General features: G+C 47.3%; 1 protein-coding gene, 1 long non-coding RNA gene and 1 pseudogene across 14 annotated transcripts; 1 reads left to right on the top strand and 2 right to left on the bottom strand.

Annotated features, from left to right (window-relative positions):
- Positions 1-7,383: 7,383 nt before the first annotated feature.
- On the bottom strand, positions 7,384-15,879 carry LOC141155349 (uncharacterized; annotated as a pseudogene).
- Positions 15,880-76,565: 60,686 nt separating this feature from the next.
- Positions 76,566-163,857, bottom strand: TRIM9 (tripartite motif containing 9). Of its 13 annotated transcripts, none has more exons than XM_073638493.1 (13): positions 162,967-163,857; positions 102,106-102,237; positions 97,685-97,807; positions 94,082-94,192; positions 92,212-92,365; positions 90,579-90,736; positions 90,354-90,492; positions 89,471-89,536; positions 86,974-87,084; positions 82,149-82,172; positions 81,069-81,372; positions 80,835-80,997; positions 76,566-79,117 (listed from the first exon to the last, which is right to left on the bottom strand). In XM_073638493.1, exons 1-13 carry the CDS (start codon positions 163,795-163,797, stop codon positions 79,052-79,054), a joined length of 2,382 nt encoding a protein of 793 aa, XP_073494594.1. In that variant the 5' UTR covers positions 163,798-163,857; the 3' UTR covers positions 76,566-79,051. The 13 variants fall into 13 exon arrangements, with proteins under 13 accessions (XP_073494594.1, XP_073494595.1, XP_073494597.1 ...); XM_073638494.1 differs by having other exon boundaries at positions 90,579-90,724; XM_073638496.1 differs by having other exon boundaries at positions 102,142-102,237.
- A 213-nt stretch (positions 163,858-164,070) lies between these two features.
- Positions 164,071-259,764, top strand: LOC141152850 (uncharacterized). The gene is made up of 3 exons (XR_012247168.1): positions 164,071-164,154; positions 181,083-181,290; positions 259,376-259,764. It is a non-coding gene; the product is annotated as an uncharacterized lncRNA (long non-coding RNA).
- Positions 259,765-288,358: the final 28,594 nt, after the last annotated feature.

The raw sequence follows: 288,358 nt of genomic DNA, 5'->3' as shown, positions 1-288,358 counted from the left end.
TCCCCATTTCCGGTATGCGTGGCTCCCCTCATCCCCATTTCCGGTATGCGTGGCTCCCCTCATCCCCATTTCCGGTATGCGTGGCTCCCCTCATCCCCATTTCCGGTATGCGTGGCTCCCCTCATCCCCATTTCCGGTATGCGTGGCTCCCCTCATCCCCATTTCCGGTATGCGTGGCTCCCCTCATCCCCATTTCCGGTATGCGTGGCTCCCCTCATCCCCATTTCCGGTATGCGTGGCTCCCCTCATCCCCATTTCCGGTATGCGTGGCTCCCCTCATCCCCATTTCCGGTATGCGTGGCTCTCCTCATCCCCATTTTCGGCATGCGTGGCTCCCCTCATCCCCATTTCCGGTATGCGTGGCTCCCCTCATCCCCATTTCCAGTATGCGTGGCTCCCCTCATCCCCATTTCCGGTATGCGTGGCTCCCCTCATCCCCATTTCCGGTATGCGTGGCTCTCCTCATCCCCATTTTCGGCATGCGTGGCTCCCCTCATCCCCATTTCCGGTATGCGTGGCTCCCCTCATCCCCATTTCCGGTATGCGTGGCTCTCCTCATCCCCATTTTCGGCATGCGTGGCTCCCCTCATCCCCATTTCCGGTATGCGTGGCTCCCCTCATCCCCATTTCCGGTATGCGTGGCTCCTTTCATCCCCATTTCCGGTATGTGTGGCTCCCCTCATCCCCATTTCCGGTATGCGTGACTCCCCTCATCCCCATTTCCGGTATGCGTGGCTCCCCTCATCCCCATTTCCGGTATGCGTGGCTCCCCTCATCCCCATTTCCGGTATGCGTGGCTCCCCTCATCCCCATTTCCGGTATGCGTGGCTCCCCTCATCCCCATTTCCGGTATGCGTGGCTCCCCTCATCCCCATTTCCGGTATGCGTGGCTCCCCTCATCCCCATTTCCGGTATGCGTGGCTCTCCTCATCCCCATTTTCGGCATGCGTGGCTCCCCTCATCCCCATTTCCGGTATGCGTGGCTCCCCTCATCCCCATTTCCGGTATGCGTGGCTCCCCTCATCCCCATTTCCGGTATGCGTGGCTCCCCTCATCCCCATGTCCGGTATGCGTGGCTCTCCTCATCCCCATTTTCGGCATGCGTGGCTCCCCTCATCCCCATTTCCGGTATGCGTGGCTCCCCTCATCCCCATTTCCGGTATGCGTGGCTCTCCTCATCCCCATTTTCGGCATGCGTGGCTCCCCTCATCCCCATTTCCGGTATGCGTGGCTCCCCTCATCCCCATTTCCGGTATGCGTGGCTCCTTTCATCCCCATTTCCGGTATGTGTGGCTCCCCTCATCCCCATTTCCGGTATGCGTGACTCCCCTCATCCCCATTTCCGGTATGCGTGGCTCCCCTCATCCCCATTTCCGGTATGCGTGGCTCCCCTCATCCCCATTTCCGGTATGCGTGGCTCCCCTCATCCCCAATTCCGATTTGCGTGGCTCCCCTCATCCCCAATCCTGGTATACGTGGCACCCCTCATCCCTATCCTGGTGTGTATGGTATCCCTCATCCTGGTATGCATGGCACCCTATCCCTCACTCCCAATCCCGGTATGCGTGGCACCCCTCACCCCCAATCCCGATATGCGTGGCACCCCTCACCCCCAATCCTGGTATGCGTGGCACCCCTCACCCCCCAATCCTGGTATATGTGGCCTTTTCAATCCCCAAATCCTGGTATGTGTGGCCTCCTCAATCCCCAAATCCTGGTATGTGTGGCCTCCTCAACCCCCCAATCCTGGTATGTGTGGCCTCCTCAATCCCCCATTCCTGGAATGTGTGGCCTTCTCAACCCCCCAATTCTGGTATGTGTGGGCTCCTCAATCCCCCATTCCTGGTATGTGTGGCCTCCTCAATCCCCCATTCCTGGTATGTGTGGCCTCCTCAATCCCCAAATCCTGGTATGTGTGGCCTTCTCAATCCCCAAATCCTGGTATGTGTGGCCTCCTCAATCCCCCATTCCTGGTATGTGTGGCCTCCTCAATCGAAGTATCCTGGTATGTGTGGCCTCCTCAATCCCCTAATCCCTGGTATGTGTGGCCTCCTTAATCCACTAATCCCTGGTATGTGTGGCCTCCTCAACCCCCAAATCCTGGTATGTGTGGCCTCCTCAATCCCCAAATCCTGGTATGTGTGGCCTCCTCAATCCCCCATTCCTGGTATGTGTGGCCTCCTCAATCCCCCATTCCTGGTATGTGTGCCCCCCTCATCCACCAATGACTGCACACATAAAACAATAAACACTTATACTCACTTTCCCTCCTCACCTCTGCTCCAGCGCTGAGTCCTGTCTGCAGCAGCTCATGTCGGCATCTGAGCTGCGTGTGCTCTCAGAAGCCGAGGTGAGCAGTTGCCAGCACATTCACTCCTCTCCATGCTGGGACTATGGGCGTGGAGAAGCGTGAATATGCTTTCTCTTTAGCGGCGGCCACTGACAGCAGGAGCCGGGGCTCAGCGCTCCTCCGTGCCCGCTACTAAAGAGAATGAATATTCCGTCTTCTCCACGCCCATGGGAGTGGCCTCAGAGGGAATATTCATGTCCCTTTAGCAGCGGGCACACATGATAGCTGCTTCAGCGGCCACTGTATGTGTCCTCTCCTCCACTGCCGCAACCCGCTCCTCTGCCGCCGCAACCTCCTACTCACCTATCCTCCTCGTTCCCACGCTGCTTGGGGCCCTCACGAGCCCCCTCCGGCCACGGGCCCCATAGCAGTGGCGTGGTCTGCCGCCATTGGCGGTACGCCACTGTCTTACCTGTAACGGCTGGATGCGGTCTTCTGTCTGGAGCCAGACTGCGCGTCACGAATGCGCAGTCTATCGAGGCTTCAGACAGAGACCCGCATGCCGCCTTATATTATAGATTACTAAGTGGTTAATAGTATATTAATGGGGGGGGGGTTACATATCTGTATTCGAGGACGCAGAGCGGGGGAGACACATGTATGCATACAATATGTGACCTTGCCATTTTCTAGGCTGGAGATCATCGTGACAAGACGAGTCGTGGCTGGGAGATGTGGACATGAAGGTCTGACCAGATGGAGAAGAAGCAGCAGAAACCGGCTGTGATCATATGACACGTCAGCGGTAAGTGCCTGGATGTAAATATTATTCTGTATCTGCACTGTGTGACTTGGAGTGATAATGTTATCTGTAAAATCCCTTAGGCTGCATTCTCACATTTGTGTGAAATGTCCGTGTGCTGCCAGATTTTTTTATGGGATGGTCCACAGACTCGTAGAGTTTTACAGATCCATTCACACATCCATGAAAATCACGGATCTGAGAATAAGATCTAAGAGGGTCAGAGAATGTCCTGTTCTGATCCGATTTTGAGGATTATAATAGGACATGCTGAATGCGTCGGTAAAACAGGGCAGCACACTGACACTGCACACAGATGCAGGAATGTAGCCTTATTATATATAGCATACTCCCTTAGTATAAAGTGTACTCACTTATTATGTATAGCGCCATCCTTAGTTATATAGTTTCCTCTTTTATTATGTATAACACCCTCCCTTATTACCTACCATCCTCTCTAGCTCTAGGGGCTCACAGTTGGGGGATCATACTGTGTTGGGGTCAGCATACTTTGCCCTGGGAGTTGAGGTGGGGTATAGTAGGGTCATTATACTGCGTATGTGGAGGAATTCACCATGGGGGTATCATACTGTGTTTGGGGGGCCCTTTTCTTGGCATCACACTTTATGGGGCAATGAAAGAGAGATCTAGGACTTCAGCAGGAGGAAAATTACTATGTAAAGGATGGAAAGTTGTGAGATCTGATCTTTGGTGACCCCGACTATTATTTACATTTTCTTTTGGGGGGAGGGCCCAATTAGAGCTTCTGCTATGGGGCCCCATGATTCCTATGTACGCCCCTGCCTGGGGTCATCATATGACCTCAGGGTAACATGGCAATGATAGGCACCCGCCATTACGAACGCGGGGGAAGCGATCCTGACAAAAGAGGTCTTTTAACCCCCTTTTAACCACTTAGATTGGCAGTTGTATTAAAGGGGTTAATCGGCCCCGATCATTTCCAAAACCGATTGGGCAGATGTTGCAGAGCATCAGCTGTCAACCGCAGGAATTGCGCCCATGGCGGGTCGCTATTCACTTATTCCTGGCCGCCATTCTAAAACGGCGATCCGGAATAAGTTCCCTTACCAATTGCAGTTTTAATGCGTATTGGCGGTCATTAAGGGGTTAATCATTTTCTAACTCCTACTTGTGTCCATTTAATTTAAAAATTTTTTTATTATAATAAAAAAATAATAATAAAACAAAAGCGCATTTTCACAAAAGAAAGGAAAAGAATAATCTCAGACCACTGAAAAAATACAACTAAAGTAAACTTATTTTCAAATAAATATTTAAATAGAGTTGAAAATTCATATTGGCCGGAGACTTTCTATAATCCTATCTCCCCATCAGTAATGTAAAGCAACATTATGCAGTGGGTACTCAACTCTATCCACCTATACGTGCATACTAAGATCCAAAAACCACTTGCAAATCATATATAAAAACAAAACTCTTTATTAAATATATTTAAAATACATAACAATATGCGGCATCAAAAGACAACCACATGGAGGTGAGGAAAGAGAAAATTCAAGAAACAGTAGGTGAAATGGTCCAGGGTAAGGTCCAGCTGTCATATACATATATGTTGTAGAGATAATGTAACAGTTGCCCACCGTAAAAAACAGAAGGGTCAGCAATAACCCCCTTCCTCCAAATTATGTGGTCATAGTGGAGTGAGCGAATAATGTCCACTTATCAATCACAGCTCAAAAATATATGTATCCCCTCAAAGTGCCTGTACAAATCACCTATATGGAAAGCAGTATACCATATTGCAAAGATTATCCTCCCCAAATCACCAAAGGGGAGCGGGTATAATGATGACACTATACTGCTTCACCAGAGCCAACCATGAGCAACCGCCTGCATAAGGCAGACTATCGTAATGTAAGCAGCTTACCTATGTGAGCTTGTGCACATCTGGACCACCACCAAAGAACACCCTGACGCACATTTCACACTCTCTTGGCTTTCTCAAGGGGAGTGTTTGAAGAGTAAAGTCCCATCCTATTTGTACCCGTTACAAAGGTATGTGCGCCAATAAACGCAGCGCATGTTTGTGCCGTCCCTGTGTCCCAGGTGCATATGGTTCCGGCACTCCTTTCTGGTATGGATCAGGGGAAATCCCCATTAGACGTTATCGGTGCATACCGGAAGTGACGGAGGCCTTCACCAATGCAGGGATTGACAGGTTTTGCGCGCATGTGCATGCTGGCGCCATCTTAACGGAGTCCCATGTACGCTGCCATCTTGCCAGGTCCATATCCAAATATTCACATATATGCAGGTGAACCCATATGCACAGAACATGTCACATAACCTAACACACACAAGGTAAGTCCATCCGTACCCACCAATCATACAATATATTGTGAAAACCATATATGTACATATAGAGAATATCTTCATATCGTGCAAGGCAATTTATCAGGGTGTTCCAAGAACAAATAACCACTACCAAGGTCCAAGGGTATTGAAAATGCAATTATCTCCTAACACCATTACTATCCCCGTACAGCAAACCAAAGGCAATATAGACGGTATACCAAAAGATCAAGTCTGATGGTGAACTATCCTCCCATAGTCATAAATTTACCATCATTGAATATTAGTACTAATCAAACCACAAGTCTTTGTCCCAGTGTGCTGAATCAGTAAGCGATAGACAATTAGAGCACTGTACACCTAGACCCAATTAAAGTCAGAAAAGTCCCAAAATATTGTAACATCTTCGTATATTTCAGGTTGACGGATGACACTCTCAGTCACGGAAATATAACATCATCACTCCGACCATGGCGTCCGGCTGACACGCATCTCTCTTCCAAGGTAAGTAGGTCCGGTATTCAGTAGAACAATTGGAGCTGTATATACAAATTCTTTACTATAATCAAGAAAGGAAGAAAAAGGAAAAATTAAAAAAGGGCACAGAACTTAAAACGCAGAGATCACAGGAAAGGCGAGAAACTAAGCTTCTCATTCAGCCCACATGGGGACATTGTTCCCAAATCAACAAGCCATTTCGGCTCCGGCTGAGCCAGTGCTTTCTTACTGTCCCCACCTCTGATCCCACAGTGGACTCTATCCATTCCTCTGATTTTGAGTCCCCGTGGGTCAGGGTTGTGGCAAAGTTTAAAATGCTTCGGTATTGTTTTTAAGGAGAAGTAAATAACACAGCCGGCCAAGGAACTCCAGAGAAACACAACCTCACCCCTTCATGGCCAGACCATGCCCCCGAATATTTTTTACTATGATCTCTATTCTCATGCATTGCTGAACTCGTGTATTGCAGTGCCTGAGACCTGACTCTGAGTCAGTGAGATCTAACAGGCCACCGTACCCTGGGGTCATCATATGACCTCAGGGTAACATGGCAATGGTAGGCACCCGCCATTACGAACTCGGGGGGGGGGAGCAATCCTGACAAAGGTGGTCTTTTAACCCCCTTTTAACCACTTAGATTGATAGTTGTATTAAAGGGGTTAATCAGCCCCGATCATTTCCAAAAACCGATTGGACAGATGTTGCAGAGCATCAGCTGTCAACCGCAGGAATTGCGCCCATGGCGGGGCGCTATTCACTTATTCCTGGCCGCCATTTTAAAACGGCGATCCGGAATAAGTTCCTTAACAATTGCAGTTTTAATGCGTATTGGCGGTCATTAAGGGGTTAATAATTTTCTAACACCTACTTGTGTCCATTTAGTTTTAAAAAAATATTTATTCTAATAAAAAATTTGATAGATCTGGTGATTTTCAACGCGGTGATGCCAAATATGTGTATGTGTGTTTTTTTTTATTGTTTTATTTTGAATGGGGTGAAAAGGGGATGATTTAAACTTTTATATATTTTTTAGTTTTTTAATATTTTTAAAAACATTATTATTATTTTTTTTTTACTTTTTGCATGCTTCTATAGTCTTGCCTGATCGGCTCTGCTGCATACAGGTGACAAGCAGATCGCCTGTATGCAGCAGAAATGCTCACTGGCTATGAGCACCGACCACTGAGCAACACATCATCATGTAGCAATTTCAGATATCCAGTGGCACTGAGGTTTCCATTGATGAAGAATGGCCCCACTATCTTTATACCCCATATACCACACCATACCATCAAGATATGAGATGTGCCACAAACAGGAAGTTGATATCACCAACCATTTAATTTAGGTGTATCCATATAAATGGCCCACCCTGTACAAGGGCTGAGGAGGTGAAAGTGACAATGGGGGCCTAATTACAGTGGCCTCGTCAGAGGAGCGCTCTGATAGAGGTCTCATCTTACATGCCCAGGCTGTAACGTACTGTCAAAGAGCCACGAAAGTAAGCTATGGATAAAAAAAGAAAATGTTAAAAGTTAAAGTCCCCTAAAAAATTGTTTGATCCCCCAATTGTGTATGGTATTGTGCGAAGGTCAGCATTACAAACAGCAGGAGAATGAGGAATTGTGGGGGTAAAGGTAAATGACCAGTCTTGACTTGCCGCGCCTTAACCACGTTGCTCACCAACCTTTTATACGTACCAACAAATTTTTGGCATTTGAAGCTTTGGTCGAGCCATTCTGGGGTCACAATATACTTGGCCACAGAGATGGCAGTCAGAAACTTTACAGTTCTTGTGACTTTACTGGCAATCAGGTGGGTGCCCTTCTGTGCGGAGTCTACCACCTCTCCACCAAGAATATATAGTTTCTGAAAGAAGGAAAATATGGGCAGGAAATACATTAATTCATCCTTCAAGCCTGGGTTTCTAATCAGAAAACACTTAGCAGCTGATATCATCCTCTGTGGTGCCAACGCAGGACGACAGTCAGGAACCCGAAAAATGGAAGAAAGAGGCAGCTTATAGAAGATATGTGTAGGATGAGAATCCCTACAATACATCCACTACATTCATTCATTGTGTATGGAGTTTCTGTAATCACAAAGTCTACAAGATAATGGTAATATCCAATATGTCCTGCAAGGGTGCACCTCCAACCCTCCATAGTCAGCGCAACAAAATGTCTACTGGACTAAAAACCAATTAGCAACTCGGCAAGTAATGATCTTAAGACAAAGACATAACTGAATAAATATAATAATAATATTAATATAAGCCTGCCAAACCCCTGCTGTATCTTTCCCTGTTGTTCAGTAATGGATTTTCTCAATCGTCACAAGCTATGAAATGAAGATCTTTGTAATGGTAGAAGGAGGAACGGATTCTTAGCCGAATACTATACCTGGGCGGCTTCGGCTGAACTGCGGGCTCATTCTGTTTAGGTTTCAGTGGAATTCTTCTACTCTGTAAAAAATGGATAAATGTATAACGAGAGAGCTGACTGAAGAACGATCGTTATGTCCAATGTTGCAGTAAGGCAATGGAATAAGACCCACCATTAGCACTTCTGAAGACACTTTCAAAGGAACCTTCCACGCATCTACAGACAGAAAACATTGTGAACATTTCATCATTGGACTCAAGGTGCAGAAAGATGTGAGGACGGATTCTTGTCAATTAGCAACCAAAGACTAGTACCTATTTCTACAGACAGCTGTGACGCAAGACACATGCTTAAAGGGGTTGTCCGGCCACAGGATAGGCCATTAATATGAGATCGGTGGGCGTCCGACAGCCCCATTGATCAGCTATTATTTGTTACAGTGACGGCTGGATGTAAATGCTTTGAATGAAGCTGGAGATGTGCAGTGGTCACTGCCAGGTACTGCTAATATACAGAATAGGCTCTGTACTGTAGTACCTCGCAGCGGACGCTACATATTACATGGAGATGTGCTTTGTAGCTCAGTCAAAGGTGCCTATGTAGCGCCCCGAAGGCTCAGCCGCTACAGGGGTATTGCACCTCAGACCAGAGGTGTGATATTCCACTCCCAGGTAAGGATGGAGAATGGACCAGGGCTCAGTTAGCTGCATGCAGCACACACACCCCATTTCCCAGGGACAGCTCAACGGTGCTCCCACTAGACAGAAGTGCAGGCACGACCGACCATGTCCCTGCTGGAGTGGGGAGGGAGGGGTGGAACACCCAGTGCTGTAGGGGCAGATAGGGGGCGGTTCCTGAGCGTAGATAGGAGCTCATTGGTTGCTGGTCACCTGGGCTCATGGCTAGAGGGAGGTATAAAAGGTGGGCACCATCTTAGAACAGTGTTCAGTCTGTGAGGAGAGGAGAGCTGACAGGGAGCAGCAGCTCAGGCTGAGTGCTGCTCCAGAGGCAGGCCTAGGGAAGAGGCCGGGGCCTGAGAGGAGAAGGAGAAGTGGGCCTAGAGAAGAGGCCGAGGAGGAGGTGAAGGGGAGCTGAGATTCTAGCTCATCTCAGCTCCAAGAGAAAGGAACAGAAGCAGAAAGGAACTGCAAAGAAGGAGAGACAGAGAAACAGAAGGGCTCAGGAACAAGAAGGTGGAAGGGACCCTAAGAACCCACGAGAATCCAGGGTGCAGGGTCAGGCAGATTAAGGGTGCTGGATCCCAAGTTGGTGGAGGAGAAACTACCCTCAGCCAAAGACCGGTCGTCGTGATCATATATTGGTGCGACACCTCATCAAACCTGCTAGGAAGGCACCATATAGGACAGCGGAGGACGGGGCCCACGTTTAACCGCACAGGTCCGCGGCAGCTGGACAAAAGTGGGTCACTGGTGAGGCAGGCCAGAGAAAGGATAAAAGGGGGTCCTGTGCCATGCTCCTGAACTGCCTGGGAGTTGACCGAGCCCCACACCTGGTGGACGCAGCACGGCTCGGGCAGTCATTGCCAGCTGAAGTGACTTGGATATTAACCGTGAGTAAAGACGCTGGACTGCAGTACGTTGTCTGTGTGCTTTTTCGCTCCTCCGGCACTACCGGTACTGGGACTCTCACTACCATCACTCCCAACATCCACTACACTGCCCTGGGGCTGCACTCTTCCCGTGGGGAGTCACATCACCTCAGCTGCACCCATCATCAGTCCCAGCGGACTGCCTTGCAGGAGCGGGTCCTAATAACCGCAATCCACGGGTGGCGTAGTCGGACATTATCTAAAGCACGTAGCAGACTACTATTGGCCTGACCACCCTGAGCCGCGGGACCGGGCCGCCACTACTACTACCCCCATCGTTCCCCTATCGCCCGGATCCGCGTGCCCCACGGCCCAGGGGGCGAGTCACCTACATCCGGCAGCCGCCTAAGCAAATACCAGCTTATAGATATGGGTGCAGAGTGTCGCACCCCAGCTGCTCTCATATTGATGACCTGTGGATAGATCATCAATACTGTAATACTTTCCATGAACACGTATTGTGTAATAGTCATTACAAGCAAAAGTTAATGAGGTATCACTAGCTTATACATTCAGGATGTATATCCTCAGACTATGCCATGAATGTAGTATTGTCTGTATCCTAGACAAAGGACCCCCGCATATCAGGTAGAAAACAAATTAACAGGTGGTCTCATACATCCGTGAACCGCTCTATTCAGTTGTATAAGAGTCAGTGAAATAGCCAAGTACGCCAAGCTTGTATGTTTCCATAACTCTCACAGAAGTGATAGGACAGAGCCACGCACGTGTGCCACCTCTCCATTCATTCTCCATCCATTTGTGTCAGACACGTCACCAGGCGGACCCACGATCTGGAGATACATGTTGGTCCCAGATGTGTGTTTTAAATCAGACAACAGAAATATAAGAAGACATCTTACCGAGCAGATTTGACACAAGATATGATGCAGGAGCAAGTGGGTCCTTTAGGTTAAACATTGTGTATCAGCCATTTTGAATTTGTCTTAAACCCTCAAAATTTCCAAAAAGAATGTCACAGAGCCACAGGGCGTTGACACAGGTATCCTCCATTCTTTGCCTTTCTCATATTTCATACCAGTGGGCCTAAATTACAAAACAATGTAAATCCCAGGATGCAACTCCAGGGTGACACATAACGTCTACTATATGGAATGTAACTGGTGATGTAAAAAACAGTCCGTAGGCGACGAGGATCATCTCACTTACTCTTTACAGATGAGAACCGCGATGCTGCGGCAGAGATACCCTGTGTACCTGGCACCTGCCACAGCGGCCATAAGCTTGAAGTCATCTCTATCACTATTGACAAATCCGGTGACAGAAATGATCTGGAAAGAAATATAAAATAATGTTATGATGGGACAATTATTCTTACTTTTTTTAACCCATTCCCAATGTACTTTTATGAAGACCTGCCTTTAATGGTGCTGTACATAGCTAAAGTTATCGGACAATCACAGGTTCAAGTCCTCTAAAGGGACTAATAAATAAAGTACCACACAATGAACATCATAAAAACAAAACCCAAAAAAACAATAATGGAAAAATGTTGTTTTTTTTTTCCTAATTTCACCACACTTGAATTTTCTTCCACGTTTTCCAGAATGCTGAATGATAAAATGAAGGGCGGCATTCAAAACTAAAATGCGTCTTGCAAAAAAACAAGCTGTCGTATGGCTTTATGTGGATGGAAGAATAAATAAAAGTTATGGCTCTTAGAAATGGAGGAAAAAAACACAAGTACATTGCATAACGTCTAGAGTAGCATTTACTTACAGAGTATGGCTTCCTTACATGTTAAGAACAAGGCTTTCCTCCTGGTGGAAATGCCACTGGAAAGTGGAGAGTTTGATGAGGCGGCACCATTTTCTTCTTCAAGACCGTGCTCAGCCAGTGAGCGGTGATGCATCGCCTCCTCTCCTTTATTGCCTATAAATGACAGAATCAGATTGCTTATACAGTCCCCCCAACCGCATAAAACATTTAACTCATCAGGTTACTCAAGTTTCCATTTAAAATGAACCCCAAGTAGGAGATAATTTGCAAATCGGTGGGGTCCAAGTGCTAATGATCCTGAGAGAGGAGCTTTGAACTGCAAGCATTCTCTATGGGACGGCTGGAGATAGCAGACTACACCGCAAACTCCACCACAAACTAGTAGAAATGCTAATGAAACCATGGAAGACATTGAGGAATGATATCACAAATCACACTAAACCCACCCGTTTCCAAGTTGCTCCGGATAATCAGCGATTGCAAACACACAGCCCATCTCACAGTAATCTTCAGGAACTGAAAGTTCAAAGATAGACCCATAAATGAAAGGGAAAAATGCATCATCAGAAAAATGACTACCAAGTTTTTATTACAGTTTGATTGTGATGTGACTATCACAAAAGAAATAAATCTGGAAATATTGCAGTTATCAGACTAGCGATTGTAGCACACATACAGCTGACATTCCCGGCTTCTGTAGCTCGCTTATCAGATTTACTGTGTAGACTGGGACAGATTAGGCAGAGTTATCTCACAGATGGAATATTTAATAACAGCTCTATGAGGAGCCCTGTTGCTTTGCCGCTCTGGGGCTCTTGGTTCAAATCCCACAGAGGACAACATCTAGCAAGGAGTTTATATACTGTATATTCTCCCTGTGTTTGTGTGGGTTTGCTCCGAGTACTCCAATTTCCTTCCACAATCCAAAGACATAGTAATAGAGAATTTAGATTACTAAGCCCAGTGGAGACAATGATTATGATATCTGGAAAGCGCTGTGGAATATGAAGGCGCCATAGAAGTAAAATAAAGAATTATTCTGCTGCATGCCTAATTAGAGAATGATGGCCATAGGGGACATACAAACAGAGATTAGTGGCGTTGCTGTAGTGCAGGAAAACCTGACATATAGTAAAATCACCTGTAGTAAAAAAAAGAAAAAGTCTAATTAGCTTACTATCCAGTGATGGGTCGTGTCCGTGAAGTTGATGAGATTGGGGTGGCTGTTGATTAGGTGTCTGGGGTTGCACTTGCTGTATCTGTCCCAGTTGCTGTTGCATCTGATTTTGCATTTGCCGCTGCTGTAAACCTTGGAGACGCTGCTGTTGAAGTTGCTATTGTAACTTCTGAAGAATGTGTTTCTGCTGCTAAGCTTGTTGGGCTTGGAGTGGGGGCTGAGGAAGGGTCTCTGGAAAGTGTAGAGTTCAATGAGGTGGCACCATTTTTTTCTTCTTCAAGACCGTGTTCAGCCAGTGAGCGGTGATGCATCGCCTCCTCTCCTTTACTGCCTATAAATGACAGAATCAGATTGCTTATATAGTCCCCCCAACAGCATAAAACATTTAAGTCATCAGGTTACTCAAGTTTCCATTTAAAATGAACCCCAAGTAGGTGATAATTTGCAAATCCGTGGGGTCCAAGTGCTAATGATCCTGAGAGAGGAGCTTTGAACTGCAAGCATTCTCTATGGGACGGCTGGAGATAGCAGACTACACCGCAAGGCTAACCAGCAAATCAGTGGCGGCAATATCAAAGGAACTCTGACCAATCTGCTAGATAACATCTATCCTTTGGTGGTTTTAATGATGGAAATCATCCTTTAAGACTGTGAAATTTAAAGAAATCTTCTCTGTGTATCTCAGGAGCTCAGCCGTGTCCTCACCTCACTTTTCTGTGTCTGCCTGTAATAGGAGCTTCACTCATTTGCAATAAGGTATAAACATTTCTCCCTGCCTTGCTTAGCTCAGGCAGCCCCGTCAGCTGTTTCCTAGCCAAAAACAGAATATTTCTTGGGCCGCTTCATTGGGGGACACATGAACCATGGCTGTATGCTGCTGGCACCAAGAAACTGACACTAAGAATTACAAAGGTCGGCCCCTCCCCTGCAGACTACACTCACCTGAAACTGCACAAGAGGATGGTGCTGCTGCGGGGTCTGATGGTGCTGCTGCGGGGTCTGATGGGACTGCTGCGGGGTCTGATGGGACTGCTGCGGGGTCTGATGGGGCTGCTGCGTGGTCTGATGGGGCTGCTGCGGGGTCTGATGGGACTGCTGCGGGGTCTGATGGGACTGCTGCGGGGTCTGATGGGACTGCTGCGTGGTCTGATGGTGCTGCTGCGGGGTCTGATGGGACTGCTGCGTGGTCTGATGGGACTGCTGCGGGGTCTGATGGGACTGCTGCGGGGTCTGATGGGACTGCTGCGTGGTCTGATGGGACTGCTGCGTGGTCTGATGGGGCTGCTGCGGGGTCTGATGGGACTGCTGCGTGGTCTGATGGGACTGCTGCGGGGTCTGATGGGGCTGCTGCGTGGTCTGATGGGGCTGCTGCGGGGTCTGATGGGACTGCTGCGGGGTCTGATGGGACTGCTGCGGGGTCTGATGGTGCTGCTGCGGGGTCTGATGGTGCTGCTGCGGGGTCTGATGGGACTGCTGCGGGGTCTGATGGTGCTGCTGCGGGGTCTGATGGGACTGCTGCGGGGTCTGATGGTGCTGCTGCGGGGTCTGATGGTGCTGCTGCGGGGTCTGATGGGACTGCTGCGGGGTCTGATGGTGCTGCTGCGGGGTCTGATGGTGCTGCTGCGGGGTCTGATGGGACTGCTGCGGGGTCTGATGGGACGGCTGCTGTAATAGTTGTGGATCTTCTGGCATTAGGGATTTCATCTGATTGAACAACATGGCATATGGATGTCCTTGCTGGGGATGGCTGTCTTGTTCTAAGGTTTTGGTGGAACCAGACAGCGTTTGTAAAAGCTAAGGAAGAATGAGAACAAGTTAGAGACAAGAAGAGATCTATACAGATATAAAGTACTGTGCAAAAGATTGGCCTGGACCAGTTGCTTAAATGGTTTGTCCTGTCTGTGTGACTAAAGACTTATGAATCCCCTCAGCGATTGCCAGTTTCTGAGCCGGGAATGGCAGTAATGATGCATGACATCGCTCCATACATTAGACAGCCGTGCCCAATAGACAGGTTCTGCCCAGAAGCATGAATAATGTGACATCATATGACTTTTATATAGGTATACCAGAACTGGACCTATCCCCCCACACCTCAGTTTTTCCCCCCACCCTTTAAATTCCGGATGACTTGTTCATTATTAAGCTACATATTCCATATTGACCCCATACAGGTTACTCAAATGTTCGCTGGTAACTTGAGTTGTGATCATTTCACTGTCTTTGTCTATTTACTGGTTATCACTTGTATGAAATCTTTTGCTGTAACTAATTTATACAAAATAATAGTAAAAATGATTAAAGAAAATAATATTTTTTGTAGAAGAAATACAAAACAATGATAAAAAGTAATGAAAAAATAATAAATAGAAATTTGGAAAATATTGTTCCATGGTACCAAAGTCATTATTAGTTGTACCAGCAGGTGTTTTACATCACCCCCTGATGCCACAGTGGAGCCGGTCAATGCCTCACACCTTAAAACCAGTAGGGTGACAGCCATGACAGGACTTGTAGTGCCTTGAAATGGTCTTGAGCACAGAGATGTCATGAATCTCATGTGCTGCCTGGATATCTGACATGCTCCCTGGTCCGTATATACAGAGTTCCCGGGAAGTTAAACTTACATAAGTAAATAACGTGTAGAGCTACATAATTTTTTTTTGCATCTGCAGAATCAAATGTAAAAGACCCAATGATGTTTTTACATGCAATATAATCTCTGCAGGGGAACGACCCCATCTTTGGTCTCCTGCATACAGTATTGAATAGTCTGATTGGTCTGGCCACATAGTGGCCCCTAACCAGCAAATCCTTTAAGTTTTTAATCCTTCTATTTGTCAATAAGGGAACTTCAGGAAGTGTCAGAGCCAATGGTGGGTCAGTTTTTAGGATAGACCAATGTTTTTGCAAAATGTCACAATGACCTCCCATTGAGAATTATAAGTGGAAATAAATCTCAATGTGGGATCACTCTGTGTTTTTTTTTCAAAGTGGAGGTCAATAAATTCAAGCAGGGTGCAGATTTACCACAGCGATAGCCATATTTGATAGATATTTGGCTCAAGGTTATAGCAAAATAGTTCTTTCAGATCATCTGCTTGTCTCAAAACTTTTCTCAGAGGAACAGATCCTCCTTATCTTCAGGAACTGATCAGTGGGAATGGCCTGTATAATCGATCTAATATGGGCTGAAGATGTGTGCAATAATGAATTATCTGATGTCTCCTTTCTGAAGACATCCGTTTGTATTAGGCCAACCCCTGATGCTTTGAGTTGGATAGCCAAAAAATCAATTTGTTGATTTTGAAACCTGTACGTGAGCCTGATATTGGAGTCATTGCGGTTCAGCACAGTCATGAAATCTTTATGTTCCATTTTGGTGCCCTGCCAAATTATAAGCAGGTCAACAATGTACCTGTACCAACAATGCACATGGGAAGCAGCCTGGGGGTCACTGTGAAAAATCTCCCTCGCCCATAGGCCTGAGAAAGAGATTTGCATACGATGGCGCAGAGGCCGTGCCCATGGCAGTGCCTTGCTTCTGTAAAAAGAATCTATCTTTGAATGTAAAATAATTATGCGTCCTCCTACCTCCCCTCCTATACACACACCTACCTGCCCTCATCAGCGTATAATTCTGTGCTTTTTCATAGAAATCAAACTCATTTGTGACCACCCGATTGTTTATATGATAATCAATCAACACTTAAGATGATACTGATTAGTGTTTGTAAATGTTAAAATCTTTAAATAAATAAATTATACTTACGTTTTCTTTAATCAGCCATGGTGCTGCTGAAGCAGCAGACAAACGCTCTGAGGAGCCTAATGTTTAGAATGGAGAAAAAAGGACGGGAAGATCAGTGAATTTGGAAAACGGGAACTGAAAAGCGAAACGCTTTTCTCTCACTATGGGACATAGTTAGAAAAATAGATTGACAAATCACAGCTGACATGAACCATAACTACCATTACCCCGATTGCCATTACATCAGGGTAATCGGGAAAAGCTGGGCAAAATGCTAGAATTGTCGCATGTAATGTGATGCACCACTTCTGGGGCAGCTGCGGGCTGGTATTTTTAGTTTGGAAGGGCCCAATAACGATGGACCTTCCCAGCCTGATAATATCAGCTCACAGTGGTCGGCTTTACCTTTGCTGGTTATCAAAAATAGGGGAGACCCCACGTAATTTTTTTAAATCATTTATTTATTAGGTTAAACAAGGCTAAACACCCTTTGTGCCAGATGAAAGGCACTAAAGGGTGAAAGTTTATTATATATAGGAGGCTTGTGATATGAAATATGTACTGTATAGGATATCTATCTATTCTGAGGGTTCTGGCTGTGAATTTATTGTACTTGGCTGATTACATTTCGTGGTTCCTTTGAGATGTGTGCGTAAATATCGGATGGCATATGCATGGTCCGTGTGCCGGCCAAGTTTTTTTCTCGCACCCATTGACTTGCATTGTGAGTCTCGGCCGATATATAAGACCATACGCAGATCAGCACTGACTCATTGCATAACATTGGTCGGAGTGAAATGTGATGGTTTCTCGCATTGTGCTCCTCTGTATTACATGTCAGTGTGAACGAGCCCTAAGTGTAACAGCGTGTCACATACAACAATGGGGGAAGCTTTTACTTACGTTGGTGGATGGCTGACATTTGCTTTTTTGTCGCTTCTGCTGCTGGAGAAATAGAAGAAATTATCACAAATAAATACCATGTAAAATAATAATCAGGAACAAATCCTAGTCCCATAGGGACACAGACAATACACATAATGTATGACCGGTCTCATATACTTCCCCACATGATATAGATAGATGGCATTGCTAATTATTAGCTCATTGCATAAATATCACATTCACTTGTAAGGCGACTGATCTTCTTCCTCTGTAACTACCAGGATGAATCAATGTATAATTTTACATCTAGAAGACAGCAATTAGGACATAAGGGCTCGTCCAATTGTGAGAAGGGTTAAAATACCTACATGTTTTTGACAAGGGTCCTGTTCTCTCTTCTAAAACATTTGGGCATCCACCATTTACGTTTGGGGCTTAAAAAATCCAAACAAACAAGTTGAGAGTCAGACAGTTCACATTATCATTCTGATCAGTCTATAGGATCTATACAGAGATATTGTCCTGTGTAATGTCCTGCGCTTATGTCACAATATGGCGTCATCCTTCACAAGTCCAAGGCTCCAGTGGAGTAAATGCCGCCATGATTGCTCTGATTACTTACGGGATTGGCGCTGTGTCGGCCCACGCTGTCTTTACTTCATATCTATAATAAAAATGACGTTTTCATTAGAAACAGAGACACTTAGAAAATATCCTCTGTATAGTGTGTCTCCTAAATATATGCAATGACTGAAGTAGTAGCGATCAGGGGCAGTTATAGAGAGTTAGTAGATAAAAAACAGATGAGCAACAATGGACGCCATGAACTTCACTTCTATCTATGTAAGAACCTTTACATCCGCAGGTGAAAACTTCAGAACAAACGACTGGAGGGCTTCTGACCTCACTGGTCTTATGTATTCCTCACAGAATATTTGCACTAAAGGGGTAAACGGGCAGATAGGAGTCACTGATTTCTGTGACCACATTCCATTTATTGCTCCTTTTGTGACTTTATGTTCAATATCTCATCTATCCACAACGGACATTCATTGACTCCATTACAGAGGAAGAACTACAGCTATGTATATTGTAAGATGGCCGTGGGACAGGTCCACAAAGGGAGATATGTATCATCGAGGTTGGTAGCCTCAGTGATTTAAGCCTGGAAAGGCAGGTTCCAGCACATATAGTGCTGAGAGAGTTAATAGGGTGTGTCTAGGGCCGGTTTTACGAGCAGTTAGTTAGATGGGAATCCACATATCCCCATCCTGGGGCGTGGTACAGAAGTCCAGCTGTATCATTGGGGTGGTGTGTGCAAGGTGACGAGACCTTGCTTGTGTGGCTCAGTGTCAGCTGGAGGCTGAGTGAAGCTCTGACGTATAATCGTGTGATCCCGTGTGATATGTAGGCTGTTTATTTTCTGTTTTGGTGCTGTTATACCTTTTGGACCCAGAAGAGGCAGTTTTCGTTTGTTAACCCAGACGGTTTATGGACATTTAATAAACCGCACGTTTGTTATGAACCAAGTATAATAGAAACACGTCACCACTTCTGTATTTTTCATCCACTCCTGGTTTTGGCTTACAAATACTGATGGAAAATACTGACCAAATACTGAACGTGTGAATGTGGCCTTAGAGTGGGTTAACTTCTGACAGCCATTGACACCTCCCCTCCTACGTAAGATGCAATTGTGGTGTGGCGATCGTTATTATGGCAGCCAGGAACCTTCTGGAGGCCTCCATGTCTGCCATGTGAAATCTACTATAAGCCTCAGCCTGAGCCCTCTTCAGTCTGTACCAGGCTGTAAGGCTATGTGCCCACAACGCAGAAATGCTCCGGATATTTCCCTGAGTGTTTCTGCATCTCTCTGGCAGAAAAAAAACCATGCAGATTGTACATGCGGATTGTACATGCGGATTGTACATGCGGATTGCGCATGCGGATTGCGCATGCGGATTGCACATGCGGATTGTACATGCGGATTGTACATGAGGATTGTACATGCGGATTGCGCATGCGGATTGCGCATGCGGATTGCACATGCGGATTGCACATGAGGATTGTACATGCGGATTGTGCATGCGGATTGCGCATGCGGATTGCGCATGCGGATTGCACATGCGGATTGCACATGCGGATTGTACATGCGGATTGTACACGCGGATTGTACATACGGATTGTACATGCGGATTGTACACGCGGATTGTACATGCGGATTGTACATGCGGATTGTACATGCGGTGTCACGGGTGTGTTGCCACGAAGATCGTCACGAGTACACAGCCTGACTTCTCGCAGCTTTTCATTCAGACTTACAGAGCGGATCGTGGTGTTTGGAGTTGCTGAGATAAGTGTATTTGGAAGTGTGTTTTCCCTTTCCTCGCTTTATCATTTATCTCCTTTCCCGTTGGTGTTCCCTCTGTTGTAGTTGTTTAGAAGTTGTATGCAAGGTGGTTTTGGTTTTTCCCTTGTACTGTCTCGTTCGTCTAAATACTGTGTGTGGGCATATTATTTCTGGTTCCCTATTGTTGTGATCGGGGTCCTTCTCAGGACTAGATTACTTAGGTGCAGGGATCCTCAGAAGGTAGGGGTTACGCTGGCGGCCTGGACCTCTGTACCTTTAACAGTACCTCCAGGATGAGGGATTAGTCAGGGCCCCAGCTTAGGGTCAGCTTAGGCCCCCTACCTCCAGTATTCTGTGACAGTGTGACATTTTCACCGACCATCTTAGTTTTTCTCCAGCTACCATGGATCCAGTAGCCGGTCTAGCTCGGCAATTGCAGAGTTTGTCCATGGGGCTGGCGGACGTTAGGTCCAAGGTTTTGCATCCTCTGGAGCAAGCCGGACCAGAACCTAAAGTAGCTCTCCCTGACAGGTTCACTGGGGGGCGGGACAAGTTTTTTGTTTTCCGGGAGGCATGCAAATTGTACTTTCGGCTGCGGCCTCGGTCATCGGGCAGTGAAGAACAAAGGGTGGGAATTGTCATCTCGCTCCTACAAGGGGACCCACAATCTTGGGCGTTCTCTCTTCCCCCAAGCTCCCCGGTTCTCCAGTCAGTGGATAGGTTTTTCGCTGCTCTGGGACTCGTATATGATGACCCAGATCGGATCTCCCTTGCTGAGTCTAAGTTACGTAGGATTCAGCAGGGAGATCGTCCGGCGGAGGAATTCTGTTCGGAGTTCCGTAGGTGGGCCACGGACACCCAGTGGAATGACCCGGCTCTTAGGAGCCAGTTTTGTCATGGTTTATCCGACAAATTACAGGATGTGTTGGCACAGTATGACTCTCCCGCGTCACTGGAAGCCGCTATGGCCCTTGCTATTCGCGTTGACAGACGGCTTCGGGAGAGGTGCGGGATAACTCTACCCCCTGTAATGTCTCCACCTCCTACAAGGTCCCCTCATATGGTGGTTCCCCTGGTCAGTCCGGAGGAGCCTATGCAATTAGGAGGGACATCATTTCGGGGAAGGGGACCGGTGGTGCGCCATAAGACAGGAAGGTGTTTTCTCTGCGGGAAAAAGGGACATTTTATTGGGGGGTGTCCATCCCGTCCCTTGCAGAGTAAAGAGTCGTCGAAAAAACTGTTGATCCCAGGTTGTGTGGTGGACGGCAATCTGGGAGTAGGTATTTCGTCCCTAGGTTCGTCTCAGTTTCTCGTACCGGCGGAGGTGGTGGTGGGTACGAGAACTGAGAGGATATCTGTTCTTCTGGATAGTGGGGCCGGGGCTAATCTGGTTGATGCTCGGTTTGCCCGGGTTCAAGGTATGCGATTGAGTGAGTTGGCTAAACCCATCCCCATATTCTCGATCGATGCCAGACCTCTCGGTCAGGGAAGTTTTTTGCAAGCTGTGCATGGCGTAAAACTTCAAGTGGGGGCAATACATAAAGAACTGTTGTCTTGCTACGTGTTGGAGGGTCTTCCCACTCCTATAGTGTTGGGCCTTCCTTGGTTAGCTAAGCATAACCCGGTTATTAATTGGCAAACCAGAGAGATAAGCCAATGGAGTAAATTCTGTAATAAAAACTGCATGAACACGGTCATCGGTGCGGTTACTCCTTGGGTCTTACCTCCATTTCTGGCGGACTTTGAGGATGTATTCTCGGAGAATGGGTGTCAGGAACTACCTCCTCATCGCGTGTATGACTGTTCTGTAAAACTGCTCCCTGAGGCCAAGTTACCTAAAGCTAGGTTGTATAACCTTTCTGGTCCTGAGAGGCAGGCCATGAAGGATTATATTTCTGAAAGTCTGGCTAAGGGGCATATTAGACCTTCATCTTCTCCGGTGGCCGCGGGGTTCTTCTTTGTTAAGAAGAAAGATGGAGGCCTACGCCCTTGCCTGGATTTCCGTGAACTTAATCGGATTACGGTCCGAGATCCGTATCCGCTCCCACTTATTCCCGATCTCTTTAATCAGATCGTGGGCGCCAAATGGTTCTCTAAGTTGGATCTCAGGGGGGCGTACAATCTGATTAGGATGAAGGAGGGGGATGAGTGGAAGACGGCTTTTAACACTCCGGAGGGGCATTATGAGAACCTTGTCATGCCATTCGGTCTGACTAATGCCCCGGCGGTGTTTCAACACTTTGTTAATGATATTTTTCGCCACCTGGTGGGACAGTTTGTTGTCATATATCTGGATGATATCTTAATTTACTCGCCGGATCTGGTGTCTCATCAGGAGCACGTTAGACAGGTGTTACAGATCTTGCGGGATAATAAACTGTATGCCAAGTGGGAAAAGTGTGTGTTCGCCGTACAGGAACTCCAGTTTTTAGGCTTCCTGGTTTCAGCGTCCGGTTTTCGTATGGACCCTGGGAAAGTGCGGGCAGTTCTTGAGTGGGATCGGCCGGAGAATCTTAAGGCACTACAACGTTTCCTGGGGTTTGCTAACTATTACCGGAAGTTCATTCGTAATTTCTCGTCCATGGTTAAGCCTCTCACAGACATGACTAAAAAGGGGACGGATTTTTCTAGGTGGTCTGACAAGGCTTGTCAAGCATTCTCCTCCTTGAAAAAATGTTTTGCCTCGGCACCCATACTCATTCAACCTGATGCGTCTCAGCCATTCTTTGTAGAGGTAGACGCTTCCGAGGTAGGGGTGGGAGCAGTATTGTCACAGGGTTCGTCCCCTGGTAAGTGGCATCCGTGCGCCTTTTTCTCTAAAAAATTGTCGTCCGCTGAGAGGAATTACGATGTCGGCAATAGGGAACTCTTGGCCATTAAGTTAGCTTTTGAGGAGTGGCGCCATTTTTTGGAGGGGGCAGTTCATCCGGTCACCGTCATCACCGATCACAAGAACCTGCTATATCTGGAGTCCGCTAAACGTCTGAATCCCAGACAAGCTAGGTGGTCATTGTTTTTTACCAGGTTTAATTTCGTCGTTACATATCGTCCTGGGTCTAAAAATGTAAAGGCGGATGCCTTATCTCGTAGTTTCCCTGGGGCCGGGAATACGGACGACCCGATTCCTATTCTTCAGGAGGGGGTGGTGGTTTCGGCAGTATGCTCTGAGCTGGAGGAGGAGATATTGGAGGCTCAGGGGGACGCCCCTGTTGGACCTCCGGGGAGACTGTTCGTTCCAGATCAGTTGCGACAAAAGGTGATCGAGGCACACCATAACTCAGTTTTTGCAGGACACCCGGGGAGTAAAGCAACTGTGGATCTCCTCTCGCGTCGGTTTTGGTGGCCTAACTTACATAAAGAGGTGGTAACTTTTGTCGCGTCCTGTGGGGTTTGTGCGCGCTCTAAGACCTCACATACCCGTCCGTCTGGGGCCCTTTTACCTTTGAAGATCCCGGAGCGTCCTTGGACTCATCTGTCTATGGACTTTATTACGGACCTCCCTCCGTCTTCGGGTAAAACGGTCATACTCGTTGTAGTGGACAGGTTCAGCAAGATGGCACATTTTATCGCTCTTCCGGCTCTCCCTAATGCTAAAACTCTTGCGCAGGTGTTCATTGGGGAGATTGTGAGGCTTCACGGGGTACCCTCCGAGGTGGTGTCTGATCGGGGGTCTCAGTTTGTGTCCAAGTTCTGGAAGGCGTTTTGTGCACGGCGGGGGATGCATTTGTCATTCTCGTCGGCTTTTCATCCTCAGACCAATGGTCAGACGGAACGTATGAACCAGAGCTTGGAGACATATCTTCGGTGTTTTGTGTCAGAGAACCAGGAGGACTGGGCTTCTTTCCTACCTCTGGCAGAGTTTGCTCTCAATAATAGGCGGAGCGAGTCCACTGGTAAGTCCCCGTTTTTTGGGGCATATGGTTTTCACCCCCAGTTTTGTACTTTCAGTAGGGGGGGCTCTTCGGGGGTTCCGGAGGAGGAACGATTTTCCTCATCTCTCGCTTCAGTATGGAGAGGGGTGCTGAAGAATCTGAATACTATGGGGAACCGATACAAACGTATGGCTGATAGGAGGAGAGTGTCTGGTCCGGACCTAAGTGTGAACGATCAGGTATGGTTGTCTACCAGGAATATTAAACTTAAGGTTCCCTCCTGGAAACTGGGTCCCAGGTTCATCGGGCCGTACAGAATCAGTTCTGTTATTAATCCGGTGGCATTCCGTCTTGACCTCCCCCCTACGTTTAAAATTCACAACGTGTTTCACAGATCATTGCTTAAGAGGTATGTGGCGCCGGTGGTACCGTCACCTTTACCTCCCCCTCCTGTGGTTGTCAATGGTAACTTGGAGTTCCAGGTATCGAGGGTCATTGATTCACGCTTTAATCGCCGGTCCCTTCAGTACTTGGTTCATTGGAAGGGGTATGGTCCTGAGGAGAGGATGTGGGTTCCTGCGTCGGATATTAACGCAGACCGATTAGTTCGGGCCTTCCACACGACTCACCCGGATAAACCTGGCCCTGAGGGTCCAGAGGCCCCTCGTAGAAGGGGGGGTACTGTCACGGGTGTGTTGCCACGAAGATCGTCACGAGTACACAGCCTGACTTCTCGCAGCTTTTCATTCAGACTTACAGAGCGGATCGTGGTGTTTGGAGTTGCTGAGATAAGTGTATTTGGAAGTGTGTTTTCCCTTTCCTCGCTTTATCATTTATCTCCTTTCCCGTTGGTGTTCCCTCTGTTGTAGTTGTTTAGAAGTTGTATGCAAGGTGGTTTTGGTTTTTCCCTTGTACTGTCTCGTTCGTCTAAATACTGTGTGTGGGCATATTATTTCTGGTTCCCTATTGTTGTGATCGGGGTCCTTCTCAGGACTAGATTACTTAGGTGCAGGGATCCTCAGAAGGTAGGGGTTACGCTGGCGGCCTGGACCTCTGTACCTTTAACAGTACCTCCAGGATGAGGGATTAGTCAGGGCCCCAGCTTAGGGTCAGCTTAGGCCCCCTACCTCCAGTATTCTGTGACAGTGTGACATGCGGATTGTACATGCGGATTGTACATGCTTATTGTACATGCGGATTGTACATGCGGATTGTACATGCGGATTGTACATACGGATTGTACATGCGGATTGTACATGCGGATTGTACATGCGGATTGTACATGCGGTTTCCTGCCAGGGACATGCGGATGTGAAGCGCTCTTCACTTGCATTTCCGCATGTGGCTTGACAAGCGCTTTCCAAGCGATTTTAGCATCACTTGGAAAGTGCTTGACAACTTGGTCACACTATATAAATCCATGCAACCGGCATATATAGTGTGACCGTAAAAGAATGGTAAAAAAAAATAAAAATAAATCTATACTTACCTTCTGATGGCCCCCGCAGTCTTGCTTCGCTCCGTCCTGGCTTGCCGGCAGCTCGCGGTGCACTACACTGAAGGACCTGCCGTCACATGACTATGACGTCAGCGCAGGTCCTTTAGTCCATCGCGATCTGCCGGCATGGGAGGATGAGCGCAGCGGGGGCCGTCAGAAGGTAAGTATAATATTTATTTTTCATTTTATTCTTTTTTTTACAGGTTCTATGGTACCCAGGTCTGGAGGAGAGTCTCCTGTCCTCCACACTCGGGTACCATCCGCACATTGAAACGCATGGAATCTGCATCTACAGATGCAGTGATGCTTAATCCATGCGTTCCAATGCAAGTCAATGGCGGCGAAAACGCAGCGTTTCCGCAAAATAATTGGTAGTGCTGCGTTTTTTCCCGCAATGATAATCCGCAGCGGAAATTTCCGCAGCATGTGCACAGCACATGCGGATTATCATTGGGGAACATGGCAGGTCTTCTACCAAGCGTTTTTAAGAGTTTCTGCAGTGTGTTTGCCGCTGCGGAAACGCTTAAAAAACGCATCGTGGGCACACAGCCTTACAGTCAGTTATCAGTCACAATTACACATATACAATCATATATTACCCATAATAAGTGTGTCTCATTATCTCTTTACTTACGGACTGATGTTTTCGTCACTTAAATCTAGTTTGAATTCTTGGATCATGGTGGTCTCTTCTCCAGTCTCTTCATCACTAAATAACAGAACCCATTATAAGAAGGGGTTAGAGCGTGTACACACATTGCAATCACGGTGCATTTTTTTGCATTGGTTTTTGCTGCGATTTTGGAAAAATATGGCAAGAAACACAGCTCAGTCACATGGTGAGAACCCACCACAGAGAAGAATCCTCTAGATTCTTTAAGAAAACCAACATCTTTCTGATGTTATCATCTGTTCTCTGCAGCACATGCACACAGGACAATGGGCTGCTGAGAACAATGATATTTAAAGCCAGTCTTTCACCCCCCAAATGCCATTTAACGAGCATACACATTAATAAAAGACTGAACATGCGGACAGCGAGGCGTCTTTACATCACAGTGTATGAGCTCATTCTCTTTAGCATTTATTTAGAGCTTTTTCTGGTGGGTTACAGAGTAGATCTGCCTGAAAAAGTCACTGTGTGCACATACCCTTACTCTGACTGATCAGTAGGGGGCGTGATCACTTACTGTGCCTAGATCAGCATGAAAACCAAATACGGTTCTGCTAAAGGGGAAAATATGCATTTAGGGGACATTAAATTTAGTGGCCATTTTCCTTTTATTCTCACTTTTATGGCTTTTTCACTTTTCACTACCTCTTATCTGTCCAACTGACAGATATTGACCCCCGAATAGTACCCTTCCATAACAGAAGTGCGAGAGGAGAGGAGGAGGACAATTAATGCGTAATGGGTCCCAATGTGTTACAACACAGAAAGGCATTAAATAAGCAAAGGATTAACCCTGACAGGAATTCTCTGTCACTTTTCGGAATAGAAAAAGTGTGAGAAATCTTTTTTAAGTTAACTTCTTCCATAAATATAATATATATATATACTGTATGTCTCATAGTGAAAAATACCTGAGGACTTCACACATTGAAAGTCGTGCACCATGATTACCCCAATTACTTACGGCAGTGACTCTACACTGGGCCATGCTATTTTTATATGGTATCCAAAGTGCCTGAAATAAAAAAATACAGCTGGTTAGAAGAATTGATGCTTAGGAAGCCTACGGATAAAGTTATCTGACTGTATACACCTGCTATAGATGTATCCTTGAGTAGCTTTTTCCAGGAGACTCAGGGATGTTCTGGGAGTGTTGGCGACTAAGTTTTAATCTCACTATCTCTCTACTTACATTCTGATGTTCTTATTGCTGCCTTTCGATGTTTTGTCTATCATATCATCCTCTTTTTCCTCCTCTTCCTCCTCTTCTTTGTCCTCCTCTTCTTTGTCTTCCTCTTCATCCTCCTCTGTCTCCTCCTCTATCTCCTCCTCCTCTTCCTCCTCCTCCTCTTCTTCCTCCTCCTCCTTCTCCTCCTCCTCCTCCTCTATCTCCTCCTCCTCTTCCTCCTCCTCCTCTTCTTCCTCCTCCTCCTTCTCCTCCTCCTCCTCCTCTATCTCCTCCTCCTCTTCCTCCTCCTCCTCACTATTGGATATATAACAGAGACGCAATTTAGCAATTCTCATAAATTACCATTGTTATAATCACTAATTTTATAAAATACATTTTTCTACAAACGTCTGAATTTCTATCCATGGTCACTGTTATCCTCCAGTTGCCAACCATTAGCAGAAGACTTTGTGCTTAGGAAGCCTACGGATAAAGTTATCTGACTGTATACATCTGCTATAGATATATCCTCGAGTAACTTTTTCCAGGAGATTCAGAGATGTTCTGGGAGTGTTGGCGACTACATTATAATCTCACTATTTCTCTACTTACCAACTGATGTTCTCATTGCTGCTGCCTTCTGATGTTATGTCCATCACGTCCTCCTCCTCTTCCTCCTCCTCACTATTGGATATATAACATAGACTCCATTTAGCAACTCTCATAAACTACCATTGTTATAATCCCTCATTTTATACGAGAATTTTTTCTAAAACCTTCTGAATTTCTATATGATCACTGTTATCCTCCAGTTGCCAATCATTAGCAGAATGAAGGCTGCTATTTATGGTGGACTGTGTATGGAGGACAGAAATGGTTTTATAAAACTCCCAGGCATCATCCATGAAAATCTCTCTAAGAAAAATGTCTGTGTTACTCACAGCAACCAATCAGATCATTGCTCTCATTTTAACGGAAACTGAGATGCTGAAATCTGGCTTCTGATTGGCTGTGATGGGCCACACTGATACTTTGTCTTAGAAGAGTTTTTATACATGAGCGCCCCTGTGTCTGCTGATGGTGGCTCAGTGACAATGAGGGTATGTGAAACCCTCATGAATTTCCAACTCTTTTCTACATCATTCCCCCTTATAGATGCATTGATTATTGCAATAGAATATATGGGGGAACCTCTTACAAATATGACCCTGTTTATTACACCAACTTACTAAATTGTCTCCAGAGTAGGGACGCGGGAAGCTTTCTGAAATAAATCGCTCCTATAAAAGAACACACAGCTCTGGTTAGAGTCATTAACACATTGGCTCAACATTTCTGGCTTTTTTCCTCTCTTGAACTACTTTTGCGAAGTTTGGTCCCATATTTTGATATACTCAAAAATACACCAGACGGAAAGGGGAGACTAGAGTGAAATTGTGCCAAATTTTATGACTTTTAGAAAGTCACAATTGTTGAATCAGACGAAAACATCTGGAATTGCTAAACTACAGCCACAAAGAGGAAAACAAAAAAGGCGAGCACATGTAAAATAGACTTAAAAAAGGCGCAAATAGAATAACGAATTGGGTGAAAACAACAAAAGTAGAGAGAAAGGTGGTGATGAATCGGGGGCCATTATCTATATAACCTGTCCCTCAGATTACAACATGGACATAAACTCCAGGATCTCTATAGCTCTGCGTTCACATAGACTGTATTACACAGTGTGACTATACATTAATCTAGGGCTCCAAGACAACATTTGGTCGGTCAAGAGTCCGGATCAATTTTCCGCATTATTGTAATTTGCTCATGACCTCAATGTTATTCTATGAAGAAAAGGGATGAGGAACAGTATGAAGAATTCAACAGGGTCTAAATTCTTTATTATTGAAAGCAATTTTATCCTTCCTATGGAAATATTGTAAATGCCCACAAGCGAGAGCAGTAATGCCATGATACCACCACTATGGAGTCCACCCCTTATTGGTATCATCACTATGGAGTCCTCCCCTTACTGGTATCATCACTATGGAGTCCACCCCTTATTGGTATCATCACTATGGAGTCCTCCCCTTACTGGTATCATCACTATGGAGCCCTCCCCTTATTGGTATCATCACTATGGAGTCCTCTTCTTACTAGTATCATCACTATGGAGTCCTCCCCTTACTGGTATCATCACTATGGAGTCCAACCCTTACTGGTATCATCACTATGGAGTCCTCCCCTTACTGGTATCATCACTATGGAGTCCTCCCCTTACTGGTATCATCACTATGGAGTCCAACCCTTACTGGTATCATCACTATGGAGTCCTCCCCTTATTGGTATCATCACTATGGAGTCCTCCCCTTACTGGTATCATCGCTATGGAGTCCTCCCCTTACTGGTATCATCACTATTGTTAGAACCTTGCTCTTAGGTTTTTTCCTTTGCTGGTCACATGACCTTGTTGGCCTATTTAATCCTGCTCCGCCCTTCTGGCTTTGCTGGACTTCATTGTATAACTACTTTCTAGCTAGCCTGTGCTCTGTATCTAACTCTGTTAGTTTGCTTGGTCTACGGACCTCTATGTTCTATATATTTTGTTTGTTCGTCTGTCTGCTACTATTTCTGTTAGGAGGTGTCCCATACTCCTCCCAGTCCTTAGTACTTGTAGGGATTCCTTCCCCACATCTATAGGTCTCCGTACAGACTAGCTTAGGACTTTAGCAGGTCTGATCGCAGGATCAGGTTCCCTGTTACATCGTAGGGATTCAGCTGAGTTCTATCGTAGGGACAGATCTCCTCTCTTTCCTTAGCTCTGGTAGCAGAACATAACAGTAAGTCCAGCCTGCAAATTCTCTAAGGAAAGATTTTTCTGTTCCATCATGGTGTCGGTTCAGGATTTGGCTCATCGCCTGCAGGGACTCTCTCTGGAGGTGGCCGAGCTCCGTCAGCACGTGAGTAACTATCCTGGAGCACATTTCTTGGAGCCTAAGGTATGTTTGCCGGATTTATTTTTTGGTGAACACCGAGAATTTTTTTCATTTAAAAATGCTTGCTTATTGTATTTTCGTTTGAGACCCAAGTCCTCTGGGGATGAATCCCAGCGCATAGGGTTCATAATGTCACTTTTGCGCAAAGAGCCTCAGGAGTGGGCCTTTTCTTTGCAACCTAGTGATACATGCTTCAGATCAGTGGATAGTTTTTTTTCTGCTTTGGGACTATTATATGATGATCCTGACCGTGTCGCATCAGCTGAGACTGAGTTGAGACGTTTGAAACAGGGATCAGGTAATGTGGAAAAATATTGTACTCATTTCCGTCGATGGTCTACTCAAACAGGGTGGAACGATTCTGCTCTGAAAAGTCTATTTCTTGCTGGGCTCAATGAAAGGGTTAAAGACCTGCTAATTGCTTATCCTACACCTGAAGATTTGCAACAGGCTATGCAATTAGCTATACGGGTGGATAGGAGACTGCGTGCAAGGGTTAATGAGAGAAAATCCTCTGCTATGTCAGTTTCTGGTTATGAGAATGTGTGTACTAACAGTGGTGAACCGATGGAGATTGGATCGGTGGCACCTCGCTCTCAAGAAAAAGACCGTCGATTTTCTGAAGACTTGTGTTTCTATTGCGGAAAATCTGGTCATTTGATTAAAGGCTGTGAGCTTCGTATGAAGAAAGAAAAAAAAATGGTCAATCATGCCCGTATTGCCTGTTTAAATTCCAAGGGTGTATTTTTAGCTGCTTCCACGATTGCTCAGGAAAAATTAATGGAATTTCGGGTGTTTGTTGATTGTGGGTCTACTCTGAATGTAATTGATGGGGGATTCGTGGAAAGACTCAATTTAAAACCTGAACCTTTATCATCCCCCATTGCTGTGGTTTCTGTGGATGGTTCCCCTTTGAAGAATATTACTCTCAAGGTCTGTGAATTTCCTCTCACTATTAATGGTGTTCACCATGAGAAATTGGATTTGGTAGTTTTGAATAACTTGCCTTCTCCAGTAATATTGGGATTGCCCTGGTTAAAATTTCACAATCCTGTACTGGATTGGTCTACCAGTGAAATTAAATCCTGGAGCCATAAATGTTATGACAAGTGTTGTAACGGGCGTATTGCAGCTTTGGATAGGGGAGAATTGCCTGTTCCTATTCAGGATTTTTGGAGAGTTTTTCTGAGAAGGAATTGCAGGTTTTGCCTCCCCATAGAGACTATGATTGTTCTATTGAATTTGTCCCTGGAGCGACTCTTCCTAAAAGTCGTTTATTTAACCTTACTATTCCTGAGAGAAAGGCTTTGGAGGAATACATACAGACAAGTTTGGCCGCCGGTCACATTAGGCCCTCTAAGTCTCCTGTGGCGGTTGGATTTTTTTTTGTAAAAAAAAAGGACGGCGGTTTACGTCCTTGTCTGGATTTTCGTGAGATTAACAAAATTACTGTACGCAATCCTTACCCACTGCCATTGATTCCTGATCTGTTTAACCAGTTAATGGGGGCCAAGTGGTTCTCTAAAATTGACCTTAAGGGGGCATACAATCTGTTGCGCATGAAGGAGGGTGATGAATGGAAGACTGCTTTTAACACTCCTGTGGGTCATTTTGAGAATCTGGTTATGCCTTTTGGTCTTACTAATGCTCCTGCATTTTTTCAGAATCTTATTAATGACATCCTTAGACCTTTGATCGGCAAAAATGTGGTTGTGTATTTGGATGACATTTTGATTTATTCGCCGGATCTGGAGTCTCATTGGCGGAGCGTACGTGAGGTATTACAGTTATTAATGGACAATTCGCTTTTTGCTAAGCTGGAGAAATGTGAGTTCGCTGTACAGAGAATTAGTTTTTTGGGCTACATTATCTCCAGCGAAGGTTTTGAGATGGACCCGGTTAAAGTTCAAGCTGTACAGGAATGGCCTAGGCCTATTGGTTTGAAATCGATACAGAGGTTTTTGGGTTTCGCCAATTATTACAGAAAATTCATAAAAAATTTTTCTAGTATTGTCAAACCTCTGACCGATCTCACCAGGAAAGGTGCTGATGCGGTTCAGTGGTCTTCTGAGGCTATTGAAGCTTTTGTGTATCTCAAGGAGAGGTTCACCTCTGCTCCCATCCTTATGCAGCCTGATGTGACTAAGCCGTTTTTGGTTGAGGTTGATGCTTCCTCTGTGGGGATTGGCGCAGTATTGTCTCAGGATAACGGGGATGGATTACATCCCTGTGCCTTTTTTTCAAAAAAATTTTCGGAGACTGAACTGAATTACGATATTGGTAATCGGGAATTATTGGCTATTAAACTCGCATTTGAACACTGGCGCCACTTCTTGGAAGGTGCGGAATTTCCCGTTCAGGTTCTTACGGATCATAAAAATCTGATATATCTTGATGCTGCCAAGCGCCTGAATGCTCGTCAGGCTAGGTGGGCACTGTTTTTCTCGCGGTCTAATTTCTCCGTTACTTACATCCCTGGTACTAAGAATGTTAAGGCGGATGCCTTGTCTCGCAGTTTTTCTCCCATAGTCGGTGCTGAGAAAGAGGAGAACATTTTACAAGAAGGTGTTGTGATAGCTGCTTTGGACTCCGTTTTGGAAGATGAGATTCTTAAAGCACAGGAGAATGCCCCATCTAACACTCCTCATGGGAGGTTGTTTGTGCCTGGGACCTTTAGGAGAGATTTGTTTGTTGAGTGTCACGAATCTCAGTTGGCAGGTCATCCCGGAATCTCTGAGACCAAGAGACTGGTGGGTCGCAGTTTTTGGTGGCCTGGATGGCAGAAGGAAGTCATTAAGTGGGTGCGTCAATGTACTATATGTGCTAGATCTAAGTCCTCACATACTCCTGCTGCGGGGTTGCTTTGTCCTTTGGAGGTTCCCAGTGCTCCTTGGACACATTTGGCTATGGACTTTATAACTGACCTTCCCCCCTCTGAGGGTTTTACTGTCATCTGGGTGGTCGTGGACCGTTTTAGCAAGATGTGTCACTTGGTTCCCTTCGTCAAACTGCCCTGCGCTAAAACTCTCGCTAAGGCCTTTGTCAAGGAAATTGTCAGACTTCATGGCGTTCCTACTGACATTGTTTCTGATAGGGGTCCTCAGTTCGTGGCTCGTTTTTGGCGTGCCTTTTGTGACAGGTTGGGAGTTCATTTGTCGTTCTCGTCCGGATATCATCCTGAATCTAATGGCCAGACAGAAAGGAAAAACCAGGATGTTGAGCAGTTCTTGCGTTGTTTTGTGGCAGACAATCAAGAGGGGTGGTCTGAGTTTCTGCCACTTGCTGAATTTGCTCTGAACAATCATACATCTTCTTCTGCTGGTTGTTCGCCTTTTTTTTTGTTGTTCTGGGAGACATCCGTCGTTTGGGTCGTTCTCCAAGTTGGGATCTGCTGTGCCTGAGGAGGAGAATTTTTCCGGTGATTTGGAGAGAGTTTGGACGGATGTGCGTGGTAATCTTCAGGAGGCCAACAGAAAATCTAAAGACTACTTTGATAGGAAATGACAGGAGGTTTTGTTCGCTGTTGGTGACATGGTCTGGTTGTCCTCTAGGAATCTGCGGTTGAGGATTCCTTCTAAGAAATTGGGTCCCAAGTTTGTAGGGCCCTTTAAGGTGCTTCAGGTTGTCAACCAATCTGCTGTTAGGCTGGAGGTTCCTACCTCCTGGAGAATTAATCCGGTATTTCATGTCTCTCTGTTAAAAAAAGCTGTTGTGTCGGATGGTGACGCCTCTGCCTCTGTTCCTCCGGTGGTGGAGGACGGGGAATATGAAATTTCTCGCATCCTTAACTCTAGACGGTATAGAGGTAGTTTGCAGTATCTTGTGGCCTGGAAAGGTTTCGGACCCGAGGATAACTCTTGGGTGAGATCAGATGATGTTTCCGCGTCCAGACTTATCAGAGCGTTTCACAGGAGATTTCCTGATAAGCCTGGTCCTAGGGGATCCGGAGGATCCTCTTAGAAGGGGGAGTACTGTTAGAACCTTGCTCTTAGGTTTTTTCCTTTGCTGGTCACATGACCTTGTTGGCCTATTTAATCCTGCTCCGCCCTTCTGGCTTTGCTGGACTTCATTGTATAACTACTTTCTAGCTAGCCTGTGCTCTGTATCTAACTCTGTTAGTTTGCTTGGTCTACGGACCTCTATGTTCTATATATTTTGTTTGTTCGTCTGTCTGCTACTATTTCTGTTAGGAGGTGTCCCATTTTCCTCCCAGTCCTTAGTACTTGTAGGGATTCCTTCCCCACATCTATAGGTCTCCGTACAGACTAGCTTAGGACTTTAGCAGGTCTGATCGCAGGATCAGGTTCCCTGTTACATCGTAGGGATTCAGCTGAGTTCTATCGTAGGGACAGATCTCCTCTCTTTCCTTAGCTCTGGTAGCAGAACATAACAACTATGGGGTCCTCCCCTTACTGGTATCATCGCTATGGAGTCCTCCCCTTACTGGTATCATCACTATGGGGTCCTCCCCTTACTGGTATCATCACTATGGAGTCCTCCCCTTATTGGTATCATCACTATGGAGTCCTCCCCTTACTGGTATCATCACTATGGGGTCCTCCCCTTACTGGTATCATCACTATGGAGTCCTCTCCTTACTGGTATCATCACTATGGAATCCTCCCCTTACTGGTATCATCACTATGGGGTCCTCCCCTTACTGGTATCATCACTATGGAGTCCTCCCCTTACTGGTATCATCACTATGGAGTCCTCTCCTTACTGGTATCATCACTATGGAGTCCTCCCCTTATTGGTATCATCACTATGGAGTCCTCCCCTTACTGGTATCATCACTATGGGGTCCTCCCCTTACTGGTATCATCACTATGGAGTCCTCTCCTTACTGGTATCATCACTATGGGGTCCTCCCCTTACTGGTATCATCACTATGGAGTCCTCCCCTTATTGGTATCATCACTATGGAGTCCTCCCCTTACTGGTATCATCACTATGGAGTCCTCCCCTTATTGGTATCATCACTATGGAGTCCTCCCCTTACTGGTATCATCACTATGGAGTCCTCCCCTTACTGGTACACATACTACTCCTATATGAATGTGGAAGGAAGATGTAATAAGATAATTACTCAAATCCTGGCTTCCATTTCGCCACCCGCCACAGCCATCTATTAAAGAAAAAGACAAGAGAAAGAATGAATAATATTACAGATACACATTCACCATAATGGTAGGAAGATAAATTATACTATTGAGCCTTAATATAACCAATGCAGACTGATAATGAACATCTCTGCGGTGGATTATTACAGGTAGAGTCTAGGAGAATCAATAATCCCAATTATATGATATACATACAGCTCAAATAGATGTTCATCAAACTCCTCATCCTCCTCCTCTGCTATATTCATCCTATTGAAGAGGAAGGAAGACTATTAGAAATGATTGTATCCGCTCCATAGCCGATAACACAAGATTATCGATGGTCACTAAAATGAACAACTTTTGTATGCCAGAAACTGTCGCAGTGTAAGGCCCCCTTCACATGTATGTGTCACCGGTATGTATCACATCCATTTTCACACGTATTGGAGACACGTATCCACACATATCCATTATAACCTATAGGACTGCTCACATGTCCGTGTTTTACCAGCAGCACAGATGACACGGGCCAATACTAGTCTATGGGTCCGTGTAAGACACGTACAGCCGACAGATGGAATCCATGCGTCATCCGTGTGAGGTCCGTGAACTGTCCGTGTTTAACATTGCAAATATAGGAGAAGCTTTGGAACTAATTTTTCTTAAGCCTTAGTGGAGAAAAACGGATGTCACATGGATGGCACACGGGTGATACATTGATGACACTGATGGCATGCAGGTGACACACTGATGGCTCACTGATGACACATGGGTGACACACTGATGGCTCACTGATGACACATGGGTGACACACTGATGGCTCACTGATGACACATGGGTGACACACTGATGGCTCACTGATGACACATGGGTGACACACTTATGGCTCACTGATGACACATGGGTGACACGCTACTCATTGATGGCTCACTGATGACACATGGGTGACACACTGATGGCTCACTGATGACACATGGGTGACACACTGATGGCTCACTGATGACACATGGGTGACACACTTATGGCTCACTGATGACACATGGGTGACACACTGATGGCTCACTGATGACACATGGGTGACACACTGATGGCTCACTGATGACACATGGGTGACACGCTGCTCATTGATGGCTCACTGATGACACATGGGTGACACACTTATGGCTCACTGATGACACATGGGTGACACACTGATGGCTCACTGATGACACATGGGTGACACACTTATGGCTCACTGATGACACATGGGTGACACACTTATGGCTCACTGATGACACATGGGTGACACACTGATGGCTCACTGATGACACATGGGTGACACGCTGCTCATTGATGGCTCACTGATGACACATGGGTGACACGGGTGATACATTGATGACACTGATGACACATGGGTGACACACTTATGGCTCACTGATGACACATGGGTGACACACTTATGGCTCACTGATGACACATGGGTGACACACTTATGGCTCACTGATGACACATGGGTGACACACTTATGGCTCACTGATGACACATGGGTGACACACTGATGGCTCACTGATGACACATGGGTGACACACTTATGGCTCACTGATGACACATGGGTGACACGCTGCTCATTGATGGCTCACTGATGACACATGGGTGACACACTGATGGCTCACTGATGACACATGGGTGACACACTGATGGCTCACTGATGACACATGGGTGACACACTTATGGCTCACTGATGACACATGGGTGACACACTTATGGCTCACTGATGACACATGGGTGACACACTGATGGCTCACTGATGACACTTGGGTGACACACTTATGGCTCACTGATGACACATGGGTGACACGCTGCTCATTGATGGCTCACTGATGACACATGGGTGACACACTGATGGCTCACTGATGACACATGGGTGACACACTAATGGCTCACTGATGACACACTGATGACACACTTATGGCTCACTGATGACACATGGGTGACACACTGATGGTTCACTGATGACACATGGGTGACACACTGATGGCTCACTGATGACACATGGGTGACACACTTATGGCTCACTGATGACACATGGGTGACACACTGATGGCTCACTGATGACACATGGGTGACACGCTGATGGCTCACTGATGACACATGGGTGACACACTGATGGCTCACTGATGACACATGGGTGACACACTGATGGCTCACTGATGACACATGGGTGACACGCTGATGGCTCACTGATGACACATGGGTGACACGCTGCTCATCGATGGCTCACTGATGACACCCATAACGTTTTTTCCAGTATTGGTATTATACGGACATGTGAAGGGGGCTTAGGGTGAATTTCTCCCCCTATGAATGAATTTCCAAAAATGTGGACACTATAAATCTGCCACATCTGAACTTGGCCTTTGGCTAATGCTTGGCGGTAATACAGAGTCACCGGCCATTCTCCTTCCTCACAAGCTTCAATGTTTCCCTGTGGGAAGCAGAATGGCAGGAGACTATGGGTGACATGGAAGGTGACTCTCCGCCATCAAGTGGCCCTACTCTACCAGAGAAATTGCAGATTTAGGATAAGTAAGCATTTACCTCATTCTCCTCTCTATAAACGCGCTCTGTAACTATAAAACCCTAAAATGATAGAGAAATAAAGAATTATAGCAGACATTGTATCTCATTCCTGTGTTGATATTTGTGAAGAATTGAAGGGGGGAGGGTCGGTCACTGACACCTCAGCTCATTAACTGAGAATAGAAATCTATAAGGACATGGAAGTGACATCCTGACATTACAGGGTTAATCCCTATAGATACAGGAGAAACTACCAGGACATAATAAAGGACATAAAAAGAGACTAATACAAAGTTCCCTTACACTTCACTGCTGACTGCACCCTCAAGTGAGTGTCCCCTCAGCAGTTACCATGATGTCACTGTGTGATGTCATCATCCCATTCCATGGATCACTAATCACCAGTAACAACAGTAACTGTCGGAAGTGACAAAACCTGCACCCAATCCAGTGTCCATGAAATGGTGCTTTAAGGGATTGTGCAGTAATAGAAAAACATAACTGCTTTCTTCCAAAAACAGCACCACACCTGTCCACGGCTTGTGTTTGGCAACTTGTCTTCACAGAAGTGAATAGAACTGAAGTGTAATACCAGACACAACCAACAGACAGGTGTGGCGCTGTTTTTCAAAAAAAACAAGACAGAATTTTTCAAACCTTGTACAACCCTCTTAGATTCTTTATCCTAAGTCAAAACCTTATATAAGAGATATCAATGTAATTATCTAAATATCAAGCAAATAGCCTGTTCACAGAGGAAGAGGACAGGAGCTCTAGTACCATCTATTGGAGGTAGCAATCCTAAAAGTCACTATTGACCCTTTAATGAGCCTTGACACATGACTTGGGATAAAAGCCAAACCAGAAGCTCCATTTACAGACAAGCGTTTTGGGCTTTTTGCTTCTTATCAGTACAAAGCTACCACCAATAGGAGGCACTAGAGCTCCTGTTCTCTTCCTCTGAACAGGCATCTTGCATATTAAATTCCCCAGAGGAGCATTACTTGGCCTATAAGTCTCCCCACGCCAACTGGCGCCCTCCACAAGGAAAAACCTTACCCCTAAGACCTCCTAAATATTATGTAACTGGGAAAAAACAGTAAAAAATAAAGATTTATGGCAGTTATTTCTATATTCCTAATTATATCTAATCTATACATTGAACTGTATTGGTCGCATGTATGGACGGTGGATACAATGAGAGAAGGCCGGTTGGATTAATGACACATTTTGCTCATTATCGAAACAAAGGTTGAGATATTATTAGAGAATGAGGGAAATGGGGAGCGAGAGACACAGAAACAAGGGATATTATAGGATATAAATCAGGAGCTGATATACATGATGCTACTCACACTCCACTAACTGAAACCCTCAGAGGAGTTCCGTCCGGCAGCTGCTTATATATCAGCGTCACAACATTCCGTGACCTCACAACCGACAATCACCTACAACAATGCACTAGACATGAATGCTCTTCTAACCCCTTATGGACACAACTGGTTTTGGCCTTAAAGGGGTACTCCAAGAAATGTAATAAAATAAAAAATAAAATAAATAGTACATATTTAAATATTAAACATTTTTCTATATACCTTTATTTAGCAAAAAGGTATTCTTTATCTCCTGCACTCTGTCAGGATTTTTGCAAAAAAAGAGTAGTCCAGAATTCCAGTTGAGAGTTGTAAGAAGCTTGTTGATGGTTATACATAGTAACATAGTAACATACTGTAGTTTTAAGGTTGAAGGAAGACTAAGTCCATCTAGTTCAACCCATAGTCTAACATGTTGATCCAGAGGAAGGCAAAAAAAACATGTGGCAAACACTAAGCTCCACATTGGGGAAAAAAATTCCTTCCTGACTCCATACGACTATCAGACTAGTTCCCTGGATCAACGCCCTATCAAGGAATCTAGTACAGTACAGACCAAAAGTTTGGACACACCTTCTCATTTAAAGATTTTTCTGTATTTTCATGACTATGAAAATTGTACATTCACACTGAAGGCATCAAAACTATGAATTAACACATGTGGAATTATATACTTAACAAAAAAGTGTGAAACAACTGAAAATATGTCTTATATTCTAGGTTCTTCAAAGTAGCCACCTTTTGCTTTGATGACTGCTTTGCACACTCTTGGCATTCTCTTGATGAGCTTCAAGAGGTAGTCACCGGAAATGGTTTTCACTTCACTGGTGTGCCCTGTCAGGTTTAATAAGTGGAATTTCTTGCCTTATAAATGGGGTTGGGACCATCAGTTGTGTTGTGCAGAAGTGTGGTGGATACACAGCTGATAGTCCTACTGAATAGACTGTTAGAATTTGTATTATGGCAAGAAAAAAGCAGCTAAGTTAAGAAAAACGAGTGGCCATCATTACTTTAAGAAATGAAGGTCAGTCAGTCCAAAAAATTGGGCAAACTTTGAAAGTGTCCCCAAGTGCAGTTGCAAAAACCATCAAGCGCTACAAAGAAACTGGCTCACATGAGGATCGCCCCAGGAAAGGAAGACCAAGAGTCACCTCTGCTTCTGAGGATAAGTTTATCCGAGTCACCAGACTCAGAAATCGCAGGTTAACAGCAGCTCAGATTAGAGACCAGGTCAATGCCACACAGAGTTCTAGCAGCAGACACATCTCTACAACAACTGTTAAGAGGAGACTTTGTGCAGCAGGCCTTCATGGTAAAATAGCTGCTAGGAAACCACTGCTAAGGACAGGCAACAAGCAGAAGAGACTTCTTTGGGCTAAAGAACACAAGGAATGGACATTAGACCAGTGGAAATCTGTGCTTTGGTCTGATGAGTCCAAATTTGAGATCTTTGGTTCCATCCACCGTGTCTTTGTGCGACGCAGAGAAGGTGAACGGATGGACTCTACATGCCTGGTTCCCACCGTGAAGCATGGAGGAGGAGGTGTGATGGTGTGGGGGTGCTTTGCTGGTGACACTGTTGGGGATTTATTCAAAATTGAAGGCATACTGAACCAGCATGGCTACCAGAGCATCTTGAAGCAGCATGGTATTCCATCCGGTTTGTGTTTAGTTGGACCATCATTTATTTTGCAACAGGACAATGACCCCAAACACACCACCAGGCTGTGTAAGGGCTATTTGACCAAGAAGGAGACTGATGGGGTGCTACTCTAGATGACCTGGCCTCCACAGTCACCAGACCTGAACCCAATCGAGATGGTTTGGGGTGAGCTGGACCGCAGAGTGAAGGCAAAAGGGCCAACAAATGCTAAGCATCTCTGGGAACTCCTTCAATATTGTTGGAAGACCATTTCTGGTGACTACCTCTTGAAGCTCATCAAGAGAATGCCAAGAGTGTGCAAAGCAGTCATCAAAGCAAAAGGTGGCTACTTTGAAGAACCTAGAATATAAGACATATTTTCAGTTGTTTCACACTTTTTTGTTAAGTATATAATTCCACATGTGTTAATTCATAGTTTTGATGTCTTCAGCGTGAATGTACAATTTTCATAGTCATGAAAATACAGAAAAATCTATAAATGAGAAGGTGTGTCCAAACTTTTGGTCTGTACTGTATATATAACCTGTAATATTATACTTTTCAAGAAAGGCATCCAGGCCCTTCTTATATGTTAGTAGTGAATCACTCATTACAACATCATGCGGCAGAGAGTTCCATAGTCTCACTGCTCTTACAGTAAAGAATCCACGTCTGTGATTATGATTAAACCTTCTTTCCTCCAGACGTAGAAGAGGCCCCCTTGTCCCCGTCTCTGGCCTCAAAGTAAAAAGATCAGTAGACAGGTCTTTGTACTGTCCCCTCATATACTTGTACATAGTAATAAGATCACCCCTAAGCCTTCTTTTTTCCACAGTAAATAACCCCGTGTAATAACCTGTCTTGGTATTGCAGACCCCCCAGTCCTCTAATAACCTTGGTCGCTTTTCTCTGCACCCTCTCTAGTTCAGCTATGTTTTTCTTATACACCGGAGACCAGAACTGTACACAGTATTCTAAGTGTGGTCGCACTAGTGACTTGTATCGAGGTAAAATGATGTTCTCCTCATGAGCATCTATGCCTCTTTTAATGCATCCCATTATTTTATTTGCCTTTGCAGCAGCTGCCTGACACTGGCCACTAATCGTGAGCTTGTCGTCCACCAATACACCCAGGTCTTTTTCAGTGACAGTTTTGCCCAGTGTTTTACAATTAAGCATATAATTATACATTTTATTTCCTCTGCCCCAGTGCATTACCTTACATTTATCCCCATTAAAGCTCATTTGCCATTTATCAGCCCAAGCTTCTAGTTTACATAGATCCTCCTGTAATATAAAATTGTCCTCCTCTTTATTGATTACCCTGCAGAGTTTAGTGTCATCTGCAAATATTGAAATATTACTCTGTATGCCCCCTACAAGGTCATTAATAAATATGTTAAAAAGAAGCTGGCCCAATACTGACCCCTGTGGTACCCCACTGTTAACTGAGACCCAGTCTGAGTGTCTTCCATTAATAATCACCCTTTGTTTCCTATCACTGAGCCAATTCTTAACCCACATACATATATTTTCCCCTATCCCCATTGTTCTCATTTTATGTATCAACCTTTTGTGTGGAACCGTATCAAAAGCTTTTGAAAAGTCCATATACACAACATCCACTGCATTTCCTTGGTCCAGTCCAGAACTTGCCTCCTCATAAAAGCTGATCAGATTAGTTTGACAGGAACGGTCCCTCGTAAACCCATGTTGATATTGGGTCATGAGGTTCTTCTTCTTCAGATACTCTAGTATAGCATCTCTTAGGAAACCCTCCAGGATTTTACCCACAGTAGAGGTTAAGCTTACTGGCCTATAATTTCCAAGTTCCGATTTTGTCCCCTTTTTGAATATTGGCACCACATTTGCTATACGCCAGTCCTGTGGTACAGACCCTGTTATTATGCAATCTTTAAAGATTAAAAATAATGGTCTATCTATGACGTTACTTAATTCCTGCAGTAATCGTGGGTGTATATCATCCGGGCCCAGGGATTTGTCAAGCGATTGATGCAGTTATTTATTCCATAGGGTGTGCAACCAAATATTAAGTTGAGGGTGCCAACAATTTTGTCCAGCCCATTTTTGGGGTTTTGTGTAAAATTATGACTAATTTGTCTTACTCCAAGGGCTTGCTCATAATCGAGTATAAAATAATCGATACGATGTTGCTCAAAAAAAGTTCCGTATGGAATCCGTATGGCTAATCTTATGTTATGCAAGTGTAATGCTAGTGTGCGATTTTTTTTCTCCCCAGCATCCGTATGACATCCGTATACAATGCGTTTTTAACATCATCTTTTACATACTGTAATTATTTATGTAATTTAAAGCTAGTTTACAAACTAATAAAGAAATCTTATTAACAGATATAGATAAATGGATGTTAGAAAGACATACCGGCAGACAGTGGCGGGGGGCCCCCGGACCGCTCCTCCAGCTGCGGCGCACGGCCGCTACTTCTTCTTTGGCCTGGCCAGCACTGCAGCAGTTAACTTCCCTGTGCTGGCCCGGCCGCGTCACCGCTAGCAGACACAGCCCTGTGCGCGGCCGTGTCTCCTAGCTGTGACGTCACGCAAGTGCGTGCCCGGCCTGAACTGCTGCACCGGAGAGGAGCAGGAGGACTGGAGCCGAGCCGGGGGATGGTGAGTGTGTGTGAGAGTGTGTGAGATTGAGTGTGTGTGTGTGCAAGCAGATATCATTGTGTGATGTCTGTTCATATGTATTTTTGTGTTTCAAATGTGTTTATGCGTGTATGTATGTATATGTCTGTATATGTTTGTGTGTGTGCGTGACTGCTTGCGGCCTCCTACTGAGTATAGATGGCGCCATGCGGCCTCCTGCTGTCTCTGGGGGTGGCGCCGTGTGGCCTCCCGCTGTGTATAGATGGCGCCGTGCGGCCCCCCGCTGTGTATAGTTGGCACCGTGCGGCCTCCCGCTGTGTATAGATGGCGCCGTGCGGCCTCCTGCTGTGTATAGATGGCGCCGTGAGGCCTCCTGCTGTGTATAGATGGCGCCGTGAGGCCTCCTGCTGTGTATAGATGGCACTGTGCGGCCTCCTGCTGTGTATAGATGGCTACGTGCGGCCTCCCGCTGTGTATAGATGGCTATGTGCTGCCTCCCGCTGTGTATAGATGGCTATGTGCGGCCCCCTGCTATGTATAGTTGACGCCATGTGGCCTCCTGCTGTGTATAGATGGCTAAGTGCGGCCTCCCACTGTGTAGAGATGACTATGTGCAGCCTCCTGCTGTATATAGATGGCTACATGCGGTCTCCTGCTGTATATAGATGGCTACGTGCGACCCCCTGCTGTGTATATATGGCGCGGTGCGGCCTCCTGCTGTGTATAGATGGCTACGTGCGTCCTCCTGCTGTGTATAGATGGCTATGTGCGGCCTCCTGCTGTATATAGATGGCTATGTGCGGCCTCCCGCTGTGTATAGATGGCTACGTGCGGCCTCCCGCTGTATATAGATGGCTACGTGCGGCCTCCCGCTGTGTATAGATGGCTACGTGTGGCCTCCCGCTGTGTATAGATGGCTACGTGCGGCCTCTCGCTGTGTATAGATGGCTACGTGCGGCCTCCCGCTGTGTATAGATGGCTACGTGCGGCGTCTTGCTGTGTATATATGGCTACATGCGGCCTCCCACCGTTTGGCCTCTCGCTGTGTATAGATGGCGCCGTGCGGCCTCCCACTGTATCTGGGTGGCACCGTGTGGCCTCCCGCTGTGTATAGATGGCACCGTGTGGCCTCCTGCTGTGTATAGATGGCGCCGTGCGGCCTCCTGCTGTGCATAGGTGGCGCCATGTGGCTTCCTGCTGTGTATAGATGGCGCCGTGCGGCCTCCTGCTGTGTATAGATGGCACAGTGCGGCCCCCTGCTGTGTATAGATGGCACTGTGCGGTCTCCCGCTGTGTATAGATGGCACCGTGCGGCCTCCTGCTGTGTATAGATGGCTACGTGCGGCCCCCTGCTGTGTATATATGGCACGTGCGGCCCCCTGCTGTGTATAGATGGCACCGTGCGGCCTCCTGCTGTGTATAGATGGCACTGTGCGGCTCCCTGCTGTGTATAGATGGCACCGTGCGCCCCCCTGCTGTGTATAGATGGCACCATGCGGCCCCCTGCTGTGTATCGATGGCACAGTGCGGCCCCCTGCTGTGTAAAGATGGCTACTTGCGGCCTCTTGCTAAGTATAGATGGCTACGTGCGGCCTCCTGCTGTGTATAGATGGCACCATGCGGCCTCCCGTTGTGTATAGATGGCTACGTGCGGCCCCCTGCTGTGTATATATGGCACGTGCGGCCCCATGCTGTTTATAGATGGCACCGTGCGGCCTCCTGCTGTGCATAGATGGCACCGTGCGGCCCCCTGCTGTGTATAGATGGTACCGTGTGCCCCCCTGCTGTGTATAGATGGCACCATGCGGCCCCCTGCTGTGCATAGATGGCTACGTGCGACCTCCTGCTATGTATAGATGGCTACGTGCGGCCTCCTGCTGTGTATAGATGGCGCCGTGCGGCCTCCCGTTGTGTATAGAAGGCTACGTGCGGCCCCTGCTGTGTATAGATGGCTACATGCGGCCTCCTGCTGTGTATAGATGGCTACGTGCGGCCTCCCGCTGTGTATAGATGGCTACGTGCGGCCTCCCGCTGTGTATAGATGGCTACGTGCGGCCTCCCGCTGTGTATAGATGGCTACGTGCGGCCTCCCGCTGTGTATAGATGGCTACGTGTGCTCAATATTGAGTCATACAATTAATGTAAGGCTATGTGCCCACGATGCTCCGGATTTTTTTTGAGCGCTTCTGCATCTCTCTGGCAGAAAAAACGCATGCGGATTGTATATGCGTTTTTCATGCCAGAGACATGCGGAAATGAAGCGTTCTTCACATGCATTTCTGCATGCGGGTTGACACTTTCCAAGCAATTTTAGCATCACTTGGAAAGTGCTTGACAACTAGGTCACACTATATAAATCCATGCAACCAGCATGGATTTATATAGTGTGACCGTAAAAGAATGGTAAAAAATAAATAAATAAATATATACTTACCTTCTGATGGCCTGCCGATGTCACATGACTAAATGAAGTCACGGCAGGTCCTTTTCAGACCATCGCGAGCTGATGGCAAGCCAGAACGCATCGGATAAAGACACCGGGGGCCATCAGAAGGTAAATATAATATTTATTTTTTATTTTATTCTTTTTTTTACAGGTTCTATGGTACCCGGGTCCAGAGGAGAGTCTCCTGTCCTCCACACCTAGGTACCATCCGCACATTGAAATGCATGGAATCTGCATGTACAGATGCAGTGATGCGTAATCCATGCGTTCCAATGCAAGTCAATGGTGGCGAAAACGCTGCTCTTCCGCAAAATAATTGGTAATGCTGCGGATTTTTCCGCAATGAAAATCCGCAGCGGAAATTTCCGCAGCATGTGCGGATTATCATTGGGAAACATGGGAGACCTTCTACCAAGCGTTTTTTAAGCGTTTCTGTAGCGGAATTGCCGCTGTGGAAACGCTTAAAAAACGCATAGTGGGCACACAGCCTAAAAAAAATTATTATAATTAATATTGTGCCAAATGAATTTGAACTATCACATGATCTATCACAGGGGATCATGTGACTTGTGATACATCAGGTGTGTGTGTGTGTGTGGGGGGGGGAGGGCCCGTGCCTTCTAAAGTGCCCTGGGCCCTTGCTACTCTTAATCCACCCCTGCTTGTAACAGCTGGATGCGGTCTTCTGTCTGGAGCCAGACTGCGCGTTGCACATGCGCAGTCTATCGAGGCTTCAGACAGAGACCCGCATCCCGCCTTATATTATAGATATTCTTTTACATAGGAGCAATATTATAGTAGTTATATTCTTGTACATAGGGGCAGTATTATAGTAGTTATATTCTTGTACATAGGGGCAGTATTATAGTAGTTATATTCTTGTACATAGGGGCAGTATTATAGTAGTTATATTCTTGTACATAGGGAGCAGTATTATAGTAGTTATATTCTTGTACATAGGGGCAGTATTATAGTAGTTATATTCTTGTACATAGGGGCAGTATTATAGTAGTTATATTCTTGTACATAGGGGCAGTATTATAGTAGTTATATTCTTGTACATAGGAGAAGTATTATAGTAGTTATATTCTTGTACATAGGGGGCAGTATTATAGTAGTTATATTCTTGTACATAGATGGCAGTATTATAGTAGTTATATTCTTGCACATAGGGGGCAGTATTATAGCAGTTATGTTCTAGTACATAGGGAGCAGTATTATAGTAGTTATATTCTTGTACATAGGGGGCAGTATTATAGCAGTTATATTCTTGTACATAGGGGGCAGTATTATAGTAGTTATATTCTTGTACATAGGAGCAGTATTATAGTAGTTATATTCTTGTACATAGGAGCAGCATTATAGTAGTTATATTCTTGTACATAGGGGGCAGTATTAAAGTGGCTATATTCTAGTACATATGAGCAGTATTATAGTAGTTATATTCTTGTACATAGGAGCAGTATTATTGTAGTTATACTCTTGTACATCGAGGCAGTATTATAGTAGTTATATTCTTATACATAGTTGCAGTATTATAGTAGTTATATTCTTGTGCGTAGAGGGAGTATTATAGTAGTTATATTCTTATACATAGAGGCAGTATTATAGTAGTTATATTCTTGTACATAGGAGCAGCATTATAGTAGTTATATTCTTGTACATAGGAGCAGTATTATACTAGTTATATTCTTGTATATAGGGGCCAGTATTATAATAGATCGTGGAGGGTCACAAGGCTGGCAAGGGGTACAAAACCCTTTCCAAGGAGTTGGGCCTACCTGTCTCCACTGTTGGCAGCATCATCCGTAAGTGGAAGGCTTAAGGAACTACTGTTAGCCTTCCACGGCCAGGACAGCCTTTGAAAGTGTCCTCCCGTGCCGAGGCCAGGCTTGTCCGAAGAGTCAAGGCTAACCCAAGGACAACAAGGAAGGAGCTCCGGGAAGATCTCATGGCAGTGGGGACATTGGTTTCAGTCAATACCATAAGTAACGTACTCCACCGCAATGGTCTCCGTTCCAGACGAGCCCGTAAGGTACCTTTACTTTCAAAGCGTCATGTCAAGGCTCGTCTACAGTTTGCTCATGATCACTTGGAGGACTCTGAGACAGACTGGTTCAAGGTTCTATGGTCTGATGAGACCAAGATCGAGATCTTTGGTGCCAACCACACACGTGACGTTTGGAGACTGGATGGCACTGCATATGACCCCAAGAATACCATCCCTACAGTCAAGCATGATGGTGGCAGCATCATGCTGTGGGGCTGTTTCTCTGCCAAGGGGCCTGGCCATCTGATCCGCATCCATGGGAAGATGGATAGCACGGCCTACCTGGAGATTTTGGCCAAGAACCTCCGCTCCTCCATCAAGGATCTTAAGATGGGTCGTAATTTCATCTTCCAACAAGACAACGACCCAAAGCACACAGCCAAGAAAACCAAGGCCTGGTTCAAGAGAGAAAAAGTCAAGGTGTTGGAGTGGCCTAGTCAGTCTCCTGACCTTAACCCAATTGAAAACTTGTGGAAGGAGCTCAAGAATAAACTCCACATGAGACACCCAAAGAACCTAGATAACGTGGAGAAGATCTGCATGGAGGAGTGGGCCAAGATAACTCCACAGACCTGTGCCGGCCTGATCAGGTCTTATAAAAGACGATTATTAGCTGTAATTGCAAAGAAGGGTTATTCCACAAAATATTAAACATAGGGGTTGTATAATAATTGACCCACACTTTTATGTTTAAAATTTAATAAAATTCAACTGAGCAACATAACTTTTTGATTTGTAAGATTTATGCTTCTGTTCATAAAACCTACTCTCGTTTGCAGTTTGAAGGCTCTAACTTATTTGCATCTTATCAAACCAGCTAAATCTGCAGGGGGTTGAATACTACTTGTAGGCACTGTATATTCTTGTACATAGGGGCAGTATTATAGTAGTTATATTCTTGTACATAGGGGGCAGTATTATAGTAGTTACTTTCTTGTACATATATGCAGTATTATAGTAGTTATATTCTTGTACATAGGAGCAGTGTTATAGTAGTTATATTCTTGTATATAGGGGCAGTATTATAGTAGTTATATTCTTGTACATAGGAGCAGTATTATAGTAGTTATACTCTTGTACATAGAGGCAGTATTATAGTAGGTATATTCTTGTACAAAGGAGCAGTATTATAGTAGTTATATTCTTGTACATAGGGGGCAGTATTATAGTAATTATATTCTGGTACATAGGGGGCAGTATTATCGTAGTTATATTCTTGTACATAGGGGCAGTATTATAGTAGTTATATTCTTGTACATAGGGGGCAGTATTATAGTAGTTACTTTCGTGTACATATATGCAGTATTATAGTAGTTATATTCTTGTACATAGGAGCAGTATTATAGTAGTTATATTCTTGTACATAGGGGGCAGTAATATAGTAGTTACTTTCTTGTGCATATATTTAGTATTATAGTAGTTATATTCTTGTACATAGGAGCAGTATTATTGTAGTTATACTCTTGTACATAGAGGCAGTATTATAGTAGGTATATTCTTATACATAGTTGCAGTATTATAGTAGTTATATTCTTGTACATAGGGGGCAGTATTATATTAGTTATATTCTTGTACATGGGGGAGCAATATTATAGTAGTTATATTCTTGTACATAGAGGGGAGTATTATAGTAGTTATATTCTTGTACATAGGGGGCAATATTATAGTTATATTCTTGTACATAGTGGGCAGTATTATAGTAGTTATATTCTTGTACATAGGGGGCAATATTATAGTTATATTCTTGTACATAGTGGGCAGTATTATAGTAGTTATATTCTTGTACATAGGGGGCAATATTATAGTTATATTCTTGTACATAGTGGGCAGTATTATAGTAGTTATATTCTTGTACATAGGAGCAGTGTTATAGTAGTTATATTCTTGTATATAGGAGCAGTATTATAGTAGTTATACTCTTGTACATAGAGGCAGTATTATAGTAGGTATATTCTTGTACATAGAGGCAGTATTATAGTAGGTATATTCTTGTACATAGGGGCAGTATTATAGCAGTTATATTCTTGTACATAGGAGCAGTATTATAGTAGTTATATTCTTGTACATAGGGGGCAGTATTATAGTAGTTATATTCTTGTACATGGGGGAGCAGTATTATAGTTGTTATATTCTTGTACATAGGGGGCAGTATTATAGTTATATTCTTGTACATAGTGGGCAGTATTATAGTAGTTATATTCTTGTACATAGGGGGCAGTATGATAGCAGTTACTTTCTTATACATACAGTACAGACCAAAAGTTTGGACACGCCTTCTCATTTCAAGATTTTTCTGTATTTTCATGACTATGAAAATTGTACATTCACACTGAAGGCATCAAAACTATGAATTAACACATGTGGAATTATATACTTAACAAAAAAGTGTGAAACAACTGGAAATATGTCTTATATTCTAGGTTCTACAAAGTAGCCACCTTTTGCTTTGATGACTGCTTTGCACACTCTTGACATTCTCTTGATGAGCTTCAAGAGGTAGTCACCGGAAATGGTCTTCCAACAATCTTGAAGGAGTTCCCAGAGATGCTTAGCACTTGTTGGCCCTTTTGCCTTCACTCTGCGGTCCAGCTCACCCTAAACCGTCTCGATTGGGTTCAGGTCTGGTGACTGTTGAGGCCAGGTCATCTGGCGTAGCACCCCATCACTCTCCTTCTTGGTCAAAGAGCCCTTACACAGCCTGGAGGTGTGTTTGGGGTCATTGTCCTGTTGAAAAATAAATCATGGTCCAACTAAACGCAAACCGGATGGAATAGCATGCCGCTGCAAGATGCTGTGGTAGCCATGCTGGTTCAGTACGCCTTCAATTTTGAATAAATCCCCAACAGTGTCACCAGCAAAGCACCCCCACACCATCACACCTCCTCCTCCATGCTTCACAGTGGGAACCAGGCATGTAGAGTCCATCCGTTCACCTTTTCTGCATCGCACAAAGACATGGTGGTTGGAACCAAAGATCTCAAATTTGGACTCATCAGACCAAAGCACAGATTTCCACTGGTCTAATGTCCATTCCTTGTGTTCTTTAGCCCAAACAAGTCTCATTTGCTTGTTGCCTGTCCTTAGCAGTGGTTTCCTAGCAGATATTTTATATAGTCGTTATATTCTTGTAGATAGGGGGCAGTATTATAGTTATATTCTTGTACATAGGGGGCAGTATTATAGTAGTTATATTCTTGTACATAGGGGGCAGTATTATAGTAGATATATTCTTGTTCATAGGGGCAGTATTATAGTGGTTCTATTCTTGTCCATAGGAGAGGATAGACGTGTGCTTGAGAGCTCTCAGCAGGGCGGAGGCATGGCTTCTGACCCAGGTGGAGGGGAGGGGAGCTGGGCTGATGATCCAGGGAAAGCCCCTGGTCTGGAGTCTGGCCTGCAGCATGCACCTGATGGTAATGGAAAGCTGGAGATGGTGGCTGGTGAGTCTTCTAAACCTGCTTGTTATGTTGGTGGATTAAATGCTAAAGTTACAAGGCAAAGTATATTTAAGCTGGAATTGCAAATCAGCAAACTAAAAGAAGAAATTAAGAAAGAGACTGATCCTAAGGTAAAACTGATGAAGTGTGAGTGTCTGGATGATTGCAGCCGAGAGCTGATGATCAGGAAAGAAAAACTGGAGAAAGGTTTAAACTCTGTGCCCAGAAAGGAGACTTGAGAAAAAGAAGGAATCCAGATCCCAGACTGTGAGCAGAAAACGCTTCACAGGGAATAAGGACATTTAATATAAAACTGTGTACAGCATTGTGGAGCAAGGAAGCCCAGTGAGAAATGCAGCGCTGATATCAGGGGCACAATGTGAGGGGTCCGAGACACCAGAAAGTGCTGCAGAGGAAAGTGTGCCAGCAAACGAGGGGTTAACTGCAGTGACCTCTCTATGCAGCAATGAAGTGAGCTCACCTGCTGAGAGTGAGAAAGAAAGTGCACCCTGTACTGATGCTGTTAGTGAGACCCCCCTCAGCGCTGTGAGTGAGACCCCGCTCACTGGTGCTAGTGAATGTCTGTCTGCAACAGATAATACAAATATTATAATGGACTCTGAACCCTCCATGTCAGTGAATGGAGATAATACTGTGAAGCAATCAGTGGTGATGGACTCTATGTCATGTATGTCAGCGGATGGAGACCACACTGCAGTGGTAATGGACTCTGAGCCCTCCATGTCAGTGAATAGAGACAATACTGTGCAACCATCAGTAGTAGATCTGGGTGTTGTTGTGACGCGCCCCTGGGCCTGTGTCGCGCTGCGATGCGCACGCAGGAGCTTACCCGGAGCCGGATCTCTTGAGGGTTGTAGTCTCGTGGCGGCGACCCGGTCCGTGCCCAGGGAGTCAAACTGAGCGGCGATGTACTAGCAGTAGACGGTTGATGACTACGCCACCCGTTGAGTGCAGCCAGGAAGCTGCTGCTGCAGGGCAGACCGCTGAGGCCGGTGGTAGGATTGTGCAGCGTGATAGTATAACCCCCAACGGGAGGGGTATGGCCTCAGGGCAGCCGACGTGGATGATGGGGTAGCAGGAACCACTCAGAGACGGTACGGTGTAGTTCAGGGTCTTTACTGGTAACAACGACAGACCCTCCCGGAGTACTTGCTAGCAAACGGGGCCTGGTCAGTCTTTGAGCAGATGGGATCTCCCCTGGCCAGGCGTAGTTGTAGGCCTCCCAAACTGACTGTACTCTTCTGGCTACCTTGCTAGAAGCTGATGTAAGTAGCCCACGTCCCTGAGTGTACCGTGTGGTGCTCACCCGTATGACCGGTGACTCGGGGCCTTCTAATGGCTTCCGCTCCACGATGGCGGTGCTGGTACCACGCGTGTGACCGTGCCTTCGGGCTTCTGGGCCAGAGGACCTGAAATCCCCTGCCTGACGGATTCTGCTGCTGGGTAGGAGTTAGTCCCCACAGCCTCGGACTCCGGGTCCGGTAAAGAATCTTCTTAGTCAGGGCGAGCTCTGTAGCTGCCAGCCCCTGACTCCTTGTAACTCTGCTGTTTCCTATGCTGCTTCTTGTCTCCACTCTCCTTGTCTGACTCACCCTGCCTCAGCCCCGGGTTTATACAGGGGAATTTCTTCCCCTCCCAAGACTGGGCAGGAGGTGTGGCATGCACAGGATCCCTGACCAAAGGACCTCCCACCTGCTCTCAGACATAACATTACATTACTGTGGAAAACCAGACCCCTGGGGTGCCACATTCCCCCCTAGTGAAATTTAGTACTCCGGGACTAAACACATTTAGAAAAACATAACAAAGTATAACAATAACACACAATAAGAAAAACACATAAGATGGTTGCGGCGTGTCCGCAACCGGGTGCAGTCTTTGAAGAAAAGCAAAGGTGTCCATTTCACCAACACAGGGAGACGTAACCAGGTAGGGGTCTGTCCTACCCCGAGTCCTTAACAGTCTCTAGTCCATCCTGGGTTACGCTCCAACTATATACAAGGATTCCCGGTAAATCCACCAAGGTTTCCTAAAACAACTGGAAACACAAAATTATTCACAAGCAACAATACACAGAAAAAAATAAAAAATAAAACAATTTATACACTTTAAATTCTCCAGCGTGCGGGTAACTGGCCTCTAGTGGCCCGAGTGGACCTACGGAGCTGACTGTCTGGCCCTGAACTACAGGGTGTAGGAGCTGTCAAGGGTAAACTGGGCAGCTGTCTACCGGCTCTTTGTCTCACTAGGGGTACGGCAGGCTCGCTATAAGCAGAGGGTTGATTTTCCTGTTCTGCTTGTGTGGAGTCTTCTGCCTCCTGGACCGGCTGTTCTTCCAGCTCTACCCGTTGCTCCGTAGGTTCTTGGGATGATGGTTGGAGGAAGGTGAGTACGGGTACCACAACTGCACCATTGACTTGAGTCCAAGACTGAGGGAAGTCCCCGAGCACGGTACTAACCATATCTTCCCTTTCTTCCACGGGTCGATGGTCTTCTTGTTCCTCTTCAGGGTTCCTCAGTTGTTCGGGACACTTCTTCAGATGGTCCCGGGATACAATGGCTGTGGTTTCCCCTCCGTCTTTACTGATGGTACAGACCTTCGGGTTCTCGTGGCTTGAGGGCAGTACGGTGTACGGGTCCTCCTCCCACTGGTCATCCAACTTGTGGAGCCGTCTCTTCCTCTTCAAGACCTGCTCTCCGGGTACCAGGGGAACAGCGGGAGCATACTGGTTGTAAGTCTTCTCTTGTCTTTCCCTAGCCTGACAGAGACTTCGCTCCACGCTCTCTTGTACTCTCCGGTACTGCTGCTGCCTCTCTGTGTCCCAGTCTGTTTCTGGTGAAGTGTCCTCAGGTGTCAGGACTCCCATTTCCAGGTCAACAGGTAACTTACCAGGTCTCGCCCTCATTAGGTAAGCCGGGGTACAGTTGGTGGAACCTACCGGGATGTGGTTGTATAGGTCCACCAGATCGGGCAACTTCTCAGGCCACAGACTGCGTTCTTCCAGGGGCAATGTTTTTAGCAGATCCATTACCACCTGGTTCATTTTTTCACAAAGTCCATTAGTTTGCGGATGGTAGGGTGTCGTCCTTATCTTCCGGCAGCCATACAGATTGCAGAATTCCTGGAAGACCTCCGCTTCAAAGGCAGGTCCCTGGTCCGTCAGCACTTGGTCCGGGTACCCGTGTGGACGGCAGAAATGCTGCTGGAAGGCTCTAGCTGCTGTTTGAGCCGTTAAGTCCTTGACGGGGATGACAACCAAGAACCGGGAGTAATGATCCACGATGGTTAACGCGTAGACGTAGCCACTTCTGCTTGGGGTCAGTTTTACATGATCCAAGGCTACCAGTTCCAACGGTTGCCGGGTGACGATGGACTGCAGGGGAGTCTTCTGGCTGGCCCGGTCCTTCCTTCTCAGATTGCACGGGCCACAGTCTCTGCACCACTTCTCGATGGTTCCCCTCATGCCTACCCAGTGGAACCGCTCGCGCAGCAGGAACTCCAGCTTTTTCCACCCGAAGTGTCCAGCTCCGTCGTGGTATGCCTCCATCACCATGGCTGCGTCTCTTCGTGGCACCACTACTTGCCAGAGTAGTTCATGCGTCCGGGAGTTGACCATTCTGCGGCACAACTTCCCCTTGTAAAGGAATAGTCGACTCTTCTCCGCCCATAGTTGTTTGGCTTCCTCCGGAGCGTCTGGTTCAAGTCGAGCCTCCGGCCGAGTCAGCATGTCCTTCACCAGTCGGACGGCAGGGTCGCTGTCTTGCGTTTCCGCCCAGTTGTAGTGGGGTAAGGGGTTCAACGTAGCAGCCTGTTTACCCCTTACCCGGTGGGAATACTGGATAGTCCCATGACGGTGGAACGCAGGGAGTTCAACTTCTTCCAGTCCCTCCGGATCTTCTCCTTCGTCCGGCAGGTTGGGCATCCTGGACAGGGCATCCGCGTTAGTATTGGAGCGTCCTGCCCGGTATTTGATTGTGAACTCGTAGTTGGACAGACGGGCCATCCACCTCTGCTCCAGGGCACCGAGTCTTGCCGTGTCCAGGTGTATCAACGGGTTGTTATCCGTGTATACGGTGAACCGGGAAGAAGCGAGGTAATGCCTAAAGCGCTCGGTGACTGCCCATACCACGGCCAGGAACTCTAGCTTAAATGAGCTGTAATTCTCGGAATTCCTTTCGGTGGGTCGCAGTTTTCGGCTGGCATAGGAGATCACTCGTTCTCTCCCCTGCTGAATCTGGGATAGTACGGCTCCTAGCCCGATGTTACTGGCGTCGGTGTAGAGGATGAAGGGCTGGCTATAGTCTGGGTACGCCAAGATTTCATCCCCCGTGAGGGCCATCTTCAGCTGGCGGAAGGACTCTTCTTCTAGCTCTTCCCATTTGAAGGGCGGCTTCTGGTTCTTGGCCTTCCGGGACTGGCCTATCAGGAGGTCCTGCATAGGCGCTGCCTTTTTGGTGAAACCGGGAATAAACCTTCGGTAGTAGCCTACCAACCCTAGGAACTGCCGCACTTCTTTTACGCTGGAGGGGCTTGGCCATCCCTTAATTGCGGTGATCTTATCGGGGTCGGGAGCCACTCCGTCAGCGCTCACCACGTGTCCCAGGTATTGCACCTTTGGTTTCAGGAGGTGACACTTGGAGGGTTTCACCTTTAGGCCGTAACTCGCCAGAGCTTCGAACACCTCCGCCAGGTGTTTCAGGTGGTCCTCATAAGTTTTGGAGTATACGATGACATCGTCCAGGTACAACAGGACCGTCTCGAAGTTTCTGTGGCCCAGACAGCACTCCATTAATCGTTGGAAGGTTCCTGGGGCGTTGCAGAGTCCGAACGGCATGCAGGTGAACTCGCTAAGTCCCATCGGGGTGGTGAATGCGGTTTTCTCCCGGTCCGCCTCTGCTACAGGAACCTGCCAGTACCCGCTAGTGAGATCCAAGGTAGAGAAGAAGTTAGCAGATCTTAAAGCAGCCAATGACTCCTCTATCCTTGGTAAGGGGTACGCATCCTTGTGTGTGATACGGTTGATTTTCCGGTAATCTACACACATCCTCATGGTGTTGTCTTTCTTTTTGACTAAAACTAGTGGGGCTGCCCAGGGGCTACAGCTATCCCGGATTACCCCAGCCTCCTTCATGTCTCTAAGCATCCCCTTAGCGTGTTGGTAATGTGCAGGGGGTACGGGTCGATACCTCTCTTTTATGGGAGGATGATCTCCCGTGGGGATGCGGTGTTCTACCCCCTTGACTCGCCCGAAGTCTAACGGGTGTTTACTAAACACTCTCTCATACTCTTGAACCACCCGATAGACTCCTTGTTTCTGATGTGAGGGAGTGGAATCAGTACCCAAATGTAGTTGCTGACACCAGTCCTCCATGTCTTTCTTAGAGCCGTTACCTTCCTCCGGGTGAGATGGAGGCAAGGGTTCCACAGATTGTATAGAATTTTGATTAGTGGTATATAATTTGGCTAGTGTGGCATACCGGGGCAGGTACACTTCCCTCTCCCCGATATTTATTATGCGAATGGGCACCCTCCCATGGCGTACATTGACCACCCCCCGTGCTGTCAAAATGGTGGGCCTACTGTCTGAGTAAACTGGTTCTACCATTGCCTGGTAATCTCTTCCTCTCAGACCAATAGCTGCCCGGCACCAAATCATCATTTCACTTTTTGGGGGCATGGCAATAGGAAAAGGGTCACACATTCTTACGCTACCAATCTCACCGCCGGAGAGTTCCACTTGTTGCCGTTGCATCAGTGCCCGGATCTCTTTCTGGAGCACCCGCTGCTCGCCGGAGCTGGCGTTCTTGGCAACCTGCTGTAAAAGGAAAATCACCTCTGCAAGACAATTTTCCTAGTTTAGTTCCTAGAGTTATTTTTGGGTGACTCTCATGTTTATCAATATCTACAATGATCAGTCCCTGTGCGGCCAGTTCGACTCTACCGATTTTGAGGGCCACCTCCTTAAATCCGATCTGTGGCACGGGCTGGCCATTGCTGGCGATGATACTCAAGTCGTCGTCAGGGTAGTGGGTAATATCCGAGTCATTCCAGTACTGCTTGAAGAGCACGTACGGGATGGTGGTGACCTGTGACCCGGTATCCAGTAGGGCACTCATGGGAATGCCATCCAGTACCACAGGCAAGACTGGACGTCCTCCCACATATCTGTCGCGCCAGTTCGATGGGCCTGGTGATCTTTTTCCTGGGGGTTGGCCCTCTACCCCAGGTTGTGCCCGTTTAAAGAACAGTACCTTTCCATATGTCCGGGTTGATTGCAGCGGCGGCAGATGGGTCGTCCGTCCTCGCTGTATCGGTCACTGGGTCTTCCTCTGGCCGGTGGGGTCCTCCTTGGTCGACGCCACGGGATGTCCTCCGGTCCGGATGCCAGCTGGATCTTCCCTGGGGTGGAAACCTGTAAAGACTGCACAGTTCGGGTTAGCGCAGCAACGCTCTTAGCTAGCTCTTGGACCTGATGGTGTAGGTCTGGAGCCGGGTCATTGTCCAAAGCCTGCGCATCAGCTCCCACAGGCCCTGCTGACAAGGGCGCCGCCTCCTGGTAGTAAGTGGTAGTGGGGCGTCTGTGGGTCACAACGCCACCTGGTGCCGGTTCTCGGAGCACCCGGATGGCTCTGTCCTTGAACTGTGCAAAGTCCAGATGGGGATCCTGTAAGGCCATTGCCCGCAACTGGGTTCGGTGGGCATTGCAATATAAACCCTCTATAAATTGTTCAGTCAACAGCCTGTCCTCGTTTCCCACCCCATCAGGGTCGGTCTGCTTTATGGCCCTCAGGGCCTCTTGTAGGTTTAGTGCATAGTCCCTTATACTCTCATGCGCTCGCTGCTTGCACCCGTAGAATCTAAGCTTAATCTCGGCTGAGGTGCGGGTATCAAAGGTGTCCTTCAGCCGGGTTAGTATCCCTGCGACAGTCTTCCTCCCAGGTGGCCAGGATTTTACTTCCCTTTTGGCTGCCCCGGTTAGTTGGGCCACCAGGATGCTCACTTTTTGCTCTTCTGTGAGGGGGTACACCTGGAAGAGGCTATCCAGCTTTTCTCTAAAGTCATGCAGGGTATGTGACTCCCCTGAATACTGGGGTAGCCAAGCTGCTCCCGGGATATAGGGCATGGTGAAGGGCATAACTGCAGCAGCGGTAGCGCTGGCGGGGGTTGGGGCAGTGAAGCTCTCCTCCGTATCCGACATCTTCCTCCCCCCTAGTGGACCGTGGCCTACCTTGCGATGATCCTCTTCCGTAGGCCGCGGCTCCGCAGTGGATCGTCAGGGTTGAGGACCTTCCGTCGCGCTCCTGTGACGTCGGCGTCTGCTGGGCTCCTTCCAGGACCTTACGCAACGTCCGGACGTGAGGCGGGGCTTCAGTTCTCGCGCGCTTTCGGAGTCCACGCCCCTCTTCTTCCCGCGCGGCGTCCTCAAGATGGCGTCCAATGGCGGGAAAACTCCACGGATGGCGGGAAGAAGGTCGAAGATGGCGGGAAAACTTCGCGGATGGCGGGAAGAAGGTAGAAGATGGCGCCGGATGGCGGGAAACCTCCACGGATAGCGGGAATCTTCACCACTGGTAAGTTTGAACAGTCTTTGCTTTTCAGGCACGCAGTACCCGGTGGTTGCGGGCACGAAATCCTGCCGACTACGCCAAAGTTGACCAAAGTTGACGCGCCCCTGGGCCTGTGTCGCGCTGCGATGCGCACGCAGGAGCTTACCCGGAGCCGGATCTCTTGAGGGTTGTAGTCTCGTGGCGGCGACCCGGTCCGTGCCCAGGGAGTCAAACTGAGCGGCGATGTACTAGCAGTAGACGGTTGATGACTACGCCACCCGTTGAGTGCAGCCAGGAAGCTGCTGCTGCAGGGCAGACCGCTGAGGCCGGTGGTAGGATTGTGCAGCGTGATAGTATAACCCCCAACGGGAGGGGTATGGCCTCAGGGCAGCCGACGTGGATGATGGGGTAGCAGGAACCACTCAGAGACGGTACGGTGTAGTTCAGGGTCTTTACTGGTAACAACGACAGACCCTCCCGGAGTACTTGCTAGCAAACGGGGCCTGGTCAGTCTTTGAGCAGATGGGATCTCCCCTGGCCAGGCGTAGTTGTAGGCCTCCCAAACTGACTGTACTCTTCTGGCTACCTTGCTAGAAGCTGATGTAAGTAGCCCACGTCCCTGAGTGTACCGTGTGGTGCTCACCCATATGGCCGGTGACTCGGGGCCTTCTAATGGCTTCCGCTCCACGATGGCGGTGCTGGTCCCACGCGTGTGACCGTGCCTTCGGGCTTCTGGGCCAGAGGACCTGAAATCCCCTGCCTGACGGATTCTGCTGCTGGGTAGGAGTTAGTCCCCACAGCCTCGGACTCCGGGTCCGGTAAAGAATCTTCTTAGTCAGGGCGAGCTCTGTAGCTGCCAGCCCCTGACTCCTTGTAACTCTGCTGTTTCCTATGCTGCTTCTTGTCTCCACTCTCCTTGTCTGACTCACCCTGCCTCAGCCCCGGGTTTATACAGGGGAATTTCTTCCCCTCCCAAGACTGGGCAGGAGGTGTGGCATGCACAGGATCCCTGACCAAAGGACCTCCCACCTGCTCTCAGACATAACATTACATTACTGTGGAAAACCAGACCCCTGGGGTGCCACAGTTGCAGCACAGTCAGGTGTCAGTAATCATGGAGCTAGGGAGATCTCCAGCACTGATCCACCTGCGGCTGGTGAAAGCTCCGGCACTGACCCATCTGCGGCTGGTGAAAGCTCCGGCACTGACCCATCTGCGGATGGTGAAAGCTCCGGCACTGACCCATCTGCTGACCATCAGTTCAGGAGACTGTTCTCTAATGTCACCAGACCAGTGAACCCCCCGCCTCAGAGGAGAAACGCAGTCAGGATAAAATACACAGGACCAGAGGAGAACATCCCATCCAGAATTTACATTGGGAAAGTTCTCCTAAAAGACTTCATGAAGTTCAATGCGTCTGAGGTCTACGCTCTGATCCATATCCCATCCAGCAGGATCTATGACATCAGCTTTAAGCTCCAGTGCGATCTGGATTTGTTCTGGAACATCTATAATGACACCAGAGAAGATGAGATCTGGGATCACCTCCATTGTATCCAGCTGTCTAAGCCGCAGGAGATAAGGCCACTGTCCTGTTCCAGTCTGAGGTGGTGGCGGTGGCGGATCTGCAGCACTGGCTGAACCGGCAGTGCATAGTGAGAAGTCATCCTGACAAGATCTATGATGAGGAGCAGATATGGAATGGAGGATATACACTGAAAATCCAGCTGATACAAGAGAGCGGTGTGACCAGACATCTGCCGCACTCCTTCTACCTGGGCTTAGAGAGGGGGATCTGCTACTACCCTGGTCAGCCACGTCTGTGCCATAGATGTGGGGGCCGGCATCTCGCCATAAACTGCTCTCGTATCACATGCTCATTATGTGGACAGTCAGGTCATACAAAGGACAAATGCACAGGACCCGTCATCTGTAATCTGTGCTCAGAACCAGGGCATACGTTCCGGGATTGCCGGCATGCAGAACACAATAAATATAATGGCCAGACCTCCTCAGAAGTTATTCAGGAAGATGTCACCAGAGGTTCTGATGTTGTCCCAGAAGCTGGTATGGATGAGGACAGAAGTCACAGTATCAGTGAACCTGCTCCAGAGTCTGAGGTACTAATGGATGCTGCACTACTAGGACCACCAGCGACTGAAGAACCACCTAAAGGCCCACCAGCCACTAAAGAAAGACCTAAACCGCCATCAGCCAGTTGTTAAAGAGAGGCCTAAGGTGTCCAGAAAGCCTGCCACCAAACCAACCAAACATCAGCCCAGTACATCTGTGGAAGCAGTTAGTCCGCCTGCACTGTCCAGTGTGGATGAGGAAGGCTTTGTGACCGTAAAAAGAAAAAATGCATCTGTGGATCCCACCAGAAAAGTCACAACAGTACAGAAAACCTCTGAGCCTCCAGTGCTGGCGATAAGTCCTGGACGTTACAATGTGCTGGGAGAAGACCAAGATGAAGAGTCACAAATGGAGCAAAGTCCTTCATGCGTCCTCGAAAACATCTCTGATGAGGGGGATCCTGACCCTCCCGTGTCCACAAAGAGATGGGGCACTACAGGTGACAGCAGTGGAAGGAGGAAGAAGACCAAAAAGTCTAAGTGATCAGGATGCGGCTGAGAATAAACTCCATTAATGTGAACAGTGTGAGGACTGTGAGCCGGCGGCAGGCGATTTACCAGCGTTTGTCTGACGAGAGATCTGACGTCTTCTTCTTGCAGGAGACGTATTTGAAGAGCAATGCTCATGTGTATGCAGCCAAGAGAGACTGGAGACTTGGGCCGTCATACTGGTCCTTCGGTCTGGAGAGAAATGACGGTGTGGGGGTCCTCTTTAATACCATGAATGTCCAGGTGGACAGAGTCCTGGACATCTGTCCGGGTCGCTGTCTGATGCTGGACTTTACATTGGACTCCATCCATTATAGAGCGATAAACATTTATGCTCTGCAGACCAGGAAAGAGCGGAGGGAACTATTTGACCACATGAAACCATATTGCTTTACATCTAAAGTATTTATATTGTGTGGGGACTTTAATAATGTGTCCTGTAATGTGGACAGATCCAGTAGTCATAAGCAACTAAGATATGATGAGACGTTCCTTAATAATATAGTCCAGCAGGCCCACCTAGTAGACCCCTATGGGTCTCATCATACCAGTAAGACGTACACTTACCATAAGGGTGGTAATGCCAGTAGGATAGACCGGGTGTATATAAAGAGGGAGGTGAGATGCTCTCAGTACAGGATCAGCCCCCTGGAGTATTCGGACCATTGTATGGTGAGTGTGACGCTGGATCTGGCCCAAGCTGTGGTCTGTGGAAAGGGGTACTGGAAGGTGAACAGCTCTGTGGTCCAAGATCCTCGGTTCAGAGAGGCCTTCACCACATTCTATAATGAACGTAGGACCACCCAGTGTATGTGTGATGACACAGCTGAGTGGTGGGAGATCATGAAGAGTGACATCAAGCAGTTTATTATACGAGCAGCCAGGAGACGTAGTAATATGGATTATATGAGATACACAGCCCTGAGACTGCACCTCAGCCGGCTATACAGCAGGATGAATGGTGGTGAGGAGGTGGACGGACGGAGCGTCAGCCATATAAAGCAGCGGATGAGGGAGCTGCAGTACGATCGCCTCAAGTCTCTCAAGGCGGAGGGACAGTTTGATAGTTGGGGCGTCCATAACCCAGATCCATTTATTGCCTGTAAGAACAGGGTTAGTAAGAAGCTGATCACTGGCTTGTTAGATGAGAATGGGGTGGAGCAGTCAGAGCCGGAGAAAGTCCACAGGATCATTGGGGATTATTATAGAGATCTGTATAAAGGGGCTCATATTAATAAGGATGACATTAAAGCTTATCTGAAGGGGGTGTCCCTACCAACGTTAGACCTGGTGCAGGCAGATAGTATGGCCGATCCCATAACTGAGGATGAGGTGAAGAGGAGCATTGACTCCTTAAAGGCCAACAAGAGCCCAGGACTGGACGGCCTGGCCAGCGAGTTTTACAAAGAGTTCAGGGACTTGTTGGCTCCGGACCTGGTGCAGGTCTATAATGATTGCCTCTCTGCAGGGAAGCTCCTACAGTCCCAGTATAGATCTGTTCTGGTTCTCTTAGCAAAGAAGGGAAATCTAAAAGATGTAAAGAACTGGCGTCCACTGTCTTTGCTAAACACTGACTATAAAATCCTGGCCAAGATCTTGTATTATCGGCTGAGTGAGGTGGCGGGTGAGCTGATCATCGCCAACCAGACGTGTGGTGTGAAGGGTCGGACGATAGAGGACTCATTGCTGCTGGTGAGAGAAGCTGTGACGTACATTAAGCAGCACAATGTGGGGGCGTATATTGTGGGCTTAGACCAGAGTAAAGCCTTTGATAGAGTCCATCATGACTACCTGTACCAGGTGTTGTTACACTATGGCCTCCCGGTGCGGTTTGTGTAGTGGCTGCAGGTTGTGTATAAGGAGGCTGTAAGCCTGCCGCTGATTAATGGTCACTTGGCTGAGCCCTTCAGGATCATGTCAGGGGTGAGGCAGGGCTGTCCTCTCAGCCCATTGTTGTATGTCTTTAGTCTGGATCCTTTCCTCAGAAAAGTGCACGATCATAGAGGTTTCACAGGGCTGAGGTGTTGCCTGCAGAGTACAGTGGAGGATGTAAAGTTCTGCGCCTATGCGGATGACGTGTCGGTGGTGGTGTCTTCTAGAGAAGACTGTACGGCTCTACAGCAGGAGATGACAGCCTTCTCCAATGTGTCTAACTCCTCTGTGAACATGGAGAAGAGCGAGGCGTTGTGGTTGGGGGGTGACAGTGATGTCTTCTCTGTGCCCTTCAGAACAGTTCAGGGTCAGATAAAGATTTTGGGAGTAGTGTTTGGAGCTGTAGATGATGGGAAGGTGAACTGGGAGGAGAAGCTGGTGGTGTGTGAGCAGAAGGTGCAGAGCTGGAGACACTGGAAGCTGACGTATCTGGAGAAGGTCCGCCTGCTGAAGACCTTCCTGCTCCCGCTCTTCCTCTATATCAGTGTGGTGTTCCCTGTGCCCGATGCGTTACTCCCCAGACTTACCAATGTCTTCTTTCACTTCTTGTGGGGTAACAGAGTGAATGTGGTCAGGAGAAACATTGTCTATCTCCCCCATAAGGAGGGTGGTCTCTCCATGCCCTGTCCTGAGCTCTTCTTTAATCTCATGTTTCTTATGAAGAATTTCTCTTTTTGTAAGAATTCAGAGAAGACGCCATGGTCTTGTTTGTTTAAGAGCCAGATCCAGCAGTTTGTGTCCGTGTGGTCGGTAGGGGACCCCATCAAGAGAATCTCAGGATGACTAAAGAATAATGTTTCTTGGTATGTTGTCCATGTAATAAGTAAGGTTATTAGATGGAGGATCCTGTATGAGGACGTCAGGCAGCTCAGTAGGAAGGAGTTGTATAAGAACGTGCTGTCATCTCACTTTAGTGTCCATGTTCAATTGAGGGGCGCCCCAAGTCTAGATGTAAAACAGGCTGCAAAAAACGTACTAGATCCCAGAATTCCCCCTCATATGAGAGATGTGGCGTGGCTGGGGCTCCATGGTAAGATGTACATCAGAGATAACCTAAAGTGCAGGAATGTATCAGACAGATCCTGTCCTAGAGAAGAGTGTCCCCGTATACAGGAGACTATGGAGCATCTGCTTCTAGAGTGTCCCTTCAGTATGCAGGTATGGGAGTGTGTGTCCTTGTCCCTAAAGTTACTGCACCTGGTGGGACAGTCGTATGGTCAGCTGCTGTACGGAGACTTCCAGCCTGAGCTCAGGGCGTATAACCGAAGCTCACTATATGTAATAAATGTGGTGACCATCTATCATCTGTGGTGTGCACGGTGCTGCCTGCTAATCAATAAGGAGGTCCTGTCCTGTGATACTGTCAGGTATAAGATCCTGGAAAGTCTCAAGTCAGTGTATAAGAAGGACATAAAGATTAACTCAGGTAATGTGAACTGGAGGAACATTCATGTGGCGGGATTTATCAATGTTATCTAATATTATTGTGTAAGTGATGTAACAACACAGTATTTATTTTCTTTAATATTTATTATTTTGTGATTTTAATGTAATTATTCTGTAATATTTGGTTGTCAGTTTTAAATAAAAAGATCATTATAGTAGTTATATTCTTGTATATAGGGGCAGTATTATAGTAGTTATATTCTTGTACATAGGGGGCAGTATTATAATAGTTATATTCTTGTACATAGAGGCAGTATTATAGTAGTTATATTCTTGTATATAGAGGGCAGTATTATAGTAGTTATATTCTTGTATATAGGGGCAGTATTATAGTAGTTATATTCTTGTACATAGGGGGCAGTATTATAGTAGTTATATTCTTGTACATAGGGGGCAGTATTATAGTTATATTCTTGTACATAGGGGGCAATATTGCAGTATATTCTTTTGAATGCCCATTAATTTTGGTAGATTTACCAGACATCTGACTTATCCTGTGTAACATCATTCAAAGTCTACAATTGTTGTGGACATGATGGAGCTGTCCGGCGCTGGAGTTTTCACGGTGAAAGTCAGACTGAATGTAAGTGAACATGACAGGCACATTAATCTTCAGAATTGTCTGATCAGACAACATTAATACGACACAGCGGCTCTCCTGCATTCTGGCACACAAGCCTCAATGCCTCCCGGGCTGAACCCTCCTGTGTACTTTGCTGGGCATGTTAATCGGGCAGGGCCATTAGATTAAACAATCCCATTGTCGTTTGGATTTCTTGCGGCAAATATTGCTTCTTGATTTCCAAGGGTTTGTCCAATCTTATGTCAATAAGGCTTGAATGATTATTTTTTTGTGCTTCAAGATCCCTGCTTCATCTGAGTGAATGGAAGCATGCAATGTCTGCAATGTCTGCAGTAGTGGAGTATTTGGCTGAGTGCTGTCATTACCGACATCTTCATTCATATGCACACTCAGTTTGGCAGAGCGTGCATGTATTTCCAAATCGCAGAGAGCGATAAGCCGCTGCCAACACCTCTAGATTAGGTTGGATATGTAACATTTCCTCTAATGACCCGCAGCTTACAACCTTCTCCTTGCAGAAAATACTACATAATAATTTAACGCTGGGAGACGCCATGTATTATGCACATTTCATAAAAATGTCACCAGAAGAATGGATGGTGGTGGTTCCGCTTGGCCGCAGCAGCGCAATATATACACGTTACGGCGCGTTGTCTCTGTATATCAGAGCACAGTGAGACGCTACAGGAGACGTGTTTTATGTTGGGACTTTACAATTTGCCATAAATCTTGGTGCTGTGAGGTCGTTCCTCGCTTTCCAGCAGCTGTGATTATGGAGTAGTAAGATAATAAAGGGATTTTCTGACTCCTTTATAATAGGGGCCAACAGTGGCCAATAATAAAATGGTTTCCATCTGTTCTCGTCTGTGGTTTTCTCTTCTTCGCTGGTCAGTGGGATGAAACCATAGTAGATGGTGACATTATTATTACATCTTGTACATGTCTATGGGGTGTGCCGGGGCGATCACCTCAGGGCCTGCTCTGTGATTTATCTATGGCCGGTATCTACACTTACGCATGACCCTTTTATTATGTATTTTATCAGCATTTATTTCTTAGGTTTTCTGGTTGTTTTTTATTACTTTTTTTGCACCTATGTTTTTTATTACTTATTTTGTTGCTTTCCTACAAGCAACGCAACCCAAATACATCATTTTTAATGTACAAAAGTATCACCAATAATACACACTAAGTCTGACTAAGACAACAAAAAAAATTGAGGATTGCTGGAGCAAAACAACACAAACTGCCATAACTAGAAAAAGAAATGAGCCACAAACACCAAAAATGTGAAAATGCAGTGTCAGGCATCTATAATTTTATATTGAAGCTCATCTGGCAACTTTTTATTAAAAGAAGAGGCAAAAAAGGCCTTCATTCAAAACACAGGCCTTCTTAGTGGCATTGTTGTCCATAGCAACCAATCACAGCACAGCTTATATTTTTCCAGAGCAGAATATGAAATGAAAGCTGCTCTGTGATTTGTTGAAAGAGGCAACAAGGACACGTTTTCTTTTAGACACTTCTGTTTATCTGAAATCTGCCTAATGTATAAACCTGAATGCTCAGAGACACGGTCGAGGTGAGGAGGCTGAGCCCGACCACCACTGAGTAAGACACAGAAGTACAAGGTGCTCAGAGACATGGCCGAGGTGAGGAGGCCGAGCCCGACCACCACTGAGTAAGACACAGAAGTACAAGGTGCTCAGAGACACGGTCGTGGTGAGGAGGCCGAGCCCAACCACCACTGAGTAAGACACAGATGTACAAGGTGCTCAGAGACATGGCCGAGGTGAGGAGGCCGAGCCCGACCACCACTGAGCAAGACACTGAAGTAGAAGGTGCTCAGAGACACGGCCGAGGTGAGGAGGCCGAGCCCGACCACCACTGAGCAAGACACATAAGTGCAAGGTGTTTAGTGGTCAGAGACACGGTCGAGGGGAGGAGGCCAAGCCCGACCACCACTGAGCAAGACACAGAAGTATAAGGTGCTCAGAGACATGGCCAAGGTGAGGAGGCAGAGCTCGACCACCACTGAGCAAGACACAGAAGTACAAGGTGCTCAGTGCTCAGAGACACGTCCGACGTAAGGAGGCTGAGCCCGACCACCACTGAGCAAGACACAGAAATACAAGGTGCTCAGAGACATGGCCGAGGTGAGGAGGCCGAGCCCGACCACCACTGAGCAAGACACTGAAGTACAAGGTGCTCAGAGATATGGCCAAGGTGAGGAGGCCAAGCCCGACCACCACTGAGCAAGACACAGAAGTACAAGGTGTTTAGTGGTCAGAGACACGGCCGAGGTGAGGAGGCAAGCCCGACCACCACTGAGCAAGACACAGAAGTATAAGGTGCCCAGAGACACGGCCAAGGTGAGGAGGCAGAGCTCGACCACCACTGAGCAAGACACAGAAGTACAAGGTGCCAGAGACACGGCTGAGGTGAGGTGGCCGAACCAGACCACCACTGAGCAAGACACAGAAGTACAAGGTGCTGAGAGACACGGCCGAGGTGAGGAGGCCGAGCCCGACCAACACTGAGCTCTTGCTCAGAAGTACAAGGTGCTCAGAGTCACGGCCGAGGTGAGGAGGCCGAGCCCGACCAACACTGAGCTCTTGCTCAGAAGTACAAGGTGCTCAGAGTCACGGCTGAGGTGAGGAGGCTGAGCCCGACCACCATTGAGCAAGACACAGAAGTACAAGGTGCTCAGAGACATGGCTGAGCTGAGGAGGCCGAGCCCGACCACCACTGAGCAAGACACAGAAGTACAAGGTGCTCAGAGACACGGCCGAGGTGAGGAGGCCGAGCCCGACCACCACTGAGCAAGACACAGAAGTACAAGGTGCTCAGAGACACGGCCGAGGAGAGGAGGCCGAGCCCGACCACCACTGAGCAAGACACAGAAGTACAAGGTGCTCAGAGACACGGCCGAGATGAGGAGGCCGAGCCCGACCACCACTGAGCAAGACACAGAAGTACAAGGTGTTCAGAGACACGGCCAAGGTGAGGAGGCCGAGCCCGACCACCACTGAGCAAGACACAGAAGTACAAGGTGCTCAGTGCTCAGAGACACGTCCGACGTGAGGAGGCTGAACCCGACCACCAATGAGCAAGACACAGAAATACAAGGTGCTCAGAGACATGACTGAGGTGAGGAGGCCGAGCCCGACCACCACTGAGCAAGACACAGAAGTACAAGGTGCTCAGAGACACTGCCGAGCTGAGGAGGCCGAGCACGACCACCACTGAGCAAGACACAGAAGTACAAGGTGCTCAGAGACAAGGCCAAGGTGAGAATTCCAAGCCCGACCACCACTGAGCAAGACACAGACGTACAAGGTGTTTAGTGGTCAGAGACACGGCCGAGGTGAGGAGGCCGAGCCCGACCACCACTGAGCAAGACACAGAAGTACAAGGTGTTTAGTGGTCAGAGACATGGCCGAGGTGAGGAGGCCGAGCCCGACCACCACTGAGCAAGACACAGAAGTACAAGGTGTTTAGTGGTCAGAGACACGGCCGAGGTGAGGAGGCCGAGCCCGACCAACACTGAGCTCTTGCTCAGAAGTACAAGGTGCTCAGAGACAAGGCCGAGGTGAGGAGGCCATGCCCGACCACCACTGAGCAAGACACAGAAGTACAAGGTGCTCAGAGACACGGCCGAGATGAGGAGGCCGAGCCCGACCACCACTGAGCAAGACACAGAAGTACAAGGTGTTCAGAGACACGGCCAAGGTGAGGAGGCCGAGCCCGACCACCACTGAGCAAGACACAGAAGTACAAGGTGCTCAGTGCTCAGAGACACGTCCGACGTGAGGAGGCTGAACCCGACCACCAATGAGCAAGACACAGAAATACAAGGTGCTCAGAGACATGACTGAGGTGAGGAGGCCGAGCCCGACCACCACTGAGCAAGACACAGAAGTACAAGGTGCTCAGAGACACTGCCGAGCTGAGGAGGCCGAGCACGACCACCACTGAGCAAGACACAGAAGTACAAGGTGCTCAGAGACAAGGCCAAGGTGAGAATTCCAAGCCCGACCACCACTGAGCAAGACACAGACGTACAAGGTGTTTAGTGGTCAGAGACACGGCCGAGGTGAGGAGGCCGAGCCCGACCACCACTGAGCAAGACACAGAAGTACAAGGTGTTTAGTGGTCAGAGACACGGCCGAGGTGAGGAGGCCGAGCCCGACCACCACTGAGCAAGACACAGAAGTACAAGGTGTTTAGTGGTCAGAGACACGGCCGAGGTGAGGAGGCCGAGCCCGACCAACACTGAGCTCTTGCTCAGAAGTACAAGGTGCTCAGAGACAAGGCCGAGGTGAGGAGGCCATGCCCGACCACCACTGAGCAAGACACAGAAGTACAAGGTGCTCAGAGACACGGCCGAGATGAGGAGGCCGAGCCCGACCACCACTGAGCAAGACACAGAAGTACAAGGTGTTCAGAGACACGGCCAAGGTGAGGAGGCCGAGCCCGACCACCACTGAGCAAGACACAGAAGTACAAGGTGCTCAGTGCTCAGAGACACGTCCGACGTGAGGAGGCTGAACCCGACCACCAATGAGCAAGACACAGAAATACAAGGTGCTCAGAGACATGACTGAGGTGAGGAGGCCGAGCCCGACCACCACTGAGCAAGACACAGAAGTACAAGGTGCTCAGAGACACTGCCGAGCTGAGGAGGCCGAGCACGACCACCACTGAGCAAGACACAGAAGTACAAGGTGCTCAGAGACAAGGCCAAGGTGAGAATTCCAAGCCCGACCACCACTGAGCAAGACACAGACGTACAAGGTGTTTAGTGGTCAGAGACACGGCCGAGGTGAGGAGGCCGAGCCCGACCACCACTGAGCAAGACACAGAAGTACAAGGTGTTTAGTGGTCAGAGACACGGCCGAGGTGAGGAGGCCGAGCCCGACCACCACTGAGCAAGACACAGAAGTACAAGGTGTTTAGTGGTCAGAGACACGGCCGAGGTGAGGAGGCCGAGCCCGACCAACACTGAGCTCTTGCTCAGAAGTACAAGGTGCTCAGAGACAAGGCCGAGGTGAGGAGGCCATGCCCGACCACCACTGAGCAAGACACAGAAGTACAAGGTGCTCAGAGACATGGCCGAGGTGAGGAGGCCGAGGTGAGGAGGCCGAGCCCGACCACCACTGAGCAAGACACAGAAGTACAAGGTGTTCAGAGACACGGCCAAGGTGAGGAGGCCGAGTCCAACCACCACTGAGCAAGACACAGAAGTACAAGGTGCTCAGAGACACGTCCGACGTGAGGAGGCTGAGCCCGACCACCACTGAGCAAGACACAGAAGTACAAGGTGCTCAGAGACATGACTGAGGTGAGGAGGCCGAGCCCGACCACCACTGAGCAAGACACAGAAGTACAAGGTGCTCAGAGACACTGCCGAGCTGAGGAGGCCGAGCACGACCACCACTGAGCAAGACACAGAAGGGAAAACATCAAGACTGGGCCAAGAAATATCAGAAGACAGATTGTTCAAAGGTTTCATGAACTGATGAGATGAGAACGACTCTGGACTCTGGGGCTAGCAGATGGATGGGCCCATGGATGGGTCAGTAATATACCCAGACCTCTTCTTTTCTTCCACTCAGGCACCATTATGGGCTGGTATTAAAGAAGGGCTAGTTGGACTTTTTTGGGTTTACAATGGATTCAGTATCAACTCCCAAATCTCCTGATGCTGCTGTAATCACAGCACTTTATTAGCTAGAAAATACCCACAAGTAGAGTTGAGCAAACCCAAACTTAAAAGTTTGGGGTTCGTACCAGACAGTTACCGGATGTCCATTGCAATGTTTGAAGTTCCGGGCAAGTCCAGGGTTGGAAGAAAGAGAGAGAAAGAGAAAGAAAGAAAGTTCTGGTCGGGTATCAGAACCCGAACTTCCACTGGTCCGCCCATCTCTACTCATCTTGCCTAACAAAATGGGAATACAAGGAGATTAGAAAGTGATATTGTAACGGTAATGATAAAAGTAGTCCAAGCCGCAAAAAAAAACAATGCTATCGACTGCAAAATAAAAAAAGTTTAAGCTCTTGGAAGGCGACGAGGAAAAAAAAAATAAAGCAAAGAGTGGTCAACTGAGACTCGTCACCCACGGGCCTGCATAAATCTGGAGCCGGCCCTGATCCGAAGTATTTTATCAGTCATCATTGTAAATACCTGGAAACTCAGAGAGTAGTCCGCAATAACCAGAATGCCCAGCAGGTGGCAGTCATGCATTCTAACTCAGATACCTATAGATAACACACTATAAGGGGCACTACAGTGCAGTGACTGCCAGAGATGGTGTGAATCCATTCACATTGACCATGCCAGTAACCTGTGACCACTGGACAGGAGCCCTGAGAACTGCCTCCTACCTTCCTTGCATCCGCGGCTCTTCTTTTAATTACCTGGCCTGCAGCAATGTCATCATTGTGGCATGACACACATGTCGCATCTTGCCAGGCCGGCTAATCAAAAGAAGAGCCACGAATGCCATCACGTAAGAGGTGGTTCTCAGGGCCCCAGTCCAGCAACCGCAGAATACAGATGTGGCCACTGAATCGGCTCCTGTGAATCAATTTACACCATCTCCAGTCAGTCATGTATGGAGCTGCCCTTTAACCAAGCACAAATGAATTTTGTCCTCATCCCTTTAAATAGTCAGTCATTTAAGAAACTTTGGAATATTTCTTATCATAGAAATCTGCTTCTTTCTCCACTTCTGAGCCACTTCACTTCCTCCTCCACTGTCCTGAACTTATCATTTACTCCAAAAAACTGCAAAATGACAAAAGTGACTGCCAGTTCATTGAGAGATCAGAGTACAGCTGCCTCCTCAAGTCTATAGAGAGAGGACGAGTGAGACGCCAGGACACACAGATGGCACCCGGGCTTTCTAATATTTATCTCTTCCCAGAGCTGGATTCACAGCTATACTACTCAGTACTGCTGTATGTTTGCCTCTATGCTGATGCTTTCCAGTGTTTTATTTCACACCAGGGCTGGATTCACAGCTATAATGCTCACTATGCTACATAATGTCCTGTATGCTGCGGCTTTCTAGTAAATGTTTTACCTTACCTCAGGTCCAGATTCATAGCTATACTGCTCAGTACTACTGTATAATGTCTTCTTTGCTGTTGCCTTTTATTAAGTGTTAATCTGTCATCATAGCTGGATTTTCTGCTACACTGCTCAGTACTGCTCTATAATGTACTCCATGCTGCTTCTGCTTACTGTTAAAGGGGTTATCCGGGACTATTTTTTTAACTAAGAACAGGTAGGTCGTTGCTAACTACCTGCCTATAGTGCTCAGTGCCCTGACCACTCCTGCCGGTGAGACAGCGGCTTCTGCTGATGTCATATTGACAGAGAAGCGGCTTCTCATCCGCTCTGTTGATGGGGCGTGATGGCCGATCTCATGGTGATTGACAGCTGGCTCCTCGCTACCTAACTGTGGGAAGCCAGCTGTCAATCAACATGACATTGGATGTCACATCTGTTGACAGAGCAACCAGGAAGAGGCATAGGTGCTCTGTTGATGTGGAGCAGCTGAACTGCTGGCTGGAGTGGCTGGTGCCTCTGTTAGCAACTACCTGCCTGTTAATTTTTAGGCCCATAGTTTATTTCACCCTAGTTCTGAATTCACAACTACACTGCTCAGTACTACTGGATAATGTCTTATTTGCTGCTGCTTTCTAGCAAGTGTTACAAAGTTGGATTCACACTACACTGTTCAGTACTGCTGTATAATGTACTTCAAGCTGTTTTATATCGTCATAGTTCTGGATTCACAGCTACACTGCTCAGTGCTGCCGGATAATGTACTCCATGCTGTTTTATATTACCCTAGTTCTGGATTCATGGCTACACTGTTCAGTACTACTGGATAGTGTCTTAATTGCTGCTTTCTAGCAAGTGTTAATCTGTCATCAAAGCTGGATTGTAGAAAATTCAATTCATCGCACACTCAAATGTTGTGAATGCAAAAACATTTATTAATACACAGACAATTTGTTCAAACCCAGGTGCAAGGCGACAGCGGTAAGACGTTTTGGCCTTAATTGCGGACTTAATCATTTAGTTGCTTATTGTATGGGTGGTTTGAAATTGTTTAGAGTCTGAGAATAGGGCTAAAGTCCAGGAAAGAGGAGAGCTCAACCAGGTCCAATAGTGGTGTGGGGCCACGTGGATCATGCGGTCATACAGAGTCCATGCATAGTCAGGGTGTAGGTCCCAGAAGGGGTTGTCATTCATTGGTGGTATAGAGGGGTATAGCGGCGCTCATGCGCCTTGCTGTGGCTCTGGTCCTCCACTTCTGACAGAGTGCACGCAAATTATTATTTTGATCAAAGCTGGATTCACACTACACTGCTCAGTGCTGCTGGATAAAGTACTCCATGCTGTTTTATATTACCCTAGTTCTGGATTCACAGCTACACTGCTCAGTGCTGCTGGATAATGTGCTCCATGCTGTTTTATATTACCCTAGTTCTGGATTCACAGCTACACTGCTTAGTGCTGCTGGATAATGTGCTCCATGCTGTTTTATATTACCCTAGTTCTGGATTCACAGCTACACTGCTCAGTGCTGCTGGATAATGTGCTCCATGCTGTTTTATATTACCCTAGTTCTGGATTCACAGCTACACTGCTCAGTGCTGCTGGATAATGTGCTCCATGCTGTTTTATATTACCCTATTTCTGGATTCACAGCTATACTGCTCAGTGCTGCTGGATAATGTACTCCATGCTGTTTTATATTAGCCTAGTTCTGGATTCACAGCTACACTGCTCAGTGCTGCTGGATAATGTGCTCCATTTTGTTTTATATTACCCTAGTTCTGGATTCACAGCTACACTGCTCAGTGCTGCTGGATAATGTACTCCATGCTGTTTTATATTAGCCTAGTTCTGGATTCACAGCTACACTGCTCAGTGCTGCTGGATAATGTGCTCCATGCTGTTTTATATTACCCTAGTTCTGGATTCACAGCTACACTGCTCAGTGCTGCTGGATAATGTGCTCCATTTTGTTTTATATTACCCTAGTTCTGGATTCACAGCTACACTGCTCAGTGCTGCTGGATAATATACTCCATGCTGTTTTATATTAGCCTAGTTCTGGATTCACAGCTACACTGCTCAGTGCTGCTGGATAATGTGCTCCATGCTGTTTTATATTACCCTAGTTCTGGATTCACAGCTACACTGCTGCTGGATAATGTGCTCCATGCGGTTTTATACTACCCTAGTTCAGGATTCACAGCTACACTGCTCAGTGCTGCTGGATAATGCGCTCCATGCTGTTTTATATTACCCTAGTTCTGGTTTCACAGCTACACTGCTGCTGGATAATGTGCTCCATGCTGTTTTATATTACCCTAGTTCTGGTTTCACAGCTACACTGCTGCTGGATAATGTGCTCCATGCTGTTTTATATTACCCTAGTTCTGGATTCACAGCTACACTGCTCAGTGCTGCTGGATAATGTGCTCCATTTTGTTTTATATTAGCCTAGTTCTGGATTCACAGCTACACTGCTCAGTGCTGCTGGATAATGTGCTCCATGCTGTTTTATATTACCCTAGTTCTGGATTCACAGCTACACTGCTCAGTGCTGCTGGATAATGTGCTCCATGTTGCTTTATATTACCCTAGTTCTGGATTCGCAGCTACACTGCTCAGTGCTGCTGGATAATGTACTCCATGCTGTTTTATATTAGCCTAGTTCTGGATTCACAGCTACACTGCTCAGTGCTGCTGGATAATGTGCTCCATGCTGTTTTATATTACCCTAGTTCTGGATTCACAGCTACACTGCTCAGTGCTGCTGGATAATGTACTCCATGCTGTTTTATATTAGCCTAGTTCTGGATTCACAGCTACACTGCTCAGTGCTGCTGGATAATGCGCTCCATGCTGTTTTATATTACCCTAGTTCTGGTTTCACAGCTACACTGCTGCTGGATAATGTGCTCCATGCTGTTTTATATTACCCTAGTTCTGGATTCACAGCTACACTGCTCAGTGCTGCTGGATAATGTGCTCCATTTTGTTTTATATTAGCCTAGTTCTGGATTCACAGCTACACTGCTCAGTGCTGCTGGATAATGTGCTCCATGCTGTTTTATATTACCCTAGTTCTGGATTCACAGCTACACTGCTCAGTGCTGCTGGATAATGTGCTCCATGCTGTTTTATATTACCCTAGTTCTGGATTCACAGCTACACTGCTCAGTGCTGCTGGATAATGTACTCCATGCTGTTTTATATTACCCTAGCTCTGGATTCACAGCTACACTGCTCAGTGCTGCTGGATAATGTGCTCCATGCTGTTTTATATTACCCTAGTTCTGGATTCACAGCTACACTGCTCAGTGCTGCTGGATAATGTACTCCATGCTGTTTTATATTACCCTAGCTCTGGATTCACAGCTACACTGCTCAGTGCTGCTGGATAATGTGTTCCATGCTGTTTTATATTACCCTAGTTCTGGATTCACAGCTACACTGCTCAGTGCTGCATGCTGTTTTATATTACCCTAGTTCTGGATTCACAGCTACACTGCTCAGTGCTGCTGGATAATGTACTCCATGCTGTTTTATATTACCCTAGCTCTGGATTCACAGCTACACTGCTCAGTGCTGCTGGATAATGTGTTCCATGCTGTTTTATATTACCCTAGTTCTGGATTCACAGCTACACTGCTCAGTGCTGCATGCTGTTTTATATTACCCTAGTTCTGGATTCACAGCTACACTGCTCAGTGCTGCTGGATAATGTACTCCATGCTGTTTTATATTACCCTAGCTCTGGATTCACAGCTACACTGCTCAGTGCTGCTGGATAATATCTTCCAAGCTGCTGCTACTTCTGAACATGTGCTACACAGAAACAGGAGAGCAGGAATCCCTTATGTCGGTGTGTGCTGTGTACGGGAGACGTCATAGTAGCTAGTCTCCACTCACTAGATCAGAGACAACCTGTGGAGGGGAAAGGTGGTGAAAAAAGTAGCATACAAGTCATATAATGGCCAGAAATAGGTGTCATTGCTCATGTACACACGGGACAGCTTATTCTGAACAGTCAGATGAAACGACAGATATGCTTTAACATGAGCAGCAAATAAAACGCTTGCAGACGGGCAGCAGTTTCCCTCATAAAATTAATTTATTGGTAACGGCAAACATAAGTTCTTGTCTTGAGTACAGCGTCTGCAGAGGGCGAGAGCTACATATACAAATGGACTATGCGATACAAGTCACTAGGAATCCCATAAGCCTCGTCAGGACGACTACTCACTGCGGGCGACGAAGAAGCTCGGAGTGGCCCAGCCATTGCTTCTCATCAGAAAAATAATCTTAAAGCATCAGCGTTGTCCCGCAACAGAGATTTTCTGTAGCCAAGATTAGCTAATGGGTACATGGTAGGAGGGCAGATTGGCACCTGCCCAAAATAAATTAGCAGGGTACACTCTCTACATCGATATCCAACGCGCAGACACACACGGCTAAAACCACATATGTACATTCGTTACAAGGGAATGGGTCACCGGCAGACGCTTCGTGTCCGCTATTGCTGGTTATAATAGCTGGGTGATCGTTATAACCATGGTGTGGCCATTGGGATGCATCAGGCAGCTGTAAAGTACGAGCTCGGGGTAGGCGGCTATATTGGCACTCTCTTTGGAAAGGCAGCGGTTTCAGGCTGGGTCGAAAATTGGCTTCTCGGTGTACGTATCGGACTCCAAGGAGCATGCGGTAAAAATATTCGCACTGTTAGAAAAGCGCAACGGAACGGGGGGAACTTTTAATGCCAGATTACCGCCACCTGCAGTTCAACGGGCAGCACTGCAGCTAATAGTTGACTGCACTGCCCCATTGAGTTCATGCAATATATTTTCTTAGACTTATGCATTGCTCCACACCTCTGTAACCCCTCCTGGAAATGAGTGAATAAACTGATAACTGGGTGTTACCATTCTCCTTGTTAATGAGGCGAGTCCTTGCACCGTCCAATCAGCGCTAATAATGAAAAAGAGAAAGGTAAAACCCTAATTCTCTATAGATTTCCAGGAGGAATAACAGAGGAATTTTCACAATACAGATTTTTAATGAGGAACGCGATCATTTATTAGAAAAAAATAGATATGTCAAGAGAGCAGATAGCTCCACTGTAGTGTAAATGAAAAGTCCTTTGCCTTGGTTGTAGGGGTACTAATTGCTTAAATAAGCACTAATATATCATACAAACTATTTCATTACTGCCATAAGGGGCAGCATAATACTGAAATGGAGACCCCAATTTGGCACTAAGGGTCTATAGACCATAACAAAGCATGAATAATAAATTATTACTAGGGTGGTGTGAATGAATGGAAAGGGTAGATCTAAGTAAAATGTAAAAGGGCATGATCTGTTTTTGGTGGAGTTGCCCTTTAAATCCCAAACATTTAAAAAGTTGACAATATGAGCCTCTGACTTCATCCAAGCACGTGGCATCTGGTGGAGGTCTCCAAGCCCACTGGGCCTTCCAGCAATGATCCCTGCCCACCGGAGGGGACATGTGCCATCACGTTATATATGGCAGGTATAGGTATCCAGTGGATCCGTCTCAGTAGTGCCCCCTTCCACTTGCCTCCATAGCCAGAAGCCTCTTTTGTCTAATGGGAGCGACCTCTATATACAAGGGCGGAGGTCGGCCACTTTTATATCATTAGAAAATCCTATAGAAATTTGCAATTTCTAAAATTTTCTTTTACAAGCACCATAAAGACGACGGCCTTAAAATTAAGGATGTCGCCCTACATTCCGCAAGATATTAGGAAATACAATAGTGCGTCATCCAGATTACGGACAAGACCTCGGCGGAGGTGCACGGAGCTGTCCGATTCAGTATCGGGATCGAAGTGAGCAAAGTTTACAGCTTTAGGGTCCTCGGAAGGGGTAGCAGCAGCGGGTAAAGCAACGGGTATAACGACAATGTATATACATGGTAATGAGAATCTGAAGAATCAAATAAATAGCAATGACCCAGGTCCCTGGGAATAAAAACACTTGGTCTGATGATTCATCACCGCTGGACGCCAGGATGGTACGGGAGATGGTTGTGGATACCCTGGGTGATGTGAACACCAGAGGTGGACATCTTGGGGGACCACATGAACAGGCGAGAAGCTGGGCATCATGAAGATGGATGGTGCCGACACTGGAAAGCTGTACATTATAAGGTCTACTATGAAGAGCTGGTAGATGGGCATCATAGACAGATGCGGTGACCAGAGCTGGAGAGTTGTAAGCTGGACATCTTGGAGAGTTAAGGTGCCGACACTCTTGATACAGCCGGGCACCATGTAGATTTGTGACGTGAGGTCAACAAATGAAACGGAGAGTAAATGTACAAAAATATGGGATATAATGAAAAGGCAAGGTCTGGAGAACAACCTGGACAGAGCTGGAGAATTAAGCGCCAGTCATCGGGAGAAGGTCACCGTCATTGTGTAAGCCCCCCATATAATCCGCCACTTTTAGGTATTTACAGATTGTTTTCTTTTGTAAGAATTATTTGCTGCTTTGAAGTCCAATGTGATCATCATCGGGGGTCTTTAGAAGCCATTTCAGTCCTTTTGGCACTTTAAGATGCTATGGAGGCTCTGGACGAGTAGAAACCAGGAATCGGCAAACCAGTATGAAGTGTTACCTGTATGGTGAGAAAATCACAAGTCAAGCGATATTTGTCATTTTTCCACTGGATTTACTAGGGAATCATGTTATGATCACAGCTCTTCGTAAGGCAGGATCGGTATGTGTAGACCTTGATATGGCACGTTACAGTGATATATTGGCTACGGCACCTTGTTAGTATATTGACATATTTGGCTACGATTTCTTGTTTAGAACCAGAGCAGAAACAAGATGGCCACCACGTCCAATGCTGGAATGGGGGCTTGTTCACTTCAGACTGCACCTTATTGTGAGAGAGGTCTTCTGTAAAGTGTTCTACTGCAGAGACCCCAGGGATTGGTCATAATAGGTTGGAGAACTTGGGACTAAGTGTTCACCACAGGGAAGATGAAGATTTACAACAATTCCCATTGAGAGTGCAGTATATGCATGTAGGGTTGAGCCAAACGACTTGCAGGACCCTCGTCCACTGGCCACATTGTTTGTCCAAGGCTGCCAGACCGGATCCCTGCAATCCTCCTCCTATCTGCCGGCACCTCTTCTGATTTTTTGGCCACTGTGATGTCTGGTTTGCCTTTCACTGCAACTAATCAGAAGAGACCCTGAGGATGATATTGTTAGGGCTAATTTTCACGTACGAGTGCTTTCCATGTTTTTCACGGATAGCACTCGTACCTGTGATAGTTTGTGGAGCCATACACACGTCTGTGATTTTTGCAGACTGAGAGTTCTGCAGAAGATCGTGGAGAAATGTCTGATTTTGATTATTGGGACGGATCAAAACCGGCAATGCAAGTCAATGGGTCCCTTAAAAAAAACTGGACCACACTTAGGTGACATCGAAAGGTGGAGAAACTTTTTTTTTTTTTAATTTCGCAACGTACGAGAAAAAACAAATGACACTTGGACCACAGTCTGATTAGAATAATCAGTCCGTTTTTCTCGTACGTGGAAAAATTAGACTTGTGAATGAGTCCTTAGTCGGAGGTGCACAGCGCTCTGGTCCAACGGGCACAGAATACCAGCATGCAGGAACGGGGTCCTACAAATCTTTTTGCTCAGCTCTACAAGTAATACATGGACATCTTAGTCCTCCAGAATAAAAGATCTGTTTAGTAGCTGCTCCCTGCTGCATAGGTAGTATCGATTCCCAAATATCAGGATGGGGTCACCTAAAAAACCCACCTAAGTTCACTTAACTCCAAACCCAACCAACGTTTTGCAGGTAAAGAAAATTAAAGCAAAAAGTAACACTTGTCCTCATGACCTGACAGAACATCACATAGGTAGATACATTCAGATATTAAAGGGGTTTTCCACTTTTAGGAAAGTGGACCCCAAACATTTAAAACAAAAACTAAAAACAACAAGCAGACCTGGTACTCACGCTCCCCGGGTCCAACGCTGCTTGGGTCTCGGTGTTTTGGCTGCAGAGGTGACATCATGTCGACAAGGCGCATCACTGCTGCAGCCAATCGCTGAGCTCAGCAGGTCATGCCATCTACCTCTGCACAGCCGCTAAGGTCAGTGATTGGCTACAGCGCCGATGCGCGCTGTCGACTTGACATCACTGCTGCAGCCAAAACATCAAGATCCAAGCACCGGCGAAGAGTCGGCGCTTGAAATAGGGAGCGTGAGTAACTGCTCGGTTCGTTATTTTAGGTTCACTTTCCTAAAATGGAAAACCCCTTTAAGTATTGGTGCCTGCACATTTCCAGATAAAGTATTAGTACCTGCACATTCCTATTGAGGCTCACGGCTGGGAACAACAGGCCCTCCATGCTCTCAAATGCCACAGGCCCCTGCTGCTCTTCATTGATGGAGAAGGTCAAAGTTCTCCTGGTGAAGTCTAAGAGGACGCCAACCGTGGCACCTTTGGTGATGCCTCCTTCAGTCCTATGACAACAGAACTATCACATTAGTATCATGGCTGCAGACATCCCAATCATACAGCTTGTTGAACGTACCTGTTTGTGTGGGAATTGTTGTGCATGAACCAGCTGCGGTTGTTGTCCACGTACATGGCCCAAGCTTTGTCGTCTTTCCCGAGCATGACGTCCTTCATGACTTCAACCCGGGCCACCCCGAAGGCAGGGTCTGGGTGATTGTCGTATCGGTCAATGGTCAGTTCCCAATAGTGAACGCCTTTAGAGAAACCGGTTTTTCCCAGGACTACTCGGTCGTCATAGCTGTTACATGTGACGGTCAGGTTGTCGTTGGAGAAGATGATGTCCGAATGTGCTGAACCAGGGTCGAAAGCGAACCAGGCCACTGTCATCACGGAAACACAACATGGACATTCAGTAAGTGACCACTGTTGGACCCTGAAATACTCAATGCTCCAGGTACAATACAATGAGTCAATAAGTCATCAATTATGCAACATGAACAAACGGTAATCCTCAAGCCGAGACCCTTCCACCACTCCGAAACCGACAATGATGAGGTCTCTTTCCCTGTCCTAGATGAAGAAATGACTACACATGCATTGAAAGGCTTCTGAGGCTGCCATTCATTTCAATGAAGACTGGCCAGATTGCCAGGACAGCTTGGTCATCAAGAAGACAACCTCTATTAATCCATTTTTATCACAATGTCCAATTTTGTCCCTTGACATTTTTTACAGAAATTATCATCAAGTTCTGGCGCCAGATTAACAAAAGTCACAGTGACGTGCACAATGGATACCAATGGCACCAAATGGAAACCAAAGACGAGGTGTCCGGTGAGTTCCATCATAGTGTTTGTCAAATTATTCTTGCAGTCTAATGTGAAGGAACTGGCGAATACTGCCATGTGAACAAAGCCTTGAGAGTAGACACCATCTAAGTCAGACACCATCCCTTCAATTTTCATTATAGTGGTCCTCATGTCAATACTAAACATTCTAGGTTGATTTTGCCAAAAACATCTTTGATTTTAATAACTTGGGGCCTTCTGTGGTTTTAGTAACAGAAGAGGACCACTAGATGAGTTAGTATACAAGAAACGTCAACATGCAAGCCATGCACGTCCTAGGATCTCCATGCACAAGCGTCGCTCCATACCTGCCACCAGTTTTTTTATGTCAACTGTGGGATGTCCGATGAAGAGCATGCGGGGCAGAAAAAGGATGTTAGTATGTTAGAGCTCATGAAGAACTAACAACACCAGATGTCCGCTCCACCCTTGTAGGATCGTCCCTTCTAGACAATTTTTGGGCTAGATTCTTCCTTATTGGAAATTTGATTATGTTCATCAAGGTTAGCTGTACACTTGTAGGCCATTATGCTGGGGCAACATGACAGCAAGTCCTATCAGGTGCCACCGGGCAACAGAATGGACAACCCTCTCCACGTATGGCACCACTGATTATAGGAACAGTGTTTCACACTCTGTATAGGGGCACCTTTTAACCAACACTGTTTATGGGGTACCTTTGGCTTGCACTGGCTATGAGGACACTTTATGACTTGCATTATATATAGAGGCACTCTGTTGGGCACCGTATACAGGCTCTTTCTCCCTGGCACTTTTTATAGGGGCACGGTTTTTAATAGCACTGTTTATGGGGTTATCTTGGTTGGCACTGGCTATGAGGGCACTTTGTGACAATATATGGGCATTCTGTTACTGTGCATATGGGAGTGTCTCTTTGTCTGGCACTGGGTATAGAAGCACTTTATGGCTGACACTGGTTAGCTGGGCACTTTATCACTAGCACAATACATGTTGGCACACTGCCATTGTGCATTAGGATTATTTTTGGAAAACCCAGTTTATAGGGTTACTCTGGCTGCTACTGTTTATGGGGGAACTCTAGCATTGTGCATATGACACTGACACTGTTGATGAGGTTTCCTGTCCAGCACTGGTTATAGGGGCAATTCATGACTAGGACTATACATATTGGCACACTGACCCTGTGCATTAGGGCTCTTTTTGTCTGCCACTAATTATGGGGGCACTGTGACACTGTTTTTGGAGGTGGACTATATGGGGGCACTTTTTGATTGACACTGGGTGCACTCTACCTGGATCTGTGAATTGGAGCACTTTTTGGCTGGCACTCTACGGGGGCACTCCATGTGGCAGTGTGCATTTGAGCATTCTGTGACTGCCGTGGTCAATAGGGGAACGGTCTTTCGTCATACGGATGAGGCTGGTATTTGAGGGTATGTGTAAATCTGCACACAATACGAAGGGTTCTTTATAAAAAAAAATGACTGCTTTCTTTCAAAGAGCGCCACGTCTGTCCACGAGTTGTGTCTGGTATTGCACTTCAACTCCACTAAGAGTGAATGAGGCTGAGCTGCAATACCCTACACGCCCTGTGCACAAGTGTGGCGCTATTTTACAAACCCTAACCTACAATAGTTTCCCTTTAAGAGAAATCACATTATTCTGAACCAGCGCCACAAACAAGACTTTTCTCATCTGGCAGGTTGGGATTAATATAAGCCCTGCTCTTTCCATCTGCAGCCCCGTGTTACCCTGATTATAGAAATTCCCCAGATAGAATTTACGGACACAAGACTAATGGGACGGCATCACAGGGCCGGGGATCCGCAATCAATGTCATCAGAGATGCTCCACAAAAGGAGGAGAAGGGAAAATCATAGATCAGAGATGTTCCTGCTGCTGTAAAGACTACGTGCGGCTCATAGCTGATTACACTCATCTAATCTGATGGCGTCAGCGGCATCTATATGGAAAAATCTCCCAAAAGTCCTTGAATTATCCCTATATGACTCTTCTTGGAGACGTTGCACAGATTTTGCAGGCTCTTAAATAGATTATGCAGCAAACTGTGCCTGCGGCTGTCAGGGAGTGCTGGGAGTTGTAGTTTTGCAGCATCTGTTGCCCCCACCTTTGAGCAAGTGTCGGGCCCAATACCCTTTATCCATATCATAGATCCTACAAATGTTGTAGCCCTGTAATGGAGGCACATTTGTTTCGTTTTTTTTGTTCGGCCGCTTCTGTTTTCCCTGCCGCGGAGGTTGAGGTATCTCCTGCGTTACCGTGGAAACCGCTCTAGGCCTCGATTCCCACACACACAGCCATTAGCCCCCGCAGCTATCCGCAGGAGGATGAAGACATATTCCTGTGACACGGTTGCACACGACGACCATAAATGAAAACCCTCTTTTTTTTTTTCTCTCTCTCTCTCTCACTCCGCAAGAGAACTTGTCCGAAAACAATGCTGATAATTACTCCCATCTTTACCGGGCATCTTGAATAGTCCTGTACAAAACCGAAAATAGAGGTTTTCATACCAACAGAAGTGGCAGAGCTGCGTTTGCCAATGAGTAGTTTGATTTAAAGGGGTATTCCCATCTTCAAGATCCTATTCCAATATGTAGTAGGTGTAAAAGTAATATTAGCAAATACCTTCAATTAGAAATGTGGTATAGTTCTTCTGATTCACTATGTCTCTTTCCTCATTTGCAGGGCATTGCAGGACCTTAGGTATCCAAGGTTACGCCTACTGATATAGTGACAGCTTGTTGCTAGTGATCATAATCATGGATACCTAAGGTCCTGCAATGCCTGCACACGAGGAAAGAGACATAGCGAATCAGAAAAACTATATTACATTTCTAATTGGAGGTATTTGCTGATATTATTATTATTACACCTACTACACATTGGGATAGGATCTTGGAGATGGGAATACCCCTTTTAAGCACAGCGATGACAAACAATGCTCGGCTTCTCTTACAAACACAGCTCTGCTTTATTGTCACGTAAAACAAAATATACAATTTTTACCGCACTGAAAAGTCAATGGAGTAGAAAAAAAAAGCCGAACAGAAAAATCTGTCCTTGCTGGGCTCAGTTGTTAGGAAAATGCGCTACTATGGGCAGCAAGGCCAGGTTTTCTCTCGATAGGCCCCATTTAAATACTTTTGCATGTTCAGCCCCCTTTATGGCCAAAAATGCAGATTTTAATGCAAATTTTTGTGAAATCTGCCTTTTTTTTCTTTTAGCATTGTTGATAAAATCGGACTATAGCAAAGTATGCCGACATTTTTTTCCCACCATTATACCCCAGTTGGAATGTTTTTTTTCCCACGTTCTTTTTAACATTACATAGTAATGGAAATCGCAGAGGAAAAAAATGAAAATCCAAAGGAAAAAAACAAACAAAAAAATGGTCAGATTTTTAAGGGGTTAAACTAGACCACTGGGTGTGAGAGATTGCGGTTATCACGGGGGACCTGGCCTAATGGGGATGGTGGCAATCCCTGTACAGAGCTGGGGTGGGCAGTTATAGGAATCTGGAGCTTTCAGCATGAGAAGAGTTAACCGGCCCCCCCCATCCATCCTGCGTTGTAAATCCAGACAATGCAGCCCCGGCCACCCCCAGCCGTGCACCGTTGACGCACAGATCCATTGGAGTGCGCTTGCGGTAAGGATCTTTAAATCTTAGGTATCAGCCGGGGATGAAGACGGAAATCATTCTGAATCCCTGCAGAAACTCCGCCGCCGGCTCTGCAGCGCGAGAAATATGCAATGTTCTAAGAGAAGAATAGCGAATGCATTACACTAAAGAGCTAATCTCTCTCTCCACGCTCCAGGCCCGGCAGGTAGACAAAATGGTGGGGAGAGGAATGCTGCCGCTGCAAGCTGCCTCCCAGCAAGAAGCTATAAACAGGCTGCTGCGGGTCTAATGACGCCCCTCATCCTGGAAGTTTGGGTGTACGTGGTAATGTGCGATCCCCTTATTATACATTTTAGCTCTTTCTATTTTTCGTTTTTGCATTTCTGTTTTTCCTCTTTTACTTCAAAAAGCCGTAACTTTTTTATTTAATCTGTCAACAGCGCCATGTGACGGATTGTGTTTTTGCAGGGCGAGTTATAGTTTTAAATGACACCACTTACTTTACCATATAAAGTATTGGAAAACAAATTCCAAGTGCCGTGAAAAAAAAAAAACGCAACTCCACCATTGGTTTTTTGACTTTTTTTTTCGCAGTAAAAATTATTTTACAGGTCAGTACGCTTACCGCAATCCTCTAGTTTTATTGGTATAATTCTGGAGTACCTACGGCATTTTTTATGCTTTTTATTGCATTTTTGGAAATAGGAATGGCGACCGAAAACTTGCAATAATGAAATTTAATATTTTTTTATTCATTATGGCATTTACTGTAGGGTTAATACATTTTATATTATGATAGTTACGGACGTGGCAAAGCCGAATATGTTTTAATTTTTTATTATTTTATACATTTCTATATTTCTAAATAGGGGAAAATAAAGGATGCTTTGAATTTTTCTTTTTTTTAAATTTTTTTTTTCTTTTTAGTCCTCCAGATCCTCTACAAAGCACAAAGCTCTACTTCTATGGGGCTTCACAGGAGTACCAAGATGGTGGCAATGGGGGCCTTCATGTCAACTCAGCAATACCTCTATCATGCAGATGAAGGGGGAGCTGGATGGGCACCCGAATGGGTACGCCAGCGGGTCTGTGAGGCTTAAGTGCCACTATCAGTGATTGTTAGCGGCATTTAAGGCTGTTATTGGCGGATGTTCGTAAAGCATGCACCTGACATGCGCCATACATGTATGGCGGATGTCTCAAAGGAAATCATTTATGTCAAGTGTTAACTGACTGGTTGTGACCGAATGCGCTGACGTGTCTAAGGTTCAAAACTAACAACATGGCCGCCTTTGCAAGAAACTAAAGGCGCAATAATGAGACAATGCATTAGGCCTCACTTATGAGAGCGGCCTCATAGGCCTCGTTACCAATAGCAACCAATAACAGCTCAGCTTTCATTCAAATAATAAAAGACGCCAATTGGTTGCTAGAGACTTTCTGACACATTTTTGATCAACGGTGACAACTTTTACGCCAATTGGTGAGGGAAGGGAAAGCCATTTTACCTGGAGACACACAAGTTTCCTGTTCTGAGTTTTGGAGGAACTCGAGAGGAGAGGGCATGGTGTTGATTTGCAAACGAGCTGCAAGAGAGGCTGACATTCGAGGATAGGGACCTGGCATAAGCAAAGACATGCATAGAAATGTCAGCGTGCATTAGTGTACATACATATCATTCACAGCTGAGGAAGGAGACCAGGAGGCAGCCATTTTGTTCAGCTATTTATTAGTGATCCTGCCATTCCACGTGCAGAAAGCCACAAAAAGGCAATGATATAATCACAGCCATTTTTAATAAAATACTCAAAATTCAGAAAATATGGACAGATCTAAACATTTTCACATAGGATGTTCTTATCACTTTAGTTTTCTCACTAACTCCCTCCAGAATCACACAAAATGGCCGCCTCCGCAGGTAAGGGAAAATGCATGGTCATCCCTCATGCCTGGGGCAGATGAACGCCACCCTTGACCGTCAATAATGACCTAAATCTTTACCTCCACAAACAAATCAATAGAAAACATACATAAAACCGAAAGAGTGCAAACACTTGTGCACCCCTAGAGAGCGTCAAATCAAAAATCGGAAAGAAATGAAGGGGACGAACTGTAGGATTTGTACGGTGACCACCGCAAACTACGAACGATGAGGACAGCACAAAGATATACACCGAACACATAGGACGTGATGACGCCACTGATAACGCGTGATCAGCACGATAACGAAAAAATGCAAATCTGGAAAATGCCAACAATGCACATAAAAGGCAAATAAAACAGAACAGCAAACATTATATTTAGTAAATCTCCCAAGTTTTCAATCCCAATTTGCAGGGTAATTAAACAACGACCCTTTCTACTTCGCAAGGACCCAAAAAATGGCTCTATTGACCCCTGGCTGGACCAGTACATCATGATGTATGGAGTGGGCTCAGTAACTTCATATAGAGCAGGCGTCAGCTGGGTTATACAGCCAGCACCTGACCCTAAAAGCAGCTATTACAGAAGGCTCCAATTCTGGCCGTCTAATCATTGACATTGGCATTTATGCAGCGCATCCATTTGGGCGCCCACCGCCATCGTCCTGTGTTCGCAGGGGGTCGATGGGTTGCCATGGCAGCCAGAGGCCTACTTAAGACCTCTTGATCCTGCCATCATGGTCCTCTATTTTTTCCATTATATAATGCAATACTTTGGCATTGCATATACAGAACAAGTGATCAAAGTATTGTGAGGGCTATTAAAAAAAGTGAAAATAAAAAAATATAAGAAATTCCTATTACCCCACCCTTTCTCAAGTTATAAATTTAAAAAAAAAAAACAACTAAAAAAAAAAACCTAATTATATTTGCTATTAAATCATTTGTAAAAGTCCAAGCTATCAAAATAGAAATATAGAAATGCTGTAGATACCTTAGAATGAAAAAAAACAACCAAAACATAAACTCTTACATAGTACCATTGAGAGAAAAATTAAAAAGTTCCGGGTGTCGAAAAATGGCGACACAAGACAATTTTTTTTTATAAATAAATTCCGATTTTTTTATTTCAATAAAAATAATAATAAAAAAAAAAAGCAAAAACCAAAAAAAAAAAAACAAGACACAAGTCTGGTATCGCTGGAGTCGCACCGCCCTGGAGAATCATGTTCCCTGGTGATATTTACCGCATAATGAACAACATAAAAAGAAAACCCAAAAATGATGGCAGACGCTAAATACGGATCCTCTTGATCACATGACTCCATATAAATCGTCATTTTAGAATATCTGATATTGCACAAGTGTGCACGGCATATGTCAGCGCTATACAACTACGCAGAGGCATAACGGGAAGTCTCCATGTTAAGTTGTTAACAGAGCCCCCGCCTGTGCCATTTATAATACCGTTGTGTACTCGTGTGGCAGAGGCGGCCATGGGACCAAGACCTTAGTGCCGCTGCTATCTCTGTCCCACCAGTATGTTGGATTTTCCCTTTTATTTTCTTTAGACACACACAAAGTGAAACAGGAACTACAAGAATAAAACTACACATTAAGCACAATATTAAGGAGTTGTCCAGGATTAGAAAAACACTGCTGCTTCACTTCGAAAACAGCGCCACCTCTAGCCACAGGTTTTGTGTGGTATTGCTGCTCAGTCCAACTGAAGTTAATTAGACCTGAGCTAGAACAACTCCTTTAAAAGGAAAAGATCAACAGAAAATGACCTGTTTAAATCAGGTTTGCGAGATTCTTTTACAGATCACACAATCTGTATTTAAAATAAAAATTAGAAATCTGGAAAATGTTCACACCGGACACTGGGGCATCATTTAGACTCCTGTATTTCAGGAAATTCACACATACATTAGCAGCAATGAACAGACTGGGATCCTATCTTTCTTATCGAAGCATCTAATGAGCGAGTGAAAAGGTCATAGTGAAGGGAGGAGGAGGTGAGCTGTGACATTGCCTATTATGATTGGTAGATTGTGTTATCAGCTGTGTATAGAGGGGTTACCTGTCACTGTACTCCTGCCTCTGCTGATAAGGAAACTGCTGAAAACTCTTCCTGAAAGGACAGGAACTGTGAATGTAAAAAAGCCCCAGTGGCCAATGTGAAAATTAAAAAATTACAATTTTTTTTAATAAATCATGATATGAAAAAACAAAACAAAAAAACATTGATAAAGATTAGAAACAAAATTCATGTAACACAAAAAGATTAGGTCATTTTCTGATCATAGCTTCCTTTTAAACTCCTCATCGCCAATGACAGATATTGATAGAACATTATTAGTAGGGAATGATATGAATGTAGCAAACCCACAGCTGTGAAGAGTTTTAGATCAGGCGGGCTCCACATTTAGTAGGCCCGCTGCGTCACACCAAGCCTACTAATCAGATGAGGAGCTGGGGATGCCGCCAGGTTCCCGTCCGGTGGCCACTGATAGTGTTGTGGCCACTGGACTAAAGTCCTGTGAATCTATTTGCTCATCTCTAACATGTAGGTAAATGATAACATTCGGATTACCTGCAGCCACCACTAGAGGGAGCTCTCTGAACACCACAAAGAAATCTACAGTTCCCATCCAACTCAATGAGGGATCTGTATGCTCGAAGCTCCTCCTAGTGGTAGCTACAGGCCATGACCCTTTTACAAATTACACCAAAACCAGGCCTGATTCAGACTACGAACAGTCCGTTTTGGGCATTGGTGGGGATCTCGGTAGCCAGACCTTCAATGATCACTGATTTACGACTTTCTTTTCCGGAGAATACCTATTTAAAAAACCCTTTTATTATCTTCATATTACATTGGCCGTAGTTTGGCCCCAGAGTGGGGGCAGGGCATGGGCGGCATACATTGCAGGCCGCAGGGTAATATTTAGAGGAGGACGTACCTTCGGAGGTCTGGAGGACCAGGGTCTTACTGTACTGGCTGACCCCCGCTTTATTAAAGGCCTTCACCCGGGCATTGTATGTGCTGTTGAAGTGCAGACCGTCCACTGTGCACATCGTCTCCTTCCCGACAAACACTTCCTGCAACAGTAACAGCGCGTTATATGGGATGTCTATAGGACACAGACATGGCGGCCAGGGCCTAGATCATTACGGTGGGCTCTTACTCTGAACTGCCCGCCGTTCCCATCATCCAGCTCCAGGATATAGCCCTCCGCCTGCACCATGGACATGGGCGGCTGCTTCCAGGACAGGGTGGCACTGTTGTTGTGGGTGCAGCACTCTTCCATCTGAAGAATGGGGGGCGCTGGTACTAAAGAGGGAACTGAGGGTTTAGGAAAAGTAAGAGGCATGAAGAATTACGGCAAAATGTCTCTATGAGAATATAAACCCCTGGTGGAGGGGGCTGCTGTGATCAGTAACTGAGGGGGGCACTATGTGAGAAAATGATAAGCGTCCGCTCTACAGAGGAGGGGGCCGCGGCGACCTATGTACCGAGGGGGCCGCGGCGACCGCTCTATGGAGGAGGGGGCCGGGGCGACCTATGTACCGAGGGGGCCGCGGCGACCGCTGTACCGAGGAGGGGGCCGGGGCGACCGCTGTACCGAGGAGGGGGCCGGGGCGACCGCTGTACCGAGGAGGGGGCCGGGGCGACCGCTGTACCGAGGAGGGGGCCGGGGTGACCGCTGTACCGAGGAGGGGGCCGGGGCGACCGCTGTACCGAGGAGGGGGCCGGGGCGACCGCTGTACCGAGGAGGGGGCCGGGGCGTCCGCTGTACCGAGGGGGCCAAGCCGACTGTTGCACCGAGGGGGGAGCGGCAACACTGCAACGAGAGGGCTGCTATGATCAGTAACTGAGGGGGGCACTACTGTGAGAAAATGATACGGCAAGAGGCTGCAGCATTTGCTCTATGGAGGGGCTGCGATGACCACTGTATGGAGGGGGCTGCGGCGACCACTGGGGATGTTGGGGGTCTGGTGTCACTACTGATGATGGAGGTCATAGTGCATCTTCTGGGTAAGTGGGGGCCTGACACTAGATAATTATAAAGCTGAGAGGGGACCCCAATGTGACTAGATGGGGAGAGTTATTTCTGTGACCACATTAGAGGGAGCTCTATTCTGACTACAGGAGGGATTTTTCTGCCCCCCTTTCCCTGGCTTGCGCCTCCGCTGCTGCTCCTGGCTGATGGACGCAGCACAGCGCTGCTCAGCAGAAGACGACCTGGCGGCTCAGTGCTGACGGACGCATGACACCGCACAATGCAGAACAATCTGCGGCCTCGTCTGAACCCCTCACACAGGTTGTCGGCAGCCTGGGCACAGCGACAGGAGAAATATTTGCTAAGCTGTCATCAAATCCAAACCAGTTAACCCAAGGCGGCATGGCAGTAATGTCATCATGCTGGTTACAAGTCTGCCCCCTACTGGTGGGCACAATGCACACACTCATGTACACTAGGATACTTTCGAGGAGATTATAACAGACTGTCTGGGACCCCAGAATTCCCAGAAAGTAAATGGCGGTAAGAAATCCAGTTTGGGACAGCTGTTTTAGTCTAGGGTGGAGAATCCCTTTAACTTAAAGGAGAATCCCACTTTTGATAAATAATTTACAATATTCTATAAATAAAATCTACAAATAGTTTTCAGCACCTTTGTAGATACTTTGCTTTTTGGCACCTTGTATCGATTTTGAGTTACAAGAATTTTTATTTTTTATGCCAAATTTATATATCTAAATCCAGAATTTTGTGTAACTAGAGAGAAGTGCATTATGGGAGCTCCGCATATAATTACCTTTCATCTGTACAAAGTCCAGCTGATGAATTGACTGCAGGAGGGGGGCGCTGTCCAGGTTTAGATCGAAGTCAGTGTTCATCCGGGGGGTGAGGGTCCCTTTACCCCACTGGTCCTCAGTTAGGTGGACTCTTCGGATGAGAGCGTCAGATATCTGGGTGGAAAATACAGAGATTTCACAAATATTAGTAGAGATTAGGGGACACAAATGACCGTGACACAGGGAGATGAGGGGACACAAATGACCGTAACACAGGGAGATGAGGAGACACAAATGACCGTGACACAGGGAGATGAGGGGACACAAATGACCGTGACACAGGGAGATGAGGGGACACAAATGACCGTAACACAGGGAGATGAGGGGACACAAATGACCGTGACACAGGGAGATGAGGGGACACAAATGACCGTGACACTGGGAGATGAGGGGACGCTAATGACCGTGACACAGGGAGATAAGGGGACAGTAATGACCGTGGCACAGGGAGATTAGGGGACAGTAATGACCGTGGCACAGGGAGATGAGGGGACAGTAACGACCGTGGCACAGGGAGATGAGGGGACAGTAATGACCGTGGTACAGGGAGATGAGGGGACAGTAATGACCGTGGTACAGGGAGATTAGGGGACAGTAATGACCGTGGCACAGGGAGATGAGGGGACAGTAATGACTGTGGCACAGGGAGATGAGGGGACAGTAATGTCTGTGGCACAGGGAGATAAGGGGACAGTAATGACCGTGGTACAGGGAGATTAGGGGACAGTAATGACTGTGGCACAGGGAGATGAGGGGACAGTAACGACCGTGGCACAGGGAGATTAGGGGACAGTAATGACTGTGGCACAGGGAGATTAGGGGACAGTAATGACCATGACATAGGGAGATGAGGGGACAGTAATGACCGTGGTACAGGGAGATGAGGGGGACAGTAATGACTGGGGCACAGGGAGATTAGGGGACAGTAATGACTGTGGCACAGGGAGATGAGGGGACAGTAACGACCGTGGCACAGGGAGATTAGGGGACAGTAATGACTGTGGCACAGGGAGATTAGGGGACAGTAATGACCATGACATAGGGAGATGAGGGGACAGTAATGACCGTGGCACAGGGAGATGAGGGGACAGTAATGACCGTGGTACAGGGAGATGAGGGGACAGTAATGACTGTGGCACAGGGAGATGAGGGGACAGTAATGACCGTGGCACAGGGAGATGAGGGGACAGTAACGACCGTGGCACAGGGAGATTAGGGGACAGTAATGACTGTGGCACAGGGAGATTAGGGGACAGTAATGACCATGACATAGGGAGATGAGGGGACAGTAATGACCATGACATAGGGAGATGAGGGGACAGTAATGACTGTGGCACAGGGAGATTAGGGGACAGTAATGACTGTGGCACAGGGAGATGAGGGGACAGTAATGACCGTGGCACAGGGAGATGAGGGGACAGTAACGACCGTGGCACAGGGAGATGAGGGGACAGTAATGACCGTGGCACAGGGAGATGAGGGGACAGTAATGACCGTGGCACAGGGAGATGAGGGGACAGTAATGACCGTGACACCGGAAGATAAGGGGACAGTAATGACCGAGGCACAGGGAGATGAGGGGACAGTAATGACTGGGACACAGGGAGATGAGGGGACAGTAATGACTGGGACACACAGTCCGCCATGATTACTCCCCGGTAGCTCTGTGGACCCCGGTGCCGGACCTATGGAGGGGGCTCCTAGGACTGTGTGTAGTCTGGAGTTTGGCCCTCACCTGAGGCAGCACCCCGATATCTCACCATTATTTGCAGCTCCCTCACACCTGTCCACAGCGCCCCCTATATAGAGCACCAGGCACCCACCGCTCACCTGCAGAAACCCACTGGGATCGTTCTCCTTTATAACCTCCAGACAGTACTCCATCAGTCCGGTGGTCTGCCGCAGCTTCACCGTGCAGTGAGAGATCTGATCTCGTACAACCTGAGATAGAGCAGAAAGGAAAAATTATCGATTCATCTCCAACTAGTAAAGTCTGATGAGATTCCTTTATGTAAGATGGACGGCGCTCCTTTCTGACCGCCGGTGACCACGTAGCCTCATCTGCGCGTCCACCTCATGTCACACAGTGCTTTCCCTATTTACCCCAGAATTCCGCGGATCAGAACCCGATCCTGCAATCCTCGACCTTCTGATAAAAGACGTTAGGAAAGAATGTGATAGGAGCAAATTACCAGACTACACAGGGTATGTTTGTAGTCTGTTACCATGGAGACAAATCAGTCAGTACGGGAGCTGTATACACAAAACGATAGATTTTTTTTTATCGGAACCATAGGCAAAGTTGCTTCATTCTGCAGTAAACATGTAAGGTTGTCTGTGATGGTGGACGCAGAATGCGCCCTGGATCCATCGCTGCCTCCAGGATCCACATTTATAAAATCATTCTGATTCATTCTCCAGGAAACGATAGAATAAGATTAATTATCCGGCGGTGAGCGATGGAACAGATACAGAAAACGGATCACACACCGGGGACCAGGAACACAGGGAAACATGAAAGATCCAGAAGAAAGACAAGCCGATTCCCCCGGAGAGCGCCGCGCGCAGCCGGACTGGAAATCCTCGCCGGCTCCTAACATTATGGAGCAGATGCTGATTGTGTTCACAAGAAAGAAAAATTCTGTTCATATAGATTGCGAAACGCTCGTGTACCAGGGAGGAAGAACAGAACGAAACGATGGAAAATGGATGAAATATAGAAGTTTAGTTCAGGATGTAATAAACTGAGTGATGGAGGGACGGAAAGGCAAATGGGTATTAGATAGAAGAATGATGAGACTATCAAGAGATCAATACACTGATATGGGACATTATAGGAACAGATAAGAGATAAATAAATGGTCAGACGTCATTGTAGACAGATATGTAGCTATATGAACATAAGATAGATACATAGAGTGACATATATTAAGGCTTTTACACCACTTTTCTGGTGCACATTTTGGCTTATGCTCAAAAAATCCCATCACTATTCAAAAATTTTTGGTGCATACAACAGCAATGCAGCCAGACATATGTAGCGCCCCGAGGGTTCGGTCGCTACAGAGGTATTGCACCTCAACCAGAGGTGTGATATCCCACTCCCGGGTAAGGATGGAGTGTGGACCGGGACTCAGTTAGCTGCATGCATCACACACACCCCATTTCCGGGGGACAGCTCAACGGTGCTCCCATTAGTACAGTAATGCAGGCACAACAGACCATGTCCCTGGCTGGAGTGGGGAGGGGGGAGGAATACCCAGTGATGTAGGAGCAGGAGGGGACGGTTCCTGAGCATAGGTAGGAGCCCATTGGTTGCAAGTCACCTGGGCTCATACACTAGGGGAGGGTATATAAGGTGGGCACCATCTTAGTTCTGGGAGTAGAGAAGAAGTGAGTTCAGTGAGAGAAGGAGTTCAGCCAGAGAGGGCTGACAGGGAGCTGTGGCTCAGTCTGGGCCCAGCTCCACGAGGCAGGCCTAGGAGGAAGGCCGGAGCCAGAAGAGAGGAACAGAAACAGAAAGGAACAGAAACAGAAAGGAACAGCAAAGAAAGAGAAGTACCCAAAGTGTAGAAAGGCCCAGAGACACGAAAGCAGAAGGAACCCTAAGGACCCAGGAGATTGCGGGTGACGGGTTGGCAGAACAGGGTACCGGATCCCAAGTTGGTGGAGGTGACTAATCCTTAACCAAGAACCGGTGGTCGTGACCATTTACTGGTGCGACCCCTCACTACACCTACTAGGAAGGCACACCACATAGGGTCAGGGAAGTGGACACCCAGTCCTCCCAGGAGAAGACCCGAGGCAGCTGGACAGAAGTAGTGTCACTGGTGGGACGCGGCTGGCGAAAGGATAGAAGGGAGTCCTGTGCCACACTCCGGAATTTCCTGGGGGTTGATCGAGCCCCCCTGCCTGGTGGACGCAGCACGGCTCGGGCGGTCCTATCTGTGCACAAGTGACCTGGATGAGAACTGTGAGTAAAGAACCTGAACTGCAACACCTTGTCTCTGTGCTTTCTCACTGCGTCAGCACTACTAGTACTGGGACGCCCGTGCACCATCACTCCCATCATCTCACTCTACACTGCCCTGAGGCCATACTCCTCCCGTGGGGAGTTGTACTACCCTCTGCTGCACCCACAATACCAGCCTCAGCGGTCTGCCTTGCAGCGGCGGTCATCCCTGACCGCAATCCACGGGTGGCGTAGTAGGACAATTAACCTAAAACCTTACAAATAGACTGCCACTGGTTTGACCACCCTGAGCCACGGGACCGGGTCGCCGCCACGGTGACTACAACCCCCAGCGTCCCACAAAAGGCCCAGTTCCGGGTTCCCCGCGCGGCCCAGGGGGCGCGTCACATATATAGTATAAAAATCACCCGACTTAATCTTATTTCAGGATGTAATAATGGACAGATACATGATACAGACAGAGAGATAAGTAAATATGAGATCGATATGATATAGAAATTAGTTAGATAGATAAAAAAATGGAGGCAGCACACCAATGCCGCAATTAAGAAAATGATATCAAATTTAACAGCTTCACGGCCTTGCGTTTTTGTTTTTTGCTCCCCTTCTTCCCAGAACCATAACTTTTTTTTATTTTTAGGTCAATATGGCCATGTGAGGGCTTGTTTTTTTTGCAGGATGGGTTGTACTTCTGAACATCACCATTGATCTTACCATATAGTGTACTGGAATACATGGGGAAAAAAAATTCCAATTACCATGTTCACTAAATGCTAAAACTGACCTGCCATTATTATTCTCCAGGTCATTACGAGTTCGTAGACACCAAACATGTATAGGTTCTTTTTTTTTATTTAAGTGGTGAAAGAAAAAATCCTGTTTTTGCGCGCCGAGCTGGTGTTGTTATTGATACAATTTTGGTGTAGATCCGATGTTTTGATCGCCCGTTATTGCACTTTATTGTAATGCTGCAGCGACAAAAAAAACCCGTAATTCTGGCACTTTGATTAGATAGATAGATAATAGATGATAGATAGATAATAAATAGATAGATAATAGATAGATAATAGATAGATAGATGGATAATAGATAATAAATAGATAGATAATAGATAGATAGATAGATAATAGATATATAGATAGATAGATAATAAATAGATAATAAATAGATAGATAATAGATAGATGATAGATAGATAATAGATATATAGATAGATAATAGACAGATAGATAATAGATAGATGATAGATAATAGATAGATAGAATATAGATAGATAATAGATAGATGATAGATAGATAATAGATAGATAGATAGATAGATAGATAGATAGATAGATAGATAGATAGATATGTGTAGTCCGAGCCGGAGAGGGGTGAAATATTTGCAGTCCTATGCGAGAGGAGAAGAAGCGGGCACATTACATGTGATATCAGGAGGTTCGGCATTGTACTGGGGTCTGACCTTCAGCTTGTGTTCGTGCTCCTTATTAACCCGTGCAAGAAGCTGCACCTTCCTTCTGTTAAGGGCATCAATAAGAGCGTCACACTGTGCAACCAGGCAGGCCTCAAACTCCACACTGTTCTCCTGCAAAATACAACACATGGTGCTAAGGGGATGACGGACTGGAGGGAACATCAACATCTATCTTCATGTCATAATCTAACAAGTGCAAGATGCGGAGATACAGAGACGATGGTTTTCAATTCTTTGTCCCCTGTAAGGCTGTGTGTCCACTATGCGTTTTTTTTAAGTGATTTTGCCGTGGAATTTCCGCAGCGAAAACGCTTAAAAAACGCTAGGTAATACCTGCCTCCTGGTCCCCAATGATAATTCGCATGTGTTCTGCACATGCTGGGGAAATTTCCACTGTGGATTATCATTGCGGAAAAATACGCAGCATGTCCATTAATTTTGTGGACACGCAGCGTAATTGCCGCCATTGACTTGCATTGAATCGCATAATATCCGCATCACTACATGTGCACATGCGGATATCACACGGTTCAATGTGCGGATGGTACCCGGGTTTGGAGAAGAGGAGACTCTCCTCCAGACCCGGGTATCATAGAACCTGTAAAAAAAAAAAAAAGAATAAAATAAAAAATATACATTATACTCACCTTCTGATGGCCCCAGGTCTCCTCAGCGATGAGTCTTGGCTCCCCGGCGGCTCGCAATAGTGTAAAAGGACCTTCCATGACGTCATTTAGTCATGTGACAGGTCACGCGACCGCTGACGTCGGCGGTCGCGTGACCTGTCAACATGACTAAATGACATCATAAAAGGTCCTTTTACACCACCGCGAGCCGCCGAAGACACGGGACGCACCGGAGAAAAGACCGGGGGCCATCGGAAGGTGAGTATAATGTGTTTTCTTTTTTACCATTTTTATTCTTTTTTTTTAACTATTAATTTGGTCACACTCTATAAATTCATGCCGGTTGCATGGATTTATATAGTGTGACCAAGTTGCCAAGCACTTTCCAAGTGATGCTAAAATCTCTTGCAAAAGCGCTTGACAACCCGCATGCAAAAACGCTTGACAAGCGCTTCTCCCTGGCAGGAAAAACACATGTAAAATCTGCATGTACAATCCACATGCGTTTTTTCTGCCAGGGAGAAGCGAAAAAAATATGCAGCATTTCTGCATCGTGGGCACTTAGTCTAAAGCAGCGGTTTCCAACATGCAGCTTTCCAGCTGTTGAAAGATTACTCCTAACTGGGAGATGTAGTTCATCAACAGCTGGAAAGTCACAGGACAGCAGCAGAAGGAAATGTTACTCTGGAGCATACAATGATAGCAAAGGCACCTGGACAACCAGTATTATAGTAGTTATATTCTTGTACATAGGAGCAGTATTATAGTAGTTATATTCTTGTACATAGGGTGCAGTATTATAGTAGTTATATTCTTGTACATAGGATCAGTATTATAGTAGTTATATTCTTGTACATAGGGAGCAGTATTATAGTAGTTATATTCTTGTACATAGGAGCAGTATTATAGTAGTTATATTCTTGTACATAGGGGGCAGTATTATAGTAGTTATATTCTTGTACAAAGGGGCAGTATTATAGTAGTTATATTCTTGTACATAGGAGCAGTATTATAGTAGTTATATTCTTGTACATAGGAGCAGTATTATAGTAGTTATATTCTTGTACATAGGGGCAGTATTATAGTAGTTATATTCTTGTATATAGGAGCAGTATTATAGTAGTTATATTCTTGTACATAGGAGCAGTATTATAGTAGTTATATTCTTGTACATAGGGGGCAGTATTATAGTAGTTATATTCTTGTACATAGGGGCAGTATTATAGTAGTTATATTCTTGTACATAGGAGCAGTATTATAGTAGTTATATTCTTGTACATAGGGGCAGTATTATAGTAGTTATATTCTTGTACATAGGGGCAGTATTATAGTAGTTATATTCTTGTACATAGGGGGCAGTATTATAGTAGTTATATTCTTGTACATAGGAGCAGTATTATAGTAGTTATATTCTTGTACATAGGGAGCAGTATTATAGTAGTTATATTCTTGTACATAGGATCAGTATTATAGTAGTTATATTCTTGTGCATAGGGGCAGTATTATAGTAGTTATATTCTTGTATATAGGAGCAGTATTATAGTAGTTATATTCTTGTACATAGGAGCAGTATTATAGTAGTTATATTCTTGTACATAGGGAGCAGTATTATAGTAGTTATATTCTTGTACATAGGGAGCAGTATTATAGTAGTTATATTCTTGTACATAGGGGCAGTATTATAGTAGTTATATTCTTGTACATAGGAGCAGTATTATAGTAGTTATATTCTTGTACATAGGGAGCAGTATTATAGTAGTTATATTCTTGTACATAGGATCAGTATTATAGTAGTTATATTCTTGTGCATAGGGGCAGTATTATAGTAGTTATATTCTTGTATATAGGAGCAGTATTATAGTAGTTATATTCTTGTACATAGGAGCAGTATTATAGTAGTTATATTCTTGTACATAGGGAGCAGTATTATAGTAGTTATATTCTTGTACATAGGGAGCAGTATTATAGTAGTTATATTCTTGTGCATAGGGGCAGTATTATAGTAGTTATATTCTTGTATATAGGAGCAGTATTATAGTAGTTATATTCTTGTACATAGGAGCAGTATTATAGTAGTTATATTCTTGTACATAGGGAGCAGTATTATAGTAGTTATATTCTTGTACATAGGGGCAGTATTATAGTAGTTATATTCTTGTACATAGGGGCAGTATTATAGTAGTTATATTCTTGTGCATAGGGGCAGTATTATAGTAGTTATATTCTTGTACATAGGGAGCAGTATTATAGTAGTTATATTCTTGTACATAGGGGGTAGTATTATAGTAGTTATATTCTTGTACATAGGGGCAGTATTATAGTAGTTATATTCTGTACATAGGGGGCAGTATTATAGTACTTATATTCTTGTACATAGGAGCAGTATTATAGTAGTTATATTCTTGTACATAGGGGGCAGTATTATAGTAGTTATATTCTTGTACATAGGGGGCAGCATTATAGTATATTCTTGTATATAGGAGCAGTATTATAGTAGTTATATTCTTGTACATAGGAGCAGTATTATAGTAGTTATATTCTTGTACATAGGATCAGTATTACAGTAGTTATATTCTTGTACATAGGAGCAGTATTATAGTAGTTATATTCTTGTACATAGGAACAGTATTATAGTAGTGATATTCTTGTACATAGGGGGCAGTATTATAGTAGTGATATTCTTGTACATAGGGGCAGTATTATAGTAGTTATATTCTTGTGCATAGGGGCAGTATTATAGTAGTTATATTCTTGTACATAGGAGGCAGCATTATAGTAGTTATATTCATGTACATAGGGGGCAGTATTATAGTAGTTATATTCTTGTACATAGGGAGCAGTATTATAGTAGTTATATTCTTGTGCATAGGAGCAGTATTATAGTAGTTATATTCTTGTACATAGGAGGCAGTATTATAGTAGTTATATTCTTGTACATAGGAGCAGTATTATAGTAGTTATATTCATGTACATAGGGGGCAGTATTATAGTAGTTATATTCTTGTACATAGGGGCAGTATTATAGTAGTTATATTCTTGTACATAGGGGCAGTATTATAGTAGTTATATTCTTGTACATAGGGAGCAGTATTATAGTAGTTATATTCTTGTGCATAGGGGGCAGTATTATAGTAGTTATATTCTTGTGCATAGGGGGCAGTATTATAGTAGTTATATTCTTGTACATAGGAGCAGTATTATAGTAGTTATATTCATGTACATAGGGGGCAGTATTATAGTAGTTATATTCTTGTACATAGGAGGCAGTATTATAGTAGTTATATTCTTGTACATAGGAGCAGTATTATAGTAGTTATATTCATGTACATAGGGGGCAGTATTATAGTAGTTATATTCTTGTGCATAGGGGGCAGTATTATAGTAGTTATATTCTTGTACATAGGAGCAGTATTATAGTAGTTATATTCATGTACATAGGGGGCAGTATTATAGTAGTTATATTCTTGTACATAGGAGCAGTATTATAGTAGTTATATTCTTGTACATAGGAGGCAGTATTATAGTAGTTATATTCTTGTACATAGGAGCAGTATTATAGTAGTTATATTCATGTACATAGGGGGCAGTATTATAGTAGTTATATTCTTGTACATAGGGAGCAGTATTATAGTAGTTATATTCTTGTGCATAGGAGCAGTATTATAGTAGTTATATTCTTGTGCATAGGGGGCAGTATTGTAGTAGTTATCCAGGACACAGTCATCACAATAATATAATAAGTCTGTCATATTGAGTAAATAACATTACAAATATTGTATTAACCTTGTGATTTGATTCTTTCTCAGCTGACAACTGTACCTGGATTTGCTGGACCATGTTTCTAAGCTGAACCAGGAATTCTTTGGCTTCCTTTGCTCTGTCTGACAATCCATTCAGGGCTTGGGAAAGTTGACTCTGCGAAAACAAAATCAATACATTATAACTGTATATATGGCAGGAATCCTTCATAGCACTCTGGGGTATACGGGCACTGATTGGTATATAAAGCACTGATTCTTTTCCATTGAGGTCTATAGTTGGGATGTGGAGGAGTCTGGCAGTCAAGGTACAGAAATTACATACAGTATGTAGCCTATTTGCCAGCATTTTTTGTCCTTTCCCCGACTATTTGCATTTGGTTTTCGGTCCTATATTTTTGGGTAAGTGGTGCCTTGGGTAGGAGAACAGATAACACTCCCTCCCCATTGCAATGGCAGGAGCAGAATCATGACTTTTCTGAATGTGGAGGATGCTCTCTCGCAATAATTCCTGGGAAAAAGTATGCAACTTAGCACTCCGCCAGAAGTTCTGGGGGTCCCACCGCTCTGAAGTGCCCCCTTAGAATGGAGCGATGCAAGCCACCACTCCAATTATTGTCAGTGGAACTACTCGAGACAGTTAAGTGCTCGGCGTCATGAGAACAGCAGAATTTCCAGTGGTCGGACCCCCAGGGATCAGCACATCTTGACAGCAAGTTTGCAGAATTGTGGTCATGTGAGTGCTCGCTGCAACTGGAAATGGAGGTGAATCCCTACACTGGTCATACTGGACGCCCCCTACACTGGTCATACCGGGCGCCCCCGACACTGGGCATACCGCACGTCCCCGACACTGGGCATACCGCACGTCCCCGACACTGGGCATACCGCACGCCCCCGACACTGGGCATACCGCACGCCCCCGACACTGGGCATACCGGACGCCCCCGACACTGGGCATACCGGACGCCCCCGACACTGGGCATACCGGACGCCCCCGACACTGGGCATACCGGACGCCCCCGACACTGGGCATACCGGACGCCCCCGACACTGGTCATACCGGGCGCCCCCGACACTGGGCATACCGGACGCCCCCGACACTGGGCATACCGGACGCCCCCGACACTGGGCATACCGGACGCCCCCGACACTGGGCATACCGGACGCCCCCGACACTGGGCATACCGGACGCCCCCGACACTGGGCATACCGGACGCCCCCGACACTGGGCATACCGGACGCCCCCGACACTGGGCATACCGGACGCCCCCGACATTGGGCATACCGGATGCCCCCGACACTGGGCATACTGGACACTGTCAGGATTCAGCAATCTGCAGTCACTTTGAGCCCTTTAATTCTTCAGTGTCCATTCCTGAAGCTCCTGGTTAGAAGACATAAGTAGCAAACTCAAAATAAAAACTTCTGTTACTTTAATGAATGAACAAAACATTCCCGACAGATCTCCGATGAATTAACCTCCGCACCCCCGTCTGAGTACAAGATTAATTAACACAAAGTGTTGGTTTGATGTATAGCAGATTCAGTCCCCGGTCGGGATTAAAATACTTAATTGGGGAGGAACCAACATGGCCTCAGATTCTCAGAAATTTCTTTATCATGAACGTTAAAGACAGTTGTCTAGGGATGGAAAAACAAGGCTGCTTACTTCCAGAAACAGCGCCATCTCTGTCCTCAGGCCGTGTGTAGTATTACAGTTCAGCCCCATTCACCTCTACGCAGATGGACAGGAGGGAACACTGTTTCTGGAAATAAACAAAGCTCCTGGATATTAACACTTCTGAAGTGATCATCTATGACCCATCAGGCCGGTTGTCTGGACCCATTGCTCTTGATGGTAACGGCCAAGGATCTGATGTGTTTTTGGGCTCCTTGATGTTGGAGGATAAAGGATCACATATGTACTGTATATCCCATCCTTTTCCCAAAGAAGAAAAGTGGCAGCCAGAGAGGCCTGGCAGCTGCTTTACCTCTTTCTTGCATTGAAATATATATGTATATGTGGCGGAGCCGGCCGTGTCCAGATTTTAGGGTCAATTGACTACGGCCTGATGTAGGGATAGGAGGATTGCAGGATTGGTTCCTCCTGTGTGTGATAAGTGGCCGCCACTGAGGTCTCATAAGGGGCCAACAATGGGGGTCTCATAAGGGGCCACCAATGGGAGGGTCTCATAAGGGGCCACCAATGGGAGGTCTCATAAGGGGCCACCAATGGGGGGGTCTCATAAGGGGCCACCAATGGGGGGGGGTCTCATAAGGGGCCACCAATGGGAGGGTCTCATAAGGGGCCACCAATGGGGGGTTTCATAAGGGGCCACCAATGGGAGGGTCTCATAAGGGGCCACCAATGGGAGGGTCTCATAAGGGGCCACCAATGGGAGGGTCTCATAAGGGGCCACCAATGGGGGGTTTCATAAGGGGCTAACAATGGGGGGTTTCATAAGGGGCTAACAATGGGGGGTCTCATAAGGGGCCACCAATGGGAGGGTCTCATAAGAGGCCACCAATGGGAGGTCTCATAAGGGGCCGCCACTGGGGTCTGGCAGTTACTAATTCCTATCTTTGCATTGAAATAACCAGACATGCTTTTTTTATGGGGCAGTCATAAGGGATGGGAGTTTTTCGGATGTTTGCTTCTCCATACCGCATGTCAAATCGAAGAGAATTCCCCTTTAAAATGATCGGGCCCATCAGAAGCGATTCCCATCTGGAATAGCTCTTTAAACCCGAGGCGATGCAATACAAATCCTATGAATTACGTCTCGGATCCAGAACCCTTTGTAGGAGAAGCCGTAATACAAAGAGCCATACTATAAAGACCTGCGCCGGCAGCATAAAAGCTTTTTCCTATCTACAAAGTCGTCGTGGCCGCGTTTTCGTAAAATAAACCTCGTGCATAATGTAAACACGGCCCGTGGATTAGTCCTCATCCGGAGCCAGGTATTTCCGAGTAATTCATCTTTAATTAGAATTACGTCTTACATGGCCCTTCCTCCTGGACGCTCTCTCACCGGGTAATCCGTGGACTGCATTATTACGATAAGTAGACGGCGATGTGACCGGTCTCTGCTACTTGCCAGGCGAGTGCTTTATACCAAGGCTGGAGATTTATGAAGTTCCCATTTCCAGCGAAGGTTTATTAAAGACTTTCGTCTGGGAAAACTCTTCTGCTACGTGACCATATTCTAGCGTTGACCTCAATCTTCTATGACTTCATTCCTGAGTGCCCGACCACTGGCCAGTTTGCTGAGCAGGTTGGCATCTGGAATAGTTTTACCATTTGCAGAAATTAGAACAAGAAATAAGCTGTTTATTGCCTCTTGTCCAGCGCCCAGTCTGGTCCTCCAAGGAAGGTGGTCTTCATTTCCGTACCGGACATCCATGCTTGGCATCCCAGGCACCTCTGGTGCTTACTAGCCTTGCAACACAGTGACATCTCGTGGGGCCTAATCACTAAACATCACGCAACGCGTCAGGACATCTCAAAGCCTAAAAAGCACCAGATACGGGTACAGAAGTGAAGATCAACAGCCATGGAGGACCGGACTAATTGCTTGACCAGGGCAGCGTGAATCGAATTGCTGATCTCTAATTACGAGGATCGTGGATTAACGAGACCTTATTATGGAAGTCACCAAGATGGTGGAACCTCTACAGCCATAGTCCAGAGTCATAGCCAGGCTTTCCTTTACCTGGGGCAGATTCATTTCATGCCCGTGCATGTCAGCAACCACCAGCGCCCATTGTATATGTCCCGCTAACCCCCATCTTGTAGCCATGCCCCTGCTGTTGGTGTGGACAAATCCGAGCCAAAAATTGCTCACGTTCTTCACTTTCGACCCCGTTCATGAAGGTTTTGACTCCAGGTTGTTGCCCCTGGAGAAATCAATGACTGGTGGCCCATGCTTTAATGGAGATCAGGATGAATATGGCGATTGATGCGGAAGAAGAAAACCAAGAATCTGTACCAGGAAAGTGGGGAGAGATCCAGGATTATCCAAGATGGGACGGCGTAGAGGTCCATATTGAGAAGTCATAAGGGGTTTCTCATCCTATAAAGTGATTGTATACGGCTGTGCCGTCTGGAGCCCTCCATGAATGGATTTACAAGGCAGATTTCTGCCTATAAGGTGCGATGTTCGACAATACAACAAATCAATCGGCGCTTATTTAAAGCGCCTTTTACATGGGCCAATGTAAACGGCGGATCAGCTGATCAATAAAACGAGCGCTCATCCTCAGAAAATTTGCATTTTGTTGGCCGACCCGGAGTATTGCCGGCAACGAGGATTTTTAGGGGGATGCAAGAACAGCCCGAGTGTTTTGAGTTTTGCTCAATTATTGTCTGATCGCTTGTATGTTTACATGGGCCATTGATCGGGAGCAAGTGCGCTCATGATCACTCTCTAAGACCATTACCGGCTCGTGTCAAGTGGATTTTAGAATAAAGGAGCAGCAGTTCTAACTTGGTTTTCTCTGCAGAGAGGCGCCTCTGGCCACCCGACCGACTTCACTCGTATGGAGCGGGCAAAAGACAGCGCAGGTGATGCAGCACTAAACTGCTAGGAAATGTGAAAAAGGAGTCATCAGCTCACCTGTCTGAGTGCATGGCAAAATACTCCAGTTATAGCAACAGTCCAAAAGATAGCCGGCACTCACATCTTCTTAAAAGAATTGCTTTATTAATCCAGTGGTATAAAAGGCACAAAAAAGGGTTAAATGCAACAGCACAAAAATTAAGAGTGCAGAAAAGAAATATCCGCTGCGCTCCCAGGCAACATGTTTCAGACCTACATGGTCCCTTGCCAAGCCACATAGGACTATGTAGGTCTGAAGCATGTTGCCTGGGAGCGCAGTGGATATTTCTTTTCTGCTGTTGTGTTTAACCATTTTTTGTGCCTTTTATACCACTGGATCAATAAATCAATTATTTTAAGAAGATGTGAGTGCCGGCTATCGTCAGGACTGTTATGAAACCGCTGGAGTTTATTTTCAGGATCAGTGGGGGTCTCAGAGGTAAGATCCCTACTAATCATGAAGTTATTGCGAAGTGAGGATGGTAGGATACGTGCACATACATATTTCTGTTACAGTGCACATGGGCCGATGTGATGTGTTATCGTGCACGTGGGCAATTTTTCGCATGCATCTGAGGCCCGCATATAAAAAAAAATAATAAATCACAGCATGATAGGACTAGTGCACTTTTGCAATCTGCGGCCATGACAGGTGAGATAAATTCTGGTGTGAACACAGCTGTAGAGGAATATACTGGTGACGCGATCACAGCCCTGACCCCCGTGAATTACATCACTCCATAACGACCATAGGACTGAGACCCTCCTATTGTAGGGTAAAATATATTTCATGGTTCCATACACAATTTTCATGGTGGAAAATGTTAGGGTTAATTTAAAAATGAACTCACCATAAAAACCATCAGCATTTTTTTCCCCCTATTTTCAGATAACGCAGCTCGTTCTTGTTTTATATGGTACCTTTCACTTTAAGAGGGATGGCTGTTATGGGGTGGGCATAGGGGTTGCTATTAGGGTCCCTATAAAAATAAAAATTTGTCGTTAACCCTATAGCTAACAGTCAGAACGAGATCCAGCGCAGGAGAGGGGTTAAGCTGCAGCAAACCTCCAAAGATGACCTTCAAGATGTCAGTGATTGGAATTAATATTGCATGGCCTCTCCGGTTGGACTGAATGTAATTAGTTATCTGCTGGAGAATCAGATGCCGGGATGGAATTAGTGGAGCGGGGAAGAACGGGGGGATCTGCAGCTGCAACACAAATCCCAGCACTTAAAGATTAATGAAAAACGGCGCGACAAAGAAGGTGCCCGGATCACTGCGACGGGAGGACGAGGACGGTCTGCGACTGCGAGGACCCGGATATACAAACATATTTGCATTTTTTTCCCATAAAACCAAATTGTGAGTGGAGAGGTAGGATGAAGATGACTGTTATAGGGGAAATTCACAAGCTGCTACATTGCTACAATTGGGGATGCTTTGGTGGAAAAATCATGGATTTCTGCAAAAATATCTGCAATTCTTCTGTATTAACCCCTTCAGGACCCAGCCTATTTTGACCCTAAAGACCTTGGCATTTTTGTCAATTCTGACCAGTGTCCCTTTACGAAGTAAAAACTCTGGAACACTTCAACGGATCCTAGCGATTCTGAGATTGTTTTTTCGTGACATATTGGGCTTCATGTTAGTATTAAATTTAGGTCGATAATATTTGCGTTTATTTGTGAAAAAATCAAAAATATGGGAAAAATTTTGAAAATTTTGCAATTTTCAAATTTTGAATTTTTATTCTGCTAAACTAGAGAGTGATGTGACACAAAATAGTTAATAAATAACATTTCCCACATGTCTACTTTACATCAGCACAATTTTTGAAAAAAAAAAAAATTTTGGTAGGAAGTTAGAAGGGTTCAAAGTTCATCAGCAAATTTTCTTTTTTCCAGCAAAATTTGCAAAGCCATTTTTTTTAGTGACCACATCACATTTGAAGTCCTTTTGAGGGGTGTACATGACAGAAAACACCCAAAAGTGACACCATTCCAAAAACTGCACCCCTCAAGCTACTCAAAACTACATTCATGAAGATTATTAACCCTTCAGGTGCATCACAGGAACTAAAGCAACATGGAAGAAAAAAATGAACATTTTAATTTTTCTAACAAAATTTTTTTTCTAGCCTAAATTTTTTAATTTTCACATGGGTAACAGGGTAAAATGCATCCTAAAATTTGTTGGGCATTTTCTCCTGAGTAAACCAATACCTCATATGTGGTCATAAACCACTGTTTGGGCACACGACAGGGCTCAGAAGGGAAGGAGCGCCATTTCACTTTTTGATTGGAAAATTAGCTCCAAAAGTCAAATTGCGCTCCTTCCCTTCTGAGCCCTGCCATGCGCCCAAACAGTGGTTTATGACCACATATGAGGTATCGGTGTACTCAGGAGAAATTGCCCAACAAATTTTAGGATGCATTTTATCCTGTTACCTATGTGAAAATTAAAAAAAATAGGCTAAAAGAAATTTTTTGTAAAAAAAAAAAGTATTTTTAATTTTTACGGATTAATTTGTGAAGCACCTGGGGGTTCCAAGTGCTCACTATGCATCTAGATAGGTGCCTTGGGGGCTCTAGTTTCCAAAATGGGGTCACTTATGGGGGAGCTCCAATGTTTAGGCACACAGGACCTCTCCAAACGCAACATGGTGTCCGCTAACAATTTGAGCCGAAATTGTTAGCGTACACCATGTTGCGTTTAAAGAGCTCCTGTGTGCCTAAACATTGGAGCTCCCCCATAAGTGACCCCATTTTGGAAACTAGACCCCCCAAGGCACCTATCTAGATGCATAGTGAGCACTTGGAACCCCCAGGTGCTTCACAAATTGATTCGTAAAAATGAAAAAGTGGAAAAAAAAATACTTTTTCATTTTTACGGATTAATTTGTGAAGCACCTGGGGGTTCCAAGTGCTCACTATGCATCTAGATAGGTGCCTTGGGGGGGTCTAGTTTCCAAAATGGGGTCACTTGTGGGGGAGCTCCAATGTTTTGGCACACAGGGCCTCTCCAAACGCAACATGGTGTCTGCTAACAATTTCGGCTCAAATTGTTAGCGGACACCATGTTGCGTTTAAAGAGCTCCTGTGTGCCTAAACATTGGAGCTCCCCCATAAGTGACCCCATTTTGGAAACTAGACCCCCCAAGGCACCTATCTAGATGCATAGTGAGCACTTGGAACCCCCAGGTGCTTCACAAATTGATTCGTAAAAATGAAAAAGTGGAAAAAAAAATACTTTTTCATTTTTACGGATTAATTTGTGAAGCACCTGGGGGTTCCAAGTGCTCACTATGCATCTAGATAGGTGCCTTGGGGGGTCTAGTTTCCAAAATGGGGTCACTTGTGGGGGAGCTCCAATGTTTCGGCACACAGGGGCTGTCCAAACACGACATGGTGTCCGCTAACAAATTGGAACCATGTTGCGTTTGGAGAGCCCCTGTGTGTGTAAACATTGGAGCTCCCCCATAAGTGACCCCATTTTGGAAACTAGATCCCCCAAGGCACCTATCTAGATGCATAGTGAGCAGTTGGAACCCCCAGGTAATTCACAAATTGATTCGTAAAAATGAAAAAGTGGAAAAAAAATACTTTTTCATTTTTACGAATCAATTTGTGAAGCACTTGGGGGTTCCAAGTGCTCACTATGCATCTAGATAGGTGCCTTGGGGGTTCTAGTTTCCAAAATGGGGTGACTTGTGGGGGAGCTCCAATGTTTCGGCACACAGGGGCTGTCCAAACACGACATGGTGTCCGCTAACAAATTGGAACCATGTTGCGTTTGGAGAGCCCCTGTGTGTGTAAACATTGGAGCTCCCCCATAAGTGACCCCATTTTGGAAACTAGACCCCCCAAGGCACCTATCTAGATGCATAGTGAGCAGTTGGAACCCCCAGGTGCTTCACAAATTGATTTGTAAAAATGAAAAAGTGGAAAAAAAATACTTTTTCATTTTTACGAATCAATTTGTGAAGCACTTGGGGGTTCCAAGAGCTCACTATGCATCTAGATAGGTGCCTTGGGGGGTCTAGTTTCCAAAATGGGGTCACTTGTGGGGGAGCTCCAATGTTTCGGCACACAGGGGCTGTCCAAACACGACATGGTGTCCGCTAACAAATTGGAACCATGTTGCGTTTGGAGAGCCCCTGTGTGTAAACATTGAAGCTCCCCCACAAGTGACCCTATTTTGGAAACTAGACCCCCCAGGGAACTTATCTAGATGTAGTGTATGTGAGTTTGGTGTGTGGTGTGGTGTATACACCACACACACACACAAACAACCTCACATACACTACAACACACACACCAACCTGACATAGGTTGGTGTGTGTTGTAGTGTACGTGAGGTTGTTGTGTGTGTGCGTGATGTTTTGTATGTCATGCTAGTGTGGGTGAGTTCTGTAGGGAAGGTCAGGATGTGTTTAGTCCGGGGACATGTGATGAATTTTGAAACATTCATTCAAACACAGTCCCGGTTTATCAGGACACGTTTCACATTGGAAAAGGGTGACCTTTCTTATCCCCCTTTTATGGCAGACCCGGCACCTTTTTCTTACCGTGACATCACCAGGAAAATGTTGCCCTGGTACCACACGGGAGACTCGAGTTCCAGGGGTGCTGGGGCCCGCTTCTTCTTCGCTTCTAAAAATCAGGGCCTTTATCACCGCCTCCTGGAAGTTGAGGAAGGTGTTGGTGGTCTGGCCTGCACATCGTGACAGCACGTATGCGTTATACAGTGCCATTTGAACGATGTGCACGGCCAGTTTTTTATACCAGACTTTCGCCTTCCTCATCGCACTGTAGGGCTGGAGGACTTGATCAGAAAGATCAACTCCCCCCATGTGCTTGTTGTACCCCAGGGCACAGTCCGGTTTGCGGACCGGTGCTGGGGTACCTCTAACGTTGGTGGCCGTGGTGCCGGGACCATGGATTGTGGTCAAGAAAAAGACGTCCCTTTTGTCTTTGTACTTCACCACAACCATGTTGCCGCTACATTGAGCTCGGCTCTCACCCTTTGGGAAAACCTGCTCAATTAGCGTCAAAGGGAGACCCCTCTGGGTTCTGCGCACAGTACCGCAAGCGGCGGTAGCTCTGGCAGAGAGGGACTGAAATAGGGGAATGCTTGTATAAAAGTTATCAACGTATAGATGGTAACCTTTATCAAGCAGTGGGCGGATCAAATCCCACACTATTTTCCCACTTACCTTCAGAGCAGGTGGACATTCTGGGGGCTGAATCCTCGAATCCTTTCCTTCGTAAACTCTAAAGCTGTGAGTGTACCCTGAGGCACTCTCGCACAGCTTGTAGAGCTTTATTCCGTACCTGGCCCTCTTACTGGGCAGGTATTGTCGGAATTGAAGCCTCCCTTTGAAGTGGATGAGGGATTCATCCACAGAAATTTCCCTTTGGGGAACGTACACTTCAGCAAACTTCTTGCTGAAGTGTTCTATGACCGGACGAATTTTGAACAGTCTGTCAAAATTCGGGTCATCGCGGGGAAGGCTGTCCGTGTTATCCCTGAAATGTAAAAATTTGTGAATGACCTCAAATCTTTTGCGGGTCATCACCATTCCGAACACTGGAGTTTGATATAAAATATCGGTACTCCAGTATTGACGGATTTCTGGTTTCTTCACAATCCCCATGTGAAGTACCAGTCCCCAATATTTTAACATTTCTACTGAGTCAACGGGACTCCAAGTAGAAAACATTGAATTTGGGTTTGCAGACAAAAATTGTTGGGCGTAAATGTTAGTCTGCTCCACCATGAGACTGACAATGGCCTCAGAGAAATAGACTTTGAAAAAGTCTATTTCCCTGAGGTTTGCGGTCTCAAACTGGATTCCTGATTGGGGAAGGAAATCAGGAATCCGCGGAGCGTAATTTTCAGGGACGGGGGTCCACACCGGGGCACTGGTGCTAGGTTGGGCGTGACTAGCACCAGGTTGAGGGTTACTTACAGATGGCTGTGGGTCTTCTTTCACGGCCTCCGGACGATGCCTTGACCTCTGACGTCGTCTTGGTGCCGGCTCGGTGTCACTGGAGGAGGAAGAATGAGAGGAATAGAGGAACGTGGGGTCCTCTCCCTCACTATCAGCTTCGGAGGCAATAAATGAATATGCCTCCTCAGCTGAGTACGCCCTAGGGCGGGACATTTTGTGTGCTGTGGGGAAAAAAAAAATCTAAACTTTATTATTAGTATGAGTGTACGTGTGTATGTGTGAGTGCTTGGTGTAAATCACGTGTGGGGGCGGTCAGGCACAGTCAGGCGCACGGGGCGCAGGAGGGGGCACGGTCAGGCGCTCGGGGCACAGGAGGGGGCACGGTCAGGCGCACAGGGCACAGGAGGGGGCACGGTCAGGCGCACAGGGCACAGGAGGGGGCACGGTCAGGCGCACAGGGCACAGGAGGGGGCGCAGTCAGGCGCACGGGGCGCAGTCAGGTGCACGGGGCGCAGGAGGGGGTTGAGGAGATGAAAGAGCCAGCAGTGATCACTGGGCAGAAAGGGGGGTAGGAGCTGGCAGGGGCGCAGTCAGGCGCACGGGGCGCAGTCAGGCGCACGGGGCGCAGGAGGGGGCGCAGTCAGGCGCACGGGGCACAGGAGGGGGCACAGTCAGGCGCACGGGGCACAGGAGGGGGCGCAGTCAGGCGCACGGGGCGCAGGAGGGGGCGCGATCAGGCGTACGGGGCGCAGGAGGGGCCACGCTCAGGCGTACGGGGCGCAGGAGGGGCCACGCTCAGGCGCACGGGGCGCAGGAGGGGGTTGAGGAGATGGAAGAGCCAGCAGTGATCACTGGGCAGAAAGGGGGGTAGGAGCCGGCAGGCAGCAGGGGGGGTGATCACTCGGATGGCGGGGGGGGGGGGGGCTGGTGATCACTGGGGGGGTGAGATCACTGGGGGGGGTGAGATCACTGGGGGGGGTGAGATCCCTGGGGGGGGGTGAGATCACTGGGGGGGGTGAGATCACTGGGGGGGGGTGAGATCCCTGGTGGGGGGGGGTGAGATCCCTGGTGGGGGGGGGTGAGATCCCTGGGGGGGGGCGAGATCCCTGGGGGGGGGGGGAGATCCCTGGGACTGGGGGATGGTGGTGAGATCCCTGGGACTGGGGGATGGTGTTGTGATCACAGGCGCAGGAGACCACCGGCTGTCAGAAGGAGAGCAGCAGCCGGTGGATGAAGACGTGGGAGAGAGCGGAGGGAGCGGTAGGAAATTGAGCTGGGGTGGAGGGGTGGGGGGTGGTAGGTGATGGAGGGGGGGGGTCGGGGGCTAAGTGGGGGCTGGAGTGAGACAAGGGGAGAAACAATTACCGGCGGCAGCAATGTGGGGCGGCAGGGGATCGCGGGCGGCAGCGGATCGCAGGAAGCGGGGGTCGCTGGCGGCGAGGGTCGCTGGCGGGGGTTGCTGGCGGGGGTTGCTGGCGGGTCTCTGGCGGGTCTGGGGTCGACGTCGGCTGCGGCTAACCAATCTCCTCAGCATCCACGGACAGGATAGAAGCTGAGGAATTTGGTTAGCCATTTAAATTTCCTCCTCCACATCTGATTGGAGGGCTAGCGTCACATGGACACTAGCCCCAATCAGATCTGGGGGGGGGGGCAGAGGTGACACTCCCCCCAGCCAATGGCTGATGCTGTAAGCATCAGGCTATGCCCAGATTGAAATATTTCACCAATTTTCATTGGTGAAATGTTTCATTCATTCCGATTGGCAGTTTCACTAAAAGTGAAAATGAAACTACCAATCGGAGGGGTCCCAGGCACGGAGGGGTTAATCCACCCCCCCTGGGTTCAACTTCAGGTTGTCTAGTTGCATCAGCAACTGTGACACCTGAGTGACCCCGCTCGCAGGCGCTGCAGGGGCTCTTTCCCTCCATGTCACAGACGCTGTGACATGGGTCGGGAACGAACTGTTTTCCATGTCACAAACGGTGTGACACGGGTCGGGAAGGGGTTAAAAGGGGCATTTTAGTGTGTAAAAAATATGATCACCTATTTACTAGATGGAATATAATTACTAGATTGGCGTGTCTGAGAGCAGAGACCTCTACTGACTTGTGTCTCCTTTGGCCACAAGACTGCGAGAAAGATTGGCGCACGACAGAACAAGCAGTAATTTAGCCTCATAGGCGTTAAAAGAAAAGTTCGGGATAACCCCCCTAGGCCTCTTTCACACGTTCGGATATTTCCGGTACTGGAAAAACCAGTTACGGAGATATAAATGTCCGTGTGTACAATACATGTGCCGCCCCTGTGCTTCATCAGTATCACACATACCGGCGCCTGGGAATCAGCAGTACAGTTATCGCTGTTCCCAAGCGCCGGGTGCTGAACGCTGCCTTCATCATTGTCCCCTGCTAGCGATGCGATCAGCGCTAGCAAGGGACAATGTTGAGAGTAGTATTTTGCTCCTGCTGTGTTCAAAACCTGTAAAAATAAGAATAAAATAAAAAAAATCCTTATACTCACCTTTCCTAAGTGTCCACCCGCTGTAATCCATCTGACCGCACATGCCGAGAAGCCGGGGAGAATGACTTGCTGCAGTGAGCGAGCCCCAGAGCTGCGCTGAGCTCAGTGAGTGACAGGAGACCGCTCGCTGGGTGCAGCTCCGGGACCGGCTCGCTGGAGTGAGTAATTCTACTCAGCATGTGCGGTTAGATGGATTACAGCGGGAGACACTTAGGACAGGGGAGTATAAGGATGTTTTTATTTTATTCTTATTTTTACAAGTTTTGGACACAGGGAGAGCAGAATACTACTCTCAACATTGTCCCCTGCTCGTGCTGATCGCAGCGCCGGCAGGGGACAATGATGAGGGCAGCATTCAGCACCCGTATCTTGGGAACAGCGCTAACTGTACCGCTGATTCCCAGGCGCCGGTACGTGTCACGCGGATGTCATCTGTTTGACATCAGTGTGCACATGTGGGGAACGTTTTGGGGCCCGTGCTCAGTGTTAAAACAGACATGTCAGCGTGTTTTGCTCACGGACACAAGGTTTTCCATGACTGTCTGTTAATCCAGAAAATGTGATACCCCGGCACATATCAGGTCTGGATTGATTTATTATGGCCAACTTGACAATGAAAATCTTTGTCGGTCAGCTGCGATCTCCATGTATTGACATTACTGATTTCCTGCAGTGCCGTCTGCAGGCAAAAAGTGGTACTGCAATTCAATGGCCAGTAACCAGTCTCTGAAAGTGACTCTATGAAGTCCATATAACCTTTGGTGGACAACCCCTTTGGTCAGCTGTCAATACTATGTATCACATATGATTTCCCAAGGCATATGATGTGTCTCATAGGGACCACCGGGGCGCAGATCGGACCACTGAGCAATCAATACTTCTGGATAGTTAATCTCCTCTTTTTTTAGATACCGCTTAACAAATATTTGATGAAACTGCGATTTAATGCGCGGCTAATGTCCATATCTGGCGGATTATGCCTCCATTTGTACGTCTGCCATAGACCTGCCCTGTGCGTTGTACTCTGATAACATTCTGCTTTTTAATACCTCTAGATTGCTCTTCCTACATTTCATTAATTGATTTCATGTACGGACCTTCCTCCCCCCAGCGCTCGGCAGTGATAGTTATGGTTAATCAATATGGAAGTCATTTCATAAAGATTATCACCATCGCTCTGTGCCTTCCCCATCACAACTCATCGCCATTGATTCCCCAACCCCTCCTCAATAAAAAACCTTTCCTATCTTCACACTTTTGAAAGAAATGTTGAATTCTCTTCACATTTACCAGCAACTCAGGTTTGCCACTGCTTGTTTGCATTTCCCAAAAATAAAAAGTATGATCTCTTGTGTAAAGTTTTTGAAAACTTTATGTAGTTATAAAAAGTTTTCAAAAACTTTACACAAGAGATCAAACTTTTTCAACCGCCACTCTGTACCAAGTTAACTATTAATCCCCGTGTACATCTCGAATACATTAAAATCCACTATATTTTTTTATTTTAAAAATGGTCCCATTATAGTCTTACAATAAAAGTGTTAAACTGCACGACTGCCAGTGTCCCCCATATATCTGCTCATCTTCCTTTCTATGGAGAGGTGATAATTTACAAATCAATGGCCTCACACTGATCCGGAGAATGGAGAACAACCAGCCTATTCACTTTCCCTATGGGAATAATCAAGAACAGTCCCATAGATAATGAATAAAGCTGAGCTGAGCTTGTGTGCCCATTGCTCCATTCAAACGGGTCTCATCAGAACCCCATTTTTGGGACTGGTGGAAGCATTGACTTAAATGAAAAAATCACTAATGAGGGGTAGGATGTTCAACATGGACTAATCCCCACTGTCTTGATGTAATTCATTCATAAAAAAACTTTTCCTCCACTCATGGTTATTGGTTGGGTGAAGCCATTTATTGTCACACTACTGTGTTTTCTCTTTTTAAATCTTAATGACAACCAAAAACATTCAAATGACCCTGATCAAAAGTTCACATACCCTGGTGATTTTGGCCTGATAACATGCACAGGATTTGAAACAAATGGGTTTGAATGGCTAATAAAGGTAACATCCTCACCTGTGACCTGTTTGCTTGTAATCAGTGTGTGTGCATAAAAGCTGAGTGAGTTTCTGGGATCCAGACAGACTCTTGCATCTTTCATCCAGCCACTGACGTTTCTTGATTGTGAGTCATGGGGAAAGCAAAAGAATTGTCAACGGATCTATGGGAAAAGGTAGTTGAACTGTATAACACAGGAAAGGGATACAAAAAGATATCCAAGGAATTGATAATGCCCGTCAGCAGCGTTCAAACTGTGATTAACAAATGGAAAATCAGGGGCTCTGAAAAAACCAAACCACGGTCAGGTAGACCAACAAAAATTTCGGCCACAGCTGTCAGGAAAATTGTTAGGGATGCAAAGAAAATCCTACAAATAACATCAGCTGAAATTCAGGACTTTCTGAAAACTAGCGGTGTGGCTGTTTCAAGATGCACAATAAGGAGGCACTTGAAGAAAAATGGGCTGCATGGTCGAGTCGCCAGAAAAAAAGCCACAAAGTATCTCATCTACAATACGTCAAACAGCACAGAGACAAGCCTCAAAACTTCTGGAACAAGGTAATTGGGAGTGATGAGACCAAAATTTAACTTTTTTGGCAACAACCATAAATGTTACATTTGGAGAGAGGTCAACAAGGCCTATGATGAAAGAAACACCATTCCTACAGTAAAGCATGGAGTTGGATCGCTGATGTTTTGAGGATGTGTGAGCTACAAAAGGCACAGGAAACTTGGTAAAAGTTGAAGGAAAGATGAATGCAGCACGTTATCAGCAAATACTGGAGGAAAATTTGCACTCATCAGCCTGGAAGCTGCACATGGGACACACTTGGATGTTCCAACATGACAACGATCCAAAACTCAAGGCCAAGTCGACCTGTCGTTGGCTACAGCAGAACAAGGTGAAGGGTCTGGAGTGACCATCTCAGTCTCCTGACCTCAATATCATTGAGCCACTCTAGGGAGATCTCAAGCGCGCAGTTCATGCTAGACAGCCCAGGAATTTACAGGAACTGGAGGCTTTTTGCAAAGAAGAATGGGCAGCTTTACCATCTGAGAAAATAAAGAACCTCATCCACAACTACCACAAAAGACTTCAAGCTGTCATTGATGTTAGAGGGGGCAATAGACTGTATTAAGAACTGGGGTATGTGAACTTTTGATCAGGGTTATTTGGATGTTTTTTGGTTGTCATTAAGATTTAAAAAGAGAAAACACAGTAGTTTGACAATAAATGGCTTCACCCAACCAATAACCATGAGTGGAGAAAAAGTTTTTTTTGTTATCATTCATAATTCATATTCTCTGAAACAAGGCCAAGAAAGGGAAAATTCTGCCGGAGTATGTAAACTTTTGAGCACAACTGTATATATATAGAGTACAGACCAAAAGTTTGGACACACCTTCTCATTTAAAGATTTTTTCTATATTTTCATGACTATGAAAATTGTACATTCACACTGAAGGCATCAAAACTATGAATTAACACATGTGGAATTATATACTTAACAAAAAAGTGTGAAACAACTGAAAATATGTCTTATATTCTAGGTTCTTCAAAGTAGCCACCTTTTGCTTTGATGTCTGCTTTGCACACTCTTGGCATTCTCTTGATGAGCTTCAAGAGGTAGTCACCGGAAATGGTTTTCCCTTCACAGGTGTGCCCTGTCAGGTTTAATAAGTGGGATTTCTTGCCTTATAAATGGGGTTGGGACCATCAGTTGTGTTGTTCAGAAGTCTGGTGAATACACAGCTGATAGTCCTACTGAATAGACTGTTAGAATTTGTATTATGGAAAGAAAAAAGCAGCTAAGTAAAGAAAAACGAGTGGCCATCATTACTTTAAGAAATGAAGGTCAGTCAGTCCGAAAAATTGGGAAAACTTTGAAAGTGTCCCCAAGTGCAGTTGCAAAAACCATCAAGCGCTACAAAGAAACTGGCTCACATGAGTACCGCCCCAGGAAAGGAAGACCAAGAGTCACCTCTGCTTCTGAGGATAAGTTTATCCGAGTCACCAGCCTCAGAAATCGCAGGTTAACAGCAGCTCAGATTAGAGACCAGGTCAATGCCACACAGAGTTCTAGCAGCAGACACATCTCTACAACAACTGTTAAGAGGAGACTTTGTGCAGCAGGCCTTCATGGTAAAATAGCTGCTGGGAAACCACTGCTAAGGACAGGCAACAAGCAGAAGAGACTTGTTTGGGCTAAAGAACACAAGGAATGGACATTAGACCAGTGGAAATCTGTGCTTTGGTCTGATGAGTCCAAATTTGAGATCTTTGGTTCCAACCACCGTGTCTTTGTGCGACGCAGAAAAGGTGAACGGATGGACTCTACATGCCTGGTTCCCACCGTGAGGCATGGAGGAGGAGGTGTGATGGTGTGGGGGTGCTTTGCTGGTGACACTATTGGGGCTTTATTCAGAATTGAAGGCATACTGAACCAGCATGGCTACCACAGCATCTTGCAGCGGCATGCTATTCCATCCGGTTTGTGTTTAGTTGGACCATCATTTATTTTTCAACAGGACAATGACCCCAAACACACCTCCAGGCTGTGTAAGGGCTATTTGACCAAGAAGGTGAGTGATGGGGTGCTACGCCAGATGACCTGGCCTCCACAGTCACCAGGCCTGAAACCAATCGAGATGGTTTGGGGTGAGCTGGACCGCAGAGTGAAGGCAAAAGGGCCAACAAGTGCTAAGCATCTCTGGGAACTCCTTCAAGATTGTTGGAAGACCATTTCTGGTGACTACCTCTTGAAGCTCATCAAGAGAATGCCAAGAGTGTGCAAAGCAGTCATCAAAGCAAAAGGTGGCTACTTTGAAGAACCTAGAATATAAGACATATTTTCAGTTGTTTCACACTTTTTTGTTAAGTATATAATTCCACATGTGTTAATTCATAGTTTTGATGCCTTCAGTGTGAATGTACAATTTTTAAAGTTATGAAAATACAGAAAAATCTTTAAATGAGAAGGGGTGTCCAAACTTTTGGTCTGTACTGTATACATATATATATATATGCATCGGGTATTCTAGAATATGTATGCGGCTGACCGGACGCAATCAGCAGAGCGTTGTTTAAATTTGGTGCCAAAATCGCTGATTGGTCGCGGCCGGCAACCGCGACCAATCAGCAAAGCCGTGTTTAAATTTGGCGGCAATATCGGTGATTGGTTGTGGGCGGCGGCCGCGACCAATCAGCGAACCGTGTTAGTGAGGACCGGAGAGCGTGTTTAAATTTGGCGCCAATAATGCTGATTGGTTGCGGCTGGTCATGTCCCGGCTGCATCGCCGCTGACCTCCATGCGGCAGATGAGCCGCTAACGGCTGCCATCTTTTTCTGAGATCCCACGTCGCTGATTGGCTGCGGCCGGACCAATCAGCGACGCGGGATTTCCTGAACAGAAGGACAGACAGACGGGATAAGACGATTATATATATTAGATAGATATATATATAGATATATATATATATACATATACACACATACATATATATATGTACGGTATGTATACATACCTACATATATTATAGACTGGTATTGTTGCCTTTAAAGTGTCATCAGAAAATGACCTATTGTATAAATCAAGTTTTTGTGTTTCATGTACTTTTGGTATCATGATCTTTATTTAATAAATAAATGTTGGTAATCTTGCAATTATCACACTGGCCACTGGGGCTATTTTAGAATCATACTTACTGTCCTTACAGGAGTTTGTAGCAGTTTCCTTATCATCACAGACATAATTACAATTACTCATAACAGCTGTATACAAAGCTGATAACACAATATCCACCATTCACAATAGGCAATGTCACAGCTCACCTCCTCCTCCTGTACAATGACTGGTAACACCTCTATATACAGTAGATAACACAGGATCCACTATACACAATAGGTGATGTCACAGCTCACCTCCTCCTCCTCCTGTACAATGACTGATAACACCTCTATATATAGTAGATAATGTAGGATCCATCATTCACAATAGGTGATGTCACAGCTCACCTCCTCCTCCTGAACAATGACTGATAATACCTCTATATACAGTAGACAACACAGGATCCACCATTCACAATAGGTGATGTCACAGCTCACCTCCTCCCCTCACAGTCACCTTTTCCCATGCTCATTAGATGCTTTAGTACAAAAGATAGGTGGTCTGACTATTGTGTCTCACATATATGTAGATCTCCTGAAACAGGAAGTTAGGGTCTAAAAAAAGCCCCCGTGTCAGATGTGAAAATTGGAAGATTTCTATTTTTAATAAAGATCGTAATAATATTTAAAAAATAAAAAAAAAAATAAAAAAAATTACAATTATCATAAAAATCTGATACAAACAACAGGTCACTTTCTGATGACAGATCCCTTTAAGCTTAGGGCTCTATAGAGTGATGGCAGTGCTAGAATAACAGATCCAGCGTTTTTTGGGCGAACCGCAAGTGATCATACATAACATTTTCCCCTTACTGTGACTATTGCACCCCGAAAAGCCCAAGTCTAATTGCCACCAAATTGTTATAACTGGTTAAAGGGACATTCAAGCCATGGACGACCCGGTTGTGCATCACAGTGGCCAGTCTCTCTGTACCCCTCTACTCCGTACCCCACCGCTGCGTACATCGCCGCTCTGTGCCCCGCCACTCTGTACATCTCCGCTTTGTGCCCCGAAGCTCTGTACATTGCCACTCTGTACATCGCCACTCTGTGCCCTGCCACTCTGTAGATCGCCACTCTGTACCCCGCCGCTCCGTACCCCTCCGCTCTGTGCCTCGCCGTTCCGTACCCCGCTGCTCTGTACATCGCCACTCTGTGCCACTCCACTCTGTACCCCTCCGCTCCGTACCCCCCCGCTCTGTACATCGCCGCTTTGTACGCCGCCGCTCTATGCCCCTCCGCTCTGTCCCCCGCCGCTGTGCTCCTCCACTCTATACCCCGCCGCTATGTAACCCTCCGCCCTGTACCCCACCGCTGTGCTCCTCCACTCTATACCCCGCTGCTATGTACCCCTCCGCCCTGACCCCCTCAGCTCTGTAACCCTCGGCCCTGTACCCCTCCGCTCTGTCCCCCTCCATTCTGTACCCCGCCACCCTGTACCCGTCCCCCTCCGCCCTGTACCCCTCCCCTCTGTACCCCGCAACCGTGTACCCCTCCCCTCTGTACCCCTCCGTTCTGTACTCCGACGCTCTGTGCCCCTCCACTCTATACCCCGCCGCTATGTACCCAGGGCTCCCCAAAGTACCCCTCCGCCCTGTCCCCTTCCATTCGGTACCCCTCCGCCCTGTCCCCCTGAGCTCTGTACCCCATCGCTCTGTGCCCCTCCACTCTATACCCTGCCGCTATGTACCCCTCCCCTCTGTATCCCTCCGCTCTGTACCCCTCCGCCCTGTACCCCTTCACTGTCCCCCTCCGTTCTGTACCCTGCCACCATGTACCCCTCTGCTGTCCCCCTCCATGTCCCCCGCCGCCCTGTACCCCGCCGCTCTGTGCCCCTCCATTCTATACCCCACCGCTATGTACCCCTCCCCTCTGTACCTCTCCGCCCTGTCCCCCTCTTTTCTGTACCCTTCTGCTCTGTACCCCTCCGCCCTGTCCCCCTCCGTTCTGTACCCCGCCACCCTGTACCCCTCCGCTCTGTCCCCCGCCGCCTTGTACCCCGCCACTCTGTGCCCCGCCACTCTGTGCCCCTCCGCCCTGTCCCCTTCCATTCGGTACCCCTCCGCCCTGTCCCCCTGAGCTCTGTACCCCATCGCTCTGTGCCCCTCCACTCTATACCCTGCCGCTATGTACCCCTCCCCTCTGTATCCCTCCGCTCTGTACCCCTCCGCCCTGTACCCCTTCACTGTCCCCCTCCGTTCTGTACCCTGCCACCATGTACCCCTCTGCTGTCCCCCTCCATGTCCCCCGCCGCTCTGTGCCCCTCCATTCTATACCCCACCGCTATGTACCCCTCCCCTCTGTACCTCTCCGCCCTGTCCCCCTTTTCTGTACCCTTCTGCTCTGTATCCCTCCGCCCTGTCCCCCTCCGTTCTGTACCCCGCCACCCTGTACCCCTCCGCTCTGTCCCCCTCCGCCCTGTCCCCCGCCGCTGTGCCCCTCCACTCTATACCCCATCGCTATGTCCCCCTCTTTTCTCTACCCTTCTGCTCTGTCCCCCTCCGCCTGTCCCCCTCCGCCCTGTCCGCGTCCGCCCTGTCCGCGTCCGCCCTGTCCCCCTCCGCCCTGTGCCCCTCCGCCCTGTGCCCCTCCACCCTGTCCCCCTCCACCCTGTCCCCCTCCGCCCTGTCCCCCTCCGCCCTGTACACAATGTATCAGGTTTTCACGGCGTTCTATGAAATCCATCACTGCACATCTTTATCAGGAGTGACTGCTTTATTTGTTCTTCCCCTTGATCCGGCGCGTCTCGTCGTTCCCGAGGAGGCAGGACTCCCGCTATCACACACGTGTTCTCTGTAATGGGACTTGTCATGCCTGCAGGTGGTGAGGGAATAAGAGCTGGATACGCTTCTTCCTGGATTTCCTGGCTGAATCTAGCAGACACGCTGATCTGGATCTATCCGTGATTTCCCAGAATTGCGGCCCTCTGTACCTCTCCGCCCTGTCCCCCTCTTTTCTGTACCCTTCTGCTCTGTACCCCTCCGCCCTGTCCCCCTCCGTTCTGTACCCCGCCACCCTGTACCCCTCCGCTCTGTCCCCCGCCGCCCTGTCCCCCGCCGCCTTGTACCCCGCCACTCTGTGCCCCGCCACTCTGTGCCCCTCCACTATGTACCCCTCCCCTCTGTACCTCTCCGCCCTGTCCCCCTTTTCTGTACCCTTCTGCTCTGTATCCCTCCGCCCTGTCCCCCTCCGTTCTGTACCCCGCCACCCTGTACCCCTCCGCTCTGTCCCCCTCCGCCCTGTCCCCCGCCGCTGTGCCCCTCCACTCTATACCCTATCGCTATGTCCCCCTCTTTTCTCTACCCTTCTGCTCTGTCCCCCTCCGCCCTGTCCGCGTCCGCCCTGTCCGCGTCCGCCCTGTCCCCCTCCGCCCTGTGCCCCTCCGCCCTGTGCCCCTCCGCCCTGTGCCCCTCCACCCTGTCCCCCTCCACCCTGTCCCCCTCCGCCCTGTACACAATGTATCAGGTTTTCACGGCGTTCTATGAAATCCATCACTGCACATCTTTATCAGGAGTGACTGCTTTATTTGTTCTTCCCCTTGATCCGGCGCGTCTCGTCGTTCCCGAGGAGGCAGGACTCCCGCTATCACACACGTGTTCTCTGTAATGGGACTTGTCATGCCTGCAGGTGGTGAGGGAATAAGAGCTGGATACGCTTCTTCCTGGATTTCCTGGCTGAATCTAGCAGACACGCTGATCTGGATCTATCCGTGATTTCCCAGAATTGCGGCTCTCGGATAATTCCTGCTGATCGGGGATTTGGCTTCTATTAGTTTGGTGACTCTGAGATAACCGGCAATACAAAGCAACATGTGCCGGATACTTGTCTGCAGACTTCAACTTTTTAAAGGGCTATTACACCTTAAAATGAATGACCACTTTTGCAAATGATGTCTGACATTCTGCGCTCTTATTTGTCAAACTGCAAAGTTATCAGCATTTATTGGAAAGATTCAGAGCTGAAATCTCCTGCTGCTTCAGTGACTGCACAAAGCTTCCTATGGTAATTTGGATTCTTAGTGTCATCTGATGTACTACAAGGAAAACTAACTCCCCTCCCCCTCATTATCAAAGCTCAGCTAACAGATTCCAAAAACATCCAGCAGAGTTCTGAGTATTCTATTATACTTCAGAGCTGAACTCAAAATTCTGCTATTTCTATTCCTGTAGAATTAGTAACAATTAGGAATAACTACAGCAGTAGCTATCACATTTCTTTAAAAGCAAAGAATGAGAATAATTTTACCAAGACGGAAACAAATATTGCAATTCCCCGGCTCCAAGATGACTGTCTGTTACCCAGGACAATAAAGTAAAGAGCAATGTAATTGTAAGAGTAAATGGGGAATATGCATTGAGTGAGAGTGGAGGGGAAAGTTTCCAATAATGTCCTCCAAAATACAAAAGTTTTGTTTGTAAAACCAATGATGGAGAAAGTTTATTTCAGAAATTCCCTGCACAGTCCCGACACTGTATAGAGATCTATGTGGAGATGCGGGCGGCCTGGAGCCTTCCATTGTCCATTGCTGACCCCCTGCTATTTGCACAGACGGGGAGCCCAGCCTTTCCCATGTTACTCTGTAGTCCCAGAACCTAACAAGCCCCGGATTCCCCATGAGAAAGCCAAATATGTGTCTTCTGCAGCAAATAATCCAGTAAGGGCAAATACAAAAACTGTTCTTTTTACAGACCCATTAGACATGTCTCCATTTTTTTTAATCAGACGTTCATTCTGCAAATGAAATAAGGAAAGTGAATACCGATCAGTGGTCCGTCCATAGAAAAAGGGACAGCACACAGACTACAAACACTGAAGAGTGCAGGCGCCCTGGGTACAAGCATTCCCGCTGACTGTCTCCTGGACTCTGAATGACGTTGTCCGTCCTCCCATCAAACTCAATGACTGGCAGCGACCCGCTCCCCACATCTGCCCAGAAAGTTACACAATTCAATACCCCCCTCTCCGTGAGATGAAGAACATACGAGCGCACCGTCGCGCGGCATTCTGAGACACAGCGGGACTCCGACATCGAGAGCCACTGGTGGGATGGGACAATGTGCGCGGAATTAGGGAGCAGAAGACGAGTGGATGGGACTCATCAGAGAAGAGCTGACGTCTGAGAACAATATCGCACGGTTAAGACGTGGGCACAAAGCTGTGGGGGATGGAGATACGGGGGAAATTTGGAAGAAAGCAGCAGTAGGGCTCCTCTCTTATATTCATGTTGCTATGGTACAGGAATGACAAGGAGGACGTCTCATCACCATCTGCTGCATTCAGTCTGCCCCATAAACAATCCGGGAAGTTACAGACTCTAGAACTTCTCCAAAAATTATAAAAGAAAGATCCAATAGGATACAAAAACTAAAATCCATCATAAGGTAAAACAGAGTAAACAAAACATAGAGGACTAACTAAAGTCACTAAGAAGAGGTAAAGAGCAATAAAAAACACAAACTAATAAAACTCAGGAATGAAGCTCCTATAATACTGCCCCCTATGTACAAGAATATAGCTACTATAATACTGCCCCCTATGTACAAGAATATAACTACTATAATACTGCCCCCTATGTACAAGAATATAACTACTATAATACAGCCCCCCATGTACAAGAATATAACTACTATAATACTGCCCCTATGTACAAGAATATAACTACTATAATACTGCCCCCTATGTACAAGAATATAACTACTATAATACAGCCCCCCATGTACAAGAATATAACTACTATAATACTGTCCCTATGTACAAGAATATAACTACTATAATACTGCCCCCTATCTACAAGAATATAACTACTATAATACAGCCCCCCATGTACAAGAATATAACTACTATAATACTGCCCCCTATGTACAAGAATATAACTACTATAATACTGCCCCCTATGTACAAGAATATAACCACTATAATACTGCCCCCTATGTACAAGAATATAACTACTATAATACTGCTCCTATGTACAGGAATATAACAACTATAATACTGCCCCCTATGTACAAGGATATAACTACTATAATACTGCCCCCTATGTACAAGTACATAACTACTATAATACTGCCCCCTATGTACAGGAATATAACTACTATAATACTGCCTCCTATGAACAAGAATATAACTACTATAATACTGCCCCCTATGTACAAGTACATAACTACTATAATGCTGCCCCCTATGTACAAGTACATAACTACTATAATACTGTCCCCTATGTACAAAAATATAACTACTATAATACTGCCCCCTATGTACAAGAATATAACTACTATAATACTGCCACTATGTACAAGAATATAACTACGATAATACTACCCCCTATGTACAAGAATATAACTACTATAATACTGCTCCTATGTACAAGAATATAACTACTATAATACTGCCCCCTATGTACAAGAATATAACTACTATAATACTGCTCCTATGTACAAGAATATAACTACTATAACACTGCCTCCTATATACAAGAATATAACTACTATAATACTGCCCCTATGTACAAGAATATAACTACGATAATACTACCCCCTATGTACAAGAATATAACTACTATAATACTGCTCCTATGTACAAGAATATAACTACTATAATACTGCCCCCTATGTACAAGAATATAACTACTATAATACTGCTCCTATGTACAAGAATATAACTACTATAACACTGCCTCCTATATACAAGAATATAACAACTATAATACTGCCCCCTATGTACAAGAATATAACTACTATAACACTGCCCCTATGTACAAGAATATAACTACTATAATACAGCCCTCCATGTACAAGAATATCACTACTATAATAATGCCCGTATGTACAAGAATATAACTACTATAATGATCTATTTAAAACTGACAACCAAATATTACAGAATAATTACATTAAAATCACAAAATAATAAATATTAGAGAAAATAAATACTGTGTTGTTACATCACTTACACAATAATATTAGATAACATTAATAAATCCCGCCACATGAATGTTCCTCCAGTTCACATTACCTGAGTTAATCTTTATGTCCTTCTTATACACTGACTTGAGACTTTCCAGGATCTTATACCTGACAGTATCACAGGACAGGACCTCCTTATTGATGAGCAGGCAGCACCGTGCACACCACAGATGATAGATGGTCACCACATTTATTACATATAGTGAGCTTCGGTTATACGCCCTGAGCTCAGGCTGGAAGTCTCCGTACAGCAGCTGACCATACGACTGTCCCACCAGGTGCGGTAACTTTAGGGACAAGGACACACACTCCCATACCTGCATACTGAAGGGACACTCTAGAAGCAGATGCTCCATAGTCTCCTGTATATGGGGGCACTCTTCTCTAGGACAGGATCTGTCTGATACATTCCTGCACTTTAGGTTATCTCTGACGTACATCTTACCATGGAGCCCCAGCCACGCCACATCTCTCATATGAGGGGGAACTCTGGGATCTAGTACGTTTTTTGCAGCCTGTTTTACATCTAGACTTGGGGCGCCCCTCAATTGAACATGGACACTAAAGTGAGATGACAGCACGTTCTTATACAACTCCTTCCTACTGAGCTGCTTGACGTCCTCATACAGGATCCTCCATCTAATAACCTTACTTATTACATGGACACCATACCAAGAAACATTATTCTTTAGTCGTCCTGAGATTCTCTTGATGGGGTCCCCTACCGACCACACGGACACAAACTGCTGGATCTGACTCTTAAACAAACAAGACCATGGCGTCTTCTCTGAATTCTTACAAAAAGAGAAATTCTTCATAAGAAACATGAGATTAAAGAAGAGCTCAGGACAGGGCATGGAGAGACCACCCTCCTTATGGGGGAGATAGACAATGTTTCTCTCCTGACCACATTCACTCTGTTACCCCACAAGAAGTAAAAGAAGACATTGGTAAGTCTGGGGAGTAACGCATCGGGCACAGGGAACACCACACTGATATAGAGGAAGAGCGGGAGCAGGAAGGTCTTCAGCAGGCGGACCTTCTCCAGATACGTCAGCTTCCAGTGTCTCCAGCTCTGCACCTTCTGCTCACACACCACCAGCTTCTCCTCCCAGTTCACCTTCCCATCATCTACAGCTCCAAACACTACTCCCAAAATCTTTATCTGACCCTGAACTGTTCTGAAGGGCACAGAGAAGACATCACTGTCACCCCCCAACCACAACGCATCGCTCTTCTCCATGTTCACAGAGGAGTTAGACACATTGGAGAAGGCTGTGATCTCCTGCTGTAGAGCCGCACAGTCATCTCTAGACGACACCACCACCGACACGTCATCCGCATAGGCGCAGAACTTTACATCCTCCACTATACTCTGCAGGCAACACCTCAGCCCTGTGAAACCTCTATGATCCTGCACTTTTCTGAGGAAAGGATCCAGACTGAAAACATACAACAATAGGCTGAGAGGACAGCCCTGCCTCACCCCTGACATGATCCTGAAGGGCTCGGTCAAGTGACCATTAATCAGCGGCAGGCTTACAGCCTCCTTATACACAACCTGCAGCCACTGCACAAACCGCAGCGGGAGGCCATAGTGTAACAACACCTGGTACAGGTAGTCATGATGGACTCTATCAAAGGCTTTACACTGGTCTAAGCCCACAATATACGCCCCCACATTGTGCTGCTTAATGTACGTCACAGCTTCTCTCACCAGCAGCAATGAGTCCTCTATCGTCCGACCCTTCACACCACACGTCTGGTTGGCGATGATCAGCTCACCCGCCACCTCGCTCAGCCGATAATACAAGATCTTGGCCAGGATTTTATAGTCAGTGTTTAGCAAAGACAGTGGACGCCAGTTCTTTACATCTTTTAGATTTCCCTTCTTTGCTAAGAGAACCAGAACAGATCTATACTGGGACTGTAGGAGCTTCCCTGCAGAGAGGCAATCATTATAGACCTGCACCAGGTCCGGAGCCAACAAGTCCCTGAACTCTTTGTAAAACTCGCTGGTCAGGCCGTCCAGTCCTGGGCTCTTGTTGGCCTTTAAGGAGTCAATGCTCCTCTTCACCTCATCCTCAGTTATGGGATCGGCCATACTATCTGCCTGCACCAGGTCTAACGTTGGTAGGGACATGCCCTTCAGATAGGCTTTAATGTCATCCTTATCAATATGAGCCCCTTTATACAGATCTCTATAATAATCCCCAATGATCCTGTGGACTTTCTCCGGCTCTGACTGCTCCACCCCATTCTCATCTAACAAGCCAATGATCAGCTTCTTACTGACCCTGTTCTTACATGCAATAAAGGGATCTGGATTATGGACGCCCCAACTATCAAACCGTCCCTCCGCCTTGAGAGACTTGAGGCGATCGTACTGCAGCTCCCTCATCCGCTGCTTTATATGGCTGACGCTCCGTCCGACCACCTCCTCACCACCATTCATCCTGCTGTATAGCCGGCTGAGGTGCAGTCTCAGGGCTGTGTATCTCATATAATCCATATTACTACGTCTCCTGGCTGCTCGTATAATAAACTGCTTGATGTCACTCTTCATGATCTCCCACCACTCAGCTGTGTCATCACACATACACTGGGTGGTCCTACGTTCATTATAGAATGTGGTGAAGGCCTCTCTGAACCGAGGATCTTGGACCACAGAGCTGTTCACCTTCCAGTACCCCTTTCCACAGACCACAGCTTGGGCCAGATCCAGCGTCACACTCACCATACAATGGTCCGAATACTCCAGGGGGCTGATCCTGTACTGAGAGCATCTCACCTCCCTCTTTATATACACCCGGTCTATCCTACTGGCATTACCACCCTTATGGTAAGTGTACGTCTTACTGGTATGATGAGACCCATAGGGGTCTACTAGGTGGGCCTGCTGGACTATATTATTAAAGAACGTCTCATCATATCTTAGTTGCTTATGACTACTGGATCTGTCCACATTACAGGACACATTATTAAAGTCCCCACACAATATAAATACTTTAGATGTAAAGCAATATGGTTTCATGTGGTCAAATAGTTCCCTCCGCTCTTTCCTGGTCTGCGGAGCATAAATGTTTATCGCTCTATAATGGATGGAGTCCAATGTAAAGTCCAGCATCAGACAGCGACCCGGACAGATCTCCAGGACTCTGTCCACCTGGACATTCATGGTATTAAAGAGGACCCCCACACCGTCATTTCTCTCCAGACCGAAGGACCAGTATGACGGCCCAAGTCTCCAGTCTCTCTTAGCAGCATACACATGGGCATTGCTCTTCAGATACGTCTCCTGCAAGAAGAAGACGTCAGATCTCTCGTCAGACAGACGCTGGTAAATCGCCTGGCGCCGGCTCACAGTCCTCACACTGTTCACATTAATGGAGTTTATTCTCAGCCGCATCCTGATCACTTAGACTTTTTAGTCTTCTTCCTCCTTCCACTGCTGTCACCTGTAGTGCCCCATCTCTTTGTGGACACGGGAGGGTCAGGATCCACCTCATCAGAGACGTTTTCTAGGACGCATGAAGGACTTTGCTCCATTTGTGCCTCTTCTTCTTGGTCGTCTTTTCCCAGCACATTGTAACGTCCAGGACTTATCGCCAGCACTGGAGGCTCAGAGGTTTTCTGTACTGTTGTGACTTTTCTGGTGGGATCCACAGATGCATTTTTTCTTTTTACGGTCACAAAGCCTTCCTCATCCACACTGGACAGTGCAGGCGGACTAACTGCTTCCACAGATGTACTGGGCTGATGTTTGGATGGTTTGGTGGCAGGCTTTCTGGACACCTTAGGCCTCTCTTTAACAATTGGCATTTTAGTCCCTACTTTAGTGGCTGATCGAAGCTTAGGTCTTACTATAGTGGCTGATGGCGGTTTAGGTCTTTCTTTAGCGGCTGGTGGGCCTTTAGATGGTTCTTCAGTCGCTGGTGATCCTAGTAGTGCAGCATCCGTTAATACATGAGACTCTGGAGCAGGTTCACTGATACTGTGACTTCTGTCCTCATCCATACCAGATTCTGGGACAACATCAGAACCTCTGGTGACATCTTCCTGAATAACTTCTGAGGAGGTCTGGCCATTATATTTATTGTGTTCTGCATGCCAGCAATCCCGGAACGTATGCCCTGGTTCTGAGCACAGATTACAGATGACGGGTCCTGTGCATTTGTCCTTTGTATGACCTGACTGTCCACATAATGAGCATGTGATACGAGAGCAGTTTATGGCGAGATGCCGGCCCCCACATCTATGGCACAGACGTGGCTGACCAGGGTAGTAGCAGATCCCCCTCTCTAAGCCCAGGTAGAAGGAGTGCGGCAGATGTCTGGTCACACCGCTCTCTTGTATCAGCTGGATTTTCACTGTATATCCTCCATTCCATATCTGCTCCTCATCATAGATCTTGTCAGGATGACTTCTCACTATGCACTGCCGGTTCAGCCAGTGCTGCAGATCCGCCACCGCCACCACCTCAGACTGGAACAGGACAGTGGCCGTTATCTCCTGCGGCTTAGACAGCTGGATACAATGGAGGTGATCCCAGATCTCATCTTCTGTGGTGTCATTATAGATGTTCCAGAACAGATCCAGATCACACTGGAGCTTAAAGCTGATGTCATAGATCCTGCTGGATGGGATATGGATCAGAGCGTAGACCTCAGACGCATTGAACTTCATGAAGTCTTTTAGGAGAACTTTCCCAATGTAAATTCTAGATGGGATGTTCTCCTCTGGTCCTGTATATTTTATCCTTACTGCGTTTCTCCTCTGAGGCGGGGGGTTCACTGGTCTGGTGACGTTAGAAAACAGTCTCCTGAACTGATGGTCAGCAGATGGGTCAGTGCCGGAGCTTTCACCAGCCGCAGATGGGTCAGTGCCGGAGCTTTCACCAGCCGCAGATGGATCAGTGCTGGAAATCTCCACCGCTGCTGGAGGATTAGTGCTGGAGCTCTCCCTAGCTCCATGATTACTGACACCTGACTGTGCTGCAACAACACCCAGATCTACTACTGATGGTTGCACAGTATTGTCTCCATTCACTGACATGGAGGGTTCAGAGTCCATTACCACTGCAGTGTGGTCTCCACCCGCTGACATACATGACATAGAGTCCATCACCACTGATTGCTGCACAGTATTGTCTCCATTCACTGACATGGAGGGCTCAGAGTCCATTACCACTGCAGTGTGGTCTCCATCCGCTGACATACATGACATAGAGTCCATTACCACTGATTGCTGCACAGTATTATCTCCATTCACTGACATGGAGGGTTCAGAGTCCATTATAATATTTGTATTATCTGTTGCAGACAGACATTCACTAGCACCAGTGAGCGGGGTCTCACTCACAGCGCTGAGGGGGGTCTCACTCACAGTATCAGTACAGGGTGCACTTTCTTTCTCACTCGCAGCAGCTGAGCTCACTTCATTGCTGCATAGAGAGGTCACTGCAGTTAACCCCTCGTTTGCTGGCACACTTTCCTCTGCAGCACTTTCTGGTGTCTCGGACCCCTCACAATGTGCCCCTGATATCAGCGCTGCACTTCTCATTGGGCTTCCTTGCTCCACAATGCTGTACACAGTTTTATATTTAATGTCCTTATTCCCTATGAAGCGTTTTCTGCTCACAGTCTGGGATCTGGATTCCTTCTTTTTCTCTTTAGCCCAAGTCTCCTTTCTGGGCGCAGAGATTAAACCTTTCTCCAGTTTTTCTTTCCTGATCGGCAGCTCTCGGCTGCAATCATCCAGACACTCGCACTTCATCAGCTTTACCTTAGGATCAGTCTCTTTCTTAATTTCTTCTTTTAGTTTGCTGATATGCAATTCCAGCTTAAATATACTTTGCCTTGTAACTTTAGCATTTAATCCTCCAACATAACAAGCAGATTTAGAAGACTCACCAGCCACCATCTCCAGCTTTCCATTACCATCAGGTGCAGGCTGCAGGCCAGACTCCAGACCAGGGGCTTTCCCTGGATCATCAGCCCAGCTCCCCTCCCCTCCACCTGGGTCAGAAGCCTCCGCCCTGCTGAGAGCTCTCAAGCACACGTCTATCCTCTCCTATGGACAAGAATAGAACTACTATAATACTGCCCCCTATGTACAAGAATATAACTACTATAATACTGCCCCCTATGTACTAGAATATAACTACTATAACACTGCCCCCTATGTACAAGAATATAACTAATATAATACAGCCCCCTATGTACAAGAATATAACTACTATAATACTGCCCCTATGTACAAGAATATAACTACTATAATACAGCCCCCCTATGTACAAGAATATAACTACTATAATAATGCCCCTATGTACAAGAATATAACAACTATAATACTGCTCTGATGTACAAGAATATAACTACTATAATACTGCCTCCTATGTACAAGAATATAACTACTATAATACTGCCCCCTATGTACATGTATATATCTACTATAATACCGCTCTCTATGTACAAGAATATAACTACTATAATACTGCCCCTATGTACAAGAATATAACTACTATAATACTGCCCCTATGTACAAGAATATAACTACTATAATACTGCCGCTATGTACAAGAATTTAACTACTATAATACGGCTCCTATGTACAACAATATGACTACTATAATACTGCTCCTATGTACAAGAATATAAATACTATAATACTGCTCCCTACGTACAAGAATATAGCTACTAAAATACTGCTCCTATACACAAGAATGTAACTACTATAATACTGACCCGTATGAACAAGAATCTAACTACTATAATACTACTCCTATATACAAGAATATAACTACTGTAATACTGCACCATTGTACAAGAATATAACTACTATAATATTGCCCCTATGTACAAGAATCTAACTACTATAATACTGCTCCTGTATACAAGAATATAACTACTATAATACTGCCCCTATGTACAAGAATCTAACTACTATAATACTGCTCCTATATACAAGAATATAACTACTGTAATACTGCACCATTATACAAGAATATAACTACTATAATACTGCCCCCTTTGCACAAGAATATAAGTACTATAATACTGCCCCTAAGAACAAGAATATAAATACTATAATACTGCCCCCTACATACAGGAATATAGCTACAATAATACTACTCCTATACATAAGAATATAACTACTATAATACTGCCCCCTATGTACAAGAATAGAACTACTATAATACTGCTCCTATGTACAAGAATATAACTACTATAATACTGCTCTCTATGTACAAGAATATAACTAATATAATACTGCCCCTATGTACAAGAATATAACTACTATAATACTGCTCCTATGTACAAGAATATAACTACTATAATACTGCTCTTATGTACAAGAATATAACTACTATAATACTGCCCCCTATGTACATGTATATATCTACCATAATACCGCTCTCTATGTACAAGAATATAACTACTATAATACTGCCCCTATGTACAAGAATATAACTACTATAATACTGCTCCTATGTACAAGAATATGACTACTATAATACTGCTCCTATGTACAAGAATATAACTACTATAATACTGCCCCCTATGTACATGTATATATCTACCATAATACCGCTCTCTATGTAAAAGAATATATCTACTATAATACAGCCCCTATGTACAAGAATATAACTACTATAATACTGCTCCTATGTACAAGAATATGACTACTATAATACTGCTCCTATGTACAAGAATATAAATACTATAATACTGCCCCCTATGTACAAGAATATAACTACTATAATACTGCCCCCTATGTACATGTATATATCTACCATAATACCGCTCTCTATGTACAAGAATATAACTACTATAATACTGCCCCTATGTACAAGAATATCACTACTATAATACTGCTCCTATATACAAGAATATAAATACTATAATACTGCCCCTATGTACAAGAATATAACTACTATAATACTGCTCCTATGTACAAGAACATAAATACTATAATATTGCCCCCTAAGTACTAGAATATAGCTACTATAATACTGCTTCTATACACAAGAATATAACTACTATAATACTTCCCCTTTGTACAAGTATATAACTACTATAATACTGCTCCTATATACAAGAATATAACTACTGTAATACTGCCCCTTTGTACAAGAATATAACTACTATAATACTGCCCCTATGTACGAGAATATAACTACTATAATACTGCCCCTATGTACAAGAATATAACTACTATAATACAGCCCCTATGAACAAGAATATAACTACTATAATACTGCCCCTATGTAGAAGGATATAACTACTCTAATACTGCCCCCTATGTACAAGAATATAACTACTATAATACTGTCCCTATGTACAAGAATATAACTACTATAATACTGCCCCATATGTACAAGAATATAACTACTGTAATACTACTCCTATGTACAAGAATACAACTATTATAATACTGCCCCTATATACAAGAATATAACTACTATAATACTCCCAGTATGTACAAGAATATAACTACTATAATACTGCCCCTACGTACAAGAATATGACTACTATACTGCTGCCCCTACGTACAAGAATATAACTACTATAATGCTGCCCCCTATGTACATGAATATAACTACTATAATACTGCTCCCTATTTACAAGAATATAACTACTATAATACAGCTCCTATGTACAAGAATATAACTATATACTGCTACTATGTACAAGAATATAACTACTATACTACTGCTTCTATGTACTAGAATATGACTACTATAATACTGTTCCTACATACAATATAACGACTGTAATACTGCTCCTATATACAAGAAAATAACTACTATAACACTACCCCTATGTACAAGAATATAACTACTATAATACTGCCTCCTATGTACGAGAATATAACTACTATAATACTGCCCCCTATGTACATGAATATAACTACCATAATACCGCTCTCTATGTACAAGAATGTAAGTACTATAATACTGCCTCCTATGTACAATATAACTACTATAATACTGCCCTCTTTGTACAAGAATATAACTACTATAATACAGCTCCTATGTACAAGAATATAACTACTATAATACTGCTCCTATACACAAGAATATAACTACTATATTACTGCCCCGTATGTACAAGAATATAACTACTATAATACTGCTCCTATATACAAGAATATAACTACTGTAATACTGCCCCTTTGTACAAGAATATAACTACTATAATACTGCTACTATATACAAGAATATAACTACTATAATACTGCCCCTATGTACAAGAATATAACTACTATAATACTGCCCCTTTGTACAAGAATAACTACTATAATAATGCCCCTACATACAAGAATATAACTCCTATAATACTGCCCCTACGTACAAGAATATAACTACTATAATGCTGGCCCCCATGTACATGAATATAACTACTATAATACTGCTTCTTATGTACAAGAATATAACTACTATAATACTGCTCCTATGTACAAGAATATAACTACTATAATACTGCTTCTATGTACTAGAATATGACTACTATAATACTGCTTCTATGTACAAGAATATAACTACTATAATACTGCTCCTATGTACAAGAATATAACTACTATAATACCTCTCCTATGTACAAGAATATAACTACTATAATACTGCTCCTATGTACAAGAATATTACTATTATAATACTGCTTCTATGTACAAGAATACAACTACTATAATGCTGCCCCCTATGTACATGAATATAACTACTATAATACTGCTCCCTATGTACGAGAATATAACTACTATAATACAACTCCTATGTACAAGAATATAACTACTATAATACTGCCCCCTATGCACAAGAATATAACTACTATAATACTGCTCCTACAAGTATATAACTACTTGTAACATCCCTGGCGGCGTGCTTGCATGGCTTACCACCTCCCACCATGCAAGACCGCAATCATACCTATCAGGCCAGGCTGCACATTTTGCTTCAGTACCTGCTGTTTGTATGTCTCTTGTCTGCTGGCTTAGGGCGGCGGCGCTGTTACTTTCTGATTCTTAAAGCTACAGTGTGCGGAGTCCTAATGCGTCCCCAGCCTATTGCTGTGAGTCATCGGATACTTAAACCCCCTCCACCCAGTAGGAGGTGCCTGAGCAACACTTTCCATCTGTGTGTTTCTTGCAACTGAGTTGCCAGGTCCTGTCCTGTATCTAGTCTGTTTCTGCCACCCTGGGGGCTGTATAACCAGGCCTGTTACGTGTACCTGTGACTTAGTCAGTTTCCGCCACCCTGGGGGATGAATTCCCAGGCTCGTTCCTGTATCTTGTTCCTGGTTGAGATCTTGTCTGAACAGTGTCCTAGTCCATTATCTGTTTGTCTCTATGTCTGTACCTTTCCCTTTTCCTGCAGTATCTGAACCTGCACCTAACTCCAACTCGTTGTCTCTGTACTTCTGTTTGTGAGTTTTGTGTCCACTCACTGCCTCTGCCTCTGTATCTAACTCCTGTGTTCCAGCTATCTTCTTGTATTTTCCAGTCTGGTCCATGTGAACAGAGCCCTGTCCTGTCTACCGCACCTGTGGGTTTTGCTCTGCTCTGCTTGTCTACGGCACCTGCGGGTTTTGCTCTGCTCTGCTTGTCTACCGCACCTGTGGGTTTTGCTCTGCTCTGCTTGTCTACCGCACCTGTGGGTTTTGCTCTGCTCTGCTTGTCTACCGCACCTGTGGGTTTTGCTCTGCTCTGCTTGTCTACCGCACCTGTGGGTTTTGCTCTGCTCTGCTTGTCTACCGCACCTGCGGGTTTTGCTCTGCTCTGCTTGTCTACCGCACCTGCGGGTTTTGCTCTGCTTTGCTTGTCTACCGCACCTGCGGGTTTTGCTCTGCTCTGCTTGTCTACCGCATCTGCGGTTTTGCTCTGCTCTGCTTGTTTACCGCACCTGCGGGTTTTGCTCTGCTCTGCTTGTTTAAAGCATCTACGGGTTTTGCTCTGCTTTGCTTGTCTACCGCATCTGCGGGTTTTGCTCTGCTCTGCTTGTCTACCGCATCTGCGGGTTTTGCTCTGCTCTGCTTGTCTACCGCATCTGCGGGTTTTGCTCTGCTTTGCTTGTCTACCGCATCTGCGGGTTTTGCTCTGCTCTGCTTGTTTACCGCACCTGCGGGTTTTGCTCTGCTCTGCTTGTCTACCGCATCTGCGGGTTTTGCTCTGCTCTGCTTGTCTACCGCATCTACGGGTTTTGCTCTGCTCTGCTTGTTTACCGCACCTGCGGGTTTTGCTCTGCTCTGCTTGTCTACCGCATCTGCGGGTTTTGCTCTGCTCTGCTTGTCTACCACATCTGCGGGTTTTGATCTGCAAGTCTACCGCATCTGCGGGTTTTGCTCTGCTCGTCTACCGCATCTGCGGGTTTTGCTCTGTATTGCTCTTGCATCTGTACTGGTCCCTATCCTGCCTCCGTTCCTACCTGCCAGTACCCGCCTGTCTGCATGCCAGTCGTGCCTGCCAGTGCCCACCTGTCTGCATACCAGCCGTGCTTGCCAATACCCATCTGTCTGCATACCAGCTGTGCCTGCCAGTATCCACCTGTCTGTATGCCAGCCTAACCTGCCTGTTCCTGCATTCCCCAGTGTGGGTCAACAGCTGTGACCGGGGTCTGACCTAGAGTAGTACCTAGTCACTCTGCTCGGTTCCTTCCTTGTTAAAGGAGTCGACTAAGCCGCCGTGTGACCTTGGTCGGACCGAGTTGATACTTAGTTACGCCCCTCCAGGCACTCCTCGGTTCATGGTACAGTGGGATCACTAATCAGGCACACGCCACTCTGTCCGGGCGTGTGCGTAACACTACTATAATACTGCTACTATGTACAAGAATATGACTACTATAATACTGCTTCTATTTACAAGAATATAACTACTATAATACTGCCCATAATTACTATAATACTGCCCTGTATGTACAAGAATATAACTACTATAATACAGCCCCTATGTACAAGAATATAACTACTATAATATTGCCCCCTATGTACAAGAATATAACTACTATAATACTGCTCCTATGTACAAGAATATAACTACTATAATACTGCCCCTATGTACAAGAATATAACTATTATAATACTGCCCCTATATACAAGAATATAACTACTAGAATACTGCCCCGTATGTACAAGAATATAACTACTATAATACTGCCCCGTATGTACAAGCATATGACTACTATAATACTGCCCCTATGTAGAGAATATAACTGCTATAATACTGCCCCTATGTACATGAATATAACTACTATAATACTGCCCCTATGTACATGAATATAACTACTATAATACTGCTCCCTATGTACAAGAATATAACTACTATAATACTGCTCCTATGTACAAGAATATAACTACTATAATACTGCTCCTATGTACAAGAATATGACTACTATAATACTGCTTCTATGTAGAAGCTGTAGAGCGGCGGTGTTCACACCGTGCAGTAACTGAGGCAGTGACCCAAGCAAGTCCAACATAAACAGCTTTTATTCAGCAACTCACGGGTTAACAGAAAGTCCTCCGGTTCGCAGCCGGGTTAACATGAGTCCATAAACAACGGTTGCCGGGGGCAACGGCCATACCGGGCCGCTCAGAGTCTGACAGGTGCAAAGACTTCCCTGACGTGGGTTCAGCCTCCCTCAATCCTGCTGAGCTTTCCTGCTATGTTTCTAGCAGGTCCCAACACTGAACAACACTAATCCTTAGTGCAGGGTTTTTAAAGGACCTGTGGCAAGAAAACTGGAAAACCCGGGTTGGAGGGAGGAGGTCGCCCCACTGCCTCCTGTGACCTCCTCCAAGAAATGAAGGCCCTGCCGGGTTTTACTTAATCTGCCTTAGCCAGATAGCCTGACCAGGTCAATGCTCACCTTCATTCCTGCATTGCAGCCGCAGGTGAGTTTGTGATTGCAATGTACTCCAATGGATTTAATAGGTCTCTGTACACATTCTGGGGATATACAACGTCCATCGTATACGATTCCGGTCACTGCCTCACATATCCCTCCCCTCTGTTCAAACTTGTGGGCTTGAACATTTGCCACCATACAGGGTGCCCGGGACAGGGCATCCGCGTTTACTTGCAACTTCCCAGGGCGATGTTCTACAGAGAAACTGAAATTTTGCAGTGACAGGAACCACCTGGTGACTCGCGCATTCCTCTCCTTGGCATTCCTCATCCATACCAAGGGTGAGTGGTCCGTCACCAAGCGGAACTGACGCCCGAGTAAATAATAACGTAGCGATTCCAAGGCCACTTAATAGCCAAACACTCCTTCTCTACGACGCTATAGTTTTTCTCTGCCGGGACAAGTTTTCTACTCAAGTAGGTGACAGGGTGCTCTTCACCATTCACTTTTTGTGACAATACCGCCCCGAGGCCTACCTCCGAGGCATCTGTCTGTATAATGAAGGTTTCCTTGAAGTTGGGGCTGATGAGGACCGGCTGTCCACACAGAGCCAACTTCATGGACTGAAAAGCTTCTTCTGCCTGAGGGTTCCACCGAACCATTACCGATTTTTTTCCTTTCAAGAGATCGGTCAGGGCCGCCGTTCGCCCAGCAAAATTAGGTATAAACCGGCGGTAATACCCAAGGATGCCAAGGAACGCCCTCACCTGTTTTGTACTTGACGGTTTAGGCCAGTTATTTATGGCCTCAACTTTATTGATTTGGGGCTTGATAGCTCCTCAGGCTATCACATGCCCCAAATATCGGGCTTCCTCTAGCCCTATCGCACATTTTTTGGGGGTTTGCCGTTAACCCCGCGGCTCTGAGAGAATCCAGCACCGCTTGTACCTGTGATAGGTGCATATGCCAGTCGGTGCTAAAGATGATAATATCATCTAGATACGCAGACGCATACTCCTGATGAGGCTTGAGCGCTATATCCATCAACCTCTGGAATGTAGCTGGGGCCCCATGTAACCCAAAAGGTAAGACCACATAGTGGTATAGACCCTTACGGAGTTACGAAGACGGTCTTTTCCATCGCCGAATCTGTGAGAGGTACATGCCAGTAACCCTTGGTGAGATCGAGCGTGGTAAAGTATGGGCCTGCCCCAGTCTCTCAATCAGCTCGTCCACCCGGGGCATTGGATAGAGGTCAAACTTTGACACTTCATTCAATTTCCGGAAATCGTTACAGAAGCGTAGCGATCCGTCTGGTTTTGGAATCAGTACGATGGGGCTAGCCCACTCACTCCATGATTCCTCGATGACGCCTAACTGAAGCATTTGTTTTACCTTAGCCGTGATGGCTTGCCTCCGGGCTTTGGGTACCCGGTACGGTCTTATTCACACCCTTACCCCAGGTTCGGTGACAATGTCATGTTGGATAACCGTAGTCCTACCCGGTAGCTCTGAGAACACGTCGGTATTCTGCTGCACCAGCGAGCGAGCCTCCCATCGCTGCTGTTTAGTGAGAGCATCACTTATCCTGACCTCTCCCCCGGACGCATCCCTGGCTGAAGGTAGAGAACTCTCTGGCGGCATGCCCGGAGTGATGTCTGTAACTGAACACTCTCGATCTTTCGAAGGCTTTAGCAGGTTTACATGGTAAAGCTGCTCAGGTTTCCTCCTTCCGGGCTGATACACTCCCACTTTTAATTAAACCTCATATGGCCCTTGCCACTTGGCCATCAGCTTACTCTCGGCTGTGGGTACCAGTGCTAACACCCAATCGCCCTTGTTAAAAGACCTGACCGTGGCTCTTTTATTATATGTGCGCCTCTGGGCTGCCTGAGCATCTAACAGATGTTCTTTCACGATGGGCATGACCGTCGCAATCCGGTCCTGCATACTAGCCACGTATTCAATTATACTCCTATGTGGAGTCGGCTCTTGTTCCCACGTCTCTTTGGCTACGTCCAACAGACCCCTAGGGTGTCTGCCGTACAATAACTCCAAGGGAGAGAACCCTGTGGAAGCCTGGGGTACCTCACGGACGGCGAACATCAAATAGGGTAGCAACATGTCCCAATCCCTTCCGTCCCTAGAAACCACCTTTTTTAACATGGACTTGAGGGTTTTATTGAACCGTTCTACTAGCCCGTCGGTTTGAGGGTGGTACACCGAGGTGCACAATTGTTTAATTTTTAGTAATTTGCAGTGTTCCCTTGTCACTTTGAACATAAAAGGGGTCCCCTGATCCGTCAGGATCTCCTTAGGTAGTCCAAGGCGACAGAACATGGCAAACAGCTCCCGTGAAATCAGTTCTGCCGAGGTGTGGCGTAGTGGTATAGCCTCCGGGTACCGGGTAGCATAGCCAACAACCACCAGTATATGTTGGTGGCCACGGCCAGATTTTACAATGGGCCCTACCAAGTCCATTGCAATCCGTTCAAAAGGTATCTCTATCACTGGCAGAGGTACCAATGGGCTACGGAAACTTGCGGTGGGTGTGGTCAACTGACATTCGGGGCAGGATTCGCAGTACCTTTTGACCTCCGCGTAAACCCCAGGCCAAAAGAACCGCTCTTGCGTCTTTTTTACCCCTAAGTGTCCACCCAGCAGGTGTGTATGTGCCAAATCTAGAACTACCCGACGGTACGACTGAGGTACCACCAACTGTTCCACGACCTCGTCCCTGATCTTATCTATCCTATAGAGCAACTCACCGTTGACTACCATGCGGGGAAATACAGTATCTGCACCAGGCTGTTGGGCTACGCCGTTTACCTCTACCACCCTTTCCCGCGCCTGAGTCAGGGTGGGATCCTGTAGCTGAGCCGTCCCAAACGTGTCCCGGGACACCTCCAGCTCGGGGATCTATAGCGTCTCCTCGACCTCTCCTGCCAGCACCTCTAAGGGAAACCTATCGGGGTCACACTCTGTCCCTAGGTTGGACACCCCTATGGCAGGTTCATCGGGTACAGCGTCTGTAATACATTTTACCGTGGGAGAGTGGATTTTATTTTTCCACAGAGTCCAGAACAGGGGCAAGTCTCTTCCCAACACAGTCCCATAGGGAAGAATTTTTACCACCCCTACCACATGTTTTATATCTCCACATGGAGTGGACAAAACTACCTCCGCAGTTGGGTACTCTTGGAGGTCCCCATGGATACACACAACCCCAACTGGCCGTCCACTGGGGTTGTCTCCTGCCACCAGCGACCCATGTACCAGAGTCACGAGGCTCCCTGACTCCAGGAGGGCCTCCGTGGGGCACCCATTAACCAGTACCTGGCATAGTTGGAGTTCACTGTCCTGGGGGTCGGCGCTTGCTGTGCAGACGGTCTGGGCATACATTGAGACCCGGCGGCTATATCCGCAGTCCATGGGTTCCGTAGTCAGGGGACAATTAGCAACCACATGTCCCGGCCCCTGACACCGCCAGCACCTAAGGGTGGAGGTACTGTTAGGTCTTATGACAGTTTGGGAGGGAATCCGTCTCCTGCCACTCTCACTTCGAGGTTCCCAGCAGAGAGACGCGACCCCTTTCCCGACTCCTGGGTTGGCAGGGACCGGCGTGACAGCAGCGAGGGGGCAGAGTCCCGGATAAAGTCCTGAGTGGCCGAGTAGCGCGCAATCAGGCTGAACACCTGGTCGAGGGTGCCGGGGTCCCCTTGCCCCACCCAACGTTGGATAGCGGCCGGCAGAGTCCTCACCAGCCGGTCAACCACCACCCTCTCCACCATCTGGGCTGGACACAAAGTCTCAGGCTGGAGCCACCTCTTAACCAGCTGCAGGAGGTCATAAGCCTGAGACAGGGCGGGTCGGGTCTCCACATAGGCCCACGAAAACACACGCTGAGCCCTCACATATGTATTGACCCCCAGCCGGGCAAGGATCTCACCTTTGAGGCTCTGGAAGTCCTGGGCGTCCTCTCGACTTAGGCAGAAGTAGGCCTTTCGGGCATCGCCGACCAGAAACGGAGCCACCACTTCTGTCCACTGGCCGCCCGGTAGGTTTTCCCGCTCTGCTGTGCGCTCCTAAATGGTCAGGAAAGCTTCCAAGTCGTCCTCCAATCCCATCTTCCTCAAAGCTGAGCGAACCTTGTCCCAGGCCTCTCGACGTTCCAGGGCTGGCGCCGTCGGTGTCTCCCGCAAGGCAGCAATCTGTTGCAGCAACAATTCATTTGTTTGTTGCAACTGGGTGAGTACCAGCTGCTTTAACAGTTCCATTTTGCCCACGGGGTGGAACTGAAAGGTGGCAGGCCGGATTGTGGTCATGCAGCTGCCGGTGGGGTATGCCTCAGTCACAATGCCCGCATTCTCCACCAAGCTGTAGACCGGCGGTGTTCACACCGTGCAGAAACTGAGGCAGTGACCCAAGCAAGTCCAACATAAACAGCTTTTATTCAGCAACTCATGGGTAAACAGAAAGTCCTCCGGTCCGCAGCCGGGTTAACAGGAGTCCATAAACAATGGTTGCCGGGGGCAACTGCCGCGCCGGGCCGCTCAGAGCCTGACAGGTGCAGAGTCTTCCCAGGCGGGGGTTCAGCCACACTCAATCCTGCTGAGCTTTCCTGCTGTGCTCCTAGCAGGTTCCAACATAGAACAACACTAAGCCTTAATGCAGGGATTTAAAGAACCTGTGGCAAGAGCCACTGGAAAACCCGGGTTGGAGGGAGGAGGCCGCCCCACTGCCTCCTGTGACCTCCTCCAAGAAATGAAGGCCCTGCCGGGTTTTACTTAATCTGCCTTAGCCAGATAGCCTGACCAGGTCAATGCTCACCTTCATTCCTGCATTGCAGCCGCAGGTGAGTTTGTGACTGTAATGCACTCCAATGGATTTAATAGGTCTCTGTACACATTCTGGGGGATATATATCCCTCGTATACGATCCCGGTCACTGCCTCACAAAGAATATAACTACTATAATACTGCCCCCTACGTACAAGAATATAACTACTATAATACTGCCCCCTACGTACAAGAATATAACTACTATAATACTGCTCCTATGTACAAGAATATAACTACTATAATACTGCTCCTATGTACAAGAATATAACTACTATAATACTGTCCCTATGTACAATAATATAACTACTATAATACTGCCCCTATGTACAAGAATATAACTAAAATACTGCCCCGTATGTGCAAGAATATAACTACTATAATACTGCTGCTATGTACAAGAATATAACTACTATAATACTGTCCCGTATGTACAAGAATATAACTACTATAATACTGCCCCCTATGTACAAGAATATAACTACTATAATACTGTCCCGTATGTACAAGAATATAACTACTATAATACTACTCCTATGTACAAGAATGTAACTACTATAATACTGCCGCTATGTACAAGAATATAACTACTATAATACTTCTCCTATGTACAAGAATATAACTACTATAATACTTCTCCTATGTACAAGAATATAACTACTATAATACTGCCCCTATGTACAAGAATATAACTACTATAATACTGCTCCCTATGTAAAAGAATATAACTACAATAATACTGCCCCTATGTACAAGAATATAACTACTATAATACTGCTCCTGTGTACAAGAATATAACTACTATAATACTGCTCCTATGTACAAGAATATAACTACTATAATACTGCTCCTATGTACAAGAATATAACTACTATAATACTGCCCCCTATGTACAATATAACTACTATAATACTGCCCCCTATGTACAAGAATATAACTACTTTAATACTGCCCCTATGTACAAGAATATAACTCCTATAATATTGCTCCTATGTACAAGAATATAACTACTATAATACTGCTCCTATGTACAAGAATATAACTACTATAATACTGCTCCTATGTGCAAGAATATAACTACTATAATACAGCCCCTTTGTGCAAAAATATAACTACTATAATACTGCTGCTATGTACAAGAATATAACTACTATAATACTGTCCCTTTCTACAAGAATATAACTACTATAATACTGCCCCGCATGTACAAGAATATAACTACTATAATACTGCCCCGTATGTACAAGAATATAACTACTATAATACTACTCCTATGTACAAGAATGTAACTACTATAATACTGCCCCTATGTACAAGAATATAACTACTATAATACTTCTCCTATGTACAAGAATATAACTACTATAATACTTCTCCTATGTACAAGAATATAACTACTATAATACTGCCCCTATGTACAAGAATATAACTACTATAATACTGCTCCCTATGTAAAAGAATATAACTACAATAATACTGCCCCTATGTACAAGAATATAACTACTATAATACTGCTCCTGTGTACAAGAATATAACTACTATAATACTGCTCCTATGTACAAGAATATAACTACTATAATACTGCTCCTATGTACAAGAATATAACTAGTATAATACTGCTCCTATGTACAAGAATATAACTACTATAATACTGCCCCCTATGTACAAGAATATAACTACTATAATACTGCCCCCTATGTACAAGAATATAACTACTATAATACTGCCCCTATGTACAAGAATATAACTCCTATAATATTGCTCCTATGTACAAGAATATAACTACTATAATACTGCTCCTATGTACAAGAATATAACTACTATAATACTGCTCCTATGTGCAAGAATATAACTACTATAATACTGCCCCCTATGTACAAGAATATAATTACTATAATACTGCTCCTATGTACAAGAATATAACTACTATAATACTGCCCCCTATGTACAAGAATATAACTACTATAATACTGCCCCTATGTACAAGAATATAACTACTATAATACTGCTCCTATGTACAAGAATATAACTACTATAATACTGCTCCTATGTACAAGAATATAACTACTATAATACTGCTCCTATGTACAAGAATATAACTACTATAATACTGCCCCTGTACTAGAATATAACTACTATAATACTGCTCCTATGTACAAGAATATAACTACTATAATACTGCTCCTATGTACAAGAATATAACTACTATAATACTGCTCCTTATGTGCAAGAATATAACTACTATAATACTGCCCCTATGTACAAGAATATAACTACTATAATACTGCTCCTATGTACAAGAATATAACTACTATAATACTGCCCCTGTACTAGAATATAACTACTATAATACTGCTCCTATGTACAAGAATATAACTACTATAATACTGCTCCTATGTACAAGAATATAACTACTATAATACTGCTCCTTATGTGCAAGAATATAACTACTATAATACTGCCCCTATGTACAAGAATATAACTACTATAATACTGCTCCCTATGTACAAGAATATAACTACTATAATACTGCTCCTATGTACAAGAATATAACTACTATAATACTGCCCCTACGTACAAGAATATAACTACTATAATACTGCCCCCTATGTACAAGAATATAACTATTATAATACTGTCCCCTATGTATAAGAATATAACTACTATAATACTGCTCCTATGTACAAGAATATAACTACTATAATACTGCCCCCTATGTACAAGAATATAACTACTATAATACTGCCCCTATGTACAAGAATATAACTCCTATAATATTGCTCCTATGTACAAGAATATAACTACTATAATACTGCTCCTATGTACAAGAATATAACTACTATAATACTGCTCCTATGTGCAAGAATATAACTACTATAATACTGCCCCCTATGTACAAGAATATAATTACTATAATACTGCTCCTATGTACAAGAATATAACTACTATAATACTGCCCCCTATGTACAAGAATATAACTACTATAATACTGCCCCTATGTACAAGAATATAACTACTATAATACTGCTCCTATGTACAAGAATATAACTACTATAATACTGCTCCTATGTACAAGAATATAACTACTATAATACTGCTCCTATGTACAAGAATATAACTACTATAATACTGCCCCTGTACTAGAATATAACTACTATAATACTGCTCCTATGTACAAGAATATAACTACTATAATACTGCTCCTATGTACAAGAATATAACTACTATAATACTGCTCCTTATGTGCAAGAATATAACTACTATAATACTGCCCCTATGTACAAGAATATAACTACTATAATACTGCTCCTATGTACAAGAATATAACTACTATAATACTGCCCCTGTACTAGAATATAACTACTATAATACTGCTCCTATGTACAAGAATATAACTACTATAATACTGCTCCTATGTACAAGAATATAACTACTATAATACTGCTCCTTATGTGCAAGAATATAACTACTATAATACTGCCCCTATGTACAAGAATATAACTACTATAATACTGCTCCCTATGTACAAGAATATAACTACTATAATACTGCTCCTATGTACAAGAATATAACTACTATAATACTGCCCCTACGTACAAGAATATAACTACTATAATACTGCCCCCTATGTACAAGAATATAACTATTATAATACTGTCCCCTATGTATAAGAATATAACTACTATAATACTGCTCCTATGTACAAGAATATAACTACTATAATACTGCTCCTATGTACAAGAATATAACTACTATAATACTGCCCCTATGTACAAGAATATAACTACTATAATACTGCCCCCTATGTACAAGAATATAGCTACTATAATACTGCCCCCTATGTACAAGAATATAACTACTATAATACTGCCCCCTATGTACAAGAATATAACTACTATAATACTGCCCCCTATGTACAAGAATATAACTACTATAATACTGCCCCTATGTACAAGAATATAACTACTATAATACTGCCCCTATGTACAAGAATATAACTACTATAATACTGCCCCCTATGTACAAGAATATAACTACTATAATACTGCCCCCTATGTACAAGAATATAACTACTATAATACTGCCCCCTATGTACAAGAATATAACTACTATAATACTGCCCCTATGTACAAGAATATAACTACTATAATACTGCCCCTATGTACAAGAATATAACTACTATAATACTGCTCCCTATGTACAAGAATATAACTACTATAATACTGCCCCCTATGTACAAGAATATAACTACTATAATACTGCCCCCTATGTACAAGAATATAACTACTATAATACTGCCCCTATGTACTAGAATATAACTACTATAATACTGCCCCTATGTACAAGAATATAACTACTATAATACTGCCTCTATGTACAAGAATATAACTACTATAATACTGCTCCCTATGTACAAGAATATAACTACTATAATACTGCCCCCTATGTACAAGAATATAACTACTATAATACTGCCCCTATGTACAAGAATATAACTACTATAATACTGCTCCCTATGTACAAGAATATAACTACTATAATACTGCCCCCTATGTACAAGAATATAACTACTATAATACTGCCCCCTATGTACAAGAATATAACTACTATAATACTGCCCCTATGTACTAGAATATAACTACTATAATACTGCCCCTATGTACAAGAATATAACTACTATAATACTGCCTCTATGTACAAGAATATATCTACTATAATACTGCTTCTATGTACAAGAATATAACTACTATAATACTGCCCCTATGTACAAGAATATAACTACTATAATACTGCTCCCTATGTACAAGAATATAACTACTATAATACTGCCCCCTATGTACAAGAATATAACTACTATAATACTGCCCCCTATGTACAAGAATATAACTACTATAATACTGCCCCTATGTACTAGAATATAACTACTATAATACTGCCCCTATGTACAAGAATATAACTACTATAATACTGCCTCTATGTACAAGAATATATCTACTATAATACTGCTTCTATGTACAAGAATATAACTACTATAATACTGCCCCTATGTACAAGAATATAACTACTATAATACTGCTCCCTATGTACAAGAATATAACTACTATAATACTGCCCCCTATGTACAAGAATATAACTACTATAATACTGCCCCCTATGTACAAGAATATAACTACTATAATACTGCCCCCTATGTACAAGAATATAACTACTATAATACTGCCCCTATGTACTAGAATATAACTACTATAATACTGCCCCTATGTACTAGAATATAACTACTATAATACTGCCCCCTATGTACAAGAATATAACTACTATAATACTGCCCCTATGTACAAGAATATAACTACTATAATACTGCCCCTATGTACAAGAATATAACTACTATAATACTGCCCCTATGTACAAGAATATAACTACTATAATACTGCCCCCTATGTACAAGAATATAACTACTATAATACTGCCCCCTATGTACAAGAATATAACTACTATAATACTGCCCCCTATGTACAAGAATATAACTACTATAATACTGCCCCTATGTACAAGAATATAACTACTATAATACTGCCCCTATGTACAAGAATATAACTACTATAATACTGCTCCCTATGTACAAGAATATAACTACTATAATACTGCCCCCTATGTACAAGAATATAACTACTATAATACTGCCCCCTATGTACAAGAATATAACTACTATAATACTGCCCCTATGTACTAGAATATAACTACTATAATACTGCCCCTATGTACAAGAATATAACTACTATAATACTGCCTCTATGTACAAGAATATAACTACTATAATACTGCTCCCTATGTACAAGAATATAACTACTATAATACTGCCCCCTATGTACAAGAATATAACTACTATAATACTGCCCCTATGTACAAGAATATAACTACTATAATACTGCTCCCTATGTACAAGAATATAACTACTATAATACTGCCCCCTATGTACAAGAATATAACTACTATAATACTGCCCCCTATGTACAAGAATATAACTACTATAATACTGCCCCTATGTACTAGAATATAACTACTATAATACTGCCCCTATGTACAAGAATATAACTACTATAATACTGCCTCTATGTACAAGAATATAACTACTATAATATGCCCACAGTGTACAGATTCTAGGAGGTCTCCTCAGCTTTCTTCCAGTATCGGCACTTCTCTTGTCTGTCTGGTGTCTGGCACTGCAATGGAGAATCACTTGAATGATGCATGGCTGCAATTCCATGCAGAGCCTATAGGCTGTTTCGTCTTAGAAAAAAAAAAGAATGTGATTTTTTTCTCTTTTAACCTCGTGCACAAGTACAGAAAACAGCACAGATGTGAACACCTATAGACACCGTGATAACTAGCCATACACAAGCCCTGTGCGTGCCAGCGGTCTGACAGCGATGCCAATCAGGCTTCAGATATATCCGCGCCCCTCTGCATTAGAGCCTCCCCCTGATCAGCGCGGAGGGATCAGCACAGCACAATGCACAGCTCTCTGACCCCGGAGATTGCAATTGCTTCATTTGTAAAGATGATCGTGCGTTCAGCCGTCCGTCTGCATCTAAATCATTTCTGCCCCGATTCCCTCACAAAGCGCCTGACGAGCCGCCATGGCCCCGCTCAGCACATTCTGCTGCAATAATAGCTCTGCTCCTAAATGGCTCGGGCCGCGGGCCGGCACAGTGACCTGATTCACAGCGCAGAGCAATTAGTGACAATGTAAAGGCACTGACTGCATGAGTCTCTGGGGGAAATACATACAGGGCATATGGGTCCCTGCAATGTGGGCGGGGCTTAGGAGATTTAAAGGGTGTCTCCATCTCTAAAAAATAGTTAGGAATGGTCTTTACAAAATAATAAGTCACTTATCCTGTACAGTTAGATCAGTAATATAGGATAAGTCTAGTACATAGAAGAATAGTGAGCGCAGCTCTGGAGTATAATACAGGATGTAACTCAGGATCAGTAATGTAATGTATGTACAAAGTGACTGCACCAGCAGAATAGTGAGTGCAGCTCTGGAGTATAATACAGGATGTAACTCAGGATCAGTAATGTAATGTATGTACACAGTGAGTGCACCAGCAGAATAGTGAGTGCAGCTCTGGGGTATAATACAGGATGTAACTCAGGATCAGTAATGTATGTACACAGTGACTGCACCAGCAGAATAGTGAGTGCAGCTCTGGGGTATAATACAGGATGTAACTCAGGATCAGTAATGTATGTACACAGTGACTGCACCAGCAGAATAGTGAGTGCAGCTCTGGAGTATAATACGGGATGTAACTCAGGATCAGTAATGTAATGTATGTATACAGTGACTGCACCAGCAGAATAGTGAGTGCAGCTCTGGAGTATAATACAGGATGTAACTCAGGATCAGTAATGTAATGTATGTACATAGTGACTGCACCAGCAGAATAGTGAGTGCAGCTCTGGAGTATAATACAGGATGTAACTCAGAGTCAGTAATGTAATGTATGTACACAGTGACTGCACCAGCAGAATAGTGAGTGCAGCTCTGGAGTATAATACAGGATGTAAATCAGGATCAGTACAGGATCAGTAATGTAATGTATGTACACAGTGGCTGCACCAGCAGAATAGTGAGTGCAGCTCTGGAGTATAATACAGGAGGTAACTCAGGATCAGTAATATAATGTATGTACACAGTGACTCCACCTGCAGAATAGTGAGTGCAGCTCTGGAGTATAATACAGGATGTAACTCAGAGTCAGTAATGTAATGTATGTACACAGTGACTGCACCAGCAGAATAGTGAGTGCAGCTCTGGAGTATAATACAGGATGTAACTCAGGATCAGTAATGTAATGTATGTACACAGTGACTGCACCAGCAGAATAGTGAGTGCAGCTCTGGAGTATAATACAGGATGTAACTCAGGATCAGTACAGGATCAGTAATGTAATGTATGTACACAGTGGCTGCACCAGCAGAATAGTGAGTGCAGCTCTGGAGTATAATACAGGATGTAACTCAGGATCAGTACAGGATCAGTAATGTAATGTATGTACACAGTGACTGCACCAGCAGAATAGTGAGTGCCGCTCTGGAGTATAATACAGGATGTAACTCAGGATCAGTTCAGGATCAGTAATGTAATGTATGTACACAGTGACTGAACCAGAAGAATAGAGAGTGCAGCTCTGGAGTATAATACAGGATGTAACTCAAGATCAGTACAGGATCAGTAATGTAATGTATGTACACAGTGACTGCACCAGCAGAATAGTAAGTGCAGCTCTGGAGTATAATACAGGATGTAACTCAGGATCAGTAATGTAATGTATGTACACAGTGACTGCACCAGCAGAATAGTGAGTGCAGCTCTGGAGTATAATACAGGATGTAACTCAGGATCAGTACAGGATCAGTAATGTAATGTATGTACACAGTGACTGCACCAGCAGAATAGTGAGTGCAGCTCTGGAGTATAATACAGGATGTAACTCAGGATCAGTACAGGATCAGTAATGTAATGTATGTACACAGTGACTGCACCAGCAGAATAGTGAGTGCAGCTCTAGAGAACAAAAGAAATAATGCTACATATTTACTTCAATACATTAACCAAAAAGTCTGCCACAACAGTAAAATAACCCTGAATCTTATATTACTAATCTATTTTCCAGTCATTGGAGCTTTGTGGCTGGAGGGTAAATGTCCATTGCTGCCGTCATCAGCGATTACGATCACTGGGTGCAGACGTTGGATCTGTTTTGCTTTGGGCATTGGGACAAGTGACTTGTTATTAGTGACATCCATGTGACACACGGAGAGAAGTGGAGCGGCTTTACTAATGGCTCCTGATACCAATGGACGCACATGATATACATGGTGGTGCCACTCAGCTGCGCGTAATAGAGGGGGTCTCGGAGTGGGGGCCCCTGCTCTATGATGCCCAGTATAATGCAGTACCAGGGGGTCTCGGAGTGGGGGCCCTTCTCTATGATGCCCAGTATAATGCAGTATCAGGGGGTCTCGGAGTGGGGGCCCTTCTCTATGATGCTCAGTATAATGCAGTATCAGGGGGTCTCAGAGTGGGGGCCCTTCTCTATGATGCTCAGTATAATGCAGTATCAGGGGGTCTCGGAGTGGGGGCCCTTCTCTATGATGCTCAGTATAATGCAGTATCAGGGGGTCTCAGAGTGGGGGCCCCTGCTCTATGATGCCCAGTATAATGCAGTATCAGGGGGTCTCGGAGTGGGACCCCTGCTCTATGATGCCCAGTATATAATGCAGTATCAGGGGGTCTCGGAGTGGGGGCCCCTGCTCTATGATGCCCAGTATAATGCAGTACCAGGGGGTCTCGGAGTGGGGGCCCTTCTCTATAATGCTCAGTATAATGCAGTATCAGGGGGTCTCGGAGTGGGGGCCCTTCTCTATGATGCTCAGTATAATGCAGTATCAGGGGGTCTCAGAGTGGGGGCCCCTGCTCTATGATGCCCAGTATAATGCAGTATCAGGGGGTCTCGGAGTGGGACCCCTGCTCTATGATGCCCAGTATATAATGCAGTATCAGGGGGTCTCGGAGTGGGGGCCCCTGCTCTATGATGCCCAGTATAATGCAGTACCAGGGGGTCTCGGAGTGGGGGCCCTTCTCTATGATGCTCAGTATAATGCAGTATCAGGGGGTCTCGGAGTGGGGGCCCCTGCTCTATGATGCCCAGTATAATGCAGTATCAGGGGGTCTCGGAGTGGGGGGCCCTTCTCTATGATGCCCAGTATAATGCAGTATCAGGAGGTCTCAGAGTGGGGGCCCTTCTCTATGATGTTCAGTATAATGCAGTATCAGGGGGTCTCGGAGTGGGGGCCCTTCTCTATAATGCCCAGTATAATGCAGCATCAGGAGGTCTCGGAGTGGGGGCCCTTCTCTATGATGCCCAGTATAATGCAGTATCAGGGGGTCTCGGAGTGGGGGCCCTTCTCTACAATGCTCAGTATAATGCAGTATCAGGGAGTCTCGGAGTGGGGGCCCTGCTCTATGATGCCCAGTATAATGCAGTATCAGGAGGTCTCGGAGTGGGGCCCCTTCTCTATGATGCCCAGTATAATGCAGTATCAGGGGGTCTCGGAGTGGGGGCCCTTCTCTACAATGCTCAGTATAATGCAGTATCAGGGAGTCTCGGAGTGGGGGCCCTGCTCTATGATGCCCAGTATAATGCAGTACCAGGGGGTCTCGGAGTGGGGCCCCTTCTCTATGATGCTCAGTATAATGCAGTATCAGGAGGTCTCGGAGTGGGGCCCCTTCTCTATGATGCCCAGTATAATGCAGTATCAGGGGGTCTCGGAGTGGGGGCCCTTCTCTATGATGCCCAGTATAATGCAGTATCAGGAGGTCTCGGAGTGGGGCCCCTTCTCTATGATGCTCAGTATAATGCAGTATCAGGGGGTTTCGGAGTGGGGTCCCCTGCTCTATGATGCCCAGTATAATGCAGTATCAGGGGGTCTCGGAGTGGGGGCTCTTCTCTATGATGCCCAGTATAATGCAGTATGAGGAGGTCTTGGAGTGGGGCCCCTTCTCTATGATGCTCAGTGTAATGCAGTATCAGGGGGTCTCGTAGTGGGGGCCCCTGCTCTATGATGCCCAGTATAATGCAGTACCAGGGGGTCTCGGACTGGGGGCCCTTCTCTATGATGCTCAGTATAATGCAGTATCAGGGGGTCTCAGAGTGGGGGCCCTTCTCTATGATGCTCAGTATAATGCAGTATCAGGGGGTCTCGGACTGGGGGCCCTTCTCTATGATGCCCAGTATAATGCAGTATCAGGAGGTCTCAGAGTGGGTGCCGTTCTCTATGATGCTCAGTATAATGCAGTATCAGGGGGTCTCGGAGTGGAGGCCCCAGCTCTATGATGCCCAGTATAATGCAGTATCAGGGGGTCTCGGAGTGGGGGCCCCTGCTCTATGATACCCAGTATAATGCAGTATCAGGGGGTCTCAGAGTGGGGGCCCTTCTCTATGATGCTCAGTATAATGCAGTATCAGGGGGTCTCGGAGTGGGGGCCCCTGCTCTATGATGCCCAGTATAATGCAGTATCAGGGGGTCTCGGAGTGGGGCCCCTTCTCTATGATGCTCAGTACAATGCAGTATCAGGGGGTCTCGGAGTGGGGGCCCCTGCTCTATGATGCCCAGTATAATGCAGTATCAGGCGGTCTCGGAGTGGGGGCCCTTCTCTATGATGCCCAGTATAATGCAGTATCAGGGGGTCTCGGAGTGGGGGCCCTTCTCTATGATGCTCAGTATAATGCAGTATCAGGAGGTCTCGGAGTGGGGGCCCCTGCTCTATGATGCCCAGTATATAATGCAGTATCAGGAGGTCTCGGAGTGGGGGCCCTTCTCTATGATGCTCAGTATAATGCAGTATCAGGGGGTCTCAGAGTGGGGGCCCTTCTCTATGATGCTCAGTATAATGCAGTATCAGGGGGTCTCGGACTGGGGGCCCTTCTCTATGATGCCCAGTATAATGCAGTATCAGGGGGTCTCGGAGTGGCGGCCCCTGCTCTATGATGCCCAGTATAATGCAGTATCAGGGGGTCTCAGAGTGGGGGCCCTTCTCTATGATGCTCAGTATAATGCAGTATCAAGGGGTCTCGGACTGGGGGCCCTTCTCTATGATGCCCAGTATAATGCAGTATCAGGGAGTCTCGGAGTGGGGGCCCTTCTCTATGATGCTCAGTATAATGCAGTATCAGGGGGTCTCGGACTGGGGGCCCTTCTCCATGATGCTCAGTATAATGCAGTATCAGGGGGTCTCGGAGTGGGGGCCCTTCTCTATGATGCTCAGTATAATGCAGTATCAGGAGGTCTTGGAGTGGGGGCCCCTCTCTATGATGCCCAGTATAATGCAGTATCAGGGGGTCTCGGACAGGGGGCCCTTCTCTATGATGCTCAGTATAATGCAGTATCAGGGGGTCTCGGAGAGGGGGCCCCTCTCTATGATGCTCAGTATAATGCAGTATCAGGGGGTCTCGGACTGGGGGCCCTTCTCTATGATGCTCAGTATAATGCAGTATCAGGGGGTTTCAGAGTGGAGGGCCCTTCTCTATGATGCCCAGTATAATGCAGTATCAGGGGGTCTCGCAGTGGGGGGCCCTTCTCTATGATGCCCAGTATAATGCAGTATCAGTGGGTCTCGCAGTGGGGGGCCCTTCTCTATGATGCCCAGTATAAGGCAGTATCAGTGGGTCTCGGAGTGGGGGGCCCTTCTCTATGATGCCCAGTATAATGCAGTATCAGTGGGTCTCGGAGTGGGGGGCCCTTCTCTATGATGCCCAGTATAAGGCAGTATCAGGGGGTCTCGGAGTGGGGGCGGTCTCCTTCTGAACATATAATATATACCTGTTACTATAATGTTTTTTGCTATTCAACCCTCCAAACCGTATATGAGCAGTATCTAAAAAAACATGTATAGCCAAACATACTGTCTGTTGTAGCAGAGCTGAATGTGTTATTTTGCTCTCCAAAGTTTGTACTATTCCTGCAACTTTAAAAAATGCAAAATCAGCCATGATATAACAAACTGAACTGTGCTACATCTGCATGCAACCACCCTGAGGATTCATTGGTATAGATTTTGCAGTCAATTGAGAAGACCACTAGCCACACGTCTACCTTTCAGACTGAAGTGCACTATGCAAGAAAGTTCAGATGTAGCAGAGTGAAGCTGGTTTCATTACACCTGAAGATAAAGTGACATATACAACCAGAAAAGGGGGAAAACTAATCAGCTCTGCTGCATCTGTAAAGGAAAAAGCGGCAAGCGATCAATTCAGTGGATGCAATAACTGACGATGAGACCAATCCATAGCAGTGCGGGGGGCAACGTATTTCAATTATCGCCTAGGAATATATTTCCCTGCTGCTGTGAAGGGTGGGCTGCGGGGGGGTATTTTACATGCGGCTACACTACGTCTTTTGAGCATCCACCACAAGCACAGACCGCGGATCAGATGCTTCATGTGAACACAACACGTACAATTATCTCTCTGACTCTAATGTGACTGATGATACAAAGCTCCCGGTGTGAGGGGCCGACGACGGCGCGCTGGGGGGGCCGGGGATGAGTCCGCCATAGGGACGATGACAAGCCAAGAGGAATACAGTGAATTATTCCCGTCACTCATGTAAATCCCCGAACACTACAGACGGCCAGATGTCACATCAAATCTAGCGGAGCGAGAACACGGCCAGGAGAGCGCAGGAGTGAGGTTATCAGGGGAACTGTCCCCGCATACCCCTATATACATGTATACCAGGGAGGGGAGGATGGATAGAGAGATGACAGATAATAGATGGATAGATCTGAGAAAGAAAGAAATAGATTCAGAGATAGATATGAGAAAATCTGATAAATATCATGCATCATTTTAGATGCTTCTATGAAATAGATAAGTAATTCTTATTCTAAAATAAAACAATTACCCATCAAATATCTCAGTATCCATATCATATGTAAGATATATTGATATTACCTAGATAAATGGACAGATATGAAAGATATTTTATTAGTTAAATTGATTAAACTGATAAATGTAAGATATTCAGATTTGATAATAGATAGATGGATAGATAGAAGGATAGATAATAGATAGATGGATGGATAGATAGATAATAGATAGATAGATAATAGATAGATATGAGATAGATAATAGATAGATAATAGATAGAAGGATAGATAATAGATAGATGGATGGATAGATGGATAGACAGATAATAGATAGAAAGATAATAGATAGATGATAGATAATAGATGATAGATAATAGATAGATAGATAATAGATAGATAATAGATGATAGATAGATGATAGATAGATGATAGACAGATGGATAGATAATAGATAGAAAGATAATAGATAGATGATAGATAATAGATAGATAGATAGATAATAGATGATAGATAATAGATAGATAGATAATAGATGATAGATAGATGATAGATAGATGATAGATAGATGATAGATAGATGATATATAGATAATAGATAGATGATAGACAGATGGATAGATAATAGATAGATGGATAATAGATAGATGGATAATAGATAAATGGATAATAGATAGCCCCATCCATCATCCCCACAGTCCCTATTCTCTATTGTACACTTGCTTTGGCAAAACTAATGTTTATTTGGTCCTGACAATTAAGCTTTTTTGAATTTGAATTGATAATAGATAGATGAATAGATATAGATAGATATAATAAATGACAGATAATAGATAGATATATGGCTAGACAGATAATAGATAGATACAGCAGATAGATAATATTTAGATAGATGAATAGATAAAATAAATGATAGATAAATAGATAGATATTGGATAGATAATAGATATATAGGCTCCTTGTTAGGATGCAGAACGGGGGGAGGACACACAATTTGACCTCTGCTCCGTGGCCCCCTCTCCAGGACACAGACACTTACCCCTGGGTCCTTCTCTGTGCAGTATGAATTATTCATGGCGCCCCCCTCTGTATCCCCCCATGAATCGCAGCGTGCACGGCTGGAGATCGCGGTCAGTGACTGGATGTGGTCAGACGTGGCTCCTGTTCTCCTCCTTTCTATTCTCTGGATGAGGCAATCGCTCACAGTGCACTTCCCTAAGTGAATCTGTAGACCGGCTTGTGGTCATACACATTAAGGTCTGGTACTTGGCTGATTATAATAGGCAGCCCACCCCCTCCTGTGCAGCTCTTTACCCCCCACCCTACAGTACTGACACATTCCTCCAGGCCCCCTCCCCCGCCTTCCCATAGATGAGTAGAGGAGCTCTATCTGCACAGCACAAGGGCCGGCAAAGCCAATGGCAGGTGCACCCACCACCGCACACATCACTGGTGACTCTTACATGGCACAGGTGCCCAGCCCCCGCTACTGACGCCCCCTAGAGCTCCAGCACCAATATGACCCATAGAGTAGAAAATGCTGTGTCACCGGTGGGCACCCAATGCCGCCTCTCTCCAGGGCTGGCACACACGGACACACTGCCACTCCTGCCATCCACCCCACACTAATGCTCCATAGTTGTGTGTTACATACAAGTCAATCCTGCAGCTAGAGGGGGCCCCAAAGCAAAAATCAAACTGTGGCCCCCAGCTGTAGTTGGCTCATACCGGCAGCCAACAACAGAGGGCTGCAGGGTGGCATCACCTCTACATGCTGTGATTGCAGGTTAATGATGGAATACAGATAAGCTGAGCCGGAACCCCTGTTCTGGGGCCCCATAACTGCGACCTTTCCACTGCTCAAGGGCTTAACACATGTGGTGTGCCAGCTTCACCTACTGCAGCCCGGGCAGAGGCTGCGCACTGGTTGTATGGGGGCAGATCCAGCTCCATTGTATCTGCATTGTATCATGTGGCTGAAATGTAGCAACAATGTAGCCAAGTATAACAGGAGTCTGATTGCCACACAGGGGCTCAGGTAGCCCACCGAAGTCCCAGGCATGGAGGGCATAAACCATACCTCATCGGCTGCTGTCATCCCAGTTATCTGGACTTAGTGATTTGCTGCCATCACCCTTAGATCTTATGGCCCACTGTACCCTGTGAAGGCTTAGTGCCCCAAGACCACAGCATTGCCAGTAGGACTTCATGAGCTCTTAGCTACCCCAACCGTCCGGCTGTCACCACTACACCCGCAACTGCTGCCACGACCCCCTGCCCCTAATGCCTTGTGTACCCTAAAAAGATCATAGGATGGTCAGCAGTGCCCCCTCAGCACTTAGCACCAGTCCTTAGGACCATTACACCCCTAGATGCTGTCAGCACCCCAGTCCTAATGGCCCTGTGTACGCAAAGGAGACCACAGCAGAACAGCAGTATCCTTAGGTACCATCATGGTAGACCATGGCATGGCTGCTACCAGTACTCTAAACTGCAGCCACCAACCTCAGTCTTTATGGTCTAGAAAAAAATAATACGGCCAGCAGTGCCCCATACTTTTTTGGCAGCAATACACCCCCAGATGTCATAATAAAGTCAGCAATCCCTCACAAGCTCTTGGGTACCTCATGAAGGACCATGTCATTGTCAGCACTGCCCCATGAGCTCTTAGATACCCCATGTCATTGCCAGCAGTGGCCCATGAGCTCTTGGGTATCACATGAAGGGCCATGTCTGCCAACAGTGTCCCATGAGCTCTTGGGTACCACATGAAGGACCATGTCTGCCAGCAGTGTCCCATGACCTCTCGGGTACCTCAGGAAGGACCATGTCATTGCCAGCACTGCCCCATGAGCTCTTGGGTACTACATGAAGGACCATGTTTGCCAGCAGTGTCCCATGAGCTCTTGGAAACCCCATGAAGGACTATGTCTGCCAGAAATGTCCCATGACCTCTCGGGTACCTCAGGAAGGACCATATCATTGCCAGCACTGCCCCATGAGCTCTTGGGTACTACATGAAGGACCATGTTTGCCAGCAGTGTCCCATGAGCTCTTGGAAACCCCATGAAGGACTATGTCTGCCAGAAATGTCCCATGACCTCTCGGGTACCTCAGGAAGGACCATATCATTGCCAGCACTGCCCCATGAGCTCTTGGGTACTACATGAAGGACCATGTTTGCCAGCAGTGTCCCATGAGCTCTTGGAAACCCCATGAAGGACTATGTCTGCCAGAAATGTCCCATGACCTCTCGGGTACCTCAGGAAGGACCATGTCATTGCCAGCACTGCCCCATGAGCTCTTGGGTACTACATGAAGGACCATGTTTGCCAGCAGTGTCCCATGAGCTCTTGGAAACCCCATGAAGGACTATGTCTGCCAGAAATGTCCCATGACCTCTCGGGTACCTCAGGAAGGACCATATCATTGCCAGCACTGCCCCATGAGCTCTTGGGGACCACATGAAGGACCATGTCTGCCAGAAGTGTCCCATGAGCTCTTAGATACCCCATGAAGGACCATGTGATTGTCAGCAGTGCCTCATAAGCTCTTGGGTACCACATGAAGGACCATGTCTGCCAGCAAGGACCCATGAGCTCTTGGGTACCACATGAAATGCCATGTCATTGCCAGCACTGCCCTATGAGCTCTTGGGTATCGCATGAAGGACCATGTCATTGCCAGCACTGCCCTATGAGCTCTTGGGTATCGCATGAAGGACCATGTCATTGCCAGCACTGCCCCATGAGCTCTTGGGTACCACATGAAGGACCATGTCATTGCTAGCACTGCCCCATGAGCTCTTCGGTACTCTATGAAGGACCATGTCATTGCCAGCACTGCCCCATGAGCTTTTGGGTACCACATGAAGGACCATGTCATTGCTAGCACTGCCCCATGAGCTCTTGGGTACCACATGAAGGACCATGTCATTGCCAGCACTGCCCCATGAGCTCTTGGGGCCCCCAGTCCTCGCACAGCCCCCTCACCTTGTGCAGCTTCCACATGGCCCCCAGCGCCTTCACCTCGTGGCTGCTGTGCTTGCCCTCCTCCAGGCACTGGTAGCACACCGGCATCTTGCACTGCACGCAGTACATGCTGTGGTTCTCCAGCTCGTGGTCGGTGCAGGTGGAGATCTTGCGGGGGCTCAGCCGGCGGCTCACCCTGCCCTGTGCCGGCGGCAGCAGGCGGTGCTTGGCCAGCGGTCCCCGGGGCGGGTGGCAGCGCAGGCGGCAGGGCTCGCAGTAGAAGACGTCGCACTGCTCGCACATCACCGTGGCTTCCTTGGGGCTCTTCTCGCACAGCTGGCACCGCAGCGCCGCCGCCTTGCTCTGCTGGTAGCGCTCGATCACCCCCTCCAGCACCCGGTTCTTGGTGAAGCCGCGCAGACCCCGCTCGTCCAGCAGCAGGGAGCGGTGGCACTGCGGGCAGGTCAGGCACTGGTTGCGGGCGGGAGGCAGCAGCGCCCCGGAGGAGTGGTGGTGCGGCAGGTGCGGAGCCGGCATGCTCGGCGGGAACACCCGCACGCCGTTGGGGGATTTCTGGCAGGGGGTGGTGGGGGCGCTGGCGAAGCCTCCGTACGAGCCGTAGCCGCTGTCCGCCTCGCTGTACAGGCTCATCTTATCCAGGTCCAGGTAGTCGTAGTCGGACAACCCAGACGCCCGGCGGCTCTGCGGGGATTCCGAGTCCGGCGTCTGCACCAGGATGTTGCGGGCACAGGCCAGGCACAAGCTGTGGGAGCATGGCAGGATGATGGGCTCCCGGTAGAAGGAGCCGCACACGGGACACTTCAATTCTTCCTCCATCTCTTCCATATGCATCCAACCCGTCCAGTGCTGCAGCTGCAGCGACACTGCGGGCAGAAGCACCAGGACAGGGGAGGACACTCCCAAGCTGACGCGCTATTGGTGGACTGCCGTCCGAGCTGTGCTATCATTGGTTATGTGAGGGAGTAGGGCGGTGCTAAGGATGCTGAGCCGCATCAGCCGCACCTGCTGGAAGAGTGATTGGTTTAACTTGTGTCAATCAAATGAAGGGGCGGAGCGCAAAGATGCTCAGCAGCATCAGCACCAGCCCCTCCCCCCAGCTCCTCCGACAGCTTCCATCCTCCAACCGGGGGCAGCGCTCCTGCAGGAAAGTCACCCACACACCCCGACCGGCAGCCTGCAGGGAGGAAGGTATGGCATCACTCTGCACCGGCAGAATAGTGAGTGCAGCTCCGGAATATAATACAGGATGTAACTCAGGATCAGTAATGTAATGTATGTACACAGTGACTGCACCAGCAGAATAGCGAGTGCAGCTCTGGAGTATAATACAGGATGTAACTCAGGATCAGTAATGTAATGTATGTACACAGTGACTGCACCAGCAGAATAGCGAGTGCAGCTCTGGAGTATAATACAGGATGTAACTCAGGATCAGTAATGTAGTGTATGTACACAGTGACTGCACCAGCAGAATAGTGAGTGCAGCTCTGGAGTATAATACAGGATGTAACTCAGGATCAGTACAGGATCAGTAATGTAATGTATGTACACAGTGACTGCACCAGCAGAATAGTGAGTGCAGCTCCGGAATATAATACAGGATGTAACTCAGGATCAGTAATGTAATGTATGTACACAGTGACTGCACCAGCAGAATAGCGAGTGCAGCTCTGGAGTATAATACAGGATGTAACTCAGGATCAGTAATGTAGTGTATGTACACAGTGACTGCACCAGCAGAATAGTGAGTGCAGCTCTGGAGTATAATACAGGATGTAACTCAGGATCAGTACAGGATCAGTAATGTAATGTATGTACACAGTGACTGGACCAGCAGAATAGTGAGTGCAGCTCTGGGGTATAATACAGGATGTAACTCAGGATCAGTAATGTAATGTATGTACACAGTGACTGCACCAGCAGAATAGTGAGTGCAGCTCTGGAGTATAATACAGGATGTAACTCAGGATCAGTAATGTAATGTATGTACACAGTGACTGCACCAGCAGAATAGTGAGTGCAGCTCTGGAGTATAATACAGGAGGTAACTCAGGATCAGTAATGTAATGTATGTACACAGTAACTCCACCAGCAGAATAGTGAATGCAGCTCTGGAGTATAATACAGGATGTAACTCAGGATCAGTACAGGATCAGTAATGTAATGTATGTACACAGTGACTGCACCAGCAGAATAGTGAGTGCAGCTCTGGAGTATAATATAGGATGTAACTCAGGATCAGTACAGGATCAGTAATGTAATGTATGTACACAGTGACTGCACCAGCAGAATAGTGAGTGCAGCTCTGGAGTATAATACAGGATGTAACTCAGGATCAGTAATGTAATGTATGTACACAGTGACTGCACCAGCAGAATAGTGAGTGCAGCTCTGGAGTATAATACAGGAGGTAACTCAGGATCAGTAATGTAATGTATGTACACAGTAACTCCACCAGCAGAATAGTGAATGCAGCTCTGGAGTATAATACAGGATGTAACTCAGGATCAGTAATGTAATGTATGTACACAGTGAATGCACCAGCAGAATAGTGAGTGCAGCTCTGGAGTATAATACAGGATGTAACTCAGGATCAGTACAGGATCAGTAATGTAATGTATGTACACAGTGACTGCACCAGCAGAATAGTGAGTGCAGCTCTGGGGTATAATACAGGATGTAACTCAGGATAAGTAATGTAATGTATGTATACAGTGACTGCACCAGCAGAATAGTGAGTGCCGCTCTGGGGTATAATACAGGATGTAACTCAGGATCAGTAATGTAATGTATGTACACAGTAACTCCACCAGCAGAATAGTGAATGCAGCTCTGGAGTATAATACAGGATGTAACTCAGGATCAGTAATGTAATGTATGTACATAGTGACTGCTCCAGCAGAATAGTGAGTGCAGCTCTGGAGTATAATACAGGATGTAACTCAGGATCAGTAATGTAATGTATGTACACAGTGACTCCACCAGCAGAATAGTGAGTGCAGCTCTGGAGTATATTACAGGATGTAACTCAGGATCAATTCAGGATCAGTAATGTATGTATGACTAGCCCCCTGGGCCGTGGGGCACTCGAGACCGGTCTTCAGGGCAATGCTGGGAGTAGTAGTGGCGACCCGGTCCCGTGGCTCAGGGTGGTCAGACCAGTGGTAGTCAATGATGTGTTTTTAGGTAATGTCCGACTACGCCACTCGTGGATTGCGGTCAGGGAGGACCGCCGCTGCAAGGCAGACCGCTGAGGCTGGTGTTGGGGATGCAGCAGGGAATAGTACAACTTCCCACGGGAGGAGTGTAGCCTCAGGGCAGTGTGATAGGATGCTGGGGGTGATGGTGCAGGCGCAGCAGTAACCACACAGAGTCCAATAATGCAGTCCAGGGTCTTTTACTGCAGATCTTATCACAGACCCACCAGGAGTACAGGGTAGGAATGGACCTGGGTGTCTGAGGGCATTCGGGTGAGCTCCACTGGCCAGGGTGGGTGGGTAGGCCTACCGTTCTCTCTCTGCCTTTGCTGACTATCTCCCCCTTTAGTGGTATGATAGCCCACGTCCCTGAGCTTGCTGTGTACTACGCCTGTATGGCTTGCGACTCAGGCCTTAGGTACCTGTAGCTTCTCCGTGCTGTACCGGTCCCTCTGTGTGGCGGAGCCTCCAGGCTTCTTAGGCCAAGGGACCTAAAATCCCTCGCGGGTAGATGATCTGCTGCAGGACTTGCAACCCTGACAGCCTCGGACCCCAGTGTCCGGTATGTAGTTTCTCTCTGCCAGGACCGGCTCTCGTCGCCTCTGTCCCTGGCTTTCTGTTCCTCCTTTGCCTCCTGGACTCCTCAGCTGCGGCTGACCTGTCCCTCTGCTTCTGGGAACCCTTCTCGATACTTCAGAAGTGGCTCCTGGTCTCTCTAACCCTGCCCTCAGTACCAGTTTTTATAGGGGCAGCCTGCTCCCCCTACTGGCCTGGGACAGGAGGCGCTGCATGCAAGTGGTCCATGACCAGAGAACCTCCCTCCTGCTCTCAGACACAGCCTTACAAGTTTGTGGCATCCAGGCCTGGGGTGACACATTCCCCCCTAGGAAAGCTTAGTACTCCGGGACTAAACGGGAAGCACGATACAAGGTAGAAATTACAACATAAACATAACAGAGAAGAAAACAACACCACATATTGAGTTCTTTAGGTCACAGTATGGCCTGTGACCGGGTGTCCATTTCACCAACACAACGGGAGCCTTAACCAGGTGGGGGTCTGTCCTTGCCCCGAGTCCTTGACAGTCTTTATTCTTTCCTTTGGTTAGGCTCCGAACATATTTACAAGGAAGTCCCGGTTACTCAAAGTTCATAACCTTTTAGTCCATTTGTCACTATGAAAAACTGGAAAACAGTATTAATAACCAGAGTACAAACATAACACATTAAATATATACATTTTACATTTATATCTTCCAGCGAGCTGGCATTTGACCCCTAGTGCTCCGGGTTGACCTCCGTAGCCCACTGTCTGATGGTGGTCTAACCTGGCTTTCCCCACTATCATTGAGGGTACTGCACTAGCTGGGTGTACAGGCAGGGCAGGCAGCTGTCTGCGGGTCCTTTGGCTTACCACAGGCATGGCAGGCTCACTGTCAGCAGAGGGTTGACTCTCCTGGGCTGCTGGTGTGGGTTCTTCCGCCTCTGGGGCCGCTTGCTCTTCTTGTTCTTCCTGTCCTCCTGTAGGCTCCTGCTAGGTAGGCTGAAGGAAGTGTAGGACGGGCACCACTATTGCGCCATTTATCTGAGTCCAGGTCCGGGGGAACTCTCCGAGAACTGTGCTGATCATCTCTTCCTTGTCCTCTGTGGGTTCAAGGTCATCTTGATCTTCACTTGGACTCTGCAGTTGCTTGGGGCACCGTTTTAGATGGTCTCTGGAGACGGTGCTAGTGGTTTCTCCTCCATCCTTGGTAATCACACATACCTTCGGGTTGTCGTGGTCGGACTGCAGTACTGTGTACGGGTCGCTCTCCCACTGGTCATCCAGCTTGTGAAGCCTTCTCTTCCGCTTCAGGACCTGCTCACTAGGTTCCAGGGGACCAGCAGGGGCATGTTGGTTGAAGAGCCTCTCTTGCTTTTCTCTCGCTTGAGCCAGACTCCTCTCCACACTCTCCTGTACCTTCTTGTACTGTAGCCGCCGTCTGGGGAGGTGTCCGCAAGTGTCAGGACTCCCATCTCCAGGTCTATCGGCAGTTTACCTGGTCTTGCTCGCATCAGGTAAGCCGGGGTGCAATTTGTAGCATTCACCGGGATATGGTTGTACAAGTCAATCAGATCTGGCAGCTTTTCCGGCTACAGGCTGCGTTCTTCCAGGGGTAACGTCTTGAGGAGATCGATGACGATATTGTTCATTTTCTCACACAGCCCGTTGGTTTGCGGGTGGTAAGGCGTTGTCCGAATCTTCCTACAGCCGTAGAGGTTGCAGAACTCCTGGAATACTTCAGCCTCAAACGCTGGACCTTGATCTGTCAAGACCTGTTCCGGATACCCATGTGGGCGGCAGAAGTGTTGCTGGTAGGCTCTGGCCGCTGTCTGGGCTGTCAGGTCTTTAACAGGAACCACCACCAGGAACCGGGAGTAATGGTCCACAATTGTCAGGGCATAGACGTAGCCCGACCGGCTTGGAGCCAATTTCACATGGTCCAGAGTTACCAGCTCAAGAGGCTGCCTGGTGACGATGGGCCTCAAGGGTGTCTGCTGGCTGGTACGGTCCTTCCTTCTGAGGTGACATGGGCCGCAGTCCCTGCTCCACTTCTCGATGGCCCTTCTCATGCCGACCCAGTAGAACCGCTCTCTCAGTAGGAACTCCAGTTTCTTCCACCCGAAGTGTCCCGCTCGGTCATGGTAGGCCTCCAGGACCATTGCTGCATCTCGCCTTGGGACCACTCTCTGCCAGGTTAGCTCGTGCGTCCGGTGATTGACAAGCCTTCTGCACAGCTTACCCTCGTAGAGGAATAGCCTGCTTTTCTCCTTCCATATCTGCTTGGCTTCCTCTGGAGCGTCCGGGCCAGGGCTAGCGTCTTCCTGGGTTAACATGTCTTTCACCAGGCGTATTGCAGGGTCGCTATCTTGCGTTTCAGCCCAGCTGTGGTGGGGTAAGGGATTGAACATGACGGTGGTTAAGTCTTTGTCTCTTACCCGGTGAGAAAGCTGAGTGGCCCCATACTGGTGGAAAGCAGGGAGCTCTATTTCCTCCAGCTCTTCTGAGTCGTCTTCTCCTTCAGGTAGGTGGGGCATTCTTGATAGGGCGTCTGCATTGGCGTTGGTTCTGCCTGCTTGGTATTTGATTGTGAAGTCATAATTGGATAGCCGGGCCATCCACCGCTGTTCTAGGGCACCTAGTCTTGCATTGTCCAGGTGAGTCAACGCGATGTTGTCCGTGTACACGGTGAACTTTGCGGAGGCCAGGTAATGCTTAAACCGTTCTGTGACGGCCCATACCACTGCCAAGAATTCTAGCTTGAAGGAGCTGTAATTCTCCGGGTTTCTTTCAGTGGGCCTCAGCTTCCGGCTGTCGTACGCGATCACCCTTTCTCTGCCCTGTTGGTTCTGTGACAGTACGGTTCCCAGCCCCACATTACTGGCATATGTGTGGAGGATAAAAGGCTGGCTATAATCGGGGTAGGCTAGTACCTCGTCCCCTGTGAGGGCCATCTTCAACTGGCGGAAGGACTCCTCTTCCGGCTTGTCCCACTTGAAGGGTGGCTTGTGACTTCTGGATTTAGATTGCCCTATCAGGAGGTCCTGCATAGGAGCTGCCATCTTAGTGAACCCGGGGATGAACCTTCGGTAGTAGCCTACCAACCAGAGGAATTGCCTCACTTCCTTGATGTTAGAGGGGCTTGGCCAGCTCTTGATGGCTGTAACTTTGTCGGGGTCGGGGGCTACTCCCTCTGCACTCACCACGTGTCCTAGGTATTGGACCTTCGGTTTTTTTAACAATACTTTTTATTGAAATTTTCACTTTATACAACTGTATTCCAAGTATCGGACTCTGGATATATTAAGGTACATCTCTCGCAAAGGTAACATCGTTGATTAATAGTATTATTCCGGATTTTTGAATATCATGTTCAGTGAGAAAAAAACAAAAAACAAACAGAAAACATTTTAACAGAATAATCCCCAACTGCCCTCCCTCATCCCAGACATACAGGAATACCTATGTACAGCGACCTTGTTAGTTCTGTCTTTATTTATTTCAGTGTCTTATAGCTCCTCTCACCTATGCGACACGTTCTATAGCTTCCTTCCCTTCCACATTTGGATCAGCAATTTTTAACCTCCCCAATGTTCCACTCATGTCTTCTACTATATACCAGCTAGTACACAGAAATGGCTTCACAGCTCCTTGAATTTCCTCATTTGTGTAATACTTCAATAGAAAACCCCTCCACTTTGTCATGAGTGCTTTTACATTTTTTTCCCTATCCCGCTCGGCTTCCAGCTTTTCCGAGCGAAACAGGGCTTTCAATTGGGCTATGATTTCGTTCGGACTTGGAATAGAGTCAGACAACCAATGTTTTAATAAACTTCTTTTAACTATTAAACACACTGTATGGAACATTGGGGCTAAAACATTCCCACCCTTCTGTTGTGCATTTTCTTCAGTACTCCAAAAATGAAAAAGAAACGGTAGCGGATGTAAATCTATATTGTGGACGCCTAATTTCTCTAGTATAATTTTTGTATCCATCCAAAATTTTTGCACTTTGGGGCAGCTCCACAGACCGTGCAGTAGGTTAGAGCTTTTGAGCTTGCACTTTGGGCAGTGTGTCAGGCGGTCTATCATATTTTTGGAAACTGGTATATTAAAGGCTATAATTTCTCTATGCATAATTCTGAATTGCGTGTCTCTCCAGGTCTCACTCAATATGTTTTTACGCACCGCCTGCCAACCTAATAGAATTTTTTCCCCAATTTCTACCCCTTCTATTTGACTTTCCCAAGATCCAAATATTTGTTTCACATCCGCCCTCACCAGGATTTCTTTAATACCTTTATATATTGCAGAAACACTGTGATGCGAACTTGCCCGGTTTAGCAGCAGGGTATCCATTGCATTCCTTTTTGTTTCTTCCCTGACATTTATCAAGTGAACCATCACTGTCTTTCTTATCTGTTCAAATTGTAGGTATTGTTGCTTTTTAAGATTAACTTTTGAGATGGTCTCCTCTTCAGATAGCCACCTGTTTTCCTTCTCATGTAGTAGGTTAGCAACCTTATGTATCCCCTTTATTTTCCACTCTTGGAAAAGCTTGTTTTCCCCTATTTGTCTTAGTGCTGGATTATCCCACAGAGGCAAGTCCCTAGATATTCTCCATGGTAATTTTAGTCGCTTTCTAATTTCCTTCCATGTTGCTATCGTGTCCCGGTATATTATTGAATTCTTAATTTTGCTAGGTAGTAGATTTAAAGGTGTATGTAGCAGGGCGACTAAGTTCCAGGGCCCTGCATAATGTTTTTCCAGGTTCATGTCAGAATATTTACTAGTATCTTTCAACCAGTCTATTATGTGTCTAGATATGCATGCCAGATTGTACCCTCTTATGTCTGGTAGATTGGCACCTCCCTCATTCCTTGCTGCCATCAATGTTTCCAGTTTTATCCGAGGTCTCCGACCCTTCCATATGAATTTCCTAATAGAAGAATTTATCCTTTTAACATCTACATGTTTTAAAAGAGTTGGTATAGTTTGCAGCGGGTACATGAGTTTTGCAGTGCTCATCATTTTTATTAGGTGTATCCTGCCTAATAGGCTCAGGGCCAAGTTTTGCCATCTTTCTAGTTCTTGCTGTATTTTAGATATAATTGGGGGAAAGTTTAAGTTATACACTGACTCTGGTCTCCTACCCAGTTTGATGCCCAGATAGGTTATGTATGCTCCTGCTATCGGTATATCATGCAGCTCTTTTCTCACTGTGTGCCCTCTTCCTTTTTCTTTTAATTCCAGTATTTCACACTTATTTTTGTTTAGCGTAAACCCTGAGCATTTCCCAAAAGCCTCCAGAAGTTTCAACACTCCTGGTAAATCTCATTCTACCTCTGCCATATAAAGTATTATTAATTAAAGAATTAAGGGCTCTACCACCCATGGAGGGATGCGTTTTTCTCTCTCTGGATGTAGTGGCCCTCTACAATAATATTTCACATACATTGGGAATAAAGGTCATCAAAGAGGTTTTAACTGGAGACACTAATATGCCTATAGACCAAAGAGAATTCATTCTGAACGCAATAGCGTTCATATTGGAGAACAATGTGTTTTCCTTTGAGGATGGGTTATATAAACAGATCAAGGGCTGTGCGATGGGGACGAGATTCGCACCAAGCTATGCTAACCTTTTTATGGGTGCAGTGGAATCCGTCCTCATCGCGCAGCCAGGATCATCCACGAGTGGAGTACTTTTCTATAGGCGCTTTATAGATGATTTATTCATTATATGGCATGGATCAATGGAGGAGGCATTGAGCTTTGCGGATAAACTAAATCACAATGATTGGGGGTTAAAATTTACGGCCACAGCATCATCCAATTCTCTCCAATTCTTGGATCTATGGGTGCAGTTCGACCACCTGGGGAGAATATTCACATCCACGTTTTTTAAACCAGTGGATGTGAATAGCTACCTCAAATTCAACAGTGGACACCTTCCCGGATGGATCAAAAATGTGCCTTATGGGCAGTATTGGAGAGTCAGGAAAAACTGTACTCTGGATTCTGACTTTAAGGTGGAATCCAAGATTCTCAAAAAGAGATTTTTGGAAAAAGGCTATCCAAAAAAACTTTTAAAAGATGCATATAAAAGAACATGCACCCTATCACAGGACTCGTGCTTGGACAGAAGGGAGAATCCGGATAGGGCTTCTGTAAGGACAGAGGAAAAGACAAAGTGGAGTTTAATTACTACATTTTGCCAATCCAGGTCGGTAGTACGGGAGTTATTACAGAAACATTGGTTTATTCTAAAAGGTGACCCCATTCTCTCCAAAAGTATTCCAGAGAAACCAAATATTATCTTCAGGAAGAATAGAAGTGTAAAAACCTTGCTTGCTCCCAGCAACACGAATAGAAAAAAGAAAAAAATAAGGGATGTGACGACTAATACTAACACAGGAGGCTGCTTCACATGCAATACACCTAAATGTATGTGCTGCGGCGTTATAACCAATAATGCAAAAACCTTTAAATCTAATACCACTAATGAGGTTTTCCAGATCAAGCAGAGATTAACATGCCAATCCACCTATGTAGTGTACCTGCTGGAGTGCCCTTGTGGCTTGCAATACATCGGCCGGACAATTCAGACGGCCCATGCCCGATTAAATAAACCCAGATCTAATATAAGGGCAGGATATCAATTACATAGGGTCTCTAGACGCTATGCAAACCATCACCACAAAGACCCGAGTAAGATGAAAATAACCATTATTGACCACATTGTGGATAATGGACCAGAACAATTGAGTACACTTATAAAGAAAGAAAGTTTTTGGATATACAAAATGGGCACTTTGTACCCTGAAGGTTTGAACCTTACGATTGAAAACACATCAAACCATTAAATCTGAGAAGGTTTAATGTTGTCCCTCTCATATCTTTCCCGGGTTGTCATCAGCCGTTTAATGATGGCTTGCGGGGCTACCTGCACAGGATTAAAGGTATGGTATGACGTAGCATAGCGGGAGATTTGCTTGCCCTTTCGGGCTGGTATTTAGTTCATTTTTCCTATTGTCGTCAGTTACTTAGTTTACTGGAAGCATAGGTTACGATCATGATAATGGATAGCATTGGGTTTTATGAGTTTTATAATAGTAGTGGGCAATTGTACAAGGTTATTTTCGGCTATTTTATATGAAAGTGTACTGTCTCTTTAAGAAATTCAACTTTTGAATTGGGGGCTGGAAACTGCAGTATAGCACTGTCAAGACACCCCAAGAAGGTCCCCAGGATGATTTTAATAATTTTTAATAGTTGGTAATAAATATATTTAAAAAAAAAAAAAAAAAAGTTATTTATTTTTTTAAACACAAATAGGAAGTTTTTACCAAGAATTGTGATTTTAAGAATCCATGTAGGGATTTTTTAGTGCACAATGCTGTTTCCAGGGGAAATAAGAGGTTAATTGGTTAAGAATGCATTATATGGAGTTTTTCAATGAAAGGGTTAATTGATTACAACACGTGGTCTAAATTATGTAAAATACCACCCCTTTATAAAACTGTCATTGTAACATTCCCCTTTACCCCACCTGATGAAGACGGCTTAGACCGTTGAAACGCGTTGTGGCAGTGGTATTGGAGGAAGAATAAAAGTCGGTTGCCATCTAGTAAATTGTCCAGTATTCCTTTGGCGCTCCCTGAGACCGCTGCACCATTGTTTACTCATATAAAGTATTATGTCGTCCGCAAAGTACGAGGCCTTAATCTTCTCGTCTCCTATTTTCAGCCCTTCAAATACTTCATACTGCTGCAGATAGCATGACAAAGGTTCAAGCGCTAAATTAAATAGAAGTGGCGACAAAGGGCAGCCCTGGCGTGTTCCTTTTTCCAAGAGGAAGCTAGCGGAAAGGTGCCCAGGGGTTTGAATTTTCGCCATGGGATTATTGTATAGGGCTTTTATAAGGTTTCTAAATTTGCCCATCACCCCCATTTTGTCCAGGACTTGTTTTAACCAGGACCATTTCACCTTGTCAAATGCCTTCTCTGCATCTAATGTGACTAAGGCCGGGTCTTTACTCTTATTGTCTCCATTCCTTACTGTGTCTAATGCTAGTAATGTACACCTGATGTTTGTGACTGCGCTCCTGCCCTTTACAAAGCCCACTTGTGCTGGTGACACTGGTGTCGGGAGTATTTCTGCTAGCCTGTTCGCCATCAGTTTGAATATAATTTTAATATCCTGATTTATCAGGGATATAGGTCTGTAGGCCGCTGGATCCTCCCCATCCTTCCCTTCTTTTGGTATCAAACTTATATAGGCCATGTTGGTTCCCCCCAACAATTCACCACCCTGTAACAACTCGTTATACCATTTAGTCAAAATAGGAGCTACTTGATGGGACATGACCTTAAAAAAATCGCCTGTGAACCCATCAGGCCCAGGGGCTTTACTACCCGGTAGACCTCCAATAGTGCTTTTCACTTCTTCCTCTGTTACCGGGGCATTTAACATGTTCAGTTGTGACTCAGTTATAGCAGGCATTTTAATTTTGCTGAAGAAGGTCGTTCCCATATCCTCCTCGCAGCCATCTTCTGAGTATAAAGCCGCATAGAATTCCCTTAAGACACGGCTTATGGACCTTCGGTTTTAACAGGTGGCACTTTGAAGGCTTCACTTTCAGGCCGTAGCCTGCCAGGGCTTCGAACACCTCGGCCAGGTGCTTTAGATGGTCCTCGTAAGTCTTCTAATAGACATTCACGTCGTCCAGGTAAAGGAGGACCGTCTCGAAGTTTTGGTGCCCTAGACCAGGGTTCCCCAACTCCAGTCCTCAAGGCCCACCAACAGGTCATGTTTTCAGGATTTCCTTAGTATTGCACAGGTGATGGAATTATTGCCTGTGCAGGTGATGCAATTATCACCTGTGTAATACTAAGGAAATCCTGAAAACATGACCTGTTGGTGGGCCTTGAGGACTGGAGTTGGGGAACCCTGCCCTAGACAGAATTCCATCAGCCTCTGGAAGGTCCCTGGTGCGTTGCAGAGCCCAAAGGGCATACAGTTGAACTCACTGAGTTCCATCGGGGTGGTGAAGGCGGTCTTCTCCTTGTCAGCCTCTGACACAGGAACCTGCCAGTACCCGCTAATAAGGTCCAAAGTAGAGAAGAAATTAGCTGATTTTAGAGCTGCTAAAGACTCCTCTATTCTAGGTAGCGGATACGCATCTTTATGGGTGATACGATTGATTTGCCTATAGTCCACGCACATTCTCATGGTACCGTCTTTCTTTTTCACCAAAACTAAGGGAGCTGCCCAGGGGCTACAGCTATCTCTAATGACCCCAGCTTCTTTCATTTCTCTCAGCATACCCTTAGCGTTCTGATAATGTGCAGGGGGTACAGGCCTGTGTCTCTCTTTTATTGGTGGGTGGCTCCCCGTGGGGATGTGGTTGTAACATACCTGGCGGCGTCTTTGCATATTGGTCCATCTCCCACTGTGCAAGAGCGCGCACTTGAGAATGTCTCTCTGGCTTCCCTCCATGCTGTCTGTTTGTGTCTGTTTCTGCTGCTTAAGGGCGGCGCCCGATCACTTCCTGCTTTTTGTACCTGCTGTGGGTCACACCCCTTGTGCGTCCTCAGCCTATTGCTGTCTGTCACCTGGTATTTAACCCAGCTGCTCCAATCAATCCCTGCCTGAGCATCTTGCCCTGTCAGTTGGCTTTTGTCTCTGACATGCCAGGTCCTGTCTATGTTACCTGTCTTGCAGTATCTGTTCCCATGTCTGTACTGTGTCCTATCTGTGTACCCTAACCTGCAATCTGTACACGTTCCTTGCCTCTTGTCTGCCTATCCTGGAGGCTGTATTTCCAGGCCTGTCTGAACACGCTCCTAGCCTGTTCCTCCTGCCTTCTAGGGGCCGATTACCTAGACCTGCTCCTGTATCTTGTCTGTCCTGTCTGAACACGTGTGACACCCCAGGGGTCTGGTTGCCACAGTGATAGAGATATTACGTCTGAGAGCAGGTGGGAGGTCTCTTGGTCAGGGATCCTATGCATGCCACACCTCCTGCCCAGTCCTGGGAGGGGAAGAACTTCCCCTATATAAACCTAGGACTGAGGCAGGGTTAGTGAGTAGAGAAGAAGTAGAGAAGAGAAGCAGCATAGGAAGAAACAACAGGAGCTCTGTGGGAGCAGTGCTACAAGGAGTCAGGGGCTGGCAGCTGCAGAGCTCGCCCTGACTGAGAAGTTATCACCGGACCCGGAGTCCGAGGCTGTGGGGATTAACTCCTATCCAGCAGCAGAAACCGACCGGCAGGGGATTGCAGGTCCTCTGGCCCAGAAACCCGAAGGCACGGTCACACGCGTGGGACCAGCACCGCCGTCGTGGAGCGAAAGCTACTAGAAGGCCCCGAGTCACCGGCCATACGGGTGAGCACCACACGGTACACTCAGGGACGTGGGCTACTTATACCCGCCTCTAGCAAGGTAGCCAGAAGAGTATCATTAGTTTGGGAGGCCTACAACTCCGCCTGGCCAGGGGAGATCCCATCTGCTCAAGGACTGACCAGGCCCCAATCGCTAGCCAGTACTCCGGGAGGGTCTATCTTTGTCACCAGTAAAAGACCCTGAACTACACCGTACCGTCTCCGAGTGGTTCCTGCTACCCCCATCATCCACGTCGGCTGCCCTGAGGCCATACCCCTCCCGTTGGGGGTTATACTATCACGCTGCACAATCCTACCACCGGCCTCAGCGGTCTGCCCTGCAGCAGCAGCTCCTTAGCTGTACTCAACGGGTGGCGTAGTCGTCCAACATCTACCGCTGATACAGCGCCACTTAGTCTGACTCCCTGGGCACGGACCGGATCACCGCCACGAGACTACAACCCTCAACAGATCCGGCTCCGGGTAAGCTCCCGCGTGCGCAACGCTGCGCGACACAGGCCCAGGGGCGCGTCACACGCTCCTTGCCTGTTCGTCCCGCCTCTCTGGGGGCCGTATTCCCAGACCCGCTCCTGTTTTCCGCTGCTTTGTCGGTCTCCTCCGTACACTCAGTTCCAGTCTGAATTCTCTCCTATCTTTTACCTGTTTTTTCTCTATGTCCGTTCTTTTCCTTTTTCTGCAGAGTCTGAACTCGTACCTAACTCCTGCTTGTTGTCTCTGTACTCCCGTTTGTGAGTTTGTGGTCCACTCGCTACTTCTCTGCAAGTACCCTGTGGGTATCTGGCTCTGCCTTTCCCTTCCTGTCTGTTCCGTGTGAACAGAGCCCTGTCCCCCCCTGCTCTGCCTTGCTCTCCGCTCCAGGCGGCCTCGTCCCGCTCTGCTCTGACCCTTTGCTCGCTGCTCCGGCAGTCTCGCTCTGCTCTGACCCTTTGCTCGCTGCTCCGGCAGTCTCGCTCTGCTCTGACCCTTTGCTCGCTGCTCCGGCAGTCTCGCTCTGCTCTGACCCTTTGCTCGCTGCTCCGGCAGTCTCGCTCTGCTCTGACCCTTTGCTCGCTGCTCCGGCAGTCTCGCTCTGCTCTGACCCTTTGCTCGCTGCTCCGGCAGTCTCGCTCTGCTCTGACCCTTTGCTCGCTGCTCCGGCAGTCTCGCTCTGCTCTGACCCTTTGCTCGCTGCTCCGGCAGTCTCACTCTACTCTGACCCTTTGCTCGCTGCTCCGGCAGTCTCGCTCTGCTCTGACCCTTTGCTCGCTGCTCCGGCAGTCTCGCTCTGCTCTGACCCTTTGCTCGCTGCTTCGGCAGTCTCGCCCTGCTCCCTCTAGATTGCTGCTCCGGTAGTTTGCTCTGACCCTTTGCCCGCTGCTCCGGCAGTCTCGCTCTGTTTCCTCTTGCTCACTGCTCCGGCAGTCCTACCTTGCTCAGACCCTTTGCTCGCTGCTCCGGCAGCCTTGCTCTGCTCTGACTCTTTGCTCCGCTCCTGGCAGCCTCGTCTTGCTCTCAACCTGCTGTGTTTGTATACCGCTTCTGCGGTTCTGTTCCAGTAGTCCCAGTCTGTACTGGGTTCTATCCTCTCTGTGCTCCAACCTGTTGTACCTGCCAGTACCTCCCCGTTTGCATACCAGTGTGCCAGCCTAAACCTTCCAGTTCCTGTATTCCCCGGTGTGGGCTAACAGCCGTGTCCGGAGTCTGACCTGGAGTAGACCCTGGTACCTCTGCTCGGTTTCTCCCTGGTGCACTTGCGTCGTATGCCGTCGTGCGATCTTGGTCGGATCGGGCAGACACTTACTTACGCCCCTCCAGGCACTCTCCGGTACGGTACAGTGGAATCACTACAATCACACGCACACGCCGCTCAGCCCGGGCGTGTGCATTACAGTGGTGTTCTATCCCTTTTACTCTGCCGAAATCTAGCGGGTGCTTACTAAAAATTCTCTCGTACTCCTGAACCACCCGGTAGACTCCTTGTTTTTGGTGCAGGGGAGTGGAGTCAGCACCCACGTGGAGTTTCTGGCACCAGTCCTCCTTGTGTTTCTGGGAGCCATTACCCTCCGCCTGTGGAGATGGAGACAACGGTTCCACGGCCCTGATAGCTTTGTGTTCGACAGCAAACAGTTTGGCAAGTGTAGCGTACCTGGGTAAGTGTACCTCCCTCTCCCCAATGTTGAGAATGCGAACGGGCACCCTCCCATGACGGACATCAACCACCCCCCGGGCTGTCAAAATAGTGGGCCTGCTGTCTGAGTACACGGGTTCTACCATGGCTTGGTAGTCTCTGCCTCTCAACCCGATTGCAGTCCGACACCAGATCATCATTTCACTTTTGGGAGGCATGGAAATGGGGAATGGGTCACTCAGTCTTACGCTACCGATCTCACCACCAGACAGTTCTACCTGCTGCCGTCTCATCAGGGCTCTTATCTCTTTCTGGAGGACCCTCTTTTCGCTGGAGCTCGCATTCATCGCCACCTGCTGTAAAATCACAATTACTTCTGAAAGACAGTTTTCAATTATATTAGTACCCACAGTTATTTTAGGGTGACTTTCACGATGGTCAATGTCCTCAATGATCACTCCCTGTGCCGGCAGTTCCACCTTACCAATCTTGATGGTCATCTCTCTGAACCCCACCTGCAGCACGGGTTGGCCATTGCTGGCAATGATGCTTAAGTCATCGTCTGGGTAGCGGGTTATGTCAGCGTCACTCCAGTACCGCTTGAAAAGTACGTAGGGGATGGTAGTCACTTGAGACCCGGTGTCCAGCAGTGCACTCATGGGGATACCGTCCAGCACTACGGGTAAGACCGGGCGTCCTCCCACGTACTTATCACGCCAATTAGACGGGCCTGATGACCTTATGCCTGGGGGTTGGCCCTCTGCCCCAGGTCGGACCCATTTAAAGTACAGTACCTTGCTATATGTCCTGGCTGACTGCAACGGCGGCAAATCGGCTGTCCATCCTCAGCGTAGCGGTCGGTGGGCCTCCCTCTGAACGGCGGGATCCTCCTCTGTCAACGCCACGGGACATCCTCCGGACTGGAAGCCAGCTCGATTGGTCTTGACGGTTCCACCTGCAACGACTGTACGGTCCTGGTTAATGCAGCCACACTCTTTGTTAGCTCCTGGACCCGATGGTGCAGGTCTGCAGGCTGGGATGGATTTAGGGCCTGTGCATCAGCCCCCACAAGGTCTGCGGGGTAGGGCGCTGCCCCCTGGTGGTAAGTGATGGCAGGGCGCCGGGAAGCTACAGCGCCACCTGCTGCGGGTTCTCTGAGCACCCGGATGGCCCGATCCTTGAACCGCGCAAAAGTCAAATCGGGGCTCTGTAGGGCCATGAGGCGCAGCTGGGTTCTGTGGGCGTTGGACAGCAGACCTTCTATGAACTAGTCAGTCAACAGTTTATCAGAGTCCTGCACGCTGCCAGGGTCAGCTTGTTTGATAGCTCTCAGGGCTTCTTGCAGTTTCAAGGCATAGTCTCTGATACTATCCTGGGCCCGCTGCTTACAGCCATAGAACCGCATTTTGATTTCTGCTGAGGTACGGGTATCAAAGGTACTCCGCAGCCGGGTCAGAATGTCCTTTACTGTCCTTTTCTCCTCATCTGACCATGATTTCACTTCCCGCTGGGGTGCATCGGTGAGCTGCCCCGTCAGAATGCTCACTTTCTGTTCTTCTGTCAGGGGATAAACTTTGAATAAACGGTGCAGTCTTTCCCTAAAGTCAGTTAAGGTATGGGATTCCCCTGAGTATTGGGGCAGCCAGGCCGCTCCGGGGATGTAGGGCATAGAGAACGGCATCACCGCTGCTGCAGCCCCGCTGGTTGTAGAAGGCCCCTCTGCGTCCGTCATCTTCCTCCCCCCTAGTTAAGCGTGGCCTACCTTCCGACGATCCTCTTCTGTAGGCCGCGGCTCTGCTGGTGCTGCTCCGTGCGAGGACCTTGCGTCATGTCCTGGTGATGTCAGCGTCGCTCTCTCTCCCTTCCAGGACCTTGCGCAGCGTCGGTGCGTAGGGCGGAGCTTCAAGTCTCGCGCGCTTTGGACGTCCACGCCCCTCTTCTTTCCACGCGGCGTCCTGAAGATGGCGTCCGATGGCAGGAAAACGGCTGAAGATGGCGGGAAAACTGCTGAAGATGGCGGGAGACGACTGAAAACGGCGGGAAACGGCTCCGGATGGCGGGAAACTTCTCTTTAAGGTACGTGTACAGTCTTTTTCAGGCACGCAGTACCCGTTTGTGGCGGGTTGGTCACAATCCTGCCGACTACGCCAAAGCTGACTCGCCCCCTGGGCCGTGGGGCACTCGAGACCTGTCTTCAGGGCAATGCTGGGAGTAGTAGTGGCGACCCGGTCCCGTGGCTCAGGGTGGTCAGACCAGTGGTAGTCAATGATGTGTTTTTAGGTAATGTCCGACTACGCCACCCGTGGATTGCGGTCAGGGAGGACCGCCGCTGCAAGGCAGACCGCTGAGGCTGGTGTTGGGGATGCAGCAGGGAATAGTACAACTCCCCACGGGAGGAGTGTAGCCTCAGGGCAGTGTAATAGGATGCTGGGGGTGATGGTGCAGGCGCAGCAGTAACCACACAGAGTCCAATAATGCAGTCCAGGGTCTTTTACTGCAGATCTTATTATAGACCCAACAGGAGTACAGGGTAGGAATGGACCTGGGTGTCTGAGGGCATTCGGGTGAGCTCCACTGGCCAGGGTGGGTGGGTAGGCCTACCGTTCTCTCTCTGCCTTTGCTGACTATCTCCCCCTTTAGTGGTATGATAGCCCACGTCCCTGAGCTTGCTGTGTACTACGCCTGTATGGCTTGCGACTCAGGCCTTAGGTACCTGCAGCTTCTCCGTGCTGTACCGGTCCCTCTGTGTGGCGGAGCCTCCAGGCTTCTTAGGCCAAGGGACCTAAAATCCCTCGCAGGTAGGTGATCTGCTGCAGGGCTTGCAATCCTGACAGCCTCGGACCCCTATGTCTGGTATGTAGTTTCTCTCTGCCAGGACCGGCTCTCGTCGCCTTCTGGATACTTCAGAAGTGGGTCCTGGTCTCTCTAACCCTGCCCTCAGTACCAGTTTTTATAGGGGCAGCCAGCTCCCCCTACTGGCCTGAGACAGGAGGTGCTGCATGCAAATGGTCCATGACCAGAGAACCTCCCTCCTGCTCTCAGACACAGCCTTACAAGTTTGTGGCATCCAGGCCTGGGGAGACACATGTACACAGTGACTGCACAAGCAGAATAGTGAGTGCAGCTCTGGGGTATAATACAGGATGTAACTCAGGATCAGTAATGTAATGTATGTACACAGTGACTGCACAAGCAGAATAGTGAGTGCAGCTCTGGGGTATAATACAGGATGTAACTCAGGATCAGTACAGGATCAGTAATGTAATGTATGTACACAGTGACAGCACCAGCAGAATAGTGAGTGCAGCTCTGGAGTTTAATACAGGATGTAACTCAGGATCAGTACAGGATCAGTAATGTAATGTATGTATACAGTGACTGTGTAGCGCCCCGAGGGTTCGGCCGCTACAGGGGTATTGCACCTCAGACCAGAGGTGTGATATTCCACTCCCAGGTAAGGATGGAGTGTGGACCAGGGCTCAGTTAGCTGCATACAGCACACACACCCCATTTCCGAGGGACAGCTCAACGGTGCTCCCACTAGACAGAAGTGCAGGCACGACCGACTATGTCCCTGCCTGGAGTGGGGAGGGGGGTGGAACACCCAGTGCTGTAGGGGTAGATAGGGGTTGGTTCCTGAGCATAGGAAGGAGCTCATTGGTTGCTGGTCACCTGGGCTCATGGTCAGAGGGAGGTATAAAAGGTGGGCACCATCTTAGATCTAGGTTCTGTCCAGAGAGGAGAAGACAGGGAGTAGAGGCTCTGTAGGAGCTCTACTCCAGAAGGGCCTAGTGAGAGGCCGAGGAGGAGGTGAAGGGGAGCTGAGATTTTGGCTCATCTCAGCTCCAAGAGAAATGAACAGAAACAGAAAGGAACTGCAAAGAAAGAGAGAGAGAAACAGAAGGGCTCAGGAACAAGAAGGTGGAAGGGACCCTAAGAACCCACGAGAATCCAGGGTGAAGGGTCAGGCAGATTAAGGGTACCGGATCCCAAGTTGGTGGAGGAGAAATTACCCTCAGCCAAAGACCGGTCGTCGTGATCATCTATTGGTGCAACACCTCATCAAACCTGCTAGGAAGGCACCATATAGGACAGCGGAGGACGGGGCCCACGTTTAACCGCACGAGTCCGCGGCAGCTGGACAAAAGTGGGTCACTGGTGAGGCAGGCCAGAGAAAGGATTAAAGGGGGTCCTGTGCCATGCTCCTGAACTGCCTGGGAGTTGACCGAGCCCCTCACCTGGTGGACGCAGCACGGCTCGGGCGGTCACTGCCGACGGAAGTGACCCGGGACAAACGAACTGTGAGTAAAGACCCTGGACTGTAACTTGTTGTCCGTGTGCTCCTTCGCTCCTCCGGCACTACCGGTACTGGGACCTTCACCACCATCACTCCCACCATCCACTACACTGCCCTGGGGCCGCACTCTTCCCGTGGGGAGTCACACTACCCTAGCTGCACACCTCATGAGCCCCAGCGGTCTGCATGCAGCGGCGGTTCCTTATAACCGCAATCCACGGGTGGCGTAGTCGGACATTATCTAAAGTACAGTAGCAGACTACCATTGGTCTGACCACCCTGAGCCGCGGGACCGGGCCGCCACTACTACTACCCCCATCGTTTCCCTAATTGCCCCGATCCGCGTGCCCCACGGCCCAGGGGGCGAGTCAACTGCACCAGCAGAATAGTGAGTGCAGCTCTGGGGTATAATACAGGAGGTAACTCAGGATCAGTAATGTAATGTATGCACACAGTGACTGCACCAGCAGAATAGTGAGTGCAGCTCTGGAGGATAATACAGGATGTAACTCAGGATCAGTACAGGATCAGTAATGTAATGTATGTATACAGTGACTGAACCAGCAGAATAGTGAGTGCAGCTCTGGAGGATAATACAGGATGTAACTCAGGATCAGTACAGGATCAGTAATGTAATGTATGTACACAGTGACTGCACCAGCAGAATAGCGAGTGCAGCTCTGGATCAGCTGCTGCTCAGTGTGCTGCTTACGGGTGTGGTGGCTGCAGATCCTGCCGTGAGCTCCTGATCTCTCTGAGAACCAACACCTCTCCACCTGGGGACCAGCTCTCTCTCTTACCCAGGGAGGGAGCAGGTTTCTGGGATGAGTGATGGAGCCAAGTCCCAGGCTTCTGCTTCCCGAACCAGGCTGGCGGGGGGCAGGAGAAACCAGCAACCGGCCTGCACACCAGAGGACCCGGGGGTGAGACTCTCCACCTGGAGTCGCAGCAATGTGGCTCCTACTCCCCCCGGGACTGTGGAGACTCCCAAAAGCCGCAAGGCTTCCAGCATGGAGGTAAAGCCTGACAGCGGCGTGCATAATGGCACTCCTTCCGGAGGAAAGCTGAGTGCTCACGGAGGTGAGGCCGACCTCCCTGAGGGGAGTTGGGCGCTGCAGGGACCCCGGGAGTGTGTGTCCACCTATGCCTCCCGGGTCATGATCCACCTCCGTGAGTATGAAGATACAAGTAAGCTGGTCAGGAGACTTCGGGAGGAGCTGCGTTGCACAAGCGCAAAAGCTGCGGTGGCCTCCAAACAGAGGAAGGCAAAACTCCAGGCTGAGGTAAAGAGGCTGACCAGCGAGATTCACCTGCTGGAACTTAGGAAAGCCACTATCAGAGAGCAGAGTGGTCCATTCAAAGAAAAACTTATAAATGAAGACCGCTTCAGAGAAATGGCTGATACCAGAGAGCAAAGGAAGATGGGGCTGCAGCCTGAGAGCCAGGTGGATGATGAGAGTGATGATGACCAGCAGGAAGCCGGACCTGGCAGCCTGCAAAGTCACCCGCAGGCCACATGCAGCGAGCTCCCTGCAGGACAGGCGGCAATGGCATCTGGTCGCAGTTCTGCCGGCTCTGGGGAGGACAGTGACAGCAGCGGCCAGGGAGGGGCGCTAATGGCCGAGATAAAGCTCCTGGAGTCCCCAGTGTGCCTCCAAAACTTCCATCTTGGTGACGATCTACCAGAAGAGGCACCTGGGGGCCACAAAAAGGCTTAGAAGACCAAGTCAAAGCTGCAGGAAGCGGTAAGCTATGTCTATGCCCCCCTACCTGTACCCCCTGAGTCGGCGGCAGGCTCAGCTCGCTGTATAAGCCCCGTTGCCCAGCCCAGCCCGGGTTCTGCTGTGGATCCGGTGCAAAGGCGCGGGGAGATTGCACAGCGCGGTAGGGAGGCGCAGAGCTCCGTCTCTGCTTGTAGTAGCGGGGACGTAGCAGGAGGTGCATCAGCCGAGAGGCTGGACAGTGAGGGCGGCCCGGCGGCGGGCGTTCCTTCAGGCCACGATGCTGTGGTGCGCTCCTCAGTGGGAGGGGGGAGCGGCCCGGTGTCGGGGGCAGCTCCGGTAGCCTCGGTGCCTCTGAATGCTGTTGCCGCTGATCACTTAGTTGAGGAGCGGCGGCAGTGTGAGGGGGCAGTTGGGGCTGAGCGTTCCGGTCCTCCCACCAAAGTGCTATTCTGTGTTGGCGCCGCTGGTCAGGAAGATCCTGATGCTAGAGATCAGCGGCGCCTCACAGCGGCTAAAGATCAGCGGCACATCACTACAAATTCAAAACAGTGGAAATTACCGACTGATGATGTGGAGGGCACACACAAGACCAGGTGTGAGGTCGCATCCAGTTCTATGGAGGTGACTGAGCCCCTTGTGCCTGATGCGGAGGTCAAAAGGTCATCCACCATTGTCACTGGTCCAGCAGGAATGAATGTGGTGGTGGGTGTGAATGAGGCCAATTCATTGTCTAGTGGTGTTGTTGCTGGTTTGGTGGAGGGTGAGATGGAGGTGGGTAATAGTGATGATGTTGGGGGTGATGTAGTCACTGGTCCGGTTGCCCCCCCGGGGGTGGCAACGCCTGTCCAGAGTTATGCCAGTGTCACCTCCGGGGCAAATAGGGCATCCTCCTCGTCTCCGGGCTTTGGGGACGGCATGTTGCAACGGCGCCTTCTGGAGGCTCTAAAGAAGGGTGAGAGATCACTAATGGTAGAGGGTCGAGAGGTTGATCTATCCTTCTGGATAGAGAGGCATGGCCTCGGGGCCTTCCGAGAGCAAAAAGGGGGGGATACGGTGTGGTCCCTCCCAACAGCCGGGCCAGGCAGTGTGCGTAGGAATGTGGTCCGTCTTCGGTGGAGGGGCAGTGATGCATGTCCTCCAAGGTCTAAGGTTGTGGAGCTCCTGCTGAGGATGGGCTTCAAGGCGATTGACATCTACGCCTTGATACATCCCTATTCCACGCCTGAGTTTGATGTCAGCTTTGTTCGGCCGGTGGGGCTTGAGCTCTTCTGGACGAATTATGAGTTGGCAAAAAATTAGCCCTGTTGGCGAGACTTTGCTGTTCAGGCAGTGTCTCGCCAAAACCAGATCAAGAAAGTGACCGTGATGACTCGTAACGAGTCGCTTTCTTGTTATGACATCATGACGTGGCTTGGTCGGTATGGAGAAGTGGTAGAGATGCCAAAGAAAAACCGCGACGAGTTTGGTATCTGGTCAGGGGCCTGGACGTTTATGGTAAAACTTAAACGTTCAGGTGGTACGGTTGCCCACATTCCATCATCTGCTTTCCTGGGTAGGGATCGTATCCTGGTCTTCTACCAGGGGCAACCGAAGCTCTGTCACAGGTGCGGCGACCCCACACACTTCAGTGCAAACTGCACCGTGCAGAAATGTGCGTTGTGTGGGGGTGTCGGCCATCTTGCCGCCTCTTGTGTGCAGATTAGGTGCCACCTGTGTGGTGAGTTAGGTCACCCATTCAGCCGTTGTCCTCGCTCCTTCGCTAATGCAGTCAAGACCCCGGTGGGAGAAAGCCGTGAGGCCGATTCTGCTGGGGAGGGGACTAGCAAGGGTGGGGGAGCTGAGGGGCCAGGGAAGAAAAGCAATAAAAAGACGCCTGCCCAGCTGAGGCGTCTAGACAAGCGCAGACAGGAGATGGAGCGGGGCGAGCCCCGGGCTACTGGGGTGGCCCCTGTCCTGGATGCCAGTGTTGCTGCTGAGGCCCCGAGGGATGATGAGTTGGATGAGGAGGTCAGGAGGATCCACAGGGAGGAAACTGCCTCTGCCTGAGAATCTTCCCATTATGAAAGTATGGATGAGGATAATAAGTGGTGGCTAGAGAACAAGCGTAAGCTCGGCACCAAAAAGAAGAGAAAGAAGGGAGATAAAACATCTTCTCCCGCTCTGACCAAGGTACCTAAGGAAGGTAAAACTGACTCCCCTCTAGTTGGTCTTTCTAATCGGTTCCAAGCCCTTGATAACATCTCTTCCTCAGAAGAGGAGGCTGAGGGTGAGGTTCTGGCTTCGGCGGAGCTTACAGGGGGCGCCGAGTCTCCTTCTCCTGGGGATGCAAGGTCCTTGGGGGGAGGGACTGGCCCAGAGTCCGGAGACGAGGACGAAAAATGAAGGAAAAATGTGGGAATGAACACGTCTGTATCATTGAAGAGGGGGAAGGATTGCTCCTCTGAGGCAGAGGATAAGGGGAGTGGGAAGAAGAAAGCCATCTAACTCAATCACCAATGATGGCGGTACCCACTCCGTTGACGCTGGCGTCCATTAATATCGCCAGCATTAAGTCAAATACGGCTAGATTTGCGGCCTTTGATTTTCTCAGCCGGGTTGAAGCTGACATTTTCTGTTTGCAAGAGACCAGGCTGCCATATATGGCAGAGGAGTTTATAGCTAAGAGGGAGTGGAGACTCGGGCCCTCCTATTGGTCTCTTGCGGCCGAGCTGTATAGCGGAGTGGCGGTCCTTTTTACCGCACCGGTAGAATGCCGACGGGTTATTGAGCTAGAAATGGGGAGGTGCCTGATATTAGATGTCCTCATGAAGGGACAGGAGCTTCGGCTCATTAACATCTATGGTCCCCAATCTAAGTAGGACCGGAAGTGTCTCTTTATGAGGATCAAGCCCTACCTTTTTACAAGTCGACAGGTCGTTTTTGGAGGGGACTTCAACACTGTCACGAGGCCCCGGGATAGAGGAGGTTCCAGAGACAAGCTGACTTATGATAGTGTCGCCCTTAATAGTATAGCTAGTGAGGCTCGCCTGGTGACTGTCCACATCCGGCACACCGCAGGCCACGAGGGGTTCACCTATCACAGAGGTAACTGTAGGTCCAGGATAGACAGGTTTTATTTAAAGGAGGAAGCCGTCTCTTCAGCAGTATCTGTTGTCGAGGTGGAGTTCTCCGATCACTGTATGATTTTGTTTTCCCTGAATGTTACAGAGACCCCCCCGGATGGGAAGAGGCTTTTGGAGGCTCAATTCGTCTCTCTTGGAAGAAGCAGAGATAAGACAGTCCTTTGAGGATTTTCTTCAGAGCCAGGTACCCTTACTGGATCTTTGTAGTAGTAAGTCAGAGTGGTGGGAGATGTTTAAGAAAAGGGTGGCGAGATTCTTCCGCCAGCTCTCGAGCCTCAGGAGCCTGGACAGGTACCGCCTGTATCAGGGACTGAGGAGGAAACTCGAGCATCTTGTCTCAACTGGAGGTAGCCGCGAGGAGATCTCCAGAGTGAAATCTTTGCTAATGAGGTGTCAGTATGATAGACACGCATCTTTGGTTTTTGAGAGGGATTATGGGAAGTACCGCTCGCCCGACCCTTACAGAAACTCCAAGATGTCAGTGAATAGTAAAGTTGTTACAGGACTGGTTGACTCTGTGGGTTCCCTGAAAAGATCCAGATCAGGGATCCTGGAGGTCGTCAGATCCTTCTACTCGCACCTCTTGGGGAAGAAGGATCTGGATTGGGATGAGATGTCGGCTTTTCTGTCAGAAGCCGTCCCCAAACCAAGGGTAGACCCCTCTCTTGGCGTTTTGACAGAGATGATCAGGGAAGAGGAAGTTAAGTTGGCGATTGAAGGGCTTGCCCTAAAGAAATCTCCCGGTCCAGATGGCTTAACATCTGAATTCTATAAGACCTTTAAGGACGCCTTGGTTCCCCTCTTGACTGAGGTATTCAATGAGTGTCTTTCCTCGGGCACTCTGCCAAAGTCAATGAGGAGGTCTGCCCTGATCATCTTGTCAAAGGGTAAGGACCCATTTTGCATTGAGAATTGGTGTCCCATAGCGCTTCTCAATGCAGACAGGAAGGTTTTGGCAAAGGTGCTGTTTAATCGGCTGGTTAAATTTGTGCCCTGACTCCTTTCGGGAGCCCAGCATTGCTCTGTTCCGGGCCGCAGTGCAATTAGTGCTGTACTCTGTGTCCGAGAGGTGGTGGAGCAGGGTAGGGCTGGTCCCTGGAAGGGGTACATGCTGTCATTGGACCAGGCAAAAGTGTTTGATCGGGTTAACCATGAGTACCTCTGGTCTGTCCTTCTGAGGTATGGCCTGCCGGGGGGGTTTGTTGATTGGCTTAAGACCTTGTACGCTAGGGCAGAGAGTTTCTCGCTTGTGAACGGTTGGATTGGCAGCTCTTTTGAGGTTGGGTGTAGTGTTCGCCAGGGTTGTTGAGCCCGCTGCTGTACGTGTTTGCGATTGACCCGCTTCTTAGGAGGGTGGAGCGTGGACCGTTGGCTGGGATCGGGATGGACCAGGCAGCACCGGAAGCCACTCTGAGAGTGGTGGCTTATGCCGATGACGTCACCGTTTTTGTTTCCTCTGATGGGGAGGCAGAATGGCTGATGTCAGAGGTAAATCGCTACTTGGAGGCATCCGGGTCCGAGATCAACCGGGATAAGTGTGAGAGTCTCTGGTTGGGAGGAGGAGATCCTGGTTTTGACCTCCCGGACACCCTTCCAGGACCCAAAGTCTCTGCAAAAGTTCTTGGCATCGAATTTGGCCAGGGGGATTACCCCAAACAAAATTGGGACAGCAGGCTAGAGATCGCCACTCAGAAGGTGAACCAATGGAAGGGTTGGTCTTTGACCCTAAGGGAAAGGATAAACCTGATCAAACCTTACCTGCTCCCTTTGCTGATCTATCTGGGCAGTGTGTGCATCTTGCCGGAGCCTCTCTGGACTCGGGTCTACAGTTTGTTCTGTCAACTGTTATGGGGGAATAGACTGAACCTGGTCAAGAGGGAGGTTACTTACCGTACGAGGAGACTAGGAGGGTTGGGTATGGTCAACCCTGTGGTATTCCTTGTGAATACCTTCATTAAGATCAATATTGCAAACCTCTGGAAAGAGAGGGCTCCTCCGTGGGTATTCTCCTGTAGGGGATGGTCTCAGCCTTCCTTCCAGGAATGGGAGACAGGAGGGCAAGTGAAGGATCTACGCACACCGCATGGACATCTCCCGGCTTACGCTACCGTGGTTCTGAAGGTAATTCGCCGGTGGGGTCTGGGAATGTGGGAGGTCAGGACTCTGCCAAGGAAGCTCCTTGACAAAAGGGTTCTGTTGACCCATTTTCAGAGGCCTCTGGTGCTCAGGAATTGCCCAAGTCGGGATCTTTGGGTGGGTCTGCATCTTTTGAATTCTATCAGGATCCCCTCGAAGTTTTGGGATTTGGCTTGGCGCTGCTTCCATAGGAGACTGTGTGTGAGGGACAATCTGAAGTGTAGGAGCTCTGAGGACAGGAACTGTCCTCGGGAGCATTGTGGTACCATGCTTGAAAGCATGGACCACTTCCTGCTTCGTTGTCCCTTTAACACAGAGGTGTACAACAGGGTGGGCACCTCCATTGGCTGGCCCCGGCTGGCCGGTCTCTCTTATGCGGAATGGGCCTATGGAGCATTCGGGGACCTGGGTGGTCGGGACCGCTGCACCTTATTTCTAGTTAGCGCAGTGGTTAGGTATCACACGTGGAACGCACGGTGCTTAGTATCGACACAACGGAAAATCCTCCCAGTGGACGATGTGTTTAGGACCATACTCGGTGACCTGGTGAAGGTGCGTTCTCTGGAGTATGAGAGACTGGGTACACGGAGGGCCGTTCTCCTCTGGAGGGGCTTTTCTTTTAGTGTGCCCTAGTCTGGTCGTCTCCTCTCCTGGTGGTGGGCTGCTGCTGACACCATAGATTTTTGTTTTATTGATCAGTAGACAGTGATGTAGGGCTGCAGGCACCGAACTTGGGCTTTGTTAGTTGTGGTTATTGTATTGTGTGTTATTCTATTGTTTGTTTCTGTATATATTGTGTATATGGGTTTGGGTGTAGGTGTTAGGTTGGTTGGTGGGAAAAGGGGGGAGGTGGGTTCATCTTGAGGGACACTGGTTATTTGGGGGAAAAACTGGCACTGCCTGATCTGTCCTATGGACGTTGGACTGAGGCATGAGGCGCAGGAGCAGCTCTCAGGTCAGTGCCGGGGAGGGACTGGTGGGCTCGACTGTGGGGTGTTTTGTTTTGTCTTGTATATATTTGTATAGTTAGTGTTTATTTTCTAAAAAAAAAGTTTGTGTATATTAGTTTGTATATAATTTTGTCAGATATGGTTTATTTTACTGTTATTATTTGTTTGGTAACCGGACCAGATGTCATGGTGTAGGTAGTTATTATTGTGTATATGTATAATGTGTGTGTGAGGGGAGAGGGAGCGGCTGGACCAGTTCATTACATTGTTTATTTTCTGGTTATTAATTTTGTTATGTTTCAGTTATTATTATTGTTATGTTTTTCATTTTTATAATAAAAAGATCTACAGGATGTAACTCAGGATCAGTAATGTAATGTATGTACACAGTGACTGCACCAGCAGAATAGTGAGTGCAGCTCTGGAGTATAATACAGGAGGTAACTCAGGATCAGTAATGTAATGTATGTACATAGTGACTGCACCAGCAGAATAGTGAGTGCAGCTCTGGAGGATAATACAGGATGTAACTCAGGATCAGTACAGGATCAGTAATGTAATGTATGTACACAGTGACTGCATCAGCAGAATAGTGAGTGCAGCTCTGGAGTATAATACAGGAGATAATCAGGATCAGTACAGGGTCAGTAATGTAATGTATGTACGCAGTGACTGCACCTGCAGAATAGTGAGTGCAGCTCTGGAGTATAATACAGGATGTAACTCAGGACAGTAATGTAATGTACAGTACAGACCAAAAGTTTGGACACACCTTCTCATTTAAAGATTTTTCTGTATTTTCATAACTATGAAAATTGTACATTCACACTGAAGGCATCAAAACTATGAATTAACACTTGTGGAATTATATACTTAACAAAACAGTGTGAAAAAACGGAAATATGTCTTATACTCTAGGTTCTTCAAAGTAGCCACCTTTTGCTTTGATGACTGCTTTGCACACTCTTGGCATTCTCTTGATGAGCTTCAAGAGGTAGTCACCGGAAATGGTTTTCACTTCACAGGTGTGCCCTGTCAGGTTTAATAAGTGGGATTTCTTGCCTTATAAATGGGGTTGGGACCATCAGTTGTGTTGTGCAGAAGTCTGGAGGATACACAGCTGATAGTCCTACTGAATAGACTGTTAGAATTTGTATTATGGCAAGAAAAAAGCAGCTAAGTAAAGAAAAACGAGTGGCCATCATTACTTTAAGAAATGAAGGTCAGTCAGTCCGAAAAATTTGGAAAACTTTGAAAGTGTCCCCAAGTGCAGTTGCAAAAACCATCAAGCGCTACAAAGAAACTGGCTCACATGAGGACCGCCCCAGGAAAGGAAGACCAAGAGTCACCTCTGTTTCTGAGGATAAGTTTATCCGAGTCACCAGCCTCAGAAATCGCAGGTTAACAGCAGCTCAGATTAGAGACCAGGTCAGTGCCACACAGAGTTCTAGCAGCAGACACATTTCTTCAACAACTGTTAAGAGGAGACTTTGTGCAGCAGGCCTTCATGGTAAAATAGCTGCTAGGAAACCACTGCTAAGGACAGGCAACAAGCAGAAGAGACTTGTTTGGGGTAAAGAACACAAGGAATGGACATTAGACCAGTGGAAATCTGTGCTTTGGTCTGATGAGTCCAAATTTGAGATCTTTGGTTCCAACCACCGTTGCTTTGTGCGACGCAGAAAAGGTGAACGGATGGACTCTACATGACTGGTTCCCACCGTGAAGCATGGAGGAGGAGGTGTGATGGTGTGGGGGTGCTTTGCTGGTGACACCGTTGGGGATTTATTCAAAATCGAAGGCATACTGAACCAGCATGGCTACCACATCATCTTGCAGCGGCATGCTATTCCTTCCGGTTTGCGTTTAGTTGGACCATCATATATTTTTCCACAAGACAATGACCCCAAACACACCTCCAGGCTGTGTAAGGGCTATTTGACCAAGAAGGAGAGCGATTGGGGTGCCACGCCAGATGACCTGACCTCCACAGTCACCAGACCTGAACCCAATCGAGATGGTTTGGGGTGAGCTGGACCGCAGAGTGAAGGCAAAAGGGCCAACAAGTGCTAAGCATCTCTGGGAACTCCTTCAAGATTGTTGGAAGACCATTTCCGGTGACTACCTCTTGAAGCTCATCAAGAGAATGCCAAGAGTGTGCAAAGCAGTCATCAAAGCAAAAGGTGGCTACTTTAAAGAACCTAAAATATAAGACACTAGCTATTGAACCACCCGTTCTACGCCCGGGTGGCGAGCATTTTTATTGGTATATGGTCTCCCATGCTGGTATGTGCTGCCCCCATCCTGTCCCCACCATCCAATCCCGGTATGCGTGGCTCCCCTTATCCCTGATCCCGGTATGCGTGGCTCCCCTCATCCCCGATCCCGGTATGCGTGGCTCCCCTCATCCCCGATCCCGGTATGCGTGGCTCCCCTCATCCCCGATCCCGGTATGCGTGGCTCCCCTCATCCCCGATCCCGGTATGCGTGGCTCCCCTCATCCCCGATCCCGGTATGCGTGGCTCCCCTCATCCCCGATCCCGGTATGCGTGGCTCCCCTCATCCCCGATCCCGGTATGCGTGACTCCCCTCATCCCCGATCCCGGTATGCGTGGCTTCCCTCATCCTCGATCCCGGTATGCGTGGCTCCCCTCATCCCCGATCCCAGTATGCGTGGCTCCCCTCATCCCCATTTCTGGTATGTGTGGCTCCCCTCATCCCCATTTCCGGTATGCGTAGCTCCCCTCATCCCCATTTCCGGTATGCGTGGCTCCCCTCATCCTCATTTCCGGTATGCGTGGCTCCCCTCATCCCCATTTCCGGTATGCGTGGCTCCCCTCATCCCCATTTCCGGTATGCGTGGCTCCCCTCATCACCATTTCCGGTATGCGTGGCTCCCCTCATCCCCATTTCCGGTATGCGTGGCTCCCCTCATCCCCATTTCCGGTATGCGTGGTTCCCCTCATCACCATTTCCGTTATGCGTGGCTCCCCTCATCCCCATTTCCGGTATGCGTGGCTCCCTTCATCACCATTTCCGGTATGCGTGGCTCCCCTCATCCCTATTTCCGGTATGCGTGGCTCCCCTCATCACCATTTCCGGTATGCGTGGCTCCCCCCATTCCCATTTCCGGTATGCGTGGCTCCTCTCATCCCCATTTCCGGTATGCATGGCTCCCCCCATCCCCATTTCCGGTATGCGTGGTTCCCCTCATCACCATTTCCGTTATGCGTGGCTCCCCTCATCCCCATTTCCGGTATGCATGGCTCCCCCCATCCCCATTTCCAGTATGCGTGGCTCCCCTCATCCCCATTTCTGGTATGCGTGGCTCCTCTCATCACCATTTCCGGTATGCGTGGCTCCCCTCATTCCCATTTCCGGTATGCGTGGCTCCCCCCATTCCCATTTCCGGTATGCGTGGCTCCTCTCATCCCCATTTCCGGTATGCATGGCTCCCCCCATCCCCATTTCCGGTATGCGTGGCTCCCCTCGTCCCCATTTCCGGTATGCGTGGCTCCCCTCATCCCCATTTCCGGTATGCGTGGCTCCCCTCATCCCCATTTCCGGTATGCGTGGCTCCCCTCATCCCCATTTCCGGTATGCATGGCTCCCCTCATCCCCATTTCCAGTATGCGTGGCTCCCCTCAGCCACATTTCCGGTATGCGTGGCTCCCCTCATCCCCATTTCCGGTATGCGTGGCTCCCCTCATCCCCAATCCTGGTATACGTGGCACCCCTCATCCCTATCCTGGTGTGTATGGTATCCCTCATCCTGGTATGCATGGCACCCTATCCCTCACTCCCAATCCCGGTATGCGTGGCACCCCTCACCCCCCAAATCCTGGTATGCGTGGCACCCCTCACCCCCCAATCCTGGTATGTGTGGCCTCCTCAACCCCCCAATCCTGGTATGTGTGGCCTCCTCAATCCCCCATCCCTGGTATGTGTGGCCTCCACAATCCCCCATTCCTGGTATGTGTGGCCTCCTCAATCCAAGTATCCTGGTATGTGTGGCCTCCTCAATCCCCTAATCCCTGGTATGTGTGGCCTCCACAAGCCCCCATCCCTGGTATGTGTGGCCTCCTCAATCCCCCATCCCTGGTATGTGTGGCCCCCTCAATCCCCTAATCCCTGGTATGTGTGGCCTCCTCAATCCCCCATCCCTGGTATGTGTGGCCTCCTCAATCCCCCATCCCTGGTATGTGTGGCCTCCTCAATCCCCTAATCCTTGGTATGTGTTGCCTCCTCAATCCCCCATCCCTGGTATGTGTGGCCCCCTAAATCCCCTATTCCCTGGTATGTGTGGCCTCCTCAATCCCCCATTCCTGGTATGTGTTGCTTCCTCAATCCCCCATTCCTGGTATGTGTGGCCTCCACTCTCCCCCATTCCTGGTATGTGTGGCCTCCTCAATCCCCCATCCCTGGTATGTGTTGCCTCCTCAATCCCCCATTCCTGGTATGTGTGGCCTCCACAATCCCCCATTCCTGGTATGTGTGGCCTCCTCAATCCAAGTATCCTGGTATCTGTGGCCTCCTCAATCTGTGGCCTCCTCAATCCCCTAATCCCTGGTATGTGTGGCCTCCACAATCCCCCATGCCTGGTATGTGTGGCCTCCTCAATCCCCCATTCCTGGTATGTGTGGCCCACTCAATCCTCTAATCCCTGTTATGTGTGGCCTCCTCAATCCCCCATCCCTGGTATGTGTGGCCTCCTCAATCCCCCATCCCTGGTATGTGTGGCCTCCTCAATCCTCTAATCCCTGGTATGTGTTGCCTCCTCAATCCCCCATCCCTGGTATGTGTAGCCCCCTAAATCCCCTATTCCCTGGTATGTGTGGCTTCCTCATCCCCCATTCCTGGTATGTGTGGCCTCCTCAATCCCCCATCCCTGGTATGTGTGGTCTCCTCAATCCCCCATTCCTGGTATGTTTTGCCTCCTCAATCCCCCATTCCTGGTATGTGTGGCCTCCACAATCCCCCATTCCTGGTATGTGTGGCCTCCTCAATCCCCCATCCCTGGTATGTGTGGCCTCCTCAATCCCCCATTCCTGGTATGTGTTGCCTCCTCAATCCCCCATTCCTGGTATGTGTGGCCTCCACAATCCCCCATTCCTGGTATGTGTGGCCTCCTCAATCCAAGTATCCTGGTATGTGTGGCCTCCTCAATCCCCTAATCCCTGGTATGTGTGGCCTCCACAATCCCCCATCCCTGGTATGTGTGGCCTCCACAATCTCCCATTCCTGGTATGTGTGGCCTCCTCAATCCCCCATCCCTGGTATGTGTGGCCTCCTCAATCCCCCATTCCTGGTATGTGTTGCCTCCTCAATCCCCCATTCCTGGTATGTGTGGCCTCCACAATCCCCCATTCCTGGTATGTGTGGCCTCCTCAATCCAAGTATCCTGGTATGTGTGGCCTCCTCAATCCCCTAATCCCTGGTATGTGTGACCTCCACAATCCCCCATCCCTGGTATGTGTGGCCTCCTCAATCCCCCATCCCTGGTATGTGTGGCCCCCTCAATCCCCTAATCCCTGGTATGTGTGGCCTCCTCAATCCCCCATCCCTGGTATGTGTGGCCTCCTCAATCCCCCATCCCTGGTATGTGTGGCCTCCTCAATCCCCTAATCCCTGGTATGTGTGGCCTCCTCAATCCCCCATCCCTGGTATGTGTGGCCCCCTAAATCCCCTAATCCCTGGTATGTGTGGCTTCCTCATCCCCCATTCCTGGTATGTGTGGCCTCCTCAATCCCCCATCCCTGGTATGTGTGGCCTCCTCAATCCCCCATTCCTGGTATGTGTTGCCTCCTCAATCCCCCATTCCTGGTATGTGTGGCCTCCACAATCCCCCATTCCTGGTATGTGTGGCCTCCTCAATCCCCCATCCCTGGTATGTGTGGCCTCCTCAATCCCCCATTCCTGGTATGTGTGGCCTCCACAATCCCCCATCCCTGGTATGTGTGGCCTCCTCAATCCCCCATTCCTGGTATGTGTAGCCTCCTCAATCCCCCATTCCTGGTATGTGTGGCCTCCACAATCCCCCATTCCTGGTATGTGTGGCCTCCTCAATCCCCCATCCCTGGTATGTGTGGCCTCCTCAATCCCCCATTCCTGGTATGTGTGGCCTCCACAGTCCACCATCCCTGGTATGTGTGGCCTCCTCAATCCCCAAATCCTGGTATATGTAGCCTCCTCAATCCAAGTATCCTGGTATGTGTGGCCTCCTCAATCCCCCATCCCTGGTATGTGTGGCCTCCTCAATCCCCCATCCCTGGTATGTGTTGCCTCCTCAATCCCCCATTCCTGGTATGTGTGGCCTCCTCAATCCCCCTTTCCTGGTATGTGTGGCCTCCTCAATCCCCCATCCCTGGTATGTGTGGCCTCCTCAATCCCCCATCCCTGGTATGTGTGGCCTCCTCAATCCCCCTTTCCTGGTATGTGTGGCCTCCTCAATCCCCCATTCCTGGTATGTGTGGCCATCTCAATCCCCCATTCTTGGTATGTGTGGCCTCCTCAATCCCCCATTCCTGGTATGTGTGGCCTCCTCAATCCCGCATTCCTGGTATGTGTGGCCTCCTCAACCCCCCAATCCTGGTATGTGTGGCCTCCTCAATCCCCCATTCCTGGTATGTGTGGCCTCCTCAATCCCCCATTCCTGGTATGTGTGGCCTCCTCAATCCCCCATCCCTTGTATGTGCGGCCTCCTCAATCCCCGATTCCTGGTAAGTGTGGCCTCCTCAATCCCCCATTCCTGGTATGTGTGGCCTCCTCAATCCCCCATTCCTGGTATGTGTGGCTTCCTCAATCCCCCATTCCTGGTATGTGTGGCCTCCTCAATCCCCCATTCCTGGTATGTGTGGTTTCCTCAATCCCCCATTCCTGGTATGTGTGGCTTCCTCAATCCCCCATTCCTGGTATGTGTGGCCTCCTCATTCCCCCATCCCTGGTATGTGTGGCCTCCTCAATCCCCCATCCCTGGTATGTGTGGCCTCCTCAATCCCCCATCCCTGGTATGTGTGGCCTCCTCAATCCCCCATCCCTGGTATGTGTGGCCTCCTCAATCCCCCATCCCTGGTATGTGTGGCTTCCTCATCCCCCCAATCACTGCACACATAAAACAATAAACACTTATACTCACCTTCCTTCCTCACCGCTGCTCCAGCGCTGAATCCTGTCTGCAGCAGCTGCTGCCGGCACATTCACGCTTCTCCATGCCGGGACTATGGGCGTGGAGAAGCGTGAATATGCTTTCTCTTTAGCGGCGGCCACTGACTGCAGGAGCCGGGGCTCAGCGCTCCTCCGTGGCCGCTACTAAATAGAGTGAATATTCCGTCTTCTCCACGCCCATGGGAGTGGCCTCAGAGGGAATATTCATGTCCCTTTAGCAGCAGGCACACGTGGTAGTGTGCTCCGCTCCTCCACTGCCGCAACCCGCTCCTCTGCCGCCGCCACCTCCTACTCACCTATCCTCCTCGTTCCCACGCTGCTTGGGGCCCTCATGGGCCCCCTCCGGCCACGGGCCCGGGCCCCATAGCAGTGGCTTTCTTACCTGTAACGGCTAAATGCGGTCTTCTGTCTGGAGCCAGACTGCGCGTCACGCATGCGCAGTCTATCGAGGTTTCGGACAGAGACACCCTTCTGCCGTTATATTATAGATATTTTCATTTGTTTCACACTTTTTTGTTAAGTATATAATTCCACATGTGTTAATTCATAGTTTTGATGCCTTCAGTGTGAATGTACAATTTTCATAGTCATGAAAATACAGAAAAATCTTTAAATGAGAAGGTGTGTCCAAACTTTTGGTCTGTACTGTATGTACAAGCAGAATAGTGAGTGCAGCTCTGGAGTATAATACAGGATGTAACTCAGATTCAGTACAGGATAAGTAATGTAATGTATGTACACAGTGACTACACCAGCAGAATAGTGAGTGCAGCTCTGGAGTATAATACAGGATGTAACTCAGGATCAGTAATGTAATGTAATGTATGTACACAGTGACTGCACCAGCAGAATAGTGAGTGCAGCTCTGGAGTATAATACAGGATGTAACTCAGGATCAGTAATGTAATGTAATGTATGTACACAGTGACTGCACCAGCAGAATAGTGAGTGCAGCTCTGGAGTATAATACAGGATGTAACTCAGGATCAGTAATGTAATGTAATGTATGTACACAGTGACTGCACCAGCAGAATAGTGAGTGCAGCTCTGGAGTATAATACAGGATGTAACTCAGGATCAGTAATGTAATGTAATGTATGTACACAGTGACTGCACCAGCAGAATAGTGAGTGCAGCTCTGGAGTATAATACAGGATGTAACTCAGGATCAGTAATGTAATGTAATGTATGTACACAGTGACTGCACCAGCAGAATAGTGAGTGCAGCTCTGGAGTATAATACAGGATGTAACTCAGATTCAGTACAGGATAAGTAATGTAATGTATGTACACAGTGACTGCACCAGCAGAATAGTGAGTGCAGCTCAGCAGTATAATACAGGATGTATCTCAGGATCAGTAATGTAATGTATGTACACAGTGACTGCACCAGCAGAATAGTGAGTGCAGCTCTGGAGTATAATACAGGATGTAACTCAGGATCAGTAATGTAATATATGTACACAGTGACTTCACCAGCAGAATAGTGAGTTCAGCTCTGGAGTATAATGCAGAATATGTCATGTACTGTTTGTACACTGTGACTTCAGCTTTTATTCAGATTAATTCTAAATGTAAAGCAGTAGATGGTGTCAGGCACATCTGTAATTAGACCCCCTTAGTGCCTTGCAGTGAATGACTTTGGTGGGTTTCCCTTCGCTCACTACTGACATGCAGAATACAGACGGCTGATACAACAACTGGAAGAATGAACAACACACTATCAATCCTTGTGCCTTAAAGCAAGACATTTATGGCTTTTCTATAAAGGTCAAGTCTTTAATAGAGCCGTTATAAACACAATGGAAACGAGATCCTCGATGGTGAAAGGCAGAAGTAATTTCCAATCTTAAAGGTATTAGGTCAGGTCACATAAAACTGACCATGAAAACAGGTGTTGCATGAAATAAAAGATATAACAGCCAAGTAAAAATACTGAAAGGTCATATGTGAAGCAGGTAATAAAGTACTTATTGTCCGTCTCATGTCAGTCTGCCCCTATGTATATAAGGGGTATCGTTTCTCCTTGTGGAGAGTGACATGCCTGACATCCCAGTGTAAGGAGACTTATAGGCCATGCAATGCTCCTCTGGGAAATTAAATATGCAGATTGTCTCTTCGGAGGACTCTAGTTCCATCTATTGGAAGTAAGAATCTTAAAAGTCAATATCGACTCTTTAACGAGCCTTGTCATCTGACTTAGGATAAAAGCCAAACCAGAATCTCAATTTTCAGACACAGTGTTTTGGGGTGCTGCCCTTCCTCAGTGCAAAGCATGAGATCTGGTTTGGCTGTATGAGAGGCCTCTGTCTGGAGTCTAGGAGTAACATTTCAAATTGAGATTCTGGTTTAGTTTTATCTAAAGTCATATTGCAAGGCTCGGTAAAGGGTCAATATTGACTTTTAGGATCAATACTTCCAATAAGTGGCACTAGAGTTCAAGTCCTCTTCCTCTCTGAACAAACAATTTGCATATTTAATTTCCCGAGGAGCACTGCACAGCCTGTAAGTCTCCTTACTCTTGCATGTCAGGCATGTCACCCTCCACTAGAAGAGACATTACCCCTTTGACCCCAGTCAGAGGCCTCTCATACAGCAAAAATCAGATTTCATGCCTTGCACTGAGGAAGGGGCAACACCCTGAAAGACATATTTGCAAACTGAGATTCTGGTTTGATTTTTACCCTAACTCATGTAGTGAGGCTCATTAAAGGGTTAATAATGACTTTTAAGATTGCTACTTCCTATAGGTGGCGCTAGAATTCAAGTCCTCTTCCTCTCTAAAGAAACAATTTGCGTATTTAATTTCCCAGAGGAGCATTGCACGGCCTATAATTCTCGTTACACTTGCCTGTCAGGTATGTCACTCTCCATAAGGAGAGGCGTTACCACATAGAGGCCTCTCACCTAGCCAAATCAGATCTCAGGCTTTGCACTGAAGAGTTTAACATCAATTAATTGGATAAATATACAGTACAGACCAAAAGTTTGGACACACCTTCTCATTTAAATATTTTTCTGTATTTTCATGACTATGAAAATTGTACATTCACACTGAAGGCATGAAAACTATGAATTAACACATGTGGAATTATATACTTAACAAAAAAGTGTGAAACAACTGAAAATATGTCTTATATTCTAGGTTCTTCAAAGTAGCCACCTTTTGCTTTGATGACTGCTTTGCACACTCTTGGCATTCTCTTGATGAGCTTCAAGAGGTAGTCACCGGAAATGGTCTTCCAACAATCTTGAAGGAGTTCCCAGAGATGCTTAGCACTTGTTGGCCCTTTTGCCTTCACTCTGCGGTCCAGCTCACCCCAAACCATCTCGATTGGGTTCAGGTCTGGTGACTGTGGAGGCCAGGTCATCTGGCGTAGCACCCCATCACTCTCCTTCTTGGTCAAATAGCCCTTACACAGCCTGGAGGTGTGTTTGGGGTCATTGTCCTGTTAAAAATAAATGATGGTCGAACTAAACGCAAAAAGGATGGAATAGCATGCCGCTGCAAGATGCTGTGGTAGCCATGCTGGTTCAGTATGCCTTCAATTTTGAATAAATCCCCAACAGTGTCACCAGCAAAGCACCCCCACACCATCACACCTCCTCCTCCATGCTTCACGGTGGGAACCAGGCATGTAGAGTCCATCCGTTCACCTTTTCTGCGTCGCACAAAGACACGGTGGTTGGAACCAAAGATCTCAAATTTGGACTCATCAGACCAAAGCACAGATTTCCACTGGTCTAATGTCCATTCCTTGTGTTCTTTAGCCCAAACAAGTCTCTTCTGCTTGTAGCCTGTCCTTAGCAGTGGTTTCCTAGCAGCTATTTTACCATGAAGGCCGGCTGCACAAAGTCTCCTCTTAACAGTTGTTGTAGAGATGTGTCTGCTGCTAGAACTCTGTGTGGCATTGACCTGGTCTCTAATCTGAGCTGCTGTTAACCTGCGATTTCTGAGACTGGTGACTCGGATAAACTTTTCCTCAGAAGCAGAGGTGACTCTTGGTCTTCCTTTCCTGGGGCGGTCCTCATGTGAGCCTGTTTCTTTGTAGCGCTTGATGGTTTTTGCAACTGCACTTGGGGACACTTTCAAAGTTTTCCCAATTTTTCAGACTGACTGACCTTCATTTCTTAAAGTAATGATGGCCCCTCGTTTTTCTTTACTTAGCTGCTTTTTTCTTGCCATAATACAAATTCTAACAGTCTATTCAGTAGGACTATCAGCTGTGTATCCACCTGACTTCTGCACAACACAACTGATGGTCCCAACCCCATTTATAAGGCAAGAAATCCCACTTATTAAACCTGACAGGGCACACCTGTGAAGTGAAAACCATTTCTGGTGACTACCTCTTGAAGCTCATCAAGAGAATGCCAAGAGTGTGCAAAGCAGTCATCAAAGCAAAAGGTGGCTACTTTGAAGAACCTAGAATATAAGACATATTTTCAGTTGTTTCACACTTGTTTGTTAAGTATATAATTCCACATGTGATAATTCATAGTTTTGATGCCTTCAGTGTGAATGTACAATTTTCATAGTCATGAAAATACAGGAAAATCTTTAAATGAGGTGTGTCCAAACTTTTGGTCTGTATTGTATAAAGAAAGGCTCTTCAAACAAATCCATAAATCACCCCATCTACACTTAGTTATAAGCGCAGAAAGACAAAGGGATCCATTAATATATAGACGTAATTTTTATTTAATCAATCAATTAAAATCATGACAATTCAAATTATACATGTAACATGGTTTAAAATAAACAGAGTGCCTAGTATAAGGGGACTAGCTCCTGCCCAGAATATAAAGATTATGCAATATCAAATAGGCTAAAAAAATTGACTAACCTAGTGTAATATTATTACTACTATACTGTTCATAAAGCTTTCATGAAGACATAGGGTTTATTGTAAATATATCTGCAAATGATCTATGATATGAGAAAATGGCAATACAGGTATATAATGGGTGTTGATCAGTGAGGGGACATGAACCCCTTCCTTAGAACAAATAATAAGTCCCACTACATAGACATAGCGAAAAGGGTATTTAAATTTGTGCAGAATATATTACAATATATAAATAAGGACTGCTTAATCTTTTCCAAAATTTTAGCACCGTGTGTAGCAATCATTTTATATAAACAAAGCCATGTACCTGAACAGGGTTATGCCAGCAGATGAGCCGTACTGAGAGCTAATTAAAGTCCTGGCAGGACGCCGTCCCCCTTCACCCCGACGCGCGTTCTGCCCGCTTGCTTCTTCCACACGCCCCCGGAAGAAGCAAGCGGGCGAAACGTGCGTCGGGGTGAAGGGGGACGGCGTCCTGCCAGGACATTAATTAGCTCTCAGTACGGCTCATCTGCTGGCATAACCCTGTTCAGGTACATGGCTTTGTTTATATAAAATGATTGCTACACACGGTGCTAAAATTTTGGAAAAGATTAAGCAGTCCTTATTTATATATTGTAATATATTCTGCACAAATTTAAATACCCTTTTCGCTATGTCTATGTAGTGGGACTTATTATTTGTTCTAAGGAAGGGGTTCATGTCCCCTCACTGATCAACACCCATTATATACCTGTATAGCCATTTTCTCATATCATAGATCATTTGCAGATATATTTACAATAAACCCTGTGTCTTCATGAAAGCTTTATGAACAGTATAGTAGTAATAATATTACACTAGGTTAGTCAATTTTTTGAGCCTATTTGATATTGCATAATCTTTATATTCTGGGCAGGAGCTAGTCCCCTTATACAAAATTACGTCTATATACTAATGGATCTCTTTGTCTTTCTGCGCTTATAACTAAGTGTAGATGGGGTGATTTGCACTGAGGAGGCGCAACACGCTGAAACATGTGTCTGCAAATTGAGATTCTGGTTTGGCTTTTATCATAAGTCATATGGCAAAGCTTTTTAAAGGGTCGATACTGACTTTTAGGATCGCTACTTCCAATAGGTGGCGCTAGAGATCAACTCCTCTTCATTTCAGAAGAGGCAATTTGCATATGTATATAGTCATATATAGACGTCTCCTGGTAGCCGGCAGTGAGGCTGGTGGTAATAGACCCCTCTGTAGCCAATTAGATCATGACAGCAGCAGGAGATGAATATGTTGATGTTGCAGGGGGCAGTGACCTGCACTTATTTCTGGTTATAACCCCTTGCAGTGTCCATCACCATCTCCACTACTTATGCCTGATGCATGACTAGAGTATTTCGGGAGGTGGAATTTGCGGATTAGTTATAATGCACATGTTGTTAATTATTTTACGGCATTTAGTAACGTTGATTTGCTGATAAAATGGGAAAAGTTAATGATCCTTGTGAATTCTATCTCCTGCATCAATTCTACGGCCGTTAATGGTTATGGGCCGAGTCGTAATCGTGGAGCCGGTAATCTCTCCGAGGAGCGATGACATTGTCCTGCGGCATCCAGAGGTTAATAGGCTTACCCATCAACATGTCTAACAATCACATGCCGTCGCTGCACCGTCCCGAGCCCAGGTCAGCCGGCTGTGAGGGCGCTGCTGTGCACATGAGCCCGGACACTACCGATTCAGCTGTGCTCGGCTTTTGTTCAATGTATAAGATTGGTACCAAAAATACTTTTTTTTTTTGAGAAACAGCGCCCCCTTTTATTTGTGGCTGTGTTTCCATTGGTGCAGCAGTTTGATAGTCTCAGAATGGTAAGTCTCAATGATCATGTATTTCCAGGAGGAATAACAGAGTAACAGCGCTACAAAGAATTCTAAGTAAAAAAGTTTAATAATTTAATTTCATAGGAAATGCCCATAGTAAAGCAGACGTAACAGGAGAGGGACTGGTCCTCGTAGGTGACTGTTGTAATACCAGTCACAGTCATGGACAAGAGAGGCGCTATTTCTACAAACATGAAGACTTTTTGTTAAGTTTGTTTTAGAGAAGAAGACAAAAAGGGGCACGCTCCGTACGTACCACCAGAGGGGTTCTCCTGGATTTCATAAACATGGCTGCTTTATTTCAGAAAGCGCGCCACCCCTGACTGTGGGTTGTGTGTGGTATTGCAGCTCAGCTCTATTCACTTCAGTGGGACTGAGATGCAATACCAAACAAAAGCCATGGTCATGGGTGGTGCTGTTTCTGAACAAAAACAATGTTCATCTAATCCTGGACCGCCCCTTTAAGTGGTTAAACAACCATTTCTCATATACAGTTGTAATAATGGAGTGTCTCTACCTCTCAGGCTTCCCCTTAATCAGGTCCTTGGCCTTCCTGGCTCATAAAACAATCCACGACTGCTACATGCACGTCCATGGGACTGATGGAACTGCTATCTCTGTCAGTCCCATAGAAATGAATGGAGCTGGGGGTTCTCCGCCTTATTGGCACAGAGAACTTTGAGATTCCTGTTCTCGGGATCTCAGGGAGTTCCAGTGGGGAGACCCCCAGCAATCATACATTTATCTTCTATCCTGTGAATTGGTGAAACTGTATTTATCGGGAAAACCCCTTTAAGAACATACAACTGTTTATAACAAAAATGTTTGAAGGGGTTGTCCATTTTGCACAGTCCCTTTGTATTAGAATTGTTTCCCCAATTATTAGCTTTTTTCAGGTTGTCCCACCGCTGAGACCCTCAGTGATCAGCACTGATCTTCCAAGTATTAGTGGTGAAATTCTCTGCAGCGCCACCACAGGCAAAAATGCAACATTACAATTTGCCTTTTTTACTTAATAGTCCGTCTATGTAATAAACAGCTGAATCTGGTTCTTCACAGCAAAATTCCCCTTGCAGCTACTCTTAAAATTTAGGGGTCCTCCTCTATTAATCTAGAAGCACTAATGAGATTTCTAAAATGAGCTTTCTGCACCCGACATCCCTTTAATTGTTAGGTGGAGATACCCTTTAAACTCCCTAGTTCTTCTATTTTTCCTTTTAATATCCTTTTGGAAACTACAAAACTTAATTTTATGAATTACATCCTGAAGATTCTTGGGTTCAGACCCACTATACACAGTAGATAACACAGGATCCACCATTCACAATAGGTGATGTCACAGCTCACCTCCTCCCCCTCCTGTACAATGACTGATAACACCTCTATATACAGTAGATAACACAGGATCCACCATTCACAATAGGTGATATCACAGCTCACCTTCTCCTCCTCCTGTACAATGACTGATAACACCTCTATATACAGTAGATAACACAGGATCCACCATTCACAATAGGTGATATCACAGCTCACCTCCTCCTCCTGTATAATGACTGATAATACCTCTATGTACAGTAGATAACACAGGATCCACCATTCACAATAGGTGATGTCACAGGTCACCTCCTCACCCTCCTGTACAATGACTGATAACACCTCTATATACAGTAGATAACACAGGACCCACCATTCACAATAGGTGATATCACAGCTCACCTCCTCCTCTTCCTGTACAATGACTGATAACACCTCTATATACAGTAGATAACACAGGATCCACCATTCACAATAGGTGACATCACAGCTCACCTCCTCCTGTACAATGACTGATAACACCTCTATATACAGTAGATAGCACAGGATCCACCATTCACAATAGGTGATGTCACAGCTCACCTCCTCACCCTCCTGTACAATGACTGATAACACATCTATATACAGTAGATAACACAGGATCCACCATTCTCAATAGGTGATATCACAGCTCACCTCCTCCTCCTCCTGTACAATGACTGATAGCACCTCTATATACAGTAGATAACACAGGATCTACCATTCACAATAGGTGATGTCACAGCTCACCTCCTCCTTCTCCTGTACAATGACTGATAACACCTCTATATACAGTAGATAACACAGGATCGAACATTCACAATAGGTGATGTCACAGCTCACCTCCTCCTGTACAATGACTGATAACACCTCTATATACAGTAGATAACACAGGATCCACCATTCACAATAGGATATATCACAGCTCACCTCCTCCTGTACAATGACTGATAACGCCTCTATATACAGTAGATAACACAGGATCCACCATTCACAATAGGTGATATCACAGCTCACCTCCTCCTTCTTCTGTACAATGACTGATAACACCTCTATATACAGTAGATAACACAGGATCCACCATTCACAATAGGTGATATCACAGCCCACCTCCTCCTCCTGTATAATGACTGATAACACCTCTATATACAGTAGATAACACAGGATCCACCATTCACAATAGGTGATGTCACAGCTCACCTCCTCCTCCTCCTGTACAATGACTGATAACACCTCTATGTACAGTAGATAACACAGGATCTACCATTCACAATAGGTGATGTCATAGCTCACCTCCTCCTTCTCCTGTACAATGACTGATAACACCTCTATATGCAGTAGATAACACAGGATCCACCATTCACAATAGGATATATCACAGCTCACCTCCTCCTGTACAATGACTGATAACTCCTCTATATACAGTAGATAACACAGGATCCACCATTCACAATAGGTGATGTCACAGCTCACCTCCTCCTTCTCCTGTACAATGACTGATAACACCTCTATATACAGTAGATAACACAGGATCGAACATTCACAATAGGTGATATCACAGCTCACCTCCTCCTGTACAATGACTGATAACATATCTATATACAGTAGATAACACAGGATCCAACATTCACAATAGGATATATCACAGCTCACCTCCTCCTGGACAATGACTGATAACTCCTCTATATACAGTAGATAACACAGGATCCACCGTTCACAATAGGATATATCACAGCTCACCTCTTCCTGTACAATGACTGATAACTCCTCTATATAAAGTAGATAACACAGGATCCACCGTTCACAATAGGTGATATCACAGCTCACCTCCTCCTCCTCCTCCTGTATAATGACTGATAACACCTCTATATACAGTAGATAACACAGGATCCACCATTCACAATAGGTGATACCACAGCTTACCTCCTCCTCCTCCTGTACAATGACTGATAACACCTCTATGTACAGTAGATAACACAGGATCTACCATTCACAATAGGTGATGTCACAGCTCACCTCCTCCTGTACAATGACTGATAACACCTCTATGTACAGTAGATAACACAGGATCTACCATTCACAATAGCTGATGTCACAGCTCACCTCCTCCTTCTCCTCTGTAATGACTGATAACACCTCTATATACAGTAGATAACACAGGATCCACCATTCACAATAGGATATATCACAGCTCACCTCCTCCTGTACAATGACTGATAACTCCTCTATATACAGTAGATAACACAGGATCCACCATTCGCAATAGGTGATATCACAGCTCATCTCCTCCTCCTCCTGTATAATGACTGATAACACCTCTATATACAGTAGATAATACAGGATCCACCATTCACAATAGGTGATATCACAGCTCACCTCCTCCTGTACAATGACTTTTAACACCTCTATATACAGTAGATAACACAGGATCCACCATTCACAATAAGTGATGTCACAGCTCACCTCCTCATCCTGTACAATGACTGATAACACTTCTATATACAGTAGATAACACAGGATCCACCATTCACAATAGGATATATCACAGCTCACCTCCTCCTGTACAATAACTGATAACTCCTCTGTATACAGTAGATAACACAGGATCCACCATTCACAATAGGTGATGTCACAGCTCACCTCCTCCTCCTGTACAATGACTGATAACACCTCTATATACAGTAGATAACACAGGATCCACCATTCACAATAGGTGATGTCACAGCTCACCTCCTCCTCCTGTACAATGACTGATAACTCCTCTATATACAGTAGATAACACAGGATCCACCATTCACAATAGGTGATATCACAGCTCACCTCCTCCTCCTCCTGTATAATGACTGATAACACCTCTATATACAGTAGATAATACAGGATCCACCATTCACAATAGGTGATGTCACAGCTCACCGCCTCCTTCTCCTGTACAATGACTGATAACACCTCTATATACAGTAGATAACACAGGATCGAACATTCACAATAGGTGATATCACCGCTTACCTCCTCCTGTACAATGACTGATACACCTCTATATACAGTAGATATCACAGGATCCACCATTCATAATAGGTGATGTCACAGCTCACCTCCTCCTCCTGTACAATGACTGATAACACCTCTATATACAGTAGATAACACAGGATCCACCATTCACAATAGGATATATCACAGCTCACCTCCTCCTGTACAATGACTGATAACTCCTCTATATACAGTAGATAACACAGGATCCACCATTCACAATAGGTGATATCACAGCTCATCTCCTCCTCCTCCTGTATAATGACTGATAACACCTCTATATACAGTAGATAACACAAGATCCACCATTCACAATAGGTGATGTCACAGCTCACCTCCTCCTCCTGTACAATGACTGATAACACCTGTATATACAGTAGATAACACAGGATCCACCATTCACAATAAGTGATGTCACAGCTCACCTCCTCATCCTGTACAATGACTTATAACACCTCTATATACAGTAGATAACACAGGATCCACCATTCACAATAGGATATATCACAGCTCACCTCCTCCTCCTCCTGTATAATGACTGATAACACCTCTATATACAGTACATAACACAGGATCCACCATTCACAATAGGTGATATCACAGCTCATCTCCTCCTCCTCCTGTATAATGACTGATAACACCTGTATATACAGTAGATAATACAGGATCCACCATTCACAATAGGTGATATCACATCTCACCTCCTCCTGTACAATGACTGATAACACCTCTATATACAGTAGATAACACAGGATCCACCATTCACAATAAGTGATGTCACAGCTCACCTCCTCATCCTGTACAATGACTTATAACTCCTCTATATACAGTAGATAACACAGGATCCACTATTCACAATAGGTGATGTCACAGCTCACCTCCTCCTCCTGTACAATGACTGATAACACCTCTATATACAGTAGATAACACAGGATCCACCATTCACAATAGGCGATGTCACAGCTCACCTCCTCCTCCTGTACAATGACTGATAACTCCTCTATATACAGTAGATAACACAGGATCCACCATTCACAATAGGTGATATCACAGCTCACCTCCTCCTCCTCCTGTATAGTGACTGATAACTCCTCTATATACAGTAGATAATACAGGATCCACCATTCACAATAGGTGATGTCACAGCTCACCTCCTCCTTCTCCTGTACAATGACTGATAACACCTCTATATACAGTAGATAACACAGGATCGAACATTCACAATAGGTGATATCACCGCTCACCTCCTCCTGTACAATGACTGATACACCTCTATATACAGTAGATATCACAGGATCCACCATTCATAATAGGTGATGTCACAGCTCACCTCCTCCTCCTGTACAATGACTGATAACACCTCTATATACAGTAGATAACACATGATCCACCATTCACAATAGGTGATGTCACAGCTCACCTCCTCCTCCTGTACAATGACTGATAACACCTGTATATACAGTAGATAACACAGGATCGAACATTCACAATAGGTGATATCACCGCTCACCTCCTCCTGTACAATGACTGATACACCTCTATATACAGTAGATATCACAGGATCCACCATTCATAATAGGTGATGTCACAGCTCACCTCCTCCTCCTGTACAATGACTGATAACACCTCTATATACAGTAGATAAGACAGGATCCACCATTCACAATAGGTGATGTCACCGCTCACCTCCTCCTGTACAATGACTGATACACCTCTATATACAGTAGATATCACAGGATCCACCATTCATAATAGGTGATGTCACAGCTCATCTCCTCCTCCTGTACAATGACTGATAACACCTCTATATACAGTAGATAACACAGGATCCACCATTCACAATAGGTGATGTCACAGCTCACCTCCTCCTCCTGTACAATGACTGATAACACCTGTATATACAGTAGATAACACAGGATCCACCATTCACAATAAGTGATGTCACAGCTCACCTCCTCATCCTGTACAATGACTTATAAAACACCTCTATATACAGTAGATAACACAGGATCCACCATTCACAATAGGATATATCACAGCTCACCTCCTCCTCCTCCTGTATAATGACTGATAACACCTCTATATACAGTAGATAACACAGGATCCACCATTCACAATAGGTGATATCACAGCTCATCTCCTCCTCCTCCTGTATAATGACTGATAACACCTCTATATACAGTAGATAATACAGGATCCACCATTCACAATAGGTGATATCACATCTCACCTCCTCCTGTACAATGACTGATAACACCTCTATATACAGTAGATAACACAGGATCCACCATTCACAATAAGTGATGTCACAGCTCACCTCCTCATCCTGTACAATGACTTATAACTCCTCTATATACAGTAGATAACACAGGATCCACTATTCACAATAGGTGATGTCACAGCTCACCTCCTCCTCCTGTACAATGACTGATAACACCTCTATATACAGTAGATAACACAGGATCCACCATTCACAATAGGCGATGTCACAGCTCACCTCCTCCTCCTGTACAATGACTGATAACTCCTCTATATACAGTAGATAACACAGGATCCACCATTCACAATAGGTGATATCACAGCTCACCTCCTCCTCCTCCTGTATAATGACTGATAACACCTCTATATACAGTAGATAATACAGGATCCACCATTCACAATAGGTGATGTCACAGCTCACCTCCTCCTTCTCCTGTACAATGACTGATAACACCTCTATATACAGTAGATAACACAGGATCGAACATTCACAATAGGTGATATCACCGCTCACCTCCTCCTGTACAATGACTGATACACCTCTACATACAGTAGATATCACAGGATCCACCATTCATAATAGGTGATGTCACAGCTCACCTCCTCCTCCTGTACAATGACTGATAACACCTCTATATACAGTAGATAACACAGGATCCACCATTCACAATAGGTGATGTCACAGCTCACCTCCTCCTCCTGTACAATGACTGATAACACCTGTATATACAGTAGATAACACAGGATCCACCATTCACAATAGGCGATGTCACAGCTCACCTCCTCCTCCTGTACAATGACTGATAACTCCTCTATATACAGTAGATAACACAGGATCCACCATTCACAATAGGTGATATCACAGCTCACCTCCTCCTCCTCCTGTATAATGACTGATAACACCTCTATATACAGTAGATAATACAGGATCCACCATTCACAATAGGTGATGTCACAGCTCACCTCCTCCTTCTCCTGTACAATGACTGATAACACCTCTATATACAGTAGATAACACAGGATCGAACATTCACAATAGGTGATATCACCGCTCACCTCCTCCTGTACAATGACTGATACACCTCTATATACAGTAGATATCACAGGATCCACCATTCATAATAGGTGATGTCACAGCTCACCTCCTCCTCCTGTACAATGACTGATAACACCTCTATATACAGTAGATAACACAGGATCCACCATTCACAATAGGTGATGTCACAGCTCACCTCCTCCTCCTGTACAATGACTGATAACACCTCTATATACAGTAGATAACACAGGATCCACCATTCACAATAGGTGATGTCACAGCTCACCTCCTCCTCCTGTACAATGACTGATAACACCTGTATATACAGTAGATAACACAGGATCCACCATTCACAATAGGCGATGTCACAGCTCACCTCCTCCTCCTGTACAATGACTGATAACTCCTCTATATACAGTAGATAACACAAGATCCACCATTCACAATAGGTGATATCACAGCTCACCTCCTCCTCCTCCTGTATAATGACTGATAACACCTCTATATACAGTAGATAATACAGGATCCACCATTCACAATAGGTGATGTCACAGCTCACCTCCTCCTTCTCCTGTACAATGACTGATAACACCTCTATATACAGTAGATAACACAGGATCGAACATTCACAATAGGTGATATCACCGCTCACCTCCTCCTGTACAATGACTGATACACCTCTATCTACAGTAGATATCACAGGATCCACCATTCATAATAGGTGATGTCACAGCTCACCTCCTCCTCCTGTACAATGACTGATAACACCTCTATATACAGTAGATAACACAGGATCCACCATTCACAATAGGTGATGTCACAGCTCACCTCCTCCTCCTGTACAATGACTGATAACACCTGTATATACAGTAGATAACACAGGATCCACCATTCACAATAGGCGATGTCACAGCTCACCTCCTCCTCCTGTACAATGACTGATAACTCCTCTATATACAGTAGATAACACAGGATCCACCATTCACAATAGGTGATATCACAGCTCACCTCCTCATCCTCCTGTATAATGACTGATAACACCTCTATATACAGTAGATAATACAGGATCCACCATTCACAATAGGTGATGTCACAGCTCACCTCCTCCTTCTCCTGTACAATGACTGATAACACCTCTATATACAGTAGATAACACAGGATCGAACATTCACAATAGGTGATATCACCCCTCACCTCCTCCTGTACAATGACTGATACACCTCTATATACAGTAGATATCACAGGATCCACCATTCATAATAGGTGATGTCACAGCTCACCTCCCCCTCCTGTACAATGACTGATAACACCTCTATATACAGTAGATAACACAGGATTCACCATTCACTATAGGATACATCACAACTCACCTCCTCCTGTACAATGACTGATAACTCCTCTATATACAGTAGATAACACAGGATCCACCATTCACAATAGGTGATGTCACAGCTCACCTCCTCCTCCTGTACAATGACTGATAACACCTCTAAATACAGTAGATAACTCAGGATCCACCATTCACAATAGGTGATGTCACAGCTCACCTCCTCCTTCTCCTGTACAATGACTGATAACACCTCTATATACAGTAGATATCACAGGATCCACCATTCATAATAGGTGATGTCACAGCTCACCTCCTCCTACTGTACAATGACTGATAACACCTCTATATACAGTAGATAACACAGGATCCACAATTCACAATAGGATATATCACAGCACACCTCCTCCTGTAAAATGACTGATAACACCTCTATATACAGTAGATAACACAGGATCCACCATTCACAATAGGTGATGTCACAGCTCACCTCCTCCTCCTGTACAATGACTGATAACACCTCTATATACAGTAGATAACACAGGATCCACCATTCACAATAGGCGATGTCACAGCTCACCTCCTCCTCCTGTACAATGACTGATAACACCTCTAAATACAGTAGATAACTCAGGATCCACCATTCACAATAGGTGATGTCACAGCTCACCTCCTCCTCCTCCTGTACAATGACTGATAACTAGTGTTGAGCATTCCGATACTGAAATATCGGGTATCGGCCGATATTCGCGGTATCGGAATTCCGATACTTAATTCCGATACTATTGCAATATCGTATACCGGAATCGGAAGTTCCCATAATGCAATGAGACATTTTCATTTTATTCAGCCAATGAGGATCCTAAGAAGTGTGGGCACATCCTGTTAGGCATGTAGGCACCTTAACTAATGGCATGGCTGTGATTGGCTGCTGAAATGATGTCATGATGCACTATAAAAGCCACCGCCGCCATTTTGAGCTCACTCTGCTGTGAATTCAGTTAGGGATAGGACGCTGTTGTTCTGAGGGACAGTTTTAGCTACCTATTTGCTCTATACTGCTTTACCCAAGCTACTTTCTAAATCACTGTGCCTTGCAGTGCTAGTGCACAGTTCCCTGTGCTGTTCACCGCTATCTGCAAGGTCTGTGTGTGTGAGTGCAGCTCACCCTGTAGTGTGTGCTTCAGCCAAGTCTGGTTGTAGTGCACTCAGTGTGTGTCACTGCCTCATACATTGTCCTTTTTTGCCAATTCATAATTTTTCCTGATATCTCCTATTAGTGTGGTGGTTCCATCTGTATTCAGCTAAATTGGTTCCAAACACACTATATAGGAGTAGATAGAGACATTTTTTTCCGTCTTGCAGCACTAGTGCACAGTGCTCTGCATCTGTACTGTTCACCGCTGTCTGCAAGGTCTGGTGTGTGAGTGCAGCTCACCCTGTAGTGTGTGCTTCAACCCCGTCTGGTTGTAGTGCACTCAGTGTGTGTCACTGCCTCATACATTGTCCTTTATTGCCAATTCATAATTTTTCCTGATATCTCCTATTAGTGTGGTGGTTCCATCCATATTCAGCTAAATTGATTCCAAACACACTATATAGGAGTAGATAGAGGAGCCTTTCTGCAGCATTGGGCCCTGCAGCCCCAGCCAGATTAGTATTAGCCTATTTTTTGCAGCCTCATCTATTGCATTGTAGGTTACCTTCCTACATTGTAATAGCTACAAAAAGTTTGTGATACTATCGTTATTACATCTTTAGGCACATCCAGTGTCTTTTTGTGACAAAAAAAACCTAAATAAAGTTCACCAAACACTCCACTTTACAGTTGTGTAGGCCACATTAGCTCATATTAAAGTCTAGTCCACACTTTATAAAATTAGTGTTTCTTATACCTGTTAGCAGCTGTTCAGGAATAAGCACACTAAGCCCTTAGTACTTTTCTGCCTATCTTTATCAGTCTACCAAGATGAAGAAGGCAGGGAGTAAGGCATGTGGTCGTGGTCGTGGGCGTGGGCGTGGAGTTTCTGCAGGGAGAGGACGTGAGGATTCTGTGCCTGCAGGGAGAGGACGTGGGGATTCTGTGCCTGCTGCGGGCACCAGTGACTCAGCATCCCCCAGTTTTACCAGGGAACAGTCCTTTATGCGCAGCTTTGTAGGAGCTAGCCGTACCCCACTGCTGCGCGAGGACCAAATTGAAGCCGTTGTCGGATGGATGGCAGCTAACGCATCGACTTCAATTAGTTCCAGATCCTCTCAGGTCCTGAGCACTGAAGAGCACCCATCTGTCTCTTCACCACCTGCCAAATTGCCCAGGCAGTCAGAGAGCCCTGGACAGGAGCCATCTCTACTTCTGTTCTCTGAATCTCTTGGCTTGGAAAGAGGGGGCCAGCCAAGCAGAATTCGAGAATTTGAAGAAGAGGTAGTATGCAGTGATGCGCAACCGTTTTGTCTCTCTGAATCTGAAGAGGCGGGTGGGCCAGTGCCTATGGTCAGCAGCACACCTCAGTACGCATCTGATGATGAGACTCAGGTGCCACTTTCTGGTGCGTACTGTGCTGTCGAGACTACCCAGGAGAAGCAGTTGTTTGAAGAGGGTGGTGTAGATGATGAGGTCCTTGACCCATCATGGCGTGAGGGACAGGAAGGTGGTGGGAGCAGCTCTGAGGAAGAGATTCCCCGAACGGCCCAAAAAGGAGGGAGAGGGAGGGGGCAGACTTGGTTGCCTGTAGCCTCCACTTCGGCACCCATTAGGAGCATGGCTCTTCCAAAATCCAAAGCGGGCGCTCCCAAGACTTGCAGTGCCTGGTCCTTTTTTGACACAGTTGCAGATGACATTTGCTTTGTCAAATGCAAGCTGTGTAATCAGAAGGTGAAAAGAGGGAAAAGTGTCAGCAACCTCAATACCACAAATATGTGGAAACATGTGCGGACCAAGCACGTGGTGGAGTTACACAAACACACTGAAGACCTAGGCCAACCTACAGCGCCACCTACCACCTCTTCAGCTCGTGTTGTAGCCTCTTCCTCCAGCTCACACACAGCTGGTTCGGCTTCCTCACAGGATCGCCATGGAAGAATCTCTGGCACTGTTGTACAGAGACACAGTGTAATTCCACCCACAGCACCACTTTCCCAGTCATCCTCACACTCCCAGGCCAGTCTACAGCCATCGTTAGCACAGGCATGGGAGAAAAGGCGCCCATACTCGGCAAACCACCCCCGAGCACAGGCTCTGAATGCTGGCATTGCTAAACTACTGGCCCTTGAAATGCTATCATTCAGGCTGGTGGAGACTGACACATTCCGTAACTTTATGGCATTGGCAGTCCCACAATACAACGTGCCCAGCCGCTTTTATTTCAGCAGGCAAGCCGTCCCTGCCCTGCAACATCATGTGGAGGGAAAAATTAAACATGCGCTACAAAACGCCGTCAGTAGCAAGGTCCACCTGACCACTGATGCGTGGACCAGTAAGCATGGACAGGGACGATACCTTTCCCTCACTGCCCATTGGGTAAATGTTGTGGAGCCGGGTACAGATCTTGAGAGTGGCGCTGTACGTGTTCTGCCAACTCCAAGGATTGCAGGAATCCAGTCTGTACACATTGACTCCTCCTCATACTCCAGTTCCTCTGAATCAGCGCTGCAGGAGCCGTCACGGTCTACCTCCACATCGACCCGTGAACGGTTACCTGTTATGATGACCGATATGAGCACAGCCGTGGCCAAACGTCAACAGGCCGTATTAAAATTAATTTCTTTGGGGAATCGAAGCCACACAGCGCAGGAGCTCTGGAATGCCATCAAGCAGCAGAGTGACGTGTGGTTTGTGCCAGCGAATCTCCAGCCAGGCATGGTAGTGTGTGACAATGGCCGAAATCTGGTGGCAGCTCTGGGCCTAGGCAACCTCACTCACATCCCATGTCTGGCACATGTGCTCAACTTGGTCGTGCAGAGTTTTTTGAGGGACTATCCGGATCTTGATGCACTGCTTCACAAGGTCCGCATAGAGTGCGCTCACTTGCGGCGTTCCAGCAATGCAAGATCACGCATTGCAGCTCTGCAGCGCCGATTATGTCTTCCGGAACATCGCATCATATGTGACCTACCCACCAGGTGGAATTCAACGTTACATATGTTGGAGAGGTTGTGTGAGCAGCAGGCAGCAGTAATGGAGTACCAGCTGCAGCAGGCGCAAACAAGTCGCAGTGCGCGCCGTTCACACTTCACCACCACTGAGTGGGCCTCTATGAAGGACATTTGCCACGTTTTGCGTGCCTTCGATTATTCCACGCGGATGGCGAGTGCAGATGATGCACTAGTCAGCATGACTATCCCCCTTATCTGCCTGCTTGAAAAAACACTGCAAGCACTAAGGGACGAGGTTTTGGAAGAGGTGGAGGATGAGGAGTCACAAATGCCATCTGCTTCTCTACAGTCTGCGCAACGTGGTTCCTCACAAAGGCCTAGGCAGGGGACACTTTGTGAGGAGGATGAGGAGGAGTCAATGGATGAGGAAGACATCTGTCCAGAGGAGGGAGGTACACAATGCTCTAGTAGTCAGTATCTAGAGCGAGGGTGGGGTGATGCAGAGCAGGCAGAGATCACGCCTCAAGCAGGGGACAGCGTTTCTTGGCCAGTTGGCAGTCTGCAGCACATGGTTGATTTCATGCTGCAGTGCCTCAGAAACGACCGCCGCATCGCCCACATTCTCAACACGGCTGATTATTGGGTGTCCACCCTCCTAGATCCTCGCTACCGGGACAACTTACAAAGCCTCATAACACCATTGAACCGGGAGCGTAAAATGCGGGAGTACCAAGACGCACTGGTGCATTCCATCATGTTCTCCATTCCAACCGAGAGCAGTGCTGCTAGTGCTTTACAAAGCAGCTCAGTGCGTCGAGGCAGTGGAGGAAGCTCTGCACAAAGAGGGAGCAGAAGCAGCGCCTCAGCACAAGGCAAGACCAGTATGGCCGAAATGTGGCAAAGTTTTGTGTCCCCGCCGCCACAAATGTCTACACCATCACAGACAGCTCCAGTCAGCAGGAGGCAACGTTTCCGTCAGATGGTGACAGACTACATGTCTTGCCCTCTTAGTGTACTCCCAGACGGCTCTTCTCCCTTCAAGTTTTGGGTCTGTAAGCTGGATACATGGCCAGAGCTTAGTCAGTATGCACTGGAGGTGCTAGCTTGCCCTGCTGCTAGTGTATTATCGGAACGCGTCTTTAGTGCCGCAGGTGGTGTACTAACAGACCGTCGCATGCGACTATCCTCCGATAACGTTGACCGGCTTACTTTTCTCAAAATGAACAAGGCCTGGATCTCTCATGAATTTGCCAGTCCTCTTCCAGAATAAATAATTGGTTGGCAACAGTATCCAGGTCTCCTGTTCTGTTCATGTTTCTACCACCTGAACTGTAATCCCTGAGCTCCAACACCGCCAGTTGGCGCTCGGAAGTGCCGTCTGCACAGTCAACACTTGCTGCCGTGTTATTGGGGTTCAGTAACGTCAGCTGTTCTCCTGCTGTGCGGACGGCAATTTCTCCTGATTTGTCCACATCCACTGTACTACACATTTTAAAGTTGCTCCAATTACTCCTCTGGCTCCTCTGTTTTCATTCTTATCCCTGGGCTCCAGCACCGCCAGTTGGCGCTCGGAAGTGCTGTCTGCACAGTCAACACTTGCTACCATGTTATTGGGGTTCAGTAACGTCAGCTGTTCCCCTGCTGTGCGGACGGCAATTTCTCCTGCTCTGTCCACATTCTCACTACTACAGATTTTAAAGTTGCTCCAATTACACCTCTGGCTCCTCTGTTTTCAGTATTATCCCTGAGCTCCAACACCGCCAGTTGGCGCACGGAAGTGCCGTCTGCACAGTCAACACTTGCTGCCGTGTTATTGGGGTTCAGTAACGTCAGCTGTTCTCCTGCTGTGCGGACGGCAATTTCTCCTGCTTTGTCCAAATCCACTGTACTACACATTTTAAAGTTGCTCGAATTACACCTCTGGCTCCTCTGTTTTCATTCTTATCCCTGGGCTCCAGCACCGCCAGTTGGCGCTCGGAAGTGCCGTCTGCACAGTCAACACTTGCTGCCGTGTTATTGGGGTTCAGTAACGTCAGCTGTTCTCCTGCTGTGCGGACGGCAATTTCTCCTGCTTTGTCCACATCCACTGTACTACACATTTTAAAGTTGCTCGAATTACACCTCTGGCTCCTCTGTTTTCATTCTTATCCCTGGGCTCCAGCACCGCCAGTTGGCGCTCGGAAGTGCCGTCTGCACAGTCAACACTTGCTACCATGTTATTGGGGTTCAGTAACGTCAGCTGTTCCCCTGCTGTGTTCACGGCAATTTCTCCTGCTCTGTCCATATTCACTGTGCTACTTATTTAAAACTTGCTCCAATTACACCTCTGGCTCCTCCGTTTTTAGTATTTACCCTGGGCTCCAACACCGCCAGTTGGCGCTCGGAAGTGCTGTCTGCACAGTCAACACTTGCTGCCGTGTTATTGGGGTTCAGTAACGTCAGCTGTTCTCCTGCTGTGCGGACGGCAATTTCTCCTGCTTTGTCCACATCCACTGTACTACACATTTTAAAGTTGCTCGAATTACACCTCTGGCTCCTCTGTTTTCATTCTTATCCCTGGGCTCCAGCACCGCCAGTTGGCGCTCGGAAGTGCTGTCTGCACAGTCAACACTTGCTACCATGTTATTGGGGTTCAGTAACGTCAGCTGTTCTCCTGCTGTGCGGACGGCAATTTCTCCTGCTTTGTCCAAATCCACTGTACTACACATTTTAAAGTTGCTCGAATTACACCTCTGGCTCCTCTGTTTTCATTCTTATCCCTGGGCTCCAGCACCGCCAGTTGGCGCTCGGAAGTGCCGTCTGCACAGTCAACACTTGCTGCGGTGTTATTGGGGTTCGGTAACGTCAGCTGTTCCCCTGCTGTGTTCACGGCAATTTCTCCTGCTCTGTCCATATTCACTGTGCTACTTATTTAAAACTTGCTCCAATTACACCTCTGGCTCCTCCGTTTTTAGTATTTACCCTGGGCTCCAATACCGCTAGTTGCTGCTCAGAAGTGCCGTCTGCACAGTCAACGCTTGCTCCAGTGTTATTGGGATTCAGTAACGTCAGCTGATCCCCAGCTGTGTGTCCGGCAAATTCTCCTGCTTTGTCCACATCCACTGTAGTACGGATTTAAAACCTCCTCCAAATACACCTCTGGCTCTTCTGTTTTTAGTATTTACCCTGGGCTCCAGCACCGCCAGCTGGTTCTCGGCAGTTCCATTGGCTCTTGTACCTTCTGCTACCCATCCGGGTTCCAGTACCGTCAGCTGGTTCTCGGCAGTGTCTTTGGCACGGGTACTCCCTCCTGCCCAGCCTGGTTCCAGCACGCCAGCTGTTTCCGGGTAGTGTCAACGTCACTTTGCCTCCAATGCGTTGTCCTGTCGTGTTGCGGTCGGGTTAGCCGACTCTATGGTGCCTGCAGTTTAGGTGACTCCTATGTGGGCTGCGGGATCTGGCAATGAAGGCTGGTTCCATAGTGCCAATAGGACAAGCACCCTCTGTAGGACTGTGGGTTTTGGTAACTGCCGCCGGCTCGCGGCCTTGAACTTTTTTTTTACATGGGTACCTTCTGCTACCCATCCGGGTTCCAGTACCGTCAGCTGGTTCTCGGCAGTGCCTTTGGATTAGGTGCCTCCTTCTCGGTATCCAAGTTCCACCAACGTCTGCTGGTCCTTGGTAGTGCTTTCTGGCACAGGTACCTCCTGCTTAGTAACCGAGTTCCAGTAACATCAGCTGGTCCTCGGTAGTTCCATTGGCTCTTGTACCTTCTGCTACCCATCCGGGTTCCAGTACCGTCAGCTGGTCCTCGGTAGTTCCATTTGCTCTTGTATCTTCTGCTACCCATCCGGGTTCCAGTACCGTCAGCTGGTCCTCGGTAGTTCCATTTGCTCTTGTATCTTCTGCTACCCATCCGGGTTCCAGTACCGTCAGCTGGTTCTCGGCAGTGCCTTTGGATTAGGTGCCTCCTTCTCGGTATCCAAGTTCCACCAACGTCTGCTGGTCCTTGGTAGTGCTTTCTGGCACAGGTACCTCCTGCTTAGTAACCGAGTTCCAGTAACATCAGCTGGTCCTCGGTAGTTCCATTGGCTCTTGTACCTTCTGCTACCCATCCGGGTTCCAGTACCGTCAGCTGGTCCTCGGTAGTTCCATTTGCTCTTGTATCTTCTGCTACCCATCCGGGTTCCAGTACCGTCAGCTGGTTCTCGGCAGTGCCTTTGGATTAGGTGCCTCCTTCTCGGTATCCAAGTTCCACCAACGTCTGCTGGTCCTTGGTAGTGCTTTCTGGCACAGGTACCTCCTGCTTAGTAACCGAGTTCCAGTAACATCAGCTGGTCCTCGGTAGTTCCATTGGCTCTTGTACCTTCTGCTACCCATCCGGGTTCCAGTACCGTCAGCTGGTCCTCGGTAGTTCCATTTGCTCTTGTATCTTCTGCTACCCATCCGGGTTCCAGTACCGTCAGCTGGTTCTCGGCAGTGTCTTTGGCACGGGTACTCCCTCCTGCCCAGCCTGGTTCCAGCACGCCAGCTGTTTCCGGGTAGTGTCAACGTCACTTTGCCTCCAATGCGTTGTCCTGTCGTGTTGCGGTCGGGTTAGCCGACTCTATGGTGCCTGCAGTTTAGGTGACTCCTATGTGGGCTGCGGGATCTGGCAATGAAGGCTGGTTCCATAGTGCCAATAGGACAAGCACCCTCTGTAGGACTGTGGGTTTTGGTAACTGCGGCCGGCTCGCGGCCTTGAACTTTTTTTTTTACATGGGTACCTTCTGCTACCCATCCGGGTTCCAGTACCGTCAGCTGGTTCTCGGCAGTGCCTTTGGATTAGGTGCCTCCTTCTCGGTATCCAAGTTCCACCAACGTCTGCTGGTCCTTGGTAGTGCTTTCTGGCACAGGTACCTCCTGCTTAGTAACCGAGTTCCAGTAACATCAGCTGGTCCTCGGTAGTTCCATTGGCTCTTGTACCTTCTGCTACCCATCCGGGTTCCAGTACCGTCAGCTGGTCCTCGGTAGTTCCATTTGCTCTTGTATCTTCTGCTACCCATCCGGGTTCCAGTACCGTCAGCTGGTTCTCGGCAGTGTCTTTGGCACGGGTACTCCCTCCTGCCCAGCCTGGTTCCAGCACGCCAGCTGTTTCCGGGTAGTGTCAACGTCACTTTGCCTCCAATGCGTTGTCCTGTCGTGTTGCGGTCGGGTTAGCCGACTCTATGGTGCCTGCAGTTTAGGTGACTCCTATGTGGGCTGCGGGATCTGGCAATGAAGGCTGGTTCCATAGTGCCAATAGGACAAGCACCCTCTGTAGGACTGTGGGTTTTGGTAACTGCGGCCGGCTCGCGGCCTTGAACTTTTTTTTTACATGGGTACCTTCTGCTACCCATCCGGGTTCCAGTACCGTCAGCTGGTTCTCGGCAGTGCCTTTGGATTAGGTGCCTCCTTCTCGGTATCCAAGTTCCACCAACGTCTGCTGGTCCTTGGTAGTGCTTTCTGGCACAGGTACCTCCTGCTTAGTAACCGAGTTCCAGTAACATCAGCTGGTCCTCGGTAGTTCCATTGGCTCTTGTACCTTCTGCTATCCATCCGGGTTCCAGTACCGTCAGCTGGTCCTCGGTAGTTCCTCAGCTTTCTTGTACCTTCTGCTACATTTCCAAGTTCAAGCTTTTTGAAATGGTTCTTGGTAATCACTCTGGATCTCCCTGACGAGGACCCTGAAGACGAGGACCCTGAAGACCAACCCTAAGAAGACGAGGACCCCGAAGACAATGACCCTGAAGACGAGGACCCTGAAGACCACCCCGAAGAAGACGAGGACCCTGAAGACCACCCCGAAGAAGACGAGGACCCTGAAGACCACCCCGAAGAAGACGAGGACCCCGAAGACGAGGACCCAGAAGACCAACCCGAAGAAGACGAGGACCCCGAAGACGAGGACCCCCGAAGACGACGACCCTGAAGACCACCCCGAAGAAGACCAAGAAGATGACCCTGAAGAAGTTGACCAAGAAGACAAAGAAGAGAAGACAAGCACCAAGATACAGAAAAACAAGAGACAGAAAACCAAGAAGCAGAAATACAAGAAGCTGCAGAACAAAAAGCGGAAGAACATTAAGCATAAGACTAAAAATCAGAGCAAAAGATAATATCTAAATTATAAGCAGAAGATGACTAAGCAGTGTATGGGGGTGAGTCCGTTCCTCCTCGTGGTGCCCCTGGAAAAGACCTGCTGCTGCAGGCCAAACTGAACGCGGACAAATCCTGTTGTAAATCTTTTGTGACGGGCAGAACGAAAGGTGTAATGTCCAACCTTTTATAGATAACAACTACAGGAATGCCTGTCACAAATAAGAATATGATGAAGAAGAAGAATATGAAGAAGATGAAGAAGTAGAATATGAAGAATGTAAAAAAAAGAATAATACGAAGAAGGTGAAGAAGAAGAAGGTGAAGAAGAAGTGGATGAAAAAGATGCTGAGGATGATGAAGGAGAAAGTGTGGGAGAAGTAAAAAAGAAGGTGAAGAGCATGGAAGTAGTGAAACATAAATATCTGACAAAATATAAAAATACTTAACATAGTTAATATTTCCGTAACTCAGAACATAATAAAAAAATATTAATTCCTGCTATTCCATTTGACTGGGCTAAACCTCTATGCCTTTATTGTCTCCCCCACCTCCCCCAATACATTCTACATTATTCTTAGTTGTTTTCCTTCATGTAGAAATAACCTACAAGGAAAGAAAGGGTTTATTTTAATTCCGATATTTATGTCCCATTGACTTGCATTTGTTTCCGGTATCGGAATCGGCGATATCCGATACTTTTTCGGTATCGGTCCGATCCAATCCGATCCGATATTTCCCGATATCGGAAGGTATCGCTCAACACTACTGATAACACCTCTATGTACAGTAGATAACACAGGATCCACCATTCACAATAGGTGATATCACAGCTCACCTCCTCTTCCCTTCACAATGACATTTGCACACACTCATTAGATGCTTCAATACAAAAGTTGAAAGATTTCTGATCTTTAATAAAGATAGTGATGTAAGAAAACATTGCTCAAAAAATGCCTATAATACAATAACCTGCTATACACAGTAGGTCTTTATCTGATGACACATTTCCTTTGGGCCTGTATTATCCATACCTTTCATGTAGTGGGATTTCTTTTAATGAGCCCGTGCTGAGAAGCAGCGTTACATAAACAGGCATTTGCTTCAGGCTGAACTCCACGGGAAAGCTCCTACGTACGATATATCAGAGAAATAAATCTGCATATTAACATGGTTATATTTGCATAAATGTAAACTTATGAAGGCACAAACCTGGGTAATGAAGTGGGATTTTTAGAATAGTTCAGGTTTCAAATAGTCAGATTTAGTCAATTTCAGGATCTCAGCTTGCTGTAAGTGAATACAGATATTTATTGTTGAGGCTAAAATCCAGACCTATAACTTCTCACTAGGGATGAGTTGCTACAATTGTATCCAGTCTAGAAAAGCCAGTGTCTGGAATAATGGCTGATACATTTTATTTGCCCCAATACTTTTTGGACTAGATACAATTGTGTCAAATAATCATCTCTGAGAAGTATGGTGATTGGTGAGACAATGTTTTCAGCCTCTGGAAGTAGCAGTGATCTTGACAGGTGTCACATGGAGATGATGTTCTTGGTGCCCCGACCTGTGAGACCCTCACACCCCTGTGGGGTTATAAATCAGGAACTTGATAGAACTCACCTTGGTTTCAGTTTCACCATAGGACTCTTATAAGGTTTCCCGGCTCTTAAAGAGGTTTTCTGAATTCAGCGTTTTCTGGTGTCATGCTTTAATCTTGGCCCTCCGCTAGGATATCGGCTACTTGTTCACTAAATGATCATGAGTCTGACCTGTTATTCAGGATATTGTCAGAAGTCTTAGATGATGTATAAATGCTGCAATATGAGGACCCCACCAAACTGCTCCTTCTATCTACTCCTGTGATGTTTGCTTTTGTCATTAGGTGCCACCATATTCGTTCTGCGGGAGGCGCTGGTGATGGAGGAGACATAGAGACCAGAATCTCTAGGTGGCGCAGACTTTATTCACCCACTATAGTCCCTACAACAACTTGTGCTGTCCAGCTGGTGTAATCAGCTCCCTGCCTTGGCCAATATATTATATATAGCACCACACCTTACTTAAACTCCCAGATTGTTGCTTTGATTTGCCAGATTTAGTTAATGCTAGCTTTGATTTGCTTCTGTTGCTCAGCTCCTGTTTAGTCTGTTTTTGTTTTTTGTTCTTATTTCACCCCATTTACTGATGATTCTTCTGTCTAACAATTTTGTCCCTTGTCTGACCTACTGGTTCTGACCCGGCGAGCTAACCCTTCCTGTCATCCTGCTCCTCCAGCCAGCGACTACGTCAAGGACTCGACCCAGAGACCATATTTAAGTCAATTTCCCTGTACTAGGGTTAATGGGTGAGATCCTGGGCTCCTCTGGGATCTGATAGTTGGAGTAGCCAGCTCAAAGTCTGGACGCCTTATTAAGAGCTGACCACGGACAGAGCCACGTTATAATATCAGCTCTACAGTGTGACACCTGTAGCAAACCTCATAGATCAATTCTACAATGTGAGGACCCCTCCAAACAACTCTTCATATATCAATACTACATTGTGAGGACCCCTCTAAACATCTCATTTATCAACTCTACAGTATGAGGACCCCTCCAAATATCACATACACCAACTCTACAATGTGAGGACTCTTCAGACATCTCATATATCAACTCTACAATGTGAGGACCCCTCCAAACAACTCTTCATATATCAATACTACATTGTGAGGACCCCTCTAAACATCTCATTTATCAACTCTACAGTATGAGGACCCCTCCAAATATCACATACACCAACTCTACAATGTGAGGACTCTTCAGACATCTCATATATCAACTCTACAATGTGAGGACCCCTCCAAACAGCTCTTCATATATCAATACTACATTGTGAGGACCCCTCTAAACATCTCATTTATCAACTCTACAGTATGAGGACCCCTCCAAATATCACATACACCAACTCTACAATGTGAGGACTCTTCAGACATCTCATATATCAACTCTACAATGTGAGGACCCCTCGAAACAACTCTTCATATATCAATACTACATTGTGAGGACACCTCTAAACATCTCATTTATCAACTCTACAGTATGAGGACCCCTCCAAATATCACATACACCAACTCTACAATGTGAGGACTCTTCAGACATCTCATATATCAACTCTACAATGTGAGGACCCCTCCAAAGATTTCATTTATCAACTCTACAATGTGAGGACCCCTCCAAACATCTCATGTCTTAGCTGTACAATGTTAGTACCCAAACAAAAATCAGTGGATAACTCAACTCTACAACTATACAGTGTGAGGACCCCAAAAACTGCATCTCATATCTGAACTCTACTATGTGAGGACCCCACCAAACATCTCATATACTGTATTAACTGTACAATATGAGAACTCCACCATACAACAGATCATATCTCAACTCAACAACTTGACAATGTGAGGACCCTTTCGGCTTTACAATCAATGTGTGGAATCCACCAAACATCTCCTACTCTATTAATTCACAAGTTAGGGGTCCTGCCAGTTAATCATATCTCAATTATATAATGTGAGGAGCACAGCAAAAAGCATCTCATATCTCAGGTGTACAATCAGCTCCACATATCTCAACTCTACAATGCAACTTCCCCGGCAAACAGCGTCTCATGTCTCAAATGTACAAGTTTACAATTTGAGGACCTCAACAAACAGCTCTTTTTGTCACCACAGTAAAATGAGGACCCCAACAAATTGCTCTCCATATGTCAATTCTACAAAGGTAGGACCCCAACAAACAGCTCCTCAATCCTCATATATCTATTATACAAAGAGAGGACGCCAACACTAATCTCCTCTTATATAAACTCGCAATTTAAGGAGTCCACCAAAAAGCTCTTTATTTCCTAATTCTACAATCTCAGGACCCCACCATGCAGCCCCTAATGCTCATTGATGAAACTCAGTAGTGTATTGGTTAATGAAGGAGTATTTGTAATAAAGCGAAGGCTTAAGACGTTTCATGTAGATACGTTCCCACATGCTGCGGAGGTGGCAGCGCGCTCACTGCAGTGACACACATAATGTCACCCGTTACCGTCATCTGTAATTATTCCAAGAGTTCCGGCTCTATACATCACTCTGTATGAGGGAGGACTGTCAGCGCCGTGACACATGAGACGCCCGGTATATGGAGTCATATCGAAGCTTTGTACAGACTTCCAGAGTTCATCATTCTAGAGCCTGAAAATAAAATGTGGGAAATTGCCTAAATATTACCTCAATGCAGTATCTGGATAATGCCCCCATATGCAGACCACACAACACGGCTTATCGATAGCTTCAGCGGTTGTCCCATAAACAACTTTGATCGCCTATCAATAAAATAGTTGCTAAACATATGACTGATGGAGGTCTGGCCGCTTAGACCCCCTTTGATCTTAGAACAGGGACCCAAAGTCTCCTGTGAAAAATGAGTGGTAGTGAGCATGTGCGACCACCTCTACAATGGAAAATGAATGGATCAGTGGTCGCACATGCTCACTACAGTTCCATTTACACAGGGGACTTTGGGCCTCTGTTCCAGTGATTGGTGAGGATCTAAGAAGTGGATCACCAGTGATCATATAATTATCACCTACCCTGTGAATAAGTGATATGTTATTATGAGAAAACCTCTGAAATACCTGTCTCTGTCTGAATAAAATGTGTATATGGTGCCAAAGTGAGGACTATATAGTGTTCAAATAAGTCTACCATGTAGCACCCGCTGGTAGTTTGCTCCTGGAAATCCTACAATTGTTATCCCCAATAGTATAGGGTGTAGCGTCGGCGTCCCTGCCTCCTGCTAGGCAGGGACGCTGTTCCCCTCACCTCTCCGCTCCGTGCCCGGCGTCTTCCTCCCGCTCTGCTGGCAGCGCGCGCTGCTTCCCGGCCACTGTGCTTAGGGCACGCGCGCGCGCTCCCCCTCTCTTAAAGGGGCCGCGCGCGCCATCCTAAGGAGTCCCCAGCCAATGGCCGGAGGACCTCACCATATATAAGGCACCTCCTCCAAAATGGAGGTGCCCGAGCAATGTTGTTGCATAGCCTATCACTCTGCTTCAGCCCTCAGGTCCCGTTACCAGATACCTGCCAGTTACCTGCCAGAATCCTGCTTGATACCTGCCTGTTACTTGTCTATCTACTTGCATTCCTGCGGTCCGACAGTCTGCCTACCAGCCCTGCCAGTCTGTCTATGGATCTGATTGCCCGCTCACCTGGGAGCGCTCATCTGCTACCTGCCTGCTAGCCTACCTGGAGGCTCTGCCGTCACGTGCTGTGACCACCTGCCTGTCCAGAGACTCTTACCCGCTCACCTGGGAGCGCTCATCTGCTACCTGCCTGCTAGCCTACCTGGAGGCTCTGCCGTCACGTGCTGTGACCACCTGCCTGTCCAGAGACTCTTACCCGCTCACCTGGGAGCGTCCGCCTGCTACCTGCCTGCTAGCCTACCTGGAGGCTCTGCCGTCACGTGCTGTGACCTCCTGCCTGTCCAGAGACTCTTACCCGCTCACCTGGGAGCGTCCGCCTGCTACCTGCCTGCTAGCCTACCTGGAGGCTCTGCCGTCACCTGCTGTGACCACCTGCCTGTCCAGAGACTCTTGCCCGCTCACCTGGGAGCGTCCACCTGCTACCTGCCTGCTAGTCTACCTGGAGGCTCTGCCATCACTTGCTGTGACCACCTGCCTGTCCAGAGACTCTTTCCCGCTCACCTGGGAGCGTCCACCTGCTACCCGCCTGCTAGCCTATCTGGAGGCTTAGCCGTCACTTGCCGTGACCACCCGCCTGTCAAGAGACTGTTCCCGTCACTTGCCGTGACCTCCTGCCCTTCTACCCAGAGACTGTCCCCGTCACTTGCCGTGACCTCCTGCCCTTCTACCCAGAGACTGTCCCCGTCACTTGCCGTGACCTCCTGCCCTTCTACCCAGAGACTGTCCCCGTCACTTGCCATGACTACCTGCCCGCCTACCCTGGGAGCCACCCGCTTCCTTACAAGGACTGCCCCTTTGTATCGTTGCTCAGAGGTTCCACCTCCCAGACCCGTTACATAGGGGTTCATCCAGAAGGTCATTTGTGGAGTCAGACCCTGATGTTGGGGGTCCGGGCCCACACTCTCCATTATAGGTGTTGGATGGGGCTGAGGATGGGGCCGATCCCTGATAACAGCCCACAGCATTATCCTCCTCCACCATCTGTACAGGGGGCACAATGCAGTCAGGGGATAACGTTCTCCTGGAATCACCAAACCCAGACTCGTCCATCAGACGCAGACAGAGAAGTGCGGTCCGTCACTGCACAGAACACGTCTCCTCCACAGTCCAGTGGTGACGACTTTACACCACTCCATCCTACACCCGGCATTGTGCCCGGTGATGTACGGCTACATGCAGCTGCTCTTCCATGAAGCTCCCGGCGGGGGCGCAGTGTTTGTGTTGATGGTATACCAGAGGAGGTATCAATTCTGCAGTTATGGGGTCAGCTGAGCGGTGGTGACTTTTCTGCCCTCTGCTCCTCAGCACTCGGCCCCCCGCTATGTTATTGGGTCTCCACTTCGTGGCTGAGTTGCTGCGGTTCCTTCCGCTTCTCAATAATATCACTCACAGGTGATGGGGAGGATTCAGCCTGGAAGAAAAGTAATGAAAGGACTTGTAACGTTGGCATCCAATGGTGAATGAGTAGTCTGAATTCAATGATTAAGAATTGTGTCCCAAAACGTCCATATAGTCTCTGTATCTATCTATCTATCTATCTATCTATTATCTATCTATTATCTATCTATCTATCTATCTATTTATCTATCTATCTATCTATCTATCTATCTATCTATCTGTCTGTCTGTCTGTCTGTCTGTCTGTCTGTCTATATATATATATCTCTTCTTCTCTTATTAATAATCTGTGGGTATTTGTGTCATTTCTTTTTGTTTTACGTGACTGCATCGAATTCAGTAATTTATGATAATCCAGAACTAATTTTCCTTTTTGCTGTTAGATGAGCGCTTGTCATTTGCATTTCCTGTGAACAATGAACTTTCACATCATATCGAGGACAATTATTTTCTTACACATTTTGTACATTTTTACCTTTATCTTAGCTGTCAGCGCGTCTCCCACTGAGGAGCCGTGTTCACACCAAGAGTTTTGCTAGAACCTCAGTGAAAAGTCTATTCAGCTGGAAAATAGCCATATGTGATCTCCATCAATGTTTTTATGCTTAATTTGTTAATCGTGCTTGGAGCAACTTGTAGAAAATATTAGGAAACAATTCACTGATTCTGTCTAAGGTAAAGTGCATTAGACTCAGCCTCTGCTTTATTCTTTGTAAGATCTAGAAGTGACCTATTGGGGCCACCGCGCTCCTGTCCTGAGGACTAATGTGACAGTTTCTTAGTAGATATTTTTTTGGGGAAGGAGAGATAATTTCCTGGTCTTAAAGTACACCAATCCATTACTGGGCAAGTATCTCCTTGAGGCAGCTCTTTATTCCAGTATCAAAGGAGGTCCACAAGTGAAGGAAGTCTTCTGTGTGAAGCAATGGACCTCCACTTCAAGGTTTTCCATACTCATCTCAGCTGAGCATCTCATGAGACGTTTAACCTACAGACCATCTAAAATGGTTTCATCCATTACTGGGAAAGTATCTCCATAAGGCACCTCTCCATCATCCAGACTCTGTATCGTATGCTATTGTTATAACCCAATCTTCCTATTTGAAGATTAGGGGCCTCAGCAATGAACCAACACTTGGAGGATATCCGTATTCATCTCGGCTGAGCATCTCCTGAGAAATCCTGGTCTATAGACCATCTAAATCTTCACTGGTCCTAAGATCCTCCTGTCCATTATCGAGCAAGCATTTCCTTGATGCACCTCTCCATCCCTGGGCTCTCTAACGAAGGAGGCCTCATTCTGTTACGTGAAGATGAGGGGGCTCAGAAATAGACCTCTTCTTTGAGGTTTTCCACATGAAATTTGGTTCAGCATCTCCCTGGTAGTTTTGGTCATGAACCATCTAAGTCTTCATTCAACTTAAGATGCAACATCCCCTGAGGAGTTTTGGCCATGCACCATCTAAGTCTTCATTAATCCTAAAATGTTCCCATCAATTATTGGGCAAGTATCTTTTGTGGCACCTCTCCGTCCCTGGACTCTCTATCAACTTAGGTCCATATGACTTCATTCTACTATGGGAAGATGAGGCAGCTCAGTGATGGACCTTCACTTGGAGGTTTTCCATGTTCATCTCAGCTGAGCATCTTCTGAGAAGTTCTGGTCTATAGACCATCTAAGATGCGCCCATCCATTACCTGGTGTATTTCCTTGTGGCGCAACTCCATCCCTGGACTCTCTATCAACTTAGGTCCATGTGACTTCATTGTACTATGGGAAGATGAGGGGTCTCAGTGATGGACCTTCACGTTGAGGTTTTCCTTATTCATCTAGGTTGAGCATTTCCTGAGAATTTCTGGTCTATAAACCATCTAACATGCCAACCCCCATTACTGGGCAAGTATATCCTTGTGGCATTACTCCATCCCTGGACTCTCTCTTTTGATAGAGGTCCAAAAGGCCCCATTCTGCCATGTGAAGACGAGGGGACTAAGCGATAGGCCTCCACTTGGAGGTTTTCCGCATCCATCCCATTATTTTCCTTCTTTCTGAAGCTATGTTAGATTCATGTGTTTTTTTCCTTATACAACAAACGACTTACGAAACAAACAAGATAATGGGAATAATGGTGCATTTTATCCAGGAGCAATTTTTAATCCTATTGTGAAAGTATGCAGTTACCATAGCGACTACATGGAAGGTAAATAGCGGTTTGTCTTGCCAAACCATTTGCACGTCTCAGAAAAGCATTAACCTGAATTCTTAGAAAAAGTCGTTCTCCAGTTCAGTTGATTCTTTGTTATCCATCACTTATGTTGAGAAAAATGGTTCAAGTTTCCGAAGACTGAGACCTTGGTGTTTCTGAACCGCTGACAGGAGCTAAACCCATAAAAGTTCTCGAGTTATGGTGGGCTTACATATTGACATTGGTGGATGTTGGGGGGCATCTATGGCTAGCATCTCAACAAGCTTTATCTCATGACCTGCCATACTGTATGATCGTGTTCATCTAGAGCAGCGGTGGAGACCCTACAACATTGTGGAACCCAATATAGGGCCACAATGTACATTCGTTATCCAATGTCCCACCCATTGTAGCAGGTGGTGGCCACCTGTATGACCATGGGTGATAAGAAGACACCCAAATGACCATTAGTCATGGCATTGATTTCACTGGAAAGAGCATTTAGACAAGATTCAGCCATAACTAATAAGGTGACTGGAAAGTCACTGCCATAATTACGAAAAGCCATTTTAGATGCAATCAGTCATGCCAATTAAATGTCCTGATGGCCGTGTATGGTAGCTGCGGGCTAAGCATAAGAATCAAAGAAAAAGGTAACATCTCCGTTTGGTGCGTTCTGCATCACTTGTCAGTGGAAGCGACTTATGGGAGATGTACTCCAGTGCCCTGTACATTTCTCCGGCTGCCATGACAACCGGTATGGATTCTGGTCACAGCCTAGTCTGATGTGTATCAGTACGCTGGAGTGTAATAGTCATGGTTACATATAAAAGCAGGAGATGCCTACAGGCCCTTCACCCTCAGGCTGGACATACACATGAGATATCTGTGAGACAAACACTTGTTAGGGCCTAAATGGTCTGAATCAAAAGCATCCTGATTACCATGAAAATATGTTTATTATCCTCTGAGGTCTTCACCTGTCTTGAGCCGCCTCTGTCGCTGCAGTCAGGATCCACCTTTCTGGTCCTTGGATCTTCTGGAGGTCCCACTTTGGCACTGAAGCCTGTAATTGGCTCCACACAGTCATGTGGGGCGGCGCATCATGACACGCGTTGCCCCCATGGGATTGCGGGATGCCAATCACTGGCTGCAGCATTGGAGTGGAAGCGTCAGATGAATCAAAGACCAGAAAGAAGGACCAGAGGGCTGCGGTGACAGTGGCTGCTCAAGATAGGTGAAGACCTAGGACCGGTAAGAAGAAGAAGACAGCAAAATGGCGACAGCTAAACACCTTTTTATTGGATTTGTGCAAACCAAAATTTTGGAAAATTCACAACGAAATTGATGAGTAAGGCTATGTGCCCACGTAGCGTTTTACAAGCGTATTTGATGCGGAATTTCCGCAGCGGAAACGCTTGTAAAACGCTTGGTAATCTGCACCCCATGGTCCCCAATGAGTTTCCGCAAGTTCTTTGCCCATGCTGCGGATTTTTCCGCAGCGTTTTTGATGCGCACAAAAATCCGCAGCATGTTAATTAATTTTGCGTTTCCGCATGCGGAATTGCTTTTGTGCAATGCAATAAAAAACGCAAGGCAATTCCGCATGTCGAAAACGCACGAAAAACGCGCGATAAACGCTTGCGGAATTCCGCATGCGTTTTTCCGGGAAAGGACATGCAGAAATGAAGCAGAAATTTTCTGCTTCATTTCCGCAACGTGGGCACATAGCCTTATAGAATGATTTGCTCATCTTACAAAAAAAGTCCATTTCAGCACACACATTTGTACAGTTTGTTGCATCAGTGCCCTCTCTTATAAATGAATTGGGTCTCTATTCACCAGCAGCAAGCAGAGATCTGGACGCAGTGAGGAATTAAATGTATATTAGCAAGCTGCAGCGCCTTGCTGAATATAAAATTGCTTTCTTGTGAAGTCAGGAAATGACGGACATGATGCAACTTCGGACACCCAAATGGGCATCATTCTTGCCTGTTAAAAGGCATGATAACTTTTCATCAAACAGGTGCAACCCTCCCACCCCCCCAAAAAAAAACCTGTGCCTTCTTTTTTTGGAGCTGAATTTGGAGCCCACATAAGGGGCATGTTGACAGTTTAACACAGGGATACACAACAAGTGAGACTATGAATCACATCTCTGCATAGCAGCCTCCTCCTCCCCTGGTGCCATCTGTGCCCGTTCTCTGAAACACCTACACAGAATGCCGGCTGATGTACAGCAACGATATTTGGATCGGTGACTGCACCCTCCAGGGTGGGAGCACCATACAAATTCTAGGCCTGACTGTGATGCGAGGTGACTTAACAAGGAGCTGGGGGGCATCAATGCCCAGACGATTGTTTATATAACACGGGCAGATAACAATGCCCGCGCCTCCCGCTTTCTGAGCGATAAACTTCATCAGCAACTTGCTGTCATTGTGCATTTCGCATCCGGCATGAGAAATTATTTCCGTCTCCGTAATCCATGTTTTATGTTCTAATCAACTTTGCGCTAATGCACCGTTAAATCCAGAATATGGGCACAGAACGTATGGGATGAAACGCGGTCCGACACAGCGCCGGGCGGGAGATTACCTTGTGGTGACCCTATCTTTTCCCGTATTATAATTGGACTGATTACTGTGCTGGGAAGATGTCTGACGATCCAATGGGATTAGACGATCCGTAAAATCGGTATGACACTAGAGACATTAGCTACCTAAGGGTATGTTCACACTGGTAGGATTGGCGACGCATATTTACTAGTGGCTGAAATCTGGGGCCGACACACGCATTTTAGACTTAGATGATGCGCTGTGAATCCGCACCTGAATTAGCCACTAGATTTTTTTTTTCTTGCAGTGCAGAAATTTGTCATAGTGTTGGAGGATAGGGATGCGCAATATACATGGATACGATCCACGCTGAAATCCGCTGTCACGCAAGGTGTGGGAAAGACTAAGTGCAACTCAAAGGGAACAGGGGAAGGGAGCCCAAACTCTAGGGAAAGATGGAAGTGGAGACCTCCTAGGCTGATCTGATATCACCCTGTCTCCCCTAACGTCCCTATATTGGTTCTTCACCAATCGCCAAACAGGAATCTTCCCCTGTATTTCCCTAGCGCTCGGCCCTGGATAGGGAAGGGGGAGGTGAGCACTAGTCGATCCCCACTGACAACTAAAGAAAACTAGGTATACAGACACGGGGGAAAGATAACTTAGCTTGAGCTGACTTCCGCTCCAATCTTTCACAAGGAAACATTTGAATATCACCGGCACCGCCCTGCAGTAAATTGAAACTATTTAAATAACCAGGCAAAGATGTCAATTAGAGCAGGAGGGAGATAGTCACTGGGTCCTAGAGTGAAACAGCTAAGAAGGTGTCTGTAATGCCAAACGAAGAGATCTTCTGCTACCAACTGCAGGGTGACTGTCTGTCACATCTGACACACCCGTGACATCCGCCTACTACAGAAGTAAGGTTTTCATGGATTCTGCAAAAAAATTATTTTTTTTAGCCCCACCAGGTCTAATCTTCATGCACATCTGCTGCACTCGTGGAAACCCGATTGTTGGCTTTGGATTTTTGCTGCAAAGATACAGAACTTAAAGGGTTTAAAAATCCCAAATCTGTATTGGACTGATATTGTAGACACCTTTTCATATACCCTATTAGAAGGCAGTGATAGAAAGGGGCCACCACTACTATAGACCAATACTGTTCCCCAAAGCTTAGAAACTAGACTAAATGGGGAATAGAACATTATCTTGGATTTTGTCATAGTTGATGAAGGTAATAATATGAGTCATATGATATATATAGATATGTCAGTTTTCCTGCTATATCTGTGCTAACAAATGAGATTTTGGGGGTCAAAAAAAAGTTGAAATCTGAGCTTGTACGTTTTACAAACTTACTCCAGAGATTGCACCTCAACATTAGTTGCATTGCATTTATTTTACCAGTTAAATTAACATTTTTACTTGATCTTTTCTTTCTGGTTCATGAATTGAAAGCTAGAATCACAGTGAAGACTAACACACAAGCTGAACAGAATAAAGGAGATACTAGGATGGTGTATAGATTTATATGGTTTACGGTCAGTGGAAAGCTTAATATTAAGACCCCCACGGATCTCCCTCACTTTAAATCTCCCAAATGCAACCCTCGTTTGTCCAGACAGTGGGGTTCTTGGGATTGATGGGGGTCCTTGCAGTCCCCTGCACACTGGTCAGGCTTTTTTTGTGTCTGCCTTTGGTGCTAAAAGTCTATTGGGATCCCAGGTATAGAGTGTAGATGGAGCTGTCCACTCTCCGGGTGCTGAAGTGAGATGTGTACAGTGCTTCAAGGTGCATGTGGGTGTTCCTATCCTAAATCAAGTATGTAAAGGTATGTGAGTAAGACTCCTCTCCAAAATAATTGCCAATTAACAACTTCATATCCCTGATAACAATAGGAAGAGCAGCTCTGAAGCACAAACTGCTGCTCAATTTAGATTATTTTGTATGATCACATATGGAAATGTTATAAATTGGTGGATAGGCAAGAGACAATATTTGGAAAAAAAGTTGTTTTGACCCATCTTACACCAGTTACGACGTAAGCAGCTCATCTGGCACAGATGTCCTTGGCTCTTCAGCTATTCTCCTAAATTTAGATTTATTTGATGAGCTTTCAATTCATATTAATGTAAGTAATGCAGAGACCGACTGTGTATACTGGAGTCTGAGATCTAAATATAACAAAATCTAAAGTGCCCTCATTTGAATATATTTGCATACACATTAGCGCTGTGTGTCCTTTAATTGGAAAGTAACAGCCGCTTTAAGGAACTGATAAATTTACTCAGTAGCAGATGTTGCTACATATTTGGTGGCGGCTCCGACTGAAACACCTGATACTTACCGCACATGAAAAGTAAGACGTTCTGCTGTCAGGATGGCTTTCTCCATTCTCTCAGCTCGGAATCAACTAATTACTTTTTAGGCAATTTGCATAAACAAATAAAATAAAGGAGAAATGTAACTCTTTTTTTTGTCAGAAAGCCCAAAACCACATCCTTGATACTGCATGTAAATCAGAGACGGGTGCTTTCAGGTCCAGCAGGACTTCGGGTGTTGGCAGTGTCCCAGTAGAGCTCTACGCAATGCAGTGGGACCTCAAGGCCCAGGACCTGTTTAGATGGCGGTTGGAGGGCAAAAAGTCTTGGTCATTGAGAGAAGTAATGATTAAGATCAAAAGTAGAAGGGGGACAGATGGGATTTGAAAAATTAATGTCCTATCTCTCTCCTAAATGTGGGCTACAAGATCCTTGCCAAGGTACTGGCCAACCTGCCATTGATGGGTCATCCACCCCGCTCAGACCAGGATCAGATTCCTGGAGGCAGGATTGCCTTGCCCACATCAAAGATATTGCAATATGTCAAACACACTGTGAGTCCAAGGTATTAGTAAGTCATGACCAGGGAAAGGCATTTGACCATGTTCCACGTGTCCAAGAGCAGAGTGCCAAGCTTTGGGTTTATCTCTACCTGGAAATTTTCATCATAGTGTTAGTGAATGGCTGCAAAACTGAGCCCTCCTTTTTCCTTTGAGGTCAGAAAAGGCTATGCCTTCTCACCTTTTTGATGTCATAAAAGAACTCTTTGCAAAGTCTATTTGTCAAAATCCAGAGATGAGAGGTCCTGTTCCGGAACGGCATGTGACTAATTGACTTCTCTACATTCCCGTCCCCTGCACAGATCAACATTTTGTGTTACCACTCATCCAAGACTTGTGAAAATTTCAACTTGGCTTTGGGAACAATGGTCAACTGTGGGGGAAAAGGAGACCATGATATTTATGGCGTGGACACCAATTTCCACCAACTCTTTCTCCATTCAAGCTGACTTCTTCAAGATGTTGGGAGTCTGGAAGTCTTACTGTAACATCCCTGGCGGCGTGCTGGCATGGCTTACAACCTCCCACCATGCAAGACCGTCATCTTAGCTATCAGTCCTGGATGCACACTTTGCTCCAGTATCTGCTGTGTGCATGTCTCTTGTCTGATTGCTTAGGCGTGGTTACTGTCTGATTCTTGTAGTTACTGTGTGCGCACTCCTAATGCGTCCCCAGCCTATTGTTGTGAGTTACTGGATACTTAAACCCCCTCCACCCAGTAGGAGGTGCAAGAGCAACATTTTCTTTCAGACTGTTCTGTGCAACTGAGTTGCCAGGTCCTGTCCTGTATCTTGTCTGTTTCCGCCACCCTGGTGGCTGTATACCCAGGCCCATTATCTGTATCTGTGACTTCTAGTCTGTTTCCGCCACCCTGGGGGCTGAGTTCCCAGGCTCGTTCCTGTATCTTGTTCCGGGTTCAGTTCCTGTCTGAACTGTGTCCTAGCCCATTACCTGTTTGTCTCTATGTCCGTACCTGCCATTTTCCTGCAGTGTCTGAACCTGCACCTAACTTCAACTCGTTGTTTCTGTACTTCTGTTTGTGAGTTTTGTGTCCACTCGCTACTTCATTGTAAGTACCTTGTGTGTATCTGGTTCTGCTTTTCCCGTTTCCCTGCCTCCATATCTACCTCCTGTGTTCTAACTATCTTCCTGTGTTTCCCAGTCTGTTCCATGTGAACAGAGCCCTGTCCTGTCTGCCTGCACCTTCTGCTCTGCTGGTTTTGCTCTGCTCTGCTTGTCTACTGCACATGCGGGTTTTGCTCTGCTTTGCTTGTCTACCGCACCTGCGAGTTTTGCTCTGCTTTTCTTGTCTACCGCACCTGCGGGTTTTGCTCTGCTCTGCTTGTCTCTCGCACCTGCGGGTTTTGCTCTGCTCTGCTTGTCTCCCAAACCTGCGGGTTTTGCTCTGCTTTGCTTGTCTACCGCACCTGCGGGTTTTGCTCTGCTCTGCTTGTCTACCGCACCTGCGGGTTTTGCTCTGCTCTGCTTGTCTACCGCACCTGCAGGTTTTGCTCTGCACTGCTTCTCTACCGCACTTGCGGGTTTTGCTCTGCTCTGCTTGTCTACCGCACTTGCGGGTTTTGCTCTGCTCTGCTTGTCTACCGCACCTGCGGGTTTTGCTCTGCTCTGCTTGTCTACCGCACCTGCGGGTTTTGCTCTGCTTGTCTACCGCACCTGCGGGTTTTGCTCTGCTCTGCTTGTCTACCGCACCTGTGGCTCTGTTCCTGTATCCCAGTCTGTACTGGTCCCTATCCTGCCTGCGTTCCTACCTGCCAATACCCACCTGTCGGCATACCAGCCGTGCCTGCCCGTACCCACCTGTCTGCATACCAGCCGTGCCTGCCAGTACCCACCTGTCTGCATAACAGCCGTGCCTGCCAGTACCCACCTGTCAGTATGCCAGCCTAACTTGTCTGTTCCTGCATTCCCCGGTGTGGGTCAACAGCTGTGACCGGGGTCTGACCTGGAGTAGCATCTGGTCCCTCTGCTCAGTTCCTCCCTGGTTCACGGAGTCGACTGAGTCGTCGTGCAACCTTGGTTGGACCGAGTTGATACTTAGTCACGCCCCTCCAGGCACTCCTCGGTTCATGGTCCGGTGGGATCACTAACCATGCTCACGCCAGTGAGTCCGGGCGTGTGCGTAACACTTACCAAGATTTTTTTGCCAAAGACAATCAAAAGATCAGAGGAGAAACTCACCATGGAGGGAAAGGCTTCCACCTGCAAGCCGGACATCCCCATGTTACCATGTCTCAGACCATTACCAAGAATTTGTTTTGCTCCATTTTGGTCTTCAGAATGGACAACATAAAAAAGACACTATGGAGTACCATGAGGATATGAGAGGAGTCCCCGTTGAGCTCCACGGCCCTTTGCTCTCGGAGACATTTGAATTTTTGTATGGCGAATACGTGCACCAAGGATTACAGGGATCCAAAACAAAGCCATGCATTTGTGGAGCAATGCATGCTGCATTTCAAATTCTATGCTCACTATTTTCCCACTCATCGGGTTAAAGTAGCATTTCTGATGTCCTACTTAGCGGGTGATGCCTTGAATTGGATCACCCCCCCTATGGGAAGCATGGGATCCTATTGTCTCTGACCTGCAGGCCTTCCTGGTGGCCTTTCTAATGGTCTTTGATTACCCTAACCCTGTGGCTTCTGCTAAAGCTTCCCTTCCCAATATCCTGGAGCAGTCCCGATGGGTGATACATGTAGGTAGCCCACCAGCTCTCCACCCTGAAGAGACTGCTGCCCACACAGAATTCACACAGGATGACACTGCTCCACAGAATACTTCTCTTCCCAACCTCAAGAGGCAGTCCAGACGTGCAAGGCGTAGAGGTAAACCGTCACGCCAGGTTCTGTCCTCCCAAAGACCTCCTGTTCCCCAGCCTGTAGAGGCAGCTACCCGCACAGAATCCATGAAGGATGACCATATTCATCAGACAAAGCAGAGGCCGGAACTCAGTCACAAAATCGGATTGCGGTCCCGCTGTGGTTGTTTGGGACACCCTGACGGTCTTTGTCCAGCGAAGGTTGGAGAATCCCAAGACATTAGGCCTGTAGGAGAGGCTGCCCTTGGCGTTAGTGTTTCCTCTCCACAGATGACCGTGACTGTCTCCGAGGCAAGTGAAGGCCTCAGATTAACCGGAAGAAGTTTCGGGCGTATAGCCTTGAAGAGTCGGTGTCTGATTCCCGTCCGACAACTCCAGAATCCGGTTTGGGCATTGTCAGCGGAAGGACAAGCCCTACTTAGAAACAGTCACAATATGTCTGTACAAATTAAGCTCCAGATTGGAGCATTACACATGAAGAAGTTCGCATTCCAGGTGCTGTCTGGTTTACCCATAGGTCTTCCAGAGCCGAGAGATTTAGTGCCTGCTCAGGTCTGGAGATCCTGCATGGTGTTTCCTGGAGGACTGCTGAGGTACAAGGGTTGTCCAGTCCCCATATCTTCAGGACAGTCAGCAGTGTCTTCTTCTTCTTCACTAGATCTGCTAGTTGCTGTCTCGCTGTGTGCTGAAGTCTCCGAAGGAAGAGAAGCGGAGGCATTGTCCCCACACAGTCTCGACAATTGTACCAATGATCTGGCTTCAGGTACCGTCCCGCCTCGCAGACGTGTCATCTCAGAAACCAGACTGAAGTTGGTCCCTAAGCAAGGATCCTGCATGTCTAATAAATCTGGCAATAAGTCCATCAAGGCGGTGGCTACCTCCAAGTCTCTGCACTCCTCCAACCAGGCGGAGGACTTCCAGTTGTCTCTTGAATCTTCTGGGGTGCTACCTGATAACAAATGGAGAGAGACTTTTCTGCACCCTGTACCTGGTACTTCGCCCACTTCCCACTTCATCCAGTAAGCTTGGCAAAGTGTACGTCAAGGCGGTGGTTACCCCCGAGTCTCTGCACCCCTCCAACCCGGCGGAGGATCTCCAGTTGTCCCGTGAATCCTTTGGGGTGCTACCCAGTATTAACAAATGAAGAGAGACTTTCCTGTGTCCTGTTCCTGGTACTTCACTCACTTCATCTGTTGCTGAGGATGGCTCGATGGGAGGAAGCATCCTAGTCACCAAGAAGGTGAGACCAGTTTCATTCCCTCTAGTGGACAGAAGAGGTAATCTTCTTGAAGAGAAGGATCGGCCTCCAAATTCCCTGCAGAAAATCCTTGCAGGCTTGAAGAAGAGGGGGCGTAAAGGGGGGGGGGGGTAATGTAACATCCCTGGCGGCGTGCTGGCATGACTTACCACATCCCACCATGCAAGACTGCCATCTTACCTATCAGTCCTGGCTGCACACTTTGCTCCAGTATCTGCTGTGTGCATGTCTCTTGTCTGATTGCTTAGGGCGGCAGTGCGGTTACTGTCTGATTCTTGTAGTTACTGTGTGCACACTCCTAATGCGTCCCCAGCCTATTGTTGTGAGTCACTGGATACTTAAACCCCCTCCACCCAGTAGGAGGTGCCTGAGCGACACTTTCTTTCAGAGTGTTCTGTGCAACTGAGTTGCCAGGTCCTTTCCTGTATCTAGTCTGTTTCCGCAACCCTGGGGGCTGTATACCCAGGCCTGTTTCCTGTATCTGTGACTTCTAGTCTGTTCCGCCACCCTGGGGGCTGTATATCCAGCCCCTTTACCTGTATCTGTGACTTCTAGTCTGTTTCCACCACCCTGGGGGCTGAGTTCCCAGGCTCGTTCCTGTATCGTGTTCCGGGTTCAGTTCCTGTCTGTACTGTGTCCTAGCCCATTACCTGTTTGTCTCTATGTCCATTCCTGCCCTTTTCCTGCAGTGAACCTGCATCTAACTCCAACTCATTTTTTCTGTACTTCTGTTTGTGAGTTTTGTGTCCACTCACTACTTCATTGTAAGTACCTTGTGTGTATCTGGTTCTGCTTGTCCCGTTTCCCTGCCTCCATATCTACCTCCTGTGTTCTAACTATCTTCCTGTGTTTCCCAGTCTGTTCCATGTGAACAGAGCCCTGTCCTGTCTGCCTCCACCTTCTGCTCTGCGGGTTTTGCTCTGCTCTGCTTGTCTACCGCACATGCGGGTTTTGCTCTGCTTTGCTTGTCTATCGCACCTGCGGGTTTTGCTCTGCTTTTCTTGTCTACCGCACCTGCGGGTTTTTCTCTGCTCTGCTTGTCTCTCGCACCTGCGAGTTTTGCTCTGCTCTGCTTGTCTACCGCAAGTGCGGGTTTTGCTCTGCTCTGCTTGTCTACCGCACCTGCGGGTTTTGCTCTGCTCTGCTTGTCTACCGCACTTGCGGGTTTTGCTCTGCTTGTCTACCGCACTTGCAGGTTTTGCTCTGCTCTGCTTGTCTACCGCACCTGCGGGTTTTGGTCTGCTCTGCTTGTCTACCGCACCTGCGGGTTTTGCTCTGCTCTGCTTGTCTACCGCACCTGCAGGTTTTGCTCTGCTCTGCTTGTCTACCGCAAGTGCGGGTTTTGCTCTGCTCTGCTTGTCTACCGCACCTGCGGGTTTTGCTCTGCTCTGCTTGTCTACCGCACTTGCGGGTTTTGCTCTGCTTGTCTACCGCACTTGCAGGTTTTGCTCTGCTCTGCTTGTCTACCGCACCTGCGGGTTTTGGTCTGCTCTGCTCATTTACCGCACCTGCGGGTTTTGCTCTGCTCTGCTTGTCTGCCGCACCTGCGGCTCTGTTCCTATATCCCAGTCTGTACTGGTCCCTATCCTGCCTGCGTTCCTACCTGCCAGTACCCACCTGTCTGCATACCAGCCGTGCCTGCCAGAACCCACCTGTCTGCATACCAGCCATGCCTGCCAGTACCCACCTGTCTGCATACTAGCCGTGCCTGCCAGTACCCACCTGTCTGCATAACAGTCGTGCCTGCCAGTACCCACCTGTCAGTATGCCAGCCTAACTTGTCTGTTCCTGCATTCCCTGCTGTGGGTCAACAGCTGTGACCAGGGTCTGACCTGGAGTAGCACCTGGTCCCTCTGCTCGGTTCCTCCCTGGTTCACGGAGTCAACTGAGCCCCCATGCGACCTTGGTCGGAACGAGTTGATACTTAGTCACGCCTCTCCAGGCACTCCTCGGTTCATGGTCCAGTGGGATCACTAACCATGCTCACGCCAGTCAGTCCGGGCGTGTGCGTAACACTTACCAAGATTTTTTTGCCAAAGACAATCAAAAGATCAGAGGAGAAACTCACCATGGAGGGAAAGGCTTCCACCTGCAAGCCGGACATCCCCATGTTACCATGTGTCAGACCATTACCAAGAATTTGTTTTGCTCCATTTTGGTCTTCAGAATGGACAACATAAAAAAGACACTATGGAGTACCATGAGGATATGAGAGGAGTCTAGGACATGCCTATTCTGCTATGGGCTATTCTTTTGTCGACAGGAAAGTAGATCAGCGAGCCAGTCTATGTCCTGCTTCTTACTCCTGTCACTATGGAGGAGGTTTAGTTGGGACAACTGGGGCAGTTCCTGCTTCTACAACTGAGATGTCTCCAGGTACCATCACAATGTTTTAAAGTTTGCAAGACAACACCAGCTGGATCCCAACTTGTGGATGTAATAGAGTCTATCTGTTCAAGGGCTCCCTGCTGCCACAGCTGAGATTATTTGGAAGAACGTGGCTTCTAGTATCTTAACTAGTGTTGAGTAGTGTTGAGCATTCCGATACTGAAATATCAGGTATCGACCGATATTCACGGTATCAGAATTCCGATACTGAGTTCCGATACTTTTAGAATATTGAATGCCGGAATCGGAAGTTCCCATAATGCCTGCGCTCTGCAGTGTCTCTGAAGGATGACAAGCTGGATGGCAGCGCTCAGCTTACTGTACTTGTCATTTAGTGTTAAAGGATTTATTTAAAAAAATAATAGTGTTTTCATGCACCGTCTCTTTAAAAAAGCCGGCCGGCAATTCAGCAGCGGTACCCGACAATTTAAAACAGAAAGAATAGAGCATCACACATAGATTAGATACATAGAAACATGTCAGTCACATATATATGAAGTACAGTGACAGTGTTGATTACTGTACTTGTCATTTAGTGTTAAAATAAAGGATTTATTTAAAAAAAAATTGGCGTGGGGTTCCCCGTAATTTTAGTCTCTAGCGGAGGTTAAGCAGACGGCTGGGCAGATGTCTGAAGCCTGGGAAGGGGGTAATACCCACGGAGCTTCCCAGGCTACTAATATCAGCCCCAGCTGAATACCTAGCCTTTACTAGCTATTAAAATGGGGGACCCCCAAAAAAATGACGTGGGGTCCCCCCTATTTTAATAACTAGCAAAGGCTAGGCAGCCAGCTGGGGGCTGATACTAATAGCCCAGGAAGGGTGCCATGAATATTGGCCCGCTCCCAGGCTAGAAACACCAGCCGTCAGCCGCCCCAGAAATGGCGCATCCTATGGCACTTAGCCTCACTCTTCCCACTACCCTGTAGCGGTGGCAGTGGGGTAATAGGGCTGGGGTTGATGTCCGCTTATAATGCCAGCTGACATCAAGCCCAGGTTAGTAATGGAGAGGCGTCTATAAGACACCCCCTTTATTAACCCCATAGTCAAAGTTAAAAAAAACACAAACACCCAGAATAAAGTCCTTTAATTGAAATAAACACACAATTCTTTATTGTTCTAAATTAAACCACACTTACCATCACGCCCATTCCAGCTGAAGCCAATGATCTCCTGCAATAAAAGTAAAATAATAAAGCAACCTCATCCTTACCTTTCCATGGTTCCCAGGACGGCTCCAGCTCTGCTACATCGAGATGACAGGCTGGAGCGCAGCAGAACGCTGCGATCCAGCTTGCCATGCTGCAGACACTGAGAAGCGCAGGCATACTTGCGCTCCTCAGTGTCTGGCTGTGACGGCATAAAGATGAGCCAAGGTCATGTCCAATGAACTCAGCTCACCTCATGCACGTCAAAGACAGCGTGGGAAAATTCTCCTGCGCTCAGCGCTTCAGTAGGAGAATTCTCCCACGCTGGGATGGCATTGAGATGACAGGCTGGATCGCAGCTGAGCGCTGCCATCCAGCTTTTCATCCTTCAGAGACACTGCAGAGCGCAAGCATGCCTGCGCTCTGCAGTGTCTATGAAGGATGGCATGCTGGATGGCAGCGCTCAGCTGCGATCCAGCCTGTCATCTCAATGCCATCCCAGCGTGGGAGAATTCTCTCACGCTCACCGCATGCGCAGGAGAATTCTCCCACACTGTCAGTGACGTGCATGAGGTGAGCTAAGTTCATTGGACACGAACTCGGCTCATCTTTATGCCATCACAACCAGACACTGAGGAGCGCAAGCATGCCTGCGCTTCTCAGTGTCTGCTGCATGGCAAGCTGGATGGCAGCGTTCTGCTGCGATCCAGCCTGTCATCTCGATGTAGCAGAGCTGGAGCCGTCCTGGAACCATGGAAAGGTAAGGATGAGGTTGCTTTATTATTTTACTTTTATTGCAGAAGACATTGGTTTCAGCTGGAATGGGCGTGATGGTAAGTATGGTTTAATTTAGAACATTAAAAAATTGTGTGTTTATTTCAATTAAAGGACTTTATTCTGGGTGTTGTGTTTTTTTAAATACTTTACTAGAAATTCATGGCGGTCATGTCTAATATTGGCGTGACCCCATGAATTTTGGGCTTTGGGCCAGCTGATAATTCCAAGCTGGCCCTAACCCCTTTATTACCCAGTGAGCCACCGCACCAGGGCCCTGGATGAGTTGGCTACAGTGCCAGAAGATGGCACTTCTATGAACGCGCCATTTTCTGGGGTGGCTGTGGACTGCAATTTGCAGCGGCGGGGGCCAAGAAAGCTTGGGCCTCACTGCGCTGCGGATTCCAGCCCCCAGCTGCCTAGTTGTACCTGGCTGGACACAAAAATAGGGCAAAGCCCCACATTTTTTTTTTTAATTATTTCATGAAATTCATAAAATAATTTAAAAAAAAAGGGCTTCCCTATATTGTTGTGTCCGGCCAGGTACAAATAGGCAGCTGGTGGTTGGGGGCAGCCCATTCCTGCCTGCTGTACCTGGCTGGACACAAAAATATGGCAAAGGCCATGTCAAATTTTTGGTGAAAAATTCAATAATTTTTTTTAAAAAAACTACATTTAGGGACTGCATCTTTATTAACCCCTCCATGTGAGGGGTTAATAAAGAAGCAGTCCCTAATTTTTTTTTTTTTATATTATTTTTTAATAAATTTTTCCCAAAAATTTTGACGTGGGCTTCGCCATATTTTTGTATGCCAGCCAGGTACAGCATCCAGGAACGGGCTGCCCCCAACCACCAGATGCCTATTTTTACCTGGCCGTACACAACAATATAGGGAAGCCCTTTTTATTATTATTATTATTATTATTTCATGAATTTCATGAAATAATTAAAAAAAAAAATACGTGGGGCTTCGCCCCATTTTTGTGTCCAGCCAGGTACAGCAGGCAGGAACGGGCTGCCCCCAACCACCAGCTGCCTATTTGTACCTGGCCGGACACAACAATATAGGGAAGCCCTTTTTTTTTTAATTATTTCATAAATTTCATGAAATAATTAAAAAAAAAATATGGGGCTTCGCCCTATTTTTGTGTCCAGTCAAGTACAACTAGGCAGCTGGGGGCTGGAATCCGCAGCGCAGGGAGGCTCAAGCTTTCTGCCCCCCCCCCCCCGCTGCAAATTGCAGTCCGCAGCCACCCCAGAAAATGGCACGTTCATAGAAGCGCCATCTTCTGGCGCTGTACCCAACTCATCCAGGGCCCTAGTGCGGTGGCTCACTGGGTAATAAAGGGATTAGGGCCAGCTTGGTATTATCAGTTGGCCCTAAGCCCGAAATTCATGGGGTCACGCCAATATTAGACATGACCGCCATGAATTTCTAGTAAAGTATTTAAAAAAAAACACAACACCCAGAATAAAGTCCTTTAATTGAAATAAACACACAATTTTTTAATGTTCTAAATTAAACCACACTTACCATCACGTCCATTCCAGGTGAAGCCAATGTCTTCTGCAATAAAAGTAAAATAATAAAGCAACCTCATCCTTACCTTTCCATGGTTTCCAGGACGGCTCCAGCTCTGCTACATTCTCATGACAGGCTGGATCGCAGCCGAAAGCTGCAATCCAGCTTGCCATGCCGCAGACACTGAGAAGCGCAGGCATGCTTGCGCTTGTAACATACCTGGCGGCGTACTTGCATAGTGCACCATCTCCCACTATGCAAGATCGCAATCTTAATCTTCAGTCCAGTCTGCCAGCCTGGCTTCTGTTCTTTCTGTCTGCTTGTCCCTGTCCTGACTGCTTAGGGCGGCGGCCCGGTTACTTCCTGATTCTTATAGCTGCTGTGGGCGCACCCCTAATGCGTCTCCAGCCTATTGCTGTGAGTCACTGAATATTTAAACCCCCTCCACCCAGTAGGAGGGGCCTGAGCAACTCTTACCTTCAGAGGGCTCCTTACCTCTGATGTGCCAGGTCCCGTTCTTGCCTGTCCGCCAACTTGGGGGCTGTATTCCCAGGCCTGTCTGAACTATCTCCTAGCCTGTTTCTCCGCCTCTCTGGGGGCCGTATACCCAGACTCGATCCTGTATCTTGGTGCAGTGTCAGTTCCTGTCTAAACACTCTCCTAGCCTGTTTGTCCGCCTCTCTGGGGGCCGTATACCCAGACTCACTCCTGTATCTTGTTGCATTGTCAGTTCCTGTCTTAACACTCTCCTAGCCTGTTTGTCTCTGTGTCCGTACCTTCCCTTTTCCTGCAGTCTCTGAACCTGCACCTTCTCCTACTCATAGTCTCTGTACTTCTGTTGTGAGTTTGGAGTCCTCTCGCTACTTCATTGCAAGTACTTTGTGTGTATCTGGTTCTGCTTTTCCCTTCCAGTCTGTTCTGTGTGAACAGAGCCCTGTCCTCTCTGCTTTGCCTTGTTCACCACTCCGGTGGTTCCTCTCTGCTCTGCCTTGCTCACCGCTCCGGCGGTTCCTTCCTGCTCTGCCTTGCTCACCGCTCCGGCGGTTCCTTCCTGCTCTGCCTTGCTCACCGCTCTGGCGGTTCCTTCCTGTTCTGCCTTGCTCACCGCTCCGGCGGTTCCTTCCTGCTCTGCCTTGCTCACCGCTCTGGCGGTTCCTTCCTTCTCTGCCTAGCTCACCGCTCCAGCGGTTACTTCCAGCTCTGCCTTGCTCACCGCTCCGGCGGTTCCTCTCTGCTCCGCCTTGCCCATTGCTCCAGCGGTTCCTCTCTGCTCTGCTTCTCTACCGCATCTGCGGTTCTCTTGCTGAATCCCAGTCTGTACTGGACCCTATCCAGCCTGTGCTCCAACCTGCTAGTACCTCCCCGTCTGCACGCCAGCCGTACTTGTCAGTACCCTCCTGTCTGCATACCAGCCGTGCCTGCCAGTATCCTCCTGTCTGCACTCCAGCCGTGCCTGCCAGTGCCCACCTGTCTGCATGCCAGCCATGTCTGCCAATACCCACCTGTCTGTGTGCCAGCCTAACCTGCCTGTTCCTGTATTCCCCGGTGTGGGTCAACAGCCGTTTCCAGGGTCTGGCCTGGAGTAGCACCTGGTCCCTCTGCTCTGTTCCTCCTTGGTTCACGGAGTCGTTAGCCGTCGTGCGACCTTGGTCGGATCGGGTTGATACTTAGTTACGCCCCTCCAGGCACTCTCCGGTTCATGGCACAGTGGAATCACTAAATCACGGACACGCCAGTCAGCCCGGGCGTGTGCATAACAGCGCTCCTCAGTGTCTGGCTGTGACGGCATCCAGATGAGCCTAGGTCATGTCCAATGAACTCAGATCACCTCATGCACGTCACTGACAGCGTGGGAGAATTCTCCTGCGCATGCGGTGAGCGTGAGAGAATTCTCCTGCTGAAGCGCTGAGAACAGGAGAATTTTCCCACGCTGCCAGTGACGTGCATGAGGTGAGCCAAGTTCATTGGACATGACCTCGGCTCATCTGGATGCCGTCACAGCCAGACACTGAGGAGCACAAGCATGCCTGCGCTTCTCAGTGTCTGCGGCATGGCAAGCTGGATGGCAACTTTCGGCTGCGATCCAGCCTGTCATGTGAATTTAGCAGGGCTGGATGTCACGCTGTCTCTGTATACTGGAGGTAGGGGGCCTAAGCTGACCCTAAGCTGGGGCCCTGACTAATCCCTCAACCTGGAGGTACTGTTAAAGGTACAGAGGTCCAGGCCGCCAGCGTAACCCCTACCTCCTGAAGATCCCTGCACCTCAGTAATCTAGTCCTGAGAAGGACCCCGATCACAACCAAAGGGAACAAGAAATAATATGCCCAAACACAGTATTTAGACGAACGAGACAGTACAAGGGAAAAACCAAAACCACCTTGCATACAAACAACTTCTCAACTACAACAGAGGGAAAACCAACGGGAAAGGAGATAAATGATAAAGAGAGGAAAGGGAAAAAACACTTCCAAATACACTTATCTCAGCAACTCCAAACACCACGATCCGCTCTGTCAGTCAGAATGAAATGCTTTCACCGACACCTCCCAAACAGACCAGCAGGGATATGAAGGAGTCTCACTACAGAAGTATTGATTGCAGCTGGGCGAGGCTGGACCTCATCTAGCCCAGAGAGAGAGAGAGAATTAACTCCCTCACTGCCGAGAAACACAAAGCACCAACAAGTCAGCTGCGAGAAGTCAGGCTGTGTACTCGTGACGATCTTCGTGGCAACACACCCGTGACAGTACCCCCCCTTCTACGAGGGGCCTCCGGACCCTCAGGGCCAGGTTTATCCGGGTGAGTCGTGTGGAAGGCCCGAACTAATCGGTCTGCGTTAATATCCGACGCAGGAACCCACATCCTCTCCTCAGGACCATACCCCTTCCAATGAACCAGGTACTGAAGGGACCGGCGATTAAAGCGTGAATCAATGACCCTCGATACCTGGAACTCCAAGTTACCATTGACAACCACTGGAGGGGGAGGTAAAAGTGACGGTACCACCGGCGCCACATACCTCTTAAGCAATGATCTGTGAAACACGTTGTGAATTTTAAACGTAGGGGGGAGGTCAAGACGGAATGCCACCGGATTAATAATAGAACTGATTCTGTACGGCCCGATGAACCTGGGACCCAGTTTCCAGGAGGGAACCTTAAGTTTTATATTCCTGGTAGACAACCATACCCGATCGTTCACACTTAGGTCCGGACCAGACACTCTCCTCCTATCAGCCATACGTTTGTATCGGTTCCCCATAGTATTCAGATTCTTCAGCACCCCTCTCCATACTGAAGCGAGTGATGAGGAAAATCGTTCCTCCTCAGGAACCCCCGAAGAGCCCCCCCCACTGAAAGTACAAAACTGGGGGTGAAAACCATATGCCCCAAAAAACGGGGACTTACCAGTGGACTCGCTCCGCCTATTATTAAGAGCAAACTCTGCCAGAGGTAAGAAAGAAGCCCAGTCCTCCTGGTTCTCTGACACAAAACACCGGAGATATGTCTCCAAGCTCTGGTTCATACGTTCCGTCTGACCATTGGTCTGAGGATGAAAAGCCGATGAGAATGACAACTGCATCCCCCGCCGTGCACAAAACGCCTTCCAGAACTTAGACACAAACTGAGACCCCCGATCAGACACCACCTCGGAGGGTACCCCGTGAAGCCTCACAATCTCCCCAATGAACACCTGCGCAAGAGTTTTAGCATTAGGGAGAGCCGGAAGAGCGATAAAATGTGCCATCTTGCTGAACCTGTCCACTACAACGAGTATGACCGTTTTACCCGAAGACGGAGGGAGGTCCGTAATAAAGTCCATAGACAGATGAGTCCAAGGACGCTCCGGGATCTTCAAAGGTAAGAGGGCCCCAGACGGACGGGTATGTGAGGTCTTAGAGCGCGCACAAACCCCACAGGACGCGACAAAAGTTACCACCTCCTTATGTAAATTAGGCCACCAAAACCGACGCGAGAGGAGATCCACAGTAGCTTTACTCCCCGGGTGTCCTGCAAAAACTGAGTTATGGTGTGCCTCGATCACCTTTTGTCGCAACTGATCTGGAACAAACAATCTCCCTGGAGGTCCAACAGGGGCGTCCCCCTGAGCCTCCAATACCTCCTCCTCCAGCTCAGAGCATACTGCCGAAACCACCACCCCCTCCTGAAGGATAGGAATCGGGTCGTCCGTATTCCCGGCCCCCGGGAAACTACGAGATAAGGCATCCGCCTTTACATTTTTTGACCCAGGACGATATGTAACGACAAAATTAAACCTGGTAAAAAACAATGACCACCTAGCTTGTCTGGGATTCAGACGTTTCGCGGACTCCAGATATAGCAGGTTCTTGTGATCGGTGATGACGGTGACCGGATGAACAGCCCCCTCCAGAAAATGGCGCCACTCCTCAAAAGCTAACTTAATGGCCAAGAGTTCCCTATTGCCGACATCGTAATTCCTCTCAGCGGACGACAATTTTTTAGAGAAAAAGGCGCACGGATGCCACTTACCAGGGGACGAACCCTGTGACAATACTGCTCCCACCCCTACCTCGGAAGCGTCTACCTCTACAATGAATGGCTGAGACGCATCAGGTTGAATGAGTATGGGCGCCGAGGCAAAACATTTTTTCAAAGAGGAGAATGCTTGACAAGCCTTGTCAGACCACCTAGAAAAGTCCGTCCCCTTTTTAGTCATGTCAGTGAGAGGCTTAACCATGGACGAGAAATTACGAATGAACTTCCGGTAATAATTAGCAAACCCCAGGAAACGTTGTAGTGCCTTAAGATTCTCTGGCCGATCCCACTCAAGAACTGCCCGCACTTTCCCAGGGTCCATACGAAAACCGGACGCTGAAACCAGGAAGCCTAAAAACTGGAGTTCCTGTACGGCGAACACACACTTTTCCCACTTGGCATACAGTTTATTATCCCGCAAGATCTGTAACACCTGCCTAACGTGCTCCTGATGAGACACCAGATCCGGCGAGTAAATTAGGATATCATCCAGATATATGACAACAAACTGTCCCACCAAGCGGCGAAAAATGTCATTAACAAAGTGTTGGAACACCGCCGGGGCATTAGTCAGACCGAATGGCATGACAAGGTTCTCATAATGCCCCTCCGGAGTGTTAAAAGCCGTCTTCCACTCATCCCCCTCCTTCATCCTAATCAGATTGTACGCCCCCCTGAGATCCAACTTAGAAAACCATTTGGCGCCCACGATCTGATTAAAGAGATCGGGAATAAGTGGGAGCGGATACGGATCTCGGACCGTAATCCGATTAAGTTCACGGAAATCCAGGCAAGGGCGTAGGCCTCCATCTTTCTTCTTAACAAAGAAGAACCCCGCAGCCATCGGTGAAGATGAAGGTCTAATATGCCCCTTAGCCAGACTTTCTGAGATATAATCCTTCATGGCCTGCCTCTCAGGACCAGAAAGGTTATACAACCTAGCTTTAGGTAACTTGGCCTCAGGAAGCAGTTTTACAGAACAGTCATACACGCGATGAGGAGGTAGTTCCTGACACCCTTTCTCCGAGAATACATCCTCAAAGTCCGCCAGAAATGGAGGTAAGACCCAAGGAGTAACCGCACCAATGACCGTGTTCATGCAGTTTTTATTACAAAATTTACTCCATTGGCTTATCTCTCTGGTTTGCCAATTAATAACCGGGTTATGCTTGGCTAACCAAGGAAGGCCCAACACAATAGGAGTGGGAAGACCCTCCAACACGTAGCAAGACAACAGTTCTTTATGTATTGCCCCCACTTGAAGTTTTACGTCATGCACAACTTGCAAAAAACTTCCCTGCCCGAGAGGCCTGGCATCGATCGAGAATATGGGGATGGGTTTAGCCAACTCACTCAACCGCATACCTTGAACCCGGGCAAACCGAGCATCAACCAGATTAGCCCCGGCCCCACTATCCAGAAGAACAGATATCCTCTCAGTTCTCGTACCCACCACCACCTCCGCCGGTACGAGAAACTGAGACGAACCTAGGGACGAAATACCTACTCCCAGATTGCCGTCCACCACACAACCTGGGATCAACAGTTTTCCGACGACTCTTCACTCTGCAAGGGACGGGATGGACACCCCCCAATAAAATGTCCCTTTCTCCCGCAGAAGAAACCCCTTCCTGCCTTATGGCGCACCACCGGTCCCCTCCCCCGAAATGATGTCCCTCCTAATTGCATAGGCTCCTCTGGACTGACCAGGGGAACCACCATATGAGGGGACCTTGTAGGAGGTGGAGTCATCACAGGGGGTAGAGTTATCCCGCACCTCTCCCGAAGCCGTCTGTCCACGCGAATAGCGAGGGCCATAGCGGCTTCCAGAGACACGGGAGAGTCATACTGTGCCAACACATCCTGTAATTTGTCGGATAAACCATGACAAAACTGGCTCCTAAGAGCCGGGTCATTCCACTGGGTGTCCGTGGCCCACCTACGGAACTCCGAACAGAATTCCTCCGCCGGACGATCTCCCTGCTGGATCCTACGTAACTTAGACTCAGCAAGGGAGATCCGATCTGGGTCATCATATACGAGTCCCAGGGCAGCAAAAAACCTATCCACTGACTGGAGAGCCGGGGAACCCGGGGGAAGAGAGAACGCCCAAGATTGTGGGTCCCCTTGTAGGAGCGAGATGACAATTCCCCCCCTTTGTTCTTCACTCCCCGATGACCGAGGCCGCAGCCGAAAGTACAATTTACATGCCTCCCGGAAAACAAAAAACTTGTCCCGCCCCCAGTGAACCTATCAGGGAGAGCTACTTTAGGTTCTGGTCCGGCTTGCTCCTGAGGATGCCAAACCTTGGACCTAACGTCCGCCAGCTCCATGGACAAACTCTGCAATTGCCGAGCTAGACCGGCTACTGGATCCATAGTAGCTGGAGAAAAACTAAGTGGGTCGGTGAAAATGTCACGCTGTCTCTGTATACTGGAGGTAGGGGGCCTAAGCTGACCCTAAGCTGGGGCCCTGACTAATCCCTCAACCTGGAGGTACTGTTAAAGGTACAGAGGTCCAGGCCGCCAGCGTAACCCCTACCTCCTGAAGATCCCTGCACCTCAGTAATCTAGTCCTGAGAAGGACCCCGATCACAACCAAAGGGAACAAGAAATAATATGCCCAAACACAGTATTTAGACGAACGAGACAGTACAAGGGAAAAACCAAAACCACCTTGCATACAAACAACTTCTCAACTACAACAGAGGGAAAACCAACGGGAAAGGAGATAAATGATAAAGAGAGGAAAGGGAAAAAACACTTCCAAATACACTTATCTCAGCAACTCCAAACACCACGATCCGCTCTGTCAGTCAGAATGAAATGCTTTCACCGACACCTCCCAAACAGACCAGCAGGGATATGAAGGAGTCTCACTACAGAAGTATTGATTGCAGCTGGGCGAGGCTGGACCTCATCTAGCCCAGAGAGAGAGAGAATTAACTCCCTCACTGCCGAGAAACACAAAGCACCAACAAGTCAGCTGCGAGAAGTCAGGCTGTGTACTCGTGACGATCTTCGTGGCAACACACCCGTGACACTGGAGCCGTCGTGGGAACCATGGAAAGGTAAGGATGAGGTTGCTTTATTATTTTACTTTTATTGCAGAAGACATTGGCTTCAGCTGGAATGGGCGTGATGGTAAGTATGGTTTAATTTAGAACATTAAAAAATTGTGTGTTTATTTCAATTAAAGGACTTTATTCTGGGTGTTGTGTTTTTTTGAATACTTTACTAGAAATTCATGGCGGTCATGTCTAATATTGGTGTGAACCCATGAATTTCGGGCTTAGGGCCAGCTGATAATGCCAAGCTGGCCCGAACCCTTTTATTACCCAGTGAGCCACCGCACCAGGGCCCTGGATGAGTTGGCTATAGCACCAGAAGATGGCGCTTCTATGAACGCGCCATTTTCTGGGGTGGCTGCGGACGGCAAATTGCAGCGGGGGGGGGCAGAAAGCTTGGGCCTCCCTGCGCAGCGGATTCCAGCCCCCAGCTGCCTAGTTGTACCTGGCTGGACACAGAAATAGGGCAAAGCCCCACGTATTTTTTTTTGTAATTATTTCATGAAATTCTCCTGCGCATGTGGTGAGCGTGAGAGAATTCTCCCACGCTGGGATGGCATCCTATGGATGCGCCATTTCTGGGGCTGCTGGCGGCTGGTGTTTCTAGCCTGAAAGCGGGCCAATATTCATGGCACCCTTCCTGGGCTATTAGTATCAGCCCCCAGCTGGCTGCCTAGCCTTTGCTAGCTATTAAAATAGGGGGGACCCCACGTCATTTTTTGGGGGGTCCCCCATTTTAATAGCTAGTAAAGGCTAGGTATTCAGCTGGGGGCTGATATTAGTAGCCTGGGAAGCTCCGTGGGTATTACCCCCTTCCCAGGCTTCAAACATCTGCCCCAGCCGTCTGCTTAACCTCCGCTAGAGACTAAAATTACGGGGAACCCCACGCCAATTTTTTTTTTAATAAATCCTTTATTTTAACACTAAATGACAAGTACAGTAACCAACACTGTCACTGTACTTCTTATATATGTGATAACACACATAATCCCTTAAGGCCAAAAACAGGGATTAACTGGAGACACGACACAATTGAAAAGTAAAAAAGCATATTTTTATTATTAAATTCATTAAAATTATTTTTGTACTCACACACATATATATTAAAAATTAAGCAGGAAAATATTATTATCAGCAAAGCAGGGACAGATATGTGGGTCTCAAACCAAAGGCTAACTATATAAGCTAGGCAGACTAGAGACATATATTCAAAGATATTGTAAGATATTATTCTACAGCCCAAATGATGGACCAGTATGTATAAAGTGCTAGTACTCAGTATATATGTGGGTCTCAAGTCAAAGGCTAATTATATAAGACAGGCGGACTAAAAATATATATTCAGAGATATTGTAAGATATTATTCTACAGCCCAAAATAATGGACCAGTATACATAAAGTGCTAGTGCTCAGTATTATTCATCAAAACTTACAGTATTGCACATAAAGTTACCACATATGCCTGCTGACCAGTCAATATGAATAGAACTACCTATTGGTATAGTCCACCCTCTTTGTAAATATACTGCCAACATTAAGGTCCTAATTGATAGAAAGCCCACAATCATGTGGATTCAAAAACGGCAAAACACCGGGACCACAGTAAGGCATAGAAAGCAAGGGGACATTACCTATCGCCAAGTGGAGAGAGAACATATAGCCCACAGTTCCTGCTGCTGCACCCCGACGACGCCGTTTCGCCACGCTTCTTCCAGGGGGCGTTCACTACTCAGGTAAAGCTACTCCTTTAAATAGTGCCTGTAGCCAATGGAATCCCCGTTCGCCATGTCAAAGGGTGATGCGGGCGCATGAGGCGCCGTTCAGCTCTACGTAATTGAAAAAGTGACTTCCGGTTCCGGCGCTTGGAACGCAAGCGTGGAACGCATCGCCTTCCACCATGCGCCGATCCGGAAGTCAACGAGCGCTGACAGCTGCGCATGCGCACCCACCCCGCAGGGCTACATGGGGACAGACCAATACATACGGCACACGCTGACACGGTATGGATAGAGCAGGGGAATACCAAGGATGTCCCAAATTCCATCCACCATCAGAAATGGAAAAAATAGAAAAAGATTACATATGTATACATATATACATACACATATATGTATACATATGCATATATACATAAGCATAGAGGACCGCCCTTATATCCATAGGACCCATGCAGAGAAGGGGAAGATTGCCATTCTAGGGGAAAAGGGAACAAAAGGAAGAAGAAAAAGGGGAAGAGAAAAGGGAAGGAAGAGAGGAGAAAGAGAAAAAAGGGGGAAGGGATACATTTATTTTTTATACAATAATAGGAATACAATCCAGCATGTATAAATATCCATGCACACCAAAACATATATAGATGTACTTCATCCATTCTGTGGCACACTAGTCTCAGCAAAAGTTGTCGTCCTTTTTAATTCAACCTTTGTCTGGTCCCAATGGAGATAGGAATCCCCTTCTGTACTGTAGCATCACAGCCTCAGAACCCGTCCATGGATCGTCTATAGATCATCCAACGACATCCGTCCACATCAGTATACTAAGGAGCAATAAAAACACTATCAATATACTAAATATATACATTAAAACACGGAGTTAAAAACATATACAACTATCCAAGAGGTAACTTACAGAAAAGCGGCAAAACCCAAATTTTCATTTAAGCCCTGTGGAGAGATTGTACCCAACCTATAGATCCATTTGCTCTCAGTTTGAGCTAAAATCCTCCCCAAATCCCCTCCCCCAGATCCCAATGTAACCTGATCGATAGCCTTAATCACTAAACCCTCCTTTCTACAATTATGAAATTCTTTGAAGTGTCTAGGTATAGTTTTTAACATTTTAACATCATTCACAGTTACCGCTTTTTCAATATCTCTGACATGTTCACGGACACGCACCTTTAATTCTCTTGTCGTTAGACCAATATAGATCTTTCCACATGGACACTCTGCATGGTAGACCACACCCTTTGAGGTACAGGTAAGATGCTTCCTTATTTGATAGATTCTGGATGAGTCATAATTCGAAAAAGTCTTACTTTTCTTCAATGTTATGTTTTTAACTCCGTGTTTTAATGTATATATTTAGTATATTGATAGTGTTTTTATTGCTCCTTAGTATACTGATGTGGACGGATGTCGTTGGATGATCTATAGACGATCCATGGACGGGTTCTGAGGCTGTGATGCTACAGTACAGAAGGGGATTCCTATCTCCATTGGGACCAGACAAAGGTTGAATTAAAAAGGACGACAACTTTTGCTGAGACTAGTGTGCCACAGAATGGATGAAGTACATCTATATATGTTTTGGTGTGCATGGATATTTATACATGCTGGATTGTATTCCTATTATTGTATAAAAAATAAATGTATCCCTTCCCCCTTTTTTCTCTTTCTCCTCTCTTCCTTCCCTTTTCTCTTCCCCTTTTTCTTCTTCCTTTTGTTCCCTTTTCCCCTAGAATGGCAATCTTCCCCTTCTCTGCAATGGTCCTATGGATATAAGGGCGGTCCTCTATGCTTATGTATATATGCATATGTATACATATATGTGTATGTATATATGTATACATATGTAATCTTTTTCTATTTTTTCCATTTCTGATGGTGGATGGAATTTGGGACATCCTTGGTATTCCCCTGCTCTATCCATACCGTGTCAGCGTGTGCCGTATGTATTGGTCTGTCCCCATGTAGCCCTGCGGGGTGGGTGCGCATGCGCAGCTGTCAGCGCTCGTTGACTTCCGGATCGGCGCATGGTGGAAGGCGATGCGTTCCACGCTTGCGTTCCAAGCGCCGGAACCGGAAGTCACTTTTTCAATTACGTAGAGCTGAACGGCGCCTCATGCGCCCGCATCACCCTTTGACATGGCGAACGGGGATTCCATTGGCTACAGGCACTATTTAAAGGAGTAGCTTTACCTGAGTAGTGAACGCCCCCTGGAAGAAGCGTGGCGAAACGGCGTCGTCGGGGTGCAGCAGCAGGAACTGTGGGCTATATGTTCTCTCTCCACTTGGCGATAGGTAATGTCCCCTTGCTTTCTATGCCTTACTGTGGTCCCGGTGTTTTGCCGTTTTTGAATCCACATGATTGTGGGCTTTCTATCAATTAGGACCTTAATGTTGGCAGTATATTTACAAAGAGGGTGGACTATACCAATAGGTAGTTCTATTCATATTGACTGGTCAGCAGGCATATGTGGTAACTTTATGTGCAATACTGTAAGTTTTGATGAATAATACTGAGCACTAGCACTTTATGTATACTGGTCCATTATTTTGAGCTGTAGAATAATATCTTACAATATCTCTGAATATATATTTTTAGTCCGCCTGTCTTATATAATTAGCCTTTGACTTGAGACCCACATATATACTGAGTACTAGCACTTTATACATACTGGTCCATCATTTGGGCTGTAGAATAATATCTTACAATATCTTTGAATATATGTCTCTAGTCTGCCTAGCTTATATAGTTAGCCTTTGGTTTGAGACCCACATATCTGTCCCTGCTTTGCTGATAATAATATTTTCCTGCTTAATTTTTAATATATATGTGTGTGAGTACAAAAATAATTTTAATGAATTTAATAATAAAAATAGGCTTTTTTACTTTTCAATTGTGTCGTGTCTCCAGTTAATCCCTGTTTTTGGCCTTAAGGGATTATGTGTGTTATTATATGAATTGTTTGGAGTGACTATATTCATTTTGTGACAGATGTTGGTTCTTATACATGTGACTGACATGTTTCTATCTATCTAATCTATGTGTGATGCTCTATTCTTTCTGTTCTAAATTGTCGGGTACAGATGCTGAATTGCCGGCCGGCTTTTTTAAAGAAACGGTGCATGAAAACACTATTATTTTTTTTAAGAAATCCTTTAACACTAAATGACAAGTACAGTAAGCTGAGCGCTGCCATCCAGCTTGTCATCCTTCAGAGACACTGCAGAGCGCAGGCATTATGGGAACTTCCGATTCCGGTATTCGATATTCTAAATGTATCGGAACTCAGTATCGGAACTCCGATACCGCGAATATCGGTCGATACCCAATATTTCAGTATCGCAATGCTCAACACTAATCTTAACCAATGGGCAACCATTCAGGTCGGTTGCCCCTGAGGACTTTAATGCATGCTCAGATCAGTGCCTTTGATGTATTTTATGTTCTTGCACTAACTAGATTACATCTGACACCTCATGGCCACGATTCATCCTCGTCTTTGCACCTTTTTTCTGCATTAAAAGTGCTTCTAATAGCGACTTTTATGTTTGCATTTTATCTTTTTAAGATCAATTTCCTTGGTTTCACTGATTTGTTTTTTTTTATTTGACAGAACATGGTTTCCCTTATCCAAATGTCTAATTCCTCATTTGCGATCTTTCGGAAAGTCGCAATATTTTGTGCAATTGTACTCTTGCATCGGTCTAAAATCTGTCTCATTTTATTTTTGCGCACTTGAAAACTAATGTGCAACATTTTAAAGAATCATGAGACTTTTTGCTCTGAAAACGCTCACATAAAGTAAAAGATAATAAAAAAGTGCATCTTTGAATTTGCGCAAAATTCATTAGCCCATGTGCCATTTTGAAGAATTTGGAGCACAAAAAGGCAATGAATAGTAAAGACACTTAAAAAACACTCGAGAATGATAAATTGGGGTCATAGTGCTCACTTTATAGACAGGGATCTATAGGATAGATGATTAATATATGATCGATCCCTGGGGGGCCGCAATAGGGACCCTCATCCATCACTAGAATGGAGGTCCTGAGTCCCCTGTGCCTCCTCACTGAAAAGGAGTATGGGTTTGGCATAGGGACCAGATTTATTAAACTCAATCTGTTTTCTTTGTTGGAAGAATTACAGTTATTGTTTATCTGAAGCCTTTGTTATATATTGATTAGAGAAAAAAGAGATATTGACCCGTTTCTTAGGCTCTTATGGTTATATTCTAGTTATAAGGGGGAAGCAGCCAAGATAAATGGCATGATAGATCTGATCTGATCGCCAGCGATCAGCTGAAAACGCTAATAGAGGCAGACAGTGAGTGTTTCATTTCCCTGCAGTGCCACCTCTGGACAAAGGAAGAATTACATGGTGCCAATTGAAATCAAGGGGCTGTCTGTGTAATACCGGACAGGTCGGATGCTCCAGAGCGAGAGGCCCTCTTTATAACCAAGAGATGAGGATCCCGGACTCTACTTTGTAAATAGGGTGACCCCTTTAAGCAGTGTGAGGCCATGCTGGGAGTTGTAGTTTGACAGCAGCCTCGGGTTGCTGATCTTTTACTCCACTGAAGAGGATGATCCCCCCTTGGATCACGGCACGGTTTAATAATCTGCACATGTGATAATACAACCCCTGGCAAAAATTATGGAATCACCGGGCTCGGAGGATGTTCATTCAGTTGTTTAATGTTGTTGAAAAAAAGCAGATCACAGACATGGCACAAAACTAAAGTCATTTCAAATGACAACTTTAGGGCTTTAATAAACACTAAAAGAAATCAAGATTAAAAATGTGGTACTCAGTAAGGGTAATTTTTTTCAGACCAAGCAGAGGGAAGAAATTATGGAATCACTCAATTATGTGGAAAAAATTATGGAATCACCCTGTAAATTTTCATTTCCAAAACTAACACCTGCATCAAATTAGATCTGCTTGTCAGTCTGCATCTAAAAAGGAGTGATCACACCTTGGAGAGCTGTTGCACCAAGTGGACTGACATGGATCATGGCTCCAACACAAGAGATGTCAATTGAAACAAAGGAGAGGATTATCAAACTCTTAAAAAAAGGTCAATCATCACGCAATGTTGCAAAAGATTTGGTTGTTTTACAGTCAGCTGTGTCTAAAATCTGGACCAAATACAAACAACATGGGAAGGTTGTTAAAGGCAAACATAATGGTAGACCAAGGAAGACATCAAAGCGTCAAGACCGGAAATTTAAAGCAATATGTCTCCAAAACAGGAAATGCACAACAAAACAAATGAGGAACGAATGGGAGGAAACTGGAGTCAATGTCTGTGACCGAACTGTAAGAAACCACCTAAAGGAAATGGGATTTACATACAGAAAAGCTAAACATAAGCCATCAATAACACCTAAACAGAAAAAAACAAGATTACAATGGGCTAAGGAAAAGCAATCGTGGACTGTGGATGACTGGATGAAAGTTATATTCAGTGATGAATCCGCGAATCTGCATTGGGCAAGGTGCTGATGCTGGAACTTTTGTTTGGTGCCGTTCCAATGAGATTTATAAAGATGACTGCATGAAGAGAACATGCAAATTTCCACAGCCATTGATGATATGGGGCTGCATGTCAGGTAAAGGCACTGGGGAGATGGCTGTCATTGCATCTTCAATAAATGCCCAAGTTTACATTGATATTTTGGACAGTTTTCTTATCCCATCAATTGAAAGGATGTTTGGGGATGATGACATCATTTTTCAAGATGATATTGCATCCTGCCATAGAGCAAAAACTGTGAAAACATTCCTTGAAAGAAGACACATAAGGTCAATGTCACGGCCTGCAAATAGTCCGGATCTCAATCTAATTGAAAATCTTTGATGGAAGTTGAAGAAAATGGTCCATGACAAGGCTCCAACCTGCAAAGCTGATCTGGCAACAGCAATCAGAGAAAGTTGGAGCCAGATTGATGAAGAGTACTGTTTGTCACTCATTAAGTCCATGCCTCAGAGACTGCAAGCTGTTATTAAAGCCAAAGGTGGTGCAACAAAATACTAGTGATGTATTGGAGTGTTCTTTTGTGTTTTTGTTTTTCATGATTCCATTATTTTTTCCACATAATTGAGTGATTCCATATTTTTTTCCCTCTGCTTGGTCTGAAAAAAAATACCCTTACTGAGTACCACATTTTTTATCTTGATTTCTTTTAGTGTTTCGTAAAGCCATAAAGTTGCCATTTGAAATGACTTTAGTTTTGTGCCATGTCTGTGATCTGCTTTCTTTCAACAACATTAAACAACTGAATGAACATCCTCCGAGCCCGGTGATTCCATAATTTTTGCCAGGGGTTGTATATTTTTTTATTATTATTTCACAATAAGGGTAAGTTCACATTTCAAGGTTTTTTTCTCCGGCGATTTCCGAGCTGCGTTCTATTCACCTCTCCATTGTGTTCTCCCCACGAAAGAAAGAATGACGGCTCATTAATTAAAACCATGGTTACCGGACTCGGCTATATCATTAGCTAGTGAATAGCGGCGTGCTAGGTGGGCACAATGTGATGGACTGCCATGGCAACGTCTAATGGTTGTGGAATGATGTTGCGGTGGTGGGTTTGTAACAATAACACTATGTGACAAATACGGGCAGAGCGGTGTGCAGAACAGACATAGCAGAGCTGAGATTGTCATTGCGTTGTTGTGTTCCTCAGCGGAAACCTATACAAAGCTCGCGGATCAGACCGCCTAGCAGAGGCAGGAGCCGGTGGGATTCTGACAAGTATTTGCGTGGGAGACGGAAGGATTGGCGGTACATGGTGAAGAAATAAAGTAACGTGCGCTTATTCTCTGTAGGGTGCTGTAAATCAGATGTCCTGATAGTTTCTTGTACACAGATTTTATAGGTTTACTTCCACTCCTTTGAAACATCTTATAGAAGACACAGCTCTGCTACACCAACACCAATGCTGTACTACACAAAAAGTAAGCTCTACCACTGATAAGCTCTGCTGTATAACAGACTCAGCTCAGCTACACAGGCTCCCAGGTCTACTGTACTGATAAAGTCATCTCTGCTACACTGAAAACTCAGCAACACTACGTATGCAACTCTGCTACAATAACAAAAAGCTCTGCCGCACTAGCAAATAGTTCTACTATACAAATCAACATGGCTTTGCTATGCATCCTTCTCTAACATACTGACGAACTCAGCTCTGCTACCTTAACAAACAGCTGTACTACCTTAACAAACAGCTGTACTACCCTAACAAACAGCTGTACTATCCTAACAAACAGCTGTATTACCCTAACAAACAGTTCTACCCTAATAAACAGCTGTACTACCCTAACAAACAGCTGTACTACCCTAACAGCTACTAGCCTAACAAACATTTAGTTCTACTCTAGAAAACAGCTGTAGTACCCTAACAAACCGTTATACCCTAACAAACTGCTGTACTACCCTAAGAAACAGTACTACCCTAACAAACCGTTATACCCTAACAAACTGCTGTTCTAACCTAACAGCTACTACCATAACAAACATTTAGTTCTATTCCAGCAAGCAGCTGTTCTACCCTAGAAAATTGCAGCACTACCCTAACAAACCGCTATGCTACCTTAACAAACAGCTGTACTACCCTAGCTAATAGCTGTTCTACCCTAAAAAACAGCTGTACTAACCTAACAGCTGTATTACCCTAACTATAGCTATTCTATCCTACCACGCAGCTGTTCTACCCTAATAAGCAGTTCAACCTTAAATACAGCAGTTCTATGTGACATGCAGAAGTAGTGCTGTTGTTTCAAAAGCATCCAGCAACTATTAGAAGTAACACAAGCACAGGAGACAGGAAGTTTGTGCTCCAGAAGCATTCCGCAACTGGAGGGGATAACACAGTCACAGGAGACAGGGAGTGTTTTAGTAGAGCCCCAGGCGGATGGTAGGAAAGTTGTTTACTGTCTGGCTGGAGCCGAAGAGAAAGGTGGTGTGTTATCTGTATCTCACAGAAGGCAAGGGAACAGAATTCAGGTCAGGAGGGAAGCTAAACACAGGTCAGACAGACTCCCTGAGCTAATAGTGTGGAGTATTATTGGCCAGAAAGATAAGGACTGGAAGCTACTATCCTAACTACTATCCTAACAAACATTTAGTTCTACTCTAGTGAACAGCTGTACTACCCTAACAAACAGCTATAATACCTTAACAAACCATTACATCCTAACAAACAGATTGTTACGGTTCCGGGTGGTGGAACCTCTGTGTTGCGGTGCAAGGAGGGACCCAGAGGGGCGTAACTAAGTATCAACTCGGACCGACCCAGGTCGTACGGCAGCTAACGACTCCGTGACCAGGGAGGGACCGAGCAGAGGGACCAGGTGCTACTCTGGGGACGACCTTGTAAGAAAGCAGGTGACTCCCATAGGTCAGATGGCTGAGACTGACCGATACTGCAGATGGGCACAGCAGGCAGGCTGACGAGAGGTCCGGGTAGATGAACTGGCAGAGGCAGCAGGTGATAGACGGAAGTCTCTAGGTAGGCAGACAGGTGGTCACGGTAAGTGACGGGCAGGAGCCTCGGGGTAGGCAGACAGGTAACAGGCAGGTGCTTCCAGGTAAGCAGGCGGGTGAGGCCCATAGACAGACTGGTGAACTGAATGGAAGACAGACTGTCTGACTGTTGAGTAGTCAGGCTGGCGGACTGGACTGATAGTCAGGCTGGCGGGCAGGACTAGTAGTCAGGCTAGCAGAGGGACCTGAGGGCTGAAGCAGAGGTTAGCTGTATTATCCTAACAAACAGCTGTATTACCCTTACAAACCGCTGTTCTACCCTAACAAACAGCTACTACCGTAACAAACATTTAGTTCTATTCCAGCAAACAGCTGTACTACCCTAGCAAACAACTGTTCTACCCTAACAAACTGCTGTTCTACCATAGCATACTGCATTACTACCCTAATAAACCGCTATGCTACCTTAACAAACAGCTGTACTACCCTAGCTAATAGCTGTTCTATCCTAAAAAACAGCTGTACTAACCTAACAAACAGCTGTATTACCCTAACCGCTGTTCTATCCTACCACACAGCTCTTCTACCTTAACAAGCAGTTCAATCCTAAAAAAAAGCAGTTCTACCCTAAAAAAGTGCTGTTCTACCCTATCAAACAGATGTACTACCCTAACAAACTGCTGTTCTACCCTAACAAACAGATGTACTACCCTAACAAACAGCTGTGCTACCCTAACAAACAGTTCTACCCTAGCAAACAGTTCAACCATAACAAACAGCTGTTCTACCCTAACAAACAGCTGTACTACCCTAACAAGCAGCTGTTCTACCCTAACAGTTATACCCAAACAAACAGCTGTGTTACCCTAACAAACTGTTGTACTACCCTAACAGCTACTATCTTAACAAACATTTAGGTATACTCTAGCAAACAGCTGTACTACCCTAGCAAACAGCTGTTCTACCCTAACAAACAGCTGTACTACCCTGACAAACAGTTCTACCCTAACAAACAGCTGTACTACCCTAAGAAACAGTTATACCCTAACAAACAGCTGTACTACCCTAACAAACAGTTACACCCTAACAAACAGCTGTACTACCCTAACAAACAATTCTAACCTAACAAACCACTGTACTAACCTAACAAACAGCTGTACTACCCTAGCAAACAGCTGTTTGACCCTAACAAACAGCTGTACTACCCTAGCAAACAGCTGTTTTACCCTAGTATACAGCTGTTCTACCCTAACAAACAGTTCTATCCTGTCAATCAGCTGTTATACTTTAGCAAACTGATTTTCTATCCTAACAAACAGCTCAACTACCCTAGCAAGCATTTAGTTCTAGTCTAGAAAACAGCTGTAATACCCTAATAAACAGTTCTAATCTAACAAATCTAACCACTGTTAAGATGGTCACCGGACAGGTCCTTGACGAAAGATATGTATCACCCAGATTGGTAGCTTCGGTGATGTAAATGGGAAAGCATGCTCCAGCACGTTTAGTGCTGAGAGGGTTAATAGGGCATGTCAGGGCCGATTTTTACGAGCAGTCATAAGAGTTTGGCGAGATTGGCTGCTCACATATCCCCACCCTAGGCCGTGTGTTTAAAATGGAGACCGAGTGTCTCATTCGGTGTCTGTGGCTGGAGGTGTGGAGACCTCCAGCATGTCTGTGCTACAGGACACTGACTGTGAGTGGGCGAACCCGCAGCACTGTATGGACTCTTTTCTTGTTTTGTTACTTTGTGCCAGACAAGGCTATGTTTCATTTCCTTGGAGAGTGCGGTTTATGAAGTCTGAATAAACCCACCTTGGACATTTTCTGACTCCTGTGACTACCTCAACAGTGAAGTGAGTACCAAACCCCTTACAATTGGTGCTAGAAGTGCGGGCAAGACTCCAGGAAAGCGTGTACTTGTCACAAAGATCCGTGGATGTCCTGGGTAAAGGCCACCAGCCAGCCAGAGATGTCCGGCAGCATGGAGGAGTTCCTCAAACACCTGCAAAGCCAACAACAACAGAACCAGCAGCACTTGCAGAGTCTTCTACAGCAACACTTGCAGAGTCTTCTACAGCAGCATCGGGAGCAGCAGCAGATGCAGAAAGAGACTAATAAACTCCTGATGTAGCAGATCCAACAGCAGCAACAACGGCAGATGGCACTTCTAGGGAAGGAAGTTCGCAGCAGAGAGGCCGCCCCTCCCCCAACTCCAGGTGATGATTCGAACGTCAGGAAGACAGTAAGAAGAGCATTGCAAAAGATGACTCCGGGTGATGACGTCGAGGCGTTCCTGGAGAACTTTGAGAGGGTGGTGGAGCGGGAGAGATTGCCTCCGGAGCAGTGGGCGGAGGTGCTGGCGCCATATTTAACGGGCGAGCCGCAGAAAGCCTATTATGACTTGGCCCTGCAGGATGCAAAGGAGTACGCCAAATTAAAAACAGAAATTTTGGCGCGCTTGGGAGTGACTCTGACTGTCAGGGTACAACGGGTGCACCACTGGGCCTATTGCAGTGACAAACCTCCCCGGTCTCAAATGTTCTACCTCCTACTCCTGGTTCCTCCCCTGCACAGATGGTGGAAAGAGTCGTTATGGACAGGTTCATCCACTCCCTTCCGAGGTTGGTGCAAGCCTGGGTTGCCCAGGGAGATCCCTGTAATGCTGATGACTTGGTGGGGTTGGTGGAAAGTTCCTTGGGAAAGGCTGGGGTCGTAGCATCTCCATACAGGCCTTCCCAAAAGGGGGCGGACACCCAAGAGAGGGGAACTAGAGCCACATTTGGGGGGCGCCCTAGAGCCCAGGAGGGGTCTGAGTTGCTGCCAAAGGTCCCGCCCGATAACATAGTATGTTGGAGATGTCACACCCCAGGTCACAAAGTCGCCCGTTGCCTCATGACAACTGAGTTAATGGACTGCAGCGCAGGACAGCATTTCTCATATTTTGCATATCCTGCCTGCTGTGCTGTCCCTAAACCTGGCGGGGGTCCGCAAGCTCTGCTAGACTCGAGGAGTTTGGTAACCCTAGTAAGGGCCACAGTTCCTCATTGGCTGGTTCCGGGGAAAAAGGTCGGCGTCCATTGTATCCATAGGGACGCTAAGGACTACCCTGTGGCCAGAGTGGTCACAGACATAAACTATGGCGCCGAGTCCCATGAGGTTGGCGTAGTCAAGGACCTGTTGCACCCTGTTATAATAGGGCGGAACTTTGCCTTGTTTTGGGACTTGTGGGAGAATGGGAGGAAGCCGGGTTATCCGGGCAACAACCAGGTCGCCCCTGAAGAAATCTCATCGCAGGTCGCAGCCAACAAGTTTCCCTTTTGTGTGCTTGTTGGGGATGAAGATGAGGCTGCATGCCCGAAGGCCAACATCCTTGAACTGGAGGTATCCGGGGGAAACTTTGGAACTGCCTAGCTCAGAGATTTAACTCTAAAAGGGGCATTTAATAATGTAACTGTATTTAATGGTGTTGCTCAAGAGCCGGGGGCTGACACCCGATATTCGCACTTTGCCGTAAATGGAGAGTTACTATATTGGGTCACCTAGCTCAGAGGGGAGGTAATTATTATTATTATTTATTGTTATAACGCCATTTATTCCATGGCGCTTTACATGTGAAAAAGGGATATACATACAAAACAATGACATAATCTTGAACAAAACGTGACGGCGACTGGTACAGGAGGAGAGAGGACCCTGTCCGCAAGGGCTCACAGTCTACAAGGGATAGGTGAGGATACAGTAGGTGAGGGTAGAGCTGGTCATACAGCGGTATTGTGGAATGATGGTTACTGCAGGTTGTACGCTTGTTGGAAGAGGTGGGTCTTCAGGCTTCTTTTGAAGGTTTTTACGGTAGGCGAGAGCCTGATGTGTTGGGGTAGAGAGTTTCAGAGTAGGGGGGATGCACGGGAGAAATCTTGTATGCGATTGTGGGAAGAGGAGATAAGAGGGGAGTAGAGAAGGAGATCTTGTGAGGATCGGAGGTTGCGTGCAGGTAAGTACCGGGAGACTAGGTCACAGATGTATGGAGGAGACAGGTTGTGGATGGCTTTGTATGCGGTGGTTAAGGTTTTGAAATGGAGTCTTTGGGCAATGGGGAGCCAGTGAAGGGATTGGCTGAGCGGAGAGGCAGGGGAATAGCGGGGGTGCAGGTGGATTAGTCGGGCAGCAGAGTTTAGGATAGATTGGGGCGGTGCGAGAGTGTTGGAAGGGAGGCCACAGAGCAGGAGGTTGCAGTAGTCGAGGCGGGAGATGATGAGGGCGTGCACTAGTGTTTTTGCAGATTCGTGGTTGAGAAATGTGTGAATCCGGGAGATATTTTTGAGTTGGAGTCGGCATGAAGTGGAAAGGGCTTGGATATGTGGTGTGAAGGAGAGATCAGAGTCAAAGGTTACCCCAAGGCAGCGAGCTTACGGGACTGGGGAAAGTGAACAGCCATTGACGTTAATAGATAGGTCAGGTGGGGGGGATGAATGAGATGGTGGAAAGATGATGAATTCTGTTTTATCCATTGTAGGGTTTGGTACGCACTCAGCCGCGTTAGAGGTAGGCACAGCATGCTGTTTCTTTAAAGGCAGGTTTATTATACCTTCATAAACCACACTTTTAGAAGTAAACAAAAGACAGCCTTGTCTGGCACAGTGTAACAAAACAGAAAATAAACAGTCCATACAATTCGGGTTCACCCGCTCACGGTCAGTGTCCTTTAGCAAACACGCTGGAATTCTCCACACCTCCAGCCACAGACACTGAATGAGACACTCAGTCTCCATTTTATACACACGCCATGGGGTGGGGATATGTGAGCCGCCAATCCGCCCCATCTCTTATGACTGCTTGTACAAAACGGCCCTGATATGACCTAGTAACCCTCTCAGCACTATGTGTGCTGGAGCATGCTTTTCCCGGTTTTACATCACTGAAGCTACCAACCTCAGTGATATATATCTCCCCTCAAGGACATGTGCGGCTGCCATCTTACATACCCCCCCTCTCTGCCCAATCCGGGGGCTTGGCATCTCCTGCTAACATACAGTGGACCCTTGACAATGCGTCAGCATTGCCACGCAGTTTCCCAGGCCTATTCTCTACATGGAAGCTAAAGTCCTGGAGGGCTAGGAACCCCCTGGTCACTCGGGCATTGTTCTCCTTCTTCTCGCTCATCCACCTTAGTGGGGCATGGTCTGATACCAGCCTGAACTTTCTGCCTAAGATGTAGTATTTTAGAGTGTTCAACGCCCACTTGATGGCCAAACATTCCTTCTCCACTATGGAGTAATTCTTCTCACAAGATGTCAGCTTTCGGCTTAAATACATTATGGGGTGCTCTTCCCCGTTCACTCTTGTGATAGGACAGCCCCCAGTCCAACATCTGACGCGTCCATCTGGACCACAAACTCCTTTGAGAAATCCGGTGCCACCAGCACTGGCTGTTTACACAGAGCCTGCTTTAGCTCCCGGAAAGCCGTCTCAGCTTCTGGAGACCACTTAGCCATAGCCGACTTTGTCCGACTTTGTCCCTTTTGTCTGTCAAAAGGCCAGCTACCATGGCGAAGTTGGGGATGAACTGGCGATAGTAGCCCTGAACTGTAGACCTGATTTTTTGAGAGAGGTTGTGGCCAACCTTGGATCGCTTCAATTTTATTTATTTGGGGCTTTATCACGCTTCTGCCTACGACATAACCCAAATATCTGGCTTCTTCCATGCCCATGGCACATTTCTTCTGGTTGATGGAAAACCCTGCCTTCCGTAGAGCATTGAATATTACCTGGACTTTGCTCAGATGGCTTCCCCAATCCTGGCTGTAGATCACGATATCATCCAGGTAGTCCGCTGCATACTTCTTGTGGGGAGCTAGGATCCGGTCCATGGCTCTCTGGAAGGTAGCTCGAGCTCCTTGCAACCCAAACGGCATCCTGGTGTATTGGAAACACCCATCTGGCGTGGCAATGGCCGTCTTCTCCTTGGCCTCTTGGTACATAGAAATTTGCCAATACCCTTTTGTAAGGTCAAGGGTGGTAATGTACCTGGCCGACCCTAGTCTTTCAGTTAGTTCATCTACCCTGGGCATTGGGTATGCATCAAACTTAGAGGTCTCATTTAGTTTCCTATAGTCATTGCAGAGCCGCCATTCTCCGTCTGGTTTTGTCACCAAGACTATGGGACTGGACCAACCACTCTTGGACTCTTCAGTGACACCTAGACTCAGCATGCGCTTCACCTCTTTCGAGATTACCTCTCGGCAGACTTCAGGAATCCTACATGTCTTTAGGTTCACTTGGACATGAGGCTCCATAAGCACCTCATGTTCTACGATCTGAGTAGACCCCAGTAGATCTGAGAACGGGTCTTTGCTCCGTTGCAGCAACTCTTGGCATTGTTGCTTCTGGGCACGTGACAGCGATTCTGCCACCTTGACGTCTCCCACGTCGGCTTCCAACTTCGCCACCAAACACGGAGCTTCCACGGGTTCTCTATCTCGCCGTGGCTTTATCAGGTTGACATGGTACACCTGGTAGGGCTTCCTTCTACCAGGTTGGTGGACCCTATAGTTGACATTGCCAACCTTTTAAACCACTTCATAGGGACCCTGCCACTTGGCCAGGGATTTGCTTTCTACCGAGGGTACCAGCACCAGTACCCGATCCCCAGGGTTGAAGTGTCTCACCCTCGCCGACCTGTTGTACACCCTCGATTGCGCCTCTTGTGCTTTGAGGAGGTGTTCTTTCACAATGGGCATCACCTCTGCAATCCTCTCTTGCATCTGGGCCACATGTTCGACTATACTCCTGTAGGGTGTAGATTCAGCCTCCCAGGTCTCCTTTGCTACGTCCAGGAGTCCACGAGGGTGTCGGCCATGTAATGCACACGCCCGGGCTGAGCGGCGTGTGCGTGTGATTCCACTGGACCGTGCCGGAGAGTGAATGCCTGAAGGGGCGTAACTAGGTATTCACCCGATCCGACCAGGGTCGCACGATGGCATACGACGCCAGTGCACCCAGGAGGAACCGAGCAGAGGGACCAGGTGCTACTCCAGGACAGACCCCGGACACGGCTGTCGACCCACACAGGGGAATACAGGAACAGACTGGTTAGGCTGGCACACAGACTGGTGGGAATAGGCAGGCACGACTGGTATGCGGGCAGGCGGGTATGCAGGCAGGGGGGTACAGGCAAGCACGGCTAGAGTGCAGACAGGAAGGCACTAGCAGGTAGGAACACAGGCGGGATAGGACCCAGTACACACTGGGACTCTGGAACAGAACCGCAGATGTGGCAGACAAACACAGCAGAGTGAGGCCGCCCAGAGAGGTGAGCGAGAGCAGGGCAGGACAAGACCGCCTGGAGCGGTGAGTAAGAGCAGAGCAGGACGAGACCGCCTGGAGCGGTGAGCAAGAGCAGAGCAAGACGAGGCCGCCTGGAGCGGTGAGCAAGAGCAGAGCAGGACGAGGCCGCCTGGAGCGGTGAGCAAGAGCAGAGCAGGACGAGGCCGCCTGGAGCGGTGAGCAAGAGCAGAGCAGGACGAGGCCGCCTGGAGCGGTGAGCAAGAGCAGAGCAGGACGAGGCCGCCTGGAGCGGTGAGCAAGAGCAGAGCAGGATGAGGCCGTCTGGAGCGGTGAGCAAGAGCAAAGCAGGACGAGGCCACCTGGAGCGGTGAGCAAGAGCAGAGCAGGACGAGGCTGCCTGGAGCGGTGAGCAAGAGCAGAGCAGGACGAAGCCGCCTGGAGCGGTGAGCTAGAGCAGAGCAGGACGAGACCGCCAGGAGCGGTGAGCAAGAGCAGAGCAGGACGAGACCGCCTGGAGCGGTGAGCAAGAGCAGAGCAGGACGAGACCGCCTGGAGCGGTGAGCAAGAGCAGAGCAGGACGAGACCGCCTGGAGCGGTGAGCAAGAGCAGAGCAGGACGAGACCGCCTGGAGCGGTGAGCAAGAGCAGAGCAGGACGAGACCGCCTGGAGCGGCGAGCAAGAGCAGAGCAGGACGAGGCCGCCTGGAGCGGCGAGCAAGAGCAGAGCAGGACGAGGCCGCCTGGAGCGGCGAGCAAGAGCAGAGCAGGACGAGGCCGCCTGAAGCGGTGAGCAAGAGCAGAGCAAGACGAGACCGCCTGAAGCGGTGAGCAGGAGCAGAGCAGGACGAGACCGCCAGGAGCGGTGAGCAAGAGCAGAGCAGAGCGAGACTGCCGGAGCAGTGAGCAAAGGAGTCAGAGCGGAGCGGTAAGCAAAGGAGTCAGAGCGGAGCGAGACTGCCGGAGCAGTGAGCAAAGGAGTCAGAGCGGAGCGAGACTGCCGGAGCAGTGAGCAAAGGAGTCAGAGCGGAGCAAGACTGAGCAGGGGGGACAGGGCTCTGTTCACACTGAACAGACAGGAAGGGAAAGGCAGAGCCAGATACCCACAAGGTACTTGCAGTGAAGTAGCGAGTGGACCACAAACACACAAATGGGAGTACAGAGACAACAAGCAGGAGTTAGGTACAAGTTCAGACTCTGCAGAAAAAGGAAAGGAACGGACATAGAGGCAAAACAGGTAAAGGATAGGAGAGAGTTCAGACTGGAACTGAGTGTACGGAAGAGACCGACACTGCAGCAGGATACAGGAGCGGGTCTGGGAATACGGCCCCCAGAGAGGCGGGACGAACAGTCAAGGAGCGTGTTCAGACAGGACAGACAAGATACAGAAGCGGGTCTAGGTAATCGGCCCCTAGAAGGCGGGAGGAACAGGCTAGGAGCGAGTTCAGAAAGGACAGACAAGATACAGAAGCGGGTCTAGGTAATCGGCCCCTAGAAGGCGGGAGGAACAGGCTAGGAGCGTGTTCAGACAGGCCTGGAAATACAGCCTCCAGGATAGACAGACAAGAGAACACAGAACGGGACCTGGCACCTTCAGAGTGCAAGCACACACTGAATGAAACACAATGCTCAGGCAGGGATTGATTGGAGCAGCTGGGTTATATACCAGGTGACAGACAGCAATAGGCTGAGGACGCACAAGGGGTGTGACCCACAGCAGGTACAAAAAGCAGGAAGTGATCGGGCGCCGCCCTTAAGCAGCAGAAACAGACACAAACAGACAGCATGGAGGGAAGCCAGAGAGACATTCTGGACTGGAGATCAAGTGCGCGCTCTTGCACAGTGGGAGATGGACCACCATGCAAGGGCGCCGCCAGGTATGTTACAGGCCATACAACAGCTCAAAAGGGGAGAATCCAGTAGAGGCCTGTGGGACTTCTCTGAAGGAAAATAGAAGGTAGGGCAGTAGGCAGCCCCAGTCCTGGCTGTCTTTCTCTAAGACCTTCTTCAACATGGCCTTCAAGGTTTCATTAAACCTCTCCACCAAGCCATCTGTCTGTGGGTGGTAGACTGAGGTCCTGAGTTGTGTGATCTGCAGGATCTTGCACAACTCCCTCATTACCTTTGAAATAAACAGAGTACCTTGGTCCGTTAGAATCTCTTTAGGCAACCCTGTCTTGGAAAAGATATGGACCAACTCCCGGGCTATACACTTGGACGAGAAGTTTCGTAGTGGTACGGACTCCGGATACTGTGTATCATAGTCCAGTACCGCCAGGATGTACTGATGTCCTCTGGCGGACTTGACCAGGGGTCCCACTAGATCCATGGCAATGCACTCGAACGGGATCTCGTTGACAGGCAGAGGCACTAAAGGGCTACGGAAGTGAGCCACCGGGGAGGTCAGCTGACAGGTGGGACATGACCTACAATAACTCACCATCTCTCTGTGAGACCCGGGCCAGTAGAACCTCTGGAGGATCCTTTCCTGGGTTTTATCTACCCCCAGATGACCACCCAAGACATGTGCATGGGCCATATCTAACACCCTGCGTCTGCACAGTCCTGGCACTAGTAACTGCTCTATAACTTTACCTCTGAGCTTGGTGACCCGATATAGTAACTCCCCATTTATGGCAAAGTGCGGATATTGGGTGTCAGCCCCCGGCTCTTGAGCAACACAATTAAGAACAGTCACATTATCAAACGCCTCTTTTAGGGTTAAGTCCCTGAGCTAGGCGGTTCCAAAGTTTCCTCCGGACACCTCCAGTTCAGGGATGTTGGCCTCTGGGGATGCTGCCTCATCCTCATCCCCAACCAGCACACAAAAAGGAAACGCGTCGGCCTGTGATGAGGTTTTTTCAGGAGCGACCTGGTTGTTGTCCGGACAACCCGGCTTCCTCCCTTTCTCCCACAAGTCCCAAAAGAAGGCCAAGTCCCGCCCTATTATAACAGGGTGCAACAGGTCCTTGACTATGCCCACCTCATGGGACTCGGCGCCCCAGTTTGTGTCTATGACCACTCGGGCCACAGGGTAGTCTTTAGCATCCCCATGGATACAACTTTTTCCCTGGAACCAGCCAATGAGGAATTATGGCCCTGACAACAGAGCAGTGTTACGCTCGCGTCCGGACTGACTGGCGTGAGCGTGATAGTGATCCCACTGTACCATGAACCGAGGAGTGCCTGGAGGGGCGTAACTAAGTATATTCCTGATCCGACCAAGGTCGCACGGCGGCTTAGTCGACTCCGTGGACCAAGGAGGAACCGAGCAGAGGGACCAGGTGCGACTCCAGGTCAGACCCCGGTCTCAGTTGTTGACCCACACCGGGGAATGCAGGAACAGGCAGGTTAGACTGGCATACAGGCAGGTGGGTATTGGCAAGTACGGCTGGTATGCAGACAGGTGGGTACTGGCAAGTACGGCTGGTATGCAGACAGGTGGGCACTGGCAAGCACGGCTGGTATGCAGACAGGTGGGCACTGGCAAGCACGGCTGGTATGCAGACAGGTGGGCACTGGCAAGCACGGCTGGTATGCAGACAGGGAGATACTGGCAAGCACGGCTGGAGTGCAGACTGGGAGGTACTAGTAGGTTGGAGCGCAGGCTGGATAGGGTCCAGTACAGACTGGGAGACAGGTACAGAGGCGCAGATGCGGTAGACAAGCAGAGTAAAGCGAAACCGCCGGAGCGGAGGACAAGGCAGAGCAGAGAGGAACTGCTGGTGCGGTGAGGAAGCAGAGCGGAGCGAAAACCGCAGGTGCGGTGGGCAAGGCAGAGCAGAGCGGAACCGCCGGAGCGGTGGACAAGGCAGGGCAGAGAGAAACCGCAGGTGCGGTTGACAAGGCAGAGCACAGCGGAACCGCCGAAGTGGTGGGCAAGGCAGAGCAGAGAGAAGCCGCCGGAGCGGTGGGAAAGGCAGAGCAGAGAGAAGCCACCGGAGCGGTGGGCAAGTCAGAGCAGAGAGAAACCGCCGGAGCGGTGAGCAAGGCAGAGCAGAGAGAAGCTGCCAGAGCGGTGGGCAAGTCAGAGCAGAGAGAAACCGCTGGTGCAGTGAGCAAAGCAGAGCAGAGGGAAACCGCCGGAGCGGTGGGCAAGTCAGAGCAGAGGGAAACCGCCGGAGCGGTGGGCAAGACAGAGCGGAGCGAAACCGCAGGTGCGGTGGACAAGGCTGAGAGGACAGGGCTCTGTTCACATGGAACAGACTGGAAAATACAGGAAGATACGGAGGAAGGGAAAAGGGACAAGCAGAACCAGATACACACAAGGTACTTCCTATGAAGTACCGAGTGGACACAAAACTCACAAACAGAAGTACAGAGACAATGAATTGGAGTTAGGTGCAGGTTCAGATACTGCAGGAAAAGGGAACGTACGGACATAGAGACAATCAGGTAACAGGCTAGGATACAGTTCAGACAGGAACTGCTACTCAAGAAATACAAGAACGAGCCTGGGAATACAGCCCCCAGAGTGGCGGAAACAGACTAGAAGTCACAGGTAACAGGCCTGGGAATACAGGCCCTAGAGTAGTGGAAACAGACTAGAAGTCAGAGATAACAGGTCTGGGAATGCATCCCCCAGAGTGGCGGAAACATACTAGAAGTCAGAGATAACAGGACAGGACCTGGCAATACATTTGCAAAGACAAACTGAGTGAAGGTGTTGCTCAGGCACCTCCTACTGGGTGGAGGGGGTTTAAATATCCAGTGACTCATAGCAATAGGCTGGAGACGCATTAGGGGTGCGCCCACAGCAGCTATAAGAATCAGGAAGTAACCGGGCCGCCGCCCTAAGCAGTCAGTCAAGAGAAATGCACATAGCATGAACAGGAGCAGGGATTGCAGACTGGACTGACAGGTAAGATTGCGGTCTTGCATAGTGGGAGGTGGTGCACTATGCAAGCACGCCGCCAGGGATGTAACAGTACCCCCCCCCCTTTATGCCCCCTCTTCTTCAAGCCTGCAAGGGTCTTCTGCAGAGAATTTGTAGGCCAATCCTTCTCTTCAAGAGGATCACCTCTTCTGTCCATTAGAGGAAACGAAACTGGTCTCATCATCTTGGTGACTAAGATGCTTCCTCCTATCAAGCCATCCTGAGCAACAGATGAAGTGGGTGAAGTACCAGGAACAGCACACAGGAAAGTCTCTCTCCATTTGTTATCAGGTAGCACTTTGGTGGATTCAGGAGACAACTGGAGGTCCTCCGCCTGGTTGGAGGGGTGCAGACTCGGAGGTAGCCACTGCCTTGACATTCACTTTGCCAAGCTTACTGGATGAAGTGGGCGGCGTACCAGGTACCGGGTGTAGGAAAGTCTCTCTCCATTTATCAGGTAGTGCCCCGGGAAATTGAGGAGACAACTGGAGGTCCTCCGCTTGGTTGGAGGGATGCAGAGACTCAGGGGTAATCACTGCTTCGAAGTACATTTTGCCAAGCTTACTGGATGAAGTGGGCGGTGTACCAGGTACCGGGTGTAGGAAAGTCTCTCTCCATTTAACAGGTAGCACCCTGGGGAATTCAGGAGACAACTGGAGGTCCTCCGCCTGGTTGGAGGGGTGCAGAGGCTCGGGGGTAAACACCGCCTTGATGGACGTAGACCAAATTTATTAGAGATGGAGGGTCCTTGCTTTAGGACCATCTTCAGACTGGTTTCAGAGATGACTTGTCTGTAAGGCGGGACGGTACCTGAAGCCAGATCATTGGTACAATCGTCGAGACTGTGTGGGGACAACGCCTCCGCTTCTGTTTCTTCGGAGACTTCAGCGCACAGCGAGTCAGCGACTAGCAGATCTGGTGAAGAAGAAGAAGATACTGCTGACTGTCCTGAAGATATGGGGACTGGACACCCCTTGTACCTTAGCAGTCCCCCAGGATACACCATGCAGGATCTCCAGACCTGAGCGGGCACTAAATCTCTCGGCTCTGGACGACCTGTGGGTAAGCCAGTCAGCACCTGGAATGTGAACTTCTTCATATGTAATGCTTCAATCTGGAGCTTAATTTGTACAGACATATTTTGACTGTTTCTGAGTAAGGCTCGTCCTTCTGCTGACAATGCCCAAACCGGCTTCTGGAGTTGTCGGACGGGAATCAGACACCGACTCTTCAAGGGTTTAAGCCCGAAACGTCCGGTTAATCTGAGGCCTTCACTTGCCACGGAGACAGTCATGGTCATCTGTGGAGAGCTAACACTAATGCCAAGGGCAGCCTCTCCTACAGGCCTAATGTCTTGGGATTCTCCAACCTTCACTGGACAAAGACCGTCAGGGGGTCCCAGACCACTGCAGCGGGACCGCAATCCAATTTTGTGACTGAATTCTGGCTTCTGCTTTGCCTGACGAACATAGTCATCCTTCATGGATTCTGTGCGGAAAGCTGCCTCTACAGGCTGGGGAACAGTAGGTCTTTGGGAGGACAGAACCTGGCGTGACGGTTTACCTCTACGCCTTGCACGTCTGGACTGCCTCTTGAGGTTGGGAAGAGAAGAATTCTGTAGAGCATAGTCATCCTGTGTGGATTCTGGGTGGGCAGCAGTCTCTTCGGGCTGGAGGACTGGTAGGCTACCCACACACATTACCCATCGGGGCTGCTCCGGGAGATTGGGAAGGGAAGCTTTAGCAGAGGCTTCAGGATTAGGGTCATCGAAGACCATTAGAAATGCCACCAGGAAGGCCTGCAGGTCAAAGATGATAGGATCCCATGCTTCCCATAGTGGGGTGATCCATTTCAAGGCATCACCCGCTAAGTAGGACATCATGAATGCTACTTTAGCCCGATCAGTAGAAAAATAGTGAGCATAGAACTTGAAATGCAGCATGCATTGCTCCACAAATGCACGGCTTCATTTTGGATCCCCATAGTACCGTGGTGGATCCGCAGGAACGAGTGCTGATAGATCCATTTGGGCTGGTGCATAAATCGCCTGGGCCATAGCTTGAGAAAAAAAAAATTTTCTTGGTGCACGTATTCGCCAGACAAGGATTCAAAATGTCTCTGAGAGCGAAAGGCCGTGGGGCTCAACGGGAACCATGGCCTGAGCAAACTGTTACGCTCGCGCCGGACTGACTTGCGTGAGCGTGATAGTGATCCCACTGTACCATGAACCGAGGAGTGCCTGGAGGGGCGTAACTAAGTATGAACCCGATCCGACCAAGGTCGCACGGCAGCTTAGTCGACTCCGTGGAACAAGGAGGAACCGAGCAGAGGGACCAGGTGCGACTTCAGGTCAGACCCCGGTCTCAGTTGTTGACCCACATCGGGGAATGCAGGAACAGGCAGGTTAGACTGGCATACAGGCAGGTGGGTATTGGCAAGTACAGCTGGTATGCAGACAGGTGGGTACTGGCAAGTACGGCTGGTATGCAGACAGGTGGACACTGGCAAGCACGGCTGGTATGCAGACAGGTGGGCACTGGCAAGCACGGCTGGTATGCAGACAGGTGGGTACTGGCAAGCACGGCTGGTATGCAGACAGGGAGATACTGGCAAGCACGGCTGGAGTGCAGACCGGGAGGTACTAGCAGGTTGGAGCGCAGGCTGGATAGGGTCCAGTACAGACTGGGAGACAGGTACAGAGCCGCAGATGCGGTAGACAAGCAGAGTAAAGCGAAACCGCCGGAGCGGAGGACAAGGCAGAGAAGAGAGGAACTGCTGGTGCGGTGAGCAAGCAGAGCGGAGCGAAAAACGCAGGTGCGGTGGGAAAGGCAGAGCAGAGCAGAACCGCTGGAGCAGTGGACAAGGCAGAGCAGAGAGAAACCGCAAGTGTGGTGTACAAGGCAGAGCAGAGCGGAACCGCCGAAGCGGTGGGCAAGGCAGAGCAGAGAGAAACCGCCGGAGCGGTGGGCAAGGCAGAGCAGAGAGAAGCTGCCGGAGCGGTGGGCAAGTCAGAGCAGAGAGAAACCGCCGGAGCGGTGAGCAAGGCAGAGCAGAGAGAAGCCGCCGGAGTGGTGGGCAAGTCAGAGCAGAGAGAAGTTGTTGGAGCGGTGGGTAAGTCAGAGCAGAGAGAAGCCGCCGGATCGGTGGGTAAGTCAGAGCAGAGAGAAACCGCCGGAGCTGTGGGCAAGTCAGAGCAGAGAGAAACTGCCTGAGCGGTGGGCAAGTCAGAGCAGAGAGAAACCACCGGAGCGGTGGGCAAGACAGAGCGGAGAGAAACTGCCTGAGCTGTGGGCAAGTCAGAGCAGAGAGAAACCACCGGAGCGGTGGGCAAGACAGAGCGGAGCGAAACCGCAGGTGCGGTGGACAAGGCAGAGAGGACAGGGCTCTGTTCACATGGAACAGACTGGAAAATACAGGAAGATACGGAGGAAGGGAAAAGGGACAAGCAGAACCAGATACACACAAGGTACTTCCTATGAAGTAGCGAGTGGACACAAAACTCACAAACAGAAGTACAGAGACAACGAGTTGGAGTTAGGTGCAGGTTCAGATACTGCAGGAAAAGGGAAGGTACGGACATAGAGACAAACAGGTAACAGGCTAGGATACAGTTCAGACAGGAACTGCTACTGCAAGAGATACAAGAACGAGCCTGGGAATACAGCCCCCAGAGTGGTGGAAACAGACTGGAAGTCAGAGATAACAGGTCTGGGAATGCAGCCCCCAGATTGGCGGAAACAGACTAGAAGTCAGAGATAACAGGACAGGACCTGGCAATACAGTTGCAAAGACAAACTGAGTGAAGGTGTTGCTCAGGCACCTCCTACTGGGTGGAGGGGGTTTAAATATCCAGTGACTCACAGCAATAGGCTGGAGACGCATTAGGGGTGCGCCCACAGCAGCTGTAAGAATCAGGAAGTAACCGGGCCACCGCCCTAAGCAGTCAGTCAAGAGAAATGCACATAGCATGAACTGGAGCAGGGATTGCAGACTGGACTGACAGGTAAGATTGCGGTCTTGCATAGTGGGAGGTGGTGCACTATGCAAGCACGCCGCCAGGGATGTAACAAGCAGTCACTTGCATACCTTTCACCGATACGAGGCATGCTTGCGGTCCCTCGCCTGGTTGAGGGACAGCACTGCAGGCAGGATATGCAAAATATGAGCAACGCCGTCCTGCGCTGCAATCCATTGGCTCAGTTGTCATGGGGCAACGGGCGACTATGTGACCTGGGGTGTGACATATCCAACAAACTATATTATGGGGCGGGACCTTTGGCAGCAACTCAGACCCCTCATGGGCACTAGGGCACCCCCCAGATGTGGCTATAGCTCCCCTCTTTTGGGTGTCCGCCCCCCTTTTGGGAACCCCAGTATGGAGGCGCTACGACCCCGGGCTTTCCCAAGGAACTCTCAATTGCCTGGTACCTTTCCACCAACCCCACCAAGTCATCGGCATTATGGGGATCTCCCTGGGAAACCCAGGATTGCACCAACCTCGGAAGAGAGTGTATGAACCTGTCCATGACAATTTTCTAATCCATTTCTGCTGGGAAGGAAGATTCAGGTTGCAACCACTTTTGGACCAGGTGTAGGAGGTCGAACTATTGGGACCGGGAGGTTTGTCATTGCAATAGGCCCAGTGGTGCACCCGTTGTACCCTGACAGTCAAAGTCACTCCTAAGTGTGCCAAAATCTCCATTCTCAATTTGGCGTACTCCTTTGCGTCTTGTAAGGCCAAACCATAATAGGCTTTCTGCAGACTGCCTGTTAAATATGGCGCCAGCACCTCCACCCACTGCTCCAGAGGTAATTTCTCCCATTCTGCCACCCTTTCAAATACAGTCAAGAACCCGGGGTCATCTTTTGTAACGCTCTCCTTACTGTCTTCCTGACGCGTGAGTCATCACCTGGGCCGCCTCTGCAAGTAGCTCGATCTGCTGCTGCTGTTGACGATGCTGATCATGTTTCTGCTGTTTCTGGAGCTGGATCTGCTGCATCTGCAGCTTAGTGGTCTCTTGTTGCGCCAATTGTTGCTGCTGTAATAATTGTTGGTGCTGCTGGTGTTGTGCTTCCTGCGCCTGCACCAAATGTTTCAGCAGGTCCTCCATTTTGTCTGGCGTCACTTGCTGCCTGTGTGGCACCCCAGGGGTCTGGTTACCACAGTAATAGAAATATTACGTCTGAGAGCAAGTGGGAGGTTTCTCTGGTCAGGAGCTCTAAGCATGCAACACTGCCCGCCCAGACCTGGGAGAGGAGGAATCTGCCCTTATAAACTGGGTCTGCGGCGGGATTAGGGAGTCAGAGCCTGGAGACAGTTCCAGACACAGGGAAAGTGTCAGCAAGGAGCTCTGTAGGAGCAGGAGCGAGTGCCAGGGGCTGGAAGCTAGATAGCTCGCCCTGGTTGAAGACATTAAGACCAGACACGGAGTCCGAGGCTGTGGGGACATCCAGGTCCAGCAGCAGAATCCAACCGGCAGGGGATTCCATGTCCTCTGGTCAGAGAAGCCCGGAGGCACGGTCACAAGCAAGGGACCAGCACCGCCATCGTGAAGCGGAGGCTAACAGAAGGCCCCAAGTCACCGGCCGTACGGGTGAGCACCACACGGTATACTCAGGGACATGGGCTATTTCTACCCGCACACAGCAAGGTAGCCAGGAAAGAGTACAGATAGACGGGGAGGCCTACAACTCCACCTGGCCAGGGGAGATCCTGCTAGCTCTCAGACTGACCAGGCCTCTACTGCTAGCCAGTACTCTCGGGAGGGTCTGCTTTATAACATCAGTAAAGACCCTGAACTGCACTGCACGGACTCTGAGTTATTCCTGCTGCGCTCGTGCACCATCACTCCCATCATCCACACTAACTGCCCTGAGGCTATACTCCTCCCGTGGGGAGTCATCCCGTTCTTAGCTGCACACACAACACCGGCCTCAGCGGTCTGCCTTGCAGCGGCGGTCCCCACTGACCACAATCCACGGGTGGAGTAGTCGGACTATTATCTCACTAATAAGACTGCCACTGAATTGACCACCCTGGACACGGACCGGGTCAGCGCCATGGAGACTACAACCCCCAGCGATCCGGCTCCGGGTATTCCCTGCACAACACAGGCCCAGGGGGCGAGTCAACTTTGGCGTAGTCGGCAGGATTCAAACCAACCCGCCCCAACGGGTATTGCGTGCCTGAAAAATGACTTTTGCACTTACCTGAGAGAAGTTTCCCGCCGTCCGGAGTCATTTCCCGCCATCGGACGCCATCTTGGGTCGTTTCCCGCCATCTTCTGCCGTCTTCCCGCCATCCGCAGCCGCTTCCCGCCATCGGACGCCATCTTCGGGACGCCGCGCGGGAAGAAGAGGGGCGTGGACGCTGAAAGCGCGCGAGATCCGAAGCTCCGCCCCACGCGCTGACGCTGCGCAAGGTCCTGGAAGGGAGAGGGAGCGACGCTGACGTCACAGGAGCGCGACGCAAGGTCCTCAACCCCGACGATCGACTGCGGAGCCGCGGCCTATGGAAGAAGAGCATCGCAAGGTAGGCCACGGTCCACTAGGGGGGAAGGAGGATGTCGGATACCGAGGGGAGCTCCACCGCCACAGCTGCCGCCAGCGCAACCGCTGCTGCGGTCATGCCATTCACCATGCCCTATATCCCGGGGGCAACCTGGCTATCCCAGTACTCAGGGGAGTCACATACCCTAAGTGACTTTAGGGAAAGACTGGATAGCCTCTTCCAGGTATACCCCCTCACGGAAGAGCAAAAAGTGAGCATCCTGGTGGCCCAGTTAATCGGGGCAGCCCAAAGGGAGGTAAAGTCCTGGCCACCTAGGAAGAAGAGGACTGTCAGAGAAATACTAGCCCGGTTGAAAGACACATTTGATACCCGCACCTCAGCAGAAATAAAGCTCAGATTTTACGGGTGCAAACAACGGGCACATGAAAGTATAAGAGACTATGCTCTAAACCTACAAGAGGCCCTGAGAGCCATTAAGCAGGCAGACCCTGACAGCATGGGGAATGAAGACAAGCTGTTGACCGAACAATTTATTGAGGGTCTACTGTGCAATGCCCACCGAACCCAGTTGCGGACAATGGCCTTACAGGACCCTGACCTGGACTTTGCACAGTTCAAGGACAGAGCCATCCGGGTGCTCCGAGAACCGGCACCAGGTGGCGCTGTGACCCACAGGCGCCCTGCTATCACTTATCACCAGGACGCGGCGCCCTTGTTTGCAGGGCCTGTGGGAGCTGATGCGCAGGCTTTGAACAATAACCCGGCTACAGACCTGCACCATCTGGTCCAAGAGCTGACTAAGAGCGTTGCCGTGCTAACCAGAACTGTGAAGTCTTTGCAGGTCTCTTCTCCAGAAAAGATCCAGCTGGTATCCGGACCGGAGGACCCCACCGGCCAGAGGAAGACCCAGCGACCGATACAACGAGGACGGACAACCCATCTGCCTTTGCTGCAATCAACCCGGACATATGGCAAGGTACTGTCATTTAAACGGGCACAACCTGGGGCAGAGGGCCAACCCCCAGGCATAAGATCATCAGGCCCATCGAAGTGGCGTGATAAATACGTAGGGGGACGTCCGGTCTTGCCTGTGGTACTGGATGGCATTCCTATGAGTGCCCTACTAGACACTGGGTCACAGGTGACTACCATCCCGTACGTGCTCTTCAAGCGGTACTGGAATGACTCGGACATAACCCGCTACCCAGATGACGACTTGAGCATTATCGCCAGCAATGGTCAGCCCGTGCCACAGATAGGATTTAAAGAGGTGACCATCAAGGTCGGTAAGGTTGAACTGCCGGCACAAGGACTGATCATTGTGGACATTGACCGTCGCGAGAGTCACCCAAAAATAACCCTAGGTACTAACGTAATCGAAAACTGTCTTGCAGAGGTGATTCTTATTTTGCAACAGGTTGCCAAGAACGCCAGTTCTAGCCAGCAGCGTGTCCTCCAAAAAGAGATCCAGGCACTGATGAAACGGCAACAGGTGGAACTATCTGGTGGTGAGATTGGTAGCGTGAGAATGTGTGACCCGTTCCCTATTGCCATGCCCCCGAAAAGTGAGATGATGATTTGGTGCCGGGCAGCTATTGGTCTAAGGGGTAGAGACTTCCAAGCGATGGTAGAACCCGTCTACTCAGACAGTAGGCCCACCATTTTGACAGCATGGGGGGTGGTCGATGTACGCCATGGGAGGGTGCCCGTCCGCATCATAAATATCTGGGAGAGAGAAGTATACCTGCCCCGGTATGCCACGCTAGCCAAATTGTTCATCATCAACCAGAACTCTGTACAGGCCGTGGAACCCTTGCCTCCATCTCAACCAGAGGAAGGTAACGGCTCTAAGAAACCAATGGAGGACTGGTGTCAGCAACTGCATTTGGGTACTGACTCCACTCCCTCACACCAAAAACAGGGAGTCTATCGGGTGGTTCAAGAGTACGAGAGAGTGTTTAGTAAACACCCGCTGGACTTCGGGCGAGTAAAGGGGGTAGAACATCACATCCCCACAGGAGACCATCCTCCCATAAAGGAGAGATACCGACCCGTACCCCCTGCACACTATCAACACGCCAAGGGGATGCTAAAAGACATGAAGGAGGCTGGGGTAATTAGGGACAGCTGTAGCCCCTGGGCAGCCCCACTAGTCTTAGTGAAAAAGAAAGACAACACCATGAGAATGTGTGTAGACTACAGGAAGGTCAACCGTATCACACACAAAGATGCGTACCCGTTACCAAGGATAGAAGAGTCCTTAGCTGCATTAAAATCTGCTAACTTCTTCTCTACTTTGGATCTCACTAGCGGGTACTGGCAGGTTACTTTAGCAGAGGCGGACCGGGAGAAGACCGCATTCACCACCCGGATGGGACTCAGTGAATTTAACTGTATGCCGTTCGGGCTCTGCAATGCACCAGGAACCTTCCAACGGTTGATGGAATGCTGTCTGGGACACCGGAACTTCGAGACGGTCCTATTATACCTGGACGATGTCATCGTCTATTCCAAGACCTATGAGGACCATCTGGAACACCTGGCAGAAGTGTTTGAAGCCCTGGCAAACTATGGCCTAAAGGTAAAACCCTCAAAGTGTCACCTACTGAAGCCAAAGGTATAGTACCTGGGACACGTGGTGAGTGCTGACGGAGTGGCCCCCGACCCTGACAAGATCACCGTGATTAAGGACTGGCCAAGACCATCCAGCATAAAGGAAGTGCGGCAGTTCCTCGGGTTGGTAGGCTACTACCGAAGATTCATTCCCGGTTTTACCAAGAAGGCAGGTCCTATGCAGGACCTCCTGATAGACCAGTCCAGGAAGGCCAAAAGCCAGAAGCCACCCTTCAGATGGGAAAAGCTGTAAGAGGAGTCAATCCGCCAGCTGAAGATGGCCCTCACGGGGGATGAAATCCTGGCGTATCCTGATTACAGCCAGCCCTTTATCCTCCACACGGACACAAGCAACATCGGGCTAGGAGCCGTACTGTCTCAGATCCAGCAGGGGAGAGAACGGGTAATTGCTTACCCCAGCCGAAAACTGCGACCCACAGAAAGAAACCCTGAGAATGACAGCTCGTTCAAGCTAGAGTTCCCGGCAGTGGTGTGGGCGGTAACCGAACGTTTTAAGCATTACCTTGCCTCTTCCAGGTTCACCGTGTACACGGACAACAACCCGTTGACACACCTGGACACTGCAAGACTGGGTGCC

The sequence above is a fragment of the Phyllobates terribilis genome, unplaced genomic scaffold (genome assembly GCF_046119375.1).
Source record: "Phyllobates terribilis strain yellow unplaced genomic scaffold, ASM4611937v1 Scaffold_7__3_contigs__length_470593459, whole genome shotgun sequence".
Taxonomy (NCBI): domain Eukaryota; kingdom Metazoa; phylum Chordata; class Amphibia; order Anura; family Dendrobatidae; genus Phyllobates; species Phyllobates terribilis.
The sequence above is the reverse complement of the archived record's forward strand: the minus strand, read 5'-3'. Positions and strand labels throughout refer to the sequence as shown.

Excerpts from the sequence above, each read along its gene's own strand:
- TRIM9 (XM_073638493.1), bottom strand. The coding sequence starts at position 163,797 with ATGCATATGGAAGAGATGGAGGAAGAATTGAAGTGTCCCGTGTGCGGC. Across the intron at positions 90,493-90,578 it reads GGAACGGCGGGCAGTTCAGA|GAAGTGTTTGTCGGGAAGGA; the intron begins GTAAGAGCCCAC and ends TTACTGTTGCAG. Across the intron at positions 82,173-86,973 it reads GGAAACTTGTGTGTCTCCAG|TTGACATAAAAAAACTGGTG; the intron begins GTAAAATGGCTT and ends GACATCCCACAG.